The sequence below is a fragment of the Festucalex cinctus genome, chromosome 17 (genome assembly GCF_051991245.1).
Source record: "Festucalex cinctus isolate MCC-2025b chromosome 17, RoL_Fcin_1.0, whole genome shotgun sequence".
In the NCBI taxonomy this organism is placed as follows: domain Eukaryota; kingdom Metazoa; phylum Chordata; class Actinopteri; order Syngnathiformes; family Syngnathidae; genus Festucalex; species Festucalex cinctus.
In genome coordinates this window covers 7,205,731-7,441,642 of record NC_135427.1, presented here as the reverse complement: position 1 = coordinate 7,441,642, position 235,912 = coordinate 7,205,731, and the positions used below count along the sequence as shown (strand labels likewise).

At 35.7% G+C, this 235,912-nt stretch overlaps 5 protein-coding genes and 1 long non-coding RNA gene across 9 annotated transcripts; 4 read left to right on the top strand and 2 right to left on the bottom strand.

The window, feature by feature from the left end:
- Positions 1-27,943: 27,943 nt before the first annotated feature.
- LOC144005050 (homeobox protein Dlx4b-like) lies at positions 27,944-31,940 on the top strand. Its single transcript, XM_077502922.1, has 3 exons — positions 27,944-28,533; positions 30,224-30,417; positions 31,310-31,940. Exons 1-3 carry the CDS (start codon positions 28,200-28,202, stop codon positions 31,583-31,585), a joined length of 804 nt encoding a protein of 267 aa, XP_077359048.1. The 5' UTR covers positions 27,944-28,199; the 3' UTR covers positions 31,586-31,940.
- A 6,465-nt stretch (positions 31,941-38,405) lies between these two features.
- dlx3b (distal-less homeobox 3b) lies at positions 38,406-40,906 on the bottom strand. Its single transcript, XM_077502870.1, has 3 exons — positions 40,528-40,906; positions 39,322-39,506; positions 38,406-39,223 (listed from the first exon to the last, which is right to left on the bottom strand). Exons 1-3 carry the CDS (start codon positions 40,868-40,870, stop codon positions 38,891-38,893), a joined length of 861 nt encoding a protein of 286 aa, XP_077358996.1. The 5' UTR covers positions 40,871-40,906; the 3' UTR covers positions 38,406-38,890.
- A 12,686-nt stretch (positions 40,907-53,592) lies between these two features.
- Positions 53,593-74,578, top strand: itga3b (integrin, alpha 3b). 2 transcript variants are annotated; one of them, XM_077502273.1, is made up of 26 exons: positions 53,593-53,880; positions 63,391-63,518; positions 63,701-63,783; positions 63,853-64,102; positions 64,182-64,286; positions 64,441-64,645; positions 65,810-66,003; positions 67,142-67,230; positions 67,297-67,433; positions 67,500-67,586; positions 67,651-67,718; positions 67,795-67,940; positions 68,026-68,172; positions 68,242-68,339; positions 68,409-68,577; positions 68,729-68,803; positions 68,888-68,967; positions 69,065-69,142; positions 69,899-70,001; positions 70,233-70,409; positions 71,914-72,048; positions 72,126-72,239; positions 73,067-73,165; positions 73,236-73,361; positions 73,489-73,644; positions 74,408-74,578. In XM_077502273.1, the coding sequence occupies exons 1-25, from the start codon at positions 53,594-53,596 to the stop codon at positions 73,597-73,599; spliced, it is 3,291 nt and encodes a 1,096-aa protein (XP_077358399.1). In that variant the 5' UTR covers position 53,593; the 3' UTR covers positions 73,600-73,644; positions 74,408-74,578. The 2 variants fall into 2 exon arrangements, with proteins under 2 accessions (XP_077358399.1, XP_077358400.1); XM_077502274.1 differs by lacking the exon at positions 53,593-53,880 and adding an exon at positions 62,654-62,699.
- A 1,747-nt stretch (positions 74,579-76,325) lies between these two features.
- Positions 76,326-91,880, bottom strand: ace (angiotensin I converting enzyme (peptidyl-dipeptidase A) 1). Its single transcript, XM_077502272.1, has 25 exons — positions 91,268-91,880; positions 88,302-88,469; positions 88,138-88,225; positions 86,881-87,024; positions 86,439-86,630; positions 86,187-86,284; positions 85,922-86,091; positions 85,624-85,847; positions 85,409-85,553; positions 84,287-84,385; positions 83,199-83,321; positions 82,927-83,132; positions 82,717-82,853; positions 82,292-82,450; positions 82,104-82,191; positions 81,876-82,019; positions 80,875-81,066; positions 80,416-80,513; positions 79,874-80,046; positions 79,568-79,791; positions 78,649-78,793; positions 78,446-78,544; positions 78,131-78,253; positions 77,553-77,737; positions 76,326-76,841 (listed from the first exon to the last, which is right to left on the bottom strand). Exons 1-25 carry the CDS (start codon positions 91,487-91,489, stop codon positions 76,618-76,620), a joined length of 3,870 nt encoding a protein of 1,289 aa, XP_077358398.1. The 5' UTR covers positions 91,490-91,880; the 3' UTR covers positions 76,326-76,617.
- Positions 91,881-97,357: 5,477 nt separating this feature from the next.
- LOC144004768 (lymphocyte antigen 75-like) lies at positions 97,358-100,566 on the top strand. 2 transcript variants are annotated; one of them, XM_077502276.1, is made up of 10 exons: positions 97,363-98,221; positions 98,388-98,546; positions 98,647-98,735; positions 99,231-99,360; positions 99,437-99,472; positions 99,542-99,709; positions 99,821-99,937; positions 100,020-100,127; positions 100,205-100,237; positions 100,302-100,566. In XM_077502276.1, exons 1-9 carry the CDS (start codon positions 98,158-98,160, stop codon positions 100,222-100,224), a joined length of 891 nt encoding a protein of 296 aa, XP_077358402.1. In that variant the 5' UTR covers positions 97,363-98,157; the 3' UTR covers positions 100,225-100,237; positions 100,302-100,566. The 2 variants fall into 2 exon arrangements, with proteins under 2 accessions (XP_077358401.1, XP_077358402.1); XM_077502275.1 differs by lacking the exon at positions 100,205-100,237 and having other exon boundaries at positions 97,358-98,221.
- A 636-nt stretch (positions 100,567-101,202) lies between these two features.
- On the top strand, positions 101,203-175,631 carry LOC144004973 (uncharacterized). Of its 2 annotated transcripts, none has more exons than XR_013279477.1 (4): positions 101,203-102,457; positions 103,049-103,139; positions 103,515-103,609; positions 175,387-175,631. It is a non-coding gene; the product is annotated as an uncharacterized LOC144004973 (long non-coding RNA). The 2 variants fall into 2 exon arrangements; XR_013279476.1 differs by having other exon boundaries at positions 101,206-101,628.
- Positions 175,632-235,912: the final 60,281 nt, after the last annotated feature.

The window sequence follows — 235,912 nt, the reverse complement described above, 5'->3', positions numbered from 1 at the left end:
GTTAAGTGACGTCAACTACTTTTTTTTTTTTTTTTTTTTTTTTTTTTTTTTTTTTTTAATATATAAGTGGTCAGTGCAACGTCCAAGTTCAGCCGGGTCAATGAGTTGTGAAATAAAAAACACCCACTAACTATGGCCAGCAGATGGCAGCGGTAGCTGCTCGGGCCCTAACTAGAGCTGCGAATTACAACGAAACATGACGCAATCCGATGAAATAGAACGTTTTCAAGGCTGACGTGAATGATCAAAGCCTTTGTAACATTAAACTTAATTTGACGGAACGTCACTAAACAAAAAATATTAGTATCAAAGTTACTGTTGTGGAGAAAATGTATCTTTTCTTTTCAATTTTTACTCAATGTCACTCAAATGACCTATTTTCAAATGGTGATTACTAAAGAAGGGAATAAGGTAGAAACATACTTTTTTTTTTTTTCGAATGAAAGAATGGAATGTGATCTTTCATGTGGTAGCCATGTTGTTTGTCGCAAAAGATCATAATATTCTGTTAGATTCAAAAAATGAGTTAAAATGCTCGAAATCCGCTGGCATTGGGGGTTGTTTTTTGATAACGTGTGGCAGTAAAAGAGTTAAATGGCTAACCAACAATTTACATGCCATGCCAAGTTTTCTTCGCATAACTGCATATTGCATGTAATCTGATTACTTGTCATTGAAGTAGCTATTTTTAAGATGCAGGATAGAACACAAACGGAATTACAAGATGTGCCGTTATAAAGCAATTGGGACTATATCTACACCCCAAAAATGTATCTTCCCTATAGATGATCCGTGGCCACTTTAGAGCGCCTCGTTGTTGGCCCTGAGTGTGCGTACGTCTCACAGAGAAAGACGGAAGAGCGCAGGGGCGGGAGGGATGTTGGGTCTTGTACGACGTATCAGGCAGCATACGGGCAGAGGCCTCAGGCTGGCATGGCCGCTTTAGAGCGCCCCGTTGTACTCCAGCAACCGGAGGCTTTAAGCTTGATATATTTTCATGTAGGGATGCGTAGTCATAAGAAAGATGCTAGACGATTTTTCCAGGATGTAGTTCGGGGTATTTGATTGACAGCTGAGGGGGGCGTGGTTTCACAGCCTTCAGCGGACACGCCCACAGAATTTGAGAGTGGGGCGAATGGCTTGTTTTCATGATTTTGAAGATTTGTTTTATAGATTTTTTTAAATTTGTTTATTTATTTATGTATTTATTTTTGCTAGCCACACTCTCCTCTGTGAGTTATCAAATTTAGTTTGTTTTCACTTTACAGGGACTTTAACATCACCTTCCCAAAGGATTTTTTTTTTTTTTTGATCAAAATTATAGGATTTTCTGCCTTTTTTTTTTTTTTTTTTTTTTGGGTGGAAGTCTACTCATTATTAGGGTATAATGTTTAAATTCATCATCCTATCACCATTTTCTCCTGTTAATTACAATCAAATTCCCTCTGTATTGATCACATCCTCTCCAAATGAAATAGAATCAAGAGCATAAAGAGATTGTGCCACTGTTGCATCCAAAACACAGGCCGCTTTCAGCCTACTGCTATAAATAGACACTGTTTACTCACACATCCAGTTTAGCCAACAAGCGTCTAACTCTGCGCCTGACCCCTAACGTAAACACGACATGGCTCCTTTCCCCAGCGACCCAGAAGGGTGCAGGTGGTCCACATGGACACCTCGATACGGGTTCTGACCCGGGTTCAAAGGTCACACCCCTCAAATGACGACCTTCCTCGCCGCCCCTAATTGCCCTGTTTATTTTTAGTCCACACCGGCCTGTGTTGAGCTATTATAAGAAACATGAACATGAGGCCGTGTGCTAATTACCGTCGGGCCGGCAGACCCCCACTTTCGCTGATCGCTCCCATATGCCGGCCCACTCGGGGAGCGCGGTCTCGTCTGTCACCTTCGCTGTCTCTCAGTGCTGCGGCGGGATGGCACTTTGCACAAAGTGGGCATTATTCCGAATGCGGGTTGGAATCGGTGAAGTGTTGAGTTTCACGGAGGAGAGCCGACAAAAGTTTGCCACTTACTATGTTATCCCATTTCTGTATCTTACATGGGCGAAGCTCAACGGTGAGGGCTTCAACTCTTTGGTCTACATAAAAAGGTATAAAAGCTAAATATTCGAAAAATGTAATGTCATTTTTTTAATGATTAAATTGTGAGAAAATACAGCTATGTGAACATAAAGTACCGTATTTTCCGCACTATAAGGCGCACCTCATTATAAGGCGCACCTTCAATGAATGACATATTTTTCAAACTTTTTCCATATATAAGGCGCACCACATTATATGGCGCACCTTCAATGAATGACATATTTTCAAACTTTTTTCATATATAAGGTGCTACAGTAGAGGCTGAGGTTACATTATGCATCCATTAGATGGTGCTGCGCTAAAGGGAATGTCAACAAAACAGTCAGATAGGTCAGTCAAACTTTATTAATAGATTACAAACCAGCTTTCTGACAACTCCAAAATGAATAAACAACTGTTTTATTATTTTCTCTGAGGTAAAGTATTAGTATTAGCTAGCCATCCAAGATGGCGGGATCTTCTGCGCATGCGCGTCAGCGATCGTTCAGGGTCACCGATAGCGTCTTGACAGCGAGACCTGTTGCGGCTCAATATTGATCCATATATAAGGCGCACTGGATTATAAGGCGCATGGTCAGCTTTTGAAAAAATTGAAGGCTTTTAGGTGCGCCTTATAGTGCGGAAAATACGGTAAATAAAAATACTTGCATATAAAATATAGAATATGGTCCTTCAGAATAAAATTATAAAGTAACAAGTATCTTCACAGATATGCAGATTTGGTTGTGAAAACGCAGTACAAAAATTCAAATAACAAATTTGCTAAAGTGGTTTGGTTCCCTCTAGTGGTGTCTGAAAGAATCACTGCCGAAGTACAGTTCAGTTGTATTTAAAGGGAAAGTCAACTCCAAAATATTCTGTACAATAATATGTTTTATGCACCCCCGTTAATCTAAGCATGGAAATTTCATTAGTTTTACATTTGTGGAATTTGAATTATGAGGCAAACTCCAGCTGTTCTGATGGCGGCCATTTTGCCACTTGCTGTCGCCTGAAAATGACATCACAGTATCTCAGTGCTCAGGTAATGACCAATCACAGCTCAGCTTGTGTCCGTCACGTGACCAAACTCGGAAAGTCTTGAGCAACTGTGATGTCATTTTCAGTCGACAGCCAGTTACAAAATGGCCACCCCTGCGATGGATAAAACAGATGACTTTTGCTGCTTAATTCAAATTCCACAAAGGCAATACTAACTTTGAAATTCATTTACACTTTGAGCACAGCTTGTTTTTGAAGCTTTTAAAGATTTGTTTTATTTCACAGTCTCTGAGGTGTGTTATTCATGTTCAAACCACATATTTACTAATATATGCCACATTCGAAATAAACCACAGATCTTTGTAATGTGTCCCAGCGACGTTGGACGGACGCTCGAGAGCGGAAATCAAATAAAGAAGCGCAAATTATCACAGAGCCCGTTGCTGGAAAGGATCAGTAAATGCGGTACAAGTATTTAAAGAGGCACTAAGTAATTGGGTCGATTTAGGCCCATTTGTGGTCTGAAAGAGGTTTGAAATAAAGCAGCCGAGGTGTAGTGAAGTTGCGAAGTTTACAAAAGGTTTGATTGGAGTAGGAAGCTGGTTGTGTGGATTAGCACAAAGAGAGCGCATGCTTCTGTTTGGCACTGCCGACATTCGATCGGACCATTACCGGGCTGGTCGAGAATTAGCGGCGAGGAGTCAGAATAAAGTTATATCAATGAATTTATGTGGCTCTCCAATACTAGATGCTGGATTTTCATTCATATTTGGCACTTTTTACCAAAATTTTCTCTGTGACAAAGTATATCATTTCAGTTTTCTAATTTTTTTTTATTCATATCCTCTTTTGGCCTATATTGGCGGGTAACCAAAGCATCAGCGCTGCAGCAGGAGCTGTCACCGAGGCGTCTGGCCAGTGTCAGACCACCCGCCTCGATCTTCCCTGATGGATTAGGTTTCCATCGTACCGAGATGCGCACAAACCTGCAACTTCCTGCACAAATTAATCACAGATGAAAGGAAACAATACTTTATGCTTCTCAGACCTGCTAGTTAGCGTTGATGTGATGTTTCCTGAGCGTCCCAAAAACCACACCTGTTCCGTGGTCCATATACAAGAAGAAAGTCATGAAAATAGTGACAAGTTGAAGAAATATTATAATAGACTGGCACTTTGTTTGTTGAGGTTCAGGTGTTATAATACGGTTTAGTTGATATTTACATTATCTACCACAATGCAAAATGCCAGTGATGGGTAAAAGAATAGCATCAATAAAAATGGCGTCATGTTTAACTCATTTACTCCCAATAACGTATAAATGTCCCAAAGACGTATTTATACGTTTCTTTGGGGGTTTTTTTTATGCTAGAGCATAAATGCAGCCTCTCAACTGCAAAGAGCGGTTGCAGAAATGGTAGTTATTACACAAACGGCCAGCAGGTGGCAGTAGAGCAAAGGAGATCAACCAGGGCCATGTAGAAAAAAAGCTCAACTACAATTTTGAATAGATTTGCGAAAACTGATGAAACTTAGCTCTCTTCTAATGCTAATTGCTGTAAAACGGAAACAGATAGAAACATACTTTTTTTTCCTGATGAAAGAAGAGACTTTAATCTTTCTTTTGATAGGTTCCAGGCTTTTATAGCAATAGAACACAATATTCTGTGGGCCTTGCAAAATCAGTCAAAATCCAGTAAAACAGTCGGGAGCGAACGGGATTGCTTCTGTAAAAATGGTGGCGAGTGAATGAGTTAAGCAGCTTACTAAGACACTTACTATACGTGTGGAAGTCGTCTTCGTATTTGTCTTCACGACTATACAGTATACTGCCCCCCGCTGGCCAAACTGCAGTGAATCATGATGCACAAACTGTTTCATTCTTTACATTTTCTTACATTTTGGTATTATCACTATTGGGATAGGCGAATATCTGTCTCGGGCCAAGACCAGCCTTATTTGAAGGTGCCGGGTACTCACGAAGGATGCACCAGCCACCGATAATTAAAGCAAAAAAAATAAAAAATAAATACGACATTGAAAAGTCTTCCCTGCCAGTAGTTGGTGCAACACTGTGCAAATGTATTTATTTATTCATTTATTTAAAATAAGTGAAAATTCGTACTGTATTGGTCTGAAAATATTTTTTATATTATAAAATATTTTATACATTAAATATTTTCTGAAGTAATTAGAGTGATATTTTCTAACAATTTGTGGGGTCGGCTGGAATAAATTAATGGCACAACCATTCATTTCAATGGGGAAAGATGATTTGAGTTACAAACTCACACAACTAATTAAACTCAAATCTCAAGGCATCACTGAATTTACTTTTTTTTTTTTTTTTTTTCCTTTTTTCTTATTTTTGGAGAGTTCAGTATTGTTCATTCATACTTGCATCACTGAATTTTAATGTCACAAGCGTATTAAAAATTGTTTAAATTTTTTTATTACAATTCATCCAAAATCACGTAAAATCTTTATCTTGCAAATCTAACAAAAAATGTAAAAACAATACCTCGCATCCGCTTAAAATTTGAACAGCTGCCTCTTCATTTTGTGCAAATTGGTGAGCATCATTCTTGTTATTAACGGGCAAAAGTGGGGAAATATTTGCCTTACATTTTTCCAAGTAAATATGGAATAACAGTCCGACGTGTGACTGTTTACATTAAATTTCTTGTCGCCTGTAGTAAATCAGATTATGCTGCTTTACGACGGTAGCATGCAGCGCGCAGGTGCGTTTTGCAGCTTCAGCGTTTCATTTATGTTAATGGCGCCTTGCCAATGTAAGGAGCTGGAGGCTTTTTATGACCTCGTTGCACTTTTTTTTTCTTGTTTTTTTTGGTCCTCGGGTGTAACTACATTTGAACAACCGATACAATGTCAAACTCATTCGTTGGAATACGCATCTGAATGATTAATATGCCATATAGAAAGAAGCCATGTTTGTTTACGCAAAGACTTAAAAGCAAAGATAGGATCGAGCGCTGGTTGTGCTGTTGAAGCATCTGGCAACGCTTTGCAGTAATGGTTGCTAACTTTGGTTATCACCACTGAGCTCCTTGGATTAGGCTGCTTTTATCCCATCGCTGGAATTTCAAACTTTCTGCTCCGTGAAAGCTTTAATTGAGGAAAGGACTTTTTTTTTTTGGGACTTTTTGATTTGGTCTGCTGAGGTAACACCCAGCTGTTGGCGAGATGTTCATTTCTGGGGTGTCTCGGGAGCTTTTCTAATCACTTTTTGCTGTTGTTTGTCTTCTCTGCTTTTTCTTCTACCGCTGCTGCGATTTGATGTGGTTGAGGTAATCCTTCAATGTGCCAGGCAGCTGTACAGTAGATTTTAGCGTCTTGGTCTTCAGTTTGCCACCACACATGTAGAAAAAGATTTGAATTCAGAAATATCTAGAGATGTTCCATACTACGTTTGTTAGCCTGATACTTAGCATGATTACTCAACTCTTGAGTAGTTGCCAATATACAATGTATTGATTTCTCTAGTACTTTTCCACAAAAAAGCAATGACATAATTTTGAAGAAAGAACTTTAATACTGGTATCAGCCACCGTCACTAGAAATATACATTATTTCATAGACAAAACTGCTTAATTTGCATTTTTTTTAAATGTACATATCAAAGGGTGAGACTCAAAGTGCGGCAACAAACAACCCACCCTCGCCTCAGATTGCGCAATCTCTCAATTAACTCATTTGCTCCCAATAACGTGTAAATACGTTTTAAGTGTCCCAAAGACGTATTTATACGTTTTTTTGTTGTTTTTTTATGTTAGAGCATACAGAAGGCTTTAATGCAGCCTCTCAACTGCAAAGAACGGTTGCAGAAATGGTAGTTATTACACAAACGGCCAGCAGGTGGCAGCAGAGCAAAGGAGATCAACCAGGGCCATGTAGAAAAAAAGCTCAATTACTTACAATTTTAAATAGATTTGTGAAAACTGATGAAACGTAGCTCTCTTCTAATGCTAACTGCTGCAAAACGGAAACAAATAGAAAAATACTTTTTTTTTTCCTGATGAAAGAAGAGACTTTAATCTTTCTTTTGATAGGTTTGATAGGCTTTTATAGCAATAGAACACAATATTCTGTGGGCCTTGCGAAATCAGTCAAAATCCAGTAAAACAGCCGGGAGCGAATGGGATTGCTTCTGTGAAAATGGCGCCGAGTGAATGAGTTAATGGGACGAGTTTTTGACTCTTTAGGTCTTCGATATGTTTGGATACACTTCTAAGATAAGCTCTAATTTTCTATAATTTTGCAAATGTTTTTATTTGTATGTTACATATTCGTTTTGCTGATTGCATAAAATTGCAGCTACAGTACAAAGTGACACGAGTTTGCCACCACACTCTGGCAGCAAGCTTTCTTCTTCTACATTAGCCCTAGCGTCTATGCTAATTTTTCTCCAAATGAAATCCAAACATGGACATTATATCTACAATTTGATTTTCTCTATACTTGACTACAAAACAAGATATGTAATGTGTAATGATTAAATAAAAACCAACACTAGCTCTTGAAAGAATTGTTTAAAATATCGGGTCCGAAAATTCGGATCACTAATACACTTGAAATTCAAGGGTCCCAATAGCCAAATATGTTTGTGATTTCATTTTTTTATACACAGTTTTAATATACGGTTTCTACGCGGCCACTTTATTTGGCTCCTAAATTTGTAAACCTGACTTCACCAGCCGTGAAGCTTACTACAGTAATACCTCATGGGAACATGCTCGTATGTGTGTTTGGGGAAATTGGGCCCCCCACTTGTGGATCACTGTTGCCACCTGGACATCTGTTGTGGGACACCCGATGAGCACAACGCACCTGACGGCGCCCCCTGTGGTTCCATCCTCGTAGGAGCCTCCCAGACGGCCCAAACACTTTTTGGGCATCGGTCCAACAACAACAGCAACACAGAAGTCAACGGAACGTTGAAAAAAAGAAATCCCGGCGCCTCACCATCGGTTTCTGTTTGTGATGTCTGCTGCCATTGAGGAAAAGCCCCTTAAATAAGACCGAGTTTGGTTCTTCATAATAGAACGGCTGGTAATCGAAGCCTGCTGTCTCTTTTTGCGAAATTGGTTTCACATTTTTGAATGATAGCCAAGCCAGTGGAAGATAAAAAAAAAAAAAAAAAAGCTTGCAAGGTTGTTTCAATACAGCATGAAATTCAAGACATGAGTTCTCGTAATTCGGTGTCTGGTCCCCTTCCAGAATACGGGAAGACTCTCCAACCAGGATTGAGTGCCACACCCAGTTCCTGTACTTTTTTTTCCCTTTGGTAATCTTCCTGAGAAACCAAGGTGGGAGTTTTGGGTGAAAAGGTCAGTGTCCTCCAGCATTCTTGGCTTGGCAGGGGGGCAAGGGTTGGGTTGAATTGGAGAGGCGGGTTGAGGATTGAGGTAAAGCGAGGGCATTGTATGTCCATGGGGAGGTACCGAAATCGGGTTTGGCCCTTTGGCTTTTGTTGACGTGTTTTGTGGTCATTGTTGGCCGGGTTTAAATGCAACATTCCTCCTGGCACAACAGTCCGTTGATACAGCAGGAAGGCAGAAGCGAGTGGGGGGGAGTGACCATTTAAAAGACGGGCTTTAAAATCTTATCAGAAACAATAAGCGCTGACCCCTGAAGCAGTTTTTGCTGTTCGGTACGACGTTGAAGGTTATAGGACAAAAAAAAACGATAGATTGTATTGTTAGGATTAGTGTTGTTCCGATACCGTTTTTTCGCTCCCGATACCGATACCGATACCCAGCTTTGCAGTATCGGCCGATACCGATACCATACCGATACTTGAGTTTTTTTTCCTCAACAAGAAAAAGCTGTCCTGCCATTGGTTCAGAGCATTCAAGGGCCAATAGGATATCTTAGATCGGCATGCAGTGAGCATGTCACATACCAGTGAATGTCGTGCACCAGCAAGGCAAGATGCTGCATCCAAAGTCTTATATTAGCATTGGAATTAATGGTATCGGCATGTTACTTGTGAGTAGTCACCGATACCGATACCACTGTTTTAATGCAGTATCGGTATCGGAACAACACTAGTTAGGATTGCACTCAACAAAATTCCTGACAACTTTATGGATGACCCAGGAAGAATTGTTCTTTGGCTTTTGGCTAATATTTTCCAGAAATGTTCAGCGAATAATTCATGAATCGTAACTCTAAAGCTCTTCTGCCTCGATTGAAAATTACAAGTTTTTTATTTGTCTTTTGTCTTGAGTGGAGCAACATGAAAACAATGTTCTCGTTTGCCTTGGAGCGATGCAGCCGCAAGCAAATGGGGTCAAGATGTGGTCAATTGAAGCGTCACGTCACCGCTCGTCTTTTTATGTTTCAACACTTGACGAGAGTCTCCTAAGGCAGAGCTCTTCTTCCGCGGCTTTGTCGTCATCGCGGGCCCGCCTCGCTCCTCCTCGCCGGCTTTTAAAACGGATTACAGGTAAACGGGTTGTTTTACCCCGCAGCCTGCTGTCACTGAAATATGGATTGCGTTTGAAGTGCTAGCCCGTACGCAGTCGGCTCCGAAGTGACATGTTTTGGTATGAGCGGGATCTGTCATTCCGACGGCGTTATCGCTACCAGTTTGTCATGTCACGGTGAAGCCTGGCCAAATTCCTCCAGCCAATTGCTGTCCTCCGCTTACTGCTTGCTCATCGCTTTCCTTCTGTGGCTTTGTGGAAATGAGAGCGCAAGCCACAATTCGATCAGTGGATTTATGCATTGGTTTGTGTTTATTAATTAAGTTCTTATTGCGAAACAGTCTGCCCACTGAAAGGGGTATGTGCAGTTTTTGCAAAGAAGGAGTTTTATTCTCAGAAGCGAGATCTGTAATCTACTTCCATACAGGAAAAGTTCCAAACCTCCATGCATCAGATAAGTGTTTTTTTGTTTTTTTTTTCGTGATTTTGTATCTGGGTCAAGCACATTTCGCTTGGAGCGACGCCTGCGCCAGACAGAGGTTGTTCAAGGCTGGCCTACAGGGAGTCGATTATGACTAATGAGCTCCAAGTTAATGCGAGCGACCAGAGGAGGCAGCTGTCGGGGAAAACGGGCCCGGATTTTATCGTGAGATCTCGTCACGGGCCAGACTGGGGGGGACAAACCCACAGGAAGTGCACCAGTGCCGACGCCGGTCACGTCCGATGAGATGTTGCCAGCTTCATCGACTTATAAGGAGATAGATGTTGAGAAAAACTTTACAGCAGAAATGTTTTCATTATTGATATTCAGTATTTGTGAACGTCAAACCAGATGATACAATATAATCACCTGATGCTAAGTCAATGTTTGCCAGACCCTAAAATGTCCAGGATTCATCTAATTGACTTCAAACTTGGTCTGTATGATCACATGACCTGGGACAATTACGAGGATGAAAATTTTGACTTTTCAAATCGACATACTATGTGACAGGGGCGGAGCATACTTTTTTGTGTTTCCTAATTAACAAAATATTCTCCTTGTACGTTTTCACCGAGATCCATGAAATTTGCAACACATTTGTAACAGCCCACAACGGTCAAAGAAGTCTTTTGCAGCCATTTGCCACACCTAACAGGTGTGAGTTCACCTTCCAATTTGTCACCATTTTTGGCCTTTCCATAGAGGTCATATTTTAATGAACTACTTTTAATGAACAGTCCTCCCTCAAACGTCTCCAGCTTGTCCAAAATGCTGCTGCTCGTCTCCTTACTGGTGCCCGTAAGAGGGAACACATAACCCCTATTCTGGCCTCTCTTCACTGGCTGGCCGTGAAATTTAGAGTCCACTTTAAAATTCTTCTATTTGTTTTCAAATCTCTAAATGGTCTTGCACCCCTACGCTCCTGCCCGGTGCGTCAGGTCAGCAGACCAGACTCAATTGGAGGTACCGAGGGCAAAGCGGAGGCTTAGAGGAGATCGAATCTTTGCTGTTGCCGGTCCCTCCCTTTGGAACGACCTTCCACAAAATATTAGGCAATCTTTATCCTCTTTTAAAACACGTCTTAAAACACATCCGTTTTCTTTGGCTTTTGGCGCACCATGAAACTTGTTTTTGGTGTTTTGTGGTGTGTATGAATTTGATGTTTGACCTTTAATCTACTTATTTATCTATGCATTTATTTATTTATTCACTCGCCTACTTCTTATTAATTTACTGATGTAAAATTTACACACTTCAAAATGTTTGCTTTGTTTTTGTTCTGTTACCTTCTTCTTTACTGCACAACCGATTTTTTTTCAACCATTTCATGTACAGCACTTTTTATACAGCAATGCCTGTTCTTAAAGCCATTTTATAAATAAAGTTGAGTCGTGTTAGAAGGTTATTGTCCCATCTGCTAGTACCCCAATGTGACCATGGCTACAACGGCCAAGCTTAATCCAGTTTGATTTTCCCTGAAGGAGACATGATCCCAAAAGGTACACTTGTGTTTTCCCTTCTCCTTGTTTTATTGAAAACCGTGCTGTGGTACAAACAGAAATAAGTGATCAGTAATTGCTTTGTGGTTCAGGGCCCTCAAATCAATTATTTTGCCTCCCTGGCAAAAAATGACAACGGTTTATTTGAACATAAGCTCCCCTTAGGTGAGTCATCAAGGCTAATTAAGACCTGGGGATCTTGACATTTATAGAAATGTTGGCATTAAGAGTTTTGCTCGTGCAGGAGTGTACAAAGTTGACCCCAAACTTCCCACCAAAACGCGTTTAACTGTGGCACAGGACAGCCGGCCAGAGTAGCAAGGTGAGAGCAACAGGTGTGGAAATAATCTTCCACCCTCCCAGTTTGCCGGGGCTCCGATTCACCCCTCACCTAAGCTGCCATATGTGCATTGTGGCTGACGAGGAGCAGAGGAACATGACAATTAGAACATTACGGCTGGATGACTGAGCAGCGTTCTCAGCTGGTGAGAAGCAGAAGGGAGAGCCAGCGTTCCCACCGGAAAGCAATCCAGCGCATGGAGTATTTTAAATGTGTGTAACCATTTAATTCATCTGTGATTTGCTGCAGATTAAAAATCTGTCGTTAACGTTCAGTTTGAGCCACTAGATTCTAAATATCTACAGTAGCGATCAGAAATGTTTGTAGGTTTGGAACCGGTTTGAACCGGAAAATTAATTTTTTTGTGTGTAAAAGATGCAAGTGCATCGCATCAAATTGAATTGAATTGAATCGTACCACTTTGAAATTGATCAAGATACATATTCATTTTTTTTCTTTCAACTACATGTAAAATGACCCACTGAGTCGAACAAAATTGAATCGTTCCACTTTCAAATCGAACCGTTCTTGAATCGTTGCGCACCCCACGCGTTAATAAGCTCCATAAAGAGTGTACATCACAACCAATTTATGTTCAGTTAATTCTACTTATTCTAAATATGAACTCAGGTAATAACCCATCCAACTAATTGATTTAGTCCCATCTTAAGTCCTTTTTAACTCATTCACTGCCATTGACGGAAAAAAGACGTCAAATGATGCATTTTTTGCTGGTCTGGCAATGAATGTGTTAAGGGTCATTCTTTTGCACTCTACTGCGTCCACTCGCATACCTGAACTGACGCTATAAGTAATAAAATAGGAGCCTTTGATGTGATGTCCCACCCAGAGGCGTCTTCTCCCTTGGAGGAGACAATACACCAATTCATTAGCAGAGTTGCCTCTTCAAAGCTCAGCCACACTGCATCGAGAAACTCTAAACTCGCATCCCAGACAGGCTCCTTTAAACACCCACTCAACCCCCCCCCCCCCCCCCACCCCACCCCCCCACCCCCCCACCCACCCCGGGGCACTGAGGTGGCGGCTGGATGAGTCCACATAAGTCACGGTAGCCTGCACATATCCCCTCATTCAAGCCTGCAGCACCACACCTATCCCCCTCAGGTGACAGCCGGATTATTGGGCACTGCTATTTTTGCATTCCCGTGCCCATCTTTAAACACGCGGGAAAAGCATCCTTTAAGATCTGGGAAGCTTCTTGTATTTTTCTCTTGTTTAAGCAATGTTCAAACTTTCATAAATTGTATAAACATTATTGTAAAATAAATAAATAAAAAATGCATGCAAAATTGCACACACAAAAATCTGTGAAACAGTGAAGCTGCAAAAAGTGAACTCCGTTATAGCACTGTACTAAAAATGTGTATTAGCCCATCCAGGTAACTTGATTTTGTCATTGTTTGAAACTAATTTGAGTAACGAAAGTGAGTTTTTAGCGTAGAAAAAATAGGATGTGCATGAAATACAGCCACGTGGCATTTGTGCTAATAGCATATTTACTCTATTACTAATTACAGAAATTTAACAAAAATTAAATAAACAGCCAAAGAAATAGGAAACAAGACTGTGCCAAGGTTATATTCCTTTCTGTCATAGTTGAAATATCACTTAATATGCAAAATATATTAAGTAAACTTACGGCAGCTCAAAATATTTCCTGTTTTTTTTTTTTTTTTTTTTTTTTTTGGTGCAAAAATAATTCTGAAAATATGTCCTTTTATTATCTTACAAAAATGAGCATAAATAGCATATTAAATTAAATTAAATTAAATGAGCATAAATTGCATAAATAGCATATTTACTCTATTACTAATTACAGAAATTTAACAAAAATTAAATAAACAGCCAAAGAAATAGGAAACAAGACTGTGCCAAGGTTATATTCCTTTCTGTCATAGTTGAAATATCACTTAATGTGCAAAATATATTAAGTAAACTTACGGCAGCTCAAAATATTTTCTGTTTTTTTTTTTTTTGGTGCAAAAATAATTCTGAAAATATGTCCTTTTATTATCTTACAAAAATGAGCATAAATAGCATAAATAGTATATTAAATTAAATTAAATTAAATTAAATTAGCATAAATGGCATAAATATCATATTTACTCTATTACTAATTACAGAAACTTAACAAAAAATAAACAGCCAAAGAAATAGGTAACAGGACCGTGCCAAGTTTACATTCCTTACTGTCATAGTTGAAATATCATTTAACATACAAAATATATTGAATAAACTTACGGCAGCTCAAAATATTTCCTGTTTTGTTTTTTGTTTTGTTTTTTGGTGCAAAAATAATTCTGAAAATATGTCCTTTTATTATCTTACAAAAATGAGCGCAACATTTTTTGCATCAAATCCTGAGGCGGTGTCGGTGTGCAGTAACGGTTCATTTTTGTAAAAAAAAAAAATACGGTTTTGTGCTCTGTCCTCACCGACCAAAGTGGACCCACTGATGGGCTGATTTTGGCCCGTGTGCCGTATGTTTGACACGACTGCTCGTTTCCAAATGAGAAGCCGAGGACATGACTAAAGTAGGACATTAAACTTTCTTCTTTTTTTTTGTAGGAAAATACACTTAATCTGGCTGTGATAAAGAGTAGCACAAATACTGTAAACAATTTCTAAGGATTGACACAGGAAAGTCAACAAATGCTCTTTTTCTCGTGTTCTAGTCGACTGACGAACAGCTCGTCAAGATCTTTAATGCTGCTGGAATCAGATTGAATTCATAAGAGTCCTTTCATCAAGAGTATTCAAAGCAAGTCCTTCCACTGTGTTTGTTTTTGCTTTTGTAATCCTTTGTTATGACCTCAGGAGGCCATTGAACCACTTGAGGAAAACAAAAAGTCGCTTGACCCGTGCGGTTGAAAGTATTTGTGAAGTGATGAGCTTTACTTGGCACGCGTTGTTTTATCTTGGTATTCTGATAGCGCTTTAAGAAAGTTTGTTTTTGTTTTTGTTTTTTTGCTACACGGCTTTCTAAGATTGTAAAGCCTGAATAAAGACGGCTCGGTTTGACTGAACATCGTTTCATCTCCGGGGCCAAGTTTCGTAGTTGTTATTCTTTGGTGACATGTTTGTAACACGGCAGATTAGTTTGAAGCACGCTCACCCGACGCAATAGTTTAAGAAGCGCTTCAACCTGTGGGTGGCAAAACAAATATCGCCGCCTTATTGTCTCTCTTTTTCTCTCACAGTTTTTCGTTCTTTGCCAAGTCTGACGTCAGCCCGTGAGTGCGTGTACATTTTCTGTTTTGACACCCGTTCCTAATTACGCATGTAAATGATTGATCACCTGGTCTCTGTGAGGGGGGGGTAGCAAAGATGGAGGTCCTTGTTACAAAGATGTGTCTGTGATGATGTCCAAGTTCAGGACACTTTCCGCTGCCGGGTACGGTTGAAAGTGATACCGGCCCATGAGATGGTAGATTAAGTTTTGAGCACCTGCCATTTGAACCAAAGTTTTTTCTCTATTAGTGGGTTTGAGTAGTGAGCTCCACAAGCGTGACTATGACTTTTTGTTTGGTCTAATCCAGCGGTGTCCAAACTTTTTAATTTGAGGGCCACATACAGAAAATCAGAAGGACGCAAGGGCCACATAATGTTATGAAGAGAAATTGTGTTTAGTCCGAAAAATTGTACAAATAATTTATTTGTGCTTTTGCATATTTAGAAAAATGCTGCAGTATATAAACCAATTTATTTGTAATATGGCAGTCGGGTTATTATAGTTTTGGAATTTTTCATTTTTAGTTTTTATAGTTTTTATTAGTTTAGTTCTTTAAAAAAATCCTTAGTTTTAGTTTAATTTTTTAGTTTCAGGATTAGTATTAGTTTGTTTTTTTTAATGTGTATTACTTGTGCGCAATATTTAAAAAACACCATGGACACAAGGTCATCTTTTGGTGCTTTTCTATTGGCTGCTGCTAGATGACTTCACTTCTGTGTGACATACTTTCAAACGTCATTATTCCAGTTTATATCAAAATAAATGTGCTAAAAATCACATTTAAAATCATCCCCAAAGGCTCATGCATTAAATTAATTACATTTATTACTAAACATAAAATGTAGTTTCAGTTAGTTTTCATTTTTTAAAAAAGCATTTTCGTTTTTATTTTATTTCGGTAACAATATTGTTTTTTGAATTTTAGTTTTAGTTTTTTCATTTGTTTTAGTTAACTAAAATAAGCTTTAATGGCACCTGTTTTTTGATACCCTCCTTTCTTACTTTGACCATCTCCAAACATTTTTGTTTTTATTTTAATTGAACTGAGTCAAATGCCATTTTTAGCATATGTCGCGGGCCACTGAAAAATGGACGGCGGGCCGCAAATGGCCCCCGGGCCGTGGTTTGGACACCTCTGGTCTAATCCCACACAATTTAAAGCCGCTCGCACCTCTTTGACACCTGAGGAGCCTGACCAGTTGAAGGCACAACTGAGCTACTGTTGTGAAACGCGATTTGGCTAATTGATTTTGGAGTGGCGAAGTTCAGAGCGCCTGTGGTGGTAAATTGAAACCAGTTTTATGATGCTGGATGCAAAATTCTTGCTCCTTGCTCAAAAATTAAACCGCAAGCCAGAAGTGGGCGCCGTTCACAGATGGGGTTCGAAGCTCCGTTTCCCTTCTTGACTTGGCAACAGCTGTCCATTCATCTGCACTTTGACTCAGGTATGGAGCCAATCTGAGGGCCAGGAGGGTTTTAACCCCAATCTTCTCCTCTCCGCCGTCTCGCAGCCTGGCACACATGGGCCGAGCAGCTGCGCTTCCCATTTGATGTACTGGGCTGCCTGGATGGCTGCCTGGCTGGAGGGAGATAGATTGGAGGGGAAATGGCTTAATTGTCCTCACTCTCACTGCTGGAATGCAAATAGCCCTCCACTGCTAAGCCTCCTCGGCGAGCAAAACCCCACGCTGAGGAGCACCAAAGTTTTTTTCCATCCTTGTTTTAGTGAAGAGGGAGAACTACACAATGCTATGACGTGTTCTCATTGGGGCTTGGATGATTTAAAATAAAAATGTTTTTAAAAAAACACCGCCCCCCTTTGGTGGATGATTGCCCCTCCCCCCACATTTTACACGCCCCTGCACAACTAGTTTGCAAAAGAATTACTGAATTTAATTGAATTCAAACTGTGCAGAATTTTAAAATCCTAAACTTTTTTTTTTTTTTTTGTCAACCAACAGTGCATATTTAAGTAGCCTACATTTCAGTTGTATTTAACTTTTACGTACAATACAAATAAATTACACATGTAGTACTGTTTGTACAAATATTTTATAATATATTATTAATATTTTATAAGTATTTTATTTATCTTGGATGTCAAGTACAGTTTTGAAAATATATTCCAGCATAGTATATTAATGTCTAAACTTTGCAGAATGTTAAAAAGTGTTCCTTTAATAGTAATATATTGATTTGTCACCCTTTTAAAAAGTCTTCGAATAATAATAATAACAATCTAAAAATAATATAATAAAAATAAGTCTTTTTAAGTGGTGTAATTTTACCAATTTCAAGTCTTTTTGTAATATAATAAAAATAATAGTCATTTTTTTGCAAAAAAAAATATATATATATATTTTGCCCAAATCATTTCCCCATGATGCAAATGTTGTTTTTTTTTGTTTTGTTGTTGTTGTTTTTTTTGCGTTTCCTGAAAAATCTGGGTGAAAAAATGACTTAGGCAATTATTTTAAGAAGGAGTCGATATTTAGAAATGCCATATATAAGCAGAATAGAAAATGAAATGATAGATGAGTGCTTTTTATGAGATCCATATTCCCTGTTATGTATTATCTAAATTTCCTTTTTTTATTATTATTTTTTTTCATTAATTCCAACTATCCATATTTTACTAAAATCTGAAAAGAGCAATAATGTACAGTATTAAATTTGGTGAAAATAAAATTATGACCATCAACACACTACTGCCACCTGCAGGACTGGAGTGTAGCAGTATTGTCTGGAGCGTCTTCAAAGGCGTGATGTTAAGCCTTGGCAGAGGTATTTATACTTGGATTTTTATTTTTTTTTCTCTGCACGCAAAATCTTCTTTTGATAGCCCAATCGGCTTCACCATTCATCATTCGGAGGTCAAGCATTTAGGCAGGTGAGGGGTCGTGACTCGTGTAGAAAAGGTTGGAGATGAAAGAGTTAAATGCCGAGGCGTATGTATCCTGTCTGACTTTGATCTCTGCCTCAGGTAGCTCCTTCCTGGCCATCAATCTTGGCCCCGAGCTGACGGGAGGCTGTGCCTTTCTCAGAATAGGCTTGCTCAGACTCAGGCCGTCTCCGCGCCTTGACAAGAGGGCTGGCGTGATGCGTCAGCTGTACACGCAAAGCTACACGTGTAAAGAAGTGTTCTTCATTAAATCTCAAATCGGTCACATTGTTGATTTCGTGTTTGCCGGCTCAGTGTGAAGCTTTTAAAGAGAACCTGCGAGAGCCACGGGGAGGGCGTTGCGGTTCTGAAGTGACGAACATGTCTGCGGAGCTTTTGATGTTGCTTGGCAGGCGTCAGACAAACACTGACAGGCCGATGATGCAGCAGTGCAAGGCCGCCCGCGTTTGAAACCCCGCCGGCCCATCCTGGCCCCGGTCGTCTCGCCCTCCAGTGACAAATGCTTTAATAGGACAAGGTTAAACACCTGAAGCGCTGCAGCAAAAGGTGCATGACGAAGTCGGGGTCAAGAGAGCAAACCTTAAGTGGCGGCTAACTTGGTGGTTTGTAGCTTATGCACTTGTTTATGTTGTTGACATTTTTGTTTTAGTCAAGTTTGAGCTTCTGAACATCGAAGGCACATTTTTAAAACCCCAAATGATTTAAGACATGTTTTTGTATTGGGAAAACTGACTGCTAACTTGATAAAATTATTGAGTACAAAAAAACAAAAAAAAATTAAACACAATTCAGACACTTCAGACAATTCTGCTTGTTGTGTTTGTCTATGAAAGTTGACATTCGATCGGCCGTGAAGTCGAGTTTGCGTGTTGCTCAGCTTTTGTGTCACATTGTACGTTACAACGGAACTTAACACTTGTCAGAAGCAAGGCTTGTTGTCAGCAGCTGAACTTGATCCCCTCAACTTGTTCCCATCGAAGAGGGGAAAGACAGAGATGTGACTTCACCAAGGCAGTGACATCTGTGTGGGTTACGCCACAGATTTCATCAGCTTTCATGGACGGGCGTGAACAAGCATGCAAAAAAAAAGTGTAATTTACAACTTGGAGCACATAAACTAGCTAAAAAAAAAAAAAGTAGTGACACGTTTTTTTTCTGAAAATGTTGCTTAAAGCATATAGAAGGCTCGATGGCCCAGAAAACAAAGGTTGGCTCTAGCGGTGATCAAGACAATACATGGAACTAAACCTTATCCCGATTAACTGTTTTGTTTTGTTTTGTTTTTTCTTTTAGCTATATGTCAAACTAGACACACGGCTGAAGTAGAGTTGTATTTAATTTCAAAACAGCACACAGTTTGGGTAACTTGTAGATAAACATAAATATAGCAAAAATGTGAAATGTTGAAGAAAATAACATCCAAAAACACACTGTTAAGGTATCCGCTAGCTAACTAGCGCACCAGATAGCTAACTAGCGAAAAGCCTTCAGATGCTGCGATACATCCACCAGTTGAGTGAAACAGCAGTTAACAGATGGTTGGTGGCCAGCTGAATACTACTACTACTAATAATAAAAGCAACGATTGACAGATTTGTATTTCATTGGTTGCACTAATGGATTTGCATTGGCTGAGCTGAATAACTGATAATACAAACACATGATAACTTGTCGTCGCTTATTACTTTTAACTACTAAATGTTTGTTGTAGCGTGGCTTGATCTTTACGACTCCCTCTCGCGTGATATTACTTAATTACATGCATTTGCTTTACACATGTTGAGGCTTTTGCATGGCGGGCGGATCAAATGCCCTCAAGCTGTATATTATCGGCCACTGTTTGTAAATTCCTCACCCTTGCTCTACATTAAACCAATTTAAATGAATTTTCATATTTGAGAGCTCTCTCTCTACTTGTTTTTACATTTCCCAATTTGAATATGACATAGTCGGAACGTGGTTTACCCTCCGTTCCTCACAACCGTCACTTGTCCACGAGGCCCGGCAGATGTCCCCTTCCTCCTCCACTTGTCATCCTCGTCACCTCTGGCATTTCAAACCGACGCCGATCTCGCACATTGTTGGCCGTCGGACCACAAAGGGGGGTTCACGTTACCCGGGGGGGCGGGTAACTTCAGAAGGATAATCCTTGGACCTGGTAAACCGGTCCGTTGGCGGGACCGATAGTCGTGTTTCAATTGTTTCTGCGGTTGCATGTGGGACTCCCCGGGGGAAATCATTGTCCGCTTGCTTCGCTATTTCCACCTCCATCTGTCAACGTATGGAAATGAATGACCGAGCCCGAGAACGTCTTCCTGCTTTACATGAAAAAACGTCTGCCGTTTGTTAAATGTGATATGGAATATTATCCGACTTATTTGATTGACTTATTTTCAATACACATTTTTCTCCTCTCACCAATATGTCACATGACGATAACGACCTTACCTGACCTCTTATGCCACCCACCACCTGCCTTACAGCAGGGGTGTCAAACATAAGGCCGGTGGGCCGGATCAGGCCCGCAAGATGATTTTGTAAAGTAAAAAACAAAACAAAAACAAAAAATGTAATGCCAGACCAATAAATCAGACGGCCACAATCAAAACATAAATTTGGAATTTCACAAGCATACACAACCTAAAGGTACGGTTTGTTTAAATATTTCCTCAAATTAAAAAAAATAAAATAAATCATAGACCGACAAACGTGTAAATATGACACAAATTCAATTACTGGTAACAAAAAATACATATGACAAGAATTAACGTCCTTATAACTTCATTAACTGCGCCATACATTGCATTCTGGGAACAATATATATGCAAAACAGGTCGATTTAAGACATCCGGAACTCATACAGGCATTCGTGTTACTTTTTTTTGTACAATAGATTACAGGTGAGCTCGGTAATTTAGGGCTGGCCCACAAATAGCGAAAATCTGCGTGGAGTTGACGGCAATATTTTTTATGTTATATACAATTATTTTACTGATTCAGCCCACTTGGTGATATATTTTCCTCCATGTGGCCCCTGAGCTAATATGAGTTTGACACCCCTGCCTTACAGCAAGCAGGAGTCTCGGTCACAGTTCTACTTACCTCTCACCCCCCTCTTGGAAATGATGCGTGCCAGCTTTTGTTTTTTGCCCACCTCCCTTGGCATTGTGACCAGGATTTACAATGGAAAAACATAGTATATATCCCCAACTCCCCATGTTGAGCTGGTGAATCTGGAATGTGTGCTTTGGCAAGATTTTGTGAGGAGCGTGAAAGAAAACAAAAAAAAAAACAGAGCTGTAAACACCCAGCGTGGACCCAGACTGGCTTCTCTGTTCCAGATGTGGAGCATGCATGCATGAGGCGGTGCTATTAGTGCAGCTACACTCCAGCAAGCAGTAACACAAAACACTACCACTACTGTCCGTCAGCTTGGCCTTGCGAACTGTATTGTAAATAAACTCCCCATAGTCAGTACTGGCACCAAGCAAACATGCAAAGTGGAAGCAATGCAATTTCTTTAATTGTCGCTATTTAAAGCACACGTGATCATGTGACACTACTACGCTCATTATTGCACAAGCTTATTTGCTTAATTGATTCCAGAGGAAATTCCATTCAACTAATCAATTAAAAGTTGACACCGGGTGACGATGCTGTCTGGCAGTCATTATGTAAGCGAATCATTTAAAGTATAGGATTTTACTTTTTTTTTTTTTTTTTTTTTTAAAGGAATCAGTTCTAACCAAGGACTCTAAAGTGTCCTTTTTTTTTTTAAATCCTGACAAAATGTCAAATATGTAACTAGACTTAAACTTGAGCCATATAAATGCCTAATTGAACATTGCTTCAATAAATATAATAGCTTGTTTTTTGTTGTTGTTTTTTTTTAAATTTGAAATAAAACAATTTTTTTTTATTTTTTTTTTAAGAGCATGAATAACATTAAGAAGTCAAACATGACACCGTGACAACAAATGAGCTATTTCCATGAGCGAACAACACTTCCAGTAAGAATTATCATAATTTCTTGGAAAATTAATGAATACATAAATATTATCTTATTTTTTTATTTTTTTTAAAAAAAAGGGATGTTGCATATTGATGAACACTTACATGCAAATATGCCACATTATTATAAGATAAATTTTGGCAGGCTGATGTAACATTTTGATAGAAATACAAAAAAAGGGTGAAAAAAAGTCACAAGCAAACCAATTATTCCAATGTTAGTCAAATAATTCCTTCAAATTCAAAATTCTGTTCTTTTTTTTTTTTTTTTGAAATTCTGTTCAAGTTGGGCCCCGTCATAAAGATAACAATGAACTAAGAAGTCCTTCATTTAAAAAACATAACAAAAATAATTCCACTTTTTTTTTTTTGCATTTTAGTCCGTTCCATCTGAAATGCATCTAATGAGGATCATTTTTTATTCTAAACACCTAAACAGGTGTGTTTTCGCTGCGTAAACATTTAATCTCATCTTCCCACGCGATCATGTGACATGCCGGAATTCTGCCGGCTCTTGTTAGGCTGCCAACGCACACACGATCAGCACACGGGCAAACTTGAGGAATGACAAACTGGCGCTGCGCAAATTAAGCTTCCTTTCTGACGGGGTGCCTGGAGGAAAGATTTGCTCAATCATCCTCTGCCACCTCCTCTTTCTTTTTCCTCCCCTTTCCTGAGGCGCAAAACAGTCAAGAGAAAAATCCTATTGTTTGCATTGGCTTTGTTGATGCACGACGACAGAAAAACCCTTTAGACCACAGACAAAGTCTTAATCGTGTAAGCCAAACACTGAAATGCAGATGCTCGTCAAGAAAGGTGAGACATCGTCATGGAGGAATCGAACTTGGCTTTCCTTTATCCGAAGATGCGGAACTATGAATGGCAAACCTTTGCTTCAATGGCAGTTTCTCGACTCGCGCCATGTCGAGATTGGCTACATTAGGACCCGCGATCTAGTCCTGGTCCATGAAGACGTCATTTTGGCCAGACATGTCAAGTCTCTTTCTTGGGAATGTGTTCTTGGTCTTCTCTCCCGGACACCAGGTTTGATGCTGGCTGATGTTTGTCCTCTTCATTAAAAATGGTGACTCAAGACTCAAGATCTGACCTTTTAAAGGGGGGCACAGTATGAACTTGGAAAAAAAAAAAGCTCAGCACATACTGTATCCATCAGCCACGGAGATGGGACCAAGTTGCAAGTAAGTCTTCAGTCTTCTTAACCTTCAAGTCTCAAGCAAGTCCCAAGTAATTTTGTCTTGGGAAAGTCCCAAGTGAAGTCGCCTTAATACCCGCATCAGTTATCTGATACAGTGTCTTGTTTTCCTAAAGAGAGAACACCAAAAAGGTCTAATAATATTGGGCAATATGTGCAGGGTGTCCTAAAAGCCACGATACACTTCCTTGTTCTCTTTTGTTCCAGCCTGCTGCTACCACCACTAAGGAGAACTCCTAGAGCAGGCGTCCACGCAAAATCAGGGATAGTCTATCCGACGGCCTGCACTTGAACTCAGCATCAATAAAAACTGAGTGGATATTTCAGAGTGATAAAGCTTTGACTTCAGGTTGATGATGATCAAAATCTTACACATCTGGTCTCCAGTCAAGTCCCGAGGCTTTAACTCCCAAGATCGAGTCGAGTCTTTGTCAAGTCATCAAAACAGCGACTGGAGTCGCCTGGAGTCTCTGGTATTGACTCTTGCCTAAATCTTTGGGATTCCATCTCACAACCCGGTTCCCGTCAGGATTCCTTTGTGGATTGGAAGAGCATTTCCACCAGTTCTTCTCTTGTGAATGTCCGAAGTCTTGTGGAACATAGCTTATGGACATCTTGCACAGCTCCATCTTCCTGAAACCCTCCAGTGACTAGAGTCGATTTGAGTCTTTGGCATTGACTCTTGCCTAAATCTTTGGGATTCCATCTCACAACCTGGTTCCCGTAAGTATTTCTTTGTGGATTGGAAGAGCATTTCCATCAGTTCTCTTTTGTGAATGTCCGAAGTCTTGTGGAACATTGCTTATGGACATCTTGCACAGTCCCATCTCCCTGAAGCCCTCCAGTGACTGGAGTCGACTCTCTGCATTTAATCTTGCCCAAATCTTTGGTATTCCATCTCACAATCCGGTTCTCGTAAGGATTTCTTTGGGGATTAGAGAAGCATTTCCACCAGTTCTTCTCTTGTGACTGTCCGAAGACTTCTGGAACATAGCTTATGGACATCTTTCACAGTTCCATCTCCCTCAAACTCACCAACGTGAGCAATGGTTGGTTCGTCACGTCCTCTGAAGTGTCTACACTTACGTTACATTTTTGTACTTCCAGTAGCACTTTAGGACTTGTTCTTGATAAATTGTAGGCAGTCAACGAGTACATTTTTTGGAATACCCTGTATAGGAGACACTTGTTCTTCTCGACTGTTGTTGGAAAAACTGCGGGAACATGATTTGGTTTATATCCAGACAGTTTTGTTGAAAATACTGGCTCAGGATTGTGATTGGCCTCATCTTCTGTAATGGATCCTTCTTGCTCTACTCCTATTTGAGAATGCAGCCTACGTTTTGTGTTCAGTTTCTCAAAACCTGTCGACAAATCATTTGTGTCCACATTCATTTCGAAACCTCACGCTGAAATGGGTCCACGTGGGTCTCCTGTTTGCGACCATCTCGCAATGAGCGCTACCTGTGATAATACATCCCTGCATGTCATCGGGGACACGCGACCTGTCAATAGCGTGATCGTGCCCCCAAAACCGAGGCCGGCTCGAAGATCACAGCTATACTGCAGTTGCTCGGGAATGCGCTCTTTGGTTTTAGCCGCAAAGAATGTTGTCAATCTGCGTCACGGCCTCATGACGGACGAACTTGACTGGTGTGTGTGTGTGTATGAGTGCACGTCGAGGACACGCACCTGTGTTGAACACGCCTAGAACCGACCGGGTTGTGTGCGACGTGTAGGAGACGCCGCCGAGTCTGGGCTGCGTTGGAGAACGTTGAATGTTTTGAAAATGTTTGTATTAAGAGACATGGCGCGGACCCATCCCTTTGCCCCATGACTGCAGGGCTCGCCTTTGTTCTTGGCTCCTTGTACCGACGTAATTACAAGCCTGGCAGGGCCTCCCGTCCTCCTTGTGTGTTTGTGTGTGTTTATGTGAGTGTGCATATACACCTCTCATGCGATGGGTTGTCTTCAGTATGGGAGACTAAAAGCTGCCTCTGAATTTTCTTAATGTCTTTGGTGCCATTTTCTCTGGACTTTTTATTAAAGTACCAGTTTCTCCTTTCTTTGCTTCTCATCTTTTCATTGGAGGAGACAAAGGTGTTTTCACTTGTCCTACAAATTTTGTCTTTGGGCACATTTTTGCCTAAATAAGCATGCTGTTGACACAATGTTAATTTGTGGGACCAAATACAAGAAGGAGCACAAATTGAAGTACAAGTTCTCCATTGAACTCAGGATTTTATGTCCTCTTTGGTCCCATTTTAAATCCATCCACTTTGTGTTGTGCTAGCCTCGTCCTAGCTAGCGCTAAGCTAGTTCGTCACTTAGGACTGGTCTTTTCAAACTTTTTTTTTTGTTTGTTGGTAGCACAGTGTGAAAAACCAAGGTCTATTTTCTTATACTCAGACTAAAATAGAAGATTATGTGAGGTTATAAATTCAACTTTAACAAACTTTAATACTTCATCCCCGTTGTGTTGTGCTAGCCTTCTCCTAGCTAGCGCTAAGCTAGTTTGTCACTTAGGACTGCTCAGTGTTTGCAAACTTCCTATTTATTATTATTATTATTATTATTATTATAATTTGGTAGGACAGCGTGATAACCAAGGTCTACTTTCTTATCTTTAGACTATCGAGTATTATGCGAGGTTATAAATTCAACTTTAACAAACTTTAATACTTTTGGTAGATGTCAGGTTTGGTTTGTCCCAACAAAATAAGATGAGCTAAGCTAATTTTTTATTTATTTTTTTTTAAAGTGATGTCTTTTTGTTAATAAAAATGTTTTTATAAAAAAAAAAAAAAATCCTTATGTTGTTCTGTTTTACCTTCTTTACCAGAAGCTGAAGTCTCTCACAAAAAGAGTGGCGCCCAAAAAGAACACTTTGTTGTTTTTCTTTTGACCGGCATAACTGCTTTGATGTAAGAGCCAGAACAATTTGAACCAACACCTCTTCTTTAATTGTCACTAAAGCAACGTTTCACATGCCTGTGGCCATCTATGACGACATAAATGAATGGAATGAGCTTGCAACGTTGCTTGTTTGGGGACGTGAAACCAGGGCAGAGATGAAGATAATGGCGTCAAAGCACAATATCACGATGCTTGTTTTTTTTTTTTTGGTTTATAAATTAAGAGTTCACATTTTGTATTTCACCATTTTTTTTTTTTATATTGACAACGCAGTTCATATAGTGACAGGATATCACAAGTGTTCACACTCAATTTCTGCGGGCTTGAAAATTTCTACTTGTGAATGAAATTGTTCCATAATAATAATCATTTGTGGCTTTGTTCTGGCGGCCTGTTTTGGCTGCGTGGGGATCGGGAAGCAGTCCAGCCCCCAGCAGGCAGGCAGGCAGGCAGGCCTTCACGATGACTGCATGTGTAGCTGCAGGCGGCGTTTAGTCGGACCTGACCAAAATGATGGGTTTGGACAGCACGACAGCAACACGCTCAACCCACCAAACGCCCTTTAAAATGCGAACATATCTTATACTGTACATTTGACGGCTCTATTTAGTTTAGTAGAAACCGTTTTTTTTTTTGTGTGTGTCAGCATGTTTTCCTCCACTTGTGCATTTTTTGCAGCGTTTAAGGATGACGCTTTTTAAGCCTCAGGTTATATTTTCACAATTTCACTCTTGTCCTGTGTGCGTTTGTGTGTCTGCATTTTTTTTTTTTTTTTTTGCCGAGTCTTGCACCACTCTTCCACCCTCTTACCACATCCGTGTTTTACCCACTTTTCCCATCATTGTTTATTTTATCAACCATGTCATTTAGTCACATCAATGCACACGGCCACGTGTATTTTGTTATTTTGATTTTTTTGAGTGACATATTTGCACACGAGTATTTTTGTTTGGAATTCAGTCTTTTTTTTTCTCCCCCGTTTTTGGGAACATTTTAATGGTAAAAAAAATGTGGGGGAAAAAAAATCACTTACATATTTATATAACCTGGAGGTGCAAATACGATGTTTATATTTGCGCAAGATTTTGCTCTTTTAAATGCTGTGCATTGGGGAAATTTATTATTTGAACTGCAGAAAAATCCACGAATGCAAAAAAAAATAAAATAAAAAATTGTCAGAAAATGTATCATTTTTTATGGCTATGCAAATGATTTCGTTTGTGGAATCATGCTTAAATTATTTATGTTAGCATTTGACATCTCTTCAGTAAAATGATTTAAAAAATAAAAATCAATTTTAAAAAAAGATGATGTAATGTACGTTGTCATTCCATACGATTGGTTATTAATGATTTTAGTGTTTGACATATTCTTCTCCAGCAAAATGATTTAAAAAATTTAAAAGCAATAAAATAAAATGATTAAAAATAAAAAGGCATGCGGCCATTCCACATCGAATTTTGTTTAAAAAAAGCCCGTGCATGGGTACAAATATTCCACTGAAATATTTCAAAGCAATTTCCTCCGCGGAAGTTCTATTCAAGAAGATCTGAAAAAGGCAATCAAATCTCCTAATGATATTAGTCGTGCGACTGCGCTTGAGGCGCTATTTGGACGTTATTGTGGCCTGGAACAAACGCGTCTGTCAGTCAGCACATGATGAACATGATTAGATGTGTTGCTGTTGTATAGAAGGAGGTCCCAACATGCGTGCCCGTGCAGAGCCGCATCTCAACTATAATGAGCTTGCATGCATGCAGCGCCACTGACAGTTTGCGGCTGAAGGCCAATCAGAGGGAGCGAAGTGGGGGTTGGAGCTTGCAAGGCAGAAGACGAGCAGTGTGTGGAAGCTCTGCACGCATGGTGTTTGATGAGCATTGTCAGCTGCAAAGAATATTTTTTTATTTTGTTTTATCGGATTTTTCGAGGAGCTCTGGACGCGCGCATCCACTTTGGATCTTCTCGCTCTTCTCGTGTGGATTTTCTACAAGTTCTCCTCCTCCTCCGAACTCATGAAACCATCTTCTTCCCTGTGTGGACGCTCGAATGATGTCCATGGCTCTCATGCCTGACACTCTCAATGGCCCCGACCCGTCCAAATCGGCCTTTCTGGAGTTCGGGCACGCGCGACCGGCTCACCAGCAGCGCTCCGCGGGGCTGCCTCACATTTACCCCGTGCACGGCTTCCACGCTGCCGGCCATTCGCAGCACGACGGCTCGTTCCCGGCCGGCGCGTCCTATGGCCGCTCTTTGGGCTACGCCTACCCCGGCGCGTCGAATCCTCACCCGCAGTCTGCAGCTTACATGAACTATCAGCACGGCAGCAGCAGCAGCTCCGGCAGCGGCAGTTTGAGCCTGCACGGACGATTAGAGCACACAGGTATGCAAAAAAAAAAAAAAAAAAATCTTGTTGGATGCACACATTTTCGCGTGTTTGCACTCATTCAAATCAGAGCAAATCGTCACTAATATAAATACATACATGGGTGTCAAACTGAGAGTTCTGCACCGAAATGCAGTTATTTGGCTTCGGGAACATTTTTAGTGTTTTTTTTTTTTTTTTTTTTTTTTTTAAGAGAACCAACCATTATTCTTTGCATGATATCACAACAAATGGTTGCAGAAAATGGAGGCTTTAAGAACCAGTAATGAACCCAGTAGTCAACAACACTCAAAAAAAAAATATTTGGATCAAAAATAAACCAAATTGGTTTTAAAAAAATAAACGCTTAAAAATTGTTGGGCAAAAAATAACCCAAATTGGGTCAAGAAGCCTGCTTGGGTCATTTGATCCAAGTTTCAGATTTGATTTTTACTTCAGAGTGAACACTTTAAAAATAGTTTATGTCAAAAACAACCCAACTCTCTGTGGTATTTATTTAAACCAAACATTTGGGTCAAATAATTCCCCAAACAACCTAAAAATATACTTGATTTTTCTTATTTTAGTTTTAAGTAGGGATGTTCGATACCACTTTTTCAGACCGATATCAATACCGATACTTAGACCCTCAGTACTCACCGATACCTACACCAACTGCCGATGCCAGTAGTACATTTTGACAAATAAAAAAAAATCACTAAAAGATATTTTTAAACAAATATATTTCCTTTAATTTTGACAACAACAAAAAAAATAGCACAGTCACTCTTCAATAGTCTTAACGCTCAAAATAAAACACAAAAATGCTCTTTTAGTTTAAGATTCACAATTTTGAAGTATTTCCAAACCGGTGAAGTTTTGGTGAAAAACTGTTGCAAGCTAGCACCAGTTACAGGCAAGGAGGACTCACTTGACGTCTTCCCCCTCTGCCATCGGTCGCTTGGACTCGTCTGCGTCACGAGTACTCGAGTACTTGAAAAAAGGCTGGTATCGGCCCGATACCCGTATCGGTACTCGCCCATCCCTAGTTTTAAAAATAGTCCAGTTAAAAATTACTCAAATGTGCTCAAACAGCCACCGACCCAAGATTTTTGGGTTCAATGAACAACCCAAAAATTGGGTCGCTTTGCACAAAGCTTTTGAGTTATGTGGGTTCAATTACCCCAACAACCCACCCAAAAATTGGTTGGTCCCTTTTTGACTCCATTTTTCAACCAATTGTTTTTAGAGTGTTTGACGCATTGAATTTGAAATAAGGAAAATAGTGACAAGGCAATATTTTCGTATTCAACTCTTGTCAAATTTATTTAAAAACAAAAGAAGCTAAATTCCAATCAATCATACAGTTAGCAAAACATGACACATTTTCCTCTTCAGTAGGCCACAAAAAAATGCCAAAACTTGCCCATGGGCGTTGAGTTTGACACCTGTTTTTAACAGCAAAGTGGAGATAGACAATCATTTTTTAAGCTAATTCAAACACAGAGTTAAACAAAGCCTTTATTATTAACTGTTAGGAAAATGTAGAGATAGATAGATGGATGGATAGATAGATGGATACATAGATGGATGTAAATGTGCATGCACCAGAGCGTTTTTTTTTTTGTTTTTTTTTTGCCACATGCCTCAAACTTGCTTGATCACTTATTTGCACGATAATAACACACTTGATTGCTTTCCCATGCAGATCACGACAAGTCCCCCGCACTGGAAAGCAGGGACGTGCGTTTAAACGGCAAAGGGAAGAAGATCCGGAAGCCTCGCACCATCTACTCCAGTCTGCAGCTGCAGGCTCTGCACCAGCGCTTCCAGCAAACCCAGTACCTGGCCCTGCCGGAGCGCGCAGACCTGGCGGCCAAACTGGGACTCACGCAGACTCAGGTGCGCGCCGACTGCACGCACTCATACGTTCAAAAAATGTAATTGGAGCTCACTAATTAACTTTTTTTTTTTTTTTTTTTAACCACAAGTTAAGAACAAAAACTACGCGACACGTTAGATCCGCCGGTTTTTTTTTTACAAGTGTGATAATTGGACGCTACTTGAAATTGCTTTAGGAACATTAAGTTTGATTAGCCTACGTGTAAGAATAAGAATGTCAAGGCTATAAATCTTCTAATTAAGACGCAGCTCTTTTTTTTCCGATGTAAAAAAAAAAAAAAAAAAAGCTCGTGTCAAAAAGTCATTAAATTATTCCACTGTAGAGCTCTATGATCTCCAACAAGAGTTTTTTTTTACATCGAAAAAAGACAGTAAAAAATTAATTAAATAAATAAATAAATAAATAAATAAAAAAACTCGTGTCAAAGTCATTAAATTATTCCACTGTAGAGCTCTATAATCTCCAACAAGAGTTGTTTTTTTTTTTTTACATCGAAAAAAAGACAGTAAAAAAAATATAAATAAATAAATACATAAATAAAAGCTCGTGTCAAAGTCATTAAATATTCCACTGTAGAGCTCTATAATCTCCAACAAGTTTTTTTTTACATGGAAAAAAGAAGGTAAAAAAAAAAAAAAAAAAAGCTCGTGTCAAAAAGTGATTAAATTATTCCACTGTAGAGCTCTATGATCTCCAACAAGAGTTTTTTTGTTGTTAATTTTTTACTGTCCCATGTTCCACAGTTCAATCAAAATTATTTGGTTTGTAGTAAACACTCAGTAATATTCCAACCAATTAAGTGAGATTGAATATTTTCCCGCAATGTTTTGTAAGTGGAGCTCGACCGCTGATTGGACAATAACACGCAGGTTTATTTCCTCCCCCTTACAGGTGAAAATCTGGTTTCAGAACAAACGCTCCAAGTACAAAAAAATCCTGAAGCACGGGAGCGGACCAGAGGGCGAGCATCTGAGCAGCACCAGCTCGGCCTCGCCGTGCTCGCCCCAACTTTGGGACGCGTCCATGCAGGCTAACAAAGCAGCAGCAGCAGCAGCAGCAGCAGCAGCAGCAGCAGGCGCGATGTACCCCAACACTTACAATTTGGGCCACTGGTACCCCAACCAGCATCCTCACCAGGATTCCATGTCCAGGCATCAGATGATGTGAGTGGATTGTTTGCCGCCGACGCCACGACGTGAAACCGTTTCAGCAAGTCGTCTGTTTTGTGGCTGGATTACACGCGCTAATTTGGCGCATCGTTTGACGGGACTTCTGTTGAGACGAGACACTGAAGAGGACCTTTTTGAACAACGCCGTGTGCATGATTATTAACAGAGGCGTTTTCCATGGCGCACATTCTCCGAGTATTAAGCTAGCAAACAGATGTGGGGACTTTGTAATTATTGCGGAGATGTCTGCTTCGCATGCGCAACATGTCCCGCCAAGCGTCAAGAGCGCGCGGACATTTGAGCGGAGCCCCGCAACAAATCCGTGTGAGCTGCAAATAAAACATTGTTTTGAATTCAACACATAAAGATTGCTTAGCTGCTGCTATGACTTGTGATGAATCCAGTCTTTTATTCCTGTTCTCACGTAAATGCGTCATGCATACGAGCTATACCTCATATAGTGAACCACTAAAACAAAATATATATATATATATATATATATATATATATATATATATATATATATATATATCAAACTATTCCATTTTTCAATTTTGATTAATCACTCACTTAATTGAAAAAAAACTTTTATCAACATGTTTTTCCCGCCAAATTTGAAGGGCACCTGCTATGTGTTAACTCTGTTCCAACGTAACGAGCTATACCTCATATAGTGAACCACTAAAAAAAATTATATTTATACATATGTATATATATATATAATATATATATATATATATATATACAGGATGAGGATGTCTTCCACATATTTTGATCCACTACACGCTCTCATCCTCCTCATATAATTCGTGAATACTTTCATCATTTAAACTGGAAAAAATAAAATAAAAAATGAGCCAAATATTTTGACTAGAACAAATATTCGGAATGTCATATGCAAACACGTGTTAAATGTTTTAGTTTAATGCATGCAGTTATGCTTTTTGCTCAAACACAACATGTGCTACCTTTAATATAACAATACGCTGTCAAATTTTAGGATAATTTGTGGTTAAAAATTAATAGTATTATTAATATTTGTTAATACATGACTAATATGATATTTGTTTGTGATTAATGATTAATCATAAAAAATATTATTTATTAATCACATTTATTAATCAATTATGAATCACTCGGTTAATCATTAATTGAGTTAACACTAACTTTGATAGCACTTATATGTGTATATATTTATTTTTTATTTTTTTTCTTTCCATTTAAATTTATTTTTTATATTTAAATTTTTAATAATATTTTTAATATCTGTTTATTTGTTTATTCATTTATTTATTTTTAATTTTGGCAGTTTTGGTCCTCCTTTTAACTATTGATTAGTATAGCCTATAAGAAACAATTTACTATCAATTTCCTTTCAATTAGGCGAATATTTAAACCTCATTCCTGTTAAAGTCATGATGCAAAGCTTAAATTGTCGACGTTTAGCTCAAATAATTTCCTAAAGTGTGTAATAGTGTTAGAAGTAGTGCAAATTGACTCAATCCTGTCAAAAGTTGTAAAACAAGCAGTTTGTTATGTTCATCATCACACTTTCTGGCTATTGAAACCATTAAAATAATAAGAACCAATAGGTTTTAAGTGTAAGCACTTGTTTCCAAAAATAACATCATAAACAATGCTCCATTGCTGTTTGCCTCATAAAAATACCTCTTCGCTCCCTTATTTAACTCATTCACTGCCATTGACGGAAAAAGACGTCAAATGATGCATTTCTGCTGGGCTGGCAGTGAATGTGTTAACCTCATTGAAATTTCTTCAAGGATACCCTCACCTCTTTTGCCGCTCCATTTGTGTCTTGTACGAGTCGAGTCAGGAGAAGAAGAGCTGAAGAAGTCACGTTGGAGAAAGTTCCCTCTTTTATATATGCACGACAACCTTTCCTCATTGATGATGATTACGCGCCTTGTTGAGCATTGTGACGGCACGTCTGGGAAAATTATAGGCAATTTCACATCTCCAGATTACAATAATAGCTTGTGGAGTTGGACCGGTGAATCTTTGAAAGCAATTATCATGCAAGGGGACACTCAAAAAGCTTTGAATAAAGCCAAGTAGATACGACGTCTGCTCGCTTTTTGATTGCGCGTTCTCAAAAAAGAAGCCAAATATCATCAGGCCTCTGCAGTGTGGCGATTATCCTCATTAAGTGCACTGACGTGACATGCGAGCGTATGAGCGATAGGGGTGGGAACCTCTGGGTGCCTCACGATGTGATACGATCTGCGATGCAAGGCTCACCATAACGATTATCTCTCGATATGACGATACCGCGATTATCGATAAATTGGTCAGGTATTAAATCCACGATAATCTACGGAAAAACTACCGGTAATAATAAAATAATTTAATATAAATGAATAAAATTAAATAAATAAGATAAATAAATAATCAAAAAAATAATTCATAATAAAAAATACATAAATAGAATGTAAATATATAAAATAATATATAATTATATAATATATAATAAATATATATAATATAATATATAAATAAAAAATAATACAAATAAATATAATAATAATAATAATAATAATAAGAAGAAGCTCATGAGTCTTCTTCGCCTCAAGACTTCCGTCCATTTCCCCACCACTCTTATGAGGGGCTCCCCCTAGTGTTCTGCCAAGGAATTGCTCAATAAGTAATGAACAATGGAGCCGTTATAGTGGCTGAATATTAACGACAAATATCGCGATACTTGTGTAGGCGTATCGATAATCTGTCGGGAGACAAAATATCACGATTTATCGCGATACTGATATATCGTCACACTCCTAATGAGCGAGCAATTTGGTTTCCTCTCAAGCGAGTGTTGACTTCACTTCCACGGGACGAGACGACGGCGACGTTTCTTGCCCAGATTCAAAGCGGGAATCAAGTTTGGCAGGCGTCAGGCGTCGCAAACACGCCATTGTGTTTACATCCTCGCAGATGACACGATGTTGACTTATACTCCATCTCTGGAGACTTCCTCCAAACCATAATCACTACTTTGCATCCCCAACTCAAGTCTTCGCCCTTCCAGTGTGATGATTTATGCGATTGGAGAGTCGCGCTTTGTTCCCGGAAGGATTGGATCGGAGTCACTTATGATGTGGATCAACGCGCTGTATTCTTATGAGTAATTCCTACGATATCCAACTAAAAGCTAAGTATAACTTACAAGCATTCGAAACATCCTAAACACAGAGTGTTGCAGTAAAAGGGCATGCCAAAAATAACACAATTTCCCGCTAAACGGCAATCAAAAAAGTATATTCATTATTTTCATATATACAGATCAGCCGCAAGATTAATCCAAGATTTATGCAGGGGAAAAAAAGGCTGAATTTTTATTTAACAGTACAGTTTGTGGTTGTTGTTGCTGTCATTGTGGGACTGTGCCGTTGTTGGTGCGGCTGTTGTTGTGCCGATTGTTCTTTCGTCTCTCCCATGGCTGCACAAATCTTATGCCATGCTTTCACTTTCTATCGCTGTCATTGGTTTCAGGTGTCATAAATATGGTTTTAAAATGATTTGTTACAGTTTCGAGGTATTCATTTTAGTTTTGGCTCATTTTTGTGGTCGACTAAACCGGGATTCTTTTTCCAAGCCCTTATAATTAATATGTGTATATACGTATATATAAAAAAAAAAAAACACTGTCCCGTCCTCGTCCTGGGCTAACATGGGCTAACATAAAAGAAAAAAAAAAGAAAATAATCCTGTCCTGTCCCGCTTCTTGTGAAAATGACTCGTGTCCTGTACCGTTCTCATTTTGGAGGTTAGCTACATAAAAAAAAAAAAAAAAAAAAAAAAAAAAAAGAATCGGCATGAGTTTTTTTTTTCTTCTCAGGATTATCCTGTTCTCGTCTTCTCCCATGAACTCCTGTCCTTACCCAATCCTGTGATTAGATAAAATTGACTCTCATCCCATGGGAATCCCGCATGATTCCCCCCAAAAATATCAGCTTCTACTTCTAGTGCATATATGTATGTATGTATATATGTATCTACCTATATATATGTATATTAGGGGTGTTACATTCAAGGTTTCACATATTAGTTGCATATTTGTCCATTTAAGACTTACGCACTAATGATTACTTGAATAATCAATTAATCATGTAATATTTTTTTCCTTAAACAGAGGAATAAGATTTTTTAAATTATTCAATCCAAATTTCCATTTATGTATTACCCCCCCAACTCTCTGACCTGAGTATAAATAGCATCATTTGTCCATAAAATTATTGTAAGTGCACCTTTCGGGACGCTCTCTGGCAGTGAGAGCGCCACTGCCACCTACTGTAGTGGATGTGCAATTACAGTTTATTATTGTATTTATTTTTTTATTTTTTTTAAATCATTTTAATAATTAACTTGTATGAAATCCTATCATGAGCATGTCCCTATCAATGAAGAAAGCCGGTTAAAGACACACACGAACATCTGTACAGATTTTTAGGCCAGACATGGACATAAATAATCTAGCAGAATTTACATGCTGTTTTGTTTTCTTTTCTATAATGTAATATGGACTTTTTATGCTGGTGGTGGCCAAGTGGTTATCATAATTCTGAGTTGTGGGTTTGAATCCGCGTTCTGGTGTGGAGTTTGTGTGACCAGCTGAGCCCATCCAGGGTTCAACAAAGGTTCACGAGTCCACAGCTGTCCCCTCCTGGCCAATATATTTCTTTTGTGTTTACAGAAAAGTATTAGCGTGATCCCGAAGCAGCCGAGGCTCCGTCCAGACCCGGTCTACGGGCCGGACAGCTGCTGGAAGTCTTTCCGTCGTCGCGTCGGCCCGGCCGAGGAGCTCTCGACCTCCACCTCAACCCGCTTTTGTTTCCCCCCCCGAGACCGGCGTTGACACCATCCTGTTGCCTGCTGGACGAGGTAAAGGCCTCAATGGGGCCTCAGCACCACCTCGATTTAGACCCATGTGATGTTTTTTTTGTTTTTTTCCTTGCTGTGTAGGATCACATTCAAGTTCAATAGTTCACCTTCACGGCTGCCTCCACTTGTTCATATTTCGAGATAACGTGAATGTTTGAGGGCCCACACACTCACACGCGTTTGTCTTCAGCACAAATGGTTCAACTGATGATGGGCGGGCGAGGACCACACATGCTGGGGGGGGGGGTCTGCTCAGGGAGATCACATGACCTCTTGATGAGAATTAATTGATAGCGAAATGCAAATAATTCACATCTGCTAGCAAACGCGCCAGAACATGAAGGCAACTGAATACAAAATTTTGAGTGAGGTTAATAACATATAACCTTTGCAAAGCAAAAGATAAAATTCTGAGTGTGACATTTTTCAGTCCTGCAAGTTTTTCAAAGAATGACAATTAGGTTTTTGGATGTAACGACAAATATCATTGCACCAATTTTTTTTACTCCTTTGCATTTCCCATAATGTGACAATACAATAGGACATGAATTATTCTGACTTAAAAAACAAATAAACAAAATAGATATTAACAGATTCAAATGGGTCATTCAGAAATGCCCTTTTTTTATCAGTATTTTTAAAGAACAACAATATATATATATATATATATATATATATATATATATATATATATATATATGTATGTATGTATGTAAAAGGTTTGGGTCACCTTAAAATATTTATTTATTTAAAAAATAAACATTTTCTGAATAAAGAGAATTTAATTGATCAGAAATTCTGGACATTCGTAAAATAAAAAAATAAAAAATTGCAAATTTATGTAGTAGTTCTTGTGTAAGCTATTTATGTTGAAAATATGAAATTCACTTTTAATACGTAATGTATTTAATTTAGTAATGTAAGTAGTACCACTAATGATAATAATAATAATAATAATAATAATAATAATAATAATAATAATAATAATAATTATAATTATATCAATATTGGTAAAATTCAATAAGGGGTTAATAAAATGCAGTCAACACAGGCATTTATAAAAATTAAATTGGCCCCAACGCGTTTTCTGTCCACCTGACGCATGCGCATTGGCTATTATATACAAATAAAAGCCTACATATCCACTAACCGACTCCAGTGCTAATGTGTGCTGTTTAACTTGTTTATAATTATGTGAAATAATAACATTCATGTAATATATATATATATTTTTTTTCGAATTCCGATGCGTTTCAACATCGTAACAAACACTTCCGGGTTGACAAAATACAAGCGCAACTGGTGCTGCGTGTGGATGTTTTTTTTTTTTTAAATTTGTCATTTATTTCTCCATCATTTTACTACTCTTGCTTGTTGGGCTGCTCCAACATGCGAAAGAGTTAACCGACATGCACACAAACGCTCACTATAAGTGGACGCAATAAAACTCAAGCGCGCGACTCCAGCATGTCTGCAATCGCGTCGCCTCCTACAACAATCTGCACAACTTGTTTTTTTGGCAGCGCGTTTTCTGACGTCAACAACATTGTTCGGCGCTGTCAACAACCACTTAAATTGGCAACTTGACTCACCAGGTAATAAGTTAAAAATTAAAAAAACAGAACAAATTTGACTTAATTGTTGTATAACTGTGCTTTCAAATGTAGGGCAACTATGCGATATAGAATAGATGAAAACAAACATTTACATGCGAGTATTTTTTATTTTTATTTTTTTTAATGGGGTGGACAATTCATTAGGTACGCCTACCCAAACGAATAAAATATTAAAATACGAGTATATCGACGCATTTTTAACTGAGTATTTTTTTATTTAATATTTTTCAACTAAAATATGATTACGAGTCAATTACACTACAAAAAAATAAAAATAAATCACTAGCAATAGGACACACAACGTGCAATTAACAAACACCTTTATTCAAAGGACAAGAAAGGCAACGAGTGAGCTACTTACATGAATATAAAAAAATGACTTCTGCATGGAGAACCACAATCGAGTCGTTTCAAACAAATATGATCATAATAGTGGTTCTGTATAAACACCTATTTACAACCTTCGACGCTTTGTACAAATGCTTATAAATATGACCTGAGTTTAATTAATGAGAGTTGTTATAACGGCGCAAGTTTTTCCATTATTGCCTAACAAAAATAACGATGCATATCTTTTTACAAAAAGGGGAATATGACAGAGGAGATAAATTATTTAAAAAAAAAAAAAAAACGTCAGATGTCCATTAAATACGTCGTTACAAGTGATCACAAATCCCTTATGTGCTTTGAAAAAGTTCTGGTCTGGATGACTTGTTCCCGGTCCGAACGTCATTTTTGGGAAGACCTCGTTAAAAAAAAAAAAAAAAAAAAAAGGCTTGGAGTCACTGTTAATAAACAGCTCCCACGCTCTGTGGCGGGACGGGGTGGTGCACGGTACCCGGATGCTGTAGGTGGGATCCCTGCTGGTACCAGTGGTTGCTGTAATCGTCCATGTAAGGCGGCGACGAGCTGTGGGCCGGCTGCGGCTGGTGCACCTGAGGTCTGCTGAGGGGGGCGGTGTTGCTCTGCTGGGGGTTGCTGCTGTTGTCCCAAGCGGCGGGGGAGGGCGGCGAGTTGCACGCCATGGAGTCGCTGGCGTTCGGGCTGTGGTCGAGCGGCATCTCGCCGTTCTTGTACAACTTCTTGAACTTGGATCTCCGGTTCTGGAACCAGATCTTGACCTGGGATTGTGCGGAGTTAGGTTTAAGACTCGAACCAGATTTTTTTTTAAGTCTTTTTTTTTTTTTTTTTTTTTTTTTATGTTGTTTTTTTTTCGTACCTGTGTTTGGGTCAGGCCCAATTGGGCCGCGAGTTCGGCTCTCTCGGGCAGAGCGAGGTACTGCGCTTTTTGGAAGCGTCTCTGCAGAGCAGCGAGTTGATAGCTGGAGTAGATGGTTCGAGGCTTGCGGATTTTTTTGGGTTTGCCATTCACCATTCGGACCTCCGGCTCGGGCTCCTCTTTTACTATACAAATAAAAATACATTTTTAAAAAGATGTTGATATAAGATAATGCGAGTTAATAAGTAGAAGTGTGAACATGGGGGTTGTGCACAAATAAACAAAAAAAATCATTTCCATAAGATAATGCAAATTAATAAGTAGAAGTGTGAGCATGGGGGTTGTGCACAAATAAACAAAAAAAAAAGGCATTTCCATAAGATAATGCAAATTAATAAGTAGAAGTGTGAACATGGGGGTTGTGCACAAATTAAAAAAAAAAAAAGTCATTTCCATAAGATAATGCAAATTAATAAGTAGAAGTGTGAACATGGGGGTTGTGCACAAATAAAAAAAAAATCATTTCCATAAGATAATGCAAATTAATAAGTAGAAGTGTGAGCATGGGGGTTGTGCACAAATAAACAAAAAAAAAGTCATTTCCATAAGATAATGCAAATTAATAAGTAGAAGTGTGAACATGGGGGTTGTGCACAAATAAAAAAAAAATCCCTTCCATAAGATAATGCAAATTAATAAGTAGGAGTGTGAACATGGGGGTTGTGCACAAATAAACAAAAAATCATTTCCATAAGATAATGCAAATTAATAAGTAGAAGTGTGAACATGGGGGTTGTGCACAAATAAAAAAAAAATCCTTTCCATAAGATAATGCAAATTAATAAGTAGAAGTGTGAACATGGGGGTTGTGCACAAATTAAAAAAAAAAGTCATTTCCATAAGATAATGCAAATTAATAAGTAGAAGTGTGAACGTGGGGGTTGTGCACAAATAAAAAAAAAAAAAGTCATTTCCATAAGATAATGCAAATTAATAAGTAGAAGTGTGAACATGGGGGTTGTGCACAAATTAAAAAAAAATCATTTCCATAAGATAAAGCAAATTAATAAGTAGAAGTGTGAACATGGGGGTTGTGCACAAATAAAAAAAAAAAAAGTCATTTCCATAAGATAATGCAAATTAATAAGTAGAAGTGTGAACATGGGGGTTGTGCACAAATTAACCAAAAAAAAGTCATTTCCTTACCTGAACTTGGCGGCGATGCCTGCAGGTGATCTCTGTTGTAATGTCCGTACTGTCGGTAGCCGTTCGTATAAGGATATTCGGATTTCGCGGCGTACACTCCGGCAGCAGGTCCCATTCCGTTCAGGTTAAACTGGTGGTGGTGGTGATGGTGGTAAGAGTTGATGGGCTGTCCGTACACTTGGCCCTGGTAGTACTCGTGAGGGGCCGACTGAGCCGCGCTGTAGTAGCCCATGTCCGTCACGGAGGACTCGGGCAGAGTCGGCGAGTCCTTAGATCCGATAGATCCCGGTAGGTCGGTTAGAATGCCGGCGATTTTCTTCTCGTAGAGCTGCTCGGTACTCATGTTTTTTTTATTTAAATTTTTTTTTTTTTATCAGAAGTCCGCAAGTAGGGTGGTGGTGGGGTTTCCCTCGCAGGGGTAAATCCACGCGTGGATGGAAAGAAGGAAAAAGAAAAGCTTCTTTTAGGGCAAGTCCACTTTAAAGTCTTCCAGCTGCAAAAGAACTTGGTTGTGGCACGACTGGGTGCCTGTGACATGAAGTTATAGAGAAATGGGCGGGATGCTGCGCTCCCATTGGCTCCGGTGCACCCCCCCCCCCTCCTCCTCCCCCCTCCCTCTCTCCTCTGTCTTCAAGCCAAACGCGCCCGCACGCAAACCTCACCGTCTTGACTTTTTTTATTAGCGTTTTTAATGACGCATTTGCATTTATACCTGTTCGCGGTGAGAAAACACAACACAAGAAGCTTTTTAGGGACTTCATCCAACAATATTAGCCTACTTCTATACTCTAATACTATATTTGATTGCCTTAACTTTCCGGTGCGTAATAATCTCGCGCGGAGCTTTCTTTCTTCTTGTTGTTTTTGTTTTAAGAGACTAATCCCATCGCTAGACCGTCTCCTTAATGTTTTTATGCAATGTTTTGCCTGCAGATCACACTTGAATTCATCCAAATGAAAAGGCTCCCGCTGCCATGCAATTGTTATTCAAAAGCGTTTGGGGAGGCCGAGGAGTCAACTGGAGAGGTGAGGAAAAGCGAGATAGCAACGATAGTTAAAAAAAAACAAAAAAAAAACGTTGCTTCAGCTGATGCAGCCCTCGGGGTGAATTCCTCTGAAGTGGTGTGCGTGTGTTTCGTTTTTTGTTTTTTTTGTTTTTTCTAGGGTGTGGGTGGGAGGAGTGCAGGCGTGTAAATAATAATAAAATGCCGGATAGATTATACACCGTTGATTGATTTGGGCAAATAATATTTAAAATTTTAATTCCGAGTTGTTTTAGTTGTATTTTTAGCTTATGACCTGCAGCGCCCCCTGCTTAATGTTGTAATAGTTCTAAATTTCTTGGTTGCCTGTAGATTAAATCAAATATTAAATGTATTAAATGAAATACTAAAAATGGAATACAGTATGCACACATTTCTTAATAATTTCTTAATTGTTTTCATGTGACTTTTTTTTTTCTTTCTCCATAGACCACCACAAACTTACGCGTTGCATTGTCAACTGTCTTTTCTGATACTCTGGCGCCCTCTTTTGGTAGATCAGCGCAGCGCAACTACACAAGTGTAATTGAACGAATGAATCTTTTCGTTCCTGTTATTCTTGAATGGAAGAAAAAAAATGAATGAATTATTAAAAATTCAACACGGACAAAAACAAATTCCAATATACAAACGAAACGAAATCTTTCATTCTTTATTTTTGTTCTATATAAATGAAGATGGTCAAACCCTCTGCTGCTAAATGTAATATTTCAATTGCATTCAGACAAGTCAGTAATTTATAGAAATTACACTGATTAGGAGCAACAATAAATGGAAAAATAAATAAATACAGTTTTGTGACAGACTATTTCGTCAGTAAATTAAAGTGCAGATTCATTCATATCCAGTAGATGGTGCAAATGGACCAAATATGGAGTTGTACGAATACTCCAAACATGCGACATTTTACGTCCACTATCCAAGGGTTTCCCTTTCACAGTATTTTTTATGATTGTGGGAATTGCCAAAATATTTAAAATATCTCTCACTCTCAGCATGATGCAGTACCAAATACATCCACAATATTAATAAGAACATGGTTGTAATTATTCCCTGACACTATGAGCATTTTTATGGATAGAATTTTTGCTCCAGTTCTGTTAGGCGTGCATGCCCTTGGAATACTTGACACAAATAACAATGTTTCCCTTTTGTTTTTGCCACCGCTGCTGTCCTGTGAAGTCTCGTAAATATCCTAATGAAGTCCTGTATTCCTTATCAGTAAGACAGCCAATCAAAGTTCAGCATGCGGGCAACTTGAGAGGCCTTCAGTAGAGTAGTTTTAAGTAACGTTGCTGGCCTGGTTTCAGCCTGGGACCAAAGCTCAGCTGACTAAAAACAAACATATTGCTTATCAACAAACATATTTCTTATTTCATATGCATCGTCACTGTAGACATTTAAGAGTGAAAGTGACCCAAAGACAACACAGACCAAACATTTTCACAGGACCTTGAACGATAAAGTAGTTATCAAAAATTCCGCTGGGGAACAAAATCTCTCTCTCACTCTCTGTCTGTCCTCCCATTCCTTTGTTGTCATTTTATTTCAAAATACCGACTTGTGCATTCCACTTTCAATTGAGTCTCCTCCAGGCTGTCCTGTACTGTAATGTACAGTCTGCAGGTCGGGATGCTGTGCCAGGGTTTTATTGCGCCGTATGAGGGGATACGGAAGAGAGACCGTTATTATGGGGAAGTACTGTATGCATATTGTTTCATGGCTTTATAAATGCATAAATGCCTTGCACTTGACTAAAGGGAAAAATACATCCTATACTTCCTCTATAGTGGCCTCTGCTCTTGTAAACATCATTTTATTATCAAGACACTTGCATATTGTGTCTTCTGTAATTTCGCAGGTTATTATAAAGCATTGAAAGTCATAAAATGGATTTTGCTGAAATTAAGGCATTAAAAATCATTGAAGACATCTAGCGACAAAAATGTAAATACAATTAATGTAAAAACATTGTTCATGCTTTAGTTCAAATATACAACATTTTGCAAAATAGTCACTTTAACACAATTTATCAATAATAAATTTTATTTAGAAAATAAAAAAGTATTTGTGCGGACTGGTGACTGGTTGTAATTGACAATGAACAAAATGGCCGGAAGTCCTCAAGTTGAAAAGAAAAATGTACTCTGCCTGTCACCAATATCCTACATAAAACACTAATGCCACCTAGTGGCACAAAATTACCACAACACAAATCTAACGTAATGTTTCAAATAGCTATAAATTACTTACTATAAAATGACTCCATCAATGAAGTAAAATATATAACTACATTTGTATTTAGTAACCATATGTGTCCACTTTTATGTTAATGAGGATGAAAGAAAATCTTGACGGAAAAAAAGTATTTCATGGTACGTTTAGAAAATATATAACATACAATTAATTTGCGCTTGATGGTGAGTTAACTACAGAAATTATGCAATTTATGATTACAATTTGTAACCAACTGACATTTATGTGTGTGTGTGTATTAGGGATGTAACGATATCCAAACATCACAATACGATATCATGATATGAAGGTCACGATATTGTAAAAAAAAAAAAAAAAAAAAAAAAAAAAAAAGAGCTCATACTAAAAAATATTATGCTTTTGTTCATAATGCATATAAAAAACCTATAATCTCTAATAACACTTAATATTGAGACACTTACTTGCTAATGCAAGCACACATTGAGTTATTGACTCGGTTCACAAGCATATTACGTGCTCCTTCATCTGACCATTAGTGTGCATTTTAAACATTGAAGGGCCAAAACATGACATGTGAAAATTAAACTGTACTAAGAAACTAGCCACCAGAAATAAAATTGTAAGTAATTGAGCTTTTTTTCTAGATGGCCCTGGTTGATCTCCTTTGCTCTGCTGCCACCTGTTGGCCGTTTGTGTAATAACTACCATTTCTGCAACCGTTCTTTGCAGTTGAGAGGCTGCATCAAAGCCCTGTATGCTTTAGCATTAAAAAAACAAAACAAAAAAAACGCATAAATACGTCTTTGGGACACTTTAAACAAAAAAAAACGTTTTCATATGTTATTGGGAGCAAATGAGTTAAAAACGACATTAAAATTCATGAAATTAGATTTGCTGATACCTGCAGAAACTTGCGCGTTTACTCGTTTAAAATGGATGACAAACCTGGTAATCAGTTGAGAGTGAAGGTAAATAAATGCCTTACTTTAAATAGACTCTTGATACATTATGTAGCTGAGTAAATAAACACATCCGGGTACCATAGAAAATACTTTATGTGGCAGAAATGGCTTGTATAATCCCACTGCAGAGGATGTTTACATGTTGTGATTACGAGGGATCACACAATCGCTTCCTATGGGCCCCCCGTTGCAAACTGCAACGCAATTTGAAAACTTCAAGCAAGTGTCCGTTAATGAAGCGACACGGGCTTGTTTAGGCGGATCTGATTGAGAATGGGAGTCAGGCTCTCTGCCGAGTGGGAGAGCTGCAAGCAACTCTCTCGTTATCTAACCCACCCCCATCCCTGTCATTGGTTCTGACCTGAGATAAAAAGAGATGGCAGTGAGTCAAGATTGGCTTTTTTTTTTTTTTTTTTTTTTGGTCTCAAGGGTGGCATCCCCAGAAGTACATTTTTTTTCCGCTATGTGAACCGCACAATGTGGACAAAAGTATTAGGACAGTGGCCTTTTACAGACACAGGAAGTGAATATGTGAGAAGAAATGACGCAATGAAAAGTAGTCAGTGTACAATTTATTAACTCATTTGCTCCCAATAACGTATAAATACGTTTTTCTTTAAATGTGTCCCAAAGACGTATTTATACGTTTTTTATGCTAGAGCATACAGAAGGCTTTGATGCAGCCTCTCAACTGCAAAGAACGGTTGCAGAAATGGTAGTTATTACACAAACGGCCAGCAGGTGGCAGCAGAGCAAAGGAGATCAACCAGGGCCATCTAGAAAAAAAGCTCAATTACTTACAATTTTAAATAGATTTGTGAAAAGTGATGAAACTTAGCTCTCTTCTAATGCTAATTGCTGCAAAATGGAAACAGATAGAAACATACTTTTTTTTTCCTGATGAAAGAAGAGACTTTAATCTTTCTTTTGATAGGTTCCATGCTTTTATAGCAATAGAACACAATATTCTGTGGGCCTTGCAAAATCAGTCAAAATCCAGTAAAACAGCCGGGAGCGAACGGGATTGCGAAATGTGAAAATGGCTGGCGAGTGAATGAGTTAACAGTGTAAATGTATTGCTCCCTCAAAATAACTCCAAAATAGAGCCACAGAAATTGCAATCTCAGCTTTCGAATGAATTCACGTGAGAGCACACTGGCCCGGGCAGAAGAATGTTTTTCTATTCTGCGCTTCCACTTTGCCAGCCTGAGTGGACAAGTGGGAGCGGCCTGCGCAAACAGCTGTTCTCAGGGCCGATCAAAAAGACCGATAGCGCCGTCTTTGATTACGCCGTCTTTGTCCGCCCGCCACTCAACTCGAGTATTCAGTGAAGGGGGCCGCTTCCTGAAGAAGAGAATTGGGCTGCGGCGAAGCGAGGGAATGCCTCATGAAATTCTCTTTTTTTTTTTTTTTTCGAAAGAAGCGTCCACAAATTGCAAACTATCTCTCTCCGCTGCTAATTTAATCGTTTTCATCGTTCCCAAGTGCATCTTGACCCCTCACCCCCTTGTTAGCATCCCATTTGGGGATTATCAAAAAGTGTAACCATGGTGACATTTGGTTGTCTCTCCCGTGGTTCAAGCAGGAAACTCCACCCCGTGTGAGCATGTTTTGACTCGGGACAAGATGAAACTGCTCATCTTGACGACATCGTCTGTAACTGTTAAATGCACAAGTTTAACATCCTCCATCCTTTAAAATTGCCAAAAGTGTTCTCACTCATCTATAGGCGTTATAAACCGCTTCTAGAATTTTGCGTACTCCAGTCACACATCCCCCTTTGTCATTTGGTGGGTTGTGAACGACATCAAAACTAGCAATCCATCAAGGCATGCCTGAGCTTGGCCCGTTTTGGGGAGTTCCCGTTCTGCCCCACTTTTTCTTCCCCCAGCTTGGTTTGTCATCTCCATTTTCGAAACATGCAATTTTGAAATGAAGCAAAGTGTTGTCTCGTATTTTTGTGCGTTCAAACGTTAGCATCAAATTCTTGATCAGCTTCACATGATCTTTTATCCCCCAGGCAGGTCATGACGACTTCAAGTGCTTGTCCAGGATAAAAACAAATCAAGAAGACTCATGACTTTTGGGGCCAATAATAGTCACAGCTCACAAAAAGTCGATGTTTGACCCAATAATATAAACGATGTTGAATATGTAGAACATTTTTTTGGGTCCAAAGAACTTAATTAAGTAGAGCTTTTAATTATTAAGTTAACCCCTTCAGACCTGCATTTTTCTGCTTTTTGGGCCACATATAAATATATACATTTTTTTTAGAGGGCGGATGGATTATTCCGAGGAAAGAAACTCTCAAATTTGCGACTTTCTAAAGTGGCAAATACATTAGTGAAGAAATTGATTAACTCTTTTACTGCCACACATTATAAAAAAATAATTAATATAACAAAGACTTTGATCATCTACATCATCATTGAAAACGTTCTGTTTCATCAAATTTCATACACATTGAGACCACTGAAAAGAGATACAATGCTGCCATCTGCTGGCTGTAGATGGTGAGGGTTTTTGATTCCACAACTCATTGACCAGGCAGCACGTGCTGCACTTAGACGGTGAATTGCCCATTGATAAAAAAAATAAAAAATAAAAACTGTAGTTGACATCATTTAACGTTTAAGACAGCATACCTCGTAATTTTACTAATCGTTATTAAACATTTTTGGGGGTCAAAGATTTTTAAGGATTTAGTTTACAGTTTTTCAGAAATTTACATTACGAGGGGTTAAAATAAGGAGAAGTGCTTATTTTAGTATGTTTGTTTTATTGGTGCTTTTATAAAATGGTATAACATAAGAATGTATTGCGAATAATGTTTTGAGTCCCGAAGCTACGGCTCTGCCGCTCGCCGACCACCAAAGCGCTGATTAAAAATATTGAGTGTAACTTGTTGTGTTATGGGTAATAGGTTGATCATTAACAACACCTGAGGTGAAATTCAGAGGCTATTACCACCTACATTGCCACAGTCACCCCCCTCGGAAAGGCCCCTCAATGTTTGCCTTGCGGCTGAGCCCCTGCCAGTGTCCCTCACTAATGAATGGAAGCTTAATGATCTGAGCAGGCCATTCAATTGAGTGGAAAATGTGCGCGTCTGTAGCATCTCTCGCACTTTTTCACTCTACTCGCTCTGCTGCACTTGTCATCGGGTGGTAACAAAAGGCCAAGGTCCAAGTTCTTTTCACACACTATATATATATATATATATATATATATATGTATGTATATATATATATATATATATATATATATATATATATATATATATATATGTATGTAAACTAGAGTCGGCACTTTCTGTAGGCATAAAAAGCAGGATTCAAGAGGAGTTCACATTCAATAATGTTCATCAAAAATGAACCTACTCTTGAAATAATTCCTGTTTTCACTCTCAAATTTAGTGTCGGAAACAAATGTGTGCCACTATCAAAACTCCCAAAATTAAAATAAATAAATAAATGTGTTAATAAATAAATAAATAAATGACTTAAAGTGAGAACAAAAACGGATATTAAAAATGTCATTCAAAAATGAAACACAAAAAATAAATCTAAATGAAAATAAAAAATAAGCCCGCCCTTTCACACTAGCACGTTTATTTGTATGACGTGCGCATCCACTCATAAACAAAATGGCACCATGTGGATCTGAGCATTGTAAATCTTGCACACTCACTTTACCGCGGGAGGGTACACAAGCAATGTTGTGTTTACTGCTCAAGTGCCATTTTTCAAGTCTGCCTGCGAGATTACATTAGGCTTAGCGCAGGAGCCATACATCTAGTTTTCACAAATAAGAACAGAGGGGGAGTTTTGACCTAGATTAGCCTAACTGGATTCTATTTTTTCCCTACAAGTGTACCTAATGAAGTGGCCTGGTAGATCTACTGGAGAACCGTAAAGTTGCACCTTCAGTAAACATTGCGAGTCACTGTGTGGGCTTCACGCTGGGCTCGTTAAGTATCACGTTCTGAGCAGGGGCACGACGTTGACCCGGGCCTAATGCTCTCAGCGCCGGCGTCAATTTCAATAAAGTCAAGTGTTGCGAAGGTGACGAGAACACAGGGAGAGTCGGCGTGACGAATGAACTCTGGGTAAAGGTCAAGCTGGAGTCATGCTTCACAGACACGCCCCCTTTTTGCCACCCAATCCCGACAAGAATGTACACATACGGCTACTTTTTTTGGGTAATTCCGTTCAGAGCTAAATGAAACCTCCACACATCACAATCTACAGTGACTCATTGAGAACAAGAGGAGGAGGATTTCGGTCTTGAGCAACTCCCTTTTTTTTTTTTTAATGATTAAACACCACCTGCAGTGCACCGTAGCACATCAGGTGTTCACATATTATTTTTGCTTGCAATGAATCATTAACTCATGACAGATTCTTTTCACTGGTATTACAATGAAAGTCAAGGAAGTGGAGGCGGATAGAAGAATTTATTCTGTTTCTGAGCTTGAAGCAAACATTTGGCTTCCTTCACTATTAACCCTTAGAAAGTAGCCTAATAACTAACAATCACACCATAATATGGTGGTCATCAATTTTCCTCACTTCTGGTTCAAAAGCTTATTTGTTTTTCTATAGAAAAAAAAAAAAAACACCCGCACACCAAACTGACTTTTGTCATTCTTGCCTTGGTAGTTCAGAGTCCCGCTCAGCTTCAATGTCTTATGGAGTTCCACAGGGTTCAATTTTAGGCCCCCCCTTCTTCTTTTTGTATTTGTGGTTTCATCTTCCGAAAGCCTGGGCTTTCTTTTCCAGATTTTTGTACCAATAAAAAAAAGAAAGATTTCCTTAAAACCCTTTTATAATATTTTTAAGACATGTAAAGCATTGATGGCCTGATCTAATCCAATCCAATCCAGTTTATTTCTATAGCACATTTTATAAACAAGTGTTTCCAAAGTGCTGCACTTCTATCATACACATAAAATCGAAAAGAAAAAAAAAATCAATAAAGTACTAAAATAATCTAAAGTAAAATAAATAAATAGATTAATTAAAATAATTTAAAAACAACTAAAAAATAGAATTAAAAAAATAAAATTAATAATAATAATAATAGTAATTAAATTAATAATAATAGTAATAATAATAAACACGAAAAGGTGTGTCTTAAGTCGAGACTTAAAACACTCCACTGTGGGAGCAGTTCGAACGATTGTTCCACAGCTTAGGGCCAACCACAGAGAGGGCCCCATCTCCCCTAGTTTTAAGTCTCGTCTTAGGCACCACGAGCTTCTGATGGCCTGATGACCTGTTCATTGCTTATTCCAATTGGTTTTGACCCACTGACTCCTTGTGCTCTTTTTCTGCCAGGTGGCCCAAAGCGAAACCAAAAAAAAAAAAAAAAGCTAAACCCACAAAAAAAACAGGTACCACTGGACAGTGGGAGCGTTCCGAACCGCACCTTCCTCCTCAGGCTATACATTCCTGGGCTTTGCACAAGGCCGAGACCAGAAGAGCAAGTGAAAGACAGTGTAAGGATCCCAAAATTCCAATCCTGCATTTTGCTTCCGACTCCACAACACATAAAACCAAACCACACACACAAAAAAAAAACATGTATGATGTGTATGCTGACATGCAACACTCAAAAGTTTGCGAAATCCACTTCACCTTGCTCTAATCTCATTCCATGCAAAGCAAGAAGGAACTGGCAAATTATTAGATTTAGCTCATTAATCTTTGATGATTTTCCCCTGCAATTAGATTTCATCCATGCCATCCTGATCGAGTTACACCAGGAGAAAACCGACTACAGTACGCCCCAAAATTCCGTCTGGACCCGCATTTGATTCCCATGACATCCTAACAAGTGGCCGACTCGCTTCACAAGATGAAGTCGCGCGAAAAAGGTCACCCGAGCCCAGCGAGACTCCTGGTTGAAGTTTAAACAGGCCACTCTGTCTTCCTGTTGTCCAGAACATACTGGCTTCATAGCAACCCCCCCGGCGCCATGGCAACGGCTGCCTATGTCATCGCCGAAGAGCGGCGACTCGGTGAGTGAGAGCGTGCTGTGCTTCATATTCATCCAATGTCTTTCTCGCGCTATTATTCTCCCTCCACCAGTTATTGTGGATTAAAATTCATAAGATACTCAACAAAGGATTGAGGTCTTAATCAGGCTTATTTTCTGTATTTTTCTACAAAGTTTATTCCTGTTGGAACGTATAGGGACCATAATGGAGCATATTGTGCGCATTTCTGCAGCCCATTTTTGCTATCGCACATTTAGATCAGAATTCACCCACCATCCTGTCAGGCCTTCAATGTCTCAAGTGTCATACTGATGCAAAACTGGGCTTAAAAAAATCAGCAAAAACAGACATGAAATGCGCTATTAATTAAATGGGAAGTTTACATTTTTCGAAAACCTACTTCAGTTATTATGAGTATGATCTGAGTTTAAAAAAAACAAATCAGCTTCTTCTGGCCTCTAATTTGATCGATTTATGCCTGAGGAAGAACAACCAATCAGAGGCCTTGCTTGACCTGTTACCTTGTTAGCACATAAATCTGTGATATACTGTTACTATGACGTTAAATGTTACAGTAACAAAGTTGTATTTACTATTCATCGCAAGGCTGTGCAGCAGATGACTGACACCTTGAAATGTCTCCGATTGGTTGTTTTTCCTTGGACGTGGGGGTTTCTTGTTTTTCAAATTAGGGACACAAGACGGTGCCAGAAGATCATATTTATGTGCTACTGTCAAGTCAAGATGCATAATAACTGTTTTAACAAATATGATGAAATTGCAAACTAACCTTTTGTTTAAGCAAAATCTACCACTAAAAAAAAAAAACATTTGACTTGGCAACATATCAAAATAAATGTGCCTAAAAAAAACCCACCAATGTCTTAAAACTCAGAAACAAAAATTTCAATAATTTTTAATAGCTTCAAATTGTTATGGTAAAAACTGAGACGATTAAAATGCGCTTACAAAAAAAAAACTGCCTGGTAAGAAAAAAAAATAAATCTTGGCTTTTTTTTGGGTAGTTTTTGCAGTGTAACTGTATCCGCTGCACTGCTTCGCAGGAAGATGTTCTAACCAGGAGACTTAACCTCAATTAAAGTCGAAGTATGAGACAGAAGGAGAACATTTCCTTGTTTCTTCAGTGGTGATGTGGGGGAAAGAAACACAGGAAACTGGGAGATTCTGTCAATTGCAAATTACATTCCATGTTTGTCCATGTGGCCCGGATTTAAGCAGCAACGTCATTCGGGTCCTCACTTTCGGATTGTTGTTCCTTAATGGCAACTTTTACACTTGCAGTGTAGTTCCAGTTGTCACTTTTCCCAAAGTGATCCTGTTCAGACGTCGAAAGGGCGCATGTCAGACCAGCCCGGGTTCAGAATCAGACAACAAACATGTAAATCAATCATCGCTAGTAAAAAGAAGGAAGGTCGAGTTGAAGTTCCTCCTTGCTCAAAACACAATGACATGATTCTGTTCGGTGTCAGTGCTGTTGATGCGTGTCGTGATGAGGCCAGCAGGCAGCAGGATGTTGACAGTGTACACACTGGCATGTTGTGCACTCATCTTCAGCCGCACAATCATGCTCATGAGCTGCCAGACAATAATATGGAGATGCGCTCGTCCCGTAACAAGCACGTTACTTTACTGTCCTCTCAATGAAACGTGCAACCCACGTAAAGCTTAATGTTTGACCAGCTATAACGTTTCTTAACCGTCTGTGGGTTTTATAGTGACCAATGAAGTTGTAGTTGTTTGCTGACAGACCTTGCATGTTGCCGTCCTATTTTTCCAATTACATTAAAAACACATTAAAATAGAATTTTTGGAACTCCATCCTCTGCAACTTCAACAACAACGTCATACTTTTATGAACACACTTTGCACTTTGGAAATAGGTCAACTAACGGTGGAAGGAGGTCATGGTGCCGCTCTGAAAAGTGAAACAGTGGACTCAAGGAAAGCCAAAAAAAAAAATTCTGGCTGCCTCCGTGAACTCTCCAGTTCTCTGTAAAGGGATTATAGGGTTTAATGAACGACCGATTCCAGACCGATAGGTGGGCGTCACAAGAGAGCTCACGTGAAGGTGGCCCACTTGAGTTTTAGTGGGATTAATACGAGTGTTTTCAGAACTGCCAATTTTCATATGAATAAAATAGATTTTTTTTTTTTCCATTACACCCCAACTTTTTTTTCTCATTTTTGCTGTGGTGTAGAATTATTAATAATTTAAAGATATTTTATTGTTCCCTATAGGTAAGAAATGTACTTAACTCATTTGCTCCCAAAGACGTATAAATACGTTCTATTTTAAATATTTCTGGTGTACCAAAGATGTATTTATGTTTTGTTTTGTTTTTTTTGTTTTTTTTAATGCTAGAGCATAGAGAAGGCTTTGAATAAAGGCAGTTATTACAAAACCTGCCAGCAGGTGGCAGCAGAGTATAAGAGATCAGCCAGGGCGATGTTGCAACAAGTTGTTTTCCCCAGTTTTAGATTTGTGAATATTGATGAAACTAAGCTATATTCTAATGCTATTTGCTGCAAAACGGAAACAGATTGGTAGAAATTACTTTCCCCCCCCCCACCCCCCCCCCAGATGTATCAAATCAAAATCAGTCAAAATTCAACAAAACAGCAGCGAGCGAAGGGAGTTTGTTTCAGTGAAAATGGTTGGGAGTGAATGAGTTAATGACTGAAATACATTGATTGACTTGCCTCAGTTCAGCTGAACTCGAGTTGTATAGCTTGGGGGAAGGTAGGGAGGGAAGGAGGGAGGGTGGAGAGAGAGAGAGTGAGAGAGAGAGAGAGATCTCTCTCTCTCTCTCACCTTCAGAATGAGCGTCGCGACTGCACTTCTTGCGTGTGGAGGTCCCTGCTGCGTCTACCTGCGGGATCCACGCCGACCGTGGATCTGCTGCTGCGTCCCAGAAACACAACAAAACAAAATGTCCTCAAGGCTACTTTTTTGCGCGTTGCTGCTTTTCACCCGCGCACCGCCGCCCTGCCGTGGATTTAACGTGGACGAACGCTTCCCGGTGGTCAAAGAGGGCAAAACCAAAGGCAGCTTCTTTGGATTGTCCGTGGCCATGCATGAACAGACGATAGGCTCCAGGAAATACCTGTAAGTTACCCCCCCCCACTTTCCCACCATTCTCTTTCCACTTTGTTAGTGGCTTGATGGCTAGTTGGAAACAACTGACACCTGCTTTGACCCAGTGGGCGGAACCAGATACTACAGCGGACTCATTTTCATTCAGAGGCTGACTGAGCACGTAGAAAAGCAGCTTGTACTTCTCTACTGCAACATTAAACAAAAAACAAACAAAAAAAGTTCCCTATTTTTAACTGTTAGACTTCAGTTCCACCTGTAAAGAGGAACTTTAAAACAGGGCTTCTCAAACTGTGGTCACAGGGCCGCTGAGTGTCCACCAGCTGTAGCTTATGGGGCCGCAAAAATAATTTGTTGTATCATTTTTAAAAAGTAAATAAAGTGTTTCTGGATGGAGCCTTGCCACAAAATAATTTATAAATACTTGATAAATAAATTATTAAAATATATTTTAAATAAAGTTAAAAAATTATTATAAATATATAAAATTTACATTAAAATACGCGTGCATTTGACAATAGAGGCCACAAGATGATGATAAAACACTAGCTTTGTCTAAATGAAACTCCTCAGCTCACTTTGACATAGTTCCATGGCACCAAGTTGCCACATACTGGCGCCAAAGTAATAAATGTACAGTCTGTAAGTGTTTTTCCATTTAAATATTTACTGAAATTGTTATCGTATGTTCGTGATGGATTACAGTTTGTTCTGACTTACAAATTCAGGTGATGCTGCCACCATTTAAAGGAACTATGTCATGAATGGAGGGCATCCTGTAAAGTGAAGTGTAAATTATGACACTGTAAAGTCCTTTTAGCGTACACAAATAAGAATTCATAATTCTTATCGTCCTAGTTTGGGTCTGTTGTAATTTTTTTTTTCATTGGCCCATGGGGGAGTTATGGTTGAGCCCTATAGTGAATTCTACTTAGCAACTATGTCACTCACACACGTGACTTGATAAGAAAAATAATCCAAACAATTGTTTACTTCAGCTGCTTCTACTAATATTAGATACAATAGTGGAGATGTTATTTCAGTCATATTTTAAAAAGCACATGAAACATTGGGCCAGTTTTCTGAGAACGTAGCTCCACCATGAATTCATTTTTCGTATATTGTAAAAAGGCAACTAGAAGTAATTGAAATGCTTTTCAGTCTAAGAAAAGCTCCACGAATCACAACCCTTTGCTGAGGTTTAATTGAGACAGAAAGCATCGTTTGTGGAGCTGCAGGTAAAACAGCTGGGCCAGTTGAATTGTATAGCCGCAGGCGTAGCTGAGTGTCTACATGTCTTTATGTGCGTTCAGCCATTCTGGAGTCCACGTGGCGCCGTAACCTGTCATACTTTCTGCACACCTGAGCTGACACTTTGGCATCTCATGAAGACACAAATGGCTTTGTGTTTTGTAAATTGTCTTTTCTAAAATATGAGAGACATGTTCTGTTTATCCTCGATTGTCCTTGACTAAATGAATGATGTCATTGTTCATTTAATATCAGACCCCCCCTGCCTCACCTCAACCTTGGCCAATTACAGCCCCCCCACCCGCCTCCGCTTTGAGGAGTCGAGCGTGACGAAAAGTGGCAAACCGGGACATACTTCCTTTCCAGCCCCACGTCTGAGTGGGAGATTATTAATATCACTATCGGTGTAATCTCTGTGAAGAGGAACAAAGATGTGCATTAGTGTGAGAAGAATGGAGAGCAGTGTCCAGATGACATGCGGATCGATGTGCCATCTTGGACAAGTCCCAGCAGAGATTCGGTCATCCTCAGTGGAGTGACACTCAAGAAGTGGACCACATGCTAGTGGCACGGAGGAGGCTCGCACGACTCTTTCTACTAATTATTTGTTGACAACAGCAAAGACATTGACCCTCACTAGACACAGTAAACAGTACATGTTTATTTGAGAAAGCTGTAAAGTAGCAGACAATACAAAGACTGGTTTAGGACCACTGAAAAACTGTAGGAATGTACCACTGAGAATATTTACTAGCTTGTAAATAAAATATTAAAGGGGGTACCAACGTGAAAAATTTAATTTCTGGAGCTTTTAGCTGTGTTAAAATGTTACATGACCGAATTGGAGTTTTCTTCCAGTCTCCCCTCTCTGAGAAATTGTGCTCTACAAGCACCAGACCCTCCCAACCTGAGAAAACAAGCTGTTGGCGCTCTTTGACATCATAAGGTATGGACCCACCCCCCGCACCGCCTCTGCTGACTAAACGCACAACTTTTTTTTTGACGATTCGATTTTTTCTGACGATTCTATATTTTTGGGCGGTTCGATTTTTTGGCGATTCGATTTTTTTGACGATTCGATTTTTTTTTTTTTTTTTTTTTTTGATGATTCGATTTTTGACGATTCGATTTTTTTTTCTTGACGATTCGATCTTTTCTTGACGATTCGATCTCTTTTGACGATTCGATTTTTTTTTGACGATTCAATTTTTTTTTTCTCTTTTTGAAATCCTAACCTAACCCTTATTTTTATCGTTTTCCTTTCATACGTCATCCAAAAAGTCTTTGATCGTGACCTCTTGACCCCCGATCGATCATTTTTATCGTTCCCTTTCATCCTACGTCATACAAGGCCTTTGATCGTGACCTCTTGACCTCGATCGATCATTTTTATCGTTTCATCCTACGTCATCAAAGGACATCAAAGCGAATGAGGCCATCAATCAAATTTTGATCGCGACGAACTAAAACGGCATTCAATGATTCTCTAATATACGTATGCCTTGATTTATGACTTGTTAATCTTATGACTTAGCTCAACTTGCTTGAAATTTGAAGGCAATACTTCAGACTGACTTATGTGACTTACTAACATTCTAAATAACTATGCTATTTGTGTTCTGTGAAAATTAAAAAACTTGAAAGATTAAGACTTAAAATGGGCTTGCTACAAGTCTTAACCTGCTTTTAACTTTGTTACCTTACCATGCTCACAACCATAGTAAGGCTAAAACAATGTGCTAAAGAGATAAAACCTACTGAAATTTGATACAATGCTAATGTTAATGCCAACAGTATGCTAACGTAGCAACCTGAGCACAGAAAACACAAATCTACATCAATAAAGATTTAAAATTGTGTCCTGTAATCAGGTATAACAGTACCTATAACATTTATAGCCCAAATGCTAACAGGTTAGCATATATTGTTATGCTTAGTTGCTAACATTGACAGAATATAGCAAGAGCTAAGGCTTCATTCATCATGAATTTACATTTATCCTTGTGGTTGTGTAATATGTCCAATAAGAGTCTGTACAATGCTAACATGCTAACAGTTGGTAAGCTACAATACAGTACAGACAGGGTTGTGCGGTCTCTGTATAACTTTTTATAAACTTGCTGTTCGTCTGGTGAAGGGTTTGCAGATGGCTTTTCTCAATACTACTGATTGCACTTTTGGAAAAATACAACCAGCTTCAACAAGTCCTGGCACTTAAAGTGGGCATTATTTCATGCACGCATGAGTCAGGCTGAGAATAGGATGAAAGTCAAGGGATGATTGCCACTCCCATTTCTTGTAACCAAGTAAATGCAATAAAGTTGTGAACCCTTGACACCATTAACCAATTAGTTGCCCCTGAATCTGTCTTGGCTTTGTCGTGGCAGTTTAGGAGTAAATTTTGGACTGGCTTGATGTCAAAATTGAGCGTACACTAAGCTACCTGAGGCCAGATTGCACAGGTCCCTACTTCATTGCCAGTCACCCATTGAAGTCCCCTCTGAGGGCTTTTTTTGTTCTCTTTTGTAGGCAGGAGGAGGGACTGGGCAGTCAGCTGGCCACCTATTGGCTCTTCCAGTCCCCTGACCCCACGGTATGTGTGGAATGTATTCGCCTTCTGTGCACAGTCACAACCTGCCAGGTTTCAGGTTGAGACAAGACAGGAGTCAGGGTGATGATCTGTCGGGAAACACACATGAATCCACCCAAATTTGTCATTTTAGAACTTCATTTTCCAGCAGAGACAATTCCCACAAGTAGTCGTCAAGACTCAAAAGTGGCCTAACAACTCGCAAATTAAATTCTTCTGACAGATTAATATGGATTCCAAATTGAAGTTCTTCGTTTTTCCACCTCTGTCTGACTGTGTCAGCTCCAGGCCATGAAAGTCCACCATTTAATTAGGTGCTGCCCCCCCCCCCCTTTCTTACTGTGAGAACAGATTAGGTAGGTCAAACTATGCTGTGAGCTTTACTAACACAACAAGCTCATGCAGACTAGTTCCAAAATGTGCTGTAAGTCTCTCGCTCTCACCTCGAACATCAAGAAGTTTCAATTTAGTTTAAACTGAGAATTGAACTCACTTTATTTTGTTCACATATGGGCCCAAACATAAGGTACGATAACGCTCGGTAATATTTCCTCAACAAGTAAAGTCTCATATAGGCTCCCTTCCCCAGTTGTAGGTGTGACTAGGAGCCATTGCTGGTGGTCCTCGTGCCAGGAGGTCTACTGGAGATCCACTGTCATGCTCATCCAAACACTGAGATAACGATTCATTCTTATCCATTGCACCCTCATTCGTGTTTTACATCACTGTGACATGATATGAGCGGCCACATGTGCTTGAAAATAAATCAGATTTGCGTGGATCCAATCAGCGTTGCACTTTGTGTCCCAACCGAATGAATGACGGCCTCTAATAACACGTTGAAATGGATCCCAGCAGGATGTTGCGCCTCCTGCTATTCTCCACAGAGAAGATTCTCTCTGGCGGCGGCTTTCATTACCACTACCTGTCGAGTAAACCGTTTTTGACTACTGTAAGAGATCCTTTTCCTTTTGCTCCTGTGCGGAAAATAAAGCCGGTGTAAGTTGGCTGGCCTCCGGGTGGTTGAGGGTCACCTGTCCCTAGAAAAACAAATCTGCTTCAATACCTTTCAGACCATTTTTCATCTTTGACACGGAAATGAGTGTTGACTTACACTTGGTATGTGTCCGTGGACATGTATTGTATGTACATGCATGTGCATACAATGTGCTTTGAAAGACTCATTAATAATTTAGTCAAACTAACACAAAAGCAAGGTTTTTGTTTGTAAAACATAAACCAACATTGCCAGACAATGTTTTACTAGTTGCTAATGAAAAGCAAGTTAGTTTAGTCTCAAGGGAAGACCCGCCATGTTTCATTTGTCGCCCAGGTCCTAAATGACTTTGTTCTCTTGTTACTGTTTCGCCGGTGGCAGGCGGTGGGCTGCAAACAGGATGTTTGGCCAGCTGTGATGTCTGCTTGACTAGTTTTTGAGAAGCTAGGAAAAACACAGGTGCACAATAAATCGGACCTTGGCACAGAGCAGAGAGTGTAAGAAACAATTTTTGCTTCTAAAATTGAATTATCCTTATTCACCACAGTGTTTGAAGAGTAATTGTGTTGTTTTAGTTGTAAAATTTCACCATTTTTTTTTTTTTAAACTAGCCTTGTGTTACACTGAGAAATAGATGAGGGGCCGCTTATGGCCCCAGGCCATAGTTTGGACTCCCCGGATTGTATCAGACCGGTTGTCTATTTTCGTGATTTATATGAAAGATCAGATCACGTTTTATGACCAATGAAGTCAGAAATCCGGGAAATTGCAAAGGCTTCACATTTCGCAATAATTTAGCATTTAGCACTAGCAATAATCGGCTACGTTTGTTTAGCTTGTGACCAAGATTTTAGGTTGGTTCTCAGTCATGATTGTCATATCCTGTCATTTTTGTGCATATTTGTTTTTTTCTGATTGCTCTGACAGTTTTACAAGCAGATCCACACATTAAGAGCTCTCTTTCATACTTCTACTTGATTCAGTTTATTTTGTCGGCGGATGACGGGGAAGATTACATTTTTTGTGGTTGAGGTCTGCTGTCTGTGCGATAATCCCCCGTTATTGTTTACCTGACCTGCAGTTGAAATAAATTACTATGAAGATTGTATCTTGCACTCAAAGCCAAGAGGTTTTCACACATAGTGAGTTTGAGTATCGTTTCCAACTTCCTGTTTGCAAGTTTTCATATATCAGCATGATTTTTTTTTGTTTGTGATTAGAAATTAGGGTGTAACAATAACAGATTTGCGTCGGAACGTCATAAAAAAAAAAAGATCTATGTTTCAAACATTAAGATTATCATCTATCAAACCTTGTTCACTTTTAGTCATCATGATGCTAGCTAGACTTTAGCATTCGCGCTCAGAATGCTTTTCATTGACACTGAATATTTAATCATGCTGTTTGTGTTCAATATTTACGATGAACGTTTTCTGTTGCGACAGAATTGTAATAAGTTGTCCTACTTGCAGGTTACTGCGTCACTGTTTGTCCATTGCCAGTTCATGCGTGAGTCAGGTGTGTGCACGCGGTCAGTGTGTTAACAATGAGGCAAGCTCTGAATATCCAGATCGCAATGTGTGTATTGTATTTACCCTCTCTTGCTGCTTTATTACGGTTTCCTGACTATCCTGAGTCAAATCATCACTGTGCTATGGACACAGACAGACATACCATACCTATCACCCCAGTCATTCTCTTCTTTTATAAGGACAAAATTATTTCAGTGTAGAGGTATATGACCAATGAGATTCCTTGATAAAACACAACACAAGCACAATCAACCGTTCTGTAGTTTTGTCTCGTTGGGATTTAGGATTTATTATGTTTTTCTTTGCTCACTTGGGACACAGTGCGCCAGTACGTTGATCAGTAGGAGATGGAAACGATACTAGCAAGACTTGTGGCGTGACGAGTTATATAAACATTGTCATTCACCATTTGTGTACCGTGGATAATTCACAAGTTGGTAAGTTATGAAATTTGGTGGTTTAGTGACGCTATGTCTGGGGCTTTTCTTTTCTGTTAGGCTGGCTAACGTTGATGTTAGCTAGCTAGCGAGTTGATGACTATTGAGCCAAGTTGTAAACAAAACGTAAGTGATGCGTTAATGGGAGCGCACGTTAACTCACCGAACATACACACTCTCTGTGTAGTGCATGGACGTTATTGTGATGACGTTCTCCACAAGGGCTAAAGAAAGGTCATATAAACGTTAGATTTGACTTTACATATACGCTCGTAGGCTCAGTGAAAGAAATTTAACTATGTCAAGATTCCATTCGACAAGAGGTAGCAAATTCAGAACCAGAAAGTGTAAACCCTTCCACAGTTTGGCTTTAGCCTCAGGTGCTAGCTAGCTAACTTCCTAGCAGCTAAACGAGTTCCTGGGGAGGTAGCTAGCTAGCTAGCTAGCACGTGGGGCTAAAACCAAACTGTGGCAGGGTGGCACTTTCTGGACCTGGATTTGCCACTACTGCCGTGTACGACTAACCTCCCGCTATGGGGCCATTATTAGTGTCATATGTAATTCCTCTTACTCCTGATGTGAAGAATGCAGCCACTCTAACCTCACCTGGGCGTGTAAAACACACTAAATGCAAGCTTCAAGCGGCAGTTCCCATCACCTGCTGAGCAGAAGAGGGCAGATTTCAACACGTCCCGTATACGCAGTCGGAATGCAGGAGCTCGGTGCGGCGCCCACTCGCTATCCCTCCCGTGAGCTCTTGTCAGAGCGTTTATGAGGAGGTGATGAGCTGGCAAGGGGATGGGAGGTGAACACATTGTTGGACTTGGCACCAAACAGGATATGAGTTGCCTTGTCATGACTTCTATGGAAGTAGAGAAAGGCTACAAAGGGTTTAGCAAAAGCTGATTACTTTTGGTAAAAAGTAGATATCTTCTCAGCACTTTCAAGAAACACGAAAAATATCATTGACCAACATATGGAGACAGAACGGGAAACCTGGTGGTTCCTTAATTAGCCTCTCGAGTTTCTTAGTTGGGGAAAAAAAAGAGACATGAGGGAGTGAAAAACTGTTAATATGCTAATGTGCTAATATGCTAATGTTAATATGTTAATATTCTTGTAAATTTGTGTCCTTTGCATGAAGCAAGTGTCAACTTATCATCTCACAAAAGCTTAATACATAACACCGTACCTACAAGAGAACACAGAACTTTAGGTTGTGACTCTGATTCTCCCCATAACTCTCAGTAATGTCCACAAACCTTCATGGAATCTCATTTATCGGACACTCCAATCACCACTGGCGGCCCTTTCGAAGCCATCTTGGCTCCTTCTAAGTTGTCATCACCAGGACCAGATAATTGATTCAGCACTGATAATATCCTTATGGTGACAAAATGACTGGATAATTGTAACAATTTGAAGGATTACAATGTGTTTGGAACAAAAGGATTGTGTTTTTATTTGTATTTGTATTTTATTTTATTTTATTTTATTTTATTTTATTTTATTTTATTTTATTTTATTTTATTTTATTTTATTTTATTTAAATTGCTTTTTTGTCTTAAAAAAAAATCCAGTATTACTGCTTCTGAACATCCTGTGCAGATTAGATTCACTCAACATAAAGTCTGAAATCTGATTGGACATCAAACTTCCATATACATGAATAGAAAGCAGTGCAGCCAAGAGATGTCAAAATAAGAAGAATAGACTTTGGGAATACATTAATACAGTTTCATGGAATGACTAGTGTAAAAATGTAAACTTTGTCTCAAAACATTTCACTTCGCTTACTCTACTTTTTTCTTCCTCCGCAAGTCAGCCACCATAAACTGGTTTGTCCTCACCTTCTGCCTACAAGCGCAGATAATAAATCTGGTGCTGACAGTCAATAGTGTGTCTCAGCACACGGCACCGTGGCCTAATCCCGCCACTTCAAAGGTCACGGTGTTGAATGGTGCCAGTGTAGGGCGTGTTCATATGTGCGTGACCAAAACATGGAGGTCCACCAACAATTTATTGTGTGTATATATATATATATATTATGTGCCAAAGGTCCACCTCTGGCTTGCCTTCTCTAGAAACGGATATCTTTTTGTAAACAGTGAAGCTCTGTTTACCATGGGGTAGCTAGTTAGCTAGCTAGCTGGCTCGATAGCTTGCTAGCTATATAGATAGCTACAAGCGACAAGAAAATGGATGAATGCTATATGATTAATAGTAAATAATTATAATCATATGTAACTTTACAAATCTAGAATAATCCAACCATACATCTAGCTAGATAGCTAGAGTAAATAGCTACATAGCTAGCTAGCTAGATTGATAGCTACATAGCTAGATAGCTACATTGCTAGCTACATAGAGAGATAAAATGCCTGGATCTATAATGTTTGGTTGGGTTAATCCTATGTTTTTAAAGTATCATATTTACTTACTATCATTAATCATATAGCATCTATCAATTTCATTCTGCTTGTGTACAGTAATTAACTAATTGAATTTTCTTGATTTTATTACATGCAATCACATGGTTCATTTTTTTTTTTTTTTTTTTTTTTTTTTTTTTTTTTTTGCATGTTGCTTATTTTTAGTGCTCCTATCGCCCTTGTATGCTATCAGACACTACGACAAGGCTGCAATGTCATCTTGTAATCTTTGTCTGCCACTCTGTGTGTGTGTGTGTGTGTGTGTGTGTGTGTGTGTGTCCAGGCTTCTTGTGGGAGCTCCCAAAGAGAAATCCCTATCGCTGGCGAACATCAATGAAACAGGTGCTGTCTACTCCTGCCCCATTACCACGGACGCATCGGACTGTTCCAGAATGGACCTGGTCAGCTCAAGTGAGTGAAGAGAAGCGTTGCCATGCAATCCTTGCCTCTTTATCTTCAACTGCATCAAGGCTGGAGTGCCTCTGCATTTTTGTGGTTGTGTGTCACGGCCTGATTCACTTTACTTGCTTCTTATCGTTACTATTCCGTCAGAATGTGATTGACAAAAGCTCCCTTTTCTGATGCATTTACAGCTGACTCGAACGAAATTGTGGAGGGCATGTGGCTGGGCGTGACTGTGGCCAGCCAGAAAATACAGTCGGCCGGACGCATACTGGTGAGAAGGCCGCCATGTTTGATTGTCTCTGGAAGCCGTTCTGAGAAAATTCTGTTCTGTGGTGTGCAGGCATGCGGCCATCGCTACGTCAGGGTCTTGGGAGGCGACGCAGAGGGGCCGCGACGGATGATCGGAAAGTGCTACGTGAGGAGCAATGACCTGACCTTCGACCCCGATGACGACTGGCAGACTTACCCCTTTGAGCTGTGTAACCCCAACGATGACATGGAAAAAGAGGGCATGTGCACCATGGGCATCTCAGGCGGCATGACGGAGAATGGGGTGTACATGGGCTGCCCGGGCAGCTTCTCCTGGCAAGGTGGGCACTGGGATTAAGACGGATTATTCTCATGCTGTTATGCATGAAAATTGACTTCTTTTTTTTCTGTTTCATATAGGAAATGTACATGCTTTATGGAAAATTCGTAATTCTGAAATTCCATGGGACTACATTAGAAAAGACTTTGGCCAGCTGAAAAATCAATATAGACACCACTATAGAGGTAAATCACTGATTATTGCTCAAGTAGGGAATTGATTGAGATGCGTTATGGATCAACTCTAAGCCCCTTCTTTTTTTGCTATGGAATACAAATAAATTATTGTTACACTCTCAAGTTTTAGATACCAGATCATCATTACATTTTTCCCCTATAGGTTATTCTGTTCTTCAAGAGAAGCACCTGTTGAGCATAGACGACTACACGATGGTGACCGGATCTCCCAGGTATGAGTCCAAAGGTTCTGTGATCGTCGCAGTAACGACTGACAACATGTTCAAGAGCGTGCGCATTATCCCCGGGGAGCAAGTGGGCTCGTATTTTGGGAGCAGTCTGGCTGTCACGGACCTCAATAATGACAGGTATGTGAATTGCTCAACAATTTCACAAAACCTGAAAAAAAAAAAAGCAAAATATTTTACATTATTTACATTTTACCAAATACTCTAGCTCAGGGGTCTTCAACCTGCCCCTCTGGAAAAACTTTTTTTTTTTCATATTTTTTTTATTTATCTTTTTTTTTTTTTGATAAAATATTATTTGAATAAATTAACATTTTATTTAAAAAAAATGAATAAATAAATATTCCAAAAAATGTTAGTCTTTTTTTTTAATATAAATATTATTTGAATAAATTAACATTTTATTTAAAAAAAATGAATAAATAAATATTCCAAAAAATGTCATAGTCCAAATTTGTAAGTTGTCAGAAAAAGGGCAGACGAAAGGCACATGAAAAGGTTTTTTTTTAAATACCTAAAATGTCCAAAAAGTGACCATAAAATGTCAAAAAAGAAAGACGAAAAATTTAAAATGACCATATAATGCACAAGGAATTGCAACACAAAAGTCAGAAAATCTTTTTTAAAAAAGTAACAAAAATGTTCAAAAAGTAACTATAAAATGTCCAAGAACAATATATATATATATATATATATATATATATGAAAAGAAGTCAGACAAATAAGAAAAAAATAGGTATATGCATATCAAAAAACATAAGACGAAAGGTAGAAGAAAATTAATCTCAAAGTATTCTTGGGCCCTCTACATTAGACTAACACTATCACAGTGTTTCATTCATCAAAATGTTCAAAGGTTTCGCGACTCCATACAGATTTGTGGTTATTTATTTGGCCTAAAATGGCTTTTTTGTCAGGAAAGGTTGCTGGCATTTGCTCAAGCTGCAAGTTCCAGAGGGAGACTAAGGGCGACCTTGTAACCTTGTTATCATTTGCCGCTTTAAGCTGGCACAACGCTTGAACGCTCCGTGGCCGTGAGCTGTCGTGTTATGTGGAATGTGCACTGAAGTACATCTAAGCAGAGTCGAAAAGCTGTCAGCAGCCCGTTCAAGGTGTTTGCTATGATATCATGGCGAAATCACCATCTGCCTCCCCCTTTCATGCATGATTGAAATTTTATGGAGTCTGACAGTAAAGGAAATGTTGACATTATAGGATGGATTTTTTTTTTCTTTTTCATGTTTCTAGCATTTCAGTTCATTTTTGTGCTTCCTGTGCTTGCAGTTGGAACGATTTAATTGTCGGTGCCCCGTTTTACTTCGACCGCATGAAGGATGAGGGAGGTGCGGTTTATATCTATATGAACGAGAACGGATCTTTCCAGACGATTCCTACCGTGGTGCTTAAGGGACCTGCTTTCTCTGCATTTGGCATCACAGTGGCCGCCATTGGTGACGTCAACCAGGATGGATTCCAAGGTCAGCAGATGCACACAATTGAATTTTATGTGCAGTAGCTGAAATTATTAGTTGATCCATTGCTACTTGTCTTTAACAAGAACATCCTTCTTAAAAAAAAAATGCATGTCCATACATCTAAAACTAGACAAAAAGTTGCCCTCAGTCAATTTACATATTAAGATAACATAACACTAGTTGAGTTTGACGAATGCTGCACCAGGTTTGGACAAAGAATGTTCCGAAGGCCTAATTATGGCCTGCTATGTACCCTTAAATCACCAACAGTAATATTTGTCTCATGAATGTAGCCGTTTTCCTCTTTTTCAATTGGTCTATAATTATGTATTTATTATAGATTCATTATTAAGTTGGTTAATTCGACGGTTCTTAAACTTTTAAGTGCCATCATTACCAAATAATACAGTTATATAGAGAAGTATATTTAATATTATTGTCAACACATTATGTGCATTCTGAACAGAAACCCTCAATGTGGTGGGTCAAATTGACCCATTTGGAAAATCTAGGTGAAAAAAAGGATTAATGGATTTATTTATTTTTTATTTGAGTTTTTTTTTATTTTATTTTTTTTATTTTTGGATGATTAAACATTAGAGCGTGTCACGTTGACCCAGAAACGAACACAGCAGGTCAATCCAATTAAAACTTCTTTGCACATAAATTTGCACCTGAATAAATGTTTAAAAGCAAACAGTTATTAAAAGATTATATGTGAATGGACCAAAAAGTTGAATACAACATAATTGCATTTACAGTACTAATTATTCTCATATCACACTTTGAGAATTACTGGATTTATTGTAAAGAATACAAGTAAAACTCAATATATCTATTTAACATTTTCAATTAATTGCTACATTATAATTAAATTAATAATACAATTTAACAATTAATCATTTTATTATGGTATTAAAATAAACTTTTCTTGTATAAAAAAAGGGATAAAGGATTTTTATTTATGAAATAGTAACTGTAAAAATGTCAAATGAAAATATTATTATTATTATTATTATTATTATTATTATGCATATTTGAGTTTTTATCCAAAATCAAAAGGTTTACCCACCGCTGTAATTTAGTGCCATATTGCCACCTACTGGCCTTTCACTGTCATTACATGTCTTTCCATGTGCAGACTTTGCGGTGGGAGCTCCGTTCCATGGCACAGGCAAGGTCTACATCTGGATGGGAAGTAGCGAGGGAATCTCAGAGGAGCACAGCCAGGTAACACATCTCCAGATGTGAAAAACAAATTCACCAGCGTCAACATTTTTTGTCTGCCCTCCAAAGGTGATTGAGGGCAAGTCGGTGGATAACGGAAAATTCCAAACGTTTGGCTACTCCGTCAGTGGAGGCATGGACATGGACGACAACGGCTACCCTGACATTTTGGTGGGCTCCCTTGACGACCGCATCGCCCTGCTCAGGTAGGAAAGAGAGAGGGCAGCGCAATCGACAGGTCTCGGCTCTGAAAGTCTTTTTGTGCATGACAGGACTCGACCAGTCGTCCACTTAACTAAAGACTTTGATGTGGAGCCAAAAATTGTGGATCCAAATCAGTGCCAAGGGAACGCACCATGGTGAGCCGTCAAAAATTTAAAATGTCTCATGTTTGTAGTCTATTTGAATGTGTTTGTTTCCCAGCATCGTGGCCACTATCTGCATGTCTGTCACCCTAAGCAACGGCAACAAAAACTTCAAGAAAGACATCAGTAAGTTACTCCCACTTAATCAAAAAAAAAAAAAAAGAAAACACACGTGAACTTTCCATAATGTGACGGGTTACAGCGGTGAAGTACACAGTGGAAGCCGACATTGATAGGAGAAGGAGCCCGCGGGTTCGTTTCCAAGACAACGGTGATGACACGTATACGGGTCTGTTGTCCCTGCCCGTCTCCAAAACTGAGTGTCATCAGCTCAAATTGAATGTTGTGGTAAGTTCTTCATACGCAAAATAGCACCCAAAAAAAAATAAAAAATCACGGCAGACTATTATAATATTCTTGGATGTGTTTTAAGACACCTGTGAGGGACAAACTGGAGCCGGTGGTCTTCTCCCTCAACATGTCCTTAAATGAGCAAACACCCAAACCAAGACGCTCCATTCAGAACTTGGACTCCTTCCCCATTCTCAGCCAAGGCCAGAAACTCACCCAAAGAAGCGAGGTAAGGCTCAAACTGTACACACCTGTACCTAATCAAGTGTCCATGTAGTCAAACTTGTTGTGTTCCCAGGTTAACTTCCACAAGGAGTGCGGCTCAGACAACAAGTGCACCAGCAACCTGCAGCTGACGGCCCATTTTGCCGATAATAAGGAAAAAGCGTTCCCCAGGTGCAATGAATGATCAAAAACAAAATGGAAGGCCCGCGTTGTGTATCAACTGTACGTTCTCGTGCCCAGGCAGGACAAATCTCAAGTCCTTCAGTTTAACAGCAGTATGAAGATCATCAGGCTGATGGTGGAGGTGACCAACTTCCCCACAAGAGGGAAGCTGGCGGAGGACGCCCACCAGGCCGAGCTCAACGTCACCATCCCCGGCGCGCTCAAATACGCTGGCGTCAGGTCCCAGGTACGCTCAACAGGGGGCAGCAGAGGACACTTGTTAGAAATCTCAACCCCATCCACTGTCAGTCAATTTTTGAATTTTTTGTGTAGCTCTTGTGTTCATTGCATCTAATGATGTTTTGTTTTTTGTTTTTTTAAACTTTTTCTTCATTTAGGACCATGATGTTGAATGTCGCTTTGAAGGCACCGTCCTTTGTGAATTGGGGAATCCGCTCAAAGGCAAGGAAAAGGTACGGCAGCTGAACCAACCATTTTTTTGGCATCTTCTAAAATTAAAACAATATACTGTAGCGACTTTTTTTTTTTGTCAACAGGTGTCACTCGCCTTGAGGTTGGAGACGTCAGGCATCGATCTATCCACGCAAGAGATCCAGACTCAGTTGCTTCTGTCGACGTAAGGGGCTGAAATGTTTTTAAGCTGAATGTGATCATCATAATGATAATGATAATGATAAATGAATGCGGTGTTATCATTTGATTGGTTCCTTCAGCCTCAGTGAGCAGTACGACTTGTTTCCTGTGCCTGTAAGCCTGCTGATTGAGAACACCATACTGCCAACCTTCTCCATGTGAGTAGCTATTAAAAAAAAATCAAAAAAAAAAAAAAATCACTATACACAAACCAAATGATGACAATAACATAAGCAGGTAATAAATTGTGAAATTATATAAAAAAAAAAAAAAAAAGTGGAAATTTTCCCTTAAAAGTGGCAATGATTTTCCTTTCCATAGTTTTTATCAATTAATTTGATCAATCTTTTCCAATTTAAAAAAAAAAAAAAAAAAAAGTGTAAAGTCTATAGATCCTCCAATCTCTTGAATACTTTACATCAGGGGCGTCAAACTTATGACCGGCGAGCAAAAACGGGCCCAACAAGGGGGTCCAATCTGGCCCATATGAAATGCTGTTTTAACAAAAAAAAAAAAACTGTTTTAGCTAATTTTTGTCCACTGGAGGGCGCACTGACAAATGACATTCTGAAATGTGGCTGTTACCGAGCATATGATGCAAAAATTATGCACTCGTTTTTGTTAAGTAATGTCAGATTATTGTGGTAAAATAATAAATGGGAATATTTTCAGAATATATTTTTAATTATTTGAGTAAATATTTTTGGCCTCATTATTATTATTTTTTTAATAGGCTATGGACATACTGTATTTTCATACATGGGTATTTTACATGTATTATATTAACCTAGATTGCTGTGAGAAATCATCCAAAATATTTAGCTATACTTTAGAAGAAGTCTAAATCATCAAAACTGACTTTTTATTGACCGTTATTATTATTATGATTATGATTTTACCTCTTCCCGGTGCAGTGCAAATGCGCTCATCCAGACCAAATTTGGCGGGACGGTGATGGGCGAGTCGGCCATGGTGAACAGCAGCAACGTGGGAAGTCTGCTCGAGTTCACCTTCAACGTGAGTCACCTCCACCGCTTGCATTTTTTTTTTTTTTTTTTTTTACTCCATCGTTGACGCCTTTTACTGTCAGATGCTTTAATAATATTTTTGGGAAACAAGTCATGTGGCTTGTGGTGTAGCCGTATGAGAGGGTGGATGCTATTTAAAACCGAAGCGGAACTGTTCACGCCATGACTTTTTTTTTTTTTTTTTTTTTTTTTTTTTTTTTTTCTCCCCCACTATCGCTAGGTCAACATGAGGGGGCCACCTTTGGGGGACTTGGGGACCCTGGCTGTGGAGTTCAAGTGGCCTTATGAGGTGTCAAACGGGAAGTGGCTGCTCTACCTGACGCAGATCGTCATCCAGACGGAGTCGGAGAGCGAATGTCGACCACCCGGAGACGTCATCAACCCGTTGAATTTAACTGTGAGGTTTCTTTTTGTCTTTTTTGTTCTTCTAAAATTAGCTGGTCAACAAAGTCTCTCAGTTGAGATTAGGGTAAGTTTCGTTAACAAAAACTAAACAAAAATATTTTCGTCAACACACATTTTTCACCGGACGAAAACTAGACTAGACGAAAACCCTCATTAATAAACAATAACTGGGACTAGATCAGTACGCGTTTTCGTCAACTGGACTGATATCTATGGACATTTTAGTTCACGAACAAAGACGAGATGAAAATATTTAATTTTGTAAAATCTTGTCTCTACTAATCACTCACTGTGATACTGTCGTGTGAATCAGACCGCTAACAAATGCTGGCTAATTTACTAGCTGATAGCATGGAGCCATAGTAGCCACTTGTTTATATACTGTTATTGTGTGTCAAGTTGTTTTTCCATCAAAAGATGAGAGGAAATTTTATGTGAAATAGTTTTTAGAGCCGAAATGTTGACAAAAAATAGGGGTAAAATAATTGTCCTGACTAAAACTAGACGAACATGTTCACAGTTTTTGTTGAATAAAACTAGACGAATAAAATTGTTTTCTCTGGTCTAAAATAAAAACTAAAATGGTAGATTAACTAATTTACTCCCAAAAACGTATAAATACGTTTTATTTTAAATGTTTTAAGACATATTTATACGGGTTTTTATTTTTTATTTTTTTATTTTTTTACTAGAGCATACAAAAGGCTTTGATGCAGCCTCTCAACTGCAGAGAACGGGTGAAGCAATGGCAGTAATTACAAAAACGTCCAGCAGGTGGCAGCAGAGTATAAGAGCTCAACCAGGGCCATGTTGAAAACAAGCTGATTTCCCCACATTTCTAAACAGATTTGTGAATAATGATGAAACTTGATGCGAATTGCTGCAAAACGGAAACAGACAGAAATGTACTTTTTCCCAATGAAAGAAGAGAATTTAATCTTTCTTTTGGTATGTTCCATGTTTTTGTAGCAATAGAACACAATTGCAATTGTGGGCCTTGCAAAATCAGTCAAAATCCAGTAAAACAGCCGGGAGCGAAGGGGGTTCTTCAGCGAAAATGGCTGGGAGGGAATGAGTTAATAGAACACATTCAAATAGTTGACCGAATAAAAACGGGATGAGGTTGACTAACTATGATAAAAAGTCACAAGCGTGATTTGAAATTGAACTCAAACTGAGACAAAATTTAAAAATGTCTGATAGAATTAATGCTAATTAAGATGTAGTAAATTACTACTTTCCTACTAGCTAGGAATGATATGGCCAGTGAGTGATGGCTCCATGGTGTGACTGTCTTGAGCAGCGGTTTTAAAAGTGCTTCACATGCAAAACAAAAAGTCCTTTAGGGAACAATGTCCGCTTCACCACACTTGAGGCCCGCAAATTGAAAATAGAAGTCACGACGCTATTCTGAGAGTCTGATGTCTCGATGGAACCCACTCATTTTGCCACTGATGTCACGTCTCCGTCTGCCCCGCTTCCTTCCCCCGATGCAGTTGTCGGAAAGCGCGTCCAAGCGCGTGAAAAGGCAGCTTGCGGCGGACGACCCGGATGATGCCGCCCCGACGCGGACTGTTGAGTCGCAAGCCGCCCACACGCTGCTCACGCCACGAAAAGAATCACACCTGTTGGTGAGATCACAAGCAGCCCGACCGCAACGTGTGTTTTTTTTACTCATGTGGTGACATTTCCTTTTCGTGTTTTGCAGGAATGCGCCAAGGGCACGGCGAGATGCGTGACCTTTACGTGTCCTTTGCTCAACATGAGCAACTCGGCCAAGATTCACGTGCGCGCTCGTTTGTGGAACGGCACCATGCTGGAGGTGCTTTCATCAGCTCGCAATCAATAAGAATCGATATTTGCTTTATAAATACAAGAGCTGTGGTACAAAATCAGCACTTACAACGATAACAAGGCTCACTTTGATGTGATAACAACCCTTAAAAAAAATAAAAATAAACTTTAAAAAAATAAATAAACAATATTCAATATGCATTTTTGAAAAATGGGGGACAAATGAAAAAAAATAAAAATATAGAAAAATGTGTTTAGAAAAAATATATTAAAAATGTAAAAAAAAATATTGTCAAAATGTTCAACTGTATTTTAATGTATTGCGTGGTCTCAAAATGTCAGTAAATGAAACCCATTGAAACACACAGGGGGGGAAATTCTTTAAAATAAATAAATAAATAAATAAAAAAAAATGATCTTCAAAAATAATAATAATAATCAATATGATTTTTTTAAAACAAGTGGGGGGGAAAAATAATTAGAAAAATATGTTTAAAAAATCTTGAAAAAAAATACAATTATATATATATATGGGAATGTTGAAAAAAGGAAAAATATGTTTAAAAAAAAATAAAAATGTAAAAAAAAAACAATTCTCAAAATATTCAACTGTATTGCAATGTATTGCGTGGTCTCGAAATGCCAATGAATGAAACCCACAGAAACACACAAATTCTTAAACCTCCCCAAAAAGCTTAAAAAAAAAAATCAATATACATTTTTGGAAAAATGGGAGAGAAATTGGGAAAATGCAAAAATATAGAAAAATATGTTTAAAAAAATATTGGTTTAAAAAAACAAAAAAAAACATTAAATGTTCAACTGTTTTTCAGTGTATTACGTGTTCCTTTGCAGGATTTTGCCAATGCTGTGTGGATCAAAGTTGTCGGAGAAGCCACGCTGAAACTCATTACAGACAACCCCTCCCTTAAAATGGAAAGCCAGACCACTATGGTAACACATCAAATTAATATTAATCGCTTCTCAGCAACTCAAAATGGCTGCTGTCTTCACTCTGATGCAGTTCAAAGTGGATATCGAACCGGAGGCGCGGGTGGAGACGCCCTATGAACTCCCGCTGTGGATCATCATCTCTGCCGTCGTAGCCGGAGTTGTACTTCTAGCAATCATCATTCTTATACTTTGGAAGGTGAGATTCGCCACGGAGCAGCGGCCTTGCAAACACTGACTTAACAGTTGAAAAGCGATCCTCGCGTGGGATTTCTCATGGCCAAACTTGCTTCCTGGACTCTAACCGGGTCTCCGCCTCCATGCAGTGTGGCTTCTTCCAGAGGGCCAGCAGGAGGGAGATGTATGAGGCCAAAGCCCAGAAGGCCGAGATGAAGATCCAGCCCTCTGAGACAGAGAGGCTGACTGAGGACTACTGAGACCCACTATGGGTCCACAACCGCACACACCAGTGGGGATTTTGGGTAAAGACGATGAATGGATTTGCTCATGCTTAACTCATTCACTCCCAAAAACGTATAAGTTTTTTAGGTTTTTGTTTGCTAGAGTTTTTGTATGAAGGCTTTGATGCAGTTTCTGGCCTGAAGTGGTCGCTTAAAGTGATAGTAGTTATTACAAAAAACAAAAAAAAGTGTGCTTCATCTGTTTCATGAATGAAACTTTTTTTTGTAATAACTACCATCGCTTTAAGCTTCCACTTCAGGTCAGAAACTGCATCAAAGCCTTCATACAAAAACTCTAGCAAACAAAAACCTAAAAAACGTATAAATACGTCTTTGGGAGTGAATGAGTTAATATGTCTAACATCTTCTTGCTTCCCTGTCAATCTCAGGTTAGCTTAGCAATTAGCATGGCTACTCGCTTTGTCAGATTGATACTTGCCAGAAATGTTTCTCATTCACTGCCAGGAGACGGGGTCTCGGTATGATTGCGTTTTTGTACCCTATGTAATCGACAGCCACCATTTTATACACTATTCAACTGGGAGATCATCATGGCACATAAGCGCTCTGCATTTCCATGCATTTTCTATGGGAATGAGTGTTTTTGTATACCTTGCTTGTGCTCTCTTTGCACGTCTTCCTTCAGGGGCGCTGGGCCCTCCCCCCTGCTCTCTCCCGACACTCTGTCTCTATACGGAATCTAAATCTCCTTAAATGTCGTTCTCAAGCCGCCATTAAATCTTTGCTGCGCTTTAGTCTCTAATGTCACTTCTTTTCTCCCCAGCTTGGATTCTTCAAGCGAACCCTCTACTACCGGATAATGCCAAAGCACCGCGGGGTGAAACTTCGCAAGGCCGATCGCTATCAGTTCAACGGGGGATTTGAGCCAGAGGAGCCGCACAGAAAGTATTGGGTCACCAACTGGACGGAGATGCGGCATTTCAACTACTGACGACCACTGACTGGCACGGGCCAAATGAAACAACACTGGACGTGATTTTATTTCTAGATTTCTCAGTGCAATATATTGAAGTTTTTTTTTTTTTGTCTCAGAGATTGTAATTGTTGAGTATTCTACAGACTGCAACATTGTGAATTGAATATTGGCCCTGTCAGGACATCTTTATTTTTTTATTTATTTTTTTTTAGCTTTTTCTCTTTCTCTCTTTTTATTTCCCCCATGTTGCCCTTAAAAAAATGAAAATTGCCCCAATCAGCCTTGAAATTTCCGCATGGTTTTAAATGCAGTGATGCCTTGAAATACAAGTGGTCCGAAGTGCAAGTAAAAACATTTTTAAAGCCACTGTATGTACAGTATAAATCATGCATAGTCTTCAATCTAGAGGCTTCGAGCGGTTTCACGCAACAACTACTAGCTTAATGCTAACAAACAATGCAAATCCTCATAGGCGGGCCAAACAAATAGCATGTGTGTGGCGAACACAGACAATATAACACTACTTAAAAGCAGGTGTATATTTTTTATCCTCTGAAAAAAACAAAACGAAAAAAAACAAAACGACTAATATTACTGCAGCTTACTGACCCATTTCCAGTAGTCGCGAAAAATGAAAATTCCCCCAATGGCACATCAAGAAAGAGTGACAAATAAATTGTGATGCACACATTCTTTACATTGTCTTAAAATAATATTTTAACAATATTATAGACTATATTCTTTATTAAACAACATATTGCAAACTTTATTTGCAGCGGCTAGAGCGGATTAATGGCATTTCCATTTGGTTCAATAGGGGAAGATGATTTAAGGTACAAATGTGGTCATGTGACAAATTAAACTTGTATCTTAAGGCACCACTGGACAGTATTTGTGCTTCTGTGTCATTGCTGTAAGAGCTTGCTTTTATGCCTGCAGTTTTTTTTTGTTTTTTGTTTTTTTAAACAACTCTGTCGTAAATGTGTCATTTGTTATATGTGTCATCGGTACAATATGACTCACGCCGTGCCCCCTATATTTTGGTGCGCCGCCCCTGGACGGTACTAATGAGGGAACCGAGTGTTGCATTCTTTCACTTGGCTGGAACCGTTTGGAATCACAAGGCCTTGACTTGATGACTATTTATTACAGTCTTGCGCAAACCGAGAAGGAGATCGGTTTCGGACGATTTCACACGGAGGAGTCACAACACCTGATTCAATATTGCTTCATGTTGTGATCAACTGGACGATGTACATGCCATATGTTTCATTGACTGTTTGAATGAGCATATAGTACACTCACCGGGCGCTTCTAATTCTGTTTTTGGGCAAGTTTCGATTTTGATTATTGATGTATTTTGCATTATGATGTCATTGTGCTAATGTGGTTACCAGTGAGTGGATATCATTTGTTGTGTATATTTGTCCGGGACGTTGGGATGCCGTCCAAAGCTTTTGGGAAGCTTTCAGCACCGAAAAGCAGGCTGGACTAAGAAGACATTGATTCAATCGTCTCTGGTGGGACCAAATGTTGCCTTGTTGCTTTTGCTCATGTTACCTGAGAGCTGCCAGGTATTCCACTGTGACGCTGAGAACTGCAAACCTTTACAGAGACCCCTTTGACTCCTCAGGATGGAAGGGGGGGGGGGGGGGGGGGGCTTGAATGCACAAATTCTGCTCTGATGATTTTTATACTGTGCAGTTTTTAATGTAATTCGGTTCATAACATCTTTCAAATGAATGTTTGATGTCTCATGCCAAAGTCAGTCAGTTTTGTTTTTATTGTAGAAATAAGAAAAACAATCAAAAAATGCTTACACAATCAATGACTTTACAAATATCTCCTCCCTGTACATTAACAAATAAATTACAAAATTGCAACGTTTTTGCATAGGCAAAAATATAATTGGAGTATACAATAAATATACAAGACTTGAGAGGGAGGCAGACCCAAAACAAATACTGTCAAATCAAATGTGATCAGATGAACTGTACAGAATGACAAAACACTAATATTCACATTAGGCTTGTTACTGTGCAGGCTGCAGTTGCCCTTCAGTCTTTTTGCTTGAGCTCTATTGTTGATAACGACTTGTTGGACCTCTTTGACTTCCTGTACCTGTAGGCCAGGAAGATGGTGGCGACCAACAGGACCAGGCCCAAGACCAGCAGGACCCACTGACCCGCAATGGCGGACGCGCTGTCCACGTTCATTCCCAGGAAGTTCACAGTGGTGGTGGTGTTTACCTGGCCTGGATTGATGGGGTCACTTCCTGGACCTGCAAAGAACCATAAGTAAGTTTTCAGGTGGTGACTTTATTTAATTTGAACATTCGCCACACAGTTTTGTCTGGGATTTTCAGCATAATTGTAGCCTTCTGTTTATTAATTAGGAACATCTGGTCAACCTAATGAATGCTGACTCTTACTTATGTAATGTAATTAACTAGAAGAGTTAGGGGTTAAAAAAAAACTATCCACAAGCGGGCATAATGACGTTCTTTATTAATCATACATCTTGTAAAAAGTCCGATAACATTCAATACAAGCATTCTGAATGACTACGTTTTAGCTAGCTAGCTACGTTTTAGCTAGCTAGCTAGTTCGCTCGCTAGCTAGCTACGCTTTAGCTAGCTACGATTTGGCTAGCTGGCATTAAGGAAAGGTACTGTAACTGTGTATGGGAGTGTGCTGACTAAACCCAAACTGCATGTGTGTGTGAGTGTGTGTTGTCCAAACAACAGCTGCTGTTGTCTCTCCCCGGCGCTCTCTTTCACCCCCATCAATCTAATCTGTTCACATCCTTTCAACAGGATCTCATCAAGAAAACAAGCAGGAGGAGAAAGATTACACTGTAAACTGCAACCAAAAAACGTCTTCCAGCAAATACTTTCCCCATTTCCTCTTGGAAGGAGATGAACTAGATGTGCTTCCCATATGTTGGACTCACTTTTCTCACTTATTTCACTGCATCAATATGGGAAACTTACTCAAAGGCTTCCAGTCGTATTCGGGCCACCCACGGATGTCCTTGCTCTTGTCGTTCTCTTGCTCCAGCCATTTAATGAGAGGTTCGAAATACTCCATGAGCGGCTTGGCGCTCATCTTGGGCTGGCCTGTGATCATGGTCATGGCCTCGGGCCACGGCTTGCTGAAACCCAGCTTCATCACGTCTCTGTGGATACAAGCAGGGGGTGAAAATGACACTTAATGACTGTATCGTTAGAAAGTCCTCATCAAAATCAGTCAGTCGTGAAATTTAGGAGAATAATAATGAGAGTATGGGGTCTAGTAAATGGCCATTGGCAAGGCTCTTAATCATTCATTTTATACAGTTTTACACCAATCGGATGTAATTTCAAAGAGTGATACAAACAGCCCTATTTCACACATTCACTGCCATTGACGGTTATAGACGTCAAAGTTCAATTTTAACTGGGCTGGCAGTGAATGAATATGAAGTTGATTGAAAAATCTCAATTTTCTTTTGGGTGGAAATGGGTCACCATTTATAGTGATATTGACTCATATGTGTCTATCATTATCCATATTTGTAGCGTGCACTCACCCCAGCAGCTTCCCAGCCTCCGTTGATTTGTAAATGTCACATGTGTGCAGGGGACCCGTGTGGCCAGATGCATTACACAGAGCCTTGTGGAACTGAAACTGGATAATGAAGCTTACAAAGTACCTGAGGGATGATAAACATAAATCCCTCGTCATAAATGTGCTTGTTTATTGATGATTAATTTATTGGATCACATGGAGTATATTGTCTACCACAGCTTACGCCGCCTTATTTATCTTATCATCATCGTGTGTGTGTGTTTGTACAGTGTCGGTTCATCGGTTATTAAATATCAGATGTTTGAACGGCGCTCACCTCACGTAGGGGACATTAGCGGGGATGTGGAACTTTGCACCTGGGTCGAAGTCATCCTCGGTGCGGGGGACGGGCGGACACAGGCCTTGGTACTTCATTCTGCGTTAAAAGCAACCAAAGCATATCCGTTAATGTGTCTGGTTGGTTCTCAAACAGGGATCCAGTTCCCGAACTGTTCACTCCTGTCCCAGTGGTCACGTTACCTGAGGTTCCACCACTCTTTATTGTACTCAGACGGCGGGATGCGTCCATCAAACACCTTCCATCTCCACTGGTCCATCAAGTAGCCAAAAGGTAGGAAGGCGATTTTATCAAGTGCCATGTTCATCAGGAAGTTGATGTCACTCTCTGGAACAACAAAAGAATGAGTTGTTCATATTGTAAGGTCAAAATTAAAGCATTAACTCTAGGATTCATTTAAAGTATAAATGAATGCAATTAAACTTAGCCACAAACATGGACTATAAATTAGTTTTGCTTTGTTTTACTTGCTTGATTGAAGCTTTGAAGAAAAAAAAAATGTAGAAGCAGAAGAAGAAAAATGCGATTAATTGTGATTAATTACAGAATTATTGTGTTTTTAATTAATCTGCATTACTTGGCAGCAGGGGTGTCAAAATTAGTGTTAATTTTGAGTTAATTTAAAATTTAACACCATTATTATTATTTATTTATTTATTTATTTATTTATTTTTTAAACATGCGATTAATGACCGCCCCTTACTTGGAAAACCTGTACCGGGGGTAATTCCAGTCGTAACGCAGCAGACGCGTCCACACCAAAATTTAGCAGTAATAAATTGACATGAATTAATAATGCATGTATTTGTGGAGACTGGGGTCAAGTTGTATTTTTTACAATTTTAAAGATGTGCAGAATTCATGAATTTATTTAATTCATGTTATAGTAGCTATGAAAACAAAAATGCACAGACGTTTTTTTTTTTTTTTTTTTTTTTACGGTACAGTAGTCTACATCTTTTTAATTTTAACTAAATTTTATGAATTATGAAATTACAAAAAAATAAAAAAATAAAATAAACATTTATGTTGAGTATGAAAAATCGGAGTGTGCTTGATTATAACGTACAATATATATTATTTCCGTTTATGCTAACTCACCATAATTGCTCTCCACTTTGTCCAGAAGTCCGATGCTCTTCAGGTGTCCGGGTGTGGACACGGACAAAGCCAGTACATCGCCAATGGCTTCGTGGAATCCCGGGTTGGCGCCATCACGGAACGCCACGGGCTGATCCTTGTACTGCAGGAAGTACTGCACGTGGCCCATCTCGTGGTGGACGGTGATCAAGTCGTCCATGGTCACAACAGTGCACTGTTTGATTCTGATTGGAGTGACATACAGTGAGTGTCATTTGGTCACATTGGACACAATCTGTTGAATGGAGGGGGAAATGTTGTATTTACCTGAAGTCTTTTCTGTTGTAGAAGTCCCATGCGGAAGCGTGGCAGACCACTTTGCGCCCGTCGGTGGGCTTCTCCAACATGGATTTGTCCCAGAACTCTTTTGGCATTGGCAGCAGCTCCAGAGAAGTGAAGAAGTTGTCTGATTCCTGGAACATTCTTTTGGCATTCCAGCCCTTGATACAGGTAAACAAAAAAAAGAAGTGAAAATGTAGAACTCTTATACATGCAACAGATTTGTCATTGTTTTTTTGTTTTTTTTAAATATGGAAAAACAACAGCACACATTTCCGTCCAAATAGATGTTAATCCAAACACGATGCCATTCTCCCTGAATCACAAAATAGGACAAACATCATTTGTCTTCCTTTTGTTTATAGTTCAACCTTGGTTCAATGCTATTTTTGTCACGCTATTTGGATCGAGTACAAACATAATTAATTTTGTCGACTTATGGAGTGTTCACTTGAAAATAAAAATAGCACAAACCATTTTGACAAACCTAACATTCACTTAAAAAATAATAATAATAATTGTATATTCACCTTTGCCACCATGGCTGGTGTGGCATCAACTTGCGTGGCGTCTGGATAAGGCATGACCAGGTCCATGATGCCAGACCACGTCTGCGCCCACATGTTACCTGAGGCGACACAAGACGTGTGATTGTACAGTAAATTCACGTCCGCTCTGTGGTGTTTATTCAACAAGCCCGTTTAATTCCCAACTGTGTGGAAGTGTCACACGCAATCTCACGCTTGACACGCTTGAAAGAAAATGAAATCCTTCCCAATTCCAAAGGCATCTACAGCCAGCTGCACAATATTAGTCGGGTATGCCCCCACACAAAAGGAATATTTTGGCTGGTGTGCTTGTGTGAATTCCACAGCGTAGTACTGACAGCCTTGCGGTTTTGTACAGTTTGATCAAATCAAAGAAACATTTCCACACTGACAAATAGGAAGCTAACTTTTGGGAAGTCCATTCATGTTGCGCTGACTCACCTAGCAAGTGCGCAGGTATGGGCCCCCTCAGGTTGATGCGCTTCGGGCCGTACTTTTTGTACAGAGCCCTGCGAACGTAAGCGTGGACGTTGAGGTAGAGTGGCTCGAGTTCCTTCCAGAGGCTCTCTAGGTCCTCCTCAAAGGTCGGCGTTTCATACAGCGAGCGCCAGAAAACTCCATTGTCGCTGTGACCTGGAGAGACGGATGGATGGCAATAACTATCACATCCTGAGCTCACTTCATTACAAGCAAAATCTAATGAGAACTATAAACTAGAGTCGGCATTTTCTGTAGGCGTAAAAAGCAGGATTCAAGAGGAGTTCACATTCAATAATGTTCATCAAAAACTAGCCGCATCTTGAAATACTTCCTGTTTTCACTCTTCTTTCAAATTTAGTGTCGTGAACAAATAATAGTGTGCCACTATTTAGTTATCGAGGACCAAAACTGCCAAAATTAAAAATGAATGAATGAATGAATAAATAAACAAATAAATAAATGAATGACTAAAATTGAAAACAAAAACGGATATTAAAAATATAATTCAAAAGTTAAACACAAAAATAAATATAAATGGAAATAAAAACAATAATATTATATATCAATAACTATTTATTTCTATTTATTTATTTAGTTGTATTTTTTTAACCTCCTTTTTTATTTTTGTATTTTTTCTTATTTTTATTTATTTATTATTTCCGTTTATATTTATTTTTTTGTATTATATTTTTTATATCAGTTTTTATTTTCACTTTTATTCATTTATGAATTTATTTGTTTATTCATTTATTTTTAATTTTGGCAGTTTTGGTCCTCCACCTAGTGGTCAATAGTGGAAAGATAAAAAGGAGGCTGAACAAAATATAACAAAATAGAGATATTGAAAAACAAAACAAAAATCAGTAAAATAGCAGGTCCTGTGAACACGAAACCCACGTTAGCTGAAGGAAATGCATATTCGTGTAGCAACATTGAAATGTGAACTGCAGTTCAGGTTATACCGTTGAGTCTGGCAGCTTCGTTGGCCAGTTCTACGTATCGCTTGTAATCCGAGCGAAGTACTTTGCCAGCTGCATCTCGCCAGCCCTTCCAGGCAAATAACAGTTCATCGTAATCTCTGGACTCTGCCATGGTCTTTTGAAGGTCTGAAAGATGATGTAACATGGCCACTGTGGCATCAAAGAACAATTTAAGCACAGATGTCACAACTGTATGATTTTCGTTCTTACCAGGATCCAGTGGGAGGCACTCGCCATTATCTCTGCAGACCTCTGCCACGCTGTATTTGGTCTCCATGTTGGACAGGAGATTGTTGTACTAAAAGAGTCAAGATCAACATTTGCTTAGTCGGAGTTTATTTAGCAGCACAAATTGACTAGCACAAATATTTGTAAGGTGCAAAGAAACTTTCCCACACCTCTTCAAGCTGCGCTGGCGGCAACGCGGCCCTCTCGATGTCGCTGAGTTTTTTAATGATGCGTTTGACCGCGTCATCCTGGAAGTCAGCCGTGTCGAACTGCCGTGCCCGCTGGCCGTATTCTAAAGTGTGGGCTGACATTTCCCGGCTCTTCTGAAGCTGGTGAACAAATGTGGCGTTCATTTAGCAGGTGGATGGATGGTTGGAATGAGAGATGACCAATTGGTGACGATGTATGGAGAAGAAAGATGGTAGGATGGAGAGAACAATTGGTTTTGATAACTGGCGATATATTGATATGTAGCAGTTGAATTCAATGAGTGATTGAAGGATAGTGGATGGATGATGAATGTTAATTTGTCTTAAGGGGAGGAGTTTTTATGGTCCCTCAAATTTTTCAATCCGACTTATGTTGAAGGTCTTACCATAATCTGCCTGTTGGCCTCATTGATGTCAGTGTTATATGCCCATGAGGCCTCTGTGTAAGCATTCCACACCACTTCAGCTGTACTGTTGTACTCATCCAGAAGATTCTTGGCAGCAAGCTCATCTGTATTTTTATCTACACGGACAAGGACATTAGCCAGGCACCACGCATCACTTCATGTAGTGTTGACAGTTGACGTTTATCCTACCAATGTCCTCTGGGTAGCCTTCAGGAATGGGCGGGACCCAGTTAAAATCAGGCCATCCCAGGACCTCATTGACGTTTTGTTTCTCCAGCCACTTGATAACGGGGTCAAAGTATCTCATCAGTGCACCGGCGTCCAATTTGTTCGTACCTAAAGCCTCTTGGAGCACATCAGGCCAAGGCTTGGAGGAGCCGGCCTGAAGAACTTTCCTGGAAGACGTTTTGTCGGACGTCACCACCTCCTCAAAACTTGACATCACATAATGTGAAACTTACTTTAAAATAGCCCCCGCTTCTGTAGAGCGGTAGATGTCGCACGTGTACAAGGGTCCTTCGTGTTTGGCTGCCTGGCACAGTTTTTCGTGGAACTGGAACTGCAGGATGAAACTAACAAAATACCTGCAGAAGAAAGAATTGCAATTGATTTTAGTAGAAATGACATGCGTTACAATTATTATTATTTTTTTACAGTATCAGTCTTTGTCAAGGCGAAATGTATGTATGGCTCTGATTTCAGTTAACTGTACTGAATTAATTGTCCAAAAATAGATCGCTACAGTCTTGTTGTTGTTGTTTGCTAATTAGACAGTTTTACTCTGACCAACCAGAGGATTGAAAAATCCTGATGTTATTGTCAGCAGCTAGCTGACGGAGGCCAATTTAAAATTTAATTGTTGGGCAGATTTGATTGACATGGCAACACATAGAGGCTGAAATCTGATTGGACCAAAAAAGAAAAGAAAGAAAAATCCGACATACACGTACTAGAAGCAATGCAGCGAAGACTATAGAGTGACAATTTCATAGAAGAAATATTAGTATTTAGGTTGTAAATGTAAGTTAGTGCTTCTGATCCCGTTCAGGCCAGAAGAAAAGCCCTTTTGATGACAAACGAGCAAACCACAAGCGCCACTGTGTCGTCTGACTAAAAACAAAATAATCCCCTTAAGGTAGGAATAAAAGTGTTCTGTGTACTACTTGTCATGTTCTGTTGTGGTTAACTAAGTGCAGCTGGTGTCCATGCAGCCAGTTTCCTGCTATTGTAAAGCTTTGGTATTTGTTGAAAATCTCATTACCGGAAATTCTGATGACAGCATTAAGATCACAGTATACAATAACGCCTTAATTCCCATCTTCCATGCATTGTTTGTGTTATTCCCATCTTGCCTTGTGTGTTTGTGAGTGCAGTCGCAAGGTACACACAATCCGAACGTTTTAAAAACACTTCTCCATTTATGGCTTTGTTGGATTTTGGATGCATATCAGCATGATCATGAATCTACATGTCGCGGAATATCAACACAAAGTGAATTAGCGTCCTCGTGCCTATTTAAAAGTGTTGTGGATAAATTTTAAGATGCTACCTGATGTACGGTGTGTTTCCAGGAATGTGGTATTTTGCGCCAGCATCAAAGTGCTCCTCGGTGCGCTTGGTGGGTGGGCAGATGCCTTGATACTTTGTCCTTGAAAGAAGAAACAAGAAACAGATGGATTGCGTGGCTTATATAACCAAGGCACCATTCATGGAAAGTTAGTCAGTGTATAAGAATTACTTTTCTGCTATGATTTAAATAACGTCAACAACGTACAAAAAGTAACAGCCTATTTTGACACAGTATTTACGAGAAAGGACTGTTTGGACTCTGGAGTAAAGTAAAAAGTTAAGTAATATTAATAGAGTTATGAAATTAAATTTACATTTAAGCCATTGTGCAACATCTTAATAGACATTAAGAGCCAGAAGCTAAAGAAGTCAAGCCAATGATGCTAGCTTAGCATTTTTCAAACATTAAAATGTAATGCAGTTTTTGTAATTTTATGTACATTTAACTTCAAATAAAGACTTACTCATTATTTGAGTAAATTTGTAAATGCTGTGCTATCCACAGGGAACAACAGTAACTTTAAAACGGACACTTGCTTCGTCAAGCCAGGCTAATGATGCTAGCTTAGCATTTTTTGTTTGTTTGTTTTATGTTAAATATAATAGTTTTATGACAAAAATAACTTCACTTTAAGTGTTCAGTCAAGTTTGTGTCTACAATGTGATCAGTTTGGAAAAGTAAGTTTGACATGGATCCTATGGCTGTCAAGCCAAGCTAATTATGTTAGCTTAACATTTTTCCAATGTTAAAATATGAGGTAATTTTATAACATAAATATAACATCAAATAAACTCATTATTTAAGTATCCAGTAAAGTTTGACCACACAATGTGATCAATATGTAAATGGAACTTTGAAATTTGAAATTTTGAACTTTGGTCGTCAAACCAAGCTAATGCTACTAGCTTAATTTAAGACATCTGTCATTGCCATAGCAACTCCAGATTGCCCCTTACTAGGTTTTCTTTGTTGGATGGCCCACCAAAAAGTGTTCAAGTTAACACTAAAATGAGTTAGTGTTCATTTGAAGTTATATTTATGTTAAGTTTGTAGCTTCATACTCATGAACTAGCTTGGAAAGTCAAGCGAACTTCAACCTACCTGAGGTACCACCATTCAGAGTTGTATCGCTCTGGGGGGGTGTTGCCCCCAAATACGCCCCATCTCCATTGGTCGATAAGGTAACCAAAAGGAAGGAAGGCTATCTTCTCCAGTGCCATCTTTAACAGGTAGTTGATGTCAGATTCTGGAGGAACACAATGCGATTTTTTAATTGGAACATTTTCCATTTAATGAGCTGCATGTGTCTTCTTTACCCTCGTCAGACGTCACCGTCTCCAGCAGTCCGATGGTCTTCAGGTGTTTGGGTGTGGAGACAGACAGAGACAAGACGTCCCCGATGGCTTCGTGAAATCCGGGATTGGCCCCGCGACGGAAGCCCACAGGTTGGTCCTTGTACTGGAGGTAATACTGCACGTGGCCCATCTCATGGTGGACGGTGAAGAGCTGCTCCATGGTCACTGTGGTGCACTGCTTGATCCTACGACCCAAGAATGAATGAAATAGGAAGTCTTTACACATGAAAGCTGGTTTTCCAAGTCAAATCCTGATTACCTGAAGTCTTTGCGGTTGTAAAAGTCCCAGGCGGACGCGTGACACACCACCTCTCGATCGTCGGGCTTCTCCAGCATGGATTCCTTCCAGAATTCTGGGGGCATCTCGGCTAGTTTCAGAGATTTGAAGAACTCCTCTGCAACGCGAAACATTGTCGTGGCGTTGTAGCCCTGCCAAATTTAAAAACAGATGTAATATCGCATGTGAGACTTTCAGTAGCATGTGAACAGTCTCCTGTGACTCGGCTCCCTCTCCCTCGACTTACTAGTTTGACCATTTCTTCAGTCACGTCCATGTTGGGTTTGTCAGGAAACGGGATCATCAAGCCGTAGATATTGTTCCAGGTCTGGGCCCACATGTTTCCTGAGGGCGAGGAAGAAAACACACTTAAGCAACAATCAATCCTTGTTATGTGATCCCGTCCTAGTGGACTCCATAGGAAATGCCTGCTTGAAGTGTGGACGTCCACGGTTTGGTTATTGTTTCCAAGCAAATTTCCACAAACGTGTTTTTGTACCTAGCAGATGAGCGGGGATGGGTCCTCGGAGGTTGATGTACTTGGGGCCGTACTGCTTGTAGAGTTGTCGCCGCACGAAGGCGTGCAGGTGCTGATAGAGAGGTTCGATTGTTTTGTATAGCTGCTCGATGACTTCCTGGAAGTTGTCTGTCTCGTACCAAGAGCGCCAGTCAGCCCCTGTGTCTTTAAATCCTGTAAAGTAATAGATTAATACAACACCTTTCATCCCAATAAATTTCCAGGAATTGTCGACTGTATCTCTTGTAACGATTCAACACGTATGTTTTAAAGTGGCTCGATTCCTATTTTCTGATTCAAGTGCTTTTTTGTATTACTATCACCCCTAATATACATACTTAGATCAAATTAAGTAAGCGAATGTAATGAAAATTTGCAGCATTTACACAACAAACATGATCGTATTTGAGTGTGAATTTCTTACCGTCAGCTTGTGAGGCTTTGTTGCTGAGCTGCACAAATTTGGGGTAGTACTCCTTGAGGGGGACACCCGACGCGTTGTGCCAACCCTCCCAAGCGTACAGCAGCTTCTTGTAGCTCCGCGACGTGGCCATGATGTCCGTGAGATCTGCAAGGGAACGCGCACGAAAAGCTTTTCCCTCCAAAATCGTGTGTGAGGATGAAAGACCAAAAGCGGACTCATGATTAGGGCTGAACAGTATTATTTGTTTATTATAAAAATTGGAATCGCAATATTAAAGAATAAAATCACAACTTGGATTGTTTTTCTAAACTGTTCAGCGCCACTCATGATACATTAGTGACATTCTGTATAACTTGTTTTTATCATGCTATAATGGTAAAACCACAGATGTGTATTTACCAGTTGTTTGAACAGCGAACAAGTTTTCTTAGTAATGAATGTCAATAAAAACAAACCACAAACACAGCCACTCAACAACTAAGTAGCCTAGTTTGTACTGATGCCTGTAAAATCCTACTTCAGACACTTATTGCTCACCCTACGTAAGCATGGAACATTTTTAAATGGAACTTATTTACGTGTACGTTTGAACTTATTGATATACAATATCAAACGTATTTGCGAGTGTTCAAACGTATTTTCGAGTATGTTCAAACGTATTTGCGAACGTAAATGTATGTTCGAAAGTATTTGCGAGCATGTTTGAACGGACGTACTCGCAATTACGTTTAAGTATGTTCGAACGTACTTGCCAATTAAAATGTTTTCTCCACATTGGCAGTTCCGCGCTTCGTTACTCAAAACTAGTCATGTGAGAATGCTAGTCAACAGCTTAATTACAAAAGATTTTACACTGGTGGAATCCTGTTTTTAATGCAACACAATCAAATGTATTGTATCTATGTAATTTGTATGCATATTGACCGTATGTCATTTTCCAGTTACATGTTACTTGAAATTTTGTGCCTTTAGATACAATTAGCGTGATCTGTTATAACAGCAATAAAGATGTATTATTTGTAATCAACGATTAATATTTTCTGTAAAAAAGAATTGTTCAATTTGTGTAGTTTCCTACATAGCGCTTGGGAATCAGTGGACTCCGTTGTAGACAAAACATACGGCCATTGTTCCCGATGTTAATAGCTTTAAGCGTGCTGTTGTTCCGGAGTAGCACCTCCTTAACACTTCCTGTGTGAAGTAACTTTGCAGCAAGCGATAAGAAAGGTATTTACAGGCATTTCGGATTTTACTCACGAGGTTCCAGGCTCCAGCTGACGTTCGGCTGCGGGTGCACTTTGGCAGTTGAATAAATACTGTCCATGGTGCTGAGAATGGTGTTATACTGCGCACAGAGGATCAATCAGTTATTTTGTTTTAGGAGTCGCATGAGAGATAACTCGACACCATTTGAGACGAACCTCTGCTCTTTCGCCGGGAGACAGGTTGGCGGCTCCAAGGACCACGACTTTGCTCATTAGTTTCTTATCTTTGGTCTCAAGAGTGTCAAGCACCTCGCGAGTGAACACCTGCTTGGCCTTCTTCCCCCAAGCCTCAGTGAAGGCCTGCTCGTCCAAGGATGCGCTTACCTGAACACATCGGGAAGAAATGTACAGGATTTTTTGGGGGGGTGGCCAAAGTTCATCTTTAATGGACAGTTTGCTGCCTGCTGCACCTTTTTTTTTTGTGGCCTACTGTAAATTATAATACATGGATTTTATAGCGTGTTTTATGAACTCAAGTTGAAAGGGACCTCCTCTTCCTTCCATTCTTCTATATATGGCCCTGAGTGGGAACATTTTTGACAGCCCTGATAGTTAAGGTCCAAGTAAAGTTTCCAAAGAAAATGTCATTTTTTTGTAGTCTAATAATGTCAAATTTTAAATATTTCTCATATTTAACTTAACTTTAATCTTATTTTAGTTTCATTCTTTGTTCTCAAAGTAACGAATGACATTCACAGCACGGAAAAGCCATTTTGTGCGTTAAAATATGCTCCAAAACAAAAGTGTGAATTTTTGAGGAAATTCAATGAAAATACAGCAGCTGGAAAGCAGATTTAAACACAGAACAAAAAAGAAAGCTCTCCTGTTAGAAGAAAATACACTTGAATATGATGTAGGCATATTAATAAATGAATATTCATTTGGAACATGAAACCTAACGAATTTTGTGTCCCAAAAGCACAGCTCAGTCTAGCTTTTTACTGAAGATGACTGAATGTCTAATCCTCTTCAATCCTGCTTATTACGCCTACAGAAAGCAACAGCTGTAGGTTCATTTTGGGGCATTATTACGAGATTGTTCATTTGTATTGAAATCATGTACTTTTTTATTTGGAACAGAACCCACATGATGGAGTAGGGGATTACTGTATAACATTTTCAGTTCAGCATGTCCAGAATGTTAATGCAAGTGGATTGTTGTTGCACAAGGAGCATGTGCAGGTGCAACATTTCAATCCCCGCCTGAATTCTCACAAGACTACTACGTTGTACGTTCCCATGCTCTATTTACATTTTTACTTTTTCTGTATGTGAGGGGGGAGGGACTTATGTTGCAACCCCGCTCGTTTTGCTCAAGGTCAAGAGACAAACACTGATTGGCCAAATGACAAATGGTAAAATCTTTGCACACACATTGCGATTAGGCTGGACTGCAGCTTGTTTCCAGCCTGGCTCGTTTTTCAGTTGCGAGCGTTCTTCTTATCTGCTGTTTCTCTGCAAGCGACGCCGAGTTGAAGCATTAACTATAACCTTTGCGCACTTCCCCCTCCTTTGCTCTCTTTTTCTCTTTCTCTTTCTTTTCAACTTCTTTCTTTTCCACACAATACGAGCACAGCGTCTTCCGAGGTAGGACGGTAAAAATTAAGGAAGCGGATTTTGCTGATTTGGCTTTTGTTGTTACCACATTGTTATACAACCTGCACATGACTGTACATTGAATGGCTAAAACATTAGGTACACTCATGCAGTCTTAAAAGCGCTAAGGTGTCAAACATAAGACCCATGGGCCAGAAGCCGGCCGGCGGTCGTCCATTCTGTTCCATGAGGACAGAATAGAAATGGCAGTTATTCACAAAAATTAACTGTTGCTGCTAATTTTGTCCACTGGAGCTGTTACTCAGGATTTGATGTAAATTTTTTCAGCTCGTTTTTGTTCCAAAAAAAAAAACAATTATAAAATGGGAATATTTGTAGAATTCACTTCTAATTATTTGCACACACACACAAACAAAAAATGAAATTATAACCTTAATTTTGTGCATACTGCCCTGACCCACTTGAGACGAAATTTGGGTGTAGGTGGCCCCTGAATTAAAAAATATTTGACATTAATACGAGTTGTGGCAAAAAAAAAAAAAAAGCCTCTACATAGGTCTTTCCTACTCCCCCCACCACCCCCCTAAAATAAACCAAAAAAAAAAAAAAAAAACTAAATTTAATGTGTATTAAAAAAAAAAAAAAGACAAAATTACAAAATATACTGTAAAGAATTAAGGACATTTTTTGCTTCAATTCAATGGACAATGTGAGGATCCTTGGAGATGGGTTCTTAATGTAAGCCACAGTAATATTTATTCTTCGCAGAGGATAAAGAATATATAAATATATGCTTGTGGGTATAATTACATGTGTTGATCAACCATTGTGTTCAAATATTAGTTGCTTGAAGGATTGTAGCATGAAAAAAATGATGCTGTCAATGGTGTTTTCTACTGTTTGTTCACAAAACTGTTTTGACTCTCATTAGGTATTATATTTTTTATGTTGCCACAGGAAAATGTTCCATGAAATATACTCGACAATCTCCTCTTTAAATAATCCAGTATAACGATGTAACCAGTTCATTCATCTTTATGAGGATGTATTTGTTTCCTGCTAATGGCTTTTACTCTGAGGCCAACCGGAACCTCATTTGCCCTGAAACCAAATCCTGCACTTAATGTGCTTTACATTTAATTGATGCACTTCTGCATGTTTGTAATGTCCATAATTGCGTTTCACATCCCACTTTATGACCAGTTCCACTTTGCTGTTCTCATTTGGAAGGCGCGAGACGCATTCTGCAGCCTGACCCTGTTGGCTCCGGCATGGCGGGGGCCTTCATCTCCACCTGTTCTCCAAGCTCGGATGTTGCAGAGAATTCCTGTAGTGACAGCTGCACAAGCACGGACAATAAAAGCCTCAGAGTAAGTTTCTTTTTTTTTTTTCTTTTTTTTTTTTTCCTTCCACCAATTGAATCTCTCTTGATGACTGGCCTTTTTGCTCCTCCGGCATCATGTGAGAGCAACTCACCGCATTCTACTGTTAGTCATGAGTTGCCGCGACAAAAACTAACCAGCAGTTGTTGGAGTGTTCATCCAGTACAGTCCGGAAACTCTTACCTGGAGTTGCGAGTTGTACTCCGTCAAGTTGGTGTTGTAGTTCCAGCTGGCCGACACGCTGTAAAAAAAAACCTCCTCGGCAGTGCTGTTGTAGTCGCTGAGGAATCTCTGCGCGTCGGCCGCCGTGTTGGTGTATTCCCCTGGCAGCCAGTCGGCTGGCAGAGCTGCGCACTGCTGCGCCGCTTGCAGCACTAACACGAGCGACCACACTAACTTGGCCATTATCCCAGCAGTAACAAAAAAATAAAAATTTTAAAGTTGAGCAAACACCAACCGGTGTTGAAGTTTCACTCCTCAACTGGTCAACAAGCTCAGCAAGTGTCTTTTAAAGTCCAAGTGTGACCCAGCCCACACGCCTCTGCAGCCTGCACTTGCACCCGTTTACGACACTCAACATAATCCGCACCCTTGAACCCGCCGAACGACAACCTTGCTTGTCTCTCGCCTCCCTCCGACCGGGCAGCATCAGCATCTGTAGGGAAATCCCAGCACGGGCAGATAAGATAGGACGCGGCGAACGAAGCGAGAAGAGACTTGTCAGCGGCTCCCTGACCCGCACGAGGAGGGACTCGGCATACTTTGCTCTCTGGTGCCTCTCTCAGTACAAACACACACACAGGCTCAGAGGGGAAAGAAAAAGGGGGGGAGCGTAGGTATGGGAGGGGAAAAGGGGAGAGAAAGCGGAGGCTTGACGGGCTGGGGGAAATGTTGAAAAGTGAGGTGCATACAAGAGAGGCTCACCTTGAATTTCAAACTTTGTTTTTTTTTTTTTTTTTTTTTTTTTCCACACTGAGGAGATCTGGAAAGGTAAATCGAATGGTTTTGAAAAATATTAAATTGGGCTCACCTAGAAATTACCTTATTTAAAATTAAAAAAAAAACACACCCCTGTTCAAATCCCAGCTATTGGTGTTAAGACAAAAAAATTCAAACAAATACAAAAAAATGTAATATGCCTCAAAAATAAAATTTGGCTGTTCTAGTAGGCTTTTTTTTTTTTTTTTAGGATTTGTATGTTGCTAATAATACAATGTCCTTTCCTTTTCCACAAAGGTTCAAGAAAAGTGTCGTGAAAATTGTGTAGAAGATTCAATTTTTCCAGAGAGTCCATGTCAGCCCAGGTACTGATTAGACTGCTAATTAGAATTGGAATTTCGAGAGCTGAATTTGCTTGCAATGAACTGAAAGTGAAAATAAAGTTGCATTTTCAGTGAAGATCAAATGCAATTTCAGAGAAAATGAAATACGTTTCATAGTTTTAAATTCAGTTTTGAGTCTATTGGACTTAAATTGCAAACTCATAAATTCAAATTGTACAATTCAGATTCAGGTAAATTCAATTGATGTAATTCAAATTCAGATATTCAAGGCAATTATTGAAGTTTAGCAATGCAAATTCAAACATAAATTACTCAAATTCACTTTCCAGTGGTTTTGTGCTAATGTTGACTGCGATTTGGAGCTGTCCAGAATTCTTTCCTTCTTGTCTAAAGCCCCAAACAAACATAGCATCTGAAATCTTTTTGAGAGGGGCAGCACAAATAAACCAGTAAGATAATGTAGTTGTACAAATGTGAAAAAGAGAGAAAAAGGGAGGGGGGGGGGGGCATTATTTATTAGCTCTTCTTTATTATTTTGTATGCTTTGTTAGTGTTACACTAAATTGATTTCGCTAGGGCAAAAATATAGTCATAGTTTGGCTTTATTTGGTCAAAAACAGTTTTTACCTAACACATTCTCATGACAAATGATTCAGTAATCATGCTAACAATTTTCCATTCATCTTTATGGATTATTAATTCTCCACGTGCAATGTTTAATTGGCACTCACACACTTATATTGCCCTGTTGATTTATATCACTGATGACAGCACACGTGTCAACCTAATTATTGTTTTTTAGTCAAACTGATTAAACCCTGCAATATCTAAAAACACATTAAGACTACAAAGAAATGAGTAAAACTGAACCTATGGAATTTTTCGATCACTTTGTAGGGTCAAGGCGGTCAAGTTTTTATTGTATTCCGTCAGACGTTCATGGCCACATTGGCTTATCTTTGAACTGAAAACACACAAAGAGGATAAAGATTTACCGGTATATGGAGTATTTTTCAAAAGATATGCGATATCTGCGCTTGACCCTTGATGACCACTTATTGACAGAGTGCATCCTATGCGCTTGATAAGAAAGGGATGTTTCGCTGATAGGCTAGTAAGTAAGATGTGAGGTTCATTATTTTTAACGTCTTCATTGTTTGGGATCATGTGCAAACGGTCAGATAATCTAATCGGTTTACGTGTGCGCTGATACGAGCCATCTGCGTTTAAGTTTGAGAACTGAGCAAGTGGGAAGTGATAAAGTTTTATCTCTGGCAAAAAGTGTTTACTGCTGTTTTATATTCTGAGTGTGTGTGTGTGTTTGTCCTGCAAGTGCTTTTCCAGCAGTCTTCCAATCCCCAAATAATTGAATGTGGCTCCCCATGTAATGGAATTCTGTGAGGTGTGAAGAGACTATGATAGCCTAGAGGAGCCAATCTTGGGTGTATGTTGCACATTCACTGGCCGTGGATACCGCTGGGTAATGTGCGTGTGCGTGCGTGTGTGTTGGAGTCAGGTCGCATGTCATCAGGTGTCAATCATAAGTCATTTTGGTGGCCCTCGTGTCAGCCTGATTGCATGTGAAAGGTCGCGTGGGCGTAGGATCTGGTTAGGAAGGGAGCAAAATAATAAAATTTTCACTCGTGTTTTTATTTAATTTATTATTATTATTATTATTATTATTATTATTTTAGATTTTGCAAAATGCATATCCTCAATTCTAATAAATACACGCCCATCTGAAAAGGTGCCTGCTAACGCTAGCTGACTTGCCAGATTGTTACGTTAGCCATCATGTTTTTCAAAGCGCTTTCCCAAGCCTTGTTCACTTTAAAAAATATATATATTTTTTAAACCTATTAGAGTGGACAAAAACGCACTAACACAGCTGCATCAACCTACTGTATGCAAAGGTTCCTTTTGAGTTTAAAATATAACCTCCAGGCTCTCTCGCTGAACACTGGCCAATTTGAAATCCATCCACTCGCGTCATACTAGCTGCTAGCGAGCGCTAAGCTAACCCAGGTCTGTACATACATACAGACATGTATGAATGGATGTTTACAATTTGTTGTGGCCATTCAACCACTTGTCACTTTATGGGGTGTTTTATAGGGTAATAAAAAAGGTAAATATGTTACACTACGTGTGTTACAACACGTTATAAAATGAGAGTGAATAAAACTGGACCTCTTGTATTGCCAAATGTCAATGTGAAGTGAACTTTTCTTTGTCTGTATCACAATGTTGACATACGACCTATTGCTTTTCATTTAATTGGTTTATTCTCATGTTTTTCCACATAAATACTGTTATTACAACCCCTGTAGAAGTGACTCACGCCTTAGTGACAATAGCTAAAAAATGGCTAAAAAATGCAAAGTGCAGTAATACCACTGAATTCTCATGCTAACCTTACTCAAGCAGTAGTTAGCTGTGCACATAAATGTCTGGAAGCTAATGGCTAACATTTTAAGCAGCTCTTGTAATTGTAGAGGCCAAAAGGTAACTTGTAGTGCCGTTAGTTAATCTCATAATGTCTGAAGATAAACAAGCTAGTTTAGCGCTAGTTAAGATGAGGCTATTAGCAATAAAATGGAACCAAAGATAAAAACAAACATTTCTTCTGCCACTGGTCATGGAAACTTATTTCATTTGTTGGACTTTGATTTGTTTTGGGTCAAAAGTATACATCGAGTAACCCATTTGAGTTGATTCCATTCTTTGACATTTCTGTTTACTTATCTAAATCTACACAGATTCAGGAATATAGGACGACGTATGTTTCAAAAGGGCATATTATCTAATTGTGCACGTGTTTGTTACCAAAGGAGGAAGGAAGGCGCCATAAGGAGCAGCGCGCTACGCTGACTGATACGTACATCGTCCCATCTTGAATACAGCTAATCAGTGAGGCAGGAGGCCCGACGATAGGATATCTTGACTTGATAGTGCTGTGTCACGTCCTTTGATTAATTCATGTTCAAATTGCACGTTAGATGCAAGACATTCAGTTTTCAAGACTTCAGCTGCTTGCAGTGTAATGGTTGGGTCTCTTGTTAATATTTTCCACAAATGCAAGCGCTTGTGTGAAATGATGATTGATGGTTCCCACGTTCCGGTTGCGTCTTTGCGGCTCTGACACAACTGACATCATGTCTGAGGTCATAGAGTGTGACTAATGTATAAACTGTAAAGATATTTCAAGCATTGAGGAGAACTTGTGCGTTTAAAAGGAACATTTTAAAGGAAATGAAAGCTCTGTGCAGTCTGACGTGTGCTCGGGTGAAAGGTTAACTTTTGACAACGCTGATCTCTGAGAGGAGGCCGATAAGATTAGATTAGAAAACTGCCAAAAGAGGGAAAAAAAAAAAAAAAAAAGACGTGATTTGAAAAAGTTCTTTTCACCATTTAGTTTGATCTTTAGCCTCAAACTGAGTAGACCAGAGGTTGATTTGGTTAAAGTGTAAAGATAAAACTTGCTGCTACTCACGAAAAACCAGCACACCAACAATGTTTGCTGGCCATGTTTACTATAAACACTTTGACAATAATTTACAGCATAGGAAACATCCAATCTGAATGGTAAATAAAGTTTCATTCATCATGATTCATCATTAGTCAGAAGATCCAAATATGACAGGTTTTTTCACATATTTTCAACATCTTGAAAGTATAAAAATAAATATATACAAGCTACAAAAAAGTTTTGGGGAAAAGTCACAATTGTCTTCAAGCATTAAATGTGTCATTTTTATTGTATAATGATACTTCTACATAATCATCAGAACACAAAATGAATTCAAGCAATCACACTTGAACTAAACCATTAAACATCTGACACAATATGTTGTTCACTTTTACTCATAGTTCTTATCAATGTGTTTAAACACTTGTGATTCTGGTTCTTAGCCAACCTTAATGTTATTGCACCTTGTCACATGGCTCAATACAGACCTGATGCCAAATTGTCAGCTGATTAGCTTCCACATGGGATTTTTTATTTTTTGCAACTGGTTGACGGTCTGTCCATTAATTAATGGATTCCCCCACCCCCCAAGATGAACAGCACTGCTACTGCTGTCCATTAGTGGAATCTAGCGGAAATTTAAACTGCAACCCAAACTCAGTAATTAGTGTACTTCCAACAATTCTGACAGGATTTCCTGGAAAACATGAAGCGGTTTGACTGCTGTCATTATGCAACACTGTTCCACTTCGAAAGTGGCAACTCACTCCATTGGCTATACTGTCTACTAACCAGAAATCAAATTAGAAAAATGTTTATTTCAGAAATGCCATTGTAATATTGAGTTGAAAAGAAACTAGACTACTGCTGCACTTGTTAAGGTGATGTACTTTGCTGCAGCAATCTGTGTGATGTAAATGAGGTGGCTGTGCTAAAGAGTTAAATACTTCAAAATAAATATGTGTGTATGCTCATCACAATCATTATTCTGCCGGGGTCAAGCGGGACGCCTCGACGCACAGTTCGAGTCCAGCACGCTGAGGCCAGCTGCGGGGTCAGGAAGTTTCAAGAGCAGGGTGGGGAGACCAAGGCCGGAGATGGAGGAGGAAATAATGCTCAGGTGGGTGGAATAGCCACAGGTTTGCAGTTTGGTTCCATCTGGTGGATCCTAACTGTAACCAATACAGGACATGAAGTGTTTCTCACATGTCCTTATGACCTTACTAAGAGGACTGACATTTGACAATTTACCCCCCCCCCCCCCCTAAAAAAATAAATACATAAAAAAAAATAAAAAATCTCGATTTAAAAAATAAAAAGTGGTGCAGGTAGGGCTTCTGAGCGGACCCTGACCCACGGAGCGTGTGGTGGTCCACAAGAAGTTCAAAGGTCAGAGTGGAGGTCACGACCTGGCCTTAAGCTGTCCAGTGCCCAGAAAGGTCACTACTTCACCTTTGACCCTCACGTCAATGCCGCTTGCCTGCCCCGATAATGTCGGAAGCTAATGTTCGCTGTGCAACGTTAGCTTTTGATGTAGGCTGGTTAAAGTTAGCTGTCAACGTTACTGCTAATGATGGCTTCAAATGTTAGCTTCAATATTAGCTCCTTAAGTGTAATGTAGTAGTAATGGTGAGGCTAACTTCAGAAACTCAAATGGAAAGCTAATGTTAGAAACGAACATAACGTTGACGTTAACTTCAGGCGATCATGTTGACAGCTAATGCTATAGCTAACTTTGAAAACTGAATGACAATATTGCTTCTGACCACTAGATGGCGGGACCGCCCAGTTTTCGCTCTATTTTTATTTTTACTTATTTTAATTTCAGTGTACTGACATTCTGCTCGCGATTCTGTACAGTACTGCAGGCCGGAAAAGGTATTCTTGGTTTTGTAATGTAGCATAATATTTCACTTCTTCTGAACATAATCAACAGTAAAGCTTCCTTCAGCAGGTTTTTTTTTTTTTTTTAATACCAGGCCAATTACGTAACAATCAATATTGTAATAAATTACCACGTTATAGTTTCTGGACTTTCATGACGTTATTGGTCACGAAATGACCAATCTGTAATACGTTGTGTTTAAAAGGGGCAACGTTATGGGCCGTAATTACCCTTTTGGCTGTTATAGGTGGACTTCTAACTTTTAAGTAAAGGCGACGAGAACGCAATCACGCAGTGACGTTGACGTAAGCGACTTAAAGCGAACTCGCGGTTGCCGCTGTTCGCCTCCTCACCCTGCTCGGTCTCCTCGAACCTCAAAGAATAATCTCTCTCGTTACACCGAATTGGTCCCACTAACCGCTACCTGGTGACGCTCATGAACGCAATACGATGGCTAATTGGGCAGGCGCTGCTCGTTTTTGGCGCATGCGCGACTTGTGGTGAGTCAACATTCTTTTTTTTTTTTTTTTTTTTCTTTTTTTTTTTTAAGTTGGACTCCTTTTTTAAGTACTGCAACTGTTTATAGTAACCGTATATGGCAAAGTGAGTCAACATGCGCTTTTGACCTTTCCTGTCCCGCCCTGCTTTTCTAATTTCGACCATTAGATTCCGGCTGCGACCCTGATGAAGTGCCATACCGTGGTTTTTGCTATTACTTTTACAATGGAGACCAGAAAAAGTGGCAGGATGCCGAGGATTTTTGCCTCACCAGGAAAAGTCACCTGATCAGCATCCACTCATCGGATGAGCACAGATTCTTGAAATGTAAGCGCCAAGAAAAAAAATGTCGGTTGGACTTTTCCCGCAACATCCACAAGGTTGGCTACTGTTCTTGTACTAAAGCTCATGTTGTGCTTGTGTGAAGGTCGCTTACAGAAGATACAGAAAGAGGCCTGGATTGGATTGACGGGGTCTAATGGGGGGAATTATACATTTACTGACGAAACAGCTCTAGTAAGTGAAACTTTTACAGCAGTATCAATAACATTGTCATTTGACTTGTGGAAAAAAAGGCCATTTGCTGTCGACTGAATATGACATCACAGTTGCTCAGGGCTCAGGCAACGACCAGTCACAGCTCACCTTTTTTCTGAAGCTTAGCTGTGATTGGTTGTTACCTGAGACCTAAGCAAGTTAATGCCCTCTTCAGTCAACAGCAAGTGGCAAAATGGCCGCCTTGAGACGAATAAAACCAGCTGGATTTTGCATTACAACTCAAATTCCACAAATGTAATAGTAATTCGAATGTCATGTTTAGACTAGTGAGGTCACATAACATTGGCAGGAAATGTTTCAGGTTGACTTCCACTTTAAATTATAATTTTACAGTGAAGAAATGATAGTATTTTTTTTAAACACTCTTATTTCTAAAGAATTTTTTTTATATATATTTTTACCATACTCTCATGTGAAAAGTCACTTTTTCAAGTGTACATTAATGACGAACAGGATGAAAACCCTTGGCCCCCTTGTGGCTGGTATGGCTTGAGTATCTCCGAGTGTATGAAGCTGGAGGACGCCTATGGAGCCGTGTGTATCGCCAACTGCAATGCGGCAAATAACTTCATATGTAAAAAAGGTCCAGAGGTTATTATCGCTTACCTCATCTCTTAACGTGCTCTCATATTTGATATGCATTGTGTCCGTTCCTACAGCCAGGGGCTCGGCGCCCGTTCCTCCACGAAAACCAGGTGATGTTACGGCACGACGGCAGACACGCGTACAGTATATGACTTTGTCAAATGTCGTTTTGATTGCAGTTTGGACTGACGACTGCGGCTGGTGGGCGGGCAACCCCTCCGACGACTTCTGTTACCATTTCAACAACAATTACTGGATAACTTGGAAAGAGGCGCGACGGGTATGCACGGCCAAGGGCGGGGACCTGCTCAGAATCGCCGACTTCAAGGAACAGGCCTTCCTGCAAGGTAACGCGACCTGTCGTGGCCATCGCTTTTTTTTTTTTTGCCTTTTGGGAGCAAAACTGAGCTCAACCCAAGACGACCTGGTGATTCTGGAAAATTGACTTTCGTCTGTAGACTCACTTCAGGGGAGCTGGAACGAGACCTCCCTGTGGATGGACGGCAACTCCTGGATGCCCAACTCCTGGCAGTGGAGCGACAGTTCCCGGATGGCGTACATGCGCTGGAGCACAGGTTCTTGCTAGCTAACGGATGTCTGAAGGCTACAATGTGGTGAAATGGAGCACTTAAAATTCAGATTTCTTCCTGTCTTCAGGTGACTCTCACTCCTACAATGTTAAACGCTGTCTTTCCTTCCTCGCCCACAACGGCCAATGGGAGGAGGACGACTGTGAAGTTAAGAAAGGCTTCATCTGCAAGAAAAGTAAGATGTGATGTTTGCACTTTGTTCTCGCTGCGTTAGTGACTCACCCACGTCCATCTTTGAATTTCCTCTGTCAGGAAAGGGAGCAAAGAATTGACTGGCTCGTCACCGTAAGTCACCTTGAATGAGGTGAAAGAAAAAATAATGCTGTGAATGAAACTTTGTGTTCGGCAGATGCGATTACCAGCGAGTTATCTGCAGAGCTGGACTTGTGACCTGCCTGGTACGGGGATGAAGTGTTCATCACAAACAGTGTTTAATTCTTCTTCAATAAGGCTTTTAATTGATTTTTATGATACTTTGATTCTGGAATTGTAGACTCGAAAAGTTTGCTGACTTTTTTCCCTTTTGAACAATGTATATCGACTCATTTTCTCTCCTTAGTTATGTATAATCCTTAATTTTCAACAAGTGTTCAATAAACATGCAAAGACAAATGGCTGTGTGAGGTTTCCATGGCAATGTAGCACAATACAACATAATGCATTTAATATTTGTCATTTCACACGTGGACGAAGAAATTACAAGCAATTCCATTTCCAGGCCAGACATGAAGGCTATACATATCAAATATTTACATCAATAAAATAATGTAACAAGCAAAATAAAGGGCTGTCTTGGTAGCAGTATTGCAGTGTATGTCTTATACATACACATACATGTCTTGCATGTGAAGGGGTACTAACTTATTTTTTTTTTACTGCCTATGTCTATGACAATCGTGAATCTAGGAACAATGAGTTGCACAGTGAAAATAAATAATAAATACAAAATAATGAAATGTAATTTGACTTAACTATTTCTAGTGGCGGTGGAGAGTTGGGGGCGGTTCGGGTCAGGGAAGCAGCCGAGAATGATGTGATGAAATAAAAGTTGATTATGAAGCCAAAAAATATCAAGCTGAGAAGTGCAATCTTTTCCGCGGTAAACCAAAGAAGTCATGGCGAGTCACCAGATGGCGCTATTGTGTAAATTGTGTTCAACAAGTAGTAGAAGAAGGTTAGCCTTGGCGTTAAAGGCGAGGAGGAAGTGGCGCTCTCGCTCAATCGCGCATTGATTACCTCAGGTGTGCGTTCGGCCACGGAACACAAAGGACGCCAAAGAATCGTGTACAAATGTATAGAGACGGTCATGTACAAGTGATTTAGCAGCAGGCCAGACAGTCGTTGAGTCCCCGAATAGGGTATATGCCACGGGAGAGGCGGGACGTGATTTGCACATCAGTTTATTTCCGGTCCGTTTTGCGAACGCTTAACCCAGGGGCACAAAGCCGGAAGCACAAGTTGTTTTTTTGTTTGTTTGTTTTTTTCACACTTTCAAATACAAAACAATGAATACAAAGCTCAACAAAACAAAAACAAATGAACTTTCCAAGCCGGAAGCACAAGTATTTTTGACACAGCCCACACGTCGCAAAACGAACCGGAAACAAACTGTTGTGCAGTCCCGCCTCTTCCGTGGCATATACCCCATTGGCAGAGAAAGAGAACTCGTCAGGACGGTAACTTATCTAGCCCTGTTATCTTCCACTTACAAACAATCTGTGTTCTATTTTACCATGGAGGCACGTGCGTAACCCTTTGGAGGCAAGTTATCGAGGGATTAATGTCAAGAAGCACGATTTGTTTAATGTAGCTGAAACTCCATATCAAAAATTCATTTATCTCATTTCTTAGTCAAAGCCTTCTTCCCCGCTAACATAATTCTCAAACGTCTTTCTCCTACCCCCCCCCCTTTAAATTGTCCTAAGTTAAATAGAATTAATAATACCCTTAATAATACCTTCAATAAACAAGTGATATGTCAAAATGTTTTTATTCTATTCAGATAAAATAATGACTTGTAAAAGGAACAAATGCAACTTAAATGACCGCAATATCTTTTTGTGTTGCTTTTGATTTCTTCATTGACCAAATTATTCAACCCTTTAGTCACATACATCTGTACTTGGTAAGTATCCATCCATCCATCCATTTTCTTGACCGCTTATTCCTCACAAGGGTCGCGGGGGCTGCTGGCGCCTATCTCAGCTGGCTCTGGGCAGTAGGCGGGGGACACCCTGGACTGGTTGCCAACCAATCGCAGGGCACACAGAGACGAACAACCATCCACACTCACACGCACACCTAGGGACAATTCGGAGCGCCCAATTAACCTGCCATGCATGTCTTTGGAATGTGGGAGGAGACCGGAGTACCCGGAGAAGACCCACGCGGGCACGGGGAGAACATGCAAACTCCACCCAGGAAGGTCCGAGCCTGGACTCGAACCGGAGACCTCAGAACTGGGAAGCGGACGTGCTAACCACTCGACTACCGTGCCGCCACTTGGTAAGTAGTACATGTTTTTTTTGGGGGGGGATTAACACCTTTCTGATGTGAAATGTAGCTTGACACGAGGTTTTTGTAGCCATCTCCAGTTATTTTTGCCCATTCAACATTGGAAAAGTCCTCCACTTCTTTCACATTATTGACCTTGTGCTCACAAACTGTCTTCTTCATGCCTCATCAGATTTTTATTTTTTGATCAAGTGATGGCAGTGGCCACTTCAGAATCTAACAGCACTTCTGTTTTCCCCTGAGAAAAACATTTCCACAACCTTTTGTGGTTTGTCCACATGGGGTTTTGCGTCCACTCTTCTTGTACGTTGAAGTCAGTTAGGGGGAGCACTTACCATTCTAGCATGGAAGGCTTGAGCTCACAGTGTACACCTTCTTCATTGTGTGGGTTGAAAGTTGAGTACATCCTTCTGCCAAATCCTGGTTTCACTCCCCCACCTTTTGCTTGAGATATGAAAGCAGTCACAGACAGCATCGTCTTTCTGCTGCACCCAGAAAGTATTTCCACTCTGCTATTTGAAACTTGCCCATTATGCGAATTTGTTACAAATTGCAATTTTGTTCCTGTGATCTGTTTTGCAGGCAGATGAGTTGATCAAGAACAGCGACCAGCACCAAACAAATCTGGGTTTTGTTTTGCGCTGTGGGTGAGCCGGCTGAGACATGAGACCAGGTAACACTAGTTCACAGGACAAAAAAAAAAATAAAAAATCTTCCTTTACACATTTTGTTGTGGGCCCATTCCCTGTGATGGGTGGAGAGTCATCACTGGCCGGCTGGTAACCAGGTCAGTCGCCCCCCACTTCTCCTTGCGGCTGGCCTGGTTACCAGTCGGTCAGCGGTGCCTTTTCCACCCGCTGCCACATGGGGAATGTAGCTCGCTAAGCTAACCTAGCTAGTTAGCATGCTAACCAGCTAGCTAGACTGCTGCCTAGTTGCGGAGTGTATGGGGGACAGGAGGCTTAACCTACTGTCCTCCTTTTTATTTTGTTCCTGTGATCTGTGTTACTACAACTGCTGTAATTTGTTCCTGTGATCTATTTTACAGAGCAGATGGGTCGAGATCAAGAACTAGCGACCAGCACCAAACTAATCTGGATTTTGTTGTACGTTGCGGATGAGCTGGCTGAGACGTGAGACCAGGTAACACTAGTTCAGAGCCATGTATAGTAAGGCGTTTTTTTTTCCTTCAAAATGACCACGTATAATAAGGCGTTTTTTTTTCCTTCAAAACGACCATGTATAGTAAGGCGTTTTTTTTTCCCTTCAAAACGACCATCTATAACAAGGCGTTTTTCCCCCTTCAAAACGACCATGTATAGTAAGTCGTTTTTTTTCCCTTCAAAACGACCATGTATAGTCAGGCGTTTTTTTGCCCTTCAAAACGACCATGTATATTCAGGCGTTTTTGTCCCTTCAAAACGACCATGGATAGTAAAGCGGGTTTTTCTACTCCTTCAAAACGACCATGTATGTAAGGCATTTTTCCCTTCAAAACGACCATGTATAGTAAGGCGTTTTTTTCGCTTCAAAACGACCATGTATAATAAGGCGTTTTTTTTCCCTTCAAAACGACCATGTATAATAAGGCGTTTTTTTTCCCTTCAAAACGACCATGTATAATAAGGCGTTTTTTTTTCCTTCAAAACGACCATGTATAGTAAGCCGTTTTTTATCACTTCAATACGACCATGTATAGTAAGGCGTTTTTTTTTCCTTCAAAACGACCATGTATAGTAAGGTGTTTTTTTCCCTTCAAAACGACCATGTATAGTAAGGCATTTTTTTTTCCCTTCAAAAGGACCATGTATAGTAAGGCGTTTTTTTTTTCCCTTCAAAACGACCATGTATAGTAAGGCGTTTTTTTCCCTTCAAAACGACCATGTATAGTAAGCCGTTTTTTATCACTTCAATACGACCATGTATAGTAAGGCGTTTTTTTCCCTTCAAAACGACCATGTATAATAAGGCGTTTTTTTTCCCTTCAAAACGACCATGTATAATAAGGCGTTTTTTTCCCTTCAAAACGACCATGTATAGTAAAGCTTTTTTTTTACTCCTTCAAAACGACCATGTATAGTAAGGCGTTTTTTTTTTTTTCCCTTCAAAACGACCATGTATAGTAAGGCGTTTTTTTTTTTTCCTTCAAAACGACCATGTATAATAAGGCGTTTTTCCCCCTTCAAAACGAGCATGTTTAGTAAGGCGTTTTTTTTTTCCTTCAAAACGACCATGTATATTCAGGCGTTTTTGTCCCTTCAAAACGACCATGGATAGTAAGGCGGGTTTTTTTTCCTCCTTCAAAACGACCATGTATGTAAGGCATTTTTTCCCTTCAAAACGACCATGTATAGTAAGGCGTTTTTTTCGCTTCAAAACGACCATGTATAGTAAGGCGGGGTTTTTTTCCCTTCAAAACGACCATGTATAATAAGGCGTTTTTTTCCCTTCAAAACGACCATGTATATAGTAAGCCGTTTTTTATCACTTCAATAATGACCATGTATAATAAGGCGTTTTTTTTCCCTTCAAAACGACCATGTATAATAAGGCGTTTTTTTCCCTTCAAAACGACCATGTATAGTAAGGCGTTTTTTTCGCTTCAAAACGACCATGTATATTCAGGCGTTTTTGTCCCTTCAAAACGACCATGGATAGTAAGGCGGGTTTTTCTCCTCCTTCAAAACGACCATGTATGTAAGGCATTTTTTCCCTTCAAAACGACCATGTATAGTAAGGCTTTTTTTTCCCCTTCAAAACGACCATGTATAGTAAGGCGTTTTTTTTTCCCCCTTCAATACGACCATGTATAGTAAGGCGTTTTTTTTCCCTTCAAAACGACCATGTATAGTAAGGTGTTTTTTTCCCTTCAAAACGACCATGTATAGTAAGGCATTTTTTTTTCCCTTCAAAACGACCATGTATAGTAACCCCGGGTTTTCACCGGTTGCGGTTGCGGTGCGGTTGCGGTGCGGTGCGTCTTGACTGCGTGCTCCGGATGGGTCAATTTTTTTGTCAATCCACACCGGCTCCGCACAGCTGCGGTCCGGCAGCTCCGTCGCCGCCCACTTCCCAACGTGTCTCGCGGGACCGCGCGCGCGCGATCATGTGGCATTTCACAACGACAAACATACAGAAAGTCTGCTCAACAGAGAAGCAGAAAGATATGAGATTCCATGCAGCATCCTTTTTTTGGTTGTCCTTGTAAAGTATATTAATAACGAGAGTCGGGTCAGTGCGGGTCCACTCTTTATTTCTGTCTTCCCCGTCCGGCTGCCGCTCAGTACGGCAAGCGAGACGGGCACAACAAGCAATCGCGAACATCAAACTCACAATACATTACAGTCCTTATAAAAAGGATGTGCCGTGTCATATATTATTTGGTGGTTTTCCACCTCCAATATAAACCTCTCCTCGTCCATGTTCGCTGGTGTCTAAACCGTGAATGAGCACATGGCCTGGCGACGCCCACGTCACGTTTTGCTGAAAAACTGTGAAATAGGAGCTGGCGAGTATTTTATTCTGAAAGGTAACCGGAAATTTATTTTGAAACTGCCTCGGTCTTCCTGTCCCGCTCGATGTGTTTTGTGCTAGCTTGCCATTTGCCGGAGGCCTACCGCTGCGGCGTCTGGCAAAAATAGAAAATAGGCTATCCTTGCGGAAGGCTTGCGGCACGCCGCAGGCCTTCCGCAGTCGACACGCAACGCACCCGCAAGCGGTGTAAACTGCACCATTCGAATGAATGGAATCTAATTGCTTGCGTCGCCGGACCGCACCGCAACCGCACCGCAACCGCATCCAGTGAAAACCCGGGGTAAGGCGTTTTTTTTTCCCTTCAAAACGACCATGTATAGTAAGGGGTTTTTTCCCTTCAAAACGACCATGTATAGTAAGCCGTTTTTTATCACTTCAATACGACCATGTATATATAGTAAGGCGTTTTTTTCCCTTCAAAACGACCATGTATAATAAGGCGTTTTTTTTCCCTTCAAAACGACCATGTATAATAAGGCGTTTTTTTCCCTTCAAAACGACCATGTATAGTAAAGCTTTTTTTTTACCCCTTCAAAACGACCATGTATAGTAAGGCGTTTTTTTTTTTTTCCCGTCAAAACGACCATGTATAGTAAGGCGTTTTTTTTTTTTCCTTCAAAACGACCATGTATAATAAGGCGTTTTTCCCCCTTCAAAACGAGCATGTTTAGTAAGGCGTTTTTTTCCCCCTTCAAAACGACCATGTATATTCAGGCGTTTTTGTCCCTTCAAAACGACCATGGATAGTAAGGCGGTTTTTTTTTCCTCCTTCAAAACGACCATGTATGTAAGGCATTTTTTCCCTTCAAAACGACCATGTATAGTAAGGCGTTTTTTTCGCTTCAAAACGACCATGTATAGTAAGGCGGGGTTTTTTTCCCTTCAAAACGACCATGTATAATAAGGCGTTTTTTTTCCCTTCAAAACGACCATGTATAGGAAGGCGTTTTTTTCCCTTCAAAACGACCATGTATATAGTAAGCCGTTTTTTATCACTTCAATACGACCATGTATAATAAGGCGTTTTTTTTCCCTTCAAAACGACCATGTATAATAAGGCGTTTTTTTCCCTTCAAAACGACCATGTATAGTAAGGCGTTTTTTTCGCTTCAAAACGACCATGTATAGTAAGGCGTTTTTCCCCTTCAAAACGAGCATGTTTAGTAAGGCGTTTTTTTTTCCCTTCAAAACGACCATGTATATTCAGGCGTTTTTGTCCCTTCAAAACGACCATGGATAGTAAGGCGGGTTTTTCTCCTCCTTCAAAACGACCATGTATGTAAGGCATTTTTTCCCTTCAAAACGACCATGTATAGTAAGGCGTTTTTTTCGCTTCAAAACGACCATGTATAATAAGGCGTTTTTTTTTCCCTTCAAAACGACCATGTATAATAAGGCGTTTTTTTTCCCTTCAAAACGACCATGTATAATAAGGCGTTTTTTTCCCTTCAAAACGACCATGTATAATAAGGCGTTTTTTTCCCTTCAAAACGACCATGTATAGTAAGGCGTTTTTTTCCCTTCAAAACGACCATGTATAGTAAGGCGTTTTTTTTTTCCTTCAAAACGACCATGTATAATAAGGCGTTTTTCCCCCTTCAAAACGAGCATGTTTAGTAAGGCGTTTTTTTTTCCCTTCAAAACGACCATGTATATTCAGGCGTTTTTGTCCCTTCAAAACGACCATGGATAGTAAGGCGGGTTTTTTTTTCCTCCTTCAAAACGACCATGTATGTAAGGCATTTTTTTTCCCTTCAAAACGACCATGTATAGTAAGGCGTTTTTTTCGCTTCAAAACGACCATGTATAGTAAGGCGGGTTTTTTTTCCCTTCAAAACGACCATTTATAATAAGGCGTTTTTTTTCCCCTTCAAAACGACCATGTATAATAAGGCGTTTTTTTCCCTTCAAAACGACCATGTATAGTAAGGCATATTTTCCCCTTCAAAACGACCATGTATAGTAAGGCGTTTTTTTCCCTTCAAAACGACCATGTATAGTAAGCCGTTTTTTATCACTTCAATACGACCATGTATAGTAAGGCGTTTTTTTCCCTTCAAAACGACCATGTATAATAAGGCGTTTTTTTCCCTTCAAAACGACCATGTATAGTAAGGCGTTTTTCCCCCTTCAAAACGAGCATGTTTAGTAAGGCGTTTTTTTTTTTCCCTTCAAAACGACCATGTATATTCAGGCGTTTTTGTCCCTTCAAAACGACCATGGATAGTAAGGCGGGTTTTTCTCCTCCTTCAAAACGACCATGTATGTAAGGCATTTTTTCCCTTCAAAACGACCATGTATAGTAAGGCGTTTTTTTCGCTTCAAAACGACCATGTATAATAAGGCGTTTTTTTCCCTTCAAAACGACCATGTATAGTAAGGCGTTTTTTTCCCTTCAAAACGACCATGTATATTCAGGCGTTTTTTTCCCTTCAAAACGACCATGTATAGTAAGGCGTTTTTTTCCCTTCAAAACGACCATGTATAGTAAGGCGTTTTTTTCCCTTCAAAACGGCCATGTATATTCAGGCGTTTTTTCCCTTCAAAACGACCATGTATAGTAAAGCTTTTTTTTTTTACCCCTTCAAAACGACCATGTATAGTAAAGCTTTTTTTTTTTTTACCTTCAAAACGACCATGTATAGTAAGGCGTTTTTTTCCCTTCAAAACGACCATGTATAATAAGGCGTTTTTTTCCCTTCAAAACGACCATGTATAGTAAGGCGTTTTTTTCCCTTCAAAACGACCATGTATAGTAAGGCGTTTTTTTCCCTTCAAAACGGCCATGTATATTCAGGCGTTTTTTCCCTTCAAAACGACCATGTATAGTAAAGCTTTTTTTTTTACCCCTTCAAAACGACCATGTATAGTAAAGCTTTTTTTTTTTTTTTCCCTTCAAAACGACCATGTATAGTAAGGCGTTTTTTTCCCTTCAAAACGACCATGTATAATAAGGCGTTTTTTTTCCCTTCAAAACGACCATGTATAATAAGGCGTTTTTTTCCCTTCAAAACGACCATGTATAATAAGGCGTTTTTTTCCCTTCAAAACGACCATGTATATAGTAAAGCTTTTTTTTTTTACCCCTTCAAAACGACCATGTATAGTAAGGCGTTTTTTTTTTCTCCTTCAAAACGACCATGTATAGTAAGGCGTTTTTTTCCCTTCAAAACGGCCATGTATATTCAGGCGTTTTTTCCCTTCAAAACGACCATGTATAGTAAAGCTTTTTTTTTTTACCCCTTCAAAACGACCATGTATAGTAAGGCTTTTTTTTTCGACAAAAAAACGACCATGTATAGTAAGGCTTTTTTTTCGACAAAAAAACGACCATGTATAGTAAGGCTTTTTTTTCTGACAAAAAAACGACCATGTATAGTAAGGCTTTTTTTCCCGACAAAAAACGACCATGTATACTAAGGCTTTTTTTTCTCGACAAAAAAACGACCATGTATAGTAAGGCTTTTTTTTCTCGACAAAAAAACGACCATGTATAGTAAGGCTTTTTTTTCTGACAAAAAAACGACCATGTATATAGTAAGGCTTTTTTTTCTCGACAAAAAAACGACCATGTATAGTAAGGCTTTTTTTTCTGACAAAAAAACGACCATGTATAGTAAGGCTTTTTTTTCTCGACAAAAAAACGACCATGTATAGTAAGGCTTTTTTTTCCGACAAAAAAACGACCATGTATAGTAAGGCTTTTTTTCCCGACAAAAAACGACCATGTATAGTAAGGCTTTTTTTTCTCGACAAAAAAACGACCATGTATAGTAAGGCTTTTTTTTCCGACAAAAAAACGACCATGTATAGTAAGGCTTTTTTTTCCGACAAAAAAACGACCATGTATAGTAAGGCTTTTTTTTCCGACAAAAAAACGACCATGTATAGTAAGGCTTTTTTTTTTCGACAAAAAAACGACCATGTATAGTAAGGCTTTTTTTTTCGACAAAAAAACGACCATGTATAGTAAGGCTTTTTTTTCCGACAAAAAAACGACCATGTATAGTAAGGCTTTTTTTTCTCGACAAAAAAACGACCATGTATAGTAAGGCTTTTTTTTTCGACAAAAAAACGACCATGTATAGTAAGGCTTTTTTTTCTGACAAAAAAACGACCATGTATAGTAAGGCGTTTTTTTCCCTTCAAAACGGCCATATATATTCAGGCGTTTTTTTCCCTTCAAAACGACCATGTATAGTAAAGCTTTTTTTTTTTACCCCTTCAAAACGACCATGTATAGTAAAGCTTTTTTTTTTTTTTCCTTCAAAACGACCATGTATAGTAAGGCTTTTTTTTCTCGACAAAAAAACGACCATGTATAGTAAGGCTTTTTTTCTGACAAAAAAACGACCATGTATAGTAAGGCTTTTTTTTCCGACAAAAAAACGACCATGTATAGTAAGGCTTTTTTTTTCTGACAAAAAAACGACCATGTATAGTAAGGCTTTTTTTTCTGACAAAAAAACGACCATGTATAGTAAGGCTTTTTTTTCCGACAAAAAAACGACCATGTATAGTAAGGCTTTTTTTTCTGACAAAAAAACGACCATGTATAGTAAGGCTTTTTTTTCTCGACAAAAAAACGACCATGTATAGTAAGGCTTTTTTTTCTCGACAAAAAAACGACCATGTATAGTAAGGCTTTTTTTTTCGACAAAAAAACGACCATGTATAGTAAGGCTTTTTTTTCTGACAAAAAAACGACCATGTATAGTAAGGCGTTTTTTTCCCTTCAAAACGACCATGTATATTCAGGCGTTTTTTTCCCTTCAAAACGACCATGTATAGTAAGGCGTTTTTTTCCCTTCAAAACGGCCATGTATATTCAGGCGTTTTTTTCCCTTCAAAACGACCATGTATAGTAAAGCTTTTTTTTTTACCCCTTCAAAACGACCATGTATAGTAAAGCTTTTTTTTTTTTTCCTTCGACGACCATGTATAGTAAAGCTTTTTTTTTTTTTCCTTCGAAACGACCATGTATAGTAAGGCGTTTTTTTCCCTTCAAAACGACCATGTATAATAAGGCGTTTTTTTCCCTTCAAAACGACCATGTATAATAAGGCGTTTTTTTCCCTTCAAAACGACCATGTATAATAAGGCGTTTTTTTCCCTTCAAAACGACCATGTATAATAAGGCGTTTTTTTCCCTTCAAAACGACCATGTATATAGTAAAGCTTTTTTTTTTACCCCTTCAAAACGACCATGTATAGTAAGGCGTTTTTTTTTTCCTTCAAAACGACCATGTATAGTAAGGCGTTTTTTTCCCTTCAAAACGGCCATGTATATTCAGGCGTTTTTTCCCTTCAAAACGACCATGTATAGTAAAGCTTTTTTTTTTTACCCCTTCAAAACGACCATGTATAGTAAGGCTTTTTTTTTCGACAAAAAAACGACCATGTATAGTAAGGCTTTTTTTTTCGACAAAAAAACGACCATGTATAGTAAGGCTTTTTTTTCTGACAAAAAAACGACCATGCATAGTAAGGCTTTTTTTCCCGACAAAAAACGACCATGTATAGTAAGGCTTTTTTTTCTCGACAAAAAAACGACCATGTATAGTAAGGCTTTTTTTTCTCGACAAAAAACAACCATGTATAGTAAGGCTTTTTTTTCTGACAAAAAAACGACCATGTATAGTAAGGCTTTTTTTTCTGACAAAAAAACGACCATGTATAGTAAGGCTTTTTTTTCCGACAAAAAAACGACCATGTATAGTAAGGCTTTTTTTTCTGACAAAAAAACGACCATGTGTAGTAAGGCTTTTTTTTCTCGACAAAAAAACGACCATGTATAGTAAGGCTTTTTTTTCTCGACAAAAAAACGACCATGTATAGTAAGGCTTTTTTTTCTGACAAAAAAACGACCATGTATAGTAAGGCTTTTTTTTCTCGACAAAAAAACGACCATGTATAGTAAGGCTTTTTTTTCTCGACAAAAAAACGACCATGTATAGTAAGGCTTTTTTTTCCGACAAAAAAACGACCATGTATAGTAAGGCTTTTTTTTTCGACAAAAAAACAACCATGTATAGTAAGGCTTTTTTTTCCGACAAAAAAACGACCATGTATAGTAAGGCTTTTTTTTCCGACAAAAAAACGACCATGTATAGTAAGGCTTTTTTTTTCCGACAAAAAAACGACCATGTATAGTAAGGCTTTTTTTTCCGACAAAAAAACGACCATGTATAGTAAGGCTTTTTTTTCTGACAAAAAAACGACCATGTATAGTAAGGCTTTTTTTTCTGACAAAAAAACGACCATGTATAGTAAGGCTTTTTTTTCTGACAAAAAAACGACCATGTATAGTAAGGCTTTTTTTTCTCGACAAAAAAACGACCATGTATAGTAAGGCTTTTTTTTCTCGACAAAAAAACGACCATGTATAGTAAGGCTTTTTTTTTCGACAAAAAAACGACCATGTATAGTAAGGCTTTTTTTTCTGACAAAAAAACGACCATGTATAGTAAGGCGTTTTTTTCCCTTCAAAACGACCATGTATATTCAGGCGTTTTTTCCCTTCAAAACGACCATGTATAGTAAGGCGTTTTTTTCCCTTCAAAACGGCCATGTATATTCAGGCGTTTTTTTCCCTTCAAAACGACCATGTATAGTAAAGCTTTTTTTTTTTTTACCCCTTCAAAACGACCATGTATAGTAAAGCTTTTTTTTTTTTTTCCTTCAAAACGACCATGTATAGTAAGGCTTTTTTTTCTGACAAAAAAACGACCATGTATAGTAAGGCTTTTTTTTCTCGACAAAAAAACGACCATGTATAGTAAGGCTTTTTTTTCTCGACAAAAAAACGACCATGTATAGTAAGGCTTTTTTTTCCGACAAAAAAACGACCATGTATAGTAAGGCTTTTTTTTTCGACAAAAAAACAACCATGTATAGTAAGGCTTTTTTTTCCGACAAAAAAACGACCATGTATAGTAAGGCTTTTTTTTCCGACAAAAAAACGACCATGTATAGTAAGGCTTTTTTTTTCCGACAAAAAAACGACCATGTATAGTAAGGCTTTTTTTTCTGACAAAAAAACGACCATGTATAGTAAGGCTTTTTTTTCTGACAAAAAAACGACCATGTATAGTAGTAAGGCTTTTTTTTCTGACAAAAAAACGACCATGTATAGTAAGGCTTTTTTTTCTCGACAAAAAAACGACCATGTATAGTAAGGCTTTTTTTTCTCGACAAAAAAACGACCATGTATAGTAAGGCTTTTTTTTTCGACAAAAAAACGACCATGTATAGTAAGGCTTTTTTTTCTGACAAAAAAACGACCATGTATAGTAAGGCGTTTTTTTCCCTTCAAAACGACCATGTATATTCAGGCGTTTTTTCCCTTCAAAACGACCATGTATAGTAAGGCGTTTTTTTCCCTTCAAAACGGCCATGTATATTCAGGCGTTTTTTTCCCTTCAAAACGACCATGTATAGTAAAGCTTTTTTTTTTTACCCCTTCAAAACGACCATGTATAGTAAAGCTTTTTTTTTTTTTTCCTTCAAAACGACCATGTATAGTAAGGCTTTTTTTTCTCGACAAAAAAACGACCATGTATATAGTAAGGCTTTTTTTTCTCGACAAAAAAACGACCATGTATAGTAAGGCTTTTTTTTCTGACAAAAAAACGACCATGTATAGTAAGGCTTTTTTTTCTCGACAAAAAAACGACCATGTATAGTAAGGCTTTTTTTTCCGACAAAAAAACGACCATGTATAGTAAGGCTTTTTTTCCCGACAAAAAACGACCATGTATAGTAAGGCTTTTTTTTCTCGACAAAAAAACGACCATGTATAGTAAGGCTTTTTTTTCCGACAAAAAAACGACCATGTATAGTAAGGCTTTTTTTTCCGACAAAAAAACGACCATGTATAGTAAGGCTTTTTTTTCCGACAAAAAAACGACCATGTATAGTAAGGCTTTTTTTTCTGACAAAAAAACGACCATGTATAGTAAGGCTTTTTTTTCTGACAAAAAAACGACCATGTATAGTAAGGCTTTTTTTTCTGACAAAAAAACGACCATGTATAGTAAGGCTTTTTTTTCTCGACGAAAAAACGACCATGTATAGTAAGGCTTTTTTTTCTCGACAAAAAAACGACCATGTATAGTAAGGCTTTTTTTTCTGACAAAAAAACGACCATGTATAGTAAGGCTTTTTTTTCTCGACAAAAAAACAACCATGTATAGTAAGGCTTTTTTTTCCGACAAAAAAACGACCATGTATAGTAAGGCTTTTTTTTCGACAAAAAAAACGACCATGTATAGTAAGGATTTTTTTTCCGACAAAAAACGACCATGTATAGTAAGGCTTTTTTTTCTCGGCAAAAAAACGACCATGTATAGTAAGGCTTTTTTTTCTGACAAAAAAACGACCATGTATAGTAAGGCTTTTTTTTCCGACAAAAAAACGACCATGTATAGTAAGGCTTTTTTTTCTGACAAAAAAACGACCATGTATAGTAAGGCTTTTTTTTCTGACAAAAAAACGACCATGTATAGTAAGGCTTTTTTTTTCTCGACAAAAAAACGACCATGTATAGTAAGGCTTTTTTTTTCTCGACAAAAAAACGACCATGTATAGTAAGGCTTTTTTTTCTGACAAAAAAACGACCATGTATAGTAAGGCTTTTTTTTCTCGACAAAAAAACGACCATGTATAGTAAGGCTTTTTTTTCCGACAAAAAAACGACCATGTATAGTAAGGCTTTTTTTTCTGACAAAAAAACGACCATGTATAGTAAGGCTTTTTTTTCTCGACAAAAAAACGACCATGTATAGTAAGGCTTTTTTTTCTGACAAAAAAACGACCATGTATAGTAAGGCTTTTTTTTTTCGACAAAAAAACGACCATGTATAGTAAGGCTTTTTTTTTCGACAAAAAAACGACCATGTATAGTAAGGCTTTTTTTTCCGACAAAAAAACGACCATGTATAGTAAGGCTTTTTTTTCTCGACAAAAAAACGACCATGTATAGTAAGGCTTTTTTTTTCGACAAAAAAACGACCATGTATAGTAAGGCTTTTTTTTCTGACAAAAAAACGACCATGTATAGTAAGGCGTTTTTTTCCCTTCAAAACGGCCATATATATTCAGGCGTTTTTTTCCCTTCAAAACGACCATGTATAGTAAAGCTTTTTTTTTTACCCCTTCAAAACGACCATGTATAGTAAAGCTTTTTTTTTTTTTTCCTTCAAAACGACCATGTATAGTAAGGCTTTTTTTTCTCGACAAAAAAACGACCATGTATAGTAAGGCTTTTTTTCTGACAAAAAAACGACCATGTATAGTAAGGCTTTTTTTTCCGACAAAAAAACGACCATGTATAGTAAGGCTTTTTTTTCTGACAAAAAAACGACCATGTATAGTAAGGCTTTTTTTTCTGACAAAAAAACGACCATGTATAGTAAGGCTTTTTTTTCTCGACAAAAAAACGACCATGTATAGTAAGGCTTTTTTTTTCGACAAAAAAACGACCATGTATAGTAAGGCTTTTTTTTCTGACAAAAAAACGACCATGTATAGTAAGGCGTTTTTTTCCCTTCAAAACGACCATGTATATTCAGGCGTTTTTTTCCCTTCAAAACGACCATGTATAGTAAGGCGTTTTTTTCCCTTCAAAACGGCCATGTATATTCAGGCGTTTTTTTCCCTTCAAAACGACCATGTATAGTAAAGCTTTTTTTTTTACCCCTTCAAAACGACCATGTATAGTAAAGCTTTTTTTTTTTTTCCTTCGAAACGACCATGTATAGTAAGGCGTTTTTTTCCCTTCAAAACGACCATGTATAATAAGGCGTTTTTTTCCCTTCAAAACGACCATGTATAATAAGGCGTTTTTTTCCCTTCAAAACGACCATGTATAATAAGGCGTTTTTTTCCCTTCAAAACGACCATGTATAATAAGGCGTTTTTTTCCCTTCAAAACGACCATGTATATAGTAAAGCTTTTTTTTTTACCCCTTCAAAACGACCATGTATAGTAAGGCGTTTTTTTTTTCCTTCAAAACGACCATGTATAGTAAGGCGTTTTTTTCCCTTCAAAACGGCCATGTATATTCAGGCGTTTTTTCCCTTCAAAACGACCATGTATAGTAAAGCTTTTTTTTTTTACCCCTTCAAAACGACCATGTATAGTAAGGCTTTTTTTTTCGACAAAAAAACGACCATGTATAGTAAGGCTTTTTTTTTCGACAAAAAAACGACCATGTATAGTAAGGCTTTTTTTTCTGACAAAAAAACGACCATGCATAGTAAGGCTTTTTTTCCCGACAAAAAACGACCATGTATAGTAAGGCTTTTTTTTCTCGACAAAAAAACGACCATGTATAGTAAGGCTTTTTTTTCTCGACAAAAAACGACCATGTATAGTAAGGCTTTTTTTTCTGACAAAAAAACGACCATGTATAGTAAGGCTTTTTTTTCTGACAAAAAAACGACCATGTATAGTAAGGCTTTTTTTTCCGACAAAAAAACGACCATGTATAGTAAGGCTTTTTTTTCTGACAAAAAAACGACCATGTGTAGTAAGGCTTTTTTTTCTCGACAAAAAAACGACCATGTATAGTAAGGCTTTTTTTTCTCGACAAAAAAACGACCATGTATAGTAAGGCTTTTTTTTCTGACAAAAAAACGACCATGTATAGTAAGGCTTTTTTTTCTCGACAAAAAAACGACCATGTATAGTAAGGCTTTTTTTTCTCGACAAAAAAACGACCATGTATAGTAAGGCTTTTTTTTCCGACAAAAAAACGACCATGTATAGTAAGGCTTTTTTTTTCGACAAAAAAACAACCATGTATAGTAAGGCTTTTTTTTCCGACAAAAAAACGACCATGTATAGTAAGGCTTTTTTTTCCGACAAAAAAACGACCATGTATAGTAAGGCTTTTTTTTTCCGACAAAAAAACGACCATGTATAGTAAGGCTTTTTTTTCCGACAAAAAAACGACCATGTATAGTAAGGCTTTTTTTTCTGACAAAAAAACGACCATGTATAGTAAGGCTTTTTTTTCTGACAAAAAAACGACCATGTATAGTAAGGCTTTTTTTTCTGACAAAAAAACGACCATGTATAGTAAGGCTTTTTTTTCTCGACAAAAAAACGACCATGTATAGTAAGGCTTTTTTTTCTCGACAAAAAAACGACCATGTATAGTAAGGCTTTTTTTTTCGACAAAAAAACGACCATGTATAGTAAGGCTTTTTTTTCTGACAAAAAAACGACCATGTATAGTAAGGCGTTTTTTTCCCTTCAAAACGACCATGTATATTCAGGCGTTTTTTCCCTTCAAAACGACCATGTATAGTAAGGCGTTTTTTTCCCTTCAAAACGGCCATGTATATTCAGGCGTTTTTTTCCCTTCAAAACGACCATGTATAGTAAAGCTTTTTTTTTTTTTACCCCTTCAAAACGACCATGTATAGTAAAGCTTTTTTTTTTTTTCCTTCAAAACGACCATGTATAGTAAGGCTTTTTTTTCTGACAAAAAAACGACCATGTATAGTAAGGCTTTTTTTTCTCGACAAAAAAACGACCATGTATAGTAAGGCTTTTTTTTCTCGACAAAAAAACGACCATGTATAGTAAGGCTTTTTTTTCCGACAAAAAAACGACCATGTATAGTAAGGCTTTTTTTTTCGACAAAAAAACAACCATGTATAGTAAGGCTTTTTTTTCCGACAAAAAAACGACCATGTATAGTAAGGCTTTTTTTTCCGACAAAAAAACGACCATGTATAGTAAGGCTTTTTTTTTCCGACAAAAAAACGACCATGTATAGTAAGGCTTTTTTTTCCGACAAAAAAACGACCATGTATAGTAAGGCTTTTTTTTCTGACAAAAAAACGACCATGTATAGTAAGGCTTTTTTTTCTGACAAAAAAACGACCATGTATAGTAAGGCTTTTTTTTCTGACAAAAAAACGACCATGTATAGTAAGGCTTTTTTTTCTCGACAAAAAAACGACCATGTATAGTAAGGCTTTTTTTTCTCGACAAAAAAACGACCATGTATAGTAAGGCTTTTTTTTTCGACAAAAAAACGACCATGTATAGTAAGGCTTTTTTTTCTGACAAAAAAACGACCATGTATAGTAAGGCGTTTTTTTCCCTTCAAAACGACCATGTATATTCAGGCGTTTTTTCCCTTCAAAACGACCATGTATAGTAAGGCGTTTTTTTCCCTTCAAAACGGCCATGTATATTCAGGCGTTTTTTTCCCTTCAAAACGACCATGTATAGTAAAGCTTTTTTTTTTTACCCCTTCAAAACGACCATGTATAGTAAAGCTTTTTTTTTTTTTTCCTTCAAAACGACCATGTATAGTAAGGCTTTTTTTTCTCGACAAAAAAACGACCATGTATAGTAAGGCTTTTTTTTCCGACAAAAAAACGACCATGTATAGTAAGGCTTTTTTTTCAGACAAAAAAACGACCATGTATAGTAAGGCTTTTTTTTCTCGACAAAAAAACGACCATGTATAGTAAGGCTTTTTTTTCTCGACAAAAAAACGACCATGTATAGTAAGGCTTTTTTTTCGACAAAAAAACGACCATGTATAGTAAGGCTTTTTTTTCTCGACAAAAAAACGACCATGTATAGTAAGGCTTTTTTTTCGACAAAAAAACGACCATGTATAGTAAGGCTTTTTTTTCTGACAAAAAAACGACCATGTATAGTAAGGCGTTTTTTTCCCTTCAAAACGACCATGTATATTCAGGCGTTTTTTTCCCTTCAAAACGACCATGTATAGTAAGGCGTTTTTTTTCCCTTCAAAACGGCCATGTATATTCAGGCGTTTTTTTCCCTTCAAAACGACCATGTATAGTAAAGCTTTTTTTTTTTACCCCTTCAAAACGACCATGTATAGTAAAGCTTTTTTTTTTTTTTCCTTCAAAACGACCATGTATAGTAAGGCTTTTTTTTCTCGACAAAAAAACGACCATGTATAGTAAGGCTTTTTTTCTGACAAAAAAACGACCATGTATAGTAAGGCTTTTTTTTCCGACAAAAAAACGACCATGTATAGTAAGGCTTTTTTTTCTCGACAAAAAAACGACCATGTATAGTAAGGCTTTTTTTTCTCGACAAAAAAACGACCATGTATAGTAAGGCTTTTTTTTTTCGACAAAAAAACGACCATGTATAGTAAGGCTTTTTTTTTTCGACAAAAAAACGACCATGTATAGTAAGGCTTTTTTTTTCGACAAAAAAACGACCATGTATAGTAAGGCTTTTTTTTCTGACAAAAAAACGACCATGTATATAGTAAGGCTTTTTTTTCTCGGCAAAAAAACGACCATGTATAGTAAGGCTTTTTTTTCCGACAAAAAAACGACCATGTATAGTAAGGCTTTTTTTTTCCGACAAAAAAACGACCATGTATAGTAAGGCTTTTTTTTCCGACAAAAAAACGACCATGTATAGTAAGGCTTTTTTTTCTGACAAAAAAACGACCATGTATAGTAAGGCTTTTTTTTCTGACAAAAAAACGACCATGTATAGTAGTAAGGCTTTTTTTTCTGACAAAAAAACGACCATGTATAGTAAGGCTTTTTTTTCTCGACAAAAAAACGACCATGTATAGTAAGGCTTTTTTTTCTCGACAAAAAAACGACCATGTATAGTAAGGCTTTTTTTTTCGACAAAAAAACGACCATGTATAGTAAGGCTTTTTTTTCTGACAAAAAAACGACCATGTATAGTAAGGCGTTTTTTTCCCTTCAAAACGACCATGTATATTCAGGCGTTTTTTCCCTTCAAAACGACCATGTATAGTAAGGCGTTTTTTTCCCTTCAAAACGGCCATGTATATTCAGGCGTTTTTTTCCCTTCAAAACGACCATGTATAGTAAAGCTTTTTTTTTTTACCCCTTCAAAACGACCATGTATAGTAAAGCTTTTTTTTTTTTTTCCTTCAAAACGACCATGTATAGTAAGGCTTTTTTTTCTCGACAAAAAAACGACCATGTATATAGTAAGGCTTTTTTTTCTCGACAAAAAAACGACCATGTATAGTAAGGCTTTTTTTTCTGACAAAAAAACGACCATGTATAGTAAGGCTTTTTTTTCTCGACAAAAAAACGACCATGTATAGTAAGGCTTTTTTTTCCGACAAAAAAACGACCATGTATAGTAAGGCTTTTTTTCCCGACAAAAAACGACCATGTATAGTAAGGCTTTTTTTTCTCGACAAAAAAACGACCATGTATAGTAAGGCTTTTTTTTCCGACAAAAAAACGACCATGTATAGTAAGGCTTTTTTTTCCGACAAAAAAACGACCATGTATAGTAAGGCTTTTTTTTCCGACAAAAAAACGACCATGTATAGTAAGGCTTTTTTTTCTGACAAAAAAACGACCATGTATAGTAAGGCTTTTTTTTCTGACAAAAAAACGACCATGTATAGTAAGGCTTTTTTTTCTGACAAAAAAACGACCATGTATAGTAAGGCTTTTTTTTCTCGACGAAAAAACGACCATGTATAGTAAGGCTTTTTTTTCTCGACAAAAAAACGACCATGTATAGTAAGGCTTTTTTTTCTGACAAAAAAACGACCATGTATAGTAAGGCTTTTTTTTCTCGACAAAAAAACAACCATGTATAGTAAGGCTTTTTTTTCCGACAAAAAAACGACCATGTATAGTAAGGCTTTTTTTTCGACAAAAAAAACGACCATGTATAGTAAGGATTTTTTTTCCGACAAAAAACGACCATGTATAGTAAGGCTTTTTTTTCTCGGCAAAAAAACGACCATGTATAGTAAGGCTTTTTTTTCTGACAAAAAAACGACCATGTATAGTAAGGCTTTTTTTTCCGACAAAAAAACGACCATGTATAGTAAGGCTTTTTTTTCTGACAAAAAAACGACCATGTATAGTAAGGCTTTTTTTTCTGACAAAAAAACGACCATGTATAGTAAGGCTTTTTTTTTCTCGACAAAAAAACGACCATGTATAGTAAGGCTTTTTTTTTCTCGACAAAAAAACGACCATGTATAGTAAGGCTTTTTTTTCTGACAAAAAAACGACCATGTATAGTAAGGCTTTTTTTTCTCGACAAAAAAACGACCATGTATAGTAAGGCTTTTTTTTCCGACAAAAAAACGACCATGTATAGTAAGGCTTTTTTTTCTGACAAAAAAACGACCATGTATAGTAAGGCTTTTTTTTCTCGACAAAAAAACGACCATGTATAGTAAGGCTTTTTTTTCTGACAAAAAAACGACCATGTATAGTAAGGCTTTTTTTTTTCGACAAAAAAACGACCATGTATAGTAAGGCTTTTTTTTTCGACAAAAAAACGACCATGTATAGTAAGGCTTTTTTTTCCGACAAAAAAACGACCATGTATAGTAAGGCTTTTTTTTCTCGACAAAAAAACGACCATGTATAGTAAGGCTTTTTTTTTCGACAAAAAAACGACCATGTATAGTAAGGCTTTTTTTTCTGACAAAAAAACGACCATGTATAGTAAGGCGTTTTTTTCCCTTCAAAACGGCCATATATATTCAGGCGTTTTTTTCCCTTCAAAACGACCATGTATAGTAAAGCTTTTTTTTTTACCCCTTCAAAACGACCATGTATAGTAAAGCTTTTTTTTTTTTTTCCTTCAAAACGACCATGTATAGTAAGGCTTTTTTTTCTCGACAAAAAAACGACCATGTATAGTAAGGCTTTTTTTCTGACAAAAAAACGACCATGTATAGTAAGGCTTTTTTTTCCGACAAAAAAACGACCATGTATAGTAAGGCTTTTTTTTCTGACAAAAAAACGACCATGTATAGTAAGGCTTTTTTTTCTGACAAAAAAACGACCATGTATAGTAAGGCTTTTTTTTCTCGACAAAAAAACGACCATGTATAGTAAGGCTTTTTTTTTCGACAAAAAAACGACCATGTATAGTAAGGCTTTTTTTTCTGACAAAAAAACGACCATGTATAGTAAGGCGTTTTTTTCCCTTCAAAACGACCATGTATATTCAGGCGTTTTTTTCCCTTCAAAACGACCATGTATAGTAAGGCGTTTTTTTCCCTTCAAAACGGCCATGTATATTCAGGCGTTTTTTTCCCTTCAAAACGACCATGTATAGTAAAGCTTTTTTTTTTACCCCTTCAAAACGACCATGTATAGTAAAGCTTTTTTTTTTTTTCCTTCGAAACGACCATGTATAGTAAGGCGTTTTTTTCCCTTCAAAACGACCATGTATAATAAGGCGTTTTTTTCCCTTCAAAACGACCATGTATAATAAGGCGTTTTTTTCCCTTCAAAACGACCATGTATAATAAGGCGTTTTTTTCCCTTCAAAACGACCATGTATAATAAGGCGTTTTTTTCCCTTCAAAACGACCATGTATATAGTAAAGCTTTTTTTTTTACCCCTTCAAAACGACCATGTATAGTAAGGCGTTTTTTTTTTCCTTCAAAACGACCATGTATAGTAAGGCGTTTTTTTCCCTTCAAAACGGCCATGTATATTCAGGCGTTTTTTCCCTTCAAAACGACCATGTATAGTAAAGCTTTTTTTTTTTACCCCTTCAAAACGACCATGTATAGTAAGGCTTTTTTTTTCGACAAAAAAACGACCATGTATAGTAAGGCTTTTTTTTTCGACAAAAAAACGACCATGTATAGTAAGGCTTTTTTTTCTGACAAAAAAACGACCATGCATAGTAAGGCTTTTTTTCCCGACAAAAAACGACCATGTATAGTAAGGCTTTTTTTTCTCGACAAAAAAACGACCATGTATAGTAAGGCTTTTTTTTCTCGACAAAAAACGACCATGTATAGTAAGGCTTTTTTTTCTGACAAAAAAACGACCATGTATAGTAAGGCTTTTTTTTCTGACAAAAAAACGACCATGTATAGTAAGGCTTTTTTTTCCGACAAAAAAACGACCATGTATAGTAAGGCTTTTTTTTCTGACAAAAAAACGACCATGTGTAGTAAGGCTTTTTTTTCTCGACAAAAAAACGACCATGTATAGTAAGGCTTTTTTTTCTCGACAAAAAAACGACCATGTATAGTAAGGCTTTTTTTTCTGACAAAAAAACGACCATGTATAGTAAGGCTTTTTTTTCTCGACAAAAAAACGACCATGTATAGTAAGGCTTTTTTTTCTCGACAAAAAAACGACCATGTATAGTAAGGCTTTTTTTTCCGACAAAAAAACGACCATGTATAGTAAGGCTTTTTTTTTCGACAAAAAAACAACCATGTATAGTAAGGCTTTTTTTTCCGACAAAAAAACGACCATGTATAGTAAGGCTTTTTTTTCCGACAAAAAAACGACCATGTATAGTAAGGCTTTTTTTTTCCGACAAAAAAACGACCATGTATAGTAAGGCTTTTTTTTCCGACAAAAAAACGACCATGTATAGTAAGGCTTTTTTTTCTGACAAAAAAACGACCATGTATAGTAAGGCTTTTTTTTCTGACAAAAAAACGACCATGTATAGTAAGGCTTTTTTTTCTGACAAAAAAACGACCATGTATAGTAAGGCTTTTTTTTCTCGACAAAAAAACGACCATGTATAGTAAGGCTTTTTTTTCTCGACAAAAAAACGACCATGTATAGTAAGGCTTTTTTTTTCGACAAAAAAACGACCATGTATAGTAAGGCTTTTTTTTCTGACAAAAAAACGACCATGTATAGTAAGGCGTTTTTTTCCCTTCAAAACGACCATGTATATTCAGGCGTTTTTTCCCTTCAAAACGACCATGTATAGTAAGGCGTTTTTTTCCCTTCAAAACGGCCATGTATATTCAGGCGTTTTTTTCCCTTCAAAACGACCATGTATAGTAAAGCTTTTTTTTTTTTTACCCCTTCAAAACGACCATGTATAGTAAAGCTTTTTTTTTTTTTCCTTCAAAACGACCATGTATAGTAAGGCTTTTTTTTCTGACAAAAAAACGACCATGTATAGTAAGGCTTTTTTTTCTCGACAAAAAAACGACCATGTATAGTAAGGCTTTTTTTTCTCGACAAAAAAACGACCATGTATAGTAAGGCTTTTTTTTCCGACAAAAAAACGACCATGTATAGTAAGGCTTTTTTTTTCGACAAAAAAACAACCATGTATAGTAAGGCTTTTTTTTCCGACAAAAAAACGACCATGTATAGTAAGGCTTTTTTTTCCGACAAAAAAACGACCATGTATAGTAAGGCTTTTTTTTTCCGACAAAAAAACGACCATGTATAGTAAGGCTTTTTTTTCCGACAAAAAAACGACCATGTATAGTAAGGCTTTTTTTTCTGACAAAAAAACGACCATGTATAGTAAGGCTTTTTTTTCTGACAAAAAAACGACCATGTATAGTAAGGCTTTTTTTTCTGACAAAAAAACGACCATGTATAGTAAGGCTTTTTTTTCTCGACAAAAAAACGACCATGTATAGTAAGGCTTTTTTTTCTCGACAAAAAAACGACCATGTATAGTAAGGCTTTTTTTTTCGACAAAAAAACGACCATGTATAGTAAGGCTTTTTTTTCTGACAAAAAAACGACCATGTATAGTAAGGCGTTTTTTTCCCTTCAAAACGACCATGTATATTCAGGCGTTTTTTCCCTTCAAAACGACCATGTATAGTAAGGCGTTTTTTTCCCTTCAAAACGGCCATGTATATTCAGGCGTTTTTTTCCCTTCAAAACGACCATGTATAGTAAAGCTTTTTTTTTTTACCCCTTCAAAACGACCATGTATAGTAAAGCTTTTTTTTTTTTTTCCTTCAAAACGACCATGTATAGTAAGGCTTTTTTTTCTCGACAAAAAAACGACCATGTATAGTAAGGCTTTTTTTTCCGACAAAAAAACGACCATGTATAGTAAGGCTTTTTTTTCAGACAAAAAAACGACCATGTATAGTAAGGCTTTTTTTTCTCGACAAAAAAACGACCATGTATAGTAAGGCTTTTTTTTCTCGACAAAAAAACGACCATGTATAGTAAGGCTTTTTTTTCGACAAAAAAACGACCATGTATAGTAAGGCTTTTTTTTCTCGACAAAAAAACGACCATGTATAGTAAGGCTTTTTTTTCGACAAAAAAACGACCATGTATAGTAAGGCTTTTTTTTCTGACAAAAAAACGACCATGTATAGTAAGGCGTTTTTTTCCCTTCAAAACGACCATGTATATTCAGGCGTTTTTTTCCCTTCAAAACGACCATGTATAGTAAGGCGTTTTTTTTCCCTTCAAAACGGCCATGTATATTCAGGCGTTTTTTTCCCTTCAAAACGACCATGTATAGTAAAGCTTTTTTTTTTTACCCCTTCAAAACGACCATGTATAGTAAAGCTTTTTTTTTTTTTTCCTTCAAAACGACCATGTATAGTAAGGCTTTTTTTTCTCGACAAAAAAACGACCATGTATAGTAAGGCTTTTTTTCTGACAAAAAAACGACCATGTATAGTAAGGCTTTTTTTTCCGACAAAAAAACGACCATGTATAGTAAGGCTTTTTTTTCTCGACAAAAAAACGACCATGTATAGTAAGGCTTTTTTTTCTCGACAAAAAAACGACCATGTATAGTAAGGCTTTTTTTTTTCGACAAAAAAACGACCATGTATAGTAAGGCTTTTTTTTTTCGACAAAAAAACGACCATGTATAGTAAGGCTTTTTTTTTCGACAAAAAAACGACCATGTATAGTAAGGCTTTTTTTTCTGACAAAAAAACGACCATGTATATAGTAAGGCTTTTTTTTCTCGGCAAAAAAACGACCATGTATAGTAAGGCTTTTTTTTCCGACAAAAAAACGACCATGTATAGTAAGGCTTTTTTTTTCGACAAAAAAACGACCATGTATAGTAAGGCTTTTTTTTCCGACAAAAAAACGACCATGTATAGTAAGGCTTTTTTTTCCGACAAAAAAACGACCATGTATAGTAAGGCTTTTTTTTCCGACAAAAAAACGACCATGTATAGTAAGGCTTTTTTTTTCGACAAAAAAACGACCATGTATAGTAAGGCTTTTTTTCCGACAAAAAAACGACCATGTATAGTAAGGCTTTTTTTTCCGACAAAAAAACGACCATGTATAGTAAGGCGTTTTTTTCCCTTCAAAACGACCATGTATATTCAGGCGTTTTTTTCCCTTCAAAACGACCATGTATAGTAAGGCGTTTTTTTCCCTTCAAAACGGCCATGTATATTCAGGCGTTTTTTTCCCTTCAAAACGACCATGTATAGTAAAGCTTTTTTTTTTTTACCCCTTCAAAACGACCATGTATAGTAAAGCTTTTTTTTTTTTTTCCTTCAAAACGACCATGTATAGTAAGGCTTTTTTTTCTCGACAAAAAAACGACCATGTATAGTAAGGCTTTTTTTCTGACAAAAAAACGACCATGTATAGTAAGGCTTTTTTTTCCGACAAAAAAACGACCATGTATAGTAAGGCTTTTTTTTCCGACAAAAAAACGACCATGTATAGTAAGGCTTTTTTTTCTGACAAAAAAACGACCATGTATAGTAAGGCTTTTTTTTTCCGACAAAAAAACGACCATGTATAGTAAGGCTTTTTTTTTCCGACAAAAAAACGACCATGTATAGTAAGGCGTTTTTTTCCCTTCAAAACGACCATGTATATTCAGGCGTTTTTTTCCCTTCAAAACGACCATGTATAGTAAGGCGTTTTTTTCCCTTCAAAACGGCCATGTATATTCAGGCGTATTTTCCCTTCAAAACGACCATGTATAGTAAAGCTTTTTTTTTTACCCCTTCAAAACGACCATGTATAGTAAAGCTTTTTTTTTTTCCCCTTCGAAACGACCATGTATAGTAAGGCGTTTTTTTCCCTTCAAAACGACCATGTATAATAAGGCGTTTTTTTTCCTTCAAAACGACCATGTATAATAAGGCGTTTTTTTCCCTTCAAAACGACCATGTATAATAAGGCGTTTTTTTCCCTTCAAAACGACCATGTATAATAAGGCGTTTTTTTCCCTTCAAAACGACCATGTATATAGTAAAGCTTTTTTTTTTACCCCTTCAAAACGACCATGTATAGTAAGGCTTTTTTTTTCGACAAAAAAACGACCATGTATAGTAAGGCTTTTTTTTTCGACAAAAAAACGACCATGTATAGTAAGGCTTTTTTTTCTGACAAAAAAACGACCATGTATAGTAAGGCTTTTTTTCCCGACAAAAAACGACCATGTATAGTAAGGCTTTTTTTTCTCGACAAAAAAACGACCATGTATAGTAAGGCTTTTTTTTCTCGACAAAAAACGACCATGTATAGTAAGGCTTTTTTTTCTGACAAAAAAACGACCATGTATAGTAAGGCTTTTTTTTCTGACAAAAAAACGACCATGTATAGTAAGGCTTTTTTTTCCGACAAAAAAACGACCATGTATAGTAAGGCTTTTTTTTCTGACAAAAAAACGACCATGTGTAGTAAGGCTTTTTTTTCTCGACAAAAAAACGACCATGTATAGTAAGGCGTTTTTTTTCCTTCAAAACGACCATGTATATTCAGGCGTTTTTTCCCTTCAAAACGACCATGTATAGTAAAGCTTTTTTTTTTTACCCCTTCAAAACGACCATGTGTATAGTAAGGCTTTTTTTTTCGACAAAAAAACGACCATGTATAGTAAGGCTTTTTTTTTCGACAAAAAAACGACCATGTATAGTAAGGCTTTTTTTTCTGACAAAAAAACGACCATGTATAGTAAGGCTTTTTTTCCCGACAAAAAACGACCATGTATAGTAAGGCTTTTTTTTCTCGACAAAAAAACGACCATGTATAGTAAGGCTTTTTTTTCTCGACAAAAAACGACCATGTATAGTAAGGCTTTTTTTTCTGACAAAAAAACGACCATGTATAGTAAGGCTTTTTTTTCTGACAAAAAAACGACCATGTATAGTAAGGCTTTTTTTTCCGACAAAAAAACGACCATGTATAGTAAGGCTTTTTTTTCTGACAAAAAAACGACCATGTGTAGTAAGGCTTTTTTTTCTCGACAAAAAAACGACCATGTATAGTAAGGCTTTTTTTTCTCGACAAAAAAACGACCATGTATAGTAAGGCTTTTTTTTCTGACAAAAAAACGACCATGTATAGTAAGGCTTTTTTTTCTCGACAAAAAAACGACCATGTATAGTAAGGCTTTTTTTTCTCGACAAAAAACGACCATGTATAGTAAGGCTTTTTTTTCCGACAAAAAAACGACCATGTATAGTAAGGCTTTTTTTTTCGACAAAAAAACAACCATGTATAGTAAGGCTTTTTTTTCCGACAAAAAAACGACCATGTATAGTAAGGCTTTTTTTTCCGACAAAAAAACGACCATGTATATATAGTAAGGCTTTTTTTTTCCGACAAAAAAACGACCATGTATAGTAAGGCTTTTTTTTCCGACAAAAAAACGACCATGTATAGTAAGGCTTTTTTTTCTGACAAAAAAACGACCATGTATAGTAAGGCTTTTTTTTCTGACAAAAAAACGACCATGTATAGTAAGGCTTTTTTTTCCGACAAAAAAACGACCATGTATAGTAAGGCTTTTTTTTCTGACAAAAAAACGACCATGTATAGTAAGGCTTTTTTTTCTCGACAAAAAAACGACCATGTATAGTAAGGCTTTTTTTTTCAACAAAAAAACGACCATGTATAGTAAGGCTTTTTTTTCTGACAAAAAAACGACCATGTATAGTAAGGCGTTTTTTTCCCTTCAAAACGACCATGTATATTCAGGCGTTTTTTTCCCTTCAAAACGACCATGTATAGTAAGGCGTTTTTTTCCCTTCAAAACGGCCATGTATATTCAGGCGTTTTTTTTCCCTTCAAAACGACCATGTATAGTAAAGCTTTTTTTTTTTACCCCTTCAAAACGACCATGTATAGTAAAGCTTTTTTTTTTTTTTTCCTTCAAAACGACCATGTATAGTAAGGCTTTTTTTTCTCGACAAAAAAACGACCATGTATAATAAGGCGTTTTTTTTCCCTTCAAAACGACCATGTATAATAAGGCGTTTTTTTCCCTTCAAAACGACCATGTATAATAAGGCGTTTTTTTCCCTTCAAAACGACCATGTATAGTAAGGCGTTTTTTTCCCTTCAAAACGACCATGTATAGTAAGGCGTTTTTTTTTTTCCTTCAAAACGACCATGTATAATAAGGCGTTTTTCCCCCTTCAAAACGAGCATGTTTAGTAAGGCGTTTTTTTTTCCCTTCAAAACGACCATGTATATTCAGGCGTTTTTGTCCCTGCAAAACGACCATGGATAGTAAGGCGGGTTTTTTTTTCCTCCTTCAAAACGACCATGTATGTAAGGCATTTTTTTTCCCTTCAAAACGACCATGTATAGTAAGGCGTTTTTTTCGCTTCAAAACGACCATGTATAGTAAGGCGTTTTTTTTTCCCTTCAAAACGACCATTTATAATAAGGCGTTTTTTTTCCCCTTCAAAACGACCATGTATAATAAGGCGTTTTTTTCCCTTCAAAACGACCATGTATAGTAAGGCATATTTTCCCCTTCAAAACGACCATGTATAGTAAGGCGTTTTTTTCCCTTCAAAACGACCATGTATAGTAAGCCGTTTTTTATCACTTCAATACGACCATGTATAGTAAGGCGTTTTTTTCCCTTCAAAACGACCATGTATAATAAGGCGTTTTTTTCCCTTCAAAACGACCATGTATAGTAAGGCGTTTTTCCCCCTTCAAAACGAGCATGTTTAGTAAGGCGTTTTTTTTTTTCCCTTCAAAACGACCATGTATATTCAGGCGTTTTTGTCCCTTCAAAACGACCATGGATAGTAAGGCGGGTTTTTCTCCTCCTTCAAAACGACCATGTATGTAAGGCATTTTTTCCCTTCAAAACGACCATGTATAGTAAGGCGTTTTTTTCGCTTCAAAACGACCATGTATAATAAGGCGTTTTTTTCCCTTCAAAACGACCATGTATAGTAAGGCGTTTTTTTCCCTTCAAAACGACCATGTATATTCAGGCGTTTTTTTCCCTTCAAAACGACCATGTATAGTAAGGCGTTTTTTTCCCTTCAAAACGACCATGTATAGTAAGGCGTTTTTTTCCCTTCAAAACGGCCATGTATATTCAGGCGTTTTTTCCCTTCAAAACGACCATGTATAGTAAAGCTTTTTTTTTTACCCCTTCAAAACGACCATGTATAGTAAAGCTTTTTTTTTTTTTTACCTTCAAAACGACCATGTATAGTAAGGCGTTTTTTTCCCTTCAAAACGACCATGTATAATAAGGCGTTTTTTTCCCTTCAAAACGACCATGTATAGTAAGGCGTTTTTTTCCCTTCAAAACGACCATGTATAGTAAGGCGTTTTTTTCCCTTCAAAACGGCCATGTATATTCAGGCGTTTTTTCCCTTCAAAACGACCATGTATAGTAAAGCTTTTTTTTTTACCCCTTCAAAACGACCATGTATAGTAAAGCTTTTTTTTTTTTTTCCCTTCAAAACGACCATGTATAGTAAGGCGTTTTTTTCCCTTCAAAACGACCATGTATAATAAGGCGTTTTTTTTCCCTTCAAAACGACCATGTATATAGTAAAGCTTTTTTTTTTTACCCCTTCAAAACGACCATGTATAGTAAGGCGTTTTTTTTTTCTCCTTCAAAACGACCATGTATAGTAAGGCGTTTTTTTCCCTTCAAAACGGCCATGTATATTCAGGCGTTTTTTCCCTTCAAAACGACCATGTATAGTAAAGCTTTTTTTTTTTACCCCTTCAAAACGACCATGTATAGTAAGGCTTTTTTTTTCGACAAAAAAACGACCATGTATAGTAAGGCTTTTTTTTCGACAAAAAAACGACCATGTATAGTAAGGCTTTTTTTTCTGACAAAAAAACGACCATGTATAGTAAGGCTTTTTTTCCCGACAAAAAACGACCATGTATACTAAGGCTTTTTTTTCTCGACAAAAAAACGACCATGTATAGTAAGGCTTTTTTTTCTCGACAAAAAAACGACCATGTATAGTAAGGCTTTTTTTTCTGACAAAAAAACGACCATGTATATAGTAAGGCTTTTTTTTCTCGACAAAAAAACGACCATGTATAGTAAGGCTTTTTTTTCTCGACGAAAAAACGACCATGTATAGTAAGGCTTTTTTTTCTCGACAAAAAAACGACCATGTATAGTAAGGCTTTTTTTTCTGACAAAAAAACGACCATGTATAGTAAGGCTTTTTTTTCTCGACAAAAAAACAACCATGTATAGTAAGGCTTTTTTTTCCGACAAAAAAACGACCATGTATAGTAAGGCTTTTTTTTCGACAAAAAAAACGACCATGTATAGTAAGGATTTTTTTTCCGACAAAAAACGACCATGTATAGTAAGGCTTTTTTTTCTCGGCAAAAAAACGACCATGTATAGTAAGGCTTTTTTTTCTGACAAAAAAACGACCATGTATAGTAAGGCTTTTTTTTCCGACAAAAAAACGACCATGTATAGTAAGGCTTTTTTTTCTGACAAAAAAACGACCATGTATAGTAAGGCTTTTTTTTCCGACAAAAAAACGACCATGTATAGTAAGGCTTTTTTTTCTGACAAAAAAACGACCATGTATAGTAAGGCTTTTTTTTCTCGACAAAAAAACGACCATGTATAGTAAGGCTTTTTTTTCTGACAAAAAAACGACCATGTATAGTAAGGCTTTTTTTTTTCGACAAAAAAACGACCATGTATAGTAAGGCTTTTTTTTTCGACAAAAAAACGACCATGTATAGTAAGGCTTTTTTTTCCGACAAAAAAACGACCATGTATAGTAAGGCTTTTTTTTCTCGACAAAAAAACGACCATGTATAGTAAGGCTTTTTTTTTCGACAAAAAAACGACCATGTATAGTAAGGCTTTTTTTTCCGACAAAAAAACGACCATGTATAGTAAGGCTTTTTTTTTCTGACAAAAAAACGACCATGTATAGTAAGGCTTTTTTTTCTGACAAAAAAACGACCATGTATAGTAAGGCTTTTTTTTCCGACAAAAAAACGACCATGTATAGTAAGGCTTTTTTTTCTGACAAAAAAACGACCATGTATAGTAAGGCTTTTTTTTCTCGACAAAAAAACGACCATGTATAGTAAGGCTTTTTTTTCTCGACAAAAAAACGACCATGTATAGTAAGGCTTTTTTTTTCGACAAAAAAACGACCATGTATAGTAAGGCTTTTTTTTCTGACAAAAAAACGACCATGTATAGTAAGGCGTTTTTTTCCCTTCAAAACGACCATGTATATTCAGGCGTTTTTTTCCCTTCAAAACGACCATGTATAGTAAGGCGTTTTTTTCCCTTCAAAACGGCCATGTATATTCAGGCGTTTTTTTCCCTTCAAAACGACCATGTATAGTAAAGCTTTTTTTTTTACCCCTTCAAAACGACCATGTATAGTAAAGCTTTTTTTTTTTTTCCTTCGAAACGACCATGTATAGTAAGGCGTTTTTTTCCCTTCAAAACGACCATGTATAATAAGGCGTTTTTTTCCCTTCAAAACGACCATGTATAATAAGGCGTTTTTTTCCCTTCAAAACGACCATGTATAATAAGGCGTTTTTTTCCCTTCAAAACGACCATGTATAATAAGGCGTTTTTTTCCCTTCAAAACGACCATGTATATAGTAAAGCTTTTTTTTTTACCCCTTCAAAACGACCATGTATAGTAAGGCGTTTTTTTTTTTCCTTCAAAACGACCATGTATAGTAAGGCGTTTTTTTCCCTTCAAAACGGCCATGTATATTCAGGCGTTTTTTCCCTTCAAAACGACCATGTATAGTAAAGCTTTTTTTTTTTACCCCTTCAAAACGACCATGTATAGTAAGGCTTTTTTTTTCGACAAAAAAACGACCATGTATAGTAAGGCTTTTTTTTTCGACAAAAAAACGACCATGTATAGTAAGGCTTTTTTTTCTGACAAAAAAACAACCATGTATATAGTAAGGCTTTTTTTTCTGACAAAAAAACGACCATGTATAGTAAGGCTTTTTTTTCTGACAAAAAAACGACCATGTATAGTAAGGCTTTTTTTTCCGACAAAAAAACGACCATGTATAGTAAGGCTTTTTTTTCTGACAAAAAAACGACCATGTGTAGTAAGGCTTTTTTTTCTCGACAAAAAAACGACCATGTATAGTAAGGCTTTTTTTTCTCGACAAAAAAACGACCATGTATAGTAAGGCTTTTTTTTCTGACAAAAAAACGACCATGTATAGTAAGGCTTTTTTTTCTCGACAAAAAAACGACCATGTATAGTAAGGCTTTTTTTTCTCGACAAAAAAACGACCATGTATAGTAAGGCTTTTTTTTCCGACAAAAAAACGACCATGTATAGTAAGGCTTTTTTTTCCGACAAAAAAACGACCATGTATAGTAAGGCTTTTTTTTCTGACAAAAAAACGACCATGTATAGTAAGGCTTTTTTTTCTGACAAAAAAACGACCATGTATAGTAAGGCTTTTTTTTCTGACAAAAAAACGACCATGTATAGTAAGGCTTTTTTTTCTCGACAAAAAAACGACCATGTATAGTAAGGCTTTTTTTTCTCGACAAAAAAACGACCATGTATAGTAAGGCTTTTTTTTTCGACAAAAAAACGACCATGTATAGTAAGGCTTTTTTTTCTGACAAAAAAACGACCATGTATAGTAAGGCGTTTTTTTCCCTTCAAAACGACCATGTATATTCAGGCGTTTTTTCCCTTCAAAACGACCATGTATAGTAAGGCGTTTTTTTCCCTTCAAAACGGCCATGTATATTCAGGCGTTTTTTTCCCTTCAAAACGACCATGTATAGTAAAGCTTTTTTTTTTTTTACCCCTTCAAAACGACCATGTATAGTAAAGCTTTTTTTTTTTTTTCCTTCAAAACGACCATGTATAGTAAGGCTTTTTTTTCTGACAAAAAAACGACCATGTATAGTAAGGCTTTTTTTTCTCGACAAAAAAACGACCATGTATAGTAAGGCTTTTTTTTCTCGACAAAAAAACGACCATGTATAGTAAGGCTTTTTTTTCTGACAAAAAAACGACCATGTATAGTAGTAAGGCTTTTTTTTCTGACAAAAAAACGACCATGTATAGTAAGGCTTTTTTTTCTCGACAAAAAAACGACCATGTATAGTAAGGCTTTTTTTTCTCGACAAAAAAACGACCATGTATAGTAAGGCTTTTTTTTTCGACAAAAAAACGACCATGTATAGTAAGGCTTTTTTTTTCGACAAAAAAACGACCATGTATAGTAAGGCTTTTTTTTCTGACAAAAAAACGACCATGTATAGTAAGGCGTTTTTTTCCCTTCAAAACGACCATGTATATTCAGGCGTTTTTTTCCCTTCAAAACGACCATGTATAGTAAGGCGTTTTTTTCCCTTCAAAACGGCCATGTATATTCAGGCGTTTTTTTCCCTTCAAAACGACCATGTATAGTAAAGCTTTTTTTTTTACCCCTTCAAAACGACCATGTATAGTAAAGCTTTTTTTTTTTTTCCTTCGAAACGACCATGTATAGTAAGGCGTTTTTTTCCCTTCAAAACGACCATGTATAATAAGGCGTTTTTTTCCCTTCAAAACGACCATGTATAATAAGGCGTTTTTTTCCCTTCAAAACGACCATGTATAATAAGGCGTTTTTTTCCCTTCAAAACGACCATGTATAATAAGGCGTTTTTTTCCCTTCAAAACGACCATGTATATAGTAAAGCTTTTTTTTTTACCCCTTCAAAACGACCATGTATAGTAAGGCGTTTTTTTTTTTCCTTCAAAACGACCATGTATAGTAAGGCGTTTTTTTCCCTTCAAAACGGCCATGTATATTCAGGCGTTTTTTCCCTTCAAAACGACCATGTATAGTAAAGCTTTTTTTTTTTACCCCTTCAAAACGACCATGTATAGTAAGGCTTTTTTTTTCGACAAAAAAACGACCATGTATAGTAAGGCTTTTTTTTTCGACAAAAAAACGACCATGTATAGTAAGGCTTTTTTTTCTGACAAAAAAACGACCATGCATAGTAAGGCTTTTTTTCCCGACAAAAAACGACCATGTATAGTAAGGCTTTTTTTTCTCGACAAAAAAACGACCATGTATAGTAAGGCTTTTTTTTCTCGACAAAAAACAACCATGTATAGTAAGGCTTTTTTTTCTGACAAAAAAACGACCATGTATAGTAAGGCTTTTTTTTCTGACAAAAAAACGACCATGTATAGTAAGGCTTTTTTTTCCGACAAAAAAACGACCATGTATAGTAAGGCTTTTTTTTCTGACAAAAAAACGACCATGTGTAGTAAGGCTTTTTTTTCTCGACAAAAAAACGACCATGTATAGTAAGGCTTTTTTTTCTCGACAAAAAAACGACCATGTATAGTAAGGCTTTTTTTTCTGACAAAAAAACGACCATGTATAGTAAGGCTTTTTTTTCTCGACAAAAAAACGACCATGTATAGTAAGGCTTTTTTTTCTCGACAAAAAAACGACCATGTATAGTAAGGCTTTTTTTTCCGACAAAAAAACGACCATGTATAGTAAGGCTTTTTTTTTCGACAAAAAAACAACCATGTATAGTAAGGCTTTTTTTTCCGACAAAAAAACGACCATGTATAGTAAGGCTTTTTTTTCCGACAAAAAAACGACCATGTATAGTAAGGCTTTTTTTTTCCGACAAAAAAACGACCATGTATAGTAAGGCTTTTTTTTCCGACAAAAAAACGACCATGTATAGTAAGGCTTTTTTTTCTGACAAAAAAACGACCATGTATAGTAAGGCTTTTTTTTCTGACAAAAAAACGACCATGTATAGTAAGGCTTTTTTTTCTGACAAAAAAACGACCATGTATAGTAAGGCTTTTTTTTCTCGACAAAAAAACGACCATGTATAGTAAGGCTTTTTTTTCTCGACAAAAAAACGACCATGTATAGTAAGGCTTTTTTTTTCGACAAAAAAACGACCATGTATAGTAAGGCTTTTTTTTCTGACAAAAAAACGACCATGTATAGTAAGGCGTTTTTTTCCCTTCAAAACGACCATGTATATTCAGGCGTTTTTTCCCTTCAAAACGACCATGTATAGTAAGGCGTTTTTTTCCCTTCAAAACGGCCATGTATATTCAGGCGTTTTTTTCCCTTCAAAACGACCATGTATAGTAAAGCTTTTTTTTTTTTTACCCCTTCAAAACGACCATGTATAGTAAAGCTTTTTTTTTTTTTTCCTTCAAAACGACCATGTATAGTAAGGCTTTTTTTTCTGACAAAAAAACGACCATGTATAGTAAGGCTTTTTTTTCTCGACAAAAAAACGACCATGTATAGTAAGGCTTTTTTTTCTCGACAAAAAAACGACCATGTATAGTAAGGCTTTTTTTTTCTGACAAAAAAACGACCATGTATAGTAAGGCTTTTTTTTCTGACAAAAAAACGACCATGTATAGTAGTAAGGCTTTTTTTTCTGACAAAAAAACGACCATGTATAGTAAGGCTTTTTTTTCTCGACAAAAAAACGACCATGTATAGTAAGGCTTTTTTTTCTCGACAAAAAAACGACCATGTATAGTAAGGCTTTTTTTTTCGACAAAAAAACGACCATGTATAGTAAGGCTTTTTTTTCTGACAAAAAAATGACCATGTATAGTAAGGCGTTTTTTTTCCTTCAAAACGACCATGTATATTCAGGCGTTTTTTCCCTTCAAAACGACCATGTATAGTAAGGCGTTTTTTTCCCTTCAAAACGGCCATGTATATTCAGGCGTTTTTTTCCCTTCAAAACGACCATGTATAGTAAAGCTTTTTTTTTTTACCCCTTCAAAACGACCATGTATAGTAAAGCTTTTTTTTTTTTTTCCTTCAAAACGACCATGTATAGTAAGGCTTTTTTTTCTCGACAAAAAAACGACCATGTATATAGTAAGGCTTTTTTTTCTCGACAAAAAAACGACCATGTATAGTAAGGCTTTTTTTTCTGACAAAAAAACGACCATGTATAGTAAGGCTTTTTTTTCTCGACAAAAAAACGACCATGTATAGTAAGGCTTTTTTTTCCGACAAAAAAACGACCATGTATAGTAAGGCTTTTTTTCCCGACAAAAAACGACCATGTATAGTAAGGCTTTTTTTTCTCGACAAAAAAACGACCATGTATAGTAAGGCTTTTTTTTCCGACAAAAAAACGACCATGTATAGTAAGGCTTTTTTTTCCGACAAAAAAACGACCATGTATAGTAAGGCTTTTTTTTCCGACAAAAAAACGACCATGTATAGTAAGGCTTTTTTTTCTGACAAAAAAACGACCATGTATAGTAAGGCTTTTTTTTCTGACAAAAAAACGACCATGTATAGTAAGGCTTTTTTTTCTGACAAAAAAACGACCATGTATAGTAAGGCTTTTTTTTCTCGACGAAAAAACGACCATGTATAGTAAGGCTTTTTTTTCTCGACAAAAAAACGACCATGTATAGTAAGGCTTTTTTTTCTGACAAAAAAACGACCATGTATAGTAAGGCTTTTTTTTCTCGACAAAAAAACAACCATGTATAGTAAGGCTTTTTTTTCCGACAAAAAAACGACCATGTATAGTAAGGCTTTTTTTTCGACAAAAAAAACGACCATGTATAGTAAGGATTTTTTTTCCGACAAAAAACGACCATGTATAGTAAGGCTTTTTTTTCTCGGCAAAAAAACGACCATGTATAGTAAGGCTTTTTTTTCTGACAAAAAAACGACCATGTATAGTAAGGCTTTTTTTTCCGACAAAAAAACGACCATGTATAGTAAGGCTTTTTTTTCTGACAAAAAAACGACCATGTATAGTAAGGCTTTTTTTTCTGACAAAAAAACGACCATGTATAGTAAGGCTTTTTTTTTCTCGACAAAAAAACGACCATGTATAGTAAGGCTTTTTTTTTCTCGACAAAAAAACGACCATGTATAGTAAGGCTTTTTTTTCTGACAAAAAAACGACCATGTATAGTAAGGCTTTTTTTTCTCGACAAAAAAACGACCATGTATAGTAAGGCTTTTTTTTCCGACAAAAAAACGACCATGTATAGTAAGGCTTTTTTTTCTGACAAAAAAACGACCATGTATAGTAAGGCTTTTTTTTCTCGACAAAAAAACGACCATGTATAGTAAGGCTTTTTTTTCTGACAAAAAAACGACCATGTATAGTAAGGCTTTTTTTTTTCGACAAAAAAACGACCATGTATAGTAAGGCTTTTTTTTTCGACAAAAAAACGACCATGTATAGTAAGGCTTTTTTTTCCGACAAAAAAACGACCATGTATAGTAAGGCTTTTTTTTCTCGACAAAAAAACGACCATGTATAGTAAGGCTTTTTTTTTCGACAAAAAAACGACCATGTATAGTAAGGCTTTTTTTTCTGACAAAAAAACGACCATGTATAGTAAGGCGTTTTTTTCCCTTCAAAACGGCCATATATATTCAGGCGTTTTTTTCCCTTCAAAACGACCATGTATAGTAAAGCTTTTTTTTTTACCCCTTCAAAACGACCATGTATAGTAAAGCTTTTTTTTTTTTTTCCTTCAAAACGACCATGTATAGTAAGGCTTTTTTTTCTCGACAAAAAAACGACCATGTATAGTAAGGCTTTTTTTCTGACAAAAAAACGACCATGTATAGTAAGGCTTTTTTTTCCGACAAAAAAACGACCATGTATAGTAAGGCTTTTTTTTTCTGACAAAAAAACGACCATGTATAGTAAGGCTTTTTTTTCTGACAAAAAAACGACCATGTATAGTAAGGCTTTTTTTTCCGACAAAAAAACGACCATGTATAGTAAGGCTTTTTTTTCTGACAAAAAAACGACCATGTATAGTAAGGCTTTTTTTTCTCGACAAAAAAACGACCATGTATAGTAAGGCTTTTTTTTCTCGACAAAAAAACGACCATGTATAGTAAGGCTTTTTTTTTCGACAAAAAAACGACCATGTATAGTAAGGCTTTTTTTTCTGACAAAAAAACGACCATGTATAGTAAGGCGTTTTTTTCCCTTCAAAACGACCATGTATATTCAGGCGTTTTTTTCCCTTCAAAACGACCATGTATAGTAAGGCGTTTTTTTCCCTTCAAAACGGCCATGTATATTCAGGCGTTTTTTTCCCTTCAAAACGACCATGTATAGTAAAGCTTTTTTTTTTACCCCTTCAAAACGACCATGTATAGTAAAGCTTTTTTTTTTTTTCCTTCGAAACGACCATGTATAGTAAGGCGTTTTTTTCCCTTCAAAACGACCATGTATAATAAGGCGTTTTTTTCCCTTCAAAACGACCATGTATAATAAGGCGTTTTTTTCCCTTCAAAACGACCATGTATAATAAGGCGTTTTTTTCCCTTCAAAACGACCATGTATAATAAGGCGTTTTTTTCCCTTCAAAACGACCATGTATATAGTAAAGCTTTTTTTTTTACCCCTTCAAAACGACCATGTATAGTAAGGCGTTTTTTTTTTCCTTCAAAACGACCATGTATAGTAAGGCGTTTTTTTCCCTTCAAAACGGCCATGTATATTCAGGCGTTTTTTCCCTTCAAAACGACCATGTATAGTAAAGCTTTTTTTTTTTACCCCTTCAAAACGACCATGTATAGTAAGGCTTTTTTTTTCGACAAAAAAACGACCATGTATAGTAAGGCTTTTTTTTTCGACAAAAAAACGACCATGTATAGTAAGGCTTTTTTTTCTGACAAAAAAACGACCATGCATAGTAAGGCTTTTTTTCCCGACAAAAAACGACCATGTATAGTAAGGCTTTTTTTTCTCGACAAAAAAACGACCATGTATAGTAAGGCTTTTTTTTCTCGACAAAAAACGACCATGTATAGTAAGGCTTTTTTTTCTGACAAAAAAACGACCATGTATAGTAAGGCTTTTTTTTCTGACAAAAAAACGACCATGTATAGTAAGGCTTTTTTTTCCGACAAAAAAACGACCATGTATAGTAAGGCTTTTTTTTCTGACAAAAAAACGACCATGTGTAGTAAGGCTTTTTTTTCTCGACAAAAAAACGACCATGTATAGTAAGGCTTTTTTTTCTCGACAAAAAAACGACCATGTATAGTAAGGCTTTTTTTTCTGACAAAAAAACGACCATGTATAGTAAGGCTTTTTTTTCTCGACAAAAAAACGACCATGTATAGTAAGGCTTTTTTTTCTCGACAAAAAAACGACCATGTATAGTAAGGCTTTTTTTTCCGACAAAAAAACGACCATGTATAGTAAGGCTTTTTTTTTCGACAAAAAAACAACCATGTATAGTAAGGCTTTTTTTTCCGACAAAAAAACGACCATGTATAGTAAGGCTTTTTTTTCCGACAAAAAAACGACCATGTATAGTAAGGCTTTTTTTTTCCGACAAAAAAACGACCATGTATAGTAAGGCTTTTTTTTCCGACAAAAAAACGACCATGTATAGTAAGGCTTTTTTTTCTGACAAAAAAACGACCATGTATAGTAAGGCTTTTTTTTCTGACAAAAAAACGACCATGTATAGTAAGGCTTTTTTTTCTGACAAAAAAACGACCATGTATAGTAAGGCTTTTTTTTCTCGACAAAAAAACGACCATGTATAGTAAGGCTTTTTTTTCTCGACAAAAAAACGACCATGTATAGTAAGGCTTTTTTTTTCGACAAAAAAACGACCATGTATAGTAAGGCTTTTTTTTCTGACAAAAAAACGACCATGTATAGTAAGGCGTTTTTTTCCCTTCAAAACGACCATGTATATTCAGGCGTTTTTTCCCTTCAAAACGACCATGTATAGTAAGGCGTTTTTTTCCCTTCAAAACGGCCATGTATATTCAGGCGTTTTTTTCCCTTCAAAACGACCATGTATAGTAAAGCTTTTTTTTTTTTTACCCCTTCAAAACGACCATGTATAGTAAAGCTTTTTTTTTTTTTCCTTCAAAACGACCATGTATAGTAAGGCTTTTTTTTCTGACAAAAAAACGACCATGTATAGTAAGGCTTTTTTTTCTCGACAAAAAAACGACCATGTATAGTAAGGCTTTTTTTTCTCGACAAAAAAACGACCATGTATAGTAAGGCTTTTTTTTCCGACAAAAAAACGACCATGTATAGTAAGGCTTTTTTTTTCGACAAAAAAACAACCATGTATAGTAAGGCTTTTTTTTCCGACAAAAAAACGACCATGTATAGTAAGGCTTTTTTTTCCGACAAAAAAACGACCATGTATAGTAAGGCTTTTTTTTTCCGACAAAAAAACGACCATGTATAGTAAGGCTTTTTTTTCCGACAAAAAAACGACCATGTATAGTAAGGCTTTTTTTTCTGACAAAAAAACGACCATGTATAGTAAGGCTTTTTTTTCTGACAAAAAAACGACCATGTATAGTAAGGATTTTTTTCTGACAAAAAAACGACCATGTATAGTAAGGCTTTTTTTTCTCGACAAAAAAACGACCATGTATAGTAAGGCTTTTTTTTCTCGACAAAAAAACGACCATGTATAGTAAGGCTTTTTTTTTTCGACAAAAAAACGACCATGTATAGTAAGGCTTTTTTTTCTGACAAAAAAACGACCATGTATAGTAAGGCGTTTTTTTCCCTTCAAAACGACCATGTATATTCAGGCGTTTTTTCCCTTCAAAACGACCATGTATAGTAAGGCGTTTTTTTCCCTTCAAAACGGCCATGTATATTCAGGCGTTTTTTTCCCTTCAAAACGGCCATGTATAGTAAAGCTTTTTTTTTTTACCCCTTCAAAACGACCATGTATAGTAAAGCTTTTTTTTTTTTTTCCTTCAAAACGACCATGTATAGTAAGGCTTTTTTTTCTCGACAAAAAAACGACCATGTATAGTAAGGCTTTTTTTTCCGACAAAAAAACGACCATGTATAGTAAGGCTTTTTTTTCAGACAAAAAAACGACCATGTATAGTAAGGCTTTTTTTTCTCGACAAAAAAACGACCATGTATAGTAAGGCTTTTTTTTCTCGACAAAAAAACGACCATGTATAGTAAGGCTTTTTTTTCGACAAAAAAACGACCATGTATAGTAAGGCTTTTTTTTCTCGACAAAAAAACGACCATGTATAGTAAGGCTTTTTTTTCGACAAAAAAACGACCATGTATAGTAAGGCTTTTTTTTCTGACAAAAAAACGACCATGTATAGTAAGGCGTTTTTTTCCCTTCAAAACGACCATGTATATTCAGGCGTTTTTTTCCCTTCAAAACGACCATGTATAGTAAGGCGTTTTTTTTCCCTTCAAAACGGCCATGTATATTCAGGCGTTTTTTTCCCTTCAAAACGACCATGTATAGTAAAGCTTTTTTTTTTTACCCCTTCAAAACGACCATGTATAGTAAAGCTTTTTTTTTTTTTTCCTTCAAAACGACCATGTATAGTAAGGCTTTTTTTTCTCGACAAAAAAACGACCATGTATAGTAAGGCTTTTTTTCTGACAAAAAAACGACCATGTATAGTAAGGCTTTTTTTTCCGACAAAAAAACGACCATGTATAGTAAGGCTTTTTTTTCTCGACAAAAAAACGACCATGTATAGTAAGGCTTTTTTTTCTCGACAAAAAAACGACCATGTATAGTAAGGCTTTTTTTTTTCGACAAAAAAACGACCATGTATAGTAAGGCTTTTTTTTTTCGACAAAAAAACGACCATGTATAGTAAGGCTTTTTTTTTCGACAAAAAAACGACCATGTATAGTAAGGCTTTTTTTTCTGACAAAAAAACGACCATGTATATAGTAAGGCTTTTTTTTCTCGGCAAAAAAACGACCATGTATAGTAAGGCTTTTTTTTCCGACAAAAAAACGACCATGTATAGTAAGGCTTTTTTTTTCGACAAAAAAACGACCATGTATAGTAAGGCTTTTTTTTCCGACAAAAAAACAACCATGTATAGTAAGGCTTTTTTTTCCGACAAAAAAACGACCATGTATAGTAAGGCTTTTTTTTCCGACAAAAAAACGACCATGTATAGTAAGGCTTTTTTTTTCGACAAAAAAACGACCATGTATAGTAAGGCTTTTTTTCCGACAAAAAAACGACCATGTATAGTAAGGCTTTTTTTTCCGACAAAAAAACGACCATGTATAGTAAGGCGTTTTTTTCCCTTCAAAACGACCATGTATATTCAGGCGTTTTTTTCCCTTCAAAACGACCATGTATAGTAAGGCGTTTTTTTCCCTTCAAAACGGCCATGTATATTCAGGCGTTTTTTTCCCTTCAAAACGACCATGTATAGTAAAGCTTTTTTTTTTTACCCCTTCAAAACGACCATGTATAGTAAAGCTTTTTTTTTTTTTTCCTTCAAAACGACCATGTATAGTAAGGCTTTTTTTTCTCGACAAAAAAACGACCATGTATAGTAAGGCTTTTTTTCTGACAAAAAAACGACCATGTATAGTAAGGCTTTTTTTTCCGACAAAAAAACGACCATGTATAGTAAGGCTTTTTTTTCCGACAAAAAAACGACCATGTATAGTAAGGCTTTTTTTTCTGACAAAAAAACGACCATGTATAGTAAGGCTTTTTTTTCTCGACAAAAAAACGACCATGTATAGTAAGGCTTTTTTTTCTCGACAAAAAAACGACCATGTATAGTAAGGCTTTTTTTTTCCGACAAAAAAACGACCATGTATAGTAAGGCTTTTTTTTCTGACAAAAAAACGACCATGTATAGTAAGGCGTTTTTTTCCCTTCAAAACGACCATGTATATTCAGGCGTTTTTTTCCCTTCAAAACGACCATGTATAGTAAGGCGTTTTTTTCCCTTCAAAACGGCCATGTATATTCAGGCGTATTTTCCCTTCAAAACGACCATGTATAGTAAAGCTTTTTTTTTTACCCCTTCAAAACGACCATGTATAGTAAAGCTTTTTTTTTTTCCCCTTCGAAACGACCATGTATAGTAAGGCGTTTTTTTTCCCTTCAAAACGACCATGTATAATAAGGCGTTTTTTTCCCTTCAAAACGACCATGTATAATAAGGCGTTTTTTTCCCTTCAAAACGACCATGTATAATAAGGCGTTTTTTTCCCTTCAAAACGACCATGTATAATAAGGCGTTTTTTTCCCTTCAAAACGACCATGTATATAGTAAAGCTTTTTTTTTTACCCCTTCAAAACGACCATGTATAGTAAGGCTTTTTTTTTCGACAAAAAAACGACCATGTATAGTAAGGCTTTTTTTTTCGACAAAAAAACGACCATGTATAGTAAGGCTTTTTTTTCTGACAAAAAAACGACCATGTATAGTAAGGCTTTTTTTCCCGACAAAAAACGACCATGTATAGTAAGGCTTTTTTTTCTCGACAAAAAAACGACCATGTATAGTAAGGCTTTTTTTTCTCGACAAAAAACGACCATGTATAGTAAGGCTTTTTTTTCTGACAAAAAAACGACCATGTATAGTAAGGCTTTTTTTTCTGACAAAAAAACGACCATGTATAGTAAGGCTTTTTTTTCCGACAAAAAAACGACCATGTATAGTAAGGCTTTTTTTTCTGACAAAAAAACGACCATGTGTAGTAAGGCTTTTTTTTCTCGACAAAAAAACGACCATGTATAGTAAGGCGTTTTTTTTCCTTCAAAACGACCATGTATATTCAGGCGTTTTTTCCCTTCAAAACGACCATGTATAGTAAAGCTTTTTTTTTTTACCCCTTCAAAACGACCATGTATAGTAAGGCTTTTTTTTTCGACAAAAAAACGACCATGTATAGTAAGGCTTTTTTTTTCGACAAAAAAACGACCATGTATAGTAAGGCTTTTTTTTCTGACAAAAAAACGACCATGTATAGTAAGGCTTTTTTTCCCGACAAAAAACGACCATGTATAGTAAGGCTTTTTTTTCTCGACAAAAAAACGACCATGTATAGTAAGGCTTTTTTTTCTCGACAAAAAACGACCATGTATAGTAAGGCTTTTTTTTCTGACAAAAAAACGACCATGTATAGTAAGGCTTTTTTTTCTGACAAAAAAACGACCATGTATAGTAAGGCTTTTTTTTCCGACAAAAAAACGACCATGTATAGTAAGGCTTTTTTTTCTGACAAAAAAACGACCATGTGTAGTAAGGCTTTTTTTTCTCGACAAAAAAACGACCATGTATAGTAAGGCTTTTTTTTCTCGACAAAAAAACGACCATGTATAGTAAGGCTTTTTTTTCTGACAAAAAAACGACCATGTATAGTAAGGCTTTTTTTTCTCGACAAAAAAACGACCATGTATAGTAAGGCTTTTTTTTCTCGACAAAAAAACGACCATGTATAGTAAGGCTTTTTTTTCCGACAAAAAAACGACCATGTATAGTAAGGCTTTTTTTTTCGACAAAAAAACAACCATGTATATAGTAAGGCTTTTTTTTCCGACAAAAAAACGACCATGTATAGTAAGGCTTTTTTTTCCGACAAAAAAACGACCATGTATAGTAAGGCTTTTTTTTTCCGACAAAAAAACGACCATGTATAGTAAGGCTTTTTTTTCCGACAAAAAAACGACCATGTATAGTAAGGCTTTTCTTTCTGACAAAAAAACGACCATGTATAGTAAGGCTTTTTTTTCTGACAAAAAAACGACCATGTATAGTAAGGCTTTTTTTTCTCGACAAAAAAACGACCATGTATAGTAAGGCTTTTTTTCTGACAAAAAAACGACCATGTATAGTAAGGCTTTTTTTTCCGACAAAAAAACGACCATGTATAGTAAGGCTTTTTTTTCTCGACAAAAAAACAACCATGTATAGTAAGGCTTTTTTTTCCGACAAAAAAACGACCATGTATAGTAAGGCTTTTTTTTCGACAAAAAAAACGACCATGTATAGTAAGGCTTTTTTTTCTGACAAAAAAACGACCATGTATAGTAAGGCTTTTTTTTCCGACAAAAAAACGACCATGTATAGTAAGGCTTTTTTTTCTGACAAAAAAACGACCATGTATAGTAAGGCTTTTTTTTCTCGACAAAAAAACGACCATGTATAGTAAGGCTTTTTTTTCTCGACAAAAAAACGACCATGTATAGTAAGGCTTTTTTTTTCGACAAAAAAACGACCATGTATAGTAAGGCTTTTTTTTCTGACAAAAAAACGACCATGTATAGTAAGGCGTTTTTTTCCCTTCAAAACGACCATGTATATTCAGGCGTTTTTTTCCCTTCAAAACGACCATGTATAGTAAAGCTTTTTTTTTTACCCCTTCAAAACGACCATGTATAGTAAAGCTTTTTTTTTTTTTCCCTTCGAAACGACCATGTATAGTAAGGCGTTTTTTTCCCTTCAAAACGGCCATGTATATTCAGGCGTTTTTTTCCCTTCAAAACGACCATGTATAGTAAAGCTTTTTTTTTTACCCCTTCAAAACGACCATGTATAGTAAAGCTTTTTTTTTTTTTCCCTTCGAAACGACCATGTATAGTAAGGCGTTTTTTTCCCTTCGAAACGACCATGTATAGTAAGGCTTTTTTTTTCTCGACAAAAAAACGACCATGTATAGTAAGGCTTTTTTTTCTGACAAAAAAACGACCATGTATAGTAAGGCTTTTTTTTCTCGACAAAAAAACGACCATGTATAGTAAGGCTTTTTTTTTCCGACAAAAAAACGACCATGTATAGTAAGGCTTTTTTTTTCCGACAAAAAAACGACCATGTATAGTAAGGCTTTTTTTTCCGACAAAAAAACGACCATGTATAGTAAGGCTTTTTTTTTCGACAAAAAAACGACCATGTATAGTAAGGCTTTTTTTTCTGACAAAAAAACGACCATGTATAGTAAGGCTTTTTTTTCTCGACAAAAAAACGACCATGTATAGTAAGGCTTTTTTTTCAGACAAAAAACGACCATGTATAGTAAGGCTTTTTTTTTCCGACAAAAAAACGACCATGTATAGTAAGGCTTTTTTTTTCGACAAAAAAACGACCATGTATAGTAAGGCTTTTTTTTCCGACAAAAAAACGACCATGTATAGTAAGGCTTTTTTTTCTGACAAAAAAACGACCATGTATAGTAAGGCTTTTTTTTCTCGACAAAAAAACGACCAAGTATAGTAAGGCTTTTTTTTTCGACAAAAAAAACGACCATGTATAGTAAGGCTTTTTTTTCTGACAAAAAAACGACCATGTATAGTAAGGCTTTTTTTTCTGACAAAAAAACGACCATGTATAGTAAGGCTTTTTTTTCCGACAAAAAAACGACCATGTATAGTAAGGCTTTTTTTTCTGACAAAAAAACGACCATGTATAGTAAGGCTTTTTTTTTCTCGACAAAAAAACGACCATGTATAGTAAGGCTTTTTTTTTCTCGACAAAAAAACGACCATGTATAGTAAGGCTTTTTTTTCTGACAAAAAAACGACCATGTATAGTAAGGCTTTTTTTTCTCGACAAAAAAACGACCATGTATAGTAAGGCTTTTTTTTCCGACAAAAAAACGACCATGTATAGTAAGGCTTTTTTTTTCCGACAAAAAAACGACCATGTATAGTAAGGCTTTTTTTTCCGACAAAAAAACGACCATTTATAGTAAGGCTTTTTTTTCCGACAAAAAAACGACCATGTATAGTAAGGCTTTTTTTTCTGACAAAAAAACGACCATGTATAGTAAGGCTTTTTTTTCTCGGCAAAAAAACGACCATGTTTTGTAAGGCTTTTTTTTCTGACAAAAAAACGACCATGTATAGTAAGGCTTTTTTTTCCGACAAAAAAACGACCATGTATAGTAAGGCTTTTTTTCTGACAAAAAAACGACCATGTATAGTAAGGCTTTTTTTTCTGACAAAAAAACGACCATGTATAGTAAGGCTTTTTTTTCCGACAAAAAAACAACCATGTATAGTAAGGCTTTTTTTTCTGACAAAAAAACGACCATGTATAGTAAGGCTTTTTTTTCTCGACAAAAAAACGACCATGTATAGTAAGGCTTTTTTTTCTCGACAAAAAAACGACCATGTATAGTAAGGCTTTTTTTTTCGACAAAAAAACGACCATGTATAGTAAGGCTTTTTTTTCTGACAAAAAAACGACCATGTATAGTAAGGCTTTTTTTTCTGACAAAAAAACGACCATGTATAGTAAGGCTTTTTTTTCCGACAAAAAAACGACCATGTATAGTAAGGCTTTTTTTTCTGACAAAAAAACGACCATGTATAGTAAGGCTTTTTTTTTCTCGACAAAAAAACGACCATGTATAGTAAGGCTTTTTTTTTCTCGACAAAAAAACGACCATGTATAGTAAGGCTTTTTTTTCTGACAAAAAAACGACCATGTATAGTAAGGCTTTTTTTTCTCGACAAAAAAACGACCATGTATAGTAAGGCTTTTTTTTCCGACAAAAAAACGACCATGTATAGTAAGGCTTTTTTTTTCCGACAAAAAAACGACCATGTATAGTAAGGCTTTTTTTTCCGACAAAAAAACGACCATTTATAGTAAGGCTTTTTTTTCCGACAAAAAAACGACCATGTATAGTAAGGCTTTTTTTTCTGACGAAAAAACGACCATGTATAGTAAGGCTTTTTTTTCTCGACAAAAAAACGACCATGTATAGTAAGGCTTTTTTTTCAGACAAAAAAACGACCATGTATAGTAAGGCTTTTTTTTTTCGACAAAAAAACGACCATGTATAGTAAGGCTTTTTTTTTCGACAAAAAAACGACCATGTATAGTAAGGCTTTTTTTTTTCGACAAAAAAACGACCATGTATAGTAAGGCTTTTTTTTCTGACAAAAAAACGACCATGTATATAGTAAGGCTTTTTTTTCTCGACAAAAAAACGACCATGTATAGTAAGGCTTTTTTTCCCGACAAAAAAACGACCATGTATAGTAAGGCTTTTTTTTTCGACAAAAAAACGACCATGTATAGTAAGGCTTTTTTTTCCGACAAAAAAACGACCATGTATAGTAAGGCTTTTTTTTCCGACAAAAAAACGACCATGTATAGGAAGGCTTTTTTTTCAGACAAAAAAACGACCATGTATAGTAAGGCTTTTTTTTTCGACAAAAAAACGACCATGTATAGTAAGGCTTTTTTTTCCGACAAAAAAACGACCATGTATAGTAAGGCTTTTTTTTCTGACAAAAAAACGACCATGTATAGTAAGGCTTTTTTTTCTGACAAAAAAACGACCATGTATAGTAAGGCTTTTTTTTCCGACAAAAAAACGACCATGTATAGTAAGGCTTTTTTTTCGGACAAAAAAACGACCATGTATAGTAAGGCTTTTTTTTCTCGACAAAAAAAACGACCATGTATAGTAAGGCTTTTTTTTTCGACATAAAAACGACCATGTATAGTAAGGCTTTTTTTTCTGACAAAAAAACGACCATGTATAGTAAGGCGTTTTTTTCCCTTCAAAACGGCCATATATATTCAGGCGTTTTTTTCCCTTCAAAACGACCATGTATAGTAAAGCTTTTTTTTTACCCCTTCAAAACGACCATGTATAGTAAAGCTTTTTTTTTTTTTTCCTTCAAAACGACCATGTATAGTAAGGCTTTTTTTTCTCGACAAAAAAACGACCATGTATAGTAAGGCTTTTTTTCTGACAAAAAAACGACCATGTATAGTAAGGCTTTTTTTTCCGACAAAAAAACGACCATGTATAGTAAGGCTTTTTTTTCTGACAAAAAAACGACCATGTATAGTAAGGCTTTTTTTTCTGACAAAAAAACGACCATGTATAGTAAGGCTTTTTTTTCCGACAAAAAAACGACCATGTATAGTAAGGCTTTTTTTTCTGACAAAAAAACGACCATGTATAGTAAGGCTTTTTTTTCTCGACAAAAAAACGACCATGTATAGTAAGGCTTTTTTTTCTCGACAAAAAAACGACCATGTATAGTAAGGCTTTTTTTTTCGACAAAAAAACGACCATGTATAGTAAGGCTTTTTTTTCTGACAAAAAAACGACCATGTATAGTAAGGCGTTTTTTTCCCTTCAAAACGACCATGTATATTCAGGCGTTTTTTTCCCTTCAAAACGACCATGTATAGTAAGGCGTTTTTTTCCCTTCAAAACGGCCATGTATATTCAGGCGTTTTTTTCCCTTCAAAACGACCATGTATAGTAAAGCTTTTTTTTTTACCCCTTCAAAACGACCATGTATAGTAAAGCTTTTTTTTTTTTTTCCTTCGAAACGACCATGTATAGTAAGCCGTTTTTTTCCCTTCAAAACGACCATGTATAATAAGGCGTTTTTTTCCCTTCAAAACGACCATGTATAATAAGGCGTTTTTTTCCCTTCAAAACGACCATGTATAATAAGGCGTTTTTTTCCCTTCAAAACGACCATGTATAATAAGGCGTTTTTTTCCCTTCAAAACGACCATGTATATAGTAAAGCTTTTTTTTTTACCCCTTCAAAACGACCATGTATAGTAAGGCGTTTTTTTTTTTCCTTCAAAACGACCATGTATAGTAAGGCGTTTTTTTCCCTTCAAAACGGCCATGTATATTCAGGCGTTTTTTCCCTTCAAAACGACCATGTATAGTAAAGCTTTTTTTTTTTACCCCTTCAAAACGACCATGTATAGTAAGGCTTTTTTTTTCGACAAAAAAACGACCATGTATAGTAAGGCTTTTTTTTTCGACAAAAAAACGACCATGTATAGTAAGGCTTTTTTTTCTGACAAAAAAACGACCATGCATAGTAAGGCTTTTTTTCCCGACAAAAAACGACCATGTATAGTAAGGCTTTTTTTTCTCGACAAAAAAACGACCATGTATAGTAAGGCTTTTTTTTCTCGACAAAAAACGACCATGTATAGTAAGGCTTTTTTTTCTGACAAAAAAACGACCATGTATAGTAAGGCTTTTTTTTCTGACAAAAAAACGACCATGTATAGTAAGGCTTTTTTTTCCGACAAAAAAACGACCATGTATAGTAAGGCTTTTTTTTCTGACAAAAAAACGACCATGTATAGTAAGGCTTTTTTTCCGACAAAAAAACGACCATGTATAGTAAGGCTTTTTTTTCCGACAAAAAAACGACCATGTATAGTAAGGCTTTTTTTTCTGACAAAAAAACGACCATGTATAGTAAGGCTTTTTTTTCTCGACAAAAAAACGACCATGTATAGTAAGGCTTTTTTTTCAGACAAAAAAACGACCATGTATAGTAAGGCTTTTTTTTTCGACAAAAAAACGACCATGTATAGTAAGGCTTTTTTTTTCGACAAAAAAACGACCATGTATAGTAAGGCTTTTTTTTCCGACAAAAAAACGACCATGTATAGTAAGGCTTTTTTTTCTGACAAAAAAACGACCATGTATATAGTAAGGCTTTTTTTTCTCGACAAAAAAACGACCATGTATAGTAAGGCTTTTTTTTCCGACAAAAAAACGACCATGTATAGTAAGGCTTTTTTTTTCGACAAAAAAACGACCATGTATAGTAAGGCTTTTTTTTCCGACAAAAAAACGACCATGTATAGTAAGGCTTTTTTTTCAGACAAAAAAACGACCATGTATAGTAAGGCTTTTTTTTTCGACAAAAAAACGACCATGTATAGTAAGGCTTTTTTTCCGACAAAAAAACGACCATGTATAGTAAGGCTTTTTTTTCTGACAAAAAAACGACCATGTATAGTAAGGCTTTTTTTTCTGACAAAAAAACGACCATGTATAGTAAGGCTTTTTTTTCCGACAAAAAAACGACCATGTATAGTAAGGCTTTTTTTTCGGACAAAAAAACGACCATGTATAGTAAGGCTTTTTTTTCTCGACAAAAAAACGACCATGTATAGTAAGGCTTTTTTTTTCGACAAAAAAACGACCATGTATAGTAAGGCTTTTTTTTCTGACAAAAAAACGACCATGTATAGTAAGGCGTTTTTTTCCCTTCAAAACGGCCATGTATATTCAGGCGTTTTTTTCCCTTCAAAACGACCATGTATAGTAAAGCTTTTTTTTTTACCCCTTCAAAACGACCATGTATAGTAAAGCTTTTTTTTTTTTCCCTTCAAAACGACCATGTATAGTAAGGCTTTTTTTTCTCGACAAAAAAACGACCATGTATAGTAAGGCTTTTTTTCTGACAAAAAAACGACCATGTATAGTAAGGCTTTTTTTTCCGACAAAAAAACGACCATGTATAGTAAGGCTTTTTTTTCTGACAAAAAAACGACCATGTATAGTAAGGCTTTTTTTTCTGACAAAAAAACGACCATGTATAGTAAGGCTTTTTTTTCCGACAAAAAAACGACCATGTATAGTAAGGCTTTTTTTTCTCGACAAAAAAACGACCATGTATAGTAAGGCTTTTTTTTCTCGACAAAAAAACGACCATGTATAGTAAGGCTTTTTTTTCTCGACAAAAAAACGACCATGTATAGTAAGGCTTTTTTTTTCGACAAAAAAACGACCATGTATAGTAAGGCTTTTTTTTCTGACAAAAAAACGACCATGTATAGTAAGGCGTTTTTTTCCCTTCAAAACGACCATGTATATTCAGGCGTTTTTTTGCCCTTCAAAACGACCATGTATAGTAAGGCGTTTTTTTCCCTTCAAAACGGCCATGTATATTCAGGCGTTTTTTTCCCTTCAAAACGACCATGTATAGTAAAGCTTTTTTTTTTACCCCTTCAAAACGACCATGTATAGTAAAGCTTTTTTTTTTTTTCCCTTCGAAACGACCATGTATAGTAAGGCGTTTTTTTCCCTTCAAAACGACCATGTATAATAAGGCGTTTTTTTCCCTTCAAAACGACCATGTATAATAAGGCGTTTTTTTCCCTTCAAAACGACCATGTATAATAAGGCGTTTTTTTCCCTTCAAAACGACCATGTATAATAAGGCGTTTTTTTCCCTTCAAAACGACCATGTATATAGTAAAGCTTTTTTTTTTACCCCTTCAAAACGACCATGTATAGTAAGGCGTTTTTTTTTTTCCTTCAAAACGACCATGTATAGTAAGGCGTTTTTTTCCCTTCAAAACGGCCATGTATATTCAGGCGTTTTTTCCCTTCAAAACGACCATGTATAGTAAAGCTTTTTTTTTTTACCCCTTCAAAACGACCATGTATAGTAAGGCTTTTTTTTTCGACAAAAAAACGACCATGTATAGTAAGGCTTTTTTTTTCGACAAAAAAACGACCATGTATAGTAAGGCTTTTTTTTCTGACAAAAAAACGACCATGCATAGTAAGGCTTTTTTTCCCGACAAAAAACGACCATGTATAGTAAGGCTTTTTTTTCTCGACAAAAAAACGACCATGTATAGTAAGGCTTTTTTTTCTCGACAAAAAACGACCATGTATAGTAAGGCTTTTTTTTCTGACAAAAAACGACCATGTATAGTAAGGCTTTTTTTTCTGACAAAAAAACGACCATGTATAGTAAGGCTTTTTTTTCCGACAAAAAAACGACCATGTATAGTAAGGCTTTTTTTTCTGACAAAAAAACGACCATGTGTAGTAAGGCTTTTTTTTCTCGACAAAAAAACGACCATGTATAGTAAGGCTTTTTTTTCTCGACAAAAAAACGACCATGTATATAGTAAGGCTTTTTTTTCTGACAAAAAAACGACCATGTATAGTAAGGCTTTTTTTTCTCGACAAAAAAACGACCATGTATAGTAAGGCTTTTTTTTCTCGACAAAAAAACGACCATGTATAGTAAGGCTTTTTTTTCCGACAAAAAAACGACCATGTATAGTAAGGCTTTTTTTTTCGACAAAAAAACAACCATGTATAGTAAGGCTTTTTTTTCCGACAAAAAAACGACCATGTATAGTAAGGCTTTTTTTTCCGACAAAAACACGACCATGTATAGTAAGGCTTTTTTTTTCCGACAAAAAAACGACCATGTATAGTAAGGCTTTTTTTTCCGACAAAAAAACGACCATGTATAGTAAGGCTTTTTTTTCTGACAAAAAAACGACCATGTATAGTAAGGCTTTTTTTTCTGACAAAAAAACGACCATGTATAGTAAGGCTTTTTTTTCTGACAAAAAAACGACCATGTATAGTAAGGCTTTTTTTTCTCGACAAAAAAACGACCATGTATAGTAAGGCTTTTTTTTCTCGACAAAAAAACGACCATGTATAGTAAGGCTTTTTTTTTCGACAAAAAAACGACCATGTATAGTAAGGCTTTTTTTTCTGACAAAAAAACGACCATGTATAGTAAGGCGTTTTTTTCCCTTCAAAACGACCATGTATATTCAGGCGTTTTTCCCTTCAAAACGACCATGTATAGTAAGGCGTTTTTTTCCCTTCAAAACGGCCATGTATATTCAGGCGTTTTTTTCCCTTCAAAACGACCATGTATAGTAAAGCTTTTTTTTTTTACCCCTTCAAAACGACCATGTATAGTAAAGCTTTTTTTTTTTTTTCCTTCAAAACGACCATGTATAGTAAGGCTTTTTTTTCTCGACAAAAAAACGACCATGTATAGTAAGGCTTTTTTTTCCGACAAAAAAACGACCATGTATAGTAAGGCTTTTTTTTTCGACAAAAAAACAACCATGTATAGTAAGGCTTTTTTTTCCGACAAAAAAACGACCATGTATAGTAAGGCTTTTTTTTCCGACAAAAAAACGACCATGTATAGTAAGGCTTTTTTTTTTCCGACAAAAAAACGACCATGTATAGTAAGGCTTTTTTTTCCGACAAAAAAACGACCATGTATAGTAAGGCTTTTTTTTCTGACAAAAAAACGACCATGTATAGTAAGGCTTTTTTTTCTGACAAGAAAACGACCATGTATAGTAAGGCTTTTTTTTCCGACAAAAAAACGACCATGTATAGTAAGGCTTTTTTTTCAGACAAAAAAACGACCATGTATAGTAAGGCTTTTTTTTCTCGACAAAAAAACGACCATGTATAGTAAGGCTTTTTTTTCTCGACAAAAAAACGACCATGTATAGTAAGGCTTTTTTTTCGACAAAAAAACGACCATGTATAGTAAGGCTTTTTTTTCTGACAAAAAAACGACCATGTATAGTAAGGCGTTTTTTTCCCTTCAAAACGACCATGTATATTCAGGCGTTTTTTTCCCTTCAAAACGACCATGTATAGTAAGGCTTTTTTTTTCCGACAAAAAAACGACCATGTATAGTAAGGCTTTTTTTTCTCGACAAAAAAACGACCATGTATAGTAAGGCTTTTTTTTCAGACAAAAAAACGACCATGTATAGTAAGGCTTTTTTTTTTCGACAAAAAAACGACCATGTATAGTAAGGCTTTTTTTTTCGACAAAAAAACGACCATGTATAGTAAGGCTTTTTTTTCCGACAAAAAAACGACCATGTATAGTAAGGCTTTTTTTTCTGACAAAAAAACGACCATGTATATAGTAAGGCTTTTTTTTCTCGGCAAAAAAACGACCATGTATAGTAAGGCTTTTTTTTCCGACAAAAAAACGACCATGTATAGTAAGGCTTTTTTTTTCGACAAAAAAACGACCATGTATAGTAAGGCTTTTTTTTCTGACAAAAAAACGACCATGTATAGTAAGGCTTTTTTTTCCGACAAAAAAACGACCATGTATAGTAAGGCTTTTTTTTCAGACAAAAAAACGACCATGTATAGTAAGGCTTTTTTTTTCGACAAAAAAACAACCATGTATAGTAAGGCTTTTTTTCCGACAAAAAAACGACCATGTATAGTAAGGCTTTTTTTTCTGACAAAAAAACGACCATGTATAGTAAGGCTTTTTTTTCTGACAAAAAAACGACCATGTATAGTAAGGCTTTTTTTTCCGACAAAAAAACGACCATGTATAGTAAGGCTTTTTTTTCTCGACAAAAAAACTACCATGTATAGTAAGGCTTTTTTTTCCGACAAAAAAACGACCATGTATAGTAAGGCTTTTTTTTCTGACAAAAAAACGACCATGTATAGTAAGGCTTTTTTTTCCGACAAAAAAACGACCATGTATAGTAAGGCTTTTTTTTCTGACAAAAAAACGACCATGTATAGTAAGGCTTTTTTTTCCGACAAAAAAACGACCATGTATAGTAAGGCTTTTTTTTCCGACAAAAAAACGACCATGTATAGTAAGGCTTTTTTTTCTCGACAAAAAAACGACCATGTATAGTAAGTCTTTTTTTTCCGACAAAAAAACGACCATGTATAGTAAGGCTTTTTTTTTCCGACAAAAAAACGACCATGTATAGTAAGGCTTTTTTTTCCGACAAAAAAACGACCATGTATAGTAAGGCTTTTTTTTCTGACAAAAAAACGACCATGTATAGTAAGGCATTTTTTTCTGACAAAAAAACGACCATGTATAGTAAGGCTTTTTTTCCCGACAAAAAAACGACCATGTATAGTAAGGCTTTTTTTTCTGACAAAAAAACGACCATGTATAGTAAGGCTTTTTTTTCTCGACAAAAAAACGACCATGTATAGTAAGGCTTTTTTTTCTCGACAAAAAAACGACCATGTATAGTAAGGCTTTTTTTTCTGACAAAAAAACGACCATGTATAGTAAGGCTTTTTTTTCTCGACAAAAAAACAACCATGTATAGTAAGGCTTTTTTTTCCGACAAAAAAACAACCATGTATAGTAAGGCTTTTTTTTCCGACAAAAAAACGACCATGTATAGTAAGGCTTTTTTTTCCGACAAAAAAACGACCATGTATAGTAAGGCTTTTTTTTCTGACAAAAAAACGACCATGTATAGTAAGGCTTTTTTTTCCGACAAAAAAACGACCATGTATAGTAAGGCTTTTTTTTCTGACAAAAAAACGACCATGTATAGTAAGGCTTTTTTTTCCGACAAAAAAACGACCATGTATAGTAAGGCTTTTTTTTCCGACAAAAAAACGACCATGTATAGTAAGGCTTTTTTTTCTCGACAAAAAAACGACCATGTATAGTAAGTCTTTTTTTTCCGACAAAAAAACGACCATGTATAGTAAGGCTTTTTTTTTCCGACAAAAAAACGACCATGTATAGTAAGGCTTTTTTTTCCGACAAAAAAACGACCATGTATAGTAAGGCTTTTTTTTCTGACAAAAAAACGACCATGTATAGTAAGGCATTTTTTTCTGACAAAAAAACGACCATGTATAGTAAGGCTTTTTTTTCCGACAAAAAAACGACCATGTATAGTAAGGCTTTTTTTTCTGACAAAAAAACGACCATGTATAGTAAGGCTTTTTTTTCTCGACAAAAAAACGACCATGTATAGTAAGGCTTTTTTTTCTCGACAAAAAAACGACCATGTATAGTAAGGCTTTTTTTTCTGACAAAAAAACGACCATGTATAGTAAGGCTTTTTTTTCTCGACAAAAAAACAACCATGTATAGTAAGGCTTTTTTTTCCGACAAAAAAACAACCATGTATAGTAAGGCTTTTTTTTCGGCAAAAAAACGACCATGTATAGTAAGGATTTTTTTTCCGACAAAAAACGACCATGTATAGTAAGGCTTTTTTTTCTCGACAAAAAAACGACCATGTATAGTAAGGCTTTTTTTTCTGACAAAAAAACGACCATGTATAGTAAGGCTTTTTTTTCTGACAAAAAAACGACCATGTATAGTAAGGCTTTTTTTTCTGACAAAAAAACGACCATGTATAGTAAGGCTTTTTTTTCTCGACAAAAAAACGACCATGTATAGTAAGGCTTTTTTTTCTCGACAAAAAAACGACCATGTATAGTAAGGCTTTTTTTTCTCGACAAAAAAACGACCATGTATAGTAAGGCTTTTTTTTCTGACAAAAAAACGACCATGTATAGTAAGGCTTTTTTTTCTCGACAAAAAAACGACCATGTATAGTAAGGCTTTTTTTTCTCGACAAAAAAACGACCATGTATAGTAAGGCTTTTTTTTCCGACAAAAAAACGACCATGTATAGTAAGGCTTTTTTTTCTGACAAAAAAACGACCATGTATAGTAAGGCTTTTTTTTCTCGACAAAAAAACGACCATGTATAGTAAGGCTTTTTTTTCTCGACAAAAAAACGACCATGTATAGTAAGGCTTTTTTTTCTGACAAAAAAACGACCATGTATAGTAAGGCTTTTTTTTCTCGACAAAAAAACAACCATGTATAGTAAGGCTTTTTTTTCCGACAAAAAAACAACCATGTATAGTAAGGCTTTTTTTTCGGCAAAAAAACGACCATGTATAGTAAGGATTTTTTTTCCGACAAAAAACGACCATGTATAGTAAGGCTTTTTTTTCTCGACAAAAAAACGACCATGTATAGTAAGGCTTTTTTTTCTGACAAAAAAACGACCATGTATAGTAAGGCTTTTTTTTCTGACAAAAAAACGACCATGTATAGTAAGGCTTTTTTTTCTGACAAAAAAACGACCATGTATAGTAAGGCTTTTTTTTCTCGACAAAAAAACGACCATGTATAGTAAGGCTTTTTTTTCTCGACAAAAAAACGACCATGTATAGTAAGGCTTTTTTTTCTCGACAAAAAAACGACCATGTATAGTAAGGCTTTTTTTTCTGACAAAAAAACGACCATGTATAGTAAGGCTTTTTTTTCTCGACAAAAAAACGACCATGTATAGTAAGGCTTTTTTTTCTCGACAAAAAAACGACCATGTATAGTAAGGCTTTTTTTTCCGACAAAAAAACGACCATGTATAGTAAGGCTTTTTTTTCCGACAAAAAAACGACCATGTATAGTAAGGCTTTTTTTTCCGACAAAAAAACGACCATGTATAGTAAGGCTTTTTTTTCTGACAAAAAAACGACCATGTATAGTAAGGCTTTTTTTTCTGACAAAAAAACAACCATGTATAGTAAGGCTTTTTTTTCCGACAAAAAAACGACCATGTATAGTAAGGCTTTTTTTTCCGACAAAAAAACTACCATGTATAGTAAGGCTTTTTTTCCCGACAAAAAACGACCATGTATAGTAAGGCTTTTTTTTCTCGACAAAAAAACGACCATGTATAGTAAGGCTTTTTTTTCTCGACAAAAAAACGACCATGTATAGTAAGGCTTTTTTTTCTCGACAAAAAAACGACCATGTATAGTAAGGCTTTTTTTTCTGACAAAAAAACGACCATGTATAGTAAGGCTTTTTTTCCCGACAAAAAACGACCATGTATAGTAAGGCTTTTTTTTCCCGACAAAAAAACGACCATGTATAGTAAGGCTTTTTTTTCCGACAAAAAAACGACCGTGTATAGTAAGGCTTTTTTTTCTGACAAAAAAACGACCATGTATATAGTAAGGCTTTTTTTTTCTGACAAAAAAACGACCATGTATAGTAAGGCTTTTTTTTCTGGCAAAAAAACTACCATGTATAGTAAGGCTTTTTTTTCTGACAAAAAAACGACCATGTATAGTAAGGCTTTTTTTTCGACAAAAAAACGACCATGTATAGTAAGGCTTTTTTTTCGACAAAAAAACGACCATGTATAGTAAGGCTTTTTTTTCCGACAAAAAAACGACCATGTATAGTAAGGCTTTTTTTTCCGACAAAAAAACGACCATGTATAGTAAGGCTTTTTTTTCTGACAAAAAAACGACCATGTATAGTAAGGCTTTTTTTTCTCGACAAAAAAACAACCATGTATAGTAAGGCTTTTTTTTCCGACAACAAAAACGACCATGTATAGTAAGGCTTTTTTTTCCGACAAAAAAACGACCATGTATAGTAAGGCTTTTTTTTCCGACAAAAAAACGACCATGTATAGTAAGGCTTTTTTTTCCGACAAAAAAACGACCATGTATAGTAAGGCTTTTTTTTCTGACAAAAAAACGACCATGTATAGTAAGGCTTTTTTTTTCGACAAAAAAACGACCATGTATAGTAAGGCTTTTTTTTCTGACAAAAAAACGACCATGTATAATAAGGCTTTTTTTTCTGACAAAAAAACGACCATGTATAGTAAGGCTTTTTTTTCTGACAAAAAACGACCATGTATAGTAAGGCTTTTTTTTCCGACAAAAAAACGACCATGTATAGTAAGGCTTTTTTTTCTGACAAAAAAACGACCATGTATAGTAAGGCTTTTTTTTTCCGACAAAAAAACGACCATGTATAGTAAGGCTTTTTTTTTCGACAAAAAAACGACCATGTATAGTAAGGCTTTTTTTTCTGACAAAAAAACGACCATGTATAATAAGGCTTTTTTTTCCGACAAAAAAACGACCATGTATAGTAAGGCTTTTTTTTCCGACAAAGAAACGACCATGTATAGTAAGGCTTTTTTTTCTCGACAAAAAAACGACCATGTATAGTAAGTCTTTTTTTTCCGACAAAAAAACGACCATGTATAGTAAGGCTTTTTTTTTCCGACAAAAAAACGACCATGTATAGTAAGGCTTTTTTTTCCGACAAAAAAACGACCATGTATAGTAAGGCTTTTTTTTCTGACAAAAAAACGACCATGTATAGTAAGGCTTTTTTTTCTGACAAAAAAACGACCATGTATAGTAAGGCTTTTTTTTCCGACAAAAAAACGACCATGTATAGTAAGGCTTTTTTTTCTGACAAAAAAACGACCATGTATAGTAAGGCTTTTTTTTCTCGACAAAAAAACGACCATGTATAGTAAGGCTTTTTTTTCTCGACAAAAAAACGACCATGTATAGTAAGGCTTTTTTTTCTGACAAAAAAACGACCATGTATAGTAAGGCTTTTTTTTCTCGACAAAAAAACAACCATGTATAGTAAGGCTTTTTTTTCCGACAAAAAAACGACCATGTATAGTAAGTCTTTTTTTTCGGCAAAAAAACGACCATGTATAGTAAGGATTTTTTTTCCGACAAAAAAACGACCATGTATAGTAAGGCTTTTTTTTCTCGACAAAAAAACGACCATGTATAGTAAGGCTTTTTTTTCTGACAAAAAAACGACCATGTATAGTAAGGCTTTTTTTTCTGACAAAAAAACGACCATGTATAGTAAGGCTTTTTTTTCTGACAAAAAAACGACCATGTATAGTAAGGCTTTTTTTTCTCGACAAAAAAACGACCATGTATAGTAAGGCTTTTTTTTCTCGACAAAAAAACGACCATGTATAGTAAGGCTTTTTTTTCTCGACAAAAAAACGACCATGTATAGTAAGGCTTTTTTTTCTGACAAAAAAACGACCATGTATAGTAAGGCTTTTTTTTCTCGACAAAAAAACGACCATGTATAGTAAGGCTTTTTTTTCTCGACAAAAAAACGACCATGTATAGTAAGGCTTTTTTTTCCGACAAAAAAACGACCATGTATAGTAAGGCTTTTTTTTCCGACAAAAAAACGACCATGTATAGTAAGGCTTTTTTTTCCGACAAAAAAACGACCATGTATAGTAAGGCTTTTTTTTCTGACAAAAAAACGACCATGTATAGTAAGGCTTTTTTTTCTGACAAAAAAACAACCATGTATAGTAAGGCTTTTTTTTCCGACAAAAAAACGACCATGTATAGTAAGGCTTTTTTTTCCGACAAAAAAACTACCATGTATAGTAAGGCTTTTTTTCCCGACAAAAAACGACCATGTATAGTAAGGCTTTTTTTTCTCGACAAAAAAACGACCATGTATAGTAAGGCTTTTTTTTCTCGACAAAAAAACGACCATGTATAGTAAGGCTTTTTTTTCTGACAAAAAAACGACCATGTATAGTAAGGCTTTTTTTCCCGACAAAAAACGACCATGTATAGTAAGGCTTTTTTTTCCCGACAAAAAAACGACCATGTATAGTAAGGCTTTTTTTTCCGACAAAAAAACGACCGTGTATAGTAAGGCTTTTTTTTTCTGACAAAAAAACGACCATGTATATAGTAAGGCTTTTTTTTTCTGACAAAAAAACGACCATGTATAGTAAGGCTTTTTTTTCTGGCAAAAAAACGACCATGTATAGTAAGGCTTTTTTTTCTGACAAAAAAACGACCATGTATAGTAAGGCTTTTTTTTCGACAAAAAAACGACCATGTATAGTAAGGCTTTTTTTTCGACAAAAAAACGACCATGTATAGTAAGGCTTTTTTTTCCGACAAAAAAACGACCATGTATAGTAAGGCTTTTTTTTCCGACAAAAAAACGACCATGTATAGTAAGGCTTTTTTTTCTGACAAAAAAACGACCATGTATAGTAAGGCTTTTTTTTCTCGACAAAAAAACAACCATGTATAGTAAGGCTTTTTTTTCCGACAACAAAAACGACCATGTATAGTAAGGCTTTTTTTTCCGACAAAAAAACGACCATGTATAGTAAGGCTTTTTTTTCCGACAAAAAAACGACCATGTATAGTAAGGCTTTTTTTTCCGACAAAAAAACGACCATGTATAGTAAGGCTTTTTTTTCTGACAAAAAAACGACCATGTATAGTAAGGCTTTTTTTTCTGACAAAAAACGACCATGTATAGTAAGGCTTTTTTTTCCGACAAAAAAACGACCATGTATAGTAAGGCTTTTTTTTCTGACAAAAAAACGACCATGTATAGTAAGGCTTTTTTTTCCGACAAAAAAACGACCATGTATAGTAAGGCTTTTTTTTCTGACAAAAAAACGACCATGTATAGTAAGGCTTTTTTTTCCGACAAAAAAACGACCATGTATAGTAAGGCTTTTTTTTCCGACAAAAAAACGACCATGTATAGTAAGGCTTTTTTTTCTCGACAAAAAAACGACCATGTATAGTAAGTCTTTTTTTTCCGACAAAAAAACGACCATGTATAGTAAGGCTTTTTTTTTCCGACAAAAAAACGACCATGTATAGTAAGGCTTTTTTTTCCGACAAAAAAACGACCATGTATAGTAAGGCTTTTTTTTCTGACAAAAAAACGACCATGTATAGTAAGGCTTTTTTTTCTGACAAAAAAACGACCATGTATAGTAAGGCTTTTTTTTCCGACAAAAAAACGACCATGTATAGTAAGGCTTTTTTTTCCGACAAAAAAACGACCATGTATAGTAAGGCTTTTTTTTCCGACAAAAAAACGACCATGTATAGTAAGGCTTTTTTTTCTGACAAAAAAACGACCATGTATAGTAAGGCTTTTTTTTCTCGACAAAAAAACGACCATGTATAGTAAGGCTTTTTTTTCTCGACAAAAAAACGACCATGTATAGTAAGGCTTTTTTTTCTGACAAAAAAACGACCATGTATAGTAAGGCTTTTTTTTCTCGACAAAAAAACAACCATGTATAGTAAGGCTTTTTTTTCCGACAAAAAAACGACCATGTATAGTAAGGCTTTTTTTTCGGCAAAAAAACGACCATGTATAGTAAGGATTTTTTTTCCGACAAAAAACGACCATGTATAGTAAGGCTTTTTTTTCTCGACAAAAAAACGACCATGTATAGTAAGGCTTTTTTTTCTGACAAAAAAACGACCATGTATAGTAAGGCTTTTTTTTCTGACAAAAAAACGAACATGTATAGTAAGGCTTTTTTTTCTGACAAAAAAACGAACATGTATAGTAAGGCTTTTTTTTCTCGACAAAAAAACGACCATGTATAGTAAGGCTTTTTTTTCTCGACAAAAAAACGACCATGTATAGTAAGGCTTTTTTTTCTCGACAAAAAAACGACCATGTATAGTAAGGCTTTTTTTTCTGACAAAAAAACGACCATGTATAGTAAGGCTTTTTTTTCTCGACAAAAAAACGACCATGTATAGTAAGGCTTTTTTTTCTCGACAAAAAAACGACCATGTATAGTAAGGCTTTTTTTTCCGACAAAAAAACGACCATGTATAGTAAGGCTTTTTTTTCCGACAAAAAAACGACCATGTATAGTAAGGCTTTTTTTTCCGACAAAAAAACGACCATGTATAGTAAGGCTTTTTTTTCTGACAAAAAAACGACCATGTATAGTAAGGCTTTTTTTTCTGACAAAAAAACAACCATGTATAGTAAGGCTTTTTTTTCCGACAAAAAAACGACCATGTATAGTAAGGCTTTTTTTTCCGACAAAAAAACTACCATGTATAGTAAGGCTTTTTTTCCCGACAAAAAACGACCATGTATAGTAAGGCTTTTTTTTCTCGACAAAAAAACGACCATGTATAGTAAGGCTTTTTTTTCTCGACAAAAAAACGACCATGTATAGTAAGGCTTTTTTTTCTGACAAAAAAACGACCATGTATAGTAAGGCTTTTTTTCCCGACAAAAAACGACCATGTATAGTAAGGCTTTTTTTTCCCGACAAAAAAACGACCATGTATAGTAAGGCTTTTTTTTCCGACAAAAAAACGACCGTGTATAGTAAGGCTTTTTTTTCTGACAAAAAAACGACCATGTATATAGTAAGGCTTTTTTTTTCTGACAAAAAAACGACCATGTATAGTAAGGCTTTTTTTTCTGGCAAAAAAACGACCATGTATAGTAAGGCTTTTTTTTCTGACAAAAAAACTACCATGTATAGTAAGGCTTTTTTTTCGACAAAAAAACGACCATGTATAGTAAGGCTTTTTTTTCGACAAAAAAACGACCATGTATAGTAAGGCTTTTTTTTCCGACAAAAAAACGACCATGTATAGTAAGGCTTTTTTTTCCGACAAAAAAACGACCATGTATAGTAAGGCTTTTTTTTCTGACAAAAAAACGACCATGTATAGTAAGGCTTTTTTTTCTCGACAAAAAAACAACCATGTATAGTAAGGCTTTTTTTTCCGACAACAAAAACGACCATGTATAGTAAGGCTTTTTTTTCCGACAAAAAAACGACCATGTATAGTAAGGCTTTTTTTTCCGACAAAAAAACGACCATGTATAGTAAGGCTTTTTTTTCCGACAAAAAAACGACCATGTATAGTAAGGCTTTTTTTTCTGACAAAAAAACGACCATGTATAGTAAGGCTTTTTTTTTCGACAAAAAAACGACCATGTATAGTAAGGCTTTTTTTTCTGACAAAAAAACGACCATGTATAATAAGGCTTTTTTTTCTGACAAAAAAACGACCATGTATAGTAAGGCTTTTTTTTCTGACAAAAAACGACCATGTATAGTAAGGCTTTTTTTTCCGACAAAAAAACGACCATGTATAGTAAGGCTTTTTTTTCTGACAAAAAACGACCATGTATAGTAAGGCTTTTTTTTCTCGACAAAAAAACGACCATGTATAGTAAGGCTTTTTTTTCCGACAAAAAAACGACCATGTATAGTAAGGCTTTTTTTTCTGACAAAAAAACGACCATGTATAGTAAGTCTTTTTTTTTCGACAAAAAAACGACCATGTATAGTAAGGCTTTTTTTTCCGACAAAAAAACGACCATGTATAGTAAGGCTTTTTTTTCTGACAAAAAAACGACCATGTATAATAAGGCTTTTTTTTCTGACAAAAAAACGACCATGTATAGTAAGGCTTTTTTTTCTGACAAAAAACGACCATGTATAGTAAGGCTTTTTTTTCCGACAAAAAAACGACCATGTATAGTAAGGCTTTTCTTTCCGACAAAAAAACGACCATGTATAGTAAGGCTTTTTTTTTCGACAAAAAAACGACCATGTATAGTAAGGCTTTTTTTTCCGACAAAAAAACGACCATGTATAGTAAGGCTTTTTTTTCCGACAAAAAAACGACCATGTATAGTAAGGCTTTTTTTTTCCGACAAAAAAACGACCATGTATAGTAAGGCTTTTTTTTTCGACAAAAAAACGACCATGTATAGTAAGGCTTTTTTTTCTGACAAAAAAACGACCATGTATAATAAGGCTTTTTTTTCTGACAAAAAAACGACCATGTATAGTAAGGCTTTTTTTTCTGACAAAAAACGACCATGTATAGTAAGGCTTTTTTTTCCGACAAAAAAAACGACCATGTATAGTAAGGCTTTTTTTTCCGACAAAAAAACGACCATGTATAGTAAGGCTTTTTTTTCGACAAAAAAACGACCATGTATAGTAAGGCTTTTTTTTCCGACAAAAAAACGACCATGTATAGTAAGGCTTTTTTTTCCGACAAAAAAACGACCATGTATATATAGTAAGGCTTTTTTTTTCCGACAAAAAAACGACCATGTATAGTAAGGCTTTTTTTTCGACAAAAAAACGACCATGTATAGTAAGGCTTTTTTTTCCGACAAAAAAACGACCATGTATATATAGTAAGGCTTTTTTTTCGACAAAAAAACAACCATGTATAGTAAGGCTTTTTTTTCCGACAAAAAAACGACCATGTATAGTAAGGCTTTTTTTTCCGACAAAAAAACGACCATGTATAGTAAGGCTTTTTTTTTCGACAAAAAAACGACCATGTATAGTAAGGCTTTTTTTTTCGACAAAAAAACGACCATGTATAGTAAGGCTTTTTTTTCCGACAAAAAAACGACCATGTATAGTAAGGCTTTTTTTTCCGACAAAAAAACGACCATGCATAGTAAGGCTTTTTTTTCCGACAAAAAAACGACCATGTATAGTAAGGCTTTTTTTTTGCGACAAAAAAACAACCATGTATAGTAAGGCTTTTTTTTCTGACAAAAAAACGACCATGTATAGTAAGGTTTTTTTTTCTCGACAAAAAAACAACCATGTATAGTAAGGCTTTTTTTTAAAAAAAAAAAACGACCATGTATAGTAAGGCTTTTTTTTCCGACAAAAAAACGACCATGTATAGTAAGGCTTTTTTTTCCGACAAAAAAACGACCATGTATAGTAAGGCTTTTTTTTCCGACAAAAAAACGACCATGTATAGTAAGGCTTTTTTTTCCGACAAAAAAAACGACCATGTATAGTAAGGCTTTTTTTTTCGACAAAAAAACGACCATGTATAGTAAGGCTTTTTTTTCTGACAAAAAAACGACCATGTATAATAAGGCTTTTTTTTCTGACAAAAAAACGACCATGTATAGTAAGGCTTTTTTTTCTGACAAAAAACGACCATGTATAGTAAGGCTTTTTTTTCCGACAAAAAAATGACCATGTATAGTAAGGCTTTTTTTTTCGACAAAAAAACGACCATGTATAGTAAGGCTTTTTTTTTCGACAAAAAAACGACCATGTATAGTAAGGCTTTTTTTTCCGACAAAAAAACGACCATGTATAGTAAGGCTTTTTTTTCCGACAAAAAAACGACCATGTATAGTAAGGCTTTTTTTTTCCGACAAAAAAACGAACATGTATAGTAAGGCTTTTTTTTCTCGACAAAAAAACGACCATGTATAGTAAGGCTTTTTTTTCGGACAAAAAAACGACCATGTATAGTAAGGCTTTTTTTTCCAACAAAAAAACGACCATGTATAGTAAGGCTTTTTTTTCCGACAAAAAAAACGACCATGTATAGTAAGGCTTTTTTTTCTGACAAAAAAACGACCATGTATAGTAAGGCTTTTTTTTCTCGACAAAAAAACGACCATGTATAGTAAGGCTTTTTTTTCCGACAAAAAAACGACCATGTATAGTAAGGCTTTTTTTTTCGACAAAAAAACGACCATGTATAGTAAGGCTTTTTTTTCCGACAAAAAACGACCATGTATAGTAAGGCTTTTTTTTCCGACAAAAAAACGAACATGTATAGTAAGGCTTTTTTTTCTCGACAAAAAAACAACCATGTATAGTAAGGCTTTTTTTTCCGACAAAAAAACGACCATGTATAGTAAGGCTTTTTTTTCCGACAAAAAAACGACCATGTATAGTAAGGCTTTTTTTTTCCGACAAAAAAACGACCATGTATAGTAAGGCTTTTTTTTCCGACAAAAAAACGACCATGTATAGTAAGGCTTTTTTTTTCCGACAAAAAAACGACCATGTATAGTAAGGCTTTTTTTTCCGACAAAAAAACGACCATGTATAGTAAGGCTTTTTTTTTCGACAAAAAAACGACCATGTATAGTAAGGCTTTTTTTTCCGACAAAAAAACGACCATGTATAGTAAGGCTTTTTTTCCGACAAAAAAACGACCATGTGTAGTAAGGCTTTTTTTTCCGACAAAAAAACGACCATGTATAGTAAGGCTTTTTTTTCAGACAAAAAAACGACCATGTATAGTAAGGCTTTTTTTTCTCGACAAAAAAACGACCATGTATAGTAAGGCTTTTTTTTCTCGACAAAAAAACGACCATGTATAGTAAGGCTTTTTTTTCCGACAAAAAAACGACCATGTATAGTAAGGCTTTTTTTTCCGACAAAAAAACGACCATCTATAGTAAGGCTTTTTTTTCCGACAAAAAAAACGACCATGTATAGTAAGGCTTTTTTTTCTCGACAAAAAAACGACCATGTATAGTAAGGCTTTTTTTTCCGACAAAAAAACGACCATGTATAGTAAGGCTTTTTTTTCTGACAAAAAAACGACCATGTATAGTAAGGCTTTTTTTTTCGACAAAAAAACGACCATGTATAGTAAGGCTTTTTTTTCCGACAAAAAAACGACCATGTATAGTAAGGCTTTTTTTTCTGACAAAAAAACGACCATGTATAATAAGGCTTTTTTTTCTGACAAAAAAATGACCATGTATAGTAAGGCTTTTTTTTCCGACAAAAAAACGGCCATGTATTGTAAGGCTTTTTTTTTCGACAAAAAAACAACCATGTATAGTAAGGCTTTTTTTTCCGACAAAAAAACGACCATGTATAGTAAGGCTTTTTTTTCCGACAAAAAAACGACCATGTATAGTAAGGCTTTTTTTTTCGACAAAAAAACGACCATGTATAGTAAGGCTTTTTTTTTCGACAAAAAAACGCCCATGTATAGTAAGGCTTTTTTTTCTGACAAAAAAACGACCATGTATAGTAAGGCTTTTTTTTCCGACAAAAAAACGACCATGTATAGTAAGGCTTTTTTTTCTGACAAAAAAACGACCATGTATAATAAGGCTTTTTTTTCTGACAAAAAACGACCATGTATAGTAAGGCTTTTTTTTCCGACAAAAAAACGACCATGTATAGTAAGGCTTTTTTTTCCGACAAAAAAACGGCCATGTATTGTAAGGCTTTTTTTTTCGACAAAAAAACAACCATGTATAGTAAGGCTTTTTTTTCCGACAAAAAAACGACCATGTATAGTAAGGCTTTTTTTTCCGACAAAAAAACGACCATGTATAGTAAGGCTTTTTTTTTCGACAAAAAAACGACCATGTATAGTAAGGCTTTTTTTTTCGACAAAAAAACGCCCATGTATAGTAAGGCTTTTTTTTCTGACAAAAAAACGACCATGTATAGTAAGGCTTTTTTTTCCGACAAAAAAACGACCATGTATAGTAAGGCTTTTTTTTCCGACAAAAAAACGACCATGTATAGTAAGGCTTTTTTTTTCGACAAAAAAACGACCATGTATAGTAAGGCTTTTTTTTCCGACAAAAAAACGACCATGTATAGTAAGGCTTTTTTTTCTGACAAAAAAACGACCATGTATAATAAGGCTTTTTTTTCTGACAAAAAAACGACCATGTATAGTAAGGCTTTTTTTTCTGACAAAAAACGACCATGTATAGTAAGGCTTTTTTTTCCGACAAAAAAACGACCATGTATAGTAAGGCTTTTTTTTCTGACAAAAAACGACCATGTATAGTAAGGCTTTTTTTTCTCGACAAAAAAACGACCATGTATAGTAAGGCTTTTTTTTCCGACAAAAAAACGACCATGTATAGTAAGGCTTTTTTTTCTGACAAAAAAACGACCATGTATAGTAAGGCTTTTTTTTTCGACAAAAAAACGACCATGTATAGTAAGGCTTTTTTTTCCGTCAAAAAAACGACCATGTATAGTAAGGCTTTTTTTTCTGACAAAAAAACGACCATGTATAATAAGGCTTTTTTTTCTGACAAAAAAACGACCATGTATAGTAAGGCTTTTTTTTCTGACAAAAAACGACCATGTATAGTAAGGCTTTTTTTTCCGACAAAAAAACGACCATGTATAGTAAGGCTTTTCTTTCCGACAAAAAAACGACCATGTATAGTAAGGCTTTTTTTTTCGACAAAAAAACAACCATGTATAGTAAGGCTTTTTTTTCCGACAAAAAAACGACCATGTATAGTAAGGCTTTTTTTTTCGACAAAAAAACGACCATGTATAGTAAGGCTTTTTTTTTCCGACAAAAAAACGACCATGTATAGTAAGGCTTTTTTTTTCGACAAAAAAACGACCATGTATAGTAAGGCTTTTTTTTCCGACAAAAAAACGACCATGTATAGTAAGGCTTTTTTTTCTGACAAAAAAACGACCATGTATAGTAAGGCTTTTTTTTCCGACAAAAAAACGACCATGTATAGTAAGGCTTTTTTTTTCCGACAAAAAAACGACCATGTATAGTAAGGCTTTTTTTTTCGACAAAAAAACGACCATGTATAGTAAGGCTTTTTTTTTCGACAAAAAAACGACCATGTATAGTAAGGCTTTTTTTTCCGACAAAAAAACGACCATGTATAGTAAGGCTTTTTTTTTCGACAAAAAAACGACCATGTATAGTAAGGCTTTTTTTTCCGTCAAAAAAACGACCATGTATAGTAAGGCTTTTTTTTCTGACAAAAAAACGACCATGTATAATAAGGCTTTTTTTTCTGACAAAAAAACGACCATGTATAGTAAGGCTTTTTTTTCTGACAAAAAACGACCATGTATAGTAAGGCTTTTTTTTCCGACAAAAAAACGACCATGTATAGTAAGGCTTTTCTTTCCGACAAAAAAACGACCATGTATAGTAAGGCTTTTTTTTTCGACAAAAAAACAACCATGTATAGTAAGGCTTTTTTTTCCGACAAAAAAACGACCATGTATAGTAAGGCTTTTTTTTTCGACAAAAAAACGACCATGTATAGTAAGGCTTTTTTTTTCCGACAAAAAAACGACCATGTATAGTAAGGCTTTTTTTTTCGACAAAAAAACGACCATGTATAGTAAGGCTTTTTTTTCCGACAAAAAAACGACCATGTATAGTAAGGCTTTTTTTTCTGACAAAAAAACGACCATGTATAGTAAGGCTTTTTTTTCCGACAAAAAAACGACCATGTATAGTAAGGCTTTTTTTTTCCGACAAAAAAACGACCATGTATAGTAAGGCTTTTTTTTTCGACAAAAAAACGACCATGTATAGTAAGGCTTTTTTTTTCGACAAAAAAACGACCATGTATAGTAAGGCTTTTTTTTCCGACAAAAAAACGACCATGTATAGTAAGGCTTTTTTTTTCGACAAAAAAACGACCATGTAGAGTAAGGCTTTTTTTTCCGACAAAAAAACGACCATGTATAGTAAGGCTTTTTTTTCTGACAAAAAAACGACCATGTATAATAAGGCTTTTTTTTCTGACAAAAAAACGACCATGTATAATAAGGCTTTTTTTTCTGACAAAAAAACGACCATGTATAGTAAGGCTTTTTTTTCTGACAAAAAACGACCATGTATAGTAAGGCTTTTTTTTCCGACAAAAAAACGACCATGTATAGTAAGGCTTTTTTTTCCGACAAAAAAACGACCATGTATAGTAAGGCTTTTTTTTCGACAAAAAAACGACCATGTATAGTAAGGCTTTTTTTTCCGACAAAAAAACGACCATGTATAGTAAGGCTTTTTTTTTCCGACAAAAAAACGACCATGTATAGTAAGGCTTTTTTTTTCCGACAAAAAAACGACCATGTATAGTAAGGCTTTTTTTTCGACAAAAAAACGACCATGTATAGTAAGGCTTTTTTTTCCGACAAAAAAACGACCATGTATAGTAAGGCTTTTTTTTTGGGACAAAAAAACAACCATGTATAGTAAGGCTTTTTTTTCTGACAAAAAAACGACCATGTATAGTAAGGTTTTTTTTTCTCGACAAAAAAACAACCATGTATATAGTAAGGCTTTTTTTAAAAAAAAAAACGACCATGTATAGTAAGGCTTTTTTTCCGACAAAAAAACGACCATGTATAGTAAGGCTTTTTTTTCCGACAAAAAAACGACCATGTATAGTAAGGCTTTTTTTTCTGACAAAAAACGACCATGTATAGTAAGGCTTTTTTTTCCGACAAAAAAACGACCATGTATAGTAAGGCTTTTTTTTCCGACAAAAAAACGGCCATGTATAGTAAGGCTTTTTTTTCCGACAAAAAAACGACCATGTATAGTAAGGCTTTTTTTTTCCGACAAAAAAACGACCATGTATAGTAAGGCTTTTTTTTTCGACAAAAAAACGACCATGTATAGTAAGGCTTTTTTTTCTGACAAAAAAACGACCATGTATAATAAGGCTTTTTTTTCTGACAAAAAAACGACCATGTATAGTAAGGCTTTTTTTTCTGACAAAAAACGACCATGTATAGTAAGGCTTTTTTTTTCCGACAAAAAAACGACCATGTATAGTAAGGCTTTTTTTTCCGACAAAAAAACGACCATGTATAGTAAGGCTTTTTTTTCGACAAAAAAACAACCATGTATAGTAAGGCTTTTTTTTCCGACAAAAAAACGACCATGTATAGTAAGGCTTTTTTTTCCGACAAAAAAACGACCATGTATAGTAAGGCTTTTTTTTTCGACAAAAAAACGACCATGTATAGTAAGGCTTTTTTTTTCGACAAAAAAACGACCATGTATAGTAAGGCTTTTTTTTCCGACAAAAAAACGACCATGTATAGTAAGGCTTTTTTTTCCGACAAAAAAACGACCATGTATAGTAAGGCTTTTTTTTCCGACAAAAAAACGACCATGTATAGTAAGGCTTTTTTTTCCGACAAAAAAACGACCATGTATAGTAAGGCTTTTTTTTCCGACAAAAAAACGACCATGTATAGTAAGGCTTTTTTTTTCGACAAAAAACGACCATGTATAGTAAGGCTTTTTTTTCTGACAAAAAAACGACCATGTATAATAAGGCTTTTTTTTCTGACAAAAAAACGACCATGTATAGTAAGGCTTTTTTTTCTGACAAAAAACGACCATGTATAGTAAGGCTTTTTTTTCCGACAAAAAAACGACCATGTATAGTAAGGCTTTTTTTTCCGACAAAAAAACGACCATGTATAGTAAGGCTTTTTTTTCTGACAAAAAAACGACCATGTATAATAAGGCTTTTTTTTCTGACAAAAAAACGACCATGTATAGTAAGGCTTTTTTTTCTGACAAAAAACGACCATGTATAGTAAGGCTTTTTTTTCCGACAAAAAAACGACCATGTATAGTAAGGCTTTTTTTTCCGACAAAAAAACGACCATGTATAGTAAGGCTTTTTTTTCGACAAAAAAACAACCATGTATAGTAAGGCTTTTTTTTCCGACAAAAAAACGTCCATGTATAGTAAGGCTTTTTTTTCCGACAAAAAAACGACCATGTATAGTAAGGCTTTTTTAAAAAAAAAAAAAACGACCATGTATAGTAAGGCTTTTTTTTCCGACAAAAAAACGACCATGTATAGTAAGGCTTTTTTTTCCGACAAAAAAACGACCATGTATAGTAAGGCTTTTTTTTCCGACAAAAAAACGACCATGTATAGTAAGGCTTTTTTTTCCGACAAAAAAACGACAATGTATAGTAAGGCTTTTTTTTCCGACAAAAAAACGACCATGTATAGTAAGGCTTTTTTTTCCGACAAAAAAACGACCATGTATAGTAAGGCTTTTTTTTCCGACAAAAAAAACGACCATGTATAGTAAGGCTTTTTTTTCCGACAAAAAAACAACCATGTATAGTAAGGCTTTTTTTTCCGACAAAAAAAACGACCATGTATAGTAAGGCTTTTTTTTCAGACAAAAAAACAACCATGTATAGTAAGGCTTTTTTTTCCGACAAAAAAACGACCATGTATAGTAAGGCTTTTTTTTCTCGACAAAAAAACGACCATGTATAGTAAGGCTTTTTTTTCCGACAAAAAAACGACCATGTATAGTAAGGCTTTTTTTTCCGACAAAAAAACGACCATGTATAGTAAGGCTTTTTTTTCCGACAAAAAAACGACCATGTATAGTAAGGCTTTTTTTTTCTACAAAAAAACGACCATGTATAGTAAGGCTTTTTTTTTCGACAAAAAAACGACCATGTATAGTAAGGCTTTTTTTTTTCGACAAAAAAACGACCATCTATAGTAAGGCTTTTTTTTCCGACAAAAAAACGACCATGTATAGTAAGGCTTTTTTTTTCCGACAAAAAAACGACCATGTATAGTAAGGCTTTTTTTTCCGACAAAAAAACGACCATGTATAGTAAGGCTTTTTTTTTGCGACAAAAAAACGACCATGTATAGTAAGGCTTTTTTTTCTGACAAAAAAACGACCATGTATAGTAAGGCTTTTTTTTCTCGACAAAAAAACAACCATGTATAGTAAGGCTTTTTTTTTTCAAAAAAAAAAACGACCATGTATAGTAAGGCTTTTTTTTCCGACAAAAAAACGACCATGTATAGTAAGGCTTTTTTTTCCGACAAAAAAACGACCATGTATAGTAAGGCTTTTTTTTTCGACAAAAAAACGACCATGTATAGTAAGGCTTTTTTTTCCGACAAAAAAACGACCATGTATAGTAAGGCTTTTTTTTTCGACAAAAAAACGACCATGTATAGTAAGGCTTTTTTTTCCGACAAAAAAACGACCATGTATAGTAAGGCTTTTTTTTCCGACAAAAAAAACGACCATGTATAGTAAGGCTTTTTTTTCCGACAAAAAAACAACCATGTATAGTAAGGCTTTTTTTTCCGACAAAAAAACGACCATGTATAGTAAGGCTTTTTTTTCCGACAAAAAAACGACCATGTATAGTAAGGCTTTTTTTTCCGACAAAAAAACGACCATGTATAGTAAGGCTTTTTTTTTCAGACAAAAAAACGACCATGTATAGTAAGGTTTTTTTTTCTCGACAATAAAACGACCATGTATAGTAAGGCTTTTTTTTCTCGACAAAAAAACGACCATGTATAGTAAGGCTTTTTTTTCCGACAAAAAAACGACCATGTATAGTAAGGCTTTTTTTTTCGACAAAAAAACGACCATGTATAGTAAGGCTTTTTTTTTCGACAAAAAAACGACCATGTATAGTAAGGCTTTTTTTTTCGACAAAAAAACGACCATCTATAGTAAGGCTTTTTTTTCCGACAAAAAAACAACCATGTATAGTAAGGCTTTTTTTTCCGACAAAAAAACGACCATGTATAGTAAGGCTTTTTTTTCCGACAAAAAAAACGACCATGTATAGTAAGGCTTTTTTTCCCGACAAAAAAACGACCATGTATAGTAAGGCTTTTTTTTCTGACAAAAAGACGACCATGTATAGTAAGGCTTTTTTTTCTCGACAAAAAAACGACCATGTATAGTAAGGCTTTTTTTTCCGACAAAAAAACGACCATGTATAGTAAGGCTTTTTTTTCCCTTCAAAACGACCATGTATAGTTAGCCGTTTTTTTCCCTTCAAAACGACCATGCATAGTGAGGCGTTTAAAAAAAAAAAAAAAAAAAAAAAAGTATAGTGTTGGAAATATGGCATATTACTTACATTTTTACAAGAGTAATACAAAATTTGGTCCCAAAAAGTTAATGATTGATCACTTGCAAAACATTCTACCGCTGATCAAGGTTAGTCCTTGACAGTTTATTGCAGAATTAAATGTCAACTGCCACTGTTTATTCAACATGTATTTAAGGCACATGGAGCGGTTTCTGCTATTCTGTTTGGCAGGTGCGGAAAACGGTCGGAGTATTAAACCAATCCGTGGACTCGATGGCAGAACACCCTGGCATTACTGGACCTTCTGAGGAGTCAGCTTGACTTTGTCATCACGACCAGATCAACGGGCTCCCACAAGCAGACGGCATAAAAAGACATCGAGAATCGAAGAACGACGCTGGACTCTTCTGAGAATTGTCCTGAATTGTGTTCTTGATGAAATCCTTTGGTGAAACAAAACAAAATGTTCAACTGTTTTGAGTCTTTATTCCGTCTCCTTTTTTGAATCAAACAAACACACAGGAAATGATTTTTATTAAGGCATTTAAATAAGAACGACCATGTATAGTAAGGCTTTTTTTTCTGACAAAAAAACGACCGTGTATAGTAAGGCTTTTTTTTATTTTAACCATAAAACGACCATGTATAGTAAGGCTTTTTTTTCGACAAAAAAACGACCATGTATAGTAAGGCTTTTTTTTTCGACAAAAAAACGACCATGTATAGTAAGGCTTTTTTTTTCGACAAAAAAACGACCATCTATAGTAAGGCTTTTTTTTCCGACAAAAAAACGACCATGTATAGTAAGGCTTTTTTTTTCCGACAAAAAAACGACCATGTATAGTAAGGCTTTTTTTTCCGACAAAAAAACGACCATGTATAGTAAGGCTTTTTTTTCCGACAAAAAAACGACCATGTATAGTAAGGCTTTTTTTTCGACAAAAAAACGACCATGTATAGTAAGGCTTTTTTTTTCGACAAAAAAACGACCATGTATAGTAAGGCTTTTTTTTTCGACAAAAAAACGACCATCTATAGTAAGGCTTTTTTTTCCGACAAAAAAACGACCATGTATAGTAAGGCTTTTTTTTTGCGACAAAAAAACGACCATGTATAGTAAGGCTTTTTTTTCCGACAAAAAAACGACCATGTATAGTAAGGCTTTTTTTTCCGACAATAAAAACGACCATGTATAGTAAGGCTTTTTTTTCCGACAAAAAAACAACCATGTATAGTAAGGCTTTTTTTTTCGACAAAAAAACGACCATGTATAGTAAGGCTTTTTTTCCCGACCAAAAAACGACCATGTATAGTAAGGCTTTTTTTTCCGACAAAAAAACGACCATGTATAGTAAGGCTTTTTTTTCTCGACAAAAAAACGACCATGTATAGTAAGGCTTTTTTTTCCGACAAAAAAACAACCATGTATAGTAAGGCTTTTTTTTCCGACAAAAAAACGACCATGTATAGTAAGGCTTTTTTTTTCGACAAAAAAACGACCATGTATAGTAAGGCTTTTTTTCCCGACCAAAAAACGACCATGTATAGTAAGGCTTTTTTTTTCCGGCAAAAAAACGACCATGTATAGTAAGGCTTTTTTTTTCGACAAAAAAACGACCATGTATAGTAAGGCTTTTTTTTTCCGGCAAAAAAACGACCATGTATAGTAAGGCTTTTTTTTTCGACAAAAAAACGACCATGTATAGTAAGGCTTTTTTTTCCGACAAAAAAACGACCATGTATAGTAAGGCTTTTTTTTCAGACAAAAAAACGACCATGTATAGTAAGGCTTTTTTTTCTCGACAAAAAAACGACCATGTATAGTAAGGCTTTTTTTTCTCGACAAAAAAACGACCATGTATAGTAAGGCTTTTTTTTCTCGACAAAAAAACGACCATGTATAGTAAGGCTTTTTTTTCCGACAAAAAAACGACCATGTATAGTAAGGCTTTTTTTTCCGACAAAAAAACGACCATGCATAGTAAGGCTTTTTTTTCCGACAAAAAAACGACCATGTATAGTAAGGCTTTTTTTTCTCGACAAAAAAAACAACCATGTATAGTAAGGCTTTTTTTAAAAAAAAAAAACGACCATGTATAGTAAGGCTTTTTTTTCCGACAAAAAAACGACCATGTATAGTAAGGCTTTTTTTTCCGACAAAAAAACGACCATGTATAGTAAGGCTTTTTTTTCCGACAAAAAAACGACCATGTATAGTAAGGCTTTTTTTTCTGACAAAAAAACGACCATGTATAATAAGGCTTTTTTTTCTGACAAAAAAACGACCATGTATAGTAAGGCTTTTTTTTCTGACAAAAAACGACCATGTATAGTAAGGCTTTTTTTTCCGACAAAAAAACGACCATGTATAGTAAGGCTTTTTTTTCTGACAAAAAAACGACCATGTATAATAAGGCTTTTTTTTCTGACAAAAAAACGACCATGTATAGTAAGGCTTTTTTTTCTGACAAAAAACGACCATGTATAGTAAGGCTTTTTTTTCCGACAAAAAAACGACCATGTATAGTAAGGCTTTTTTTTCCGACAAAAAAACGACCATGTATAGTAAGGCTTTTTTTTCCGACAAAAAAACAACCATGTATAGTAAGGCTTTTTTTTTCGACAAAAAAACGACCATGTATAGTAAGGCTTTTTTTCCCGACCAAAAAACGACCATGTATAGTAAGGCTTTTTTTTCCGACAAAAAAACGACCATGTATAGTAAGGCTTTTTTTTCTCGACAAAAAAACGACCATGTATAGTAAGGCTTTTTTTTCCGACAAAAAAACAACCATGTATAGTAAGGCTTTTTTTTCCGACAAAAAAACGACCATGTATAGTAAGGCTTTTTTTTTCGACAAAAAAACGACCATGTATAGTAAGGCTTTTTTTCCCGACCAAAAAACGACCATGTATAGTAAGGCTTTTTTTTTCCGGCAAAAAAACGACCATGTATAGTAAGGCTTTTTTTTTCGACAAAAAAACGACCATGTATAGTAAGGCTTTTTTTTCCGACAAAAAAACGACCATGTATAGTAAGGCTTTTTTTTCAGACAAAAAAACGACCATGTATAGTAAGGCTTTTTTTTCTCGACAAAAAAACGACCATGTATAGTAAGGCTTTTTTTTCTCGACAAAAAAACGACCATGTATAGTAAGGCTTTTTTTTCTCGACAAAAAAACGACCATGTATAGTAAGGCTTTTTTTTCCGACAAAAAAACGACCATGTATAGTAAGGCTTTTTTTTCCGACAAAAAAACGACCATGCATAGTAAGGCTTTTTTTTCCGACAAAAAAACGACCATGTATAGTAAGGTTTTTTTTTCTCGACAAAAAAAAACAACCATGTATAGTAAGGCTTTTTTTTTAAAAAAAAAAACGACCATGTATAGTAAGGCTTTTTTTTCCGACAAAAAAACGACCATGTATAGTAAGGCTTTTTTTTCCGACAAAAAAACGACCATGTATAGTAAGGCTTTTTTTTCCGACAAAAAAACGACCATGTATAGTAAGGCTTTTTTTTCTGACAAAAAAACGACCATGTATAATAAGGCTTTTTTTTCTGACAAAAAAACGACCATGTATAGTAAGGCTTTTTTTTCTGACAAAAAACGACCATGTATAGTAAGGCTTTTTTTTCCGACAAAAAAACGACCATGTATAGTAAGGCTTTTTTTTCTGACAAAAAAACGACCATGTATAATAAGGCTTTTTTTTCTGACAAAAAAACGACCATGTATAGTAAGGCTTTTTTTTCTGACAAAAAACGACCATGTATAGTAAGGCTTTTTTTTCCGACAAAAAAACGACCATGTATAGTAAGGCTTTTTTTTCCGACAAAAAAACGACCATGTATAGTAAGGCTTTTTTTTCCGACAAAAAAACGACCATGTATAGTAAGGCTTTTTTTTCTGACAAAAAAACGACCATGTATAATAAGGCTTTTTTTTCTGACAAAAAAACGACCATGTATAGTAAGGCTTTTTTTTCTGACAAAAAACGACCATGTATAGTAAGGCTTTTTTTTCCGACAAAAAAACGACCATGTATAGTAAGGCTTTTTTTTCCGACAAAAAAACGACCATGTATAGTAAGGCTTTTTTTTCCGACAAAAAAACGACCATGTATAGTAAGGTTTTTTTTTTCCGACAAAAAAACGACCATGTATAGTAAGGCTTTTTTTTCGACAAAAAAACGACCATGTATAGTAAGGCTTTTTTTTCCGACAAAAAAACGACCATGTATAGTAAGGCTTTTTTTTCTGACAAAAAAACGACCATGTATAATAAGGCTTTTTTTTCTGACAAAAAAACGACCATGTATAGTAAGGCTTTTTTTTCTGACAAAAAACGACCATGTATAGTAAGGCTTTTTTTTCCGACAAAAAAACGACCATGTATAGTAAGGCTTTTTTTTCCGACAAAAAAACGACCATGTATAGTAAGGCTTTTTTTTCGACAAAAAAACAACCATGTATAGTAAGGCTTTTTTTTCCGACAAAAAAACGTCCATGTATAGTAAGGCTTTTTTTTCCGACAAAAAAACGACCATGTATAGTAAGGCTTTTTTTTTCAAAAAAAAAACGACCATGTATAGTAAGGCTTTTTTTTCCGACAAAAAAACGACCATGTATAGTAAGGCTTTTTTTTCCGACAAAAAAACGACCATGTATAGTAAGGCTTTTTTTTCCGACAAAAAAACGACCATGTATAGTAAGGCTTTTTTTTCCGACAAAAAAACGACAATGTATAGTAAGGCTTTTTTTTCCGACAAAAAAACGACCATGTATAGTAAGGCTTTTTTTTCCGACAAAAAAACGACCATGTATAGTAAGGCTTTTTTTTCCGACAAAAAAAACGACCATGTATAGTAAGGCTTTTTTTTCCGACAAAAAAACAACCATGTATAGTAAGGCTTTTTTTTCCGACAAAAAAACGACCATGTATAGTAAGGCTTTTTTTTCCGACAAAAAAACGACCATGTATAGTAAGGCTTTTTTTTCTGACAAAAAAACGACCATGTATAATAAGGCTTTTTTTTCTGACAAAAAAACGACCATGTATAGTAAGGCTTTTTTTTCTGACAAAAAACGACCATGTATAGTAAGGCTTTTTTTTCCGACAAAAAAACGACCATGTATAGTAAGGCTTTTTTTTCCGACAAAAAAACGACCATGTATAGTAAGGCTTTTTTTTCCGACAAAAAAACGACCATGTATAGTAAGGCTTTTTTTTCTGACAAAAAAACGACCATGTATAATAAGGCTTTTTTTTCTGACAAAAAAACGACCATGTATAGTAAGGCTTTTTTTTCTGACAAAAAACGACCATGTATAGTAAGGCTTTTTTTTCCGACAAAAAAACGACCATGTATAGTAAGGCTTTTTTTTCCGACAAAAAAACGACCATGTATAGTAAGGCTTTTTTTTCCGACAAAAAAACGACCATGTATAGTAAGGTTTTTTTTTTCCGACAAAAAAACGACCATGTATAGTAAGGCTTTTTTTTTCGACAAAAAAACGACCATGTATAGTAAGGCTTTTTTTTCCGACAAAAAAACGACCATGTATAGTAAGGCTTTTTTTTCTGACAAAAAAACGACCATGTATAATAAGGCTTTTTTTTCTGACAAAAAAACGACCATGTATAGTAAGGCTTTTTTTTCTGACAAAAAACGACCATGTATAGTAAGGCTTTTTTTTCCGACAAAAAAACGACCATGTATAGTAAGGCTTTTTTTTCCGACAAAAAAACGACCATGTATAGTAAGGCTTTTTTTTCGACAAAAAAACAACCATGTATAGTAAGGCTTTTTTTTCCGACAAAAAAACGTCCATGTATAGTAAGGCTTTTTTTTCCGACAAAAAAACGACCATGTATAGTAAGGCTTTTTTTTTCAAAAAAAAAACGACCATGTATAGTAAGGCTTTTTTTTCCGACAAAAAAACGACCATGTATAGTAAGGCTTTTTTTTCCGACAAAAAAACGACCATGTATCGTAAGGCTTTTTTTTCCGACAAAAAAACGACCATGTATAGTAAGGCTTTTTTTTCCGACAAAAAAACGACAATGTATAGTAAGGCTTTTTTTTCCGACAAAAAAACGACCATGTATAGTAAGGCTTTTTTTTCCGACAAAAAAACGACCATGTATAGTAAGGCTTTTTTTTCCGACAAAAAAAACGACCATGTATAGTAAGGCTTTTTTTTCCGACAAAAAAACAACCATGTATAGTAAGGCTTTTTTTTCCGACAAAAAAACGACCATGTATAGTAAGGCTTTTTTTTCTCGACAAAAAAACGACCATGTATAGTAAGGCTTTTTTTTCCGACAAAAAAACGACCATGTATAGTAAGGCTTTTTTTTCCGACAAAAAAACGACCATGTATAGTAAGGCTTTTTTTTCTGACAAAAAAACGACCATGTATAATAAGGCTTTTTTTTCTGACAAAAAAACGACCATGTATAGTAAGGCTTTTTTTTCTGACAAAAAACGACCATGTATAGTAAGGCTTTTTTTTCCGACAAAAAAACGACCATGTATAGTAAGGCTTTTTTTTCTGACAAAAAAACGACCATGTATAATAAGGCTTTTTTTTCTGACAAAAAAACGACCATGTATAGTAAGGCTTTTTTTTCTGACAAAAAACGACCATGTATAGTAAGGCTTTTTTTTCCGACAAAAAAACGACCATGTATAGTAAGGCTTTTTTTTCCGACAAAAAAACGACCATGTATAGTAAGGCTTTTTTTTCCGACAAAAAAACGACCATGTATAGTAAGGCTTTTTTTTCTGACAAAAAAACGACCATGTATAATAAGGCTTTTTTTTCTGACAAAAAAACGACCATGTATAGTAAGGCTTTTTTTTCTGACAAAAAACGACCATGTATAGTAAGGCTTTTTTTTCCGACAAAAAAACGACCATGTATAGTAAGGCTTTTTTTTCCGACAAAAAAACGACCATGTATAGTAAGGCTTTTTTTTCCGACAAAAAAACGACCATGTATAGTAAGGTTTTTTTTTTCCGACAAAAAAACGACCATGTATAGTAAGGCTTTTTTTTTCGACAAAAAAACGACCATGTATAGTAAGGCTTTTTTTTCCGACAAAAAAACGACCATGTATAGTAAGGCTTTTTTTTCTGACAAAAAAACGACCATGTATAATAAGGCTTTTTTTTCTGACAAAAAAACGACCATGTATAGTAAGGCTTTTTTTTCTGACAAAAAACGACCATGTATAGTAAGGCTTTTTTTTCCGACAAAAAAACGACCATGTATAGTAAGGCTTTTTTTTCCGACAAAAAAACGACCATGTATAGTAAGGCTTTTTTTTCGACAAAAAAACAACCATGTATAGTAAGGCTTTTTTTTCCGACAAAAAAACGTCCATGTATAGTAAGGCTTTTTTTTCCGACAAAAAAACGACCATGTATAGTAAGGCTTTTTTTTTCAAAAAAAAAACGACCATGTATAGTAAGGCTTTTTTTTTCCGACAAAAAAACGACCATGTATAGTAAGGCTTTTTTTTCCGACAAAAAAACGACCATGTATAGTAAGGCTTTTTTTTCCGACAAAAAAACGACCATGTATAGTAAGGCTTTTTTTTCCGACAAAAAAACGACAATGTATAGTAAGGCTTTTTTTTCCGACAAAAAAACGACCATGTATAGTAAGGCTTTTTTTTCCGACAAAAAAACGACCATGTATAGTAAGGCTTTTTTTTCCCGACAAAAAAAACGACCATGTATAGTAAGGCTTTTTTTTCCGACAAAAAAACAACCATGTATAGTAAGGCTTTTTTTTCCGACAAAAAAACGACCATGTATAGTAAGGCTTTTTTTTCCGACAAAAAAACGACCATGTATAGTAAGGCTTTTTTTTCTGACAAAAAAACGACCATGTATAATAAGGCTTTTTTTTCTGACAAAAAAACGACCATGTATAGTAAGGCTTTTTTTTCTGACAAAAAACGACCATGTATAGTAAGGCTTTTTTTTCCGACAAAAAAACGACCATGTATAGTAAGGCTTTTTTTTCCGACAAAAAAACGACCATGTATAGTAAGGCTTTTTTTTCCGACAAAAAAACGACCATGTATAGTAAGGCTTTTTTTTCTGACAAAAAAACGACCATGTATAATAAGGCTTTTTTTTCTGACAAAAAAACGACCATGTATAGTAAGGCTTTTTTTTCTGACAAAAAACGACCATGTATAGTAAGGCTTTTTTTTCCGACAAAAAAACGACCATGTATAGTAAGGCTTTTTTTTTCGACAAAAAAACGACCATGTATAGTAAGGCTTTTTTTTCCGACAAAAAAACGACCATGTATAGTAAGGCTTTTTTTTCTGACAAAAAAACGACCATGTATAATAAGGCTTTTTTTTCTGACAAAAAAACGACCATGTATAGTAAGGCTTTTTTTTCTGACAAAAAACGACCATGTATAGTAAGGCTTTTTTTTCCGACAAAAAAACGACCATGTATAGTAAGGCTTTTTTTTCCGACAAAAAAACGACCATATATAGTAAGGCTTTTTTTTCGACAAAAAAACAACCATGTATAGTAAGGCTTTTTTTTCCGACAAAAAAACGTCCATGTATAGTAAGGCTTTTTTTTCCGACAAAAAAACGACCATGTATAGTAAGGCTTTTTTTTTCAAAAAAAAAACGACCATGTATAGTAAGGCTTTTTTTTCCGACAAAAAAACGACCATGTATAGTAAGGCTTTTTTTTCCGACAAAAAAACGACCATGTATAGTAAGGCTTTTTTTTCCGACAAAAAAACGACCATGTATAGTAAGGCTTTTTTTTCCGACAAAAAAACGACAATGTATAGTAAGGCTTTTTTTTCCGACAAAAAAACGACCATGTATAGTAAGGCTTTTTTTTCCGACAAAAAAACGACCATGTATAGTAAGGCTTTTTTTTCCGACAAAAAAAACGACCATGTATAGTAAGGCTTTTTTTTCCGACAAAAAAACAACCATGTATAGTAAGGCTTTTTTTTCCGACAAAAAAACGACCATGTATAGTAAGGCTTTTTTTTCTCGACAAAAAAACGACCATGTATAGTAAGGCTTTTTTTTCCGACAAAAAAACGACCATGTATAGTAAGGCTTTTTTTTCCGACAAAAAAACGACCATGTATAGTAAGGCTTTTTTTTCCGACAAAAAAACGACCATGTATAGTAAGGCTTTTTTTTTCGACAAAAAAACGACCATGTATAGTAAGGCTTTTTTTTTCGACAAAAAAACGACCATGTATAGTAAGGCTTTTTTTTTCGACAAAAAAACGACCATCTATAGTAAGGCTTTTTTTTCCGACAAAAAAACGACCATGTATAGTAAGGCTTTTTTTTTCCGACAAAAAAACGACCATGTATAGTAAGGCTTTTTTTTCCGACAAAAAAATGACCATGTATAGTAAGGCTTTTTTTTTGCGACAAAAAAACGACCATGTATAGTAAGGCTTTTTTTTCCGACAAAAAAACAACCATGTATAGTAAGGCTTTTTTTTCCGACAAAAAAACGACCATGTATAGTAAGGCTTTTTTTTCTCGACAAAAAAACGACCATGTATAGTAAGGCTTTTTTTTCCGACAAAAAAACGACCATGTATAGTAAGGCTTTTTTTTCCGACAAAAAAACGACAATGTATAGTAAGGCTTTTTTTTCCGACAAAAAAACGACCATGTATAGTAAGGCTTTTTTTTCCGACAAAAAAACGACCATGTATAGTAAGGCTTTTTTTTCCGACAAAAAAAACGACCATGTATAGTAAGGCTTTTTTTTCCGACAAAAAAACAACCATGTATAGTAAGGCTTTTTTTTCCGACAAAAAAACGACCATGTATAGTAAGGCTTTTTTTTCTCGACAAAAAAACGACCATGTATAGTAAGGCTTTTTTTTCCGACAAAAAAACGACCATGTATAGTAAGGCTTTTTTTTCCGACAAAAAAACGACCATGTATAGTAAGGCTTTTTTTTTCGACAAAAAAACGACCATGTATAGTAAGGCTTTTTTTTCGACAAAAAAACGACCATGTATAGTAAGGCTTTTTTTTTCGACAAAAAAACGACCATCTATAGTAAGGCTTTTTTTTCCGACAAAAAAACGACCATGTATAGTAAGGCTTTTTTTTTCCGACAAAAAAACGACCATGTATAGTAAGGCTTTTTTTTCCGACAAAAAAACGACCATGTATAGTAAGGCTTTTTTTTCCGACAAAAAAACGACCATGTATAGTAAGGCTTTTTTTTCCGACAAAAAAACGACCATGTATAGTAAGGCTTTTTTTTCCGACAAAAAAACAACCATGTATAGTAAGGCTTTTTTTTCCGACAAAAAAACGACCATGTATAGTAAGGCTTTTTTTTCCGACAAAAAAAACGACCATGTATAGTAAGGCTTTTTTTCCCGACAAAAAAACGACCATGTATAGTAAGGCTTTTTTTTCTGACAAAAAAACGACCATGTATAGTAAGGCTTTTTTTTCTCGACAAAAAAACGACCATGTATAGTAAGGCTTTTTTTTCCGACAAAAAAACGACCATGTATAGTAAGGCTTTTTTTTCCGACAAAAAAAACGACCATGTATAGTAAGGCTTTTTTTCCCGACAAAAAAACGACCATGTATAGTAAGGCTTTTTTTTTGCGACAAAAAAACGACCATGTATAGTAAGGCTTTTTTTTCCGACAAAAAAACAACCATGTATAGTAAGGCTTTTTTTTCCGACAAAAAAACGACCATGTATAGTAAGGCTTTTTTTTCTCGACAAAAAAACGACCATGTATAGTAAGGCTTTTTTTTCCGACAAAAAAACGACCATGTATAGTAAGGCTTTTTTTTCCGACAAAAAAACGACAATGTATAGTAAGGCTTTTTTTTCCGACAAAAAAACGACCATGTATAGTAAGGCTTTTTTTTCCGACAAAAAAACGACCATGTATAGTAAGGCTTTTTTTTCCGACAAAAAAAACGACCATGTATAGTAAGGCTTTTTTTTCCGACAAAAAAACAACCATGTATAGTAAGGCTTTTTTTTCCGACAAAAAAACGACCATGTATAGTAAGGCTTTTTTTTCTCGACAAAAAAACGACCATGTATAGTAAGGCTTTTTTTTCCGACAAAAAAACGACCATGTATAGTAAGGCTTTTTTTTCCGACAAAAAAACGACCATGTATAGTAAGGCTTTTTTTTTCGACAAAAAAACGACCATGTATAGTAAGGCTTTTTTTTCGACAAAAAAACGACCATGTATAGTAAGGCTTTTTTTTTCGACAAAAAAACGACCATCTATAGTAAGGCTTTTTTTTCCGACAAAAAAACGACCATGTATAGTAGGGCTTTTTTTTTCCGACAAAAAAACGACCATGTATAGTAAGGCTTTTTTTTCCGACAAAAAAACGACCATGTATAGTAAGGCTTTTTTTTCCGACAAAAAAACGACCATGTATAGTAAGGCTTTTTTTTCCGACAAAAAAACGACCATGTATAGTAAGGCTTTTTTTTCCGACAAAAAAACAACCATGTATAGTAAGGCTTTTTTTTCCGACAAAAAAACGACCATGTATAGTAAGGCTTTTTTTTCCGACAAAAAAAACGACCATGTATAGTAAGGCTTTTTTTCCCGACAAAAAAACGACCATGTATAGTAAGGCTTTTTTTTCTGACAAAAAAACGACCATGTATAGTAAGGCTTTTTTTTCTCGACAAAAAAACGACCATGTATAGTAAGGCTTTTTTTTCCGACAAAAAAACGACCATGTATAGTAAGGCTTTTTTTTCCGACAAAAAAAACGACCATGTATAGTAAGGCTTTTTTTTCCCTTCAAAACGACCATGTATAGTTAGCCGTTTTTTTCCCTTCAAAACGACCATGCATAGTGAGGCGTTTAAAAAAAAAAAAAAAAAAAAAGTATAGTGTTGGAAATATGGCATATTACTTACATTTTTACAAGAGTAATACAAAATTTGGTCCCAAAAAGTTAATGATTGATCACTTGCAAAACATTCTACCGCTGATCAAGGTTAGTCCTTGACAGTTTATTGCAGAATTAAATGTCAACTGCCACTGTTTATTCAACATGTATTTAAGGCACATGGAGCGGTTTCTGCTATTCTGTTTGGCAGGTGCGGAAAACGGTCGGAGTATTAAACCAATCCGTGGACTCGATGGCAGAACACCCTGGCATTACTGGACCTTCTGAGGAGTCAGCTTGACTTTGTCATCACGACCAGATCAACGGGCTCCCACAAGCAGACGGCATAAAAAGACATCGAGAATCGAAGAACGACGCTGGACTCTTCTGAGAATTGTCCTGAATTGTGTTCTTGATGAACTTTGGTGAAACAAAACAAAATGTTCAACTGTTTTGAGTCTTTATTCCGTCTCCTTTTTTGAATCAAACAAACACACAGGAAATGATTTTTATTAAGGCATTTAAATAAAAACGACCATGTATAGTAAGGCTTTTTTTTCTGACAAAAAAACGACCGTGTATAGTAAGGCTTTTTTTTATTTTAACCATAAAACGACCATGTATAGTAAGGCTTTTTTTTCCGACAAAAAAACGACCATGTATAGTAAGGCTTTTTTTCCCGACCAAAAAACGACCATGTATAGTAAGGCTTTTTTTTTCCGACAAAAAAAGACCATGTATAGTAAGGCTTTTTTTTTCAGACAAAAAAACGACCATGTATAGTAAGGCTTTTTTTTCTCGACAAAAAAACGACCATGTATAGTAAGGCTTTTTTTTCTCGACAAAAAAACGACCATGTATAGTAAGGCTTTTTTTTCCGACAAAAAAACGACCATGTATAGTAAGGCTTTTTTTTCCGACAAAAAAACGACCATGTATAGTAAGGCTTTTTTTTCGACAAAAAAACGACCATGTATAGTAAGGCTTTTTTTTTCGACAAAAAAACGACCATGTATAGTAAGGCTTTTTTTTTCGACAAAAAAACGACCATCTATAGTAAGGCTTTTTTTTCCGACAAAAAAACGACCATGTATAGTAAGGCTTTTTTTTTCCGACAAAAAAACGACCATGTATAGTAAGGCTTTTTTTTCCGACAAAAAAACGACCATGTATAGTAAGGCTTTTTTTTTTCAAAAAAAAAAACGACCATGTATAGTAAGGCTTTTTTTTCCGACAAAAAAACGACCATGTATAGTAAGGCTTTTTTTTCCGACAAAAAAACGACCATGTATAGTAAGGCTTTTTTTTCCGACAAAAAAACGACCATGTATAGTAAGGCTTTTTTTTCCGACAAAAAAACGACAATGTATAGTAAGGCTTTTTTTTCCGACAAAAAAACGACCATGTATAGTAAGGCTTTTTTTTCCGACAAAAAAACGACCATGTATAGTAAGGCTTTTTTTTCTGACAAAAAAACGACCATGTATAGTAAGGCATTTTTTTCTGACAAAAAAACGACCATGTATAGTAAGGCTTTTTTTTCCGACAAAAAAAACGACCATGTATAGTAAGGCTTTTTTTTCCGACAAAAAAACAACCATGTATAGTAAGGCTTTTTTTTCCGACAAAAAAACGACCATGTATAGTAAGGCTTTTTTTTCCGACAAAAAAACGACCATGTATAGTAAGGCTTTTTTTTCCGACAAAAAAACGACCATGTATAGTAAGGCTTTTTTTTCTGACAAAAAAACGACCATGTATAATAAGGCTTTTTTTTCTGACAAAAAAACGACCATGTATAGTAAGGCTTTTTTTTCTGACAAAAAACTACCATGTATAGTAAGGCTTTTTTTTCCGACAAAAAAACGACCATGTATAGTAAGGCTTTTTTTTCCGACAAAAAAACGACCATGTATAGTAAGGCTTTTTTTTCCGACAAAAAAACGACCATGTATAGTAAGGTTTTTTTTTTCCGACAAAAAAACGACCATGTATAGTAAGGCTTTTTTTTTCGACAAAAAAACGACCATGTATAGTAAGGCTTTTTTTTCCGACAAAAAAACGACCATGTATAGTAAGGCTTTTTTTTCTGACAAAAAAACGACCATGTATAATAAGGCTTTTTTTTCTGACAAAAAAACGACCATGTATAGTAAGGCTTTTTTTTCTGACAAAAAACGACCATGTATAGTAAGGCTTTTTTTTCCGACAAAAAAACGACCATGTATAGTAAGGCTTTTTTTTCCGACAAAAAAACGACCATGTATAGTAAGGCTTTTTTTTCGACAAAAAAACAACCATGTATAGTAAGGCTTTTTTTTCCGACAAAAAAACGTCCATGTATAGTAAGGCTTTTTTTTCCGACAAAAAAACGACCATGTATAGTAAGGCTTTTTTTTAAAAAAAAAAAACGACCATGTATAGTAAGGCTTTTTTTTCCGACAAAAAAACGACCATGTATAGTAAGGCTTTTTTTTCCGACAAAAAAACGACCATGTATAGTAAGGCTTTTTTTTCCGACAAAAAAACGACCATGTATAGTAAGGCTTTTTTTTCCGACAAAAAAACGACAATGTATAGTAAGGCTTTTTTTTCCGACAAAAAAACGACCATGTATAGTAAGGCTTTTTTTTCCGACAAAAAAACGACCATGTATAGTAAGGCTTTTTTTTCCGACAAAAAAAACGACCATGTATAGTAAGGCTTTTTTTTCCGACAAAAAAACAACCATGTATAGTAAGGCTTTTTTTTCCGACAAAAAAACGACCATGTATAGTAAGGCTTTTTTTTCTCGACAAAAAAACGACCATGTATAGTAAGGCTTTTTTTTCCGACAAGAAAAACAACCATGTATAGTAAGGCTTTTTTTTCCGACAAAAAAACGACCATGTATAGTAAGGCTTTTTTTTCGACAAAAAAACGACCATGTATAGTAAGGCTTTTTTTTCCGACAAAAAAACGACCATGTATAGTAAGGCTTTTTTTTCTCGACAAAAAAACAACCATGTATAGTAAGGCTTTTTTTTCAAAAAAAAAAACGACCGTGTATAGTAAGGCTTTTTTTTCCGACAAAAAAACGACCATGTATAGTAAGGCTTTTTTTTATTTTAACCAAAAAACGACCATGTATAGTAAGGCTTTTTTTTCCGACAAAAAAACGACCATGTATATTAAGGCTTTTTTTCCCGACAAAAAAACGACCATGTATAGTAAGGCTTTTTTTCCCAACCAAAAAACGACCATGTATAGTAAGGCTTTTTTTTTCCGACAAAAAAACGACCATGTATAGTAAGGCTTTTTTTTTCGACAAAAAAACGACCATGTATAGTAAGGCTTTTTTTTCTGACAAAAAAACGACCGTGTATAGTAAGGCTTTTTTTTATTTTAACCAAAAAACGACCATGTATAGTAAGGCTTTTTTTTCCGACAAAAAAACGACCATGTATAGTAAGGCTTTTTTTCCCGACAAAAAAACGACCATGTATAGTAAGGCTTTTTTTTCTCGACAAAAAAACGACCATGTATAGTAAGGCTTTTTTTTCCGACAAGAAAAACAACCATGTATAGTAAGGCTTTTTTTTCCGACAAAAAAACGACCATGTATAGTAAGGCTTTTTTTTCGACAAAAAAACGACCATGTATAGTAAGGCTTTTTTTTCCGACAAAAAAACGACCATGTATAGTAAGGCTTTTTTTTCTCGACAAAAAAACAACCATGTATAGTAAGGCTTTTTTTTCAAAAAAAAAACGACCGTGTATAGTAAGGCTTTTTTTTTCCGACAAAAAAAACGACCATGTATAGTAAGGCTTTTTTTTCCGAAAAAAAAACGACCATGTATAGTAAGGCTTTTTTTTTCGACAAAAAAACGACCATCTATAGTAAGGCTTTTTTTTCCGACAAAAAAACGACCATGTATAGTAAGGCTTTTTTTTTCCGACAAAAAAACGACCATGTATAGTAAGGCTTTTTTTTCCGACAAAAAAAACGACCATGTATAGTAAGGCTTTTTTTTCCGACAAAAAAACGACCATGTATAGTAAGGCTTTTTTTTCCGACAAAAAAAACGGCAATGTATAGTAAGGCTTTTTTTTCCGACAAAAAAACAACCATGTATAGTAAGGCTTTTTTTTCCGACAAAAAAACGACCATGTATAGTAAGGCTTTTTTTTCCGACAAAAAAACGACCATGTATAGTAAGGTTTTTTTTTTCCGACAAAAAAACGACCATGTATAGTAAGGCTTTTTTTTTCGACAAAAAAACGACCATGTATAGTAAGGCTTTTTTTTTCGACAAAAAAACGACCATGTATAGTAAGGCTTTTTTTTCTGACAAAAAAACGACCATGTATAGTAAGGCTTTTTTTTCTGACAAAAAAACGACCATGTATAGTAAGGCTTTTTTTTCCGACAAAAAAACGACCATGTATAGTAAGGCTTTTTTTTCGACAAAAAAACAACCATGTATAGTAAGGCTTTTTTTTCCGACAAAAAAACGTCCATGTATAGTAAGGCTTTTTTTTCCGACAAAAAAACGACCATGTATAGTAAGGCTTTTTTTTTCAAAAAAAAAACGACCATGTATAGTAAGGCTTTTTTTTCCGACAAAAAAACGACCATGTATAGTAAGGCTTTTTTTTCCGACAAAAAAACGACCATGTATAGTAAGGCTTTTTTTTCTGACAAAAAAACGACAATGTATAGTAAGGCTTTTTTTTCCGACAAAAAAAAACGACCATGTATAGTAAGGCTTTTTTTTCCGACAAAAAAACGACCATGTATAGTAAGGCTTTTTTTTCCGACAAAAAAAACGACCATGTATAGTAAGGCTTTTTTTTCCGACAAAAAAACAACCATGTATAGTAAGGCTTTTTTTTCCGACAAAAAAACGACCATGTATAGTAAGGCTTTTTTTTCTCGACAAAAAAACGACCATGTATAGTAAGGCTTTTTTTTCCGACAAAAAAACGACCATGTATAGTAAGGCTTTTTTTTCCGACAAAAAAACGACCATGTATAGTAAGGCTTTTTTTTCCGACAAAAAAACGACCATGTATAGTAAGGCTTTTTTTTTCGACAAAAAAACGACCATGTATAGTAAGGCTTTTTTTTTCGACAAAAAAACGACCATGTATAGTAAGGCTTTTTTTTTTCGACAAAAAAACGACCATCTATAGTAAGGCTTTTTTTTCCGACAAAAAAACGACCATGTATAGTAAGGCTTTTTTTTTCCGACAAAAAAACGACCATGTATAGTAAGGCTTTTTTTTCCGACAAAAAAATGACCATGTATAGTAAGGCTTTTTTTTTTGCGACAAAAAAACGACCATGTATAGTAAGGCTTTTTTTTCCGACAAAAAAACGACCATGTATAGTAAGGTTTTTTTTTTCCGACAAAAAAACGACCATGTATAGTAAGGCTTTTTTTTTCGACAAAAAAACGACCATGTATAGTAAGGCTTTTTTTTCCGACAAAAAAACGACCATGTATAGTAAGGCTTTTTTTTCCGACAAAAAAACGACCATGTATAGTAAGGCTTTTTTTTCCGACAAAAAAACAACCATGTATAGTAAGGCTTTTTTTTCCGACAAAAAAACGACCATGTATAGTAAGGCTTTTTTTTCTCGACAAAAAAACGACCATGTATAGTAAGGCTTTTTTTTCCGACAAAAAAACGACCATGTATAGTAAGGCTTTTTTTTCCGACAAAAAAACGACCATGTATAGTAAGGCTTTTTTTTTCCGACAAAAAAACGACCATGTATAGTAAGGCTTTTTTTTTCGACAAAAAAACGACCATGTATAGTAAGGCTTTTTTTTTCGACAAAAAAACGACCATGTATAGTAAGGCTTTTTTTTTTCGACAAAAAAACGACCATCTATAGTAAGGCTTTTTTTTCCGACAAAAAAACGACCATGTATAGTAAGGCTTTTTTTTTCCGACAAAAAAACGACCATGTATAGTAAGGCTTTTTTTTCCGACAAAAAAATGACCATGTATAGTAAGGCTTTTTTTTTTGCGACAAAAAAACGACCATGTATAGTAAGGCTTTTTTTTCCGACAAAAAAACGACCATGTATAGTAAGGTTTTTTTTTTCCGACAAAAAAACGACCATGTATAGTAAGGCTTTTTTTTTCGACAAAAAAACGACCATGTATAGTAAGGCTTTTTTTTCCGACAAAAAAACGACCATGTATAGTAAGGCTTTTTTTTTCCGACAAAAAAACGACCATGTATAGTAAGGCTTTTTTTTCGACAAAAAAATGACCATGTATAGTAAGCCTTTTTTTTTCGACAAAAAAACGACCATGTATAGTAAGGCTTTTTTTTCCGACAAAAAAACGACCATGTATAGTAAGGCTTTTTTTTTCCGACAAAAAAACGACCATGTATAGTAAGGCTTTTTTTTTCCGACAAAAAAACGACAATGTATAGTAAGGCTTTTTTTTTGCGACAAAAAAACGACCATGTATAGTAAGGCTTTTTTTTCTGACAAAAAAACGACCATGTATAGTGAGGCTTTTTTTTCTCGACAAAAAAACAACCATGTATAGTAAGGCTTTTTTTTCCAAAAAAACCGACCATGTATAGTAAGGCTTTTTTTTCCGACAAAAAAACGACCATGTATAGTAAGGCTTTTTTTTCCGACAAAAAAACGACCATGTATAGTAAGGCTTTTTTTTCCGACAAAAAAACGACCATGTATAGTAAGGCTTTTTTTTCCGACAAAAAAACGACCATGTATAGTAAGGCTTTTTTTTCTGACAAAAAAACGACAATGTATAGTAAGGCTTTTTTTTCCGACAAAAAAAACGACCATGTATAGTAAGGCTTTTTTTTCCGACAAAAAAACGACCATGTATAGTAAGGCTTTTTTTTCCGACAAAAAAAACGACCATGTATAGTAAGGCTTTTTTTTCCGACAAAAAAACAACCATGTATAGTAAGGCTTTTTTTTCCGACAAAAAAACGACCATGTATAGTAAGGCTTTTTTTTCTCGACAAAAAAACGACCATGTATAGTAAGGCTTTTTTTTTCCGACAAAAAAACGACCATGTATAGTAAGGCTTTTTTTTCCGACAAAAAAACGACCATGTATAGTAAGGCTTTTTTTTCCGACAAAAAAACGACCATGTATAGTAAGGCTTTTTTTTTCGACAAAAAAACGACCATGTATAGTAAGGCTTTTTTTTTCGACAAAAAAACGACCATGTATAGTAAGGCTTTTTTTTTTCGACAAAAAAACGACCATCTATAGTAAGGCTTTTTTTTCCGACAAAAAAACGACCATGTATAGTAAGGCTTTTTTTTTCCGACAAAAAAACGACCATGTATAGTAAGGCTTTTTTTTCCGACAAAAAAATGACCATGTATAGTAAGGCTTTTTTTTTTGCGACAAAAAAACGACCATGTATAGTAAGGCTTTTTTTTCCGACAAAAAAACGACCATGTATAGTAAGGTTTTTTTTTTCCGACAAAAAAACGACCATGTATAGTAAGGCTTTTTTTTTCGACAAAAAAACGACCATGTATAGTAAGGCTTTTTTTTCCGACAAAAAAACGACCATGTATAGTAAGGCTTTTTTTTCCGACAAAAAAACGACCATGTATAGTAAGGCTTTTTTTTCGACAAAAAAATGACCATGTATAGTAAGCCTTTTTTTTTCGACAAAAAAACGACCATGTATAGTAAGGCTTTTTTTTTCGACAAAAAAACGACCATCTATAGTAAGGCTTTTTTTTCCGACAAAAAAACGACCATGTATAGTAAGGCTTTTTTTTTCCGACAAAAAAACGACCATGTATAGTAAGGCTTTTTTTTCCGACAAAAAAACGACAATGTATAGTAAGGCTTTTTTTTTGCGACAAAAAAACGACCATGTATAGTAAGGCTTTTTTTTCTGACAAAAAAACGACCATGTATAGTGAGGCTTTTTTTTCTCGACAAAAAAACAACCATGTATAGTAAGGCTTTTTTTTCCAAAAAAACCGACCATGTATAGTAAGGCTTTTTTTTCCGACAAAAAAACGACCATGTATAGTAAGGCTTTTTTTTCCGACAAAAAAACGACCATGTATAGTAAGGCTTTTTTTTCCGACAAAAAAACGACCATGTATAGTAAGGCTTTTTTTTCCGACAAAAAAACGACCATGTATAGTAAGGCTTTTTTTTCCGACAAAAAAACGACCATGTATAGTAAGGCTTTTTTTTCCGACAAAAAAACGACCATGTATAGTAAGGCTTTTTTTTCCGACAATAAAAACAACCATGTATAGTAAGGCTTTTTTTTCCGACAAAAAAACAACCATGTACAGTAAGGCTTTTTTTTCCGACAAAAAAACGACCATGTATAGTAAGGCTTTTTTTTCGACAAAAAAACGACCATGTATAGTAAGGCTTTTTTTCCCGACCAAAAAACGACCATGTATAGTAAGGCTTTTTTTTCCGACAAAAAAACGACCATGTATAGTAAGGCTTTTTTTTCTCGACAAAAAAACGACCATGTATAGTAAGGCTTTTTTTTCCGACAAAAAAACAACCATGTATAGTAAGGCTTTTTTTTCCGACAAAAAAACGACCATGTATAGTAAGGCTTTTTTTTCGACAAAAAAACGACCATGTATAGTAAGGCTTTTTTTCCCGACCAAAAAACGACCATGTATAGTAAGGCTTTTTTTTTCCGACAAAAAAACGACCATGTATAGTAAGGCTTTTTTTTTCGACAAAAAAACGACCATGTATAGTAAGGCTTTTTTTTCCGACAAAAAAACGACCATGTATAGTAAGGCTTTTTTTTTCAGACAAAAAAACGACCATGTATAGTAAGGCTTTTTTTTCTCGACAAAAAAACGACCATGTATAGTAAGGCTTTTTTTTCTCGACAAAAAAACGACCATGTATAGTAAGGCTTTTTTTTCCGACAAAAAAACGACCATGTATAGTAAGGCTTTTTTTTCCGACAAAAAAACGACCATGTATAGTAAGGCTTTTTTTTCGACAAAAAAATGACCATGCATAGTAAGGCTTTTTTTTTCGACAAAAAAACGACCATGTATAGTAAGGCTTTTTTTTTCGACAAAAAAACGACCATGTATAGTAAGGCTTTTTTTTTCGACAAAAAAACGACCATCTATAGTAAGGCTTTTTTTTCCGACAAAAAAACGACCATGTATAGTAAGGCTTTTTTTTCCGACAAAAAAACGACCATGTATAGTAAGGCTTTTTTTTTGCGACAAAAAAACGACCATGTATATTAAGGCTTTTTTTTCTGACAAAAAAACGACCATGTATAGTAAGGCTTTTTTTTCTCGACAAAAAAACAACCATGTATAGTAAGGCTTTTTAAAAAAAAAAAAAAACGACCATGTGTAGTAAGGCTTTTTTTTCCGACAAAAAAACGACCATGTATAGTAAGGCTTTTTTTTCCGACAAAAAAACGACCATGTATAGTTAGCCGTTTTTTTCCCTTCAAAACGACCATGCATAGTGAGGCGTTTAAAAAAAAAAAAAAAAAAAGTATAGTGTTGGAAATATGGCATATTACTTACATTTCTACAAGAGTAATACAAAATTTGGTCCCAAAAAGTTAATGATTGATCACTTGCAAAACATTCTACCGCTGATCAAGGTTAGTCCTTGACAGTTTATTGCAGAATTAAATGTCAACTGCCACTGTTTATTCAACATGTATTTAAGGCACATGGAGCGGTTTCTGCTATTCTGTTTGGCAGGTGCGGAAAACGGTCGGAGTATTAAACCAATCCGTGGACTCGATGGCAGAACACCCTGGCATTACTGGACCTTCTGAGGAGTCAGCTTGACTTTGTCATCACGACCAGATCAACGGGCTCCCACAAGCAGACGGCATAAAAAGACATCGAGAATCGAAGAACGACGCTGGACTCTTCTGAGAATTGTCCTGAATTGTGTTCTTGATGAACTTTGGTGAAACAAAACAAAATGTTCAACTGTTTTGAGTCTTTATTCCGTCTCCTTTTTTGAATCAAACAAACACACAGGAAATGATTTTTAGTAAGGCATTTAAATAAAAACGACCATGTATAGTAAGGCTTTTTTTTCTGACAAAAAAACGACCGTGTATAGTAAGGCTTTTTTTTATTTTAACCAAAAAACGACCATGTATAGTAAGGCTTTTTTTTCCGACAAAAAAACGACCATGTATATTAAGGCTTTTTTTCCCGACAAAAAAACGACCATGTATAGTAAGGCTTTTTTTTCCGACAAAAAAACAACCATGTATAGTAAGGCTTTTTTTTCCGACAAAAAAACGACCATGTATAGTAAGGCTTTTTTTTCGACAAAAAAACGACCATGTATAGTAAGGCTTTTTTTCCCGACCAAAAAACGACCATGTATAGTAAGGCTTTTTTTTTCCGACAAAAAAACGACCATGTATAGTAAGGCTTTTTTTTTCGACAAAAAAACGACCATGTATAGTAAGGCTTTTTTTTCTGACAAAAAAACGACCGTGTATAGTAAGGCTTTTTTTTATTTTAACCAAAAAACGACCATGTATAGTAAGGCTTTTTTTTCCGACAAAAAAACGACCATGTATAGTAAGGCTTTTTTTTCTCGACAAAAAAACGACCATGTATAGTAAGGCTTTTTTTTCCGACAAGAAAAACAACCATGTATAGTAAGGCTTTTTTTTCGACAAAAAAACGACCATGTATAGTAAGGCTTTTTTTTCCGACAAAAAAACGACCATGTATAGTAAGGCTTTTTTTTTCTCGACAAAAAAACAACCATGTATAGTAAGGCTTTTTTTTCCAAAAAAAAACGACCGTGTATAGTAAGGCTTTTTTTTCCGACAAAAAAACGACCATGTATAGTAAGGCTTTTTTTTCCGACAAAAAAACGACCATGTATAGTAAGGCTTTTTTTTCCGACAAAAAAACGACCATGTATAGTAAGGCTTTTTTTTCTGACAAAAAAACGACCATGTATAATAAGGCTTTTTTTTCTGACAAAAAAACGACCATGTATAGTAAGGCTTTTTTTTCTGACAAAAAACGACCATGTATAGTAAGGCTTTTTTTTCCGACAAAAAAACGACCATGTATAGTAAGGCTTTTTTTTCCGACAAAAAAACGACCATGTATACTAAGGCTTTTTTTTCGACAAAAAAACAACCATGTATAGTAAGGCTTTTTTTTCCGACAAAAAAACGTCCATGTATAGTAAGGCTTTTTTTTCCGACAAAAAAACGACCATGTATAGTAAGGCTTTTTTTTTCAAAAAAAAAAACGACCATGTATAGTAAGGCTTTTTTTTCCGACAAAAAAACGACCATGTATAGTAAGGCTTTTTTTTCCGACAAAAAAACGACCATGTATAGTAAGGCTTTTTTTTCCGACAAAAAAACGACCATGTATAGTAAGGCTTTTTTTTCTGACAAAAAAACGACCATGTATAGTAAGGCTTTTTTTTCCGACAAAAAAACGACCATGTATAGTAAGGCTTTTTTTTCCGACAAAAAAACGACCATGTATAGTAAGGCTTTTTTTTCCGACAAAAAAACGACCATGTATAGTAAGGCTTTTTTTTCCGACAAAAAAACAACCATGTATAGTAAGGCTTTTTTTTCCGACAAAAAAACGACCATGTATAGTAAGGCTTTTTTTTCTCGACAAAAAAACGACCATGTATAGTAAGGCTTTTTTTTCCGACAAAAAAACGACCATGTATAGTAAGGCTTTTTTTTCCGACAAAAAAACGACCATGTATAGTAAGGCTTTTTTTTCCGACAAAAAAACGACCATGTATAATAAGGCTTTTTTTTTCGACATTAAGGCTTTTTTTTTCGACAAAAAAACGACCATGTATAGTAAGGCTTTTTTTTTTCGACAAAAAAACGACCATCTATAGTAAGGCTTTTTTTTCCGACAAAAAAACGACCATGTATAGTAAGGCTTTTTTTTTCCGACAAAAAAACGACATGTATAGTAAGGCTTTTTTTTCCGACAAAAAAATGACCATGTATAGTAAGGCTTTTTTTTTGCGACAAAAAAACGACCATGTATAGTAAGGCTTTTTTTTCTGACAAAAAAACGACCATGTATAGTAAGGCTTTTTTTTCTCGACAAAAAAACAACCATGTATAGTAAGGCTTTTTTTTTCAAAAAAAAAACGACCATGTATAGTAAGGCTTTTTTTTCCGACAAAAAAACGACCATGTATAGTAAGGCTTTTTTTTCCGACAAAAAAACGACCATGTATAGTAAGGCTTTTTTTTCCGACAAAAAAACGACCATGTATAGTAAGGCTTTTTTTTCCGACAAAAAAACGACCATGTATAGTAAGGCTTTTTTTTCCGACAAAAAAACGACCATGTATAGTAAGGCTTTTTTTTCCGACAAAAAAACGACCATGTATAGTAAGGCTTTTTTTTCCGACAAAAAAAACGACCATGTATATAGTAAGGCTTTTTTTTCCGACAAAAAAACAACCATGTATAGTAAGGCTTTTTTTTCCGACAAAAAAACGACCATGTATAGTAAGGCTTTTTTTTCCGACAAAAAAACGACCATGTATAGTAAGGCTTTTTTTTCCGACAAAAAAACGACCATGTATAGTAAGGCTTTTTTTTCCGACAAAAAAACGACCATCTATAGTAAGGCTTTTTTTTCCGACAAAAAAACGACCATGTATAGTAAGGCTTTTTTTTCCGACAAAAAAACGACCATGTATAGTAAGGCTTTTTTTTCCGACAAAAAAACAACCATGTATAGTAAGGCTTTTTTTTCCGACAAAAAAACGACCATGTATATAGTAAGGCTTTTTTTTCCGACAAAAAAACGACCATGTATAGTAAGGTTTTTTTTTTCCGACAAAAAAACGACCATGTATAGTAAGGCTTTTTTTTTCGACAAAAAAACGACCATGTATAGTAAGGCTTTTTTTTCCGACAAAAAAACGACCATGTATAGTAAGGCTTTTTTTTCTGACAAAAAAACGACCATGTATAATAAGGCTTTTTTTTCTGACAAAAAAACGACCATGTATAGTAAGGCTTTTTTTTCTGACAAAAAACGACCATGTATAGTAAGGCTTTTTTTTCCGACAAAAAAACGACCATGTATAGTAAGGCTTTTTTTTCCGACAAAAAAACGACCATGTATAGTAAGGCTTTTTTTTCGACAAAAAAACAACCATGTATAGTAAGGCTTTTTTTTCCGACAAAAAAACGTCCATGTATAGTAAGGCTTTTTTTTCCGACAAAAAAACGACCATGTATAGTAAGGCTTTTTTTTTCAAAAAAAAAACGACCATGTATAGTAAGGCTTTTTTTTCCGACAAAAAAACGACCATGTATAGTAAGGCTTTTTTTTCCAACAAAAAAACGACCATGTATAGTAAGGCTTTTTTTTCCGACAAAAAAACGACAATGTATAGTAAGGCTTTTTTTTCCGACAAAAAAACGACCATGTATAGTAAGGCTTTTTTTTCCGACAAAAAAACGACCATGTATAGTAAGGCTTTTTTTTCCGACAAAAAAAACGACCATGTATAGTAAGGCTTTTTTTTCCGACAAAAAAACAACCATGTATAGTAAGGCTTTTTTTTCCGACAAAAAAACGACCATGTATAGTAAGGCTTTTTTTTCTCGACAAAAAAACGACCATGTATAGTAAGGCTTTTTTTTCCGACAAAAAAACGACCATGTATAGTAAGGCTTTTTTTTCCGACAAAAAAACGACCATGTATAGTAAGGCTTTTTTTTCCGACAAAAAAACGACCATGTATAGTAAGGCTTTTTTTTTCGACAAAAAAACGACCATGTATAGTAAGGCTTTTTTTTTCGACAAAAAAACGACCATCTATAGTAAGGCTTTTTTTTCCGACAAAAAAACGACCATGTATAGTAAGGCTTTTTTTTCCGACAAAAAAACGACCATGTATAGTAAGGCTTTTTTTTCCGACAAAAAAATGACCATGTATAGTAAGGCTTTTTTTTTGCGACAAAAAAACGACCATGTATAGTAAGGCTTTTTTTTCTGACAAAAAAACGACCATGTATAGTAAGGCTTTTTTTTTTCGACAAAAAAACAACCATGTATAGTAAGGCTTTTTTTTTCAAAAAAAAAACGACCATGTATAGTAAGGCTTTTTTTTCAGACAAAAAAAGCCTTACTATACATGGTCGTTTTTTTGTCGGAAAAAAAAGCCTTACTATACATGGTCGTTTTTTTGTCGGAAAAAAAAGCCTTACTATACATGGTCGTTTTTTTGTCGGAAAAAAAAGCCTTACTATACATGGTCGTTTTTTTGTCGAAAAAAAAGCCTTACTATACATGGTTGTTTTTTTGTCGAGAAAAAAAAAGCCTTACTATACATGGTCGTTTTTTTTGTCAGAAAAAAAAGCCTTACTATACATGGTCGTTTTTTTTGTCAGAAAAAAAAAGCCTTACTATACATGGTCGTTTTTTTGTCGGAAAAAAAAGCCTTACTATACATGGTCGTTTTTTTTTGTCGGAAAAAAAAGCCTTACTATACATGGTCGTTTTTTTGTCGGAAAAAAAAGCCTTACTATACATGGTCGTTTTTTTGTCGGAAAAAAAAAGCCTTACTATACATGGTCGTTTTTTTGTCGGAAAAAAAAGCCTTACTATACATGGTCGTTTTTTTGTCGGAAAAAAAAGCCTTACTATACATGGTCGTTTTTTTGTCGGAAAAAAAAGCCTTACTATACATGGTCGTTTTTTTGTTCGAAAAAAAAGCCTTACTATACATGGTCGTTTTTTTTTTGAAAAAAAAAGCCTTACTATACATGGTCGTTTTTTTGTCAGAAAAAAAAGCCTTACTATACATGGTCGTTTTTTTGTCGGAAAAAAAAGCCTTACTATACATGGTCGTTTTTTTGTCGGAAAAAAAAGCCTTACTATACATGGTCGTTTTTTTTTTTTTAAAAAAGCCTTACTATACATGGTCGTTTTTTTGTTGGAAAAAAAAGCCTTACTATACATGGTCGTTTTTTTGTCAGAAAAAAAAGCCTTACTATACATGGTCGTTTTTTTGTCGAGAAAAAAAAGCCTTACTATACATGGTCGTTTTTTGTCGGAAAAAAAATCCTTACTATACATGGTCGTTTTTTTGTCGAAAAAAAAGCCTTACTATACATGGTCGTTTTTTTGTCGGAAAAAAAAGCCTTACTATACATGGTTGTTTTTTTGTTGAGAAAAAAAAGCCTTACTATACATGGTCGTTTTTTTGTCAGAAAAAAAAGCCTTACTACACATGGGCTTTTTTTTGTCAGAAAAAAAAGCCTTACTATACATGGTCGTTTTTTTGTCGGAAAAAAAAGCCTTACTATACATGGTCGTTTTTTTGTCGGAAAAAAAAGCCTTACTATACATGGTCGTTTTTTTGTCGGAAAAAAAAGCCTTACTATACATGGTCGTTTTTTTGTCGAGAAAAAAAAGCCTTACTATACATGGTCGTTTTTTTGTCGGAAAAAAAAGCCTTACTATACATGGTCGTTTTTTTGTCGGAAAAAAAAGCCTTACTATACATGGTCGTTTTTTTGTCGAGAAAAAAAAGCCTTACTATACATGGTCGTTTTTTTGTCTGAAAAAAAAGCCTTACTATACATGGTCGTTTTTTTGTCGGAAAAAAAAGCCTTACTATACATGGTCGTTTTTTTGTCTGAAAAAAAAAGCCTTACTATACATGGTCGTTTTTTTGTCGGAAAAAAAAGCCTTACTATACATGGTCGTTTTTTTGTCGGAAAAAAAAGCCTTACTATACATGGTCGTTTTTTTGTCGGAAAAAAAAGCCTTACTATACATGGTCGTTTTTTTGTCGAAAAAAAAAAGCCTTACTATACATGGTCGTTTTTTTGTCGAAAAAAAAGCCTTACTATACATGGTCGTTTTTTTGTCGGAAAAAAAAGCCTTACTATACATGGTCGTTTTTTTGTCAGAAAAAAAAGCCTTACTATACATGGTCGTTTTTTTGTCGAGAAAAAAAGAGCCTTACTATACATGGTCGTTTTTTGTCGGAAAAAAAAGCCTTACTATACATGGTCGTTTTTTTTGTCAGAAAAAAAAGCCTTACTATACATGGTCGTTTTTTTGTCGGAAAAAAAAGCCTTACTATACATGGTCGTTTTTTTGTCAAAAAAAAAGCCTTACTATACATGGTCGTTTTTTTGTCAGAAAAAAAAGCCTTACTATACATGGTCGTTTTTTTGTCAGAAAAAAAAGCCTTACTATACATGGTCGTTTTTTTGTCGGAAAAAAAAGCCTTACTATACATGGTCGTTTTTTTGTCGGAAAAAAAAGCCTTACTATACATGGTCGTTTTTTTGTCGGAAAAAAAAGCCTTACTATACATGGTCGTTTTTTTGTCCGAAAAAAAAGCCTTACTATACATGGTCTTTTTTTTTTTGAAAAAAAAGCCTTACTATACATGGTCGTTTTTTTTTTGAAAAAAAAGCCTTACTATACATGGTTGTTTTTTTGTCAGAAAAAAAAGCCTTACTATACATGGTCGTTTTTTTGTCGGAAAAAAAAGCCTTACTATACATGGTCGTTTTTTTGTCGGAAAAAAAAGCCTTACTATACATGGTCGTTTTTTTGTCGGAAAAAAAAGCCTTACTATACATGGTCGTTTTTTTGTCGGAAAAAAAAGCCTTACTATACATGGTCGTTTTTTTGTCGAGAAAAAAAAGCCTTACTATACATGGTCGTTTTTTTGTCGGAAAAAAAAGCCTTACTATACATGGTCGTTTTTTTGTCGGAAAAAAAAGCCTTACTATACATGGTCGTTTTTTTGTCGAGAAAAAAAAGCCTTACTATACATGGTCGTTTTTTTGTCGGAAAAAAAAGCCTTACTATACATGGTCGTTTTTTTTTTTGAAAAAAAAGCCTTACTATACATGGTCGTTTTTTTGTCGGAAAAAAAAGCCTTACTATACATGGTCGTTTTTTTGTCGAAAAAAAAAGCCTAACTATACATGGTCGTTTTTTTGTCGAAAAAAAAGCCTTACTATACATGGTCGTTTTTTTGTCGGAAAAAAAAGCCTTACTATACATGGTCGTTTTTTTGTCAGAAAAAAAAGCCTTACTATACATGGTCGTTTTTTTGTCGAGAAAAAAAAGCCTTACTATACATGGTCGTTTTTTGTCGGAAAAAAAAGCCTTACTATACATGGTTGTTTTTTTGTCGAGAAAAAAAAGCCTTACTATACATGGTCGTTTTTTTGTCAGAAAAAAAAGCCTTACTATAAATGGTCGTTTTTTTTGTCAGAAAAAAAAGCCTTACTATACATGGTCGTTTTTTTGTCGAGAAAAAAAAGCCTTACTATACATGGTCGTTTTTTTGTCGGAAAAAAAAGCCTTATATACATGGTCGTTTTTTTTGTCGGAAAAAAAAGCCTTACTATACATGGTCGTTTTTTGTCGGAAAAAAAAGCCTTACTATACATGGTCGTTTTTTTGTCGGAAAAAAAAGCCTTACTATACATGGTCGTTTTTTTTTTTTTTAAAAAAAAGCCTTACTATACATGGTTGTTTTTTTGTCGGAAAAAAAAGCCTTACTATACATGGTTGTTTTTTTGTCGGAAAAAAAAGCCTTACTATACATGGTCGTTTTTTTGTCAGAAAAAAAAGCCTTACTATACATGGTCATTTTTTTGTCGGAAAAAAAAAGCCTTACTATACATGGTCGTTTTTTTGTCGGAAAAAAAAGCCTTACTATACATGGTCATTTTTTTGTCGAAAAAAAAGCCTTACTATACATGGTCGTTTTTTTGTCGAAAAAAAAGCCTTACTATACATGGTCGTTTTTTTGTCGGAAAAAAAAGCCTTACTATACATGGTCGTTTTTTTGTCGAGAAAAAAAAGCCTTACTATACATGGTCGTTTTTTTGTCAGAAAAAAAAGCCTTACTATACATGGTCGTTTTTTTGTCAGACAAAAAAGCCTTACTATACATGGTCGTTTTTTTGTCAGAAAAAAAAGCCTTACTATACATGGTCGTTTTTTTGTCGGAAAAAAAAGCCTTACTATACATGGTCGTTTTTTTGTCGAAAAAAAAAGCCTTACTATACATGGTCGTTTTTTTGTCAGAAAAAAAAGCCTTACTATACATGGTCGTTTTTTTGTCAGAAAAAAAAGCCTTACTATACATGGTCGTTTTTTTGTCTGAAAAAAAAAGCCTTACTATACATGGTCGTTTTTTTGTCGGAAAAAAAAGCCTTACTATACATGGTCGGTTTTTTGTCGGAAAAAAAAGCCTTACTATACATGGTCGTTTTTTTGTCGGAAAAAAAAAAGCCTTACTATACATGGTCGTTTTTTTGTCGGAAAAAAAAGCCTTACTATACATGGTCGTTTTTTTGTCGAAAAAAAAAGCCTTACTATACATGGTCGTTTTTTTGTCGAAAAAAAAGCCTTACTATACATGGTCGTTTTTTTGTCGGAAAAAAAAAGCCTTACTATACATGGTTGTTTTTTTGTCAGAAAAAAAAGCCTTACTATACATGGTCGTTTTTTTGTCGAAAAAAAAAGCCTTACTATACATGGTCGTTTTTTTGTCGGAAAAAAAAAGCCTTACTATACATGGTTGTTTTTTTGTTGGAAAAAAAAGCCTTACTATACATGGTCGTTTTTTTGTCAGAAAAAAAAGCCTTACTATACATGGTCGTTTTTTTGTTGCAAAAAAAAAGCCTTACTATACATGGTCGTTTTTTTGTCGGAAAAAAAAAGCCTTACTATACATGGTCGTTTTTTTGTCGAAAAAAAAAGCCTTACTATACATGGTCGTTTTTTTGTCGAAAAAAAAGCCTTACTATACATGGTCGTTTTTTTGTCGGAAAAAAAAGCCTTACTATACATGGTCATTTTTTGGTCGGAAAAAAAAGCCTTACTATACATGGTCGTTTTTTTGTCGGAAAAAAAAGCCTTACTATACATGGTCGTTTTTTTGTCGGAAAAAAAAGCCTTACTATACATGGTCGTTTTTTTGTCGGAAAAAAAAGCCTTACTATACATGGTCGTTTTTTTGTCCGAAAAAAAAGCCCCACTATACATGGTCGTTTTTTTGTCAGAAAAAAAAGCCTTACTATACATGGTCGTTTTTTTGTCAGAAAAAAAAGCCTTACTATACATGGTCGTTTTTTTGTCAGAAAAAAAAGCCTTACTATACATGGTCGTTTTTTTGTCAGAAAAAAAAGCCTTACTATACATGGTCGTTTTTTTGTCGGAAAAAAAAGCCTTACTATACATGGTCGTTTTTTTGTCGGAAAAAAAAAGCCTTACTATACATGGTCGTTTTTTTTTTGAAAAAAAAAGCCTTACTATACATGGTCGTTTTTTTGTCGGAAAAAAAAGCCTTACTATACATGGTCGTTTTTTTGTCAGAAAAAAAAGCCTTACTATACATGGTCGTTTTTTTGTCCGAAAAAAAAGCCCCACTATACATGGTCGTTTTTTTGTCAGAAAAAAAAGCCTTACTATACATGGTCGTTTTTTTGTCAGAAAAAAAAGCCTTACTATACATGGTCGTTTTTTTGTCAGAAAAAAAAGCCTTACTATACATGGTCGTTTTTTTGTCAGAAAAAAAAGCCTTACTATACATGGTCGTTTTTTTGTCGGAAAAAAAAGCCTTACTATACATGGTCGTTTTTTTGTCGGAAAAAAAAAGCCTTACTATACATGGTCGTTTTTTTTTTGAAAAAAAAAGCCTTACTATACATGGTCGTTTTTTTGTCGGAAAAAAAAGCCTTACTATACATGGTCGTTTTTTTGTCAGAAAAAAAAGCCTTACTATACATGGTCGTTTTTTTGTCGAGAAAAAAAAGCCTTACTATACATGGTTGTTTTTTTGTCGAGAAAAAAAAAGCCTTACTATACATGGTCGTTTTTTTGTCAGAAAAAAAAGCCTTACTACACATGGGCTTTTTTTTGTCAGAAAAAAAAGCCTTACTATACATGGTCGTTTTTTTGTCGGAAAAAAAGCCTTACTATACATGGTCGTTTTTTTGTCGGAAAAAAAAGCCTTACTATACATGGTCGTTTTTTTGTCGGAAAAAAAAGCCTTACTATACATGGTCGTTTTTTTGTCGAGAAAAAAAAGCCTTACTATACATGGTCGTTTTTTTGTCGGAAAAAAAAGCCTTACTATACATGGTCGTTTTTTTGTCGGAAAAAAAAGCCTTACTATACATGGTCGTTTTTTTGTCGAGAAAAAAAAGCCTTACTATACATGGTCGTTTTTTTGTCGGAAAAAAAAGCCTTACTATACATGGTCGTTTTTTTTTTTGAAAAAAAAAGCCTTACTATACATGGTCGTTTTTTTTTATGAAAAAAAAGCCTAACTATACATGGTCGTTTTTTTGTCAGAAAAAAAAGCCTTACTATACATGGACGTTTTTTTGTCGAGAAAAAAAAGCCTTACTATACATGGTCGTTTTTTTGTCCGAAAAAAAAGCCTTACTATACATGGTTGTTTTTTTGTCGGAAAAAAAAGCCTTACTATACATGGTCGTTTTTTTGTCAGAAAAAAAAGCCTTACTATACATGGTCGTTTTTTTGTCGAAAAAAAAAGCCTTACTATACATGGTCGTTTTTTTGTCGGAAAAAAAAAGCCTTACTATACATGGTCGTTTTTTTGTCGAAAAAAAAAGCCTTACTATACATGGTCGTTATTTTGTCCCAAAAAAAAGCCTTACTATACATGGTCGTTTTTTTGTCCGAAAAAAAAGCCTTACTATACATGGTCGTTTTTTTGTCGGAAAAAAAAGCCTTACTATACATGGTCGTTTTTTTGTCGGAAAAAAAAAGCCTTACTATACATGGTCATTTTTTTGTCGGAAAAAAAAGCCTTACTATACATGGTCGTTTTTTTGTCGAGAAAAAAAAGCCTTACTATACATGGTCGTTTTTTTGTCTGAAAAAAAAAGCCTTACTATACATGGTCGTTTTTTTGTCGGAAAAAAAAGCCTTACTATACATGGTCGTTTTTTTGTCCGAAAAAAAAGCCTTACTATACATGGTCGTTTTTTGTCGGAAAAATAAATCCTTACTATACATGGTCGTTTTTTTGTCGAAAAAAAAGCCTTACTATACATGGTCATTTTTTTGTCGGAAAAAAAAGCCTTACTATACATGGTTGTTTTTTTGTCGAGAAAAAAAAAGCCTTACTATACATGGTCGTTTTTTTGTCAGAAAAAAAAGCCTTACTATACATGGTCGTTTTTTTTGTCAGAAAAAAAAGCCTTACTATACATGGTCGTTTTTTTGTCGAGAAAAAAAAGCCTTACTATACATGGTCGTTTTTTTGTCGGAAAAAAAAGCCTTACTATACATGGTCGTTTTTTTTGTCGGAAAAAAAAGCCTTAATATACATGGTCGTTTTTTTGTCGGAAAAAAAAGCCTTACTATACATGGTCGTTTTTTTGTCGGAAAAAAAAGCCTTACTATACATGGTCGGTTTTTTTTTGAAAAAAAAAGCCTTACTATACATGGTTGTTTTTTTGTCGGAAAAAAAAGCCTTACTATACATGGTCGTTTTTTTGTCAGAAAAAAAAGCCTTACTATACATGGTCATTTTTTTGTCGGAAAAAAAAAGCCTTACTATACATGGTCGTTTTTTTGTCGGAAAAAAAAGCCTTACTATACATGGTCGTTTTTTTGTCGAAAAAAAAGCCTTACTATACATGGTCGTTTTTTTGTCGAAAAAAAAAAGCCTTACTATACATGGTCGTTTTTTTGTCGAAAAAAAAGCCTTACTATACATGGTCGTTTTTTTGTCGGAAAAAAAAGCCTTACTATACATGGTCGTTTTTTTGTCGAGAAAAAAAAGCCTTACTATACATGGTCGTTTTTTTGTCAGAAAAAAAAGCCTTACATGGTCGTTTTTTGTCAGAAAAAAAAGCCTTACTATACATGGTCGTCTTTTTGTCGGAAAAAAAAGCCTTACTATACATGGTCGTTTTTTTGTCAGAAAAAAAAGCCTTACTATACATGGTCGTTTTTTTGTCAGACAAAAAAAGCCTTACTATACATGGTCGTTTTTTTGTCAGAAAAAAAAGCCTTACTATACATGGTCGTTTTTTTGTCAGAAAAAAAAGCCTTACTATACATGGTCGTTTTTTTGTCAGAAAAAAAAGCCTTACTATACATGGTCGTTTTTTTGTCTGAAAAAAAAAGCCTTACTATACATGGTCGTTTTTTTGTCAGAAAAAAAAGCCTTACTATACATGGTCGTTTTTTGTCAGAAAAAAAAGCCTTACTATACATGGTCGTCTTTTTGTCGGAAAAAAAAGCCTTACTATACATGGTCGTTTTTTTGTCGGAAAAAAAAGCCTTACTATACATGGTCGTTTTTTTGTCGGAAAAATATACATGGTCGTTTTTTTGTGGGAAAAAAAAGCCTTACTATACATGGTCGTTTTTTTTTTTGAAAAAAAAGCCTTACTATACATGGTTGTTTTTTTGTCGAGAAAAAAAAGCCTTACTTTACATGGTCGTTTTTTTGTCAGAAAAAAAAGCCTTACTATACATGGTCGTTTTTTGTCGCAAAAAAAAAGCCTTACTATACATGGTCGTTTTTTTGTCGGAAAAAAAAGCCTTACTATACATGGTCGTTTTTTTGTCGGAAAAAAAAGCCTTACTATACATGGTCGTTTTTTTGTCCGAAAAAAAAGCCTTACTATACATGGTCGTTTTTTTGTCCCAAAAAAAAGCCTTACTATACATGGTCGTTTTTTTTTTGAAAAAAAAGCCTTATTATACATGGTCGTTTTTTTGTCAGAAAAAAAAGCCTTACTATACATGGTCGTTTTTTTGTCGGAAAAAAAAGCCTTACTATACATGGTCGTTTTTTTGTCGGAAAAAAAAGCCTTACTATACATGGTGTTTTTTTTTTTTGAAAAAAAAAGCCTTACTATACATGGTCGTTTTTTTGTCGGAAAAAAAAGCCTTACTATACATGGTCGTTTTTTTGTCAGAAAAAAAAGCCTTACTATACATGGTCAATTTTTTGTCGAGAAAAAAAAGCCTTACTATACATGGTCGTTTTTTGTCAGAAAAAAAATCCTTACTATACATGGTCGTTTTTTTGTCGAAAAAAAACCCTTACTATACATGGTCGTTTTTTTGTCGGAAAAAAAAGCCTTACTATACATGGTTGTTTTTTTGTCGAGAAAAAAAAAGCCTTACTATACATGGTCGTTTTTTTGTCAGAAAAAAAAGCCTTACTACACATGGGCTTTTTTTTGTCAGAAAAAAAAGCCTAACTATACATGGTCGTTTTTTTGTCGGAAAAAAAAGCCTTACTATACATGGTCGTTTTTTTGTCGGAAAAAAAAGCCTTACTATACATGGTTGTTTTTTTGTCGAGAAAAAAAAAGCCTTACTATACATGGTCGTTTTTTTTTTTTTTTAAAAAGCCTTACTATACATGGTCGTTTTTTTGTCGGAAAAAAAAGCCTTACTATACATGGTCGTTTTTTTGTCGGAAAAAAAAGCCTTACTATACATGGTCGTTTTTTTTTTTAAAAAAAAAGCCTTACTATACATGGTCGTTTTTTTGTCGGAAAAAAAAGCCTTACTATACATGGTCGTTTTTTTGTCAGAAAAAAAAGCCTTACTATACATGGTCGTTTTTTTGTCGAGAAAAAAAAGCCTTACTATACATGGTCGTTTTTTGTCGGAAAAAAAATCCTTACTATACATGGTCGTTTTTTTGTCGAAAAAAAAGCCTTACTATACATGGTCGTTTTTTTGTCGGAAAAAAAAGCCTTACTATACATGGTTGTTTTTTTGTCGAGAAAAAAAAAGCCTTACTATACATGGTCGTTTTTTTGTCAGAAAAAAAAGCCTGACTACACATGGGCTTTTTTTTGTCGGAAAAAAAAGCCTTACTATACATGGTAGTTTTTTTGTCGGAAAAAAAAGCCTTACTATACATGGTCGTTTTTTTGTCGGAAAAAAAAGCCTTACTATACATGGTCGTTTTTTTGTCGAGAAAAAAAAGCCTTACTATACATGGTCGTTTTTTTGTCGGAAAAAAAGCCTTACTATACATGGTCGTTTTTTTGTCGGAAAAAAAAGCCTTACTATACATGGTCGTTTTTTTGTCGGAAAAAAAAGCCTTACTATACATGGTCGTTTTTTTGTCGAGAAAAAAAAGCCTTACTATACATGGTCGTTTTTTTGTCGAAAAAAAAAAGCCTTACTATACATGGTCGTTTTTTTGTCGGAAAAAAAAGCCTTACTATACATGGTCGTTTTTTTGTCGAGAAAAAAAAGCCTTACTATACATGGTCGTTTTTTTGTCGGAAAAAAAAGCCTTACTATACATGGTCGTTTTTTTGTCGGAAAAAAAAGCCTTACTATACATGGTCGTTTTTTTTTTTTTGAAAAAAAAGCCTTACTATACATGGTCGTTTTTTTGTCAGAAAAAAAAGCCTTACTATACATGGTCGTTTTTTTGTCGAGAAAAAAAAGCCTTACTATACATGGTCGTTTTTTTGTCTGAAAAAAAAAGGCCTTACTATACATGGTCGTTTTTTTGTCGGAAAAAAAAGCCTTACTATACATGGTCGTTTTTTTGTCGGAAAAAAAAGCCTTACTATACATGGTCGTTTTTTTGTCGGAAAAAAAAGCCTTACTATACATGGTCGTTTTTTTGTCGGAAAAAAAAGCCTTACTATACATGGTCGTTTTTTTGTCGAAAAAAAAAGCCTAACTATACATGGTCATTTTTTTGTCGAAAAAAAAGCCTTACTATACATGGTCGTTTTTTTGTCGGAAAAAAAAGCCTTACTATACATGGTCGTTTTTTTGTCAGAAAAAAAAGCCTTACTATACATGGTCGTTTTTTTGTCGAGAAAAAAAAGCCTTACTATACATGGTCGTTTTTTGTCGGAAAAATAAATCCTTACTATACATGGTCGTTTTTTTGTCGGAAAAAAAAGCCTTACTATACATGGTCGTTTTTTTGTCAGAAAAAAAAGCCTTACTATACATGGTTGTTTTTTTGTCGAGAAAAAAAAAGCCTTACTATACATGGTCGTTTTTTTGTCAGAAAAAAAAGCCTTACTATACATGGTCGTTTTTTTTGTCAGAAAAAAAAGCCTTACTATACATGGTAGTTTTTTTGTCGAGAAAAAAAAGCCTTACTATACATGGTCGTTTTTTTGTCGGAAAAAAAAGCCTTACTATACATGGTCGTTTTTTTTGTCGGAAAAAAAAGCCTTACTATACATGGTCGTTTTTTTGTCGGAAAAAAAGCCTTACTATACATGGTCGTTTTTTTGTCGGAAAAAAAAGCCTTACTATACATGGTCGTTTTTTTTTTGAAAAAAAAAGCCTTACTATACATGGTTGTTTTTTTGTCGGAAAAAAAAGCCTTACTATACATGGTCGTTTTTTTGTCAGAAAAAAAAGCCTTACTATACATGGTCATTTTTTTGTCGGAAAAAAAAAGCCTTACTATACATGGTCGTTTTTTTGTCGGAAAAAAAAGCCTTACTATACATGGTCGTTTTTTTGTCGAAAAAAAAAGCCTTACTATACATGGTCGTTTTTTTGTCGAAAAAAAAGCCTTACTATACATGGTCGTTTTTTTGTCGGAAAAAAAAGCCTTACTATACATGGTCGTTTTTTTGTCGAGAAAAAAAAGCCTTACTATACATGGTCGTTTTTTTGTCAGAAAAAAAAGCCTTACTATACATGGTCGTTTTTTGTCAGAAAAAAAAGCCTTACTATACATGGTCGTCTTTTTGTCGGAAAAAAAAGCCTTACTATACATGGTCGTTTTTTTGTCAGAAAAAAAAGCCTTACTATACATGGTCGTTTTTTTGTCAGACAAAAAAGCCTTACTATACATGGTCGTTTTTTTGTCAGAAAAAAAAGCCTTACTATACATGGTCGTTTTTTTGTCAGAAAAAAAAGCCTTACTATACATGGTCGTTTTTTTGTCAGAAAAAAAAGCCTTACTATACATGGTCGTTTTTTTGTCTGAAAAAAAAAAGCCTTACTATACATGGTCGTTTTTTTGTCAGAAAAAAAAGCCTTACTATACATGGTCGTTTTTTGTCAGAAAAAAAAGCCTTACTATACATGGTCGTCTTTTTGTCGGAAAAAAAAGCCTTACTATACATGGTCGTTTTTTTGTCAGAAAAAAAAGCCTTACTATACATGGTCGTTTTTTTGTCGGAAAAAAAAGCCTTACTATACATGGTCGTTTTTTTGTCGAAAAAAAAAGCCTTACTATACATGGTCGTTTTTTTGTCAGAAAAAAAAGCCTTACTATACATGGTCGTTTTTTTGTCGGAAAAAAAAGCCTTACTATACATGGTCGGTTTTTTGTCGGAAAAAAAAGCCTTACTATACATGGTCGTTTTTTTGTCGGAAAAAAAAGCCTTACTATACATGGTCGTTTTTTTGTCGAAAAAAAAAGCCTTACTATACATGGTCGTTTTTTTGTCGAAAAAAAAGCCTTACTATACATGGTCGTTTTTTTGTCGGAAAAAAAAAGCCTTACTATACATGGTTGTTTTTTTGTCAGAAAAAAAAGCCTTACTATACATGGTCGTTTTTTTGTCGAAAAAAAAAGCCTTACTATACATGGTCGTTTTTTTGTCGAAAAAAAAAGCCTTACTATACATGGTCGTTTTTTTGTCGAAAAAAAAAGCCTTACTATACATGGTCGTTTTTTTGTCTGAAAAAAAAAGCCTTACTATACATGGTCGTTTTTTTGTCAGAAAAAAAAGCCTTACATGGTCGTTTTTTGTCAGAAAAAAAAGCCTTACTATACATGGTCGTCTTTTTGTCGGAAAAAAAAGCCTTACTATACATGGTCGTTTTTTTGTCAGAAAAAAAAGCCTTACTATACATGGTCGTTTTTTTGTCAGACAAAAAAAGCCTTACTATACATGGTCGTTTTTTTGTCAGAAGAAAAAGCCTTACTATACATGGTCGTTTTTTTGTCAGACAAAAAAGCCTTACTATACATGGTCGTTTTTTTGTCAGAAAAAAAAGCCTTACTATACATGGTCGTTTTTTTGTCAGAAAAAAAAGCCTTACTATACATGGTCGTTTTTTTGTCAGAAAAAAAAGCCTTACTATACATGGTCGTTTTTTTGTCTGAAAAAAAAAAGCCTTACTATACATGGTCGTTTTTTTGTCAGAAAAAAAAGCCTTACTATACATGGTCGTTTTTTGTCAGAAAAAAAAGCCTTACTATACATGGTCGTCTTTTTGTCGGAAAAAAAAGCCTTACTATACATGGTCGTTTTTTTGTCAGAAAAAAAAGCCTTACTATACATGGTCGTTTTTTTGTCGGAAAAAAAAGCCTTACTATACATGGTCGTTTTTTTGTCGAAAAAAAAAGCCTTACTATACATGGTCGTTTTTTTGTCAGAAAAAAAAGCCTTACTATACATGGTCGTTTTTTTGTCGGAAAAAAAAGCCTTACTATACATGGTCGTTTTTTTGTCGGAAAAAAAAGCCTTACTATACATGGTCGTTTTTTTGTCGAAAAAAAAGCCTTACTATACATGGTCGTTTTTTTGTCGGAAAAAAAAAGCCTTACTATACATGGTTGTTTTTTTGTCAGAAAAAAAAGCCTTACTATACATGGTCGTTTTTTTGTCGAAAAAAAAAGCCTTACTATACATGGTCGTTTTTTTGTCGAAAAAAAAGCCTTACTATACATGGTCGTTTTTTTGTCGGAAAAAAAAAGCCTTACTATACATGGTTGTTTTTTTGTCAGAAAAAAAAGCCTTACTATACATGGTCGTTTTTTTGTCGAAAAAAAAAGCCTTACTATACATGGTCGTTTTTTTGTCGAAAAAAAAAGCCTTACTATACATGGTCGTTTTTTTGTCGAAAAAAAAAGCCTTACTATACATGGTCGTTTTTTTGTCTGAAAAAAAAAAGCCTTACTATACATGGTCGTTTTTTTGTCAGAAAAAAAAGCCTTACTATACATGGTCGTTTTTTGTCAGAAAAAAAAGCCTTACTATACATGGTCGTCTTTTTGTCGGAAAAAAAAGCCTTACTATACATGGTCGTTTTTTTGTCGAAAAAAAAAGCCTTACTATACATGGTCGTTTTTTTGTCGAAAAAAAAAGCCTTACTATACATGGTCGTTTTTTTGTCGGAAAAAAAAGCCTTACTATACATGGTTGTTTTTTTGTCGAAAAAAAAAGCCTTACTATACATGGTCGTTTTTTTGTCGAAAAAAAAAAGCCTTACTATACATGGTCGTTTTTTTGTCGAAAAAAAAGCCTTACTATACATGGTCGTTTTTTTGTCAGAAAAAAAAGCCTTACTATACATGGTTGTTTTTTTGTAGAAAAAAAAAGCCTTACTATACATGGTCGTTTTTTTGTCGAGAAAAAAAAGCCTTACTATACATGGTCGTTTTTTTGTCAGAAAAAAAAGCCTTACATGGTCGTTTTTTGTCAGAAAAAAAAGCCTTACTATACATGGTCGTCTTTTTGTCGGAAAAAAAAGCCTTACTATACATGGTCGTTTTTTTGTCAGAAAAAAAAGCCTTACTATACATGGTCGTTTTTTTGTCAGACAAAAAAAGCCTTACTATACATGGTCGTTTTTTTGTCAGAAAAAAAAGCCTTACTATACATGGTCGTTTTTTTGTCAGAAAAAAAAGCCTTACTATACATGGTCGTTTTTTTGTCAGAAAAAAAAGCCTTACTATACATGGTCGTTTTTTTGTCTGAAAAAAAAAGCCTTACTATACATGGTCGTTTTTTTGTCAGAAAAAAAAGCCTTACTATACATGGTCGTTTTTTGTCAGAAAAAAAAGCCTTACTATACATGGTCGTCTTTTTGTCGGAAAAAAAAAGCCTTACTATACATGGTCGTTTTTTTGTCAGAAAAAAAAGCCTTACTATACATGGTCGTTTTTTTGTCGGAAAAAAAAGCCTTACTATACATGGTCGTTTTTTTGTCGAAAAAAAAAGCCTTACTATACATGGTCGTTTTTTTGTCAGAAAAAAAAGCCTTACTATACATGGTCGTCTTTTTGTCGGAAAAAAAAGCCTTACTATACATGGTCGTTTTTTTGTCGAAAAAAAAAGCCTTACTATACATGGTCGTTTTTTTGTCGAAAAAAAAAGCCTTACTATACATGGTCGTTTTTTTGTCGGAAAAAAAAGCCTTACTATACATGGTTGTTTTTTTGTCGAAAAAAAAAGCCTTACTATACATGGTCGTTTTTTTGTCGAAAAAAAAAAGCCTTACTATACATGGTCGTTTTTTTGTCGAAAAAAAAGCCTTACTATACATGGTCGTTTTTTTGTCAGAAAAAAAAGCCTTACTATACATGGTTGTTTTTTTGTCGAAAAAAAAAGCCTTACTATACATGGTCGTTTTTTTGTCGAGAAAAAAAAGCCTTACTATACATGGTCGTTTTTTTGTCAGAAAAAAAAGCCTTACATGGTCGTTTTTTGTCAGAAAAAAAAGCCTTACTATACATGGTCGTCTTTTTGTCGGAAAAAAAAGCCTTACTATACATGGTCGTTTTTTTGTCAGAAAAAAAAGCCTTACTATACATGGTCGTTTTTTTGTCAGACAAAAAAAGCCTTACTATACATGGTCGTTTTTTTGTCAGAAAAAAAAGCCTTACTATACATGGTCGTTTTTTTGTCAGAAAAAAAAGCCTTACTATACATGGTCGTTTTTTTGTCAGAAAAAAAAGCCTTACTATACATGGTCGTTTTTTTGTCTGAAAAAAAAAGCCTTACTATACATGGTCGTTTTTTTGTCAGAAAAAAAAGCCTTACTATACATGGTCGTTTTTTGTCAGAAAAAAAAGCCTTACTATACATGGTCGTCTTTTTGTCGGAAAAAAAAAGCCTTACTATACATGGTCGTTTTTTTGTCAGAAAAAAAAGCCTTACTATACATGGTCGTTTTTTTGTCGGAAAAAAAAGCCTTACTATACATGGTCGTTTTTTTGTCGAAAAAAAAAGCCTTACTATACATGGTCGTTTTTTTGTCAGAAAAAAAAGCCTTACTATACATGGTCGTTTTTTTGTCAGAAAAAAAAGCCTTACTATACATGGTCGGTTTTTTGTCGGAAAAAAAAGCCTTACTATACATGGTCGTTTTTTTGTCGGAAAAAAAAAGCCTTACTATACATGGTCGTTTTTTTGTCGGAAAAAAAAGCCTTACTATACATGGTCGTTTTTTTGTCGAAAAAAAAAGCCTTACTATACATGGTCGTTTTTTTGTCGAAAAAAAAGCCTTACTATACATGGTCGTTTTTTTGTCGGAAAAAAAAAAGCCTTACTATACATGGTTGTTTTTTTGTCAGAAAAAAAAGCCTTACTATACATGGTCGTTTTTTTGTCGAAAAAAAAAGCCTTACTATACATGGTCGTTTTTTTGTCGAAAAAAAAAGCCTTACTATACATGGTCGTTTTTTTGTCGGAAAAAAAAAGCCTTACTATACATGGTTGTTTTTTTGTCGAAAAAAAAAGCCTTACTATACATGGTCGTTTTTTTGTCGAAAAAAAAAAGCCTTACTATACATGGTCGTTTTTTTGTCGAAAAAAAAGCCTTACTATACATGGTCGTTTTTTTGTCAGAAAAAAAAGCCTTACTATACATGGTTGTTTTTTTGTCGAAAAAAAAAGCCTTACTATACATGGTCGTTTTTTTGTCGAGAAAAAAAAGCCTTACTATACATGGTCGTTTTTTTGTCAGAAAAAAAAGCCTTACATGGTCGTTTTTTGTCAGAAAAAAAAGCCTTACTATACATGGTCGTCTTTTTGTCGGAAAAAAAAGCCTTACTATACATGGTCGTTTTTTTGTCAGAAAAAAAAGCCTTACTATACATGGTCGTTTTTTTGTCAGACAAAAAAAGCCTTACTATACATGGTCGTTTTTTTGTCAGAAAAAAAAGCCTTACTATACATGGTCGTTTTTTTGTCAGAAAAAAAAGCCTTACTATACATGGTCGTTTTTTTGTCAGAAAAAAAAGCCTTACTATACATGGTCGTTTTTTTGTCTGAAAAAAAAAACCTTACTATACATGGTCGTTTTTTTGTCAGAAAAAAAAGCCTTACTATACATGGTCGTTTTTTTGTCAGAAAAAAAAGCCTTACTATACATGGTCGTCTTTTTGTCGGAAAAAAAAGCCTTACTATACATGGTCGTTTTTTTGTCAGAAAAAAAAGCCTTACTATACATGGTCGTTTTTTTGTCGGAAAAAAAAGCCTTACTATACATGGTCGTTTTTTTGTCGAAAAAAAAAGCCTTACTATACATGGTCGTTTTTTTGTCAGAAAAAAAAGCCTTACTATACATGGTCGTTTTTTTGTCGAAAAAAAAAGCCTTACTATACATGGTCGTTTTTTTGTCGAAAAAAAAAGCCTTACTATACATGGTCGTTTTTTTGTCGGAAAAAAAAAGCCTTACTATACATGGTTGTTTTTTTGTCGAAAAAAAAAGCCTTACTATACATGGTCGTTTTTTTGTCGAAAAAAAAAAGCCTTACTATACATGGTCGTTTTTTTGTCGAAAAAAGAGCCTTACTATACATGGTCGTTTTTTTGTCAGAAAAAAAAGCCTTACTATACATGGTTGTTTTTTTGTCGAAAAAAAAAGCCTTACTATACATGGTCGTTTTTTTGTCGAGAAAAAAAAGCCTTACTATACATGGTCGTTTTTTTGTCAGAAAAAAAAGCCTTACATGGTCGTTTTTTGTCAGAAAAAAAAGCCTTACTATACATGGTCGTCTTTTTGTCGGAAAAAAAAGCCTTACTATACATGGTCGTTTTTTTGTCAGAAAAAAAAGCCTTACTATACATGGTCGTTTTTTTGTCAGACAAAAAAAGCCTTACTATACATGGTCGTTTTTTTGTCAGAAAAAAAAGCCTTACTATACATGGTCGTTTTTTTGTCAGAAAAAAAAGCCTTACTATACATGGTCGTTTTTTTGTCAGAAAAAAAAGCCTTACTATACATGGTCGTTTTTTTGTCTGAAAAAAAAAGCCTTACTATACATGGTCGTTTTTTTGTCAGAAAAAAAAGCCTTACTATACATGGTCGTTTTTTGTCAGAAAAAAAAGCCTTACTATACATGGTCGTCTTTTTGTCGGAAAAAAAAGCCTTACTATACATGGTCGTTTTTTTGTCAGAAAAAAAAGCCTTACTATACATGGTCGTTTTTTTGTCGGAAAAAAAAGCCTTACTATACATGGTCGTTTTTTTGTCGAAAAAAAAAGCCTTACTATACATGGTCGTTTTTTTGTCAGAAAAAAAAGCCTTACTATACATGGTCGTTTTTTTGTCAGAAAAAAAAGCCTTACTATACATGGTCGGTTTTTTGTCGGAAAAAAAAGCCTTACTATACATGGTCGTTTTTTTGTCGGAAAAAAAAAGCCTTACTATACATGGTCGTTTTTTTGTCGGAAAAAAAAGCCTTACTATACATGGTCGTTTTTTTGTCAAAAAAAAAAGCCTTACTATACATGGTCGTTTTTTTGTCGAAAAAAAAGCCTTACTATACATGGTCGTTTTTTTGTCGGAAAAAAAAAGCCTTACTATACATGGTTGTTTTTTTGTCAGAAAAAAAAGCCTTACTATACATGGTCGTTTTTTTGTCGAAAAAAAAAGCCTTACTATACATGTTCGTTTTTTTGTCGAAAAAAAAAGCCTTACTATACATGGTCGTTTTTTTGTCGAAAAAAAAAGCCTTACTATACATGGTCGTTTTTTTGTCGGAAAAAAAAGCCTTACTATACATGGTTGTTTTTTTGTCGAAAAAAAAAAGCCTTACTATACATGGTCGTTTTTTTGTCGAAAAAAAAAAGCCTTACTATACATGGTCGTTTTTTTGTCGAAAAAAAAGCCTTACTATACATGGTCGTTTTTTTGTCAGAAAAAAAAGCCTTACTATACATGGTCGTTTTTTTGTCAGAAAAAAAAGCCTTACTGTACATGGTCGTTTTTTTGTCAGAAAAAAAAGCCTTACTATACATGGTCGTTTTTTTGTCAGAAAAAAATGCCTTACTATACATGGTCATTTTTTTGTCGGAAAAAAAAGCCTTACTATACATGGTCGTTTTTTTGTCGAGAAAAAAAAGCCTTACTATACATGGTCGTTTTTTTGTCTGAAAAAAAAGCCTTACTATACATGGTCGTTTTTTTGTCGGAAAAAAAAGCCTTACTATACATGGTCGTTTTTTTGTCGAGAAAAAAAAGCCTTACTATACATGGTCGTTTTTTTGTCGGAAAAAAAAGCCTTACTATACATGGTCGTTTTATTGTCGGAAAAAAAAGCCTTACTATACATGGTCGTTTTTTTGTCGAAAAAAAAAGCCTTACTATACATGGACGTTTTTTTGTCAGAAAAAAAAGCCTTACTATACATGGTCGTTTTTTTGTCAGAAAAAAAAGCCTTACTATACATGGTCGTTTTTTTGTCGGAAAAAAAAGCCTTACTATACATGGTCGTTTTTTTGTCGGAAAAAAAAAGCCTTACTATACATGGTCGTTTTTTTGTCGGAAAAAAAAGCCTTACTATACATGGTCGTTTTTTTGTCGAGAAAAAAAAGCCTTACTATACATGGTCGTTTTTTTGTCGGAAAAAAAAGCCTTACTATACATGGTCGTTTTTTTGTCGGAAAAAAAAGCCTTACTATACATGGTCGTTTTTTTGTCGGAAAAAAAAGCCTTACTATACATGGTCGTTTTTTTGTCAGAAAAAAAAGCCTTACTATACATGGTTGTTTTTTTGTCAGAAAAAAAAGCCTTACTATACATGGTCGTTTTTTTGTCGGAAAAAAAAGCCTTACTATACATGGTCGTTTTTTTGTCGGAAAAAAAAGCCTTACTATACATGGTCGTTTTTTTGTCGGAAAAAAAAGCCTTACTATACATGGTCGTTTTTTTGTCGGAAAAAAAAGCCTTACTATACATGGTCGTTTTTTTGTCGAAAAAAAAAGCCTTACTATACATGGTCGTTTTTTTGTCGGAAAAAAAAGCCTTACTATACATGGTTGTTTTTTTGTCGAAAAAAAAAGCCTTACTATACATGGTCGTTTTTTTGTCGAAAAAAAAAAGCCTTACTATACATGGTCGTTTTTTTGTCGAAAAAAAAGCCTTACTATACATGGTCGTTTTTTTGTCAGAAAAAAAAGCCTTACTATACATGGTCGTTTTTTTGTCAGAAAAAAAAGCCTTACTATACATGGTCGTTTTTTTGTCAGACAAAAAAAGCCTTACTATACATGGTCGTTTTTTTGTCAGAAAAAAAAGCCTTACTATACATGGTCGTTTTTTTGTCAGAAAAAAAAGCCTTACTATACATGGTCGTTTTTTTGTCTGAAAAAAAAAGCCTTACTATACATGGTCGTTTTTTTGTCAGAAAAAAAAGCCTTACTATACATGGTCGTTTTTTGTCAGAAAAAAAAGCCTTACTATACATGGTCGTCTTTTTGTCGGAAAAAAAAGCCTTACTATACATGGTCGTTTTTTTGTCAGAAAAAAAAGCCTTACTATACATGGTCGTTTTTTTGTCGGAAAAAAAAGCCTTACTATACATGGTCGTTTTTTTGTCGAAAAAAAAAGCCTTACTATACATGGACGTTTTTTTGTCAGAAAAAAAAGCCTTACTATACATGGTCGTTTTTTTGTCAGAAAAAAAAGCCTTACTATACATGGTCGGTTTTTTGTCGGAAAAAAAAGCCTTACTATACATGGTCGTTTTTTTGTCGGAAAAAAAAAGCCTTACTATACATGGTCGTTTTTTTGTCGGAAAAAAAAGCCTTACTATACATGGTCGTTTTTTTGTCGAAAAAAAAAGCCTTACTATACATGGTCGTTTTTTTGTCGAAAAAAAAGCCTTACTATACATGGTCGTTTTTTTGTCGGAAAAAAAAAGCCTTACTATACATGGTTGTTTTTTTGTCAGAAAAAAAAGCCTTACTATACATGGTCGTTTTTTTGTCGAAAAAAAAAGCCTTTCTATACATGGTCGTTTTGTTGTCGAAAAAAAAGCCTTACTATACATGGTCGTTTTTTTGTCGGAAAAAAAAGCCTTACTATACATGGTTGTTTTTTTGTCGAAAAAAAAAGCCTTACTATACATGGTCGTTTTTTTGTCGGAAAAAAAAGCCTTACTATACATGGTCGTTTTTTTGTCGAGAAAAAAAAGCCTTACTATACATGGTCGTTTTTTTGTCGGAAAAAAAAGCCTTACTATACATGGTCGTTTTATTGTCGGAAAAAAAAGCCTTACTATACATGGTCGTTTTTTTGTCGGAAAAAAAAGCCTTACTATACATGGTCGTTTTTTTGTCAAAAAAAAAAGCCTTACTATACATGGTCGTTTTTTTGTCGGAAAAAAAAGCCTTACTATACATGGTCGTTTTTTTGTCGAGAAAAAAAAGCCTTACTATACATGGTCGTTTTTTTGTCAGAAAAAAAAGCCTTACTATACATGGTCGTTTTTTTGTCTGAAAAAAAAAGCCTTACTATACATGGTCGTTTTTTTGTCAGAAAAAAAAGCCTTACTATACATGGTCGTTTTTTGTCAGAAAAAAAAGCCTTACTATACATGGTCGTCTTTTTGTCGGAAAAAAAAGCCTTACTATACATGGTCGTTTTTTTGTCAGAAAAAAAAGCCTTACTATACATGGTCGTTTTTTTGTCGGAAAAAAAAGCCTTACTATACATGGTCGTTTTTTTGTCGAAAAAAAAAGCCTTACTATACATGGACGTTTTTTTGTCAGAAAAAAAAGCCTTACTATACATGGTCGTTTTTTTGTCAGAAAAAAAAGCCTTACTATACATGGTCGGTTTTTTGTCGGAAAAAAAAGCCTTACTATACATGGTCGTTTTTTTGTCGGAAAAAAAAAGCCTTACTATACATGGTCGTTTTTTTGTCGGAAAAAAAAGCCTTACTATACATGGTCGTTTTTTTGTCGAAAAAAAAAGCCTTACTATACATGGTTGTTTTTTTGTCGAAAAAAAAGCCTTACTATACATGGTCGTTTTTTTGTCGGAAAAAAAAAGCCTTACTATACATGGTTGTTTTTTTGTCAGAAAAAAAAGCCTTACTATACATGGTCGTTTTTTTGTCGAAAAAAAAAGCCTTTCTATACATGGTCGTTTTGTTGTCGAAAAAAAAAGCCTTACTATACATGGTCGTTTTTTTGTCGGAAAAAAAAGCCTTACTATACATGGTTGTTTTTTTGTCGAAAAAAAAAGCCTTACTATACATGGTCGTTTTTTTGTCGGAAAAAAAAGCCTTACTATACATGGTCGTTTTTTTGTCGAGAAAAAAAAGCCTTACTATACATGGTCGTTTTTTTGTCGGAAAAAAAAGCCTTACTATACATGGTCGTTTTATTGTCGGAAAAAAAAGCCTTACTATACATGGTCGTTTTTTTGTCGGAAAAAAAAGCCTTACTATACATGGTCGTTTTTTTGTCAAAAAAAAAAGCCTTACTATACATGGTCGTTTTTTTGTCGGAAAAAAAAGCCTTACTATACATGGTCGTTTTTTTGTCGAGAAAAAAAAGCCTTACTATACATGGTCGTTTTTTTGTCGGAAAAAAAAGCCTTACTATACATGGTCGTTTTTTTGTCGGAAAAAAAAGCCTTACTATACATGGTCGTTTTTTTGTCGGAAAAAAAAGCCTTACTATACATGGTCGTTTTTTTGTCAGAAAAAAAAGCCTTACTATACATGGTTGTTTTTTTGTCAGAAAAAAAAGCCTTACTATACATGGTCGTTTTTTTGTCGGAAAAAAAAGCCTTACTATACATGGTCGTTTTTTTGTCGGAAAAAAAAGCCTTACTATACATGGTCGTTTTTTTGTCGGAAAAAAAAGCCTTACTATACATGGTCGTTTTTTTGTCGGAAAAAAAAGCCTTACTATACATGGTCGTTTTTTTGTCGAAAAAAAAGCCTTACTATACATGGTCGTTTTTTTGTCGGAAAAAAAAGCCTTACTATACATGGTTGTTTTTTTGTCGAAAAAAAAAGCCTTACTATACATGGTCGTTTTTTTGTCGAAAAAAAAAACCTTACTATACATGGTCGTTTTTTTGTCGAAAAAAAAGCCTTACTATACATGGTCGTTTTTTTGTCAGAAAAAAAAGCCTTACTATACATGGTCGTTTTTTTGTCAGAAAAAAAAGCCTTACTGTACATGGTCGTTTTTTTGTCAGAAAAAAAAGCCTTACTATACATGGTCGTTTTTTTGTCAGAAAAAAAAGCCTTACTATACATGGTCATTTTTTTGTCGGAAAAAAAAGCCTTACTATATATGGTCGTTTTTTTGTCGAGAAAAAAAAGCCTTACTATACATGGTCGTTTTTTTGTCTGAAAAAAAAAGCCTTACTATACATGGTCGTTTTTTTGTCGGAAAAAAAAGCCTTACTATACATGGTCGTATTTTTGTCGAGAAAAAAAAGCCTTACTATACATGGTCGTTTTTTTGTCGGAAAAAAAAGCCTTACTATACATGGTCGTTTTATTGTCGGAAAAAAAAGCCTTACTATACATGGTCGTTTTTTGTCAGAAAAAAAAGCCTTACTATACATGGTCGTTTTTTTGTCAGAAAAAAAAGCCTTACTATACATGGTCGTTTTTTTGTCGAGAAAAAAAAGCCTTACTATACATGGTCGTTTTTTTGTCTGAAAAAAAAAGCCTTACTATACATGGTCGTCTTTTTGTCGGAAAAAAAAGCCTTACTATACATGGTCGTTTTTTTGTCAGAAAAAAAAGCCTTACTATACATGGTCGTTTTTTTGTCAGACAAAAAAAGCCTTACTATACATGGTCGTTTTTTTGTCAGAAAAAAAAGCCTTACTATACATGGTCGTTTTTTTGTCAGAAAAAAAAAGCCTTACTATACATGGTCGTTTTTTTGTCAGAAAAAAAAGCCTTACTATACATGGTCGTTTTTTTGTCTGAAAAAAAAAGCCTTACTATACATGGTCGTTTTTTTGTCAGAAAAAAAAGCCTTACTATACATGGTCGTTTTTTGTCAGAAAAAAAAAGCCTTACTATACATGGTCGTCTTTTTGTCGGAAAAAAAAGCCTTACTATACATGGTCGTTTTTTTGTCAGAAAAAAAAGCCTTACTATACATGGTCGTTTTTTTGTCGGAAAAAAAAGCCTTACTATACATGGTCGTTTTTTTGTCGAAAAAAAAAGCCTTACTATACATGGTCGTTTTTTTGTCAGAAAAAAAAGCCTTACTATACATGGTCGTTTTTTTGTCAGAAAAAAAAGCCTTACTATACATGGTCGTTTTTTTGTCAGAAAAAAAAGCCTTACTATACATGGTCGTTTTTTTGTCGAGAAAAAAAAGCCTTACTATACATGGTCATTTTTTTGTCTGAAAAAAAAAGCCTTACTATACATGGTCATCTTTTTGTCGGAAAAAAAAGCCTTACGATACATGGTCGTTTTTTTGTCAGAAAAAAAAGCCTTACTATACATGGTCGTTTTTTTGTCAGACAAAAAAAGCCTTACTATACATGGTCGTTTTTTTGTCAGAAAAAAAAGCCTTACTATACATGGTCGTTTTTTTGTCAGAAAAAAAAGCCTTACTATACATGGTCGTTTTTTTGTCGGAAAAAAAAGCCTTACTATACATGGTTGTTTTTTTGTCGAAAAAAAAAGCCTTACTATACATGGTCGTTTTTTTGTCGAAAAAAAAAAGCCTTACTATACATGGTCGTTTTTTTGTCGAAAAAAAAGCCTTACTATACATGGTCGTTTTTTTGTCAGAAAAAAAAGCCTTACTATACATGGTCGTTTTTTTGTCAGAAAAAAAAGCCTTACTATACATGGTCGTTTTTTTGTCAGACAAAAAAAGCCTTACTATACATGGTCGTTTTTTTGTCAGAAAAAAAAGCCTTACTATACATGGTCGTTTTTTTGTCAGAAAAAAAAGCCTTACTATACATGGTCGTTTTTTTGTCAGAAAAAAAAGCCTTACTATACATGGTCGTTTTTTTGTCTGAAAAAAAAAGCCTTACTATACATGGTCGTTTTTTTGTCAGAAAAAAAAGCCTTACTATACATGGTCGTTTTTTGTCAGAAAAAAAAGCCTTACTATACATGGTCGTCTTTTTGTCGGAAAAAAAAGCCTTACTATACATGGTCGTTTTTTTGTCAGAAAAAAAAGCCTTACTATACATGGTCGTTTTTTTGTCGGAAAAAAAAGCCTTACTATACATGGTCGTTTTTTTGTCGAAAAAAAAAGCCTTACTATACATGGTCGTTTTTTTGTCAGAAAAAAAAGCCTTACTATACATGGTCGTTTTTTTGTCAGAAAAAAAAGCCTTACTATACATGGTCGGTTTTTTGTCGGAAAAAAAAGCCTTACTATACATGGTCGTTTTTTTGTCGGAAAAAAAAAGCCTTACTATACATGGTCGTTTTTTTGTCGGAAAAAAAAGCCTTACTATACATGGTCGTTTTTTTGTCGAAAAAAAAAGCCTTACTATACATGGTCGTTTTTTTGTCGAAAAAAAAGCCTTACTATACATGGTCGTTTTTTTGTCGGAAAAAAAAAGCCTTACTATACATGGTTGTTTTTTTGTCAGAAAAAAAAGCCTTACTATACATGGTCGTTTTTTTGTCGAAAAAAAAAGCCTTTCTATACATGGTCGTTTTGTTGTCGAAAAAAAAAGCCTTACTATACATGGTCGTTTTTTTGTCGGAAAAAAAAGCCTTACTATACATGGTCGTTTTTTTGTCGAGAAAAAAAAGCCTTACTATACATGGTCGTTTTTTTGTCGGAAAAAAAAGCCTTACTATACATGGTCGTTTTATTGTCGGAAAAAAAAGCCTTACTATACATGGTCGTTTTTTTGTCGGAAAAATAAGCCTTACTATACATGGTCGTTTTTTTGTCAAAAAAAAAAGCCTTACTATACATGGTCGTTTTTTTGTCGGAAAAAAAAGCCTTACTATACATGGTCGTTTTTTTGTCGAGAAAAAAAAGCCTTACTATACATGGTCGTTTTTTTGTCGGAAAAAAAAAGCCTTACTATACATGGTCGTTTTTTTGTCGGAAAAAAAAGCCTTACTATACATGGTCGTTTTTTTGTCGGAAAAAAAAGCCTTACTATACATGGTCGTTTTTTTGTCAGAAAAAAAAGCCTTACTATACATGGTTGTTTTTTTGTCGGAAAAAAAAGCCTTACTATACATGGTCGTTTTTTTGTCGGAAAAAAAAGCCTTACTATACATGGTCGTTTTTTTGTCGGAAAAAAAAGCCTTACTATACATGGTCGTTTTTTTGTCGGAAAAAAAAGCCTTACTATACATGGTCGTTTTTTTGTCGGAAAAAAAAGCCTTACTATACATGGTCGTTTTTTTGTCGAAAAAAAAGCCTTACTATACATGGTCGTTTTTTTGTCGGAAAAAAAAGCCTTACTATACATGGTTGTTTTTTTGTCGAAAAAAAAAGCCTTACTATACATGGTCGTTTTTTTGTCGAAAAAAAAAAGCCTTACTATACATGGTCGTTTTTTTGTCGAAAAAAAAGCCTTACTATACATGGTCGTTTTTTTGTCAGAAAAAAAAGCCTTACTATACATGGTCGTTTTTTTGTCAGAAAAAAAAGCCTTACTGTACATGGTCGTTTTTTTGTCAGAAAAAAAAGCCTTACTGTACATGGTCGTTTTTTTGTCAGAAAAAAAAGCCTTACTATACATGGTCATTTTTTTGTCGGAAAAAAAAGCCTTACTATACATGGTCGTTTTTTTGTCGAGAAAAAAAAGCCTTACTATACATGGTCGTTTTTTTGTCTGAAAAAAAAAGCCTTACTATACATGGTCGTTTTTTTGTCAGAAAAAAAAGCCTTACTATACATGGTCGTTTTTTTGTCGAGAAAAAAAAGCCTTACTATACATGGTCGTTTTTTTGTCGGAAAAAAAAGCCTTACTATACATGGTCGTTTTATTGTCGGAAAAAAAAGCCTTACTATACATGGTCGTTTTTTGTCAGAAAAAAAAGCCTTACTATACATGGTCGTTTTTTTGTCAGAAAAAAAAGCCTTACTATACATGGTCGTTTTTTTGTCGAGAAAAAAAAGCCTTACTATACATGGTCGTTTTTTTGTCTGAAAAAAAAAGCCTTACTATACATGGTCGTCTTTTTGTCGGAAAAAAAAGCCTTACTATACATGGTCGTTTTTTTGTCAGAAAAAAAAGCCTTACTATACATGGTCGTTTTTTTGTCAGACAAAAAAAGCCTTACTATACATGGTCGTTTTTTTGTCAGAAAAAAAAGCCTTACTATACATGGTCGTTTTTTTGTCAGAAAAAAAAGCCTTACTATACATGGTCGTTTTTTTGTCAGAAAAAAAAGCCTTACTATACATGGTCGTTTTTTTGTCTGAAAAAAAAGCCTTACTATACATGGTCGTTTTTTTGTCGAGAAAAAAAAGCCTTACTATACATGGTCGTTTTTTTGTCGGAAAAAAAAAGCCTTACTATACATGGTCGTTTTTTTGTCGGAAAAAAAAGCCTTACTATACATGGTCGTTTTTTTGTCGGAAAAAAAAGCCTTACTATACATGGTCGTTTTTTTGTCAGAAAAAAAAGCCTTACTATACATGGTTGTTTTTTTGTCGGAAAAAAAAGCCTTACTATACATGGTCGTTTTTTTGTCGGAAAAAAAAGCCTTACTATACATGGTCGTTTTTTTGTCGGAAAAAAAAGCCTTACTATACATGGTCGTTTTTTTGTCGGAAAAAAAAGCCTTACTATACATGGTCGTTTTTTTGTCGGAAAAAAAAGCCTTACTATACATGGTCGTTTTTTTGTCGAAAAAAAAGCCTTACTATACATGGTCGTTTTTTTGTCGGAAAAAAAAGCCTTACTATACATGGTTGTTTTTTTGTCGAAAAAAAAAGCCTTACTATACATGGTCGTTTTTTTGTCGAAAAAAAAAAGCCTTACTATACATGGTCGTTTTTTTGTCGAAAAAAAAGCCTTACTATACATGGTCGTTTTTTTGTCAGAAAAAAAAGCCTTACTATACATGGTCGTTTTTTTGTCAGAAAAAAAAGCCTTACTGTACATGGTCGTTTTTTTGTCAGAAAAAAAAGCCTTACTGTACATGGTCGTTTTTTTGTCAGAAAAAAAAGCCTTACTATACATGGTCATTTTTTTGTCGGAAAAAAAAGCCTTACTATACATGGTCGTTTTTTTGTCGAGAAAAAAAAGCCTTACTATACATGGTCGTTTTTTTGTCTGAAAAAAAAAGCCTTACTATACATGGTCGTTTTTTTGTCAGAAAAAAAAGCCTTACTATACATGGTCGTTTTTTTGTCGAGAAAAAAAAGCCTTACTATACATGGTCGTTTTTTTGTCTGAAAAAAAAAGCCTTACTATACATGGTCGTCTTTTTGTCGGAAAAAAAAGCCTTACTATACATGGTCGTTTTTTTGTCAGAAAAAAAAGCCTTACTATACATGGTCGTTTTTTTGTCAGACAAAAAAAGCCTTACTATACATGGTCGTTTTTTTGTCAGAAAAAAAAGCCTTACTATACATGGTCGTTTTTTTGTCAGAAAAAAAAGCCTTACTATACATGGTCGTTTTTTTGTCAGAAAAAAAAGCCTTACTATACATGGTCGTTTTTTTGTCAGAAAAAAAAAGCCTTACTATACATGGTCGTTTTTTTGTCAGAAAAAAAAAGCCTTACTATACATGGTCGTTTTTTGTCAGAAAAAAAAAGCCTTACTATACATGGTCGTCTTTTTGTCGGAAAAAAAAGCCTTACTATACATGGTCGTTTTTTTGTCAGAAAAAAAAGCCTTACTATACATGGTCGTTTTTTTGTCGGAAAAAAAAGCCTTACTATACATGGTCGTTTTTTTGTCGAAAAAAAAAGCCTTACTATACATGGTCGTTTTTTTGTCAGAAAAAAAAGCCTTACTATACATGGTCGTTTTTTTGTCAGAAAAAAAAGCCTTACTATACATGGTCGTTTTTTTGTCAGAAAAAAAAGCCTTACTATACATGGTCGTTTTTTTGTCGAGAAAAAAAAGCCTTACTATACATGGTCGTTTTTTTTGTCTGAAAAAAAAAGCCTTACTATACATGGTCGTTTTTTTGTCAGAAAAAAAAGCCTTACTATACATGGTCGTTTTTTTGTCAGAAAAAAAAAGCCTTACTATACATGGTCGTTTTTTTGTCAGAAAAAAAAGCCTTACTATACATGGTCGTTTTTTTGTCTGAAAAAAAAAGCCTTACTATACATGGTCGTTTTTTTGTCAGAAAAAAAAGCCTTACTATACATGGTCGTTTTTTGTCAGAAAAAAAAAGCCTTACTATACATGGTCGTCTTTTTGTCGGAAAAAAAAGCCTTACTATACATGGTCGTTTTTTTGTCAGAAAAAAAAGCCTTACTATACATGGTTGTTTTTTTGTCAGAAAAAAAAGCCTTACTATACATGGTCGTTTTTTTGTCGGAAAAAAAAGCCTTACTATACATGGTCGTTTTTTTGTCGGAAAAAAAAGCCTTACTATACATGGTCGTTTTTTTGTCAGAAAAAAAAGCCTTACTATACATGGTCGTTTTTTTGTCAGAAAAAAAAGCCTTACTATACATGGTCGTTTTTTTGTCGGAAAAAAAAGCCTTACTATACATGGTCGTTTTTTTGTCGGAAAAAAAAGCCTTACTATACATGGTCGTTTTTTTGTCGAAAAAAAAAGCCTTACTATACATGGTCGTTTTTTTGTCGGAAAAAAAAGCCTTACTATACATGGTTGTTTTTTTGTCGAAAAAAAAAGCCTTACTATACATGGTCGTTTTTTTGTCGAAAAAAAAAAGCCTTACTATACATGGTCGTTTTTTTGTCGAAAAAAAAGCCTTACTATACATGGTCGTTTTTTTGTCAGAAAAAAAAGCCTTACTATACATGGTCGTTTTTTTGTCAGAAAAAAAAGCCTTACTATACATGGTCGTTTTTTTGTCAGACAAAAAAAGCCTTACTATACATGGTCGTTTTTTTGTCAGAAAAAAAAGCCTTACTATACATGGTCGTTTTTTTGTCAGAAAAAAAAGCCTTACTATACATGGTCGTTTTTTTGTCAGAAAAAAAAGCCTTACTATACATGGTCGTTTTTTTGTCTGAAAAAAAAAGCCTTACTATACATGGTCGTTTTTTTGTCAGAAAAAAAAGCCTTACTATACATGGTCGTTTTTTGTCAGAAAAAAAAGCCTTACTATACATGGTCGTCTTTTTGTCGGAAAAAAAAGCCTTACTATACATGGTCGTTTTTTTGTCAGAAAAAAAAGCCTTACTATACATGGTCGTTTTTTTGTCGGAAAAAAAAGCCTTACTATACATGGTCGTTTTTTTGTCGAAAAAAAAAGCCTTACTATACATGGACGTTTTTTTGTCAGAAAAAAAAGCCTTACTATACATGGTCGTTTTTTTGTCAGAAAAAAAAGCCTTACTATACATGGTCGGTTTTTTGTCGGAAAAAAAAGCCTTACTATACATGGTCGTTTTTTTGTCGGAAAAAAAAAGCCTTACTATACATGGTCGTTTTTTTGTCGGAAAAAAAAGCCTTACTATACATGGTCGTTTTTTTGTCGAAAAAAAAAGCCTTACTATACATGGTCGTTTTTTTGTCGAAAAAAAAGCCTTACTATACATGGTCGTTTTTTTGTCGGAAAAAAAAAGCCTTACTATACATGGTTGTTTTTTTGTCAGAAAAAAAAGCCTTACTATACATGGTCGTTTTTTTGTCGAAAAAAAAAGCCTTTCTATACATGGTCGTTTTGTTGTCGAAAAAAAAAGCCTTACTATACATGGTCGTTTTTTTGTCGGAAAAAAAAGCCTTACTATACATGGTTGTTTTTTTGTCGAAAAAAAAAGCCTTACTATACATGGTCGTTTTTTTGTCGGAAAAAAAAGCCTTACTATACATGGTCGTTTTTTTGTCGAGAAAAAAAAGCCTTACTATACATGGTCGTTTTTTTGTCGGAAAAAAAAGCCTTACTATACATGGTCGTTTTATTGTCGGAAAAAAAAGCCTTACTATACATGGTCGTTTTTTTGTCGGAAAAAAAAGCCTTACTATACATGGTCGTTTTTTTGTCAAAAAAAAAAGCCTTACTATACATGGTCGTTTTTTTGTCGGAAAAAAAAGCCTTACTATACATGGTCGTTTTTTTGTCGAGAAAAAAAAGCCTTACTATACATGGTCGTTTTTTTGTCAGAAAAAAAAGCCTTACTATACATGGTCGTTTTTTTGTCTGAAAAAAAAAGCCTTACTATACATGGTCGTTTTTTTGTCAGAAAAAAAGCCTTACTATACATGGTCGTTTTTTGTCAGAAAAAAAAGCCTTACTATACATGGTCGTCTTTTTGTCGGAAAAAAAAGCCTTACTATACATGGTCGTTTTTTTGTCAGAAAAAAAAGCCTTACTATACATGGTCGTTTTTTTGTCGGAAAAAAAAGCCTTACTATACATGGTCGTTTTTTTGTCGAAAAAAAAAGCCTTACTATACATGGACGTTTTTTTGTCAGAAAAAAAAGCCTTACTATACATGGTCGTTTTTTTGTCAGAAAAAAAAGCCTTACTATACATGGTCGGTTTTTTGTCGGAAAAAAAAGCCTTACTATACATGGTCGTTTTTTTGTCGGAAAAAAAAAGCCTTACTATACATGGTCGTTTTTTTGTCGGAAAAAAAAGCCTTACTATACATGGTCGTTTTTTTGTCGAAAAAAAAAGCCTTACTATACATGGTCGTTTTTTTGTCGAAAAAAAAGCCTTACTATACATGGTCGTTTTTTTGTCGGAAAAAAAAAGCCTTACTATACATGGTTGTTTTTTTGTCAGAAAAAAAAGCCTTACTATACATGGTCGTTTTTTTGTCAGAAAAAAAAGCCTTACTATACATGGTCGTTTTTTTGTCAGACAAAAAAAGCCTTACTATACATGGTCGTTTTTTTGTCAGAAAAAAAAGCCTTACTATACATGGTCGTTTTTTTGTCAGAAAAAAAAGCCTTACTATACATGGTCGTTTTTTTGTCGGAAAAAAAAGCCTTACTATACATGGTTGTTTTTTTGTCGAAAAAAAAAGCCTTACTATACATGGTCGTTTTTTTGTCAAAAAAAAAAAGCCTTACTATACATGGTCGTTTTTTTGTCGAAAAAAAAGCCTTACTATACATGGTCGTTTTTTTGTCAGAAAAAAAAGCCTTACTATACATGGTCGTTTTTTTGTCAGAAAAAAAAGCCTTACTATACATGGTCGTTTTTTTGTCAGACAAAAAAAGCCTTACTATACATGGTCGTTTTTTTGTCAGAAAAAAAAGCCTTACTATACATGGTCGTTTTTTTGTCAGAAAAAAAAGCCTTACTATACATGGTCGTTTTTTTGTCAGAAAAAAAAGCCTTACTATACATGGTCGTTTTTTTGTCTGAAAAAAAAAGCCTTACTATACATGGTCGTTTTTTTGTCAGAAAAAAAAGCCTTACTATACATGGTCGTTTTTTGTCAGAAAAAAAAGCCTTACTATACATGATCGTCTTTTTGTCGGAAAAAAAAGCCTTACTATACATGGTCGTTTTTTTGTCAGAAAAAAAAGCCTTACTATACATGGTCGTTTTTTTGTCGGAAAAAAAAGCCTTACTATACATGGTCGTTTTTTTGTCGAAAAAAAAAGCCTTACTATACATGGTCGTTTTTTTGTCAGAAAAAAAAGCCTTACTATACATGGTCGTTTTTTTGTCAGAAAAAAAAGCCTTACTATACATGGTCGGTTTTTTGTCGGAAAAAAAAGCCTTACTATACATGGTCGTTTTTTTGTCGGAAAAAAAAAGCCTTACTATACATGGTCGTTTTTTTGTCGGAAAAAAAAGCCTTACTATACATGGTCGTTTTTTTGTCGAAAAAAAAAGCCTTACTATACATGGTCGTTTTTTTGTCGAAAAAAAAGCCTTACTATACATGGTCGTTTTTTTGTCGGAAAAAAAAAGCCTTACTATACATGGTTGTTTTTTTGTCAGAAAAAAAAGCCTTACTATACATGGTCGTTTTTTTGTCGAAAAAAAAAGCCTTTCTATACATGGTCGTTTTGTTGTCGAAAAAAAAAGCCTTACTATACATGGTCGTTTTTTTGTCGGAAAAAAAAGCCTTACTATACATGGTCGTTTTTTTGTCGAGAAAAAAAAGCCTTACTATACATGGTCGTTTTTTTGTCGGAAAAAAAAGCCTTACTATACATGGTCGTTTTATTGTCGGAAAAAAAAGCCTTACTATACATGGTCGTTTTTTTGTCGGAAAAATAAGCCTTACTATACATGGTCGTTTTTTTGTCAAAAAAAAAAGCCTTACTATACATGGTCGTTTTTTTGTCGGAAAAAAAAGCCTTACTATACATGGTCGTTTTTTTGTCGAGAAAAAAAAGCCTTACTATACATGGTCGTTTTTTTGTCGGAAAAAAAAAGCCTTACTATACATGGTCGTTTTTTTGTCGGAAAAAAAAGCCTTACTATACATGGTCGTTTTTTTGTCGGAAAAAAAAGCCTTACTATACATGGTCGTTTTTTTGTCAGAAAAAAAAGCCTTACTATACATGGTTGTTTTTTTGTCGGAAAAAAAAGCCTTACTATACATGGTCGTTTTTTTGTCGGAAAAAAAAGCCTTACTATACATGGTCGTTTTTTTGTCGGAAAAAAAAGCCTTACTATACATGGTCGTTTTTTTGTCGGAAAAAAAAGCCTTACTATACATGGTCGTTTTTTTGTCGGAAAAAAAAGCCTTACTATACATGGTCGTTTTTTTGTCGAAAAAAAAGCCTTACTATACATGGTCGTTTTTTTGTCGGAAAAAAAAGCCTTACTATACATGGTTGTTTTTTTGTCGAAAAAAAAAGCCTTACTATACATGGTCGTTTTTTTGTCGAAAAAAAAAAGCCTTACTATACATGGTCGTTTTTTTGTCGAAAAAAAAGCCTTACTATACATGGTCGTTTTTTTGTCAGAAAAAAAAGCCTTACTATACATGGTCGTTTTTTTGTCAGAAAAAAAAGCCTTACTGTACATGGTCGTTTTTTTGTCAGAAAAAAAAGCCTTACTGTACATGGTCGTTTTTTTGTCAGAAAAAAAAGCCTTACTATACATGGTCATTTTTTTGTCGGAAAAAAAAGCCTTACTATACATGGTCGTTTTTTTGTCGAGAAAAAAAAGCCTTACTATACATGGTCGTTTTTTTGTCTGAAAAAAAAAGCCTTACTATACATGGTCGTTTTTTTGTCAGAAAAAAAAGCCTTACTATACATGGTCGTTTTTTTGTCGAGAAAAAAAAGCCTTACTATACATGGTCGTTTTTTTGTCGGAAAAAAAAGCCTTACTATACATGGTCGTTTTATTGTCGGAAAAAAAAGCCTTACTATACATGGTCGTTTTTTGTCAGAAAAAAAAGCCTTACTATACATGGTCGTTTTTTTGTCAGAAAAAAAAGCCTTACTATACATGGTCGTTTTTTTGTCGAGAAAAAAAAGCCTTACTATACATGGTCGTTTTTTTGTCTGAAAAAAAAAGCCTTACTATACATGGTCGTCTTTTTGTCGGAAAAAAAAGCCTTACTATACATGGTCGTTTTTTTGTCAGAAAAAAAAGCCTTACTATACATGGTCGTTTTTTTGTCAGACAAAAAAAGCCTTACTATACATGGTCGTTTTTTTGTCAGAAAAAAAAGCCTTACTATACATGGTCGTTTTTTTGTCAGAAAAAAAAGCCTTACTATACATGGTCGTTTTTTTGTCAGAAAAAAAAGCCTTACTATACATGGTCGTTTTTTTGTCTGAAAAA

Excerpts from the sequence above, each read along its gene's own strand:
- LOC144005050 (XM_077502922.1), top strand. The coding sequence starts at position 28,200 with ATGATGTCCATGGCTCTCATGCCTGACACTCTCAATGGCCCCGACCCG. Across the intron at positions 28,534-30,223 it reads CGGACGATTAGAGCACACAG|ATCACGACAAGTCCCCCGCA; the intron begins GTATGCAAAAAA and ends TTTCCCATGCAG. Across the intron at positions 30,418-31,309 it reads TGGGACTCACGCAGACTCAG|GTGAAAATCTGGTTTCAGAA; the intron begins GTGCGCGCCGAC and ends TCCCCCTTACAG.
- dlx3b (XM_077502870.1), bottom strand. The coding sequence starts at position 40,870 with ATGAGTACCGAGCAGCTCTACGAGAAGAAAATCGCCGGCATTCTAACC. Across the intron at positions 39,507-40,527 it reads GGCATCGCCGCCAAGTTCAG|TAAAAGAGGAGCCCGAGCCG; the intron begins GTAAGGAAATGA and ends TTATTTGTATAG. Across the intron at positions 39,224-39,321 it reads TGGGCCTGACCCAAACACAG|GTCAAGATCTGGTTCCAGAA; the intron begins GTACGAAAAAAA and ends GCACAATCCCAG.
- itga3b (XM_077502273.1), top strand. The coding sequence starts at position 53,594 with ATGAGCGTCGCGACTGCACTTCTTGCGTGTGGAGGTCCCTGCTGCGTC. Across the intron at positions 68,578-68,728 it reads ACGCTGGCGTCAGGTCCCAG|GACCATGATGTTGAATGTCG; the intron begins GTACGCTCAACA and ends TTCTTCATTTAG. Across the intron at positions 73,362-73,488 it reads TCATTCTTATACTTTGGAAG|TGTGGCTTCTTCCAGAGGGC; the intron begins GTGAGATTCGCC and ends GCCTCCATGCAG.
- ace (XM_077502272.1), bottom strand. The coding sequence starts at position 91,489 with ATGGCCAAGTTAGTGTGGTCGCTCGTGTTAGTGCTGCAAGCGGCGCAG. Across the intron at positions 88,226-88,301 it reads CTCCCGGCGAAAGAGCAGAG|TATAACACCATTCTCAGCAC; the intron begins GTTCGTCTCAAA and ends CTCTGTGCGCAG. Across the intron at positions 86,092-86,186 it reads CTGAAGAAATGGTCAAACTA|GGCTACAACGCCACGACAAT; the intron begins GTAAGTCGAGGG and ends TAAATTTGGCAG.
- LOC144004768 (XM_077502275.1), top strand. The coding sequence starts at position 98,158 with ATGAACGCAATACGATGGCTAATTGGGCAGGCGCTGCTCGTTTTTGGC. Across the intron at positions 98,736-99,230 it reads TTACTGACGAAACAGCTCTA|GATGAAAACCCTTGGCCCCC; the intron begins GTAAGTGAAACT and ends AATGACGAACAG. Across the intron at positions 99,361-99,436 it reads TAACTTCATATGTAAAAAAG|CCAGGGGCTCGGCGCCCGTT; the intron begins GTCCAGAGGTTA and ends CCGTTCCTACAG.